This window comes from Salvia splendens, chromosome 22 (assembly GCF_004379255.2).
Source record: "Salvia splendens isolate huo1 chromosome 22, SspV2, whole genome shotgun sequence".
Taxonomy (NCBI): domain Eukaryota; kingdom Viridiplantae; phylum Streptophyta; class Magnoliopsida; order Lamiales; family Lamiaceae; genus Salvia; species Salvia splendens.
In genome coordinates, this window is record NC_056053.1 from 7379627 (window position 1) to 7658263 (window position 278637).

The 278637-nt window shown below is 39.9% G+C and overlaps 13 protein-coding genes, 2 long non-coding RNA genes and 1 other non-coding gene across 39 annotated transcripts in view; 9 read left to right on the forward strand and 7 right to left on the reverse strand.

The window, feature by feature from the left end:
• The window catches only part of LOC121787300 (protein TRANSPORT INHIBITOR RESPONSE 1-like), a 4236-nt gene extending 1344 nt beyond the window's left edge, over positions 1-2892 (forward strand). For all 4 annotated transcript variants that reach the window (XM_042185987.1, XM_042185985.1, XM_042185986.1 and 1 more), the window contains exons 3-4: positions 994-1486; positions 1686-2892. In XM_042185987.1, the coding sequence (XP_042041921.1) occupies positions 994-1486; positions 1686-2441 (1249 nt within the window). In that variant the 3' untranslated portion in view covers positions 2442-2892. The remainder of the gene's footprint in view (positions 1-993; positions 1487-1685) is intronic.
• An 8349-nt stretch (positions 2893-11241) lies between these two features.
• On the reverse strand, positions 11242-12759 carry LOC121787827. Its single transcript, XR_006047539.1, has 2 exons — positions 11658-12759; positions 11242-11437 (listed from the first exon to the last, which is right to left on the reverse strand). It is a non-coding gene; the product is annotated as an uncharacterized LOC121787827 (long non-coding RNA).
• A 40769-nt stretch (positions 12760-53528) lies between these two features.
• LOC121785778 (sugar carrier protein C-like) lies at positions 53529-55902 on the forward strand. The gene is made up of 3 exons (XM_042184209.1): positions 53529-53762; positions 53836-54158; positions 54614-55902. Exons 1-3 carry the CDS (start codon positions 53624-53626, stop codon positions 55724-55726), a joined length of 1575 nt encoding a protein of 524 aa, XP_042040143.1. The 5' UTR covers positions 53529-53623; the 3' UTR covers positions 55727-55902.
• A 2292-nt stretch (positions 55903-58194) lies between these two features.
• LOC121786664 (vesicle-associated protein 4-2-like) lies at positions 58195-65730 on the reverse strand. The gene is made up of 4 exons (XM_042185297.1): positions 65595-65730; positions 64892-65010; positions 58472-58549; positions 58195-58395 (listed from the first exon to the last, which is right to left on the reverse strand). Exons 1-4 carry the CDS (start codon positions 65728-65730, stop codon positions 58195-58197), a joined length of 534 nt encoding a protein of 177 aa, XP_042041231.1.
• Positions 65731-105475: 39745 nt separating this feature from the next.
• Positions 105476-243521, reverse strand: LOC121787134 (the record flags this gene model as incomplete). The annotated part of the gene is made up of 5 exons (XM_042185782.1): positions 105476-106355; positions 176750-177474; positions 242214-242945; positions 243072-243276; positions 243361-243521. Coding segments are annotated over 5 exons (2703 nt in total), but the record flags the coding sequence as incomplete, so codon positions are not given.
• On the forward strand, positions 113663-117694 carry LOC121787135 (probable serine/threonine-protein kinase abkC). Of its 2 annotated transcripts, XM_042185784.1 has the most exons (6): positions 113663-113951; positions 114343-115666; positions 116289-116558; positions 116840-116995; positions 117239-117387; positions 117480-117694. In XM_042185784.1, exons 1-5 carry the CDS (start codon positions 113944-113946, stop codon positions 117356-117358), a joined length of 1878 nt encoding a protein of 625 aa, XP_042041718.1. In that variant the 5' UTR covers positions 113663-113943; the 3' UTR covers positions 117359-117387; positions 117480-117694. The 2 variants fall into 2 exon arrangements, with proteins under 2 accessions (XP_042041718.1, XP_042041717.1); XM_042185783.1 differs by having other exon boundaries at positions 117239-117694.
• On the reverse strand, positions 122748-125034 carry LOC121787137 (equilibrative nucleotide transporter 3-like). The gene is made up of 10 exons (XM_042185786.1): positions 125010-125034; positions 124762-124829; positions 124567-124671; positions 124331-124486; positions 124105-124248; positions 123924-124029; positions 123608-123783; positions 123387-123535; positions 123052-123310; positions 122748-122969 (listed from the first exon to the last, which is right to left on the reverse strand). Exons 2-10 carry the CDS (start codon positions 124807-124809, stop codon positions 122859-122861), a joined length of 1254 nt encoding a protein of 417 aa, XP_042041720.1. The 5' UTR covers positions 124810-124829; positions 125010-125034; the 3' UTR covers positions 122748-122858.
• On the forward strand, positions 143439-146634 carry LOC121787136 (guanine nucleotide-binding protein-like NSN1). The gene is made up of 9 exons (XM_042185785.1): positions 143439-143553; positions 143637-143866; positions 144038-144119; positions 144205-144378; positions 144620-144837; positions 144933-145197; positions 145284-145463; positions 145865-146076; positions 146162-146634. Exons 1-9 carry the CDS (start codon positions 143535-143537, stop codon positions 146513-146515), a joined length of 1734 nt encoding a protein of 577 aa, XP_042041719.1. The 5' UTR covers positions 143439-143534; the 3' UTR covers positions 146516-146634.
• TRNAE-CUC lies at positions 147321-147393 on the forward strand. Its single transcript has one exon. It is a non-coding gene; the product is annotated as a tRNA-Glu (tRNA).
• LOC121787139 lies at positions 148225-154662 on the forward strand. Its single transcript, XM_042185787.1, has 4 exons — positions 148225-148430; positions 153856-153948; positions 154042-154095; positions 154416-154662. The coding sequence occupies exons 1-4, from the start codon at positions 148245-148247 to the stop codon at positions 154431-154433; spliced, it is 351 nt and encodes a 116-aa protein (XP_042041721.1). The 5' UTR covers positions 148225-148244; the 3' UTR covers positions 154434-154662.
• Positions 188836-192012, reverse strand: LOC121787133 (G-type lectin S-receptor-like serine/threonine-protein kinase At1g11330). 2 transcript variants are annotated; one of them, XM_042185780.1, is made up of 7 exons: positions 190618-192012; positions 190416-190523; positions 190190-190344; positions 189889-190099; positions 189584-189821; positions 189340-189487; positions 188836-189250 (listed from the first exon to the last, which is right to left on the reverse strand). In XM_042185780.1, the coding sequence occupies exons 1-7, from the start codon at positions 191867-191869 to the stop codon at positions 188960-188962; spliced, it is 2403 nt and encodes an 800-aa protein (XP_042041714.1). In that variant the 5' UTR covers positions 191870-192012; the 3' UTR covers positions 188836-188959. The 2 variants fall into 2 exon arrangements, with proteins under 2 accessions (XP_042041714.1, XP_042041715.1); XM_042185781.1 differs by lacking the exon at positions 188836-189250 and having other exon boundaries at positions 189357-189487; positions 189553-189821.
• On the reverse strand, positions 196951-201143 carry LOC121787131 (G-type lectin S-receptor-like serine/threonine-protein kinase At1g11330). Of its 12 annotated transcripts, none has more exons than XM_042185771.1 (9): positions 201015-201089; positions 200781-200915; positions 198780-199906; positions 198599-198709; positions 198365-198516; positions 198066-198276; positions 197744-197981; positions 197512-197656; positions 196951-197423 (listed from the first exon to the last, which is right to left on the reverse strand). In XM_042185771.1, the coding sequence occupies exons 2-9, from the start codon at positions 200819-200821 to the stop codon at positions 197115-197117; spliced, it is 2334 nt and encodes a 777-aa protein (XP_042041705.1). In that variant the 5' UTR covers positions 200822-200915; positions 201015-201089; the 3' UTR covers positions 196951-197114. The 12 variants fall into 12 exon arrangements, with proteins under 12 accessions (XP_042041705.1, XP_042041706.1, XP_042041713.1 ...); XM_042185772.1 differs by having other exon boundaries at positions 200781-200920; positions 201015-201073; XM_042185779.1 differs by having other exon boundaries at positions 200830-200915; positions 201015-201031.
• A 7209-nt stretch (positions 243522-250730) lies between the features above and the next one.
• Positions 250731-254402, forward strand: LOC121786247 (G-type lectin S-receptor-like serine/threonine-protein kinase At1g11330). Of its 6 annotated transcripts, none has more exons than XM_042184845.1 (8): positions 250731-250913; positions 251480-252606; positions 252677-252787; positions 252870-253021; positions 253110-253320; positions 253414-253651; positions 253739-253883; positions 253972-254402. In XM_042184845.1, the coding sequence occupies exons 1-8, from the start codon at positions 250861-250863 to the stop codon at positions 254278-254280; spliced, it is 2346 nt and encodes a 781-aa protein (XP_042040779.1). In that variant the 5' UTR covers positions 250731-250860; the 3' UTR covers positions 254281-254402. The 6 variants fall into 6 exon arrangements, with proteins under 6 accessions (XP_042040779.1, XP_042040778.1, XP_042040780.1 ...); XM_042184844.1 differs by having other exon boundaries at positions 250731-250906; positions 251413-252606; XM_042184846.1 differs by having other exon boundaries at positions 250731-250906.
• Positions 254403-254552: 150 nt separating this feature from the next.
• Positions 254553-257582, forward strand: LOC121786248 (G-type lectin S-receptor-like serine/threonine-protein kinase At1g11330). Of its 2 annotated transcripts, XM_042184849.1 has the most exons (7): positions 254553-255896; positions 255991-256098; positions 256170-256324; positions 256416-256626; positions 256694-256931; positions 257027-257174; positions 257292-257582. In XM_042184849.1, the coding sequence occupies exons 1-7, from the start codon at positions 254645-254647 to the stop codon at positions 257304-257306; spliced, it is 2127 nt and encodes a 708-aa protein (XP_042040783.1). In that variant the 5' UTR covers positions 254553-254644; the 3' UTR covers positions 257307-257582. The 2 variants fall into 2 exon arrangements, with proteins under 2 accessions (XP_042040783.1, XP_042040782.1); XM_042184848.1 differs by having other exon boundaries at positions 257027-257582.
• A 7106-nt stretch (positions 257583-264688) lies between these two features.
• Positions 264689-266394, forward strand: LOC121786249. Of its 2 annotated transcripts, XR_006047131.1 has the most exons (4): positions 264689-264902; positions 265475-265811; positions 265925-266115; positions 266220-266333. XR_006047131.1 is itself a non-coding variant. In XM_042184850.1 (3 exons), the coding sequence occupies exons 1-3, from the start codon at positions 265735-265737 to the stop codon at positions 266354-266356; spliced, it is 405 nt and encodes a 134-aa protein (XP_042040784.1). In that variant the 5' UTR covers positions 264884-265734; the 3' UTR covers positions 266357-266394. The 2 variants fall into 2 exon arrangements, 1 of the variants encoding a protein (XP_042040784.1); XM_042184850.1 differs by having other exon boundaries at positions 264884-265811; positions 266220-266394.
• On the reverse strand, positions 265997-267261 carry LOC121786251. Its single transcript, XR_006047132.1, has 3 exons — positions 267066-267261; positions 266205-266336; positions 265997-266132 (listed from the first exon to the last, which is right to left on the reverse strand). It is a non-coding gene; the product is annotated as an uncharacterized LOC121786251 (long non-coding RNA).
• Between the last annotated feature and the right edge of the window lie 11376 nt (positions 267262-278637).

The following is a 278637-nucleotide window of genomic DNA, read 5'->3' on the forward strand; positions in this document are numbered from 1 at the left end:
TTGCTGTTGGTAATGCTGTGTATGTGCACAAGTACCCCACTACGCGAGTGCTTCTTCTGTATGTTTCTCTTTGAGAGTGCCTTTTCTTCTTATTTTTGCTTTCTCGATGTGACACCTAACCTATTTACTTGGCACTTAAAGGATAGGATGCCTTTGATGCCACTCTTTTTCCACATTCATTGGCCAAGATTGGTCAAGTTTTCTTTCAATTTGTAGTCACTTTTGAACTATTCGTTTGGTGTTATCTGTTGAGGGAATAAGGTTTTTTCGTGAGTCCGTGACTTGAAATGGATGATTTGAATCTCTTCAAACTTTGCCCATGGGATCCATATTTGAAAAAAGGAAAGCTTCAACTGGATTTTAAAGATAATTATTTTGTTCGAGATGATTTGCGACGCTGTTTTTGATTGTGCAGGTTGTAAATTGAAATATTTGAAGACTTATTACAATCAGATTCCCATTTTTTGCCTCATATGTGATATTTGTTGATTTCTAAGTGGCAACTTTTTGTCAGGATTCCGTGTCTAGTTCTTGTCCGAACCCCCCGTACGTATTCTTGTATTGATGGTGTCACACCATCGACAATTGACTTGAATAGGAATTCAGATAGCTTTGATTTTACAGGATAAGTTTTTTTTATGAATCACATCCTTTTATTATCCGAAATCTTTTTTCCTACAACTTTTCGCCTTTCTGCTTTTGATAATCACATCTATCTGCGATTGTCTGTCAAGTAGGACTCGCGTTCCATTTTTATGTGGTGTAAGAACGAGTCAAATGCTTTGATTAGACGCCAGTCATGACACACCAATGTTCGGTGGAAAGTGTTTGGCCAACTTTGAAATTTATTTCCGAAGTTTTTTCACATTAACTGCTACTAAATTGATATATTGCCGTCTAAAGAATACTGTAATTGGCACTAATTTTCTCTTATTTTCCTTCGGCATTTAGTTGTTCAAATTCTGATTTATCCTAAATGTACTCGTTTTGTAGGAACTTGACTGAGCTTGATATAACGGATAGTGTAACAGAAGATATTGGCGGAGGTTGGCTGAGTTGCTTCCCAGAGAGCTTCGTCTCATTAGAGATACTAAATTTTGCCAGCCTTCAGTGTGAGGTGAGTTTTGATGCCCTCGAGAGACTTGTCAGCCGGTGCAGAGCGTTAAGGGTTCTGCAGGTCAACGAAAGCATCAACTTGGAGCAGCTGCAATGGCTCCTTGTGAAAGTTCCTCATTTAACAAGGCTCGGCACCGGCTCCTTCATGCAAGAACTTACAGTCCGTCAGTACGAGGATCTCCAAACTGCGTTCAGCAATTGCAAGAATCTCCAAGCTCTTTCGGGTTTATGGGATGCTACTTCCGTATATCTCCCTTTTGTTTATGGAGCTTGTGCAAGTCTAACTTTCTTGAATTTGAGCGAAGCGAATCTCCGAAGTGGCGAACTAGCAAAGCTTCTCCCTCACTGCACTAGTCTACGTCGCCTTTGGGTATGAAATCAGTGATTATTACTCCCTTTGTTCCATAGTAGTAGAGTCATTTCATTTTCTGCACTCGTTTTGGAAAAATGATAATAAATTATTAAGTGGAGAAAAATAATGTAGAGAAGAATATTATCTACATTCTCTCTCTTACTTTACTCTTTCTTTACTTTTTGAGAACTGAATATTAACTCGATTTTGGCAATAGGTGATTGACACCGTTGGAGATAAAGGTCTTGAGGCTGTTGGGTCGAGCTGTCCGTTGCTTGAAGAACTCAGAGTCTTCCCCCTTGATCCGTATGATCTAGATAATCGACAAGGGGTGACGGAGGCGGGCTTCTTGGCTGTTTCTCGTGGCTGCCCGAACCTCAAATACGTCCTCTACTTCTGCCGGAAGATGACCAATGACGCTGTCGCAACCATAGTGCAGAATTGCCCCGATTTCACCCATTTCCGTCTCTGCATAATGAATCCAGGCGAGCCGGATCACCTAACAAACGAGCCTATGGACGAGGCCTTCGGCGCCGTGACCAAAACATGCACCAAGCTCCGGAGACTGTCAGTGTCAGGCCTTCTCACCGACAAGGCTTTCGACTATATCGGAAAATTCGCCAAGAATCTCGAGACTCTGTCCGTGGCCTTCGCCGGCAGCAGCGACAGGGGCATGCAGTGCGTCCTCGAAGGCTGCCCGAAGCTGAGGAAGCTCGAGATAAGGGATTGCCTGTTCGGAAACGCTGCGCTGCTATCCGGACTGGACAAGTACGAGACGATGCGGTCTTTGTGGATGTCGGCTTGTAACTTGACCATAAAAGGGTGCAGGCTGCTTGCAAAGGAGATGCCGAGGCTCAATGTGGAGGTCATCCAAGATGAGTGGAGCGACGAGACGCACGCCAACAAAGTCTATGTGTATCGGTCCGTGGCTGGGCCGAGACGGGACGCACCCCCGTTCGTCCTCACTCTGTGAGGGGGAGGATTTCTAGGTCAGTGCTTTCTGCCTTAGAAATTTTCGTAACCTATTGATCCTTACACGGTGGTATATCGTGGTGTTGTAAGTTAGAAGCCGACGATAAAGTGCAGCTTAGTTGGTATGACTCGTTTCTGTACACCTTCGTTGCTGGACTTGTGGTTGGGAGTGAGTGATTGATTTCGTATAATGTACTCTCTGCGATCCTTCGTAGCTGAGTCACTTCTATTCTCAACTTTAACTATGATTTTCCAAACACGAGTGCAAAAAAGAAGTGACTCAGGCACTCAGCTATGAGGGAGGGAACGGAGGAGGTAGTAAGAAGAAAGATTATGAATATGTGTCTTTATATTGGGAATTTAATTCATCTAAATGTATAAAAATGAAATTTGTTTGTAATGTAATTTGTCACTGTATCAATGTAAATCTTGTATTCAGGTTCTACCCTAAATCATCAAATTAACCAAAAGACAGATTCTCTCTCTACTAAAAGTTTTAATTTTTTGATATGATGCCAACTTATTTTGATGGGGATGAAAAGAAAATGTCACCTTATTCAGTTATTTTTTAAAGTGATTTCTTAACAGTACGGATATAATTTGGTTGTTTTTATTTTTGACTGGTTATTTTTAGTGGGTTTTCATTAAGTAGGTCTAATTAGGATGTTACTTTTTTAATTGAAAAAAATGTTCAAAGTCAACATAGATCTGCGAGCAAGATAGTACTTTACACAAAGCCAAAACTGATAACGCACAAGAACTAGGTGACCTGTAACAAAGCCACTAGACAACCCCAACCCAACATGAAAATCAATAAGTCAACGAGCAAGATACCATAACAAGAAAGTAAAACCAACTAGTAAGGAAGACCAACCACTTGTGGAGACTTACTTGACTAATGAAAATTAGTCATACGGCTCTATTGTCCTTTACTCAATACCCAAGACTCCATAAAAGTTTTCTCTTTTCCAGCTCCCAATTCAGGTGAAACTTTTGAAATATTATCTTGCCGCGGATGTCCCAAATAGAGCAAAGAATGATGATCCAATTTTTTTTGTCAATCTTTCGAAATGGGTTCCAAGCCAACTTAGAAAGCAAACCAACGGATCTTTAAGAAGACAGAAGGAGATATTCCATAAGTTACAACAAAAACACCAGAGGATGTTGGAGACCTTGCAGCAAAAAAAATGTGTTCAATAGACTCAATTTCTTCCTTGCAAAGTGAACACAGATCATCTTCGACTCCTTTGACGCACGTTCTAAAAAAGTCTTTCTTTAGTATTGAGTCTTTCTTGAAGTATAACCAACAAAGGAGTTATGCTCGTGGTGTAGCAAGGGTCCTCAACACATTCGTTCCTGTTTCAGCGTCAACATACTCGATCCCCATGAGTTTATTAACCTGCAAAACAAAGCTAGAAACTGAAAAGATATTTGATTTTTCGAAAAACAAAATCCTCACCTTACTCGTGTTTTTCCTCATGGTAAAAAAATCAAATTAGGATGTTATTTATTTGGGTTAGATGATTTAAGTTAATTGTGCTAAGAAAAAAATGAATTCTATAGATATAAGTTGTAAATAATAGAAAAAAATAAAAAAATCAAGAGAAATCAAACTTTGAATTTTATGAAAGTTTACAATAAAATATTAATAAAATTTTTTAATATATTAAAATCAGACTTAAGCACCATAAATGGCAGGTACGTCTGTCATCCTATGGAAAGAGATGAAAATTGTTCATCTCCTGTGTTTTTTGGAACTGGGTTTTTTGGTCAATTTGCCCTTATTTTAAGATGTGTGAGTTTTCAACCAAACACTCGTAAAAATTTGTTCGTTGATAATCCAATTTAGATGGTAAACCAATCACCCCCTAACTATATAAAATAAATAAATCATACTACCTCCCTCCATAAAAATTTGAAAAAATTGTAAATAATACGGATTTTAATGCGCAATTAGTAAAGTAAGAGAGAGAGAATGTGATGAAAGTAGTGTTAGTGGATTGTGAAATCAACATTTAGAATGATGTGTAGGGTTAGTAACTGTTTAAAACTTTCCGTATTTAGAATTTGTCTAATTTTGGCGAACGATCCAAAATTGTAAAATTAATCTATTTTATATCGACGGAGGTAGTAATAAATATACATTAAACGAGCAGGTATGGTGCATATCATTTCCTAATACTTACTCCATCCGTTCGCGAATAAGAGTCCCACTTCTTTCAGATACGAGTTTTAAGAAATATAATAAAAGTGAATAAAGTTAATGAAATATGAGCCCCACTTATATATATTAATTTTAAATGATATATGAGTGAAATTAGTTGGTGGAATGTGAGATCACTTTACCATATATGGTAATTATGAATCCGGACTTTTATTCACGAATGGACCAAAATGAAGAAATAAGACTCATATTCATGGATGTATTCATGGACAAAGAGTATCTAATTCCATGTTGTATCTCAACCAGCCATGACCAATGTCACCCAATCCTATATTCCTATTAAATTAGCAATCCAAATATTCCTATTAAATTAGCAATCCAAAATTAGACAAATAGTCTCAACCTGAAAGTTTTGCCCAATTGCTCAATAGAAGGGCCTACTTTGAGGCCGCTACTTTTGTAATGAGATGCATTTTGAGGCAATTTCAGCTTATTGTGGTCAAATGTGCAATTGTGGTGCTGCTGTGCATATATGTATGTTGGTCACCATGTATTTTTATATACTTTTTTTAAAATAATCTTTTTTTAGTCTATTTCTTAAAAATAAAAAATTTTATTTTAAGATATGGAACTCATAATCCACTAATACTAATTTTAATATTTTTTTCTTTTAATTTTACATTAAAACACGTGTCATTTCCAAAGTTTCCATTTTTAGGAAACAAAGGGAGTACGTATTATTTTTACTTCTCCTGTGATGAACTGTCATATAAATGTTAGTTCATCACTGAGTAGGATGCACTCCCTCTATTTCATCATAGTTGAGTCATTATTCTATTTTAGGAAGTTCCATCATAGTTGAGTCATTTCTATGTATGGTAATAATTAATTCATTTTTCCTTTGCTATTCATTTCTTTGTCGTACTTTATTCTCTCTATTTTATTCACTTTTTTACTTTTTTTTTCTCTCTCTTCATTTAATACAGTAATTATAGTATTTTTTTAATTTTCTTGAAAAAAAAATGCCTCAACTGTAATGGAATGAAGAGAATATTCAATTAAAAGAAAGAGTTATAAATTGGATTACTCCTATTAGGCATTAATATATGTTATATATCAAGGAATCATCAACAATGCACCACCAAAATTGTTTAGGAACAAATTTGGAAGAGCGAAGTTATGTTTTATACTTAGTAGTATAATTTATAGAATACAAAATACATACCATCAATATATAATAAATTAAATAAAATTTTTAGGAAACTAAATTTCCTAAAGCATAGCCTAACGCAACAAATTTCCTCTGTGAACAGATCGGAGTTGCATTGTAATCTATATATAATAATCTAATTTAGACCCTAAGGAATAATTAATTAACACTTTAGGCCATGTTTGGTTGGCGGGAAAATAAAGTTGGCAAGGAAAATGATTCATGGGAAAATAAATCCCGGAAATATGATTCCCAATAACTTTACTTTCCTGTGTTTGAATAACATCAAGATTTCTAATTTATTTTGATTCAAACACCAAACTAAAAATATACTTATACTGATTTAATTTGTAAAAAGAATAATAATAAATTACTAATTATTAATTAAAAATAATAATAATTATATTATGATGGATAGTTTAAATATGGATCATCCATCACAATATATAATAATACAATTATAATTATAGTTACATGAATATTAAATAATAAATATTATTTTATTTATTTATTTAATATTATTATTATTTACGGATATTATATTAAAAAAATTTTCACTATGATTTTATTGATTAATTATTAATTTATAAAAGAGTAATTAATATTTATTAGTATTATATAATTTATATTATATAATTATATTTTAATTATATATAATTATACAATTATAATTATAGTTACATGAATATTAAATAATAAATATTATTTATTTATTATTATTATTATTATTATTATTATTATTATTATTATTATTATTATTATTATATTTATGGATATAATATTTAAACAATTTCATAATTTTTTTAAAAAAATTCACTATGATTTTATTGATTGATTATTAATTTATAAAATAGTAATTAATATTTATTATTTTATAATTTATATTATATAATTATATTTTTATTTATTTAGTAAATTATTAATTATTATTATAATAACAATTATACATAAATATTATAATAACATTGTTATAATTATGATAATTTTAATTATAGTTATTTATCAAACTGAAATTATGTATGATTTATAATTTTAAATTATTTTTAAAACATTGTAATTAATAGTAATAATATAATAATAATAATAATGATAATAATAATAATAATAATAATATAATAATAATAATAATAATAATAATAATAATAATAATAATAATAATAATAATAATGTAAGAATCATAAAATTAGGAAAAAAATACCTAAGAAAATTTAGGATTCAGAATTCTGGAAAGTTGTACTAACTTTCTTTGTTCCCGGGATTCTGATTACTTTCCTAGTTTGATTAAAAATCGAAACAAATATAAAAATTTAAAATTTAAGGAATCAGATTACTTTCCCAGACAGAATTCTGTCAACCAAACATGACCTTAGTTTATTGTACTTGTAACAACAACAAAACTTAATTGCGTAACACAACTCCCACAACACTACTTACTAGCTTGTACGTTGGTGTCTTAGTACAATCTAATCTGTTTAGGCAGTAATTAAAATTAACCCTATTGACCACACTGTGTCAATCACTTACCGTAGATTAGATTTTGATGTGCCAAGAGTTTTAACTGCGCGATTATTACAATTCCATGTGTTCCTAGTAACTTATTGTATCAAACTATCAATTAATGAATGGTTGCATAGTAATTTTTATTTTTGATTAAAGAGAAATGCTCGATAAAAAAAATGGCGAGCCTGAAAAATACATAAAAAAAAAAAACAAAAGACTAAACAAAAGAAGGAAATAAACACAACAGCACGAATCCCTAAAAACCACCAGCCCTCCCCAAAGTTCCAAACTCCATATTCCTACCAGAACAACAAAACACAACACCCAACTCCCTCAATGGCTCACAACCCATACAACTATACCTTCAAATAAAAACAAACAACCAATATAAACTCACACAGAAAGCTACAATACATGCCAATACCAAAAGGTAACCACAAGCAGAGGTGCTAACAACACCTTCAACGACACTCTCCTAATCAATCGAATATCCTACCACTATGAAACCTGACCACCTCCTTTCATCCAATTTTCAAGATGCCAAAAAATTGCTTATTCATTGAGATGTTTAGTTACCCGATATTCAATTAACTCGAGATTACTTGAAATTATATTAATTTGAGATCATTTTTGTTAGAAGAGGAGGTAACAATTCATAAGACAATGCCATGTCTCTCTCAGTAAACCCATAATAGATGCAATACTTTTTTATTAAATATAATTTGGAAATATAAGTTTGGAGATGGTTCATTACGTAAATTTTTTAAAAGTCGGAATACAAATCTATGTCAGATTACAAGCTAACATCACAAATATATCAGTTTCTGACCCAATACCAGTTTACTAATTCATAAATATCAATTTCAGACTAAATATCAAGAATTAATATATTATCAAAGAACTAATATGATTTTCAGTTATCAAAATTCTCATTCTAAAAATAATTCACTGGAACCGCCTCCCAAATACACTTTTAGAGCATATCTTGGAACACGACAATCACATAATCTTCTTATTACGTAATACCCTCTCCATCCCACTTTAGGATTCTCGGTTTATCATTTTTGAGAGTTCCACTTAAGGAGTCCCGGTTAGAATATTCCATAAATGGTAATAGACCTCATATTCTACTAACCTTTTTCCACTCACATTTTATTATAAAACTAATATATAAAAGTAGGACCCACATTCCACTATCTTTTTTTACCAACTTTCTTTACATTTAATAAATCCGTACCGAACTCAACTGGGACTCTTAGAGCATCTCCAATGCCGGCGTCAAAATCGCGACGCCGGTTCTGACGCCGAACCATTGGAACCGGCGTCGGCGAAATCGGCATCAAAATCGGCGTGGCCATGCCGATTCGCGCCATGACGCCGGTTCCGACGCCGATCCTCACGGCGCCATTGTAGGACCCCTATTCGGCGTCAAACCGGCGTCAGATTTAAAAAAAAAAAATTCGAAAATACTATATATACGCACTTTGAACGTCATTTTCATTCGCACCACTTGTTAAAATTCGACGAGGACGGCGGCGAGGAGTGATTTTGTTTTACTTTTTTTAAATTAATGTACTTTTTAATTTTTGTACTTTTTTTAAATTATTGTACTTTTTTTTTAAAATTAATGTACTTTTTAAGTTTTAATATTATTATTCGAATTTTCCGTATTTGTCTCGTAATTAAATTCCGTATGTTGATACGAGTGTAAATTAAATTATATAATTGTTATTAGTGATGTGGATAGGTAGTGTGAAGGCTATGTGAGGGCTATTTGATGTCCAGTTGATGTGGCAAGCTGATGTGACAGGAGAATTGTAGTGCTGATGATGTGGCAGTGTGAAGGCTATGTGAGGGCTATTTGACGTCCAGTCTTACTGGAGATGCTCTTAAAGTGGGACAAAGGGAGTATAATGCAAACCACACTTAACAATGCAACCCCAATAAGTTTGAGGTCTTTTGGGAGTGACCTAAAAATAAATCCGTACGGGCTTGACCCAAAGCAGACAATATCAAACTAATGTTGCAGTCGATGGTCCTAACAAGTGGTATCAGAGCCCAGGTGGCTATGTGTCAGGCCTGGATGAGCCCCGGTTAGGATCGGGCCCTGAAAGACTCGGGTTAGAGTCGGGCCCAGGATGACACAGGGGCCATGGCTGGAACGACCCATGTTCGTGTCGACTGCGTTCCCGATGTGGTCTCAGTTTGAGGGGAGGTTTGTTGAGTACAAACTCATCCCACATTGGATGAGTAAGAGAAGTTGGAAGGTGTATATAATTCATGTCCAACCCCAATTAGTTTGAGACCTTTTGATAGTAACCCAAAAACAAATCCGTGTGGGCTTGACCTAAAGCAGACAATATCAAACTAATGTTGCAGTCGACGGTCCTAACACTTAGGAGTTACTAGGCAAGTATACGGTCATATTCCCCTAAAATTGCTATTGAAATCAGAATTAAGAATCATATTTGTTCATTGATTCATTAATATCAATTGACATAATAAAAATATCAGTTCCTTATTCAATACTAGTTCATTGATTTATGAATATCAATAGCGTGTGACATTGAAAGTCAGTCACTGATATATTTTATAATGTTAATTGATATTTATGAATCAACGGATTGATATGATTCTCAGTTCATATTTTTATGTTATTCTATTATAATCACTAACTCAATATATATAATGATATATGCTTCCAAGAATACAATCAAATGCAAACTTCAAATATTGTACAAACTCCAAACTATGATCTAGACCGTTAAAAAATGTCAACAGATTACAAAATAATAGCAACAGAAAATATCAACAAATTGTCCACGGTTGACACCGTGTTATGCTTCCATTTATATCTTAGAATGAACTATCTTAATAGTCTCTAATCTTGTCGAAAAATGCACCAATGATCCCTAAAAAACTTTTATAGCTTTTTTGGTCCCTACAAATTACATTTATAGTCTTTTATACCCCTCTGTATTTGAAAAATCCCCCAAATGCCATGGAGGTCATTTCTGGTCTTTGGAAATCACAGTTTTGGTACATCTTCATTCTTGCAATTTTTTAGACCTATATAAAAGCACCTTTACGAACAGAAAAAATTTACATTTCTAGTACTAGTTAATTTGTATTTTTACAACATAAAACATTTTCTTTTGAATTATAATTCACTTAATTTTTTTCAATAATTACTTGAAGAACGTATTTATTGAGCTTTATAATAAAAAGTTACTTTATTTTACTTGAATATTTTTATTAAAAATGTTACTTGCAAGAGTTCGATTTAATCTAAGGTAGATATAATTTCTTAAATTTTAGTTATTATACTTAAAATATTTTTTCATATATTACATTTTAATTTACATAATTAAAATATTTAGTTTTCACTTAAGTATAGTAACATTTAAATATTTAAGTAACATTTTTTAAGTAAAAAATACTATAGTTCACTATAATATTTTTCATTCACAAATTTAATTAAATTTTTTAAGTAAAAATAAATCTTACATGCAAAAGAATTTTCTATAATTCACTTTAATATTTTTATGAAAAAAAGTTATTATTAGATTTAATTTTTTAATTCATATAGACTGAGTTTTATAATGAATAATATGTAATTTTAAAAATATATAAAGTATAATTAAACTATTTTAAGGCTATATTTATTTTTAAACACATAATGACAATAAACTGTTTTAAGTAACTAAAATTACAAAAATATTCCCTTCGTCCCGGCTAAGATGACACATTTCTTGGCCGTTACAGGATATTAGGAGTTATTGATTAAAATGTTTAATTAGAGAGAGAAAATATGAGTATAAGTGTGACACCCCGGATTTTTAATCCTTTTATTTTGATTTAATCGGATTTAATGGCTCGATTAATTCTCGTTTGGAGGATGTAGAATTTTCTTTGTAATATCCGGCGTTGGAACAAATCAAGCTTATTGAAAGAATTTGAGCTACAAATTCAAGTATTTCATAAAAATGGAAATACAACTTTTATCTACTCCAAAACTAGGGTGAGTAGGGAAGTAGGACAAAATGGTGAAGCAAGCCAATCTCTTACCCTATCTTCCTCGATCTTGGGAGATGTACAAAGAGCCAAAAGGGCAGCTGTGTACCTACAAATTTACACAAAAAAGGGTGTCAAAATTTTACACATAAGAAGGAGAAGAGAAGAGGCAAGCTAAAAAAAACATGGAGAAGGACCAGGCTGAGTGGAACAGCCGAGAGGCTGCCCCTTGGGTAGAGAGGCAGCCATTTTGTCACATTTCCATCTTACACCAAAATAGGAGCCAAGACAAATGAGCATAATAGGTGAAATGAGCTCACTGTACATACTCAAAAAGGAATGTGGATCAGGTACTCCTTTCCATCAACCGAGGATCAAGAGAAAGTCAAGGAAGGACTTCCTTCCCTCAAGAATTTCACCATTCTAGTATGAATCAACACACTCACAGAAACCAAAAGGAGCGAAGTATGCAGCCCCAAAATGGAATCATCAATCTCCAAAAAAAATCAGGCACAAAATGCCAACATTTAGGAGCTATAAAAGCAGCCCTCACCTCCTCCATTCCCTTCCACCCTTTAGTCACTACAAGCTTCACCACACATAGGAATTTCAGCAAAGATCAGGGAGAGGGAACGGACAAGGGAGGCAGCGGCCACACAGAGGAACGGGCCACAACCGAGAATCACCAAGCAAGGTAACCTCCACAAAACCAACAACTTGCATCAATTAGGAGCATCATAGATAGTCAAGGAACTTAGAACATAGATGCTCAGAAACCAGATATGAACCATAGCAAGATGTAGCATTTAAAGTGGAGGCAACAAATGCTCATTCTAGTGAGCTAATTCCACTTCTCAAAATCAACTTTAGAGTAACATAATCAAAATTTTCCCCATCACCACTTAGTTGCTGAAGTAATAACTCAAAGCAAGGAATCAAGCTTTAAAGGGAAGGGGGAAGAGGACTTAGCTTTAGGCCGAGAATGAGTCGACGGGACGAGCCGGAATCCCGGAGGCTCCGCGGGGTGGTTACGGGCCGTGGCTGAGAGAGAGAGAGCGACGCCTCCTCCTCACCGCTGACTTCGCCGAGAAGGAGAGCGCTCGCCGGAGGGCGTTCGACGGAGGGAGCGGGCGGCCTCGCGAAGGAGGCAGCGGCGAACGGCGAGGGACGACGGCGGGAGGAGCGGCTGCTCGTGGCGCGAAGTAGAGGTCGGCGCGAAAGCCAGCACGATGGCGAAACTCAGAGATTTCCGTCGAGATGGCGGCGTTTTCGCCGGAGAAGAGAGAGACGGGACGGGACGCGGAGGACGGTGAAATTCGTCGGTCGCCGGAGATGGAAGGGCAGGCGTCAATGTTCTTGCAAAATTAGGGTGTTCAATTTGGGGATTTAGAGTAGTGAGGGAGAGAGAGAATTGACGGATGGAGGAGTATAATCTTGGGAGGGGCTGCCTCATCTCATTTGGGCTGCCCCATTTAATTAAATTGAGGATTTGGACCACTTTAATTAATTGTCTTGGGCCTTAATTAAGTGGTAGCTGGGCCGATTTTTTTTAATAAGATGGAGTAGTTTTTTCAGTTGGGCCTTTGAATTAAATTAGTGGCCTTGGAAGAGAATTATTGTTGGAGTGGAATTAAATTAAGGAAATGAGCTTGGAGCTTAATTAAATTTAATTCCCGAATAAATTATTGAGTATCCGAGGGTGGAAAATATTAAAGTTAAGACGCGAAGGGCCGACCGGCGTCGCCCCGCGACGCCATGGGCGGCCTTAAGAAAAATCCGAAGAAGAAGGAATTTAAGGAGGGGTTTTAAGAATCCATATTTTATTAAGAGAAATAGAATTTCTCCAAGAAAAGTAAAGAGAATAATTAAGTGGTGCAGAGCAGTAAAGTCGAATTAGGATTTAAGAAAAATCCAATGAGCCGAGACTAAGAGATAGATGCTATCCTATATGATGCATGCATTCTTTTTCAGAAAAATAGTTCAAGTACTAATTAGCGTGTTACGCTATTTATTTTCAAGGGAGAAAATATTCAAGGGCAAGTGAGGCCTAACGAGGAATTTAATTGGAGATAAGCATACGAGGTGGACTTTCTTTTAATATCCAGCGCTATAGTGTGGATATAAAGCAAATACTTTTGAAGTTATGAAATATCATCTTTTCTAAAAAATGGGGATGTGATTTCCTTTAAAGTTGTTGTCATGCCATAAAATGTTTGTTTTCGAGACCTGTCTGTGAGGGCTATATGCCGAAAGTTTGGCGATGCCAAAAATTTGATAAATAATTCGGTTCCCAATAGGACCGCAAATCCTATTCGGAATTTCATGCGCGAGCGCTGTGAGCCATCCTAGAGAGAGGTTGGCCGGCGAGGGTGTTCGTTGAAGGTGGCCACCTTCAAGACACGAGTTTCTCAGCCATGGTAGGAAATTTGAAGAACTTAGACTAATCAGTCGGACTTTTAAGATCACAAAAGAATTAGTATGCTCGGGCCTTTTAAGAAAAATCCTGTGTAATACTGTTGATGGATGACAACTATATTTGTATGTTTTGTTTTCGGCACGTGTCCACTGAGTACTCCTGTACTCAGCCCTGCATGTATTTATAAATGTGCAGGTTGGACGTCAAGATGGAGAAGAATTGATCGGAGTCAATGCTATTAAATAATCGTGTGGATTTCTCGACGATTCGTGTCTTCATACACGAAGTCGTTCAGTAGGGACCTATTCCGCTGTGTTTTGTTAAATGAGAATAAAAATGTCTCATCATTGAACTCTGATTCAGTTGACATGTCAAATTATTCTATTATGAGATTGTATCAGATACTTGACTGTTATTTTGAAATATCACATTTGGCCTTCGACAAGTCCTTCAGATTCTACCCCATTTCTATCCCCGCTTCTTTAATCCCCCATTAGTCGCGAATTACTCAATCTTGTTATCCTTAACGAGAATTGGGTCGTGACAATAAGTATTAAAATAGAGAGAGAAAGAAAGATGAATATTTTAATAGGAGTGAAAAAAAACGGTTGGGTGTATTAATTGGAGAGAGAAAATTTCCATAAAGGAAATATGTCATCTTTGTTGGGATAAACTAAAAAGGAAAACGTGTCATCTTAAGCGGGACAGAAGAAGTAGTTTACTACTCCCCCCGTCCCACAAAAATATGAGCAATAGGTATGGCATGAGAATTAAGATAAAATTGGTAAAGTAAGAGAGATGAGGAGAATGGTAGTTAAAGTAGTGTTAGTGGATAGTGGGACCTACATTATTAAATTGATATAACTTTCTAAAAATGAAATGCACATATTTTTATGTGACGGACGAAAATGGAAAGTGCACATATTTTTATGGGACGGAGGAAGTAGTATTTAAGATCCAAAATGCCCTCAAACTTTAAAAATTCACATTTTTGGTGCCTCAGGTTATTTTAATCTTATCGTACTAAAAATGCTATAAAAGATTTTGAAAGACCATTTATGCATTTTTCGACAAGATCAGTAACTATTAGAGTAGTTCAGTCTATCTCTTACTCCTTTCGATTCCATTCTTTTTATCATTAGTTTTTGTTGAGTTTCAAAATCGATAAAACATTCTCTCTAACGTAACTATTTACCACTAGTTACACTAAATTCTGATTAGTTTATACTTTGATTTCTAGCTATTTGTAACTTAACCAAGACATAGCCTACTCCAGATTTAGATCCATTATTCGAGCATCAATTTGATTCTTGAAAAGCATAATGCCAGGATATATCAACCATTTAGATTGTCCATATAAAAATTATCAATAAAATACCTTGCAAATTATGATAAAAACTTAGTGGGGGAGAGCGGATATATATGATCTTATTACATTGGACCTTTTTCTCTTTGGAAGCTAAGACCTGTTCATGTTTGGGATTTCACTTGTTCCTCACTCAAAGTCTTTTCAAAATAATAAAATTTTATGATGATATTTGAGCAATTTTTCCTTTCTACCAAACATTTAACAAAACCCTTCAAACAAGAACACATCAATAACTTTACCACATTCTCCTTTTATCGGCATGTGGACACCATTTCACTCCAAAACTATATTCCATCGAACCATTATTTTGTTGTTATGTTTATTTCCTATTCCTAGTCCCAAACATGCATAAATTATTAAAAAACAATTGTTGCTTGATTATAATTATGGGTTGCTAAAAATTGGGATATTAGCGCATAATATCATGAAACTTTCCAAAAATTTGTTTTTTACATACGTTAAACTTGATATATAATATTACTAACTTAAACAATTGTTTAATTTTTCACACCTGCGAAAAATTCGACTACATTTTATTTTTTTATCACATCACATAAGATATGGTTACTGAAGGGATTGGCAGCGGAAGCGTGCGTTCAAACGGATCACATAATAATTGTAACGACCCGCTAAGACGATATTATTAGAAATAATAATGTTGGCTTAATTATATATATAAGTGACTTTTTGCGTAATTAATTTCGAACTACGATAGAGTGTTGTTTACGATGGAGTGTCATTATTATTTCTGACGTTAGCCAAGTATATAAAATATATATATGTATAATAAAAGAATCAGATCCCAAAATCAAAATCTTAATGCCCGGTACATTCAAAAAAAGCCCAACAAAAGTTTAATTTCTACATCATGCGTTCGAAGAAGGCGGATACATCAACAAGAGCAGCCCGAACTGGAATTGTTTTCCTGCACCAAATCAAAGAAAAAATAATAAGCAAACAAATATTAAAATAATCCAAGTTAAATAATAAAACAAATATAAAATAAGCTGGCAGATCCTAGAGGATCGATTTTTTTTCCGACAATAGCATTAAATGTTGCATTTAATTATAGCAGGTGAATCATATCATATCTCCTGACAAAGGAGAATATTTGAGAGAGGGATGTCAGGCCACTTGCATTCCTTACACTTAAATATCGTCACTTTCACCTGCCCCACCCTTCTACCAAAATTTACTCATCTCCAAAAAGGCAGCAAGAATCCTTCCACCATAGTAGGGAAAAGGACATCGAGGAAAAGTCCAAAAACAACAAGTCATTTTCTTCTTCACACCACAGAGGTGAGTACCATCAACACTTCACTTTTTTTCCACGTATTACAACATATTGCATAGGCAATTTAACACCTCAAGAACGTAGTTGCTATAGCATCTCAAGAACATAAAAATGGCAGATCCTCAAAGGATAATAGGAACTTAGCTTGAAATGACATAGGAGTCTGCCGGAGAGGCTTCCGGCTGCGAGCTCGGCACTCCGTCATCGACGGTGACAGCCCACGCTCCAAAACCGTCTGTCTGTTTTCATTCTTTTGAATATGAAAATTTTGAATTTAACACCATAGCTATTAGATTTGAAGATAAAATTTGAGAACACAAAACATATAAATGAAAGATTAAGTCTATATAGAAATTAAACAAAAGAGAAAGAAAGTTAAAACTTAACCATACTTGTCGATACGACGACGATGAGAACCGACGGAGGGGGGGGGGGCAGCAGCGGTGGGTTGATGCCGTGTGCAGCAACGGCGAGGCGAGGAGGCCGAAGTCGCCGCATGTGCATGCATAGTGGCGGCGGCGGCATAGCCGAAAGAGAAGAAGAGAGGGGGAGACAAGAGATAGGAGAGAAGAGAGGATAGGGAGAGAGGGAGAGAAACCAACAGAGAGAGAGAGTACAGATCTGCTGCTGTCCGGAGACGGCCGGACTGCCGGGAGGAGGGCGGCGAAGCCGCTGGCTCTGCATGTCGGCGGTGAAGAGGGAGAGAAGAGAGAGGAAGAGTCGGCGGCGACGGCGGGCGGTGGCGCTGAGGATGGCGACGCCGGTAGCAACAAGTGAAAAGTGGGGGGTTCTATCATTTTAGGCTAGCTATAGAGTGAGAGAGATGATGAATGGATACATGTGGGTTTTGTTTTAATTGATTGGACTAGCATTTTATTTACTTGGGCCAAGGGAGTGAGGAAATTAATATGAGCCCGGTTCTTTTAAAATCATAATGGTTGTTTTAATTGGAGGGAAGCCCAATTTTCGGATTTAGTTATTGCGAGCTAAAAATGGGAGAGAGACTCGGCCCAGTTGCAAAAATGGTATCTCTTGGGAGCAAATCTAATATTAAATTTTAGCCTAAGTTTTAGAATAAGATTTAATTAATGATTATATTAATTATTGTTTTTATGATTTCTTCCAATGATGTAACTAAGCTAAAATATTTGATTTTGGGATTTATCTTAGAGTTTTGCGTAAAATTTGTAGTAGTGTGTGGAGTAACAACTTAGTCGGAGCCGGAAATAGCAAACGAAGTAGTAATAATTAATGTATGTTTTAGAAATTTCTTAATGAATAATAATAATACTAATAATAATAATAATAATTTTAATAATAGGGTTTAAGCTTGAGATTTTTTCTTTCTATTAGATTAGGTTTTGAAACTAAAATTAGTACTTTCCTATTGTGATATTTTCAAAAGGGTACCTTCGCAAGTAAAGTCGGAATAAAAGATTTAAGTTAAGGAAACTAAACGATCAATGTGAGCTTTCTTATACAAAAAATACAAATTATATTTTATGAAAACACGAACACATGTTCGTGATTTTTAAAGATGTTGTCTTGCCATAAGTATTTTTGTGTATGATGCCTATATGTTTGGCTAAGGCCAAGTGAATTATGAATGATGATATATAAGTCGAATTCGGGTCCCAGTGAGGGTGGTGTCCCCGCTCGGACTAGTGTACACGGGATACCTCTGACCGTGAACGGTAGAGAAGGTGACCGTGGAAGGTGGCCACCTTCCCCGCACGAGAAACCTCTGTCATGATGGGCAGAGAAGGTGATCGCGCGAGAACACCATCTCGGCAGCACAAGTGATCAGATATGGCTAAGTACATGAAAAAGGGGCTGCAACCCAATTTGAATCTTTTTAGTAAGCTCAGACCTTTTCAATAAAACCCTGAGTCTTACTGTGATGATGGCTTGACAGTATTTTCAAATGTATATTTGTATTTTTCGGCAATGTGTTCACTGAGTACTTTTGTACTCAGCCCTGCATATATTTCTAAATGTGCAGGTTGAGCAGCGAAGTGGTGGAGGAAGTGCTATTGAGACAAGACATTTAATTCAGTCAGATTTTGACTCTCGGAGGTTCATGTCTTCATACATGGAACCGCGTTCATTTGCTTCAGTTGTGCATCTTAAAAGACTCAAGTCTATTTTGTTCAAAACTATGATATTTTGAAATTTTTACAAACAATTACTCGAGTTTTCATGATCGAGTATCTTTTCTTCTATGTATCAGTACTTGATTAGTCCTGTCTCGCAACCAATGTTTGATTTTATTTTCCCTTAATTCTTTTCCCGCTTCTTATACCCCCGCCCCTAGTCACGGTTCCCCGACTATGCTATCCTTAGCAAGTGCGGTCGTGACAATAATTCTGATCTATTTAGCAGATTATTTACACAAATTCTATTCGTGTAATTCTCACATGTATCATGCTCATAACTTGAATTTAAACATGCTTTAGCGCAATTAACACCTAAAACATGTTTGCTACAGAGTAAGCCAATTTACCTCGTTGATTCACTGAAGAATCAAAGATAGCTCGCGCCTTCTCTACGTGAAGATCTTGAGTACTAAACCACAGATCTTCTTACTGGTTCCCGGACTGTAATATGATATCAGTGTGGGCTTATCTCACCAGAATACTAGGACTCAAATAAAGAAGACGGAAACTGCTCACGGAGGGAGCTGAAAATCGTCCCTCGGCTTAAAGGAGAGGGGGACGAAATTTTGATGGAAAATAATGTCATTTTTCTGTCTCATTTATTCTCCAATTTATATTAAGTCACATATTGGGCCCAGTCAAGGATCTATGGAAGAATTTGGATATGGCCTCCCCCAATTAGCTTTTTACTAATTAAATTGAACCCACAATTTAATATAAGTTTACGTTGGAATTTTACGAGCAGCCACTACAGAAGTAATATTGCACTGCCCATCCAATTCCGAAATTACAAGTATTCCGGGTTTCCAATTGTTTGTCATAAATTTCCCGTGCTTAAGATAGAAACATCCATTAATTAATCAATGTCTGCTATGGACTTAATTAATTAACATATTATTATCTCCAAGAGTGGACTTAGCAAGAAACGCTTATTTATTATTCATAGAGTAATTAAACTCCAACTTGCTAGGTTCCGAATAATAAAACCTTGTTTCGAACTCCTCTTGTGGACGTTATCAAACGAGACTCACCTCGCGCACGATTCAATATAATAGCAATCCTAGCACCGCTAGATATTATTCAACACTACCCAATATACCAGGATTCTTGGGTTGCGAAAAAACCGCACCTTTTGGTAAGTCAAAGTAGTGCATAATCAATACCGTATGCTCAACGCTAACGTACATTGATTAAGAAATTAATTATCAACACCTCGTCTTTCAGTAGATAGCATAAAGATTCGTCTTGCTGTTAGATCCAATTCAGTGCTATACCACACCAATGTCATCTTATTTCAGTAAGGCTTAGAAATATGCGGATTGACATTGCAACCTTTCACGATAGGTAGTCTAGGCCTATCTAGGTTTTGAAATTCTTATTTTTCTTTGTTCAGAACCGACCGTGTTACCTTAAAGTGGACAACGCCCACAACCGGTCTACTAAAACAAAGACTTAGACTTTGTTACGTTGCTTATACATTTAAATATGCAATAACCATCCATTAAATGTAAAACATAACAACATTATGACAAAAATGATCTGTTTCATTCATTGGAAAATAAAATATAGAGTTTTACAGTATTCAATAATCACTCGAAAGATGATTTCTAGTATACAAACCCTAACAGTTACCACTGAAAATGACAATAATATTATTACAAAAATGATAGTAATATTTCATATGTCCCCTAAAAGAATCTCATTTGTGGATGGCATAGATTTTAGTGTGTAATTAATAAATTATGAGAGAAACAAAAGAGTTAATAAATTATGAAAAAGAAAGAGAAAAACGAATGTGAAAATTTTCATAAATATGAATAAGATAGATTTTGATGGACGCGCAGAATTAGAAAAATAAAACTAATTTTTATGGATGAAAGGAAGTACTTGATCGGTTATACACAAATAATTGAGACAATGTTATTTAATAATACCGGAAGTCCGTTATATAAGATTTTAATTAAATAATTTCGTGATAGAGATATCTAAATAAATCAAAATTTAACTTTTATGAATGGTGTAAAATATAGAAAATATCATAACAAGTTTTTATTGTATTAGAATCAAATTAAATATATAAAATAAAATAAAAACGTTAAACGTGAATCAAACTAATATTGTGCCCACGTAAGGTACAGAGTATATCATTTCACATTCAAGCAAATAAGAAGAAGGAATATTAAAATTGACTGGAGAAGAAGTGATTCCAGGCTACTTATTACTTAGTACTTCCTCCGTTCCTTGTTAATTGACATTACTTTTCGGCAAAGAGATTAATAATAGTGTGCTAAGTGGATGTTGAATAAAATAAGAAAGAATAAAGTAAGATAGACGAAGAGAAAAAAAAATAAGAGAGGTGATTACTTTTTGCCAAAAATAAAAATCTCTCAATTATATTGGAAATTCCTAAAATAGAAAAATGACTCTATTAACATGAAAGAGATGGAGTATTTCTTTATTTCTTTAGTACTACTATTACTTTTCTCTTTTTCTGGTCAAAATAACAACATACTCCTCCCGTCCCACCTTAAGTGACATATTTTTCTTTTTAGAATGTCGCATTCTAAATAACACATTTATTAAAATAGAAATATTACTCTATCTACTTTTTATCACTTTTAGTCTGATGGATTCATAATTTGGGGACTAGGGTTCGACTATTTTTTGCAACACTGTGATGCAATACTTCTTATTTCCACACTGCTTTACCCAATTATATACACAGATACGTTTTTTTTATTATCTTGCTAAACGACTTTTGCTTTCCTTTCCCCTTATGATTTTTATTTTTCACAAAATTTTTCTCTTTTATACACTACCAATTAGTTTTATTGATAATATTAATCATAATTTTTGCTAGTCTACTTTTCAATTTTAATTATTTTAAAAAATAAATAGTTGCATAAATAATTTAATACAATTATTAGTGAAGTTTGATAATGTATAAAAATATAATATCAGTAAATTTAATTTAAAACCATTGATCTTTATTCTAAACAAATATTAATTGATTCATTTAATTATCTTCTACACTTTATATAATTATAGAGTTTTGATTAAAAATGCTTTGCAATATTTTTGAAAGAATATTGTAAGGATTTAAATACGGATATGCAGAAAAATATTGATACAGTTCATTTGTTATTAAAGATGTTTAGTCGTCAAGGAAAATGTTATTAACAGTCGTTATGAATGTTCAACTATTGCTTTTGCGACAATTGCTTTCTAACGACAATCATCATATATATTTTTAGTTTATATTACTCATCCTTTAATTATTTGTCTCTCATTAAAATACCTCACAATTGTAAACAATATTTTGGACATCCTATTTAAAAATCCTGGCTCAATCACTATGTCTCCAAACTATCTCTATGAGTTTGATCCTTGCTACTTTTGATAATATTCTTTTGTAATTAAAAGTGATTTTAGGATTGTTTATTACTAGTATGTAGTTTAATGTGCATCAAATTTATAGTTTAAATAATACACAACTTTCACCTGCATGAACAATACACAATTCACCATTTCCACTTTTCTAGCACTAGATGTTTGGGAAAATGCCATATGCCGAGTAATAGAGTATACATCTAGGATATATTATTACTAATATTAATTTTATATACATATATTGGTCTGTGATTAATGTCTTTAGTCATTAATATAGAAATCATATAATCAAGCAAATTTTATTTATTTGTTCAATGTTGTAAAAATGAAATGAATAATTACCTAAAAGTTTTTATAATGATTATAATGATTAACCAAGAACAACATAAAAAAAATATGAATCTGAAGCATACTTTAATCCATATAAAATGGAATGACGAAATTACTTTAAAATGGTTATGGATCTTCCACAAGATCAAAGATGTTCTTCATAATAGTCTATAAAGAGAATACATATATATCGAATCGTTTTTCTAATGTGTATGAACTATAACTCTAGCTTATATTTATATGAAATATAAGACCTTTTATATTTTATTCAATTCCTCGACAAATAGAAAATTTAATCATATGATATCTACATTTATTTTAATTACAGATTAAGTACACTTTGATTTAAATTTTAATCTTTAATAAATTATTGTAATTAAATAACTGAAAAATAATCTTACACATTAAATTATATATGGAAGCCCTAAATTTCCAACGCATCCACCCAAAATTATTACAGGACACCGCCCCATTTATTATCACTTTTCAACAAGATATAATTATTTGCATTTTAAGAATTTAAAATGTTTTTTTCCAAACCATATACTCCTCTTATCTCATGGGTATGAAACTGAAACAGATGTGTATTCCTTATAATAATCAATAGGACACTCATTACAACAAAGATGATGTATATTAAATTAAGGATCCGTGACAAACCAAATTATGGGCATTTTTGTCTTGTAATGACATGCATTGGCTTTATTAATGTTGGGATTCCTCTTCTTATAAGAGATAAAAGCCGGGCGTAATACAACCCAAAGAAGGAATACAAACGAACAAACTGAACTGAAATTACAATGAAAAAATCGAAACAGTAAGACCGTAAAAGTGTTTAGCCGAGTCGAGGAGGCCTCTTTCTGCAAGACGAGATACGCCCCGGTAGTGCTCTCGGTTTGGCGTGTCGTCCCCAAAGATAAAACGTCTACGTCTCTGGTGAAGCAGCATCGCAATCAACAGAGCTCCGGCGAATTGGATGGAGGAGAGGGCAGATCTTTCGACAGGAAAAACAATGCAGGAGAGGGAGAGAGCTTATGATGCTATATGCTTTGTGAATGTAGTGTAGAGATGCATGAAATGGCTAGCCTATTTATAGGTTCAGTCCACTACTGGGGTCAATAGCCATGATGGCTGTTATCATTGCGAGATTGTAACTGCCAACGTTACGGGCGTTACAAACCGTTACTAGAGCTGTTTCTTGTCGCATCGGGACACGCGCGCGTCTAGGTTCGTAATGATGGTGGACTTCATCACGTGTCAGCCACGTAGGCTCTTACCGCGTCATACTGACGATGTGTCATCCCACTTGGCTTGTTGGCGTGGAAACGTTGGTGGTCAAAAAAGAAAAAGAACTACACCAACCAGCCTTGGGGTCGAGCCCAAGCACCAAGCCCCACGACCAGGCCCAAAGAACACCCAATGACCAATTGCCAAGATCCAATTCCACGGGCACAGTCTCAAGGCTCGCGGCGCGCGGCGGCGCGCGCGTGTGTGCGTGTGTGGGCTCTACAGCCCATCTTAGTCCACTAGAAGTATTACATGTAATAATCCCACTTATTAAATACGTATTTAATAAGCTTCTAACTTTCAATGTGGGATACTTAATTATTCTCATTGCTCCTCTCATAGCCAATTTAATTAACTAGTAATTATTACGAAACTTTAATCCATTATTTCTCACTCACCGGAAATCGGATTTGAGAAAATGAATATACCACGGTCATCTACTCCGAACATAGATCGACGCTATATTATTTAATTTCACAAAATTAAATGTCTCGTTGGAAGTATTTTTGGTTAAAGTCCTTTGACCGCAACGATTCCAACAATCCCCCACATGAGTGAAAATAGCCAAACGCATATGCATGCAGACACAAACTCAACCCTATAGAGGGATATAAGCATAGGGATAGATAGTTGTTGTCTTTGAACCCTCCATAGTCGACACCATCGGATACACATGCGACTTAGTAGCGCGATGCTTTGAACTAATCCCCCACGGCGTGCACCAAGACATGTTAACGCTTAAACATCTCAACCTCATCCGTTCTCACGTTTTGTGTCCTTTGCGGCCTTGGGCACCACTTTGGATTCATAAGTGTGTTATTTGAAGCGGTCTCACTTCACACTTATATAGGTGATTCCTAATCGAGTATCTTGCCCTACTCGGTCTCCTTGAGAACTTAATCTCCTCGAGATCCTTAGGAGTCATTAAAAGTCATAGACTTAGCCTCACCACTAGGCAAGTTTTCCAACACTCTATTGTTCTCTGGGGAATAGATATAGTTGTAGGGAATAGATATAGTTGAGTGTATCTCATGAACTCTCATAGCTTAGTTGTCCCTTTGAACCAAGTTATTGGGTTCTCCAGTTACCATGGTTGGGTTACCACTATGACCATTCTTTAGTTTGTGGATTTCAAACACATTCCCTCTAGCAACTTATTCATTTGATCACGGTTTAACCCTTTGGTTAGCGGATTCGCTAGATTATCTATTGACTTCACATAGTCAATTGTAATCACCCTGTTGTAATCAAATGTCTCACGGTGTTATGTCGTCGACGTATATGTCGAGACTTACCGTTATAAAAGCCATTGTTTGCCCTTCCAATAGACGCTTGACTATCGCAGTGGATCAGCAATGGTGGCACTGGTTTAGACCAACATGGAATATCTTCAAGGAAGTTCTTAAGCCACTCAGTTTCCTCACTAGCCTTATCTAAATCAATGAACTCTGATTCCATTGTTGATCGGGCTATACATGTCTGTTTTGTGGATTTCCACGATACAACACCACCCCCAATAGTAAAGACGTATCCACTTATTGAAACTGAGTCTCTATTGTCGGATATTCAATTTGCGTCACAGTACCCTTCAAGTACCGGGGGGTATAGCCCATGATTTTGAGTATGTTTTAAATATCTCAAAACCCTCACAAGAGCTCTCCAATGCTCTTTGCTTGGATTGCTCGTGTAACGACTCAACTTGTTCACGGCACAAGCAATGTCAGGTCGAGTGCAATTAGTCAAGTACATAATGCATCCGATGACCCGTGCATACTCTTCTTGTGCAACGGGCTCGCCTTTATTCTTGATCAACTGAACGTCGAGTTCAATTGGAGTCTTAACCGGCGCGCCATCATAGGCTTTGAATTTATTCAATATCTTCTCAACATAATGTGATTGTGTTAAGATGATTCCATCAAACGTTCTTAGAATCTTCATTCCAAGAATTACATCGGCTAGACCCATGTCTTTCAGGTCAAAGTTTCTCTTTAACATGACCTTTGTATTGTTAATTACTTGAGTGTTGGTACCCAAGATTAACATGTCATCAACGTATAGACACACTATAACATGGCTATTATTAGTGCTCTTGATGTAGACACATTTGTCGTACTGGTTGATTTTAAACTCATTTGATAACATCACATTATCAAACTTCAAGTGCCATTGCAATGGCGCTTGTTTCAATCCATATAGAGATTTTACGAGCTTGCATACATTTTTCTCTTGTCTAGGTACCACAAACCCTTCGGGTTGTTCCATATAAATTTCATCTTCTAATTCACCATTTAGAAACGCGGTCTTTACATCCATTTGATGAATATCAAGATTGTGCAATGCAGCAATAGCGAGAAGCACTCGGATAGATGCAATCCTTGTTACAGGTGAATAGGTATCGAAGAAATCATGACCTTCCTTTTGTTTAAAACCCTTTACTACTAGTCGGGCTTTATACTTATCCAATGTTCCATCGGCCTTAAATTTCCTTTTAAGTACCCATTTGCAACCTAGAGGTTTCGCACCTTCAGGTAGATCTACCGACACCCAAGTGTGGTTTAGCAAAATTGAATCAATTTCGCTTTGAACAACTTCTCTCCAATGTAGCTCGTCTTGGCCATCGAAGGCAACTTTTATAGATGTCGGTTCTTCATCTAACATAAAAGCAATGTAGTCAGGACCAAATGTTTTGGTGTTCTGACCCTACTACCACGTCTTAGTATTGTATCCTTTGGATCGGGCCTTGCACGCTTGCGCGATCCAGGTTCCTCTTCCGCTGATTTAGAACTAGTGGCTTCTTCTTCCGCTGGTTTAGAACTAGTGGCTTCTTCTTCAATTCTTGTCTAAGTGGTTGAGACTTTTTCCTTGTCTTTGCAAGGAAATGTATTTACGAGAAATACAACATTCCTTGACTCAATTGTTGTTCCAACTGTAATAGTCGATATTTCAGACTTGTGAACAATAAATCGATATGCACTACTGTTAAGTGCATATCCAATGAAGATACAATCAACTATTTTAGGTCCAATTGTAATTTCTTTGGGCGGGGGAACCATTACTTTTGCCAAACACCCCCACACTTTGAGGTATTTGTAAGATGGTTTCCTTCCTTTCCACGACTCATAAGGAGTGATGTCTTTTCCTTTGCGTGAGATTTTGTTTAGGATAAAGTTGGCTGTCAAGATAGCCTCCCCCCACATGTTCTGGGGCAATCCAGAACTAAGTAGCATTGCATTCATCATTTCCTTTAGAGTTCGATTCTTGCGTTCTGCAACACCATTAGATTATGGTGAATATGGAGCAGTTGTTTGATGAATTATACACTTGCGTTGCATAACTCCTCAAACGGGGCTACATATTCGCCTCCTCTATCGCTTCGAATCGTTTTGATTTTACAACCAAGTTGATCCTTAACTTCGGTCTTATAATTTTGAACGCTTCTATTGCTTCATCTTTACTTCTTAAAAGATAAATGTAGCAATACCTTGTGCAATCATCTATGAAAGTGATAAAGTACTTTTTACCACATCTAGTTTGCACCATCTTTAAATCACATACGTCCGTGTGAATTAATTCAAGGGGTCGTTCAACTGAGTGAAACGGCAACTTAGTCATTTTTGCTTCAAGACAAATTTCACATTTATCTTGGGTATCCACTTCATTAGCCTTTAGTAAATCTAAATTCACTAATCTTTTAATGGCTTTTGAATTTACATGTCCCAATCTACAATGCCAAAAATTTGAACACTCAGTCAAGTAACAGGAAGTGAATGCTTTATTATTATTAGCCAATGGCTTTGCAACACTGCGAGTTGCCACACTGAGCTTGAAAAGTCCATCGGTTACATAACCTTTTCCGAGTGACTTTCCAAACTTGTACAATGCAAACCTATCAGACTCAAATACAAGTTTAAACCCCTTATTAACTAGTATTGATCCTGACACTAGGTTCTTGCGAATGTCCGGGACATGCAACACATCCTTCAAAGTGATAGTGACGCCAGACGTCATCATGAGAATCACGTTGCCAATGCCGAGGATTTCGGACGATGCTTGATTCCCCATGTTGATCTTCCTCCCTTCAACAATAGTGTAGGAGGTAAACTTGCTCCTATCTGAGCAGACATGAACAGTAGCGCCGATGTCGATGTACCAGCCACCCTTGTTATCAACAAGGTTAACTTCTTCAGTGACCACAGCAATGAGGTCATTTTCATCCCAGTCTTTGAACTCCTTCTCAACGACGTGGGTTGCCGGCTTCTTCTTCTTGCTACGGCAGTCCTTGGCAAAGTGGCCAGTTTTGCCACACTTTAAGCATTCGCCTTCAAATTTCTTTGCAGACTGCTTTCCTTTCCCTTTATCCTTTTGACCTGGGCGAGGGCGTTTGTTGGAGGAACCACCCCGCTCCAACAGATTGGCTTTGGCTTCAAGTGGGCTAAAGCCCTTAGCCTTTTGGTCGCTTTTGCGCACATCAGCCTCAATGCGCAATTTCATGATCAAGTCTTCAAGGGTCATCTGGTTTCGCTTGTGTTTGAGATAGCTCTTGAAGTCCTTCCAACTGGGAGGAAGCTTGTCAATGATCGTGCACCTTAAGAATTTTTCGGGTAAGGTCATCCCTTTAGCCACTAGTGCATGGATGATCATTTTGAGCTCTTGAACTTGCTCCATGATGGGTCGAGAGTCGACCATCTTGTAGTCCATAAATTTGGATGCTACAACTTGTTCAGTACCTGCAGCATTATCTATGCTATACTTCATTTCTAGGATTTCCCACATCTGTTTTAATGTAGTTACAACGGAGTATACATTGTACAAACTATCATCTAAGGCACTTAGAATGAAATTTTTACAAAGATAATCTCCTTTTCTCCAAGCTTCATAGTCTGCCATGATTTCGAGCCTAGTCTCTTGATCGCTTGGCACAGGTGGCTCGTTTTCAGTGAGGAAGTTGGCGACGCCCAATGTTGTCAAATAGAACAACATCTTTTGGTACCACCTTTTGAAGTCAGATCCTCCAAACTTTGGTGGCTTCTCGACAGGTGGCATCATTCTTGGTGCCAAAGGTGTCGTACTTGGTACATGGAAGGAACCAATTCTGTTGCCCCCGAAGGAGCCAACAACGTGGTTGGGCATAGAGCCCCCACCATTCATGTTGGGCACAGAGCCCATCATGGTTGTACCAGCCCCGAAGAAACTAGCACCCGCGTGAGACCCGAAGGCCCCAGCACTCGATCCATTAAAGGATCCGAAGGAACCACTAAAAGTGGAACCAATCGATCCACTCGAGGTGGATCCACCAGTGGGCCCAATGGGGTTAACAAACTCCCAAGGCGTTGTTGATGAAGATGGATAATGCCCGGGAGTGGGCATCATCGTCGGAATCGATGATGTGTTGACCGGTGCAGTGGTCGACAAGGTGGATGGAGATGCAGCGGCGGTGGTGGCAGTGACGGTGTTGGATTCAGTCGACATCTCCAGCAAAGGTATTAAGTTACAGAAGTGATTAAGGTCAGTTTAGAGATCCAAATTCCTTCAAAGGCAAGTCTTATATCGTCTTGCGATTGTTGGGATTCTTCTTCTTACAAGAGATAAAAGCCGGACGTAATACAACCCAAAGAAGGAATACAAAAGAACGAACTGAACCGAAATTACAATGAAAAAAATCGAAACAGTAAGACCGTAAAATTGTTTAGCCGAGTCAAGGAGGCCTCTTTCCGCAAGACGAGATACGCCCCGGTAGTGCTCTCGGTTTGGCGTGTCGTCGCCAAAGATAAAACGGCTACGTCTCTGGTGAAGCAGCACCGTAATCAACAGAGCTCCGGCGAACTGGATGGATGAGAGGGCAGAGCTTTCGACAGGAAAAACAATGCAGGAGATGGAGAGAGCTTATGATGCTATATGCTTTGTGAATGTTGTATAGAGATGCATGGAATGGCTAGCCTATTTATAGGCTCAGTCCACTGCTGGGGGTCAACAGCCATGATTGTTGTCATCATTGCGAGATTGTAACTGCCGAACGTTACGGGCGTTACAAACCGTTACGAGAGTTGCTCCTTGATGCATCGGACACGCGCGCGTCTAGGTTCATAATGACGTGGACTTTATCATGTGTCAGCCACGTAAGCTCTTACCGCGTCATACTGACTATGTGTCATCCCACTTAGCTTGCTAGCGTGGAAACGTTGGTGGTCAAAATAGAAAAGGAACTACACCAACCAGCCTTGGGGTCAAGCCCAAGCACCAAGCCCCACGACCAGGCCCAAAGAACATCCAAAGACCAATTGCCAAGATCCAAGTCCAAGTCCACGGACACGGGCTCGAGGCACGCGGCATGCGCGTGTGTGCGCGTGTGGTCTCTACAGCCCATCTTAGTTCACTAGAAGTATTACATGTATTAATCACACTTATTAAATACTTGTTTAATAAGATTCTAACTTTCAATGTGGGATACTTAATTACTCTCATAGCTTCTCTCATAGCTCATTTAATTAACTAGTAATTATTTCACAACTTTAATCCATTAATTTTCACTCACCGGGAATCGAATTTGAGAAAATGAATATACCACAGTCATCTACTCCGAACGTAGATCGACGCTATATTATTTAATTTCACAAAATTAAATGTCTCGTTGGAAGTATTCTTGGTCAAAGTCCTTTGACCGCAACGATTCCAACAATTAATACATTTATTTTACTTTCTTGTGGTCCTTTTTATTTGACTAAATTTCACTCATCCATAAGAAATTATTTGCCTTGTGACACCATGTTTTCCCTTTCCGTTGAATGCATGGTAACAAAATCGTTCTCTACTTACCAACCTACCTATATATAAGGAGTTGCTACGTGTCCAAATATAATTTGTGGGAATATTGCTTTTCCATATAGTACATATTAGACTATTATTACAATTTTTGGTAATAAAAGCCAGTAAAACCTGATTAAAACTAGTATACCATCTATTCTAAGAAACTCCAAGCCTATCACGTAGTAATAACCAAGTAACAAGTCTTGTAGGCGATTGTTCAATAACATGACCCCTTTCGCAATTGTATGAATGATGTGATAAGAAATCTGGAGCAACGTTTCCTTCTTGACGCTCATAACATTAATTCCAACTCTAGCAATAAGATATCAATCTTTCCTATTATCGCATGACAACTAACATTAATCTCAACTTGCCTTATAATCCATAGTAAGAATTCTTAGATTATCACTTTCTACATCCAACCATCTTATCCCAAGCGCGTTTTAAAAAGTTCATCAGTATTAATTTAATTTTATCGCAAACTGTGATACTAATTTTGATTGGTTAACGTATATTCATGTGGTTACAGTGGCGGATCCACGTGGGAACAAAGGGGTACAACTGTACCCCCAAAACAACTTCGCGTAGGTGGTGTAGTGGTATTTATCTCCGCCTCTCGCCCTGGAGGCCAGGGTTCTATTCTCATCACCAGCGCCTTCTTCATTTTCCTACATATTTGTATCTTCAAATATTGCATTTTTATATATTTACTTGTCTTTTTAAATATTCTAAAATGCTTTTGAAAGGGGAAATCTATCTAATGCATAGTATATATTTATTTTTTCTGTTTTAAAATATTCAATTGGATTCAAATATTGCATTTTTTATATATTTACTTGTCTTTTTAAATATTCTAAAATGCTTTTGAAAGGGGAAATCTTTCTAATGCATAGTATATATTTATTTTTTCTGTTTTAAAATATTCAATTGGATTCAAAACCGACACAACTCACATCATTCATTTTTCTGTTTTTCTCAAAAAATTGGACACTTTTTTATAATTTTAGTTTTAAAATATTTTAATAGATTTTTATTCTCTTATAATGCATGTTTCGTTCATTCATTTTTCTATTTTTTTCAAAAAATTGGACACTTTTTATAATTTTAGTTTTTAAACATTTTAATAGATTTTGATTCTCTTCTAATGCATGTTGTTTCGTTCGTTAGTTTTTATCTTTCCGATTTTTTTTCTAGTACACATCTATATCATATTTTTATATTAAAATTACAAGTATAAATATTTAGCAAGAAAAATTAAATAAAATAAAAACGATTGGTCAGATTTTGAAACTTCGAATCGTTGTAATTATTTATCGTACCCCAAATGAAAAGTCCTAGATTCGCCACTGGTTATATGTTGAGGAATATATAATTGACATGGCAAAACTGTTAAACAAAGTGCTTCCAATAGCCATGCTCGTGTCATAAATATAGTTTTAATTAATTTTTTTAATTAATTAAATCAATTTTAGTTTTAATACACTCCTTCCATAACACCTTAATTAGATATTTCTTTTTAAAAATTTAAGATTATTGTTTAGAGGAAAGTAAAAAAAAAGTATAGAGATAATAAAATTTTTACCAAAAAAATAACTCAATTATATTAAAATAGTGAAAAAATATGAGAAAAAAGTAAAATATAGAAAGAATAATTTTTTTACCAAAATACTAACTCAAATATATTGAAATATTGAGTAGTAAAATAGAATCTGATTCAATTACCATAAAACATCAAAAGCATATTGTATTCATTTTTATTATGGGACGGAAGGAGTACTGTACTAATAAACATGAATGCGATCTAATCAATAATAAAATAGCCAATAACTCATGCGATCTATCAATAATAAACTAGCCACTCCTATTTTCGAATTTCATAATTAAAAATAGTCATTTTGAATGTATTGTTTTTTGTCAAGAAAAATATAACTTGCTCTTCCGCAAGGACGAGCACAATTCAATTTAAAATTCAATTAAACAAAAACATTTCCATAAAATTAAAATTCATTAAAAAACCACAATAAATATTACAAATTACAAATAAAATAAAAAAGACATAATTAAAATCCTAAAAAATAAAAATTACATAATTAAAATACTAAAAATATCTAAAAATAAAAAATTACATAATTAAACTACTAAAAATTAAAAATTACATAATTAAAAGCTAAAAATACCCCTGTGGACGACTACTCATCCAGCGGCACTACCCACAATTGTCTTTGGAGGCCCAATATCATGGCCTCGTGCGATCGAAGTTGCGAGGGGGTCATAGTGGACCTATCGGCCATATTGAGTTGGACCAAAAGCTGTCACAACGAGTTGGTAGGGGATGGAGGTGGCACATATGGAACGGGAACGGGAGCGGGAACTGGAGCATCGGCGGTTGCAGCCGCGGCTCGACGGCGGTTGGCCGCCGCCTTCTTTCTTCCTTGCGGTCGGCGTTGGGAACTGCTCGGGCCGGCGTCGGGGCTACCCAAGTTAGCTCCGGCGAGTTGGCTAGCCACTTCTTCGGAGCCGGCGTCGGATAGGGATACCGACCTTGACCGTTTGGAGGAACCGCTAGAAGAGGATGTTACGCCTCCCATATACTTCTGGTGCGTCCGCGTCTCCTGCCAAACGTTGAGGTACTTGAACGGCTTGTAGTTCATGGATTGGTAGGTGCTCAACGCGGCAGTGATGATGTCGACCTAGCTCCGGCCACTCCCCGCATTCCGCTCTTCCTGCCATTGAACTTGCCAATTTCATCGTTGGCTCGGTAGATGGCGTTGCGCACCATACTCTCGTTGCGCTCGATTGTTCCCGGCAGCCGGTTTTCATTGTACCGGCGAGCGATGCGCCACCAAAAGTGATCGCCGGATTGGTTCGTGCCAACCACCGGATCTTCGGAGATTTCCAAGTACGCCGTGAGTGTACGGTGTGTGGACACCGCGAGTAGGAGGAGTCGGAGTTTGGGAGGGGGCGGTCGGCCTAGGCACCGGTGTCCACCCGTATCGCCCTTCGGGGGCACCTTGGTCGTCGATTGGGTATGGCCGGTAGCCACCCGGAACGCCCGAACTTTGGGTTTGAGGAGGGGCCGAATATTCCGTTTCTGGACTAGGAAACGGTTGTGAACCGAACCATTCGGGGTTCCAACCGTGGGAGGGCGGGGGGTCATCGCCTTGACCGGACATTGTTATGTTGTAGGAGTGGAAGAAAGATTGAGAATGGATATGAGAGAATGAAGATGAGAATGAGAATGAGAATGGAAATTAGAGAGTGTAGATGAGTACTGTGTAGTGTGGGGTGAATTTTTGGGTGTGAAAGTGGGGTATTTATAGATGAAAATGTGTATTTTTGGGGGAAAAAACTTTAAAAAATTTAAAAAATGATGAAAAACGGTAAAAAACGGATATATTTTTTTGGGAAGTGGAATTTTTTTTTTATTTTTAATCGGTTTTTTAAATTAAAAATCGGTTTTTAATTTAAAAAACCGATTAAAAATAAAAAAAATTCCACTTCCCAAAAAAAATATATCCGTTTTTTACCGTTTTCCATCATTTTTATTAAAAAAATTCAAAGGCAACGGCTATGTCGTTGCCCAATCGCGTGCCGCCACGTCAGCTGCTTGCTGGCACGGACGTGCTCGATGCATCAAGCAGCGCCGTGCCAGCGGCGGTGGAGCTCGTCCTTGCCAGCGGCACGGATGGACGGACGTCGTCCGTCCACCGTTGCAGATGCTCTAAGAGCATCCACATTCGTGCTCTTGCCAACGAGCACGGATGTGGACCCGGCCCCACTTTTTCTGCCTGCTCTTAGGCAGGAGCACAACACCTACATCCATGCTCTTCCACAAGGACGAGCACAAGGGTCGCACCATTCCATTATTCAATTTAAATAAAAAAATTTCCACAAAATTAAAATACATTAAAAATACCCAGAATATTATTACAAATTATAAAAAAATTAAAAATTACATAATTAAATTCCTAAAAAATTAAAAATTACATAATTAAATTCCTAAAAAATTAAAATTGCATAATTAAAATACTAAAAAATAAAAATTATATACTTAAAATCCTAAAAAATAAAAATTACACAATTAAACTCCTAAAAAATAAAAATTACGTAATTAAAGCGTAAAAAGGCCCCCGGGGAAGACTAGTCATCATCCGACAATACCCCTAACGTTCTTTAAAATTCCCGTATCATCGCAACATGCGATCGAAGTTGCTCGGGGGTCATATTTGACCTATCGGCCAAATTGAGTTGGGCCAAAAACCCCCACAACGAGTTGGTGGGGGGTTGAGGTGGCACATAGGGAGTGGGAGCGGGACCCTGTTCGGGAGCGGGGGTGGATGGAGTCGCGGCGCGACGGAAGTTGGCCGCCGCCTTCTTCCTTCCTTGCGGTCGGCGTTGGGAACCGCTCGGGCCGGCGTCGGGGCTACGGAAGTTAGCTTCGGCAAGTTGGCTAGCCACGTCTTCGGAGCCGGCGTCGGATAGGGATACAGACCTTGACCGTTTGGAGGAGCCGCTAGAGGAGGATGTTACGTCTCCCCTATACTTCGGATGCGACCGCGTCTCCTGCCAAATGTTGAGGTACTTGAACGGCTTGTAGTTCATGGATTGGTAGGTCGACAAGGCGGAACTGATGATGTCGACCTCGCTCCAGCCGCTCCCCGCCGACCGCTCTTCCTGGAGGTAATACTGGAACTTTTGAATTTCTTCGTTGGCTCTGTATATGGCGTTGCGCACCATACTCTCGTTGCACTCGATTGTTCCAGCCGACCGGTTTTCATTGTACCGGTGAAAAATGTGCCACCAATAATGATCGCCGGATTGGTTCGTGCCAACCTCCGGATCTTCGGAGATTGACAAGAACGCTTTGAACAATTGCTCCATCTCCGCCGGAGTGTACGGTGTGCGGACACCGCGAGTAGAAGGAGTCGGAGTTTGGGAGGGGCCGCTCGACCGCGCTCTAGGCTCGGGTGTCCACCCGTATTGCCCTTTAGGGGCATCTTGGTCGTCGATCGGGTAAGGCCGATAGTCACCCGGAACTTCCGAACCTTAGGTTTGAGGAGGGGCCGAACATTCCGTTTCCGGACTAGGAAACGGTTGTGAACCGAACCAATCGGGGTTCCAACCGTAGGAGCCGGGGGGGTGATCGCCGTGGCCGGACATTGTTTTGTTGTAAGAGTAAGAGCGAAAGAAAGATTGAGAATTGAGAATGGAAATGAGAGAATTTAGATGAGAATTGTGTAGTGTGGTGTGAATTTTTGGTGTGGAAGTGGGGGTATTTATAGATGAAAATGTGTATTTTTGGGGAAAAAAATTAAAATTGGGTAGAAAACGGATATAATTTTTTGGGAAGTGGGAAAATATATATTTTTTTATTTTTAATCGGATTTTTTAATTAAAATCCGATTAAAAAAAATTAAATTGCCAACTGCTATGCTATTGGCCAATAGGAAGCTGCCATGTCGCCTGTTCACTGGCATGGACGTGCTCGATGCATCGAGCAGCGCCGTGCCAGCGGCAAGAGCGCAGCGGCGGATAGCTCATTCGTGCCGCTGGCACGGACGGACAGACGAGCTTGTGCTCGCTGATGTGGATGCTCTAAGGCAATATTGAAAACTACCTATATTTTCTGTTTTGTCCTTTTCACCTAATTTAAAAGGCTTTGTCCTTATTATTATCTGTGGGCCATTTCCCACATACTATCTCAATTAATTACGACCACTCTATGTGTTTAGCTCAAAATTAATGGGTAGAAAACCAAGGAGACAAAGTCAAAACCCACTTTCTACATATGCATAGTGGTTTGTATCTGAAAATAAGACACAATTTTTATATTTGTACTATTGGAATACATACCTAGGCAACGAAGTACTTCATCTAATACCCGTTATACTCCATAATAAATTACTAACCATTTACAACTAAAAATTGTCTAGGATATGTTTTGTCAGTTAACGATATTAATTTGTATTTTTAACTGCACCATCGGTGCTTTAAAAAATGTCTTCAATTTTAATATCCCAAAATGAGGGATACAAACAAAAGTGTACTAAAATAAAAGAAAAATTAAGATGTAGCCATTTAAAAAAAATCAATGCAAATAATTGCTTTTCTAATTTTATATCCTTAATAAGTTTGTTATATTGAAGGAAACCTGCGATATAACGAGCAAACTCTTACTATTTGAGAAAAAAAAACTTGAATAAGTAATAGCTTAAGATTTTGTTAGTTGTTATTTTAATAAAAAAGATTATTAGAAAATATAGCATATTTCTATAAAACTTAATGAATTATCTTAAGAAATGTTATGAAAAATGTAGATGAAAAAAAGTTAGTTTAAATATTGCAAGGAAGAAGATGTTGTCGGGGAGTAATAGTGCAAGGAAGAAGATGTTGAGGTCGGGATACCTTAAAAACGTTGACAAGTTAGCAGAGGATGACGCCAAGGAGATTGTCAGGAAATTGTCTTTCAGTAGATTTCGGAATGTTTTCTGGCATTGTTGAATCATTTTATTAATTCTAGTTTTATTTTTTTTTCTTTTCATTCCAACATTTTTGGTTTTTGTAAATCTACATTAGTTCTTAATTAGAGAATTTGTTGATCAACGTATTGAAATGCAGCCCCGGACAACTTCAATGCTTACCCAAAGTTTTAACATTTTCTTCTATTTTTGTTCAGGAACTTTAACAATCCCAAAGTTCTACTATTTCTAGATTTTTTTTTCTTTTGGAAAATCTAAATTAGTTCATGATTAGAGAGTTTATCGTTTGTCAGCATTGAGAATGCAGGAAATAGAAAATAAACATTTCCAGCAATACCAATTTATTGTGTGTGACCAAACTTCTTCGATGAGTCCAACTTAGAGCTAGACTTGTGGATATTCTAATCTTCACACTAAATGTTCATTTATCTGCAACTTCTCGAAATCGAGGTGGTGCACCTTGAGTTCAGGGCTAGCGTGTGACTCCAGAGAGCTAGAATCGCTTATTTTATTTTACCAGTCAACTGTATTGTTTCCTTCGTCTACCTATATCATGTTGTGACCTCAATCGGACACATGATTGTTTTCACGAATACCGGCCACCATGGATAAATCTCCTCTTCCAAACAATAACCATATTGTATTTTTGACTGTTGGCGGTGAGCTTTATATACTTTGTTGAAGATAGACAATTAGTTCAAGACATTAAGGTCGTTATTCGACTTACTAACACCAAAGTATGCATGGACTCTTTTTGGTTCCTTTGCGAGGTATGATTCTTTGTAGAGCTATAAATAATTTTGTAGAGAATTATCAACAAATTTCATAATTTATTCTGTGAAGTAAGTATTACTATTAATTAAGCTATAGATGTATCCAAATGAAGAATTGATAGATGATCTCCCTCTTTCTGACTCTTCTTTTCCTTTTACTCTTCCCTTCTTGGACAGTTTACATTTTTGTTTTTATCTTTCATCAGAAATTTTATGTTTTTTTCTATATTATATTTTAGGTAAGATGTACTCTGCATCAAATTTACCACTGCAGGTATTGTATGAATTGGAAATAAGGATAAAATACAAATTGTGTGTTTATTGTGGCATGGAGTTGGGAGTCGAATAATATTTTTCATCATTATGTTGAGATTGAAATAAAATATTCGAATTGTTTGGTCAAGAACGGAACATACACATTTTGTACTTATTTTTTGGTCATTTTGTAGAAAACCAATATGGACAAAGAATGACTTGTACTTCTAACTAAAAAACTTAAATTATGAAAAGAATTATTATTTTTTTCCATTTTACAGATGTGGAAATCGGTTAATATATAGACAAAGACCAACTCAATAAATTGGTTGGAAGCTAACTATTCAATTAAACAACGAAATTGTGTCATTGTTTTGTTCACTTGCTACTTTCCTTTCTAAGTTTCTTTTTTATAGGTCACTTTCAATCTATAATTGTTGTGACGGAATAGTAATTGAGTAATCGAAACAAACAGAAACGTAAATAAACATAAATTTTGTGGTTGGATACATTCGCATGCAAGAACGGAGAACGGACAGTATTATAATTGCAGTTATAGAGTTTTGTGTCATACTTCTAAATAAATAGGCACACAAGACAAGCTAGGACCAATATGACAATAGGACCCAAAACAACAACATAGCATACCGTCGGGCGGGGGCGTCTCCACCCTCCTGGACCCCCAGGCCCCAGGTAAGGGGGCGTCGCCCCCCTTAATTTTTCAACGAGACTCCCATTTGACTAGCGGCAAACGATATAGACTTAAGGCATAGTAACAATAATAATTCCTCATTTCCAACTCGAGGTAATTTTTTGAAAAAAGCTCAAAAGTACCTTCCATATTTAAAATTGGAAAGATGTTCATAAATTCAGAGGTAAAACATTTAATTGGGCCATATATAAGTTTTGGAATAATTTGGTTTAGGAAAATGATAATTAACTGGGCCTAAATTTTGGATTAGGCAGGCCTTAATCTGAATTCTGAGTTCACAATTTCTCACCGGGAATTTATTTAGCTTAATTTTAATCGATATGATCGCCTGATTGTTTGATAATTAAGGTTTAATTAGATTACGAATTCGATAGTCCAAATTTTGACGGTATATAAAAGAATGACATGAATATTATAAAATACACAAAGCTGTTAGAGCATCTCCAATGGCGGACGTCCGGTCGGACGTCCGCGACGGGCGACCGGGACGTCCGCCATTGTGGCGTCGAAGGTCGGATACTGACGTCCCGTGAGGACGTCGGGTGTCCTCGGACGTGCGGGCGACGGGCGGGCGGACGTCCGCCATTGTGGAGTGGGTCGGACGTCCGGGTCGGACGTCCGGTAATTAATTTTTTTTTTAAACTCTATATATACGGCTCGTTGAACTTCATTTCATTCGCACCACTTGTGTTAACAAGTTTCTCTCTTATTTTACTACAAATTTCATTTCTACTTAATGGAGAACGATAGGAACTCTCCTGCCACGAGCGAGTCGCAGACTCCGGCGTTTCCCATCGACCTGGAGGGAAACGTTAGCGGAAATGCGACAACAGTTCCGACAATGTCGGGGATGGGTGGAATGGGTGGGATGATGTCCCCTTATATGTACAATTGGATGAGTGGGATGGGGGGTATGATGCCCAGGGCTGTGGGGATGGGGGGCATGACCCCAAATATGATGATGCCGGGGATGGGGATGGGGATGGGGGGCATGACCCCAAATATGATGATGCCGTGGCCGGGGATGGGGATCGGGGGCATGACCCCAAATATGATGGGGATGGGTGGGATGATGCCGGGGATGATGGCGGGGATGATGCCGGGGGGAGGGGGTGGCAGGGGCCCACAAGCGGACGATGTCTATCGGCCAGTTATCGATATGCTGTCTACTGATACCCCCTCCACTTATGTTCCGGAGACTCAGTTCACCACCTTGGAAACTTTCTCTTTAGAGGAGTTGGGGCTATCTCCAGTCAGGGAGACTCCAGGCAGGGGGAAGGGACGTGGCAAGGGCAAGGGGAAAGCCCCGGGCTCTTCCTCGCAAACGGTGGCAGAGGAGGAGGATGAGGATGAGACGGGAAAGAGGACGGTATGGAGCCCGTGGGAAAATGTCGCGCTTGCGAAGGCTTGGGTTTCAGTAGTCGAGGATCCCTATGTCGGTGCCAACCAACATATTGACAGACTCTGGTATCGCATCGCTGAAGCCTACCACACACACAAACCGGCTGGGGCGAAGCGTCGCGGTCCCGAACAGTGCCGGAAACAGTGGGAGCTGTTGAGGCCTAAGCTTAGTCGATTTGCGGGCCTCTACCAAACCAATCTCCGCCAGGCAAGCAGCGGTATGTCCGAGGAGGATATCCGGAACCGTGTCTTTGCTCAGTACCCCGACAGAGCCTTGAAGTTCAAACAATTCGATCAGTGGGAGGCCTTTCTCGTGGTGAAGGATTCCCCAAAGTTTTGTAAGGGAGTCGAATCGGGCTGGGCGAAGCGGACGAAGATCAACGCTTCTGGTGAATACAGCAGCAGTGCTGGTTCGCACGAGCTCCCAGAAGCCGACGAAGTGTCCCCGCTACCTCAATCAGACTCTCGCCGCCGTCGTCGCCCGGTTGGGCAAAAGGCTGCGCAGCGGAGGGCTAGGGGAAGCAGCAGCGGGTCGTTCGAGGTCCAATCGGAGGCCCCTGCTCCCCCAGAAGATATCGACCGACTCGCCCGCGCGCAGTTAACGACTAGCTTGGTCCGGACCATGCATAGGTGGCATAGCACGACCAATCCGGTGTACAAGAGGATGTTGAAGGATGTCATCGATGGATGTCGGTGCGATTTGGGGATGCAACCCATTGGAGATGATGGCGCCGAGATTAGCGGCGGGGACGACGGGGCCGGCACGGGCCACGGGGCTGGCATGGGCGACGGGGGCGGCACGGGCGACGAGGATAGCGCGGAGTGAGCCGGGGATATTGGACTATGTATTTTTCTTTTTTTGAATGACTATGTATTTTGTTTTTTTTCTAACTATATTTTTTTATGTTTTATGACTATGTATTTTTGCCCGTATTTTGCTTTCCCGTATTCCGTGTCAAAATTATAATTCCGTTTTTACGTAATTACATTATTGTGATTTTTTTTATTTCGGGAAGTCCTAGTGGAAGGACGGATTGTGCAGGGGATGTCCTAGTGACGTGGCAGTGGGATGGGAAGTCCTAGTGACGTGGCAGGAGGTGTTTTTGGGATGTTCTAGTGAATGTCCGAGTGGGACATCCGCCCACTGGAGATGCTCTTAGACTTTTATAAAACATTATAAAACAATGACATAAAACATACTACTCCCTCTTTTCTTCCTCGAGATACAATAGTATTTTAATTTCATGGTTTCAGCGTCATTTGATCAGTATATTACATTTAATAATAATAATAATAATAATAATAATAATAATAATAATAATAATAATAATAATAATAATAATAATAATAATAATAATAATAATAATAATAATAATAATAATAATAATAATAGTAATAATAATTCACTATCGACAAAAGGCAACATCATCATCATCTAGAAAAGCTAAATCATTATATAATTCCAAGATATTTCAGGAAAGGGGTGTCCTTAAACGTTAAAATATCCAGCCTTTACTGCGATTGCAACAATTCAACTAATATTGCAAAATAAAACAAGATAAAACTTATAAATAAGGGATATGAGTAAACTGGCATAACAATAATAAATTACACATTAAATTCTCAACATTTTAAGTCCATCGCCAATGTTATGTCACCATTTTGTACATGAATAAGGCCATCCACAATGGGCGTCCTAAGGTACGCCCTATGGCGCGCCACGTCACTAGTTTTATCCTCATATCTTTCACCTGCAATGGGGCGCCCTAAGGCGCGCCCTATGGCGCATCCTATATATTTTATTATTGTTTTGTTAATTAATTTAAATATTTTCAAATATATAATGCAAACTAATTAAAAAACATAACGAGTAACTAAAAACCGGCGAAGATTGCATTAATTACACAAAAGTTACACGATTCAAGTTAGCTAATCTACGCAATTCCCAACTTCCGGTGCAGCTCATCAATCAACCCCCGAAGATATTCGGCTTCGGCGGGGTCCGTACACTTCTTGAGGGCCTTGTGCGTCTGCAACAACGTCTTCGCCATCGAGGCTGTTGCCAACGACTCATACGCGGCGACCGTCCGGCTCGGGGTCGGGATCGGCGATGGGGCGGTGGCGGTCGAGGATGATGTCGCCGCCGCCTTCCCCTTGGCCTTCGCAGCCTTGACGCCTATGGGACGCAGGGAGGACATCGGAGTGTCGGAACTCTCAATGTCCTCGTACGTCCGGTTGAGGTCCACCGGACGAGTTCCGCTTTCGCTGCTTGTGTAACCACCAGCTTCGGTGGTCTTCGTCCTCTTTGTCGCACCGGTGTGCTGAATCCCGCCTTGGAACTTCTACTTGTCACTCAAGAGCGCCCAGATGGCCTCATGCTTGAAGTCGCCATACAGGGACTGGTACGACAACAGCGCTTTAGCGCGCACGTCGCTCAAGCTCTCGCCGCTCCCCTGCTCCCTCGAGCACTTCTCGTACTCCGCCGCGAACAGGTTGACTTGCTTCTTCACCTGATCTCAGTGCTTACGGAGCTGCTACCGTTGGCGCTTGTACGCGCTCGGCGATGCGCTCCCAGTACGCCTCCTGCCTCTGGTTGTTCGCGAATATCGGGTCCTCCGATATATCCACCCAACACCTCGCCAATACGAGGGTTTCATCCGGCTGGTAGTTCGTACGGCCGGGGGCGTACTCTTCACAATTGCCCGGAGGTGGCAACTTTTCCGCGCGGTACCGGATGCGCTTCTTTTTAGGCGGAAGCGGCGGCGGATGGGGTGGCGTCGGCGGCGCGGCGGGAGGGGGCGACGGGTCGGTTTGGATGACATGGAGCATGTCATCCAAACCGTATGATTCCGTACTGAATTCGGGATCGTACTACGTGTTGGCGTCGAACGGCCGATATTCGTCGGGTTCTGTACCCGGCCAACGCGCCTCACCAAACATCGGACTATTGGGACTTGAATCCATTTCGTAGTAAATATGAGGTTCGAGAGTGGAATCGTGAAATGAAATCTTACAAATGAAGGTGGGGTAGGGGTATTTATATAAAAAATCAAAAACACGTGTCATCGTCCGCCGAGCCCACAATGGGGCCCCCGATGGCGCGGACGATAGGCCATCGTCCGCGCTTCTTTCGCGGACGATGCATTGGGCGTAGGCGTAGGGCGCGGATGATGGCGGGCACCCACAATGGAGGCATCGTCAGTGCCCGAGGACGATGGCCGCCATCGGGTGCCCCATTGTGGGTGCCGTTAAGTCTAAGATAGAATAGATGCTTCTCCATCATCAACAATTCTTTTTCGCAATATGTTAGCTGTCACAAACTTCAATATGAATCATATAATAACAATGATTTCTTCCCCTTGATTATGTCTGCATATAAGCAGGCATACTTTAATTTGTTAAGTATCTAGTTAACTAACTAATTCAGCTTTCTGCCTTGTTTTGATGCAACCGCTACTAACTAATTATTAACTTAAATAACCTCCCAATAAATATTAAATGAATTAATTGAAGAATATGTCGGTTGTTTATGTCCACACGAGATGAGATGGTTCATTGGTTTACTTAATTATTCGGCTTCAAATATTTTGCTACTTCTTTCGTTTCTTTTTTAGTAGAACAATTCTAGTTCGACATAAAATTTTATTCAATTTTATCTTTTGAAAGGAAAATCTAATTGACCGAATAAAAAAATATAATATCTTTTAAAAGATAAATGGAAATGAAAAGTGTGATATATATTTTCAGTCAGACAATACAATTGAAATTTAACTCTCACTTGAAAAAGTATCACATACGGTATCAATTATAGAATGATCAATTTCGTGGGATTTTGACTAATATTCGTCTGAATGTTATACTAGTAACTAATTGTTACTGTATACGTCCTTGAAAATTAGAAACTTTTAGAACGACACGAGTTTTAATGCATTATTGGTAAGTAATACTCTTTTCGTCCCATAGTAGATATCACACTTTTTTTTTAGTTTGTCCCATAAAAGATGTCACATTTCCTATTTTGGAAAAAGTTTCCTCTAACATCTATTATAAAATTATATTTTCTCTCACCACTTAACACACAAAATAACATCTTCTAAAATCCCATGTCATTTCCAAAGTGTGACATCTACTATGGGACAGGTGGAATAATATAAAAAAAATGGCAAAGTAAGTGAGAGATAGGAAGAGAAAAATATTGGAAGTAGTGTTAGTGTATCGTGAAATCCATGCCCTAAAATAGAAAATTTTAAAAATTTCTATTTTTACAGTAAATCCTAAAATGGAAATAATTTCTATTTCTAATGAACATTAACACGAATCGCATTACCAAGTTTTAAAATGTAATTTCTTATTTGTGATGTAGACAGTGCCCGCCGTCCCACGATAAGAGTCCATTTTTGTCATTTTGGTCCGTTCCACAATAAGAGTTATATTTCACTTTTAGCATAAATGGTAAGTAGGTCTCATATTCCACCAACTTATTCCACTCACAGTTTATTACTCCCTCCGTCCCACCACAAGTGATGGATTTCTTTTGGGCACGGGATTTAAGAAAAATGATATATGCTGAGTTAAAGTGGAGAGAGTAAAGTTTGAGAGAGGAAAAAGTAAGAGAGATAAAGAGAGAAGAAATAAAGTAAGAGAGATAGAAATAAAGTAAGAGATGGTTGAACTTTTGTTTTTAGGTAAAGAAGGAAATTGATCACTTGTAGTGGGACAATCCAAAATGGAAAGTTGATCATTTGTAATGGGACGGAGGGAGTATAAAACTAATACTCCCTCCGCCCACCTCAAATGATTGATTTCGTTTTGGCCGTTGTTTTGTGAAGATGATAATACATAGTTAAAGTTTGTATCTACATTATTCTCTTACTTATTTTACTTTATCTCCACTTTAACTATTTATTACTCCCTCCGTCCATCAAGAATATGTACTCTTACATTTTTAGTCTGTCCCACAAGGATATGTACTTTCTAATTTTGGAAAGTTTTTTCTCTAATAAAGTGTGACTCATTCTCCACTAACAATACTTTATTTACTTTTTCTCTTTACGTCTCTCTTACTTTATCAATTTCACATTAAAACCCGTGCCAACCTCAAAGTGCATATTCTTTGGGGACGGGGGAGTATCATTTTCCCCCAAACACGTACCGAAAATCAGTCAATCACTTAAGATGAGACGGATGGAGTATATATAAATAGGATCCACATTCCACTAATTTATTCAATTCACTTTTCTTTACATTTTTTAAAACTCATGTCATAACCAAATAGGACTCCTATTGTGGAGAGTATAAAAATGATCTCATTTATTATAATCATAAATATAACCTAAAGTGACGCTAGTTCTTGAACAAACTAATTTTTCTTTTAAAATAAATAAGCCAAATATTTTTATTTTCTCATAATGTATTTTCCATTATACATAAGTAGGGATGTATTCATATCCTTTTTTAAATATTGTTCATTCTTCCAACTAAATCTCATCCCCACGATTTGATCATCTAGTGGCCGAAAATAGTGCCACATGTTATTAATTAAAATATTTAAAAAAATCAAAAAGGGATTTTAAGGAAGTCATATTTTAGTCAGTTATGGAAATTTCCTTTAATCTCTCTTCCTTTAATCTCTCTCTCAAATTTCACGCATAATTCAAATATATGATTCCGATTTTGTGTTCATGATTACACAATAATTTCTCTTTCTTCTCTCCCATAACTGACTCAATTTTCTACAATGAACACACCTGATGGTGTAGTTTCTTGCCTGAACCCGAATCCTGGTGGTGTCCCTTGATTCCTTTCGGTTTTTTCAACAATGGATGAAAGTCATTTAATTAATTCGTTCATCGATTTCGAGAATTATTGATATATTTCGGTAGAAAGTTATTGTATTAGTCGTGTAATTTTTTTTTTTTTTTTTTTTTTTTTTTTTTTTAAAAAATTAACTTCATATATTTATATTATATATATGAAGGAGGAAATTACAAATCAACTCCTATAACAAGGAGGAAAGACAAATTACGCCACCCAGGGTTCGAACTCGAGACCTCCAGGATGGACGCGGTATCCAGCACCCTTTACCGCTAGGCCAAGGGGCTTGGATGTATTAGTCGTGTAATTGACATCTATGGTTTTCTGTATTTGTTTGTGATTAGTTCATTCTTGTATTTAGTATTATTTTGCATCAATTGTCGTTTTATTTTCATGAAATCATCTGACATTTACAGATTTTCGTGTTTTCTTTTCGTAAGTTATAGCTTGTAAATTTTCCACAAGTAATGTATTATATTAAGTGTATAATGTAGATTGTATTAATGTACGATTATAGTTGTATAATGTATATGCCGTCTTTGAATAATGTAGATTACAATGGGTTTAATGTGTGACAGAAGTTAAATCCATTCCCCAAATGGTTTAGCAATCCATGGGGCTAAGGTATAGTACCGACTCACTAACAAAACCTTGACTACGGGAAGGGAGTTAGAGCCATTCTCATAGGTTTAGCAATCCATAGGGCTAGGGCATATTACTAACCCATACATCAAAATTCATTTTTGAATTATGTACGTGTTTCAGGGAATAATGTTTAGGCTAAGTAGAACTAAATAATGTACGCCAAGTGGCCTTTAATGTACATGTGTAATACTAAATGATGTACCTGTGTAAGTATTTAATTTTGGCTAGAGTTGAATCCATATCCATGGGACTAAGTTGTAGTACTCACTCACAAATGAAACCATCACCAAGCGCAGAGAGTTTGAATCATTCCCCTTGGGTTTAGCAACCCATGAGGCTAGGTTATAGCACCACCACATGAATTAAATTTCATTTTTAATGCGTTTAAGATTTGGAACAGTAAATAATGTACCAATAGTATCTAATAATGTGCACGGATCAGTTAATAATATACAGATTGAAGAGAATAATATTGAAAGGAACTTGAATTCATACCCTTTGGGTTTAGCAATCCATGGGGCTAGGTTGTAGTACCCACTCACAAACGGAACCATCACCCAGCGCAGAGAGTTTGAATCATTCCCCTTGGGTTTAGCAACCCATGAGGCTAGGTTATAACACAATCACATGAATTAAATTTTATTTTTTAATGCGTTTAAGATTTGGTACAGTAAATAATGTAACAATAGTATCTAATAATGTGCACGGATTAGTTAATAATGTGCACGGATTAGTTAATAATGTACATATTGAAGAGAATAATGTTGAAAGGAACTTGAATTCATGCCTTTTGGGTTAAGCAATTCATGAGGCTAGGTAGTATTACCCACTCACAAATAGAACCATCACAAAGAGCAGAGAGTTTAAATCATTCCCCTTGGGTTTAACAATCAATGGGGCTAGGTTATAGCACCACCATATGAATTAAATTTCATTTTTTAATGCATTTAAGATTTGGTACAGTAAATAATGTACCAATAGTATATAATAATGTGCACGGATTACTGAATAATGTACAGATTGAAGAGAATAATGTTGAAAGGAACTTGAATTCATGCCATTTGGGTTTAGCAATCCATGGGTCAAAAGTATATAGTAATGTAAATTTATAACATAATAATAGTAGGGATAAAATTATAAAGTATGATAACTCCAAAACAATGTACTACTTAACTACTAAATAATGTATGTCTTAAAGCAAGTATAAAAAACAATATATCTGGAAAACAAACTAAAAAATGTCAATATTTCCTCTTGCATATGCTTCTCCTTGTCATTCTCTATATCTTTCAGCATTGGAAAGTTTCTCGAATCATGGTGTCCCATCTGATCACAAACAAAATTAGAAAAGCATACATTAAAATACTATCCTCGTACATTACTTAGTAAGAGAAATATACATGAAATAATTATAGTCGTACATTACAATTATAATGAATATAATGGGAATGACTTTGACTCTCTGCCCTTAATGATTGTTGTACTACTGGGTTGGTACTACATCCTAGCCCCATGGACTGCTAAACTCTTGGCGAATGGATATAACTTCTGCCCCTTAGAAAATGGATAGAACATCATAGTGAAGTAATGTACAAATAGATCGTCATAATGTAGCATTTCTATCAAAATAATGTACAGAAAAAATGGGCAACAATCATAATCTATATTATGATTGGCGACAAGAATAATCGTACATTAAATAACCATAATCGTACATTACCGAATTAATGTACCAATTTGTGTGAATAATGTACACGATTTGAATGTAAAAAAACATTCAATTGGCGACAAGCACTCACCAACAACACATTACAGTCGAAATCACACTTATAAAGATGGTTTAGGGTGAATTTAAGCACTACATCAAAGTGAATTTCACCACCTTCGACCGTAAAAGTTAGCAGATCATACCATAATCCAGAATAATGTAGCATATCAGTACGTAATGTAAATATTGAGTTAAATAATGCACAAATGCTTTTTAAAAGAAGATATAGATGAGTATATAGAACAGATAATGTACGAGCGCCATTTAAATAATGTAGCAAACCAAAATCAATATCCATCACCAAACCATAAATTGTAAATTGATCGAATAGTTGTAGAAGCACTAAATGAATACCAAAAGTTCAATTAACGAACGACATACAGTAGAGAACCTAAAATTGAATTTCGGTACTGAAAAAAATGGCCTTAGATTTACAAAAAATGTTGTTTTCAGTATACAAGAATTGAAATTATTGCTCAATCATCGGATTTCGATCAGAAATTTTACCTGCTTTCGGGCTACGGATATAAACGGCGACGTCTGGTCGTGACAAAATAGCAAAATCGACCCTCGAATGATGAAAACAAGATCAAAGTTTGCTTTGGTTCGATTTCCTGTCATCATTGCTGCACGAATCAACATTTTTTTTCTTCATATGTGGATGTAAAACGGCGCGGTTAGGGTTTGGGAAGAGGGGAGAAGTGAGGAGGTCGCGACTATGAAAGAGAATGGAATGAGGGATTTGTCAATCGTCTCTCCAAATAACCACGTAATTTTCGCACTTGCAATTTTGAAACTGCTGATATAATTTTCGTGTTTACAGTTATACCCTTATAATGTACCAATTAGACCTAATAATGTAACACGGAGTCAGGTATCTCATCATCATCTAATACGTCCAATATCCTAATCCAATGGTTGATATGAAGTTGAAATATAACACTAAGGGGGCAATAGGACCTTAATTCAAAGTCATTGGTATCTTAAACATTACGCAATTTTCCAAAAATAAAAACATAAGCGCTAATTAGAGACTTCATAGTGCTTAATTAATTTGCATTTTAAAGTGGTGAGACGTGTTGAAATTAAATATACCATTGACAAAAACTACGTTCACACTTATTTCCTCATATGAATATAAATTTACACAATTTCCTTATTTGATTATAAATTTACAATTTTGTGTTTATATGTAAGTAGAGATGAGGCGTGTTTGGGGAGCGGTAAGGAGCTGGAAATCACGTTTGTTAAACCGTTACAATTATTATTGGCACCGACGGATACCACATCAATTTTCTCTACTTACAAACACGTAGTTATTGACTCAGCCATATCCATTCCTTTATCTTTATCCACTCTATTTGTCATGGTTCAATTTTCCTAAAATTATGGAGCCCATTGTTTTTAGTTGCACTCATTAAAATTAATAAATTAACAAACTTACGAGTAAATATTGCTAAGTGATTTGACAATCAATCACAATTGAAGAAAGAAAAAAAAGTGATTTATGCAATTAGCTTTTTAAGTTGCTAACTCTGCTAACGTATCAACGTAGTGTATTAAAAATGTCAACACTATGACACTAAAATATCAACACATAATGTCAAAAATGTATATTGAAATATCAACAAAATTATGTGTTGACTTTTAATGTTATCGTGTTAATATTTTTAATACATTACGTTGATAAGTTAGTAGAATAAGCAACTTAAGAAAGTTAACAATTGATCACACTTCTATGCAATTATTAAATCAAAACTTAGTAGTTAAATTCTTTAATGAAATTTAATCTCAAATCTGATCGAACAGAATTAGTCAGATTTGGTCAAAAGCCAAAAAAAATTCATTAATGAAGTTTGACGGTCTATCTTCATCAAACATATTAGTTGTTTGTTAGGCAAACTATTGCTTTCCAATTCTGGATAATTCCAAACAAATAAAACAAAAAAGAAAGTCTAAACTAAAACAACTTTTACCTTATTCACACATTAATATGGTTATGGCCGCCCCATTTTAGTGGGAAAATCTCGATTTTAATGCTTCCAGATAGGATTAGTTAGCCACATTTTTTTTCACAAATAAATCAGCTAATTAACTGCCTGATTTCCAAAGTTGGCTAATTATCCAAAAGTGTTCGACTTTATTAATTACATTATTATCCAAAGTTGACTAGCTATCGGTTATATATCCGAAAAGATCTCGACTTTACAAATCAAATCATTTTGAACTTGAATTTTGTTACCATAGCCATTATTGAAAATTTGAAATTAATAATAAAGAAAAACTTTATGCCTCCCAGTTGAGGTCAAACATGTGAAGACGAAACTAAACTCAATTCTTAGGATTAGCCAAATTGAAGATATCTATTTATTTTATTGGTGTTGACAAATAGGTCCAGGTCATTTGAGTATTATATTTTCAAACACGTTGTATTATTGTTTTTAGCTGAGCTCACAATATGTACGTAGGATTGTTATCGTGATAACATTAAATATTCACATTAGCTTAGAGTATGCACCCACCGTCCCCCCACCGTCCCTTAAACTACTATTTGAGGGTCCCACTGTACTTTATTCCTTCATCCCTTAACTAAGGGACAGAACCTGCAACGCTTCGTCCCTTAACCGTCCCTTATTCCGTCTCTTAAATTACTATTCATTAAATTTCATTTTTTATTTTTTTTCCAACCCAATTCAATTAAAACAAACACACTTTATTAAAATTAAAACAACATTAAAATTCAAAAAAATAGAAAATGGACATAATTAAAATCCTAAAAAAATAAAAATGACATAATTTAATTTTCTCCACCAAAGTGATTGTTCCATTAGTTGATGCATTTGCTCAAAAGGATCCATTTGTTTGAGTTGATTTAAGATGAAATTGGAGTGGTTATAGAGAGGATTTGAGAGGAATAGATGTGTGTTTGTGTGTGAAATGAGTATGAAATAGGATTATTTATAGAGTAAATAAATAAATATAAAGAAAATAAAAAATTAACAGTAACATTACCGTTTGAAAGATAAATATTTTTTTATTAAAATTCGAATTTTTTTTTAAAAAAAAGAATTATTGCGTCATCCGTGACGACGCCCACTCGCGGGCCCGCGAGTGGGCGTCACGCATGCATCGGGGGCGCGACAAGTCGCACGGGCCCGTGTCGGGACGGCACGTCCCTTGTCTCGCGGCTACGGGCTACGGGACGGGCTGGGGACCGGCTCGGTACGAGACGAACGTTGCAACGCGTCCCGCGGCGGAACCGTCCCTCCGGGACGGAACGCGAGCCGCGCGCGGGACGCGTAGTGGATGCTCTTAGAGTAATAAATCGCACTGTGGTTAGATCGTTATCGTGTAAAATTAAGAATGACTGAACACAACAACATCTAAACTGAACACAACAAAATCTAAACCGAGTAAACTTGATTATAACTTAATCCAATAAAGCCTAACTAAACTTAAACCAACCTATCACAAATGTCTCAACCTGAATACGAAATCGATCTGCTGAAACATAAACCACATCCCTACATAAACCACACATGTAGGAATGCGATTCGATAATTATACAAACCTAACTTACATGATTAAAGCATGATATTACATGATAAAATCTAACTTTTAACCTATTATACGCTATAAAAATTCAATTTTTATTTTGTATATAAACGCGATATACAAAATGAAAACCAACCAATTAGTTTCAAATTTCATACGTATCCGATTAGTGTCACAAATAGTTTGCATTCCTGCATATGAGCTCATCCTATTTGTATGCTAGCTAGCTAATCTACTCTCTCCGTTCCACCATAGTTGAGTCGTTTCTTTATAATTAACCCATTTTTTCCTTTCCTACTTCATTCTTGCTACTTTATTCATTTTTCTATTTTATTTTCTCTACTTTTGTCTTATATCTTACCTTGTCTCTTCCTCAATTTAAAATTAATAAATACTTTTTTTCTTAAACTTCGTGCTAAAAATAAACATGTCAAGTATTGCAGAACTGATGGAGTAATTACTTATTCACTAATAAACTACTCCCTCCGTCTATCATTAAATACCTCATTTTTTTCTTTTTTGTCCGTCCACCTAGGTTATGTGTCAAAGCCTATTGGGTCCGTGTCCTTATCGTGTAAACACGATAACGACACGAAAATTTCGTGTCGTGTTTGTGTTACACGTTAAGAAATAATATTAATATATTATAATATTATTTTTTTTAATTTTAAAATTTAAATTAGGTTTAGTCTAATGGAGCACTTAGTATTAGCGTAAAAATAGATTTTTCATTTTCCGTATTATTATAGTGTCGTTATTGTATCGTGTCATACATGTGTTGTTATCGTATCGTGTTGACCTGTAGTGGTTTGTGTCGTGTTCGTGTCTGAGGGTAGCGGTTCGTGTTTGGAGTTTTCTTAACTGGTCGTGTTTGTTGTTATCATGTCGTGTCGTTATCGTGTCGACACGATAACGACACAACACACACGATTTGCAACCCCTACGTCCGCCAATAAATTTCTCATTTCACTTTTACTATATTTGATAAGTGGATCATACATTCAACTAACTCATTTCACTCACATTTTATTATAAAATTAACATATAAAAATATGCATCATATTCTACTAATTTTTTACCCACTTTATTATATGAAGTTAATCATTTCTTAAACTTTGTGCTGATCAAATATGAGACATTTAATCGTGCACGGATGGAGTACAAGAATAGAATAGGAAGAGGTTAAGAGCATCAGCAATGGAGGCGTCAAAACCGCGACGCCGATTTTTCGCCGACGCCGGTTCTGATGCCGAACCATTGCGACCGGCGTCGGCGAAATCGGCGTGGCCATGCCGATTCGTGTGATGACGTCGGTTCTAACGTCGATCCTCACGGCGCCATTGTAGGCACCGGATCGGCGTCAGATTTTAATTTTTAATTTTTTTTTGAAAACACTATATATACGCGCTTTGAACGTCATTTTCTCGTATTTGTCTCGTAAATTAAATTCCGTATGTTGATACGATTGTAAATTAAATTATATAATTGTTATTAGTGATGTGGATAGGTAGTGGAAGGCTATGTGAGGACTATTTGATGTCCAGTTGATGTGGTAAGCTGATGTGGCAGGAGAATTTTAGTGCTAATAATGTGGCAGTGTGAAGGCTATGTGAGGACTACGTGAAGTCTACTCTCATCGTTGATGCTCTAACAATAGAGTTGCACACCCCAAATGACAGCTATAATCTACTCATTATATCACACACACACATTTTCTAAGTCAACAATTTTTTTCTATATATACTTACCTTCTTCCCATTCATTTCCTTCACTCTCTGCATTTTCACTCTCTAACATTCTCTACATTTCATCCTTCTCTTCCACTTTCATTTTCTAAAGCAAAAAAAATGGCGGGAGGCGTTTTCGCCCCCGGCTCCGGTGCCGGCGGCAAGCAATACCCCGGCAACCTAACGCCTTACGTCGTCGTCACGTGCATTATCGCCGCCATGGGCGGCCTCATCTTCGGCTACGACATCGGAATCTCTGGTAATTACAATTCCTGATAATATAGCAAATCGTAAAAAAATTGCGATGATCTGATTCTGATTGGCTGTTGCAGGTGGAGTGACGTCGATGGATTCGTTTCTGGAGAAATTCTTCCCGTCAGTTTACAGGAAGCAGAAGGCCGACGATTCGACGAATCAGTACTGCAAATTCGACAGCCAGACGCTCACGATGTTCACCTCGTCGCTGTATCTGGCGGCGCTGTGCTCCTCGCTGGTGGCGTCGACGGTCACCAGGAAGCTAGGGCGGAAGCTCTCCATGCTCTGCGGAGGCGTGCTCTTCTGCGTCGGCGCGCTCATCAACGGCTTCGCTAAGGCTGTTTGGATGCTCATCGTCGGCCGGATTTTCCTCGGATTCGGAATCGGATTCGCCAATCAGGTCTCTCATCTCTTCCAATTGCATTTTTTTTATTTGGATCGAAATTCAATTAATTCCGATTGTGTTTTCTATAACCTCGATTTCTGAGTGCAGAACAACAATTGTGTTTAGAATAACATGTTATTTTTTTTATCTCGAATATTGATTTATTTCTCCGATTATTTTGTCGCTGTTATCCCCTGTTTTGTGGATTTAGATATTTTATGCAAGTTGTGAGTCAATGGTAGTTCAGATCTGATCTATTAAGTAACGATCTATAAAGTAACAAGAAGCTCAGTGAAGTGTTTCACAAAACGACAGAGAATCATTTACAGAAAATATGCTTTTTCATATCATAAAATCTGCTTTATCAGTGACGTTTTTATAAACTAAGCCGGAGATATTGACAAAATTGTTTAAAGTGTGGAAAATCTGTGAATTAAATTAAACCAATTCTTTGTTGTGTGTGATTGCAGTCTGTGCCACTATACCTCTCTGAAATGGCACCTTACAAATACAGAGGAGCTCTCAACATTGGCTTCCAACTCTCAATCACAATAGGCATCCTTGCAGCCAATGTGCTAAACTACGGGTTCGCCAAGATCAAGGGCGGGTGGGGCTGGCGGCTGAGCCTGGGCGGTGCAATGGTGCCGGCCCTCATCATCACTGTGGGCTCCCTAATCCTCCCGGAGACGCCCAACTCCATGATCGAGCGTGGCCAGAGCGAGGAGGCCCGGTCCAAGCTCCAGAGGATCCGAGGCATAGACAACGTGGACGAGGAGTTCAACGACCTGGTGGAGGCCAGCCAGGCCTCGAGCAAGGTCGAGCACCCGTGGAGGAACATCCTTCAGAGGAAGTACCGCCCCCATTTGACGATGGCCATCGCCATCCCCTTCTTCCAGCAGCTCACCGGCATCAATGTCATCATGTTCTACGCACCTGTCCTGTTTAAAACCATCGGGTTTGGCAGTGATGCGGCCCTCATGTCGGCCGTGATCACAGGTGGTGTCAATGTTATTGCTACCGTCGTCTCCATTTACTATGTTGATAAGTTGGGGAGGAGGTTCCTTTTCATCGAGGGCGGCATCCAAATGCTTGTTTGTCAGGTCTGTGTCGCGATCTTCATCGCGATCAAGTTTGGCGTGGATGGGCAGCCAGGGGATCTGCCCAAGTGGTACGCTATCGTGGTGGTGCTCTTTATATGCATCTATGTGGCCGGGTTCGCGTGGTCATGGGGGCCGTTGGGGTGGCTCGTGCCTAGTGAGATCTTTCCATTGGAGATCCGGTCGGCTGCCCAGAGCCTCAACGTGTCGGTGAACATGGTGTTCACCTTCGCGGTGGCGCAGATCTTCATGACCATGCTCTGCCACTTGAAGTTCGGGCTGTTTTTGTTCTTCGGGTTCTTCGTGATGGTGATGACGGTGTTCATCTACTTCTTCCTCCCAGAGACGAAGAACATTCCGATCGAGGAGATGGTGGTGGTGTGGAAGCAGCATTGGTTCTGGTCTAGGTTTATGAGTGATGTGGAATATGGTAATGGAAGTGTTGAGTTGAAGAAGGGAGGAGGCGATACCTATCATAAAGTATGATGAATTGGTTTAGGTTTAATTTAGTTTGGTTCTATTCAAGAAGAAAATATTGAAAAAGCCAATATTGTTATCACTCTTTGTGCTATTTAGAGCTTGTTTTTTAGTAGATGGTGTCTTGTTCATGTGATGTAATGTGAGGTAAGTAATTCATGAATTATATTGGTGTTGATTATTTATTCCTTTGATTCGATGTTGGATGTTGATTATTCAAATCATGATTGAAACTAATAATATGAAAACTACTTTAATATTTTTCTCAATCGCCCCAACAAATGCGCACATGTATAAAAATGAAAGACATAATTGACTAAATGTATTAAATGAAGTCGATTAAATAGTCAAATGTTTTGTTTGCATGATTTTTTTCGTTTGCCAAAAGCACACATAATTTTCTTCAAACAATAGAATATGGAATTAAGAAAAATGTGAAGTTATGATAACTATTTTTTAAAATTGTGGGATAGACTAGAATTTCACCAAACTTAGCAGTTTTTATTGCCATTTACCCAAGTAGTTTTTGATATGTTCAGTTGGAATTGAAATTGAAGATCGTAGTATATATAGATCGGATTAAATTGAATTTATGCGTCTATACTTTATTATTTACATGCGGATGATATTTGATTCAAGGAAGTCAAGATCATCGTTCAATGAAACTAATAATGTAACCAAATAGTGTGACAAAACAAATTATTAAAACTCTATTATAGTTTAATCAGCCTATATTAATTGCTATTGCAATTATCTTATGTCATATGTAGTGGTTGGTATAATTATTATCTGAATTTTATTTTTGGCCGTTCCTGATTTTCTTGGACGTAGAAATTCACCAATTACCAAAGAATTTGGGGTGTATTTTATGTGACCGAGACTTAATAAGTTGATGGGTTCTTCTGAAAAACAATTAAATGTTGAAGTCTCCCTTTAAAAAAGAAATCTAGATTTCATGATTTTCTTTCTATACAAATCTTACCATTTACATTTTTCGACTTTTTACAAATTGAAAGATTTTTTAGGGCAAACAAAATCTAGAAGTGAGGTATATAACGTCACTAACTAAATACCGGTAAAGTGGGCATCTTACCTTATTCTAGAATCATAATTAAAATGTGAATTTTGTCATTATTTCTTTTATAAAGTAAATATTTTTTGATAATTTAAAAGAGTGGATAATGGAAAAAGTTGATAATAAAGAAATAAAAGTAACTTTACATTTTTCTTGTTGGCATCAATAAATATGTAAACCTTAGTATTCACTCCTTTAGCAAAGGCACGAATCAATTCCCATGTAAACCATTGTCAATGTTAAAAAAATAAAGACACCAACACCCTTTTTGATGACAAGGAAACATTATCCACATCTTTTAGTATTCTTCAAGGAAAATCGATAAATTGAATAATGAATGTATCATCAATTAAGTCACGGTCTTGAAAATGAAGCAAAGAGGTGATCATTAATTTTAGATTTAACTTAGATCACATCTTTGTTTTTGTTTTCATTTCGGTAAGGAAGGAAATGAAAAGAGAGAAATCATTTTGGTCACGGAAATTTTGGAAAAATGCAACTACTAAGTCACATGATTCGTTGAGAGAACATAGGGTTTTAGAATTGGATAAGTATAAGCGAATATATACTAGTTGTTTCTTCTCTTATTAATTTAATTTGCATAAGATTGAATTCTCTATAATTCTCACGGATAACTGCCTTTAGAGGCAAAAGATACAGCCTTATCCAACATTTATTTTCTCTTTACAGAGTTTTGGATGAAGCTAAGACGAGGGAGGTATAATCTTAAAAGCTGAAAGTGAGTGAATTACTCCTAGAATATTAGAAAAATTAAACATCTATCGTATTTATTTAACAACTTGTCATTGAGAGTTGTTCTCGATTAGTAGTGAAGGTATCGAGAGGAGTTATAGATTTCTTGGCATTGTGTAATAGCTCTACAGTTTTAGATCAATAGTTTCTATAATCCTTGTACTTTCTCATTTTATAATAAAGTTGGAAACGTGAACTAGTCAAAAATTATATTTGGGTGGTATATAACTTTTCGAGATAAATACATCATTCATACAAAATGTATCACTCTTGTTTCAAACTAGTACAAAAAGTTTCCGGTTTACATAATTAGTACAAAACGTTTCACTCAAGTTTCGTTTTAATACAAACTGTAACCACAGTTTTAGCTCCGTTAATAATTTGGCATTGGACTCTTTAAAATGCACAATATGAGTAGGAGGGAACAAAGATACAGTAGGAAAATTGCTATTTTGCTTGGCACGAATTGTTTGTTTTTGCCATTGTTATCTTGGAGTTTGATGTGTTAATTGAGTGGTGTACAGAAAAACAGGAAAAAAATGGACAAAAATGGCGAATTGAGGCATTCTGGATGGCCAATGGCAATCGCTTCTTTCGTTGACGAAGAAAAGTAGCATATGTAGATGTGATTTTAGCGTTAACCCAATAATCACATGTCCCTGATTTTAAACAAATCTATCGAAAAGAAACTCCGGTCTTGTCGACGGGCCAAGTATCTCTCTCTTCGTTCTTTCTGCAAAATGAAATGATATAGAACATCATCGACCACAAGTCCTTCTCCTATAAACTTTGGCGCCGTGTCTTCTGAAGGCTTCTTGCGAGCCTCAGCTTCAGTTAATTTGTCTAGCGCCTTCAAAGATTAAACTCAAATGGATAAGCTGTGAGCATTTCTGTTAAACATAATTAGTCCTACAATCATTGCTTACAGGGCTAGGACGCTCTGCATCTACACAAACAACCTTAAGTCTCTGCTCCACGGCCACTTCTTCCTTTAGCTCATCGAACTGATTCAAGAGAATGGAAGACATGAGAATGCGTAAAACTCATTTTACCTGTTACTAATAAGTCAGGAGTCAATACATTATGTGAACTCTAGAACTAGCATCTACGATGGGGCTTGGTTCCCTGTGAATAAAATCAATGTTAAAATTAGTGCTAAACTTTAGAAACCACTAACTGCTGTTATGCTTAGTGGCTGATGATTTTAGAGTCACTTATCGTGTAGAGTGATTTAGTAGTCAATTTAATTTCAGTTATTTTCCTTTTGTTAGTGGCAGATATGGGAAGAGTGGTAGAGAGTTTTTAGGAATTTGTTAAGTAGTTGCCTATATATATGCTGTACTCGGAAGTTATCAATACACACTGAATTTCTGCCATCAGTTAGCTTCTTTTTTTTGCTTTCCTTTCTTTGTTTTATGGTATCAGAGCCAAGTTGTACTCTTGGAAAAGCTCTTGTCGTCAATACGATGGAAGCCTCAAATGGTGGAAATAATCCGTTCGGGATGGAGAAACTTGTAGGCCATAATAACTACAAGTTCTGGAGGATATGTATGGAGGCATATCTTCAAGGTCAGGATCTGTGGGAGCTGATCGCCGGTGCTGAAACGGAGGTTCCCAGAGATGTCCCTGAAAATGCCGAATCACGAAGAAAGTGGAAGATCAAGTGCGGTAAAGCGCTCTTTGCGTTGAGGACATCAATCAACAAGGAGTTCATTGATCATGTTCGTGATGTGAGCTCTCCAAAAGAAGTTTGGCAAGCACTTGAAAATGTTTGTACCAAGAAAAACACCGCAAGGCTACAACTTTTGGAGAATGAGTTAGCAATGTTAACTCAAGGAGGTATGTCAGTTTTCGAATACTTTTTACGGATTAAAAGTTGTTGTGCTGAAATATCAGAGAGACACGAACGAAAAGATCAGCGAAGCACGTCTGCGTCGCTATCTTATTAGTGGTCTGAGAAAGGAATATGGGCCCTTCGTTACCTCGATCCAAGGGTGGTCAAATCAGCCTTCAGTAGAGGAGCTAGAGAATCTTCTTTGTAATCAAGAAACCTTGGCGAAACAAATAGCGAAAAATCTTGGTTCTGATGTTGTTCTTTTCTCAAAGGGGAAATCAAACAAAATGCTTGGACTTCAAACAAGGGAAATGATGAAGAAACGAGACAAAGGCAAATCTCCAAGTAAGAAACCTATCACGTGTTTCAGGTGTGGAAAACTTTAGCATATTAAGAAGAACTGTCGTGTTAAGCTTACTAAAGCTAACGTTGCCTGCACAAATGATGGAGATGATAAAATTGAATGGGACCAGTGCTTCACCGTTGAAGCAATCAAAGGAAAGGCAGGTGATGCTCATGTCAAGTACATCAACAACAAGGAGGAATGGATCATCGATTCAGGTTGCTCTCATCATGCAACCGAAAACGACACTTTGTTCTCGGAGATGTGTGATCACCATGGAGAGCGACTTGTTGTTACTGCAGATAACTCAACTCATCCGGTAGCCAAAGAGGGTGATGTGACCATTGACGTTGTTGGAAATCCAACGGCCAAGAGTGTCAAGCTGCATGATGTTTATCACGTTCCAGGTTTGAAACGAAATCTAGTTTCAGTTACTCAAATCACAGATTCAGGAAAGTTTGTCTTGTTTGGTCCTAATGACGTGAGGGTGCTTGATAATGTGAAGAATATTTCTGCTGATGTAACCTTTATTGGAGAGAAGAGAGGTTCTTTGTTTGTTATGTCAACAGGTGAGGCTTATGTCAAGAAAACAAGCCAAACCGACAATACAACAATCTGGCATGCTCGGTTAGGCCATGTAGGCTATCAGCTACTGTAGCAAATCTCGTCTAAAAAGCTGGTCGTTGGCATACCTACTCTGATGAATGTGCGTGAAGATGTGATTTGCCAAGGATGTCAATATGGTAAATCACATAGACTTCCTTTTAAAAACTCCTTGAATCGTAGATCTACGTTGTTCGAGTTAGTTCACACTGATTTGATGGGGCCGACTAGAACACCAAGCTGCAGCAGTCATCGCTATGTTATGGTGTTGGTGAATGATCACTCAAGGTTCACTTGAGTGACATTTTTGAAAGAAAAGAGTGAGGCTCTGTCCAAGTTTATGGAGTTCAGAGATGCTGTTGAAAAGGAGTTCGGGAAGAAGATAAAGTGCCTCCGCAGTGATAATGGTGGAGAATACATGTCAGATGCTTTCTTTAAATATTGCGAAGACAATGGCATTCAATGAAAAATGACTTGTCCAGATACTCCTCAGCAGAACGGTGTAGCGGAAAGAAAACTAGCTCATCTCACCTCAGTTTGTCTTTCATGGCTGCATGACAAGAATCTTCCACGAGAACTTTGGGCTGAAGCTGTTCAATGTGCCTATCATGTGACGAACAGGCAGCCTCCCTGGCCAGGTACTCAAAAATCACCTTTTGAGATTTAATATGGTGAATTTTCAGATGTTAGGTCTTTGATTCTATTTGCTATGTACATGTTACTAAGTCTAATAGAACCAAGCTTGACCCGAAAGCGAAGAAGTGCATATTTGTTGGATATAACTGTTATAGAAAGGGCTGGAGGTGCATGGATCAAAAAACGATGAAGTATACTACGTCTAGAGATGTGGTATTTGATGAAGTATCATCTCTTTATGCTGCTCAAGAATTTGCAGCTCTTGATGGGGATCAAGATAGTTTTGAGCCACTATTTCCTGACATATATGTACAAGCTTCTAGCCGTGAAGGAGCTGAAAATGATTAACCAATTACAGAACAGATTGTTGATGCTCCTCCAGTTTCTGGACAGATTGCAAGTGCAGAGAATAATGATGTGCAGCAGGTTTCGGGAAGGCCGAGAAGAGAGATACGACAACCAGATTATCTCAAACATTATGAGGTAGATATCAATCATTGTCCGGTTGTATCGTGATTCTTTACAGGAGAGATGAATGTTGAAGATCCAATAAGCTATGAAGAAGCAAATGACTGTCCAAATTGGGAAAAAGCTATGCGAGATGAGATCGAAGCCTTTCCAGGCCTGAAAACTATCAAATCGTCTCGTGCAAATGGGTGTTCCGCATCAAAAAGAAGTCGGATGGAATCATTGACAGGTTTAAAGCTCGTTTAGTTGCTCGCGGGTTTTCTCAAAGCTATGGAATCGACTATGAAGAGACTTTTAGCCCAGTAGCCAAAATGGTGACAGTAAGATCTATATTCTCTATTGCTGCGTTCAAAGGTTGGAAGTTGTGGCAACTCGATATAAAGAATACATTTCTTTAGGGTGAGTTAGATCGCCCGGTGTTTATGGAACAGCTCGAAGGCTTCGTCTCAACAAAGTTTCCAGCCAACGTGTGTTGTTTGAAGAAGGCTCTATATGGCTTGAAGCAAGCACCTCGAGCTTGGTATGGTAAAGTTGCTCAATACCTTCTCTTTTGTGGTTTTAGAGTATCTACCTCATATTCCAGTTTGTTCGTCAAAATAGTGTTAGGGTTTTGTATACTAGAAATCACCTTTCGAGTGATTGGATACTGTAAAACTCTAATGGTTATTTTCCAATAAATGCAACAGATTATTTTTATCATAATGTTGTTATGTTTTACATTTAATGGTTGTTTATTGCATATTTAAATGTATGAGCAAACGTAACAAAGTCTAAGTCTTTGTTTTAGTAGACCGGTTGTGGGCGTCGTCCAATTTAAGGTAACACGGCCAGTTCTAAATAAAGAAAAATAAAAATTTCACAACCTAGATAGGCCTAGACTACCTATCGCGATAGGTTGCAATGTCAGTCCGATTATTTCTAAACCTTATTGAAATAAGATGACGTTGGTGTGGTATAGCACTGAATGGATCTAACAGCAAGACGAGTCTTTATGCTATCTACTGAAAGACGAGGTCTTGAGAATTAATTTCTTAATCAATGTACGTTAGCATTGAGCATACGATATTGAGTATCCACTACTTTGACTTACCAAAGGTGCGGGTTTTTCGTAACCCAACGATCCAGGTATATTGGGTAGTGGTGATCATTATCTAGAGGTGCTAGGATTGCTATTATGTTGAAACGTGCGCGAGGAGAGTCTCGTTTGATAACATCCACAAGAGGAGCTCGTAACGAGGTTTTATTATTCGGAACCTAGCTAGTTGGAGTTTGATTACTCTATGAATAATAAATAAGAGTTTCTTGCTAAGTCCACTCTTGGAATTCGAAATATGTTAATTAATTAATACAGCAGACATTAATTAATTAATGGATATTTCCATCTTAAGTGCGGGAAATAAATCAAATACAATTAAAGGAAACCCGGAATACTTGTAATTTCGGATTTGGAAGGAAGTGCAATATTACTTCTGTAGTGACTGCTCGTAATATTCCAATATAAGCTTATATTAAATTGTGGGTTCAATTTAATTAGTAAAAAGCTAATTGGGTGATGTCTGTTCCAGATTCTTCCTTAGATCCCTGACTGGGTCCAATATGTGACTTATATAAATATGAGAATAAATGAGACAGAAAACACAACAATTATTTTACAAAATTTTCGTCCCCCCCTCTTGAGAGAGTTTTCGAAAATTGTGCTCCCTTCGTGAGCTGAGTTCTGTCTTCCATTATTCGAGTCCTAGTACGTTGGTGAGATTTGCCCACACAAATATCAGCGTATAGTCCGGGACACCAGTCAGAAGATCCGAGGTCTTGTATTGAAGATCTTCACGTGGAGACGGAGCAAGCCATCATCGATTCTTGATTGAATCAACGAGGTAAATTGGCTAATTCCGTAGTAAGCATGTTTTAGGAATTTTATGTGCTAAAGCATGTTTTAATTCAAGTTATGAGCATGATATATGTGATAATTACGCGAATAGATTTTGTCTAAATAATCTGCTAAATAGATCAAATTCATGTGATCCGTTTTGAACGCACGCTTCCGCTGCCAACCCCTTCAAATAGAACCACAAGTGCATCTTCTAGTTTTATTGTATGTTGATGACATGATAATAACGAGAGGAAATGAGTCAAAAATTGTTGAATTGATGGCTGATCTATCTGTTCGTTTTGAGATGAAAACTTTGGGAGAGGTTGAATGTTTTCTTGGCTTAGAAGTGGAGAGAGCAGATCAAGGATATTTTGTCTCTCAAAGAGGCTATGCAAAGAGTCTCTTGGAGCGTTTCAACATGGGGGAGTCGAAAGAAATGGCTACACCTATGGAATCGAATCTCAAGTTGAAGAAAGACGAAGGAAAGCTAGTGAAAGATGCTAAGAAGTTTCGACAGCTTGTTGGTAGTCTGATTTACTTGACCATCATAAAGCCCGAGATCTCTTACTTTGTTGTTGTTGTTGTTGCGCAATTTATGCAAAATCCAAGGAGTTATCATTTAGATGCTGCGAAGAGGATCTTGCGCTATGTGAAAGGAACTATAAGCTACGAGATACTATACAAGAATTGTGATAACTTCTTGTTGAGTGGATTTGTTGATGCAGATTGGGCTGGAGACTCAAATGATCGTTGGTCAACTACGGGCTACTATTTTGATATTGGTTCAACGGTCGTTTCATGGTGTTGAAGAAACAATATACTGTGGCCTTGTCAAGTAGTGAAGCAGAGTATGTTGCAGAAACCATGGCTGCACAAGAATGTGTTTGGCTGAAGAGATTGATTGGAGATATGCTAAGCAATGTCGACTCTTGTGCAGATCAAGTGCGACGATGAGAGTGCTATAAAGTTGGCTTCAAATCCAGTTTTTCATGCTCGTACGAAGCATATTGAAATCAGACATCACTTTATTCGTGAGAAGGTTCTAAATCAAGAGGTCCGGCTAGAGGGAGTCTGCACCAACGATCAAGTGGCTGATATTTTCACTAAGGCCTTGGCGAAATCTAAGTTCGAATTTTGCCGTGCTGCCTTAGGTATTGTTGATCAGAAGTTTGCACTAAGGGGGAGCGTTAAAATTAGTGCTAAAATTTAGAAACCACTAACTGATGTTATTCTTAGTGGCTGATTTATTTAGTTTGTTATTGTTCTCATTTTGTTCTAGATTTTAGGAGTCACTCATCCTGTAGAGTGATTTAGTAGTCAATTTAATTTTAGTTATTTTCCTTTTGTTAGTGGCAGATATGGGAAGAGTGGTAGAGAGTTTTTAGGAATTTGTTAAGTAATTGCCTATATATATGGTGTACTTGGAAGTAATCAATACACACTGAATTTCTGCCATCGTTTAGCTTCGTTTTCTGCTTTCCTTTTTTTTTGTTTTAATCAGTGCTTCGAAACAAATAGCAGTATTTCTAGTTTATAATGAACTTAGGAAAATATAATTTGACTAGAAATACAATCAGGATGAGACATGCCATTTCATGTACGTAGTCAGTTTGCCCTTTCACTTTTAGGCTCATGATTTTGAACTTCGCTGTGCTTTTCTGATCCATCGGCTTCTCATTGTTCTCTGGAGGCTCGACAAACTTGAATACTGAGATGGCCAAGAAGAATAAAACACAATATTTCAAAGCAAAAGCAAATATTAGGAACACGGAATTCAAATAGGGATTGAGGCAATCGGTTAGCAGTTGCTATGATACTCTCGCCATGAAAAGAAGCTAACGAATGAGTTTTCTCAAGTAAGCCTCATCTTTCTTACATTTGTGAAGTTAGACATCCAACACTACGTAGTTATCCCTAAAGATCAATCTTCTCTCAATGCACAAAACAAAACAATCATATTTTGAACTGCACATAACTGATTTGCCTCTCTATCTAATCTAATATTTCTCCAATTAAAGTTTACAAAACAAGAACAATGATAGGATAACAAACCTTTCAATTATCTATACTCAATTCAAGCACAAATTCCATACCTAGGAAAGAAAAAGTGACCTAATACCAAAACAATTACCATCAATCAAAATTAATTGAGCAATCAAAACGTAACAATTGAACACTATCAATTATCCAAACATAAAAACTCCAAAATGAGAGCAAATTAGCGAGAGCTGAAGTTTATTCGAGCTTCAAACGACGTCGTGCGGGGAGCAGCGATTTGGCAACTGAAGAGACCAACGACGTCGTGACCGTAATTCTGCGGATAATTAGCTGGCGACGACGTCGTGTGATGCGAATTCCGGAAAGGGAGCTCGAACAGTCCCCAGACTTTTCCATCGGAGGAAGAGGACCTCTCCTCCACAAGCGCCATGGCTAATTCCGCCGCCCGGGAGCTCGTAACGACGTCGTTTGGTGTATGACTTAGAAATTAAATGGGGAAAATCGGGTTTCTAGGGCACTTTGCCTTTAAAATAAGGTAAATGTACCCATTTTGTTATCTCTTCCATATATAGGAAAAACGCCAACCGCATTGGCGTTTCAATAAGTAAAGACGCCAACAACATTGGCGTTTTGTAATTTCGTCGTATTTTAGCTGTATTTTCTCCAAATATAGCTACGTTAGAAAACGCCAACTCAATTGGCGTGTTATAAGAAAAAACGCCAACTGTGTTAGCGTGTTCAATTTTAAAAATGCCAATGTAGTTGGCGTGTTCAACTAAAAGACGCCAATGAGATCGGCGTTTTTATCATAAAACACGCCACCCTGGTCGGCGTGTTTCTGTTGAACCATATACCAATCAGATCTCCTCCAACATCGCGAACCCTAAACACTTTCCCTCCCCAAAACGCGAAAACCCTTCCCAAGGCGGAAAAACCTTAAGGAAACCCTTGCTCGGGTCGACCCGGTGGTGGATTTGAGCGTGAAGATTTCGATTTTGGCTCATTCTTCCAAACATTAGTCCTTCTAATCGGTTAGTATATCAAATTTTAGACTCATGGATTTGATGGATTGTTGTGATAATATATATTTTAGTGTAAATAATATAATGTTTTGACCAATTGTTATGGGCACACTAATATTTTGATGGATTATTATGATAATATATATTTTAATAGAAATATTTTGACCAATTGTTATGCTATTATATGTTGTAGTATATCTAATTTTGTTACCAATATTTAATGGATTGTTATGATAATATATATTGTAGTGTATTTAATAGAAATATTTTGTCAATTTCTTGGCGGACTCTACATAATGATGAATGTAAAAATAATACATATTTATTTGTGTTTTACATTATTGCAGATAGTATGACGTGATGTGTGAATTTATATTGGGGTGGAAAGATAATTCCCGTAGCAGTTATTTCGTATGATCCTCCTTTTGCTAAATGATTCATTATGTTGGATGAAACAATTTCGTACGATGAGCTTGTGGAAAAAAATTGTGAAAGGATGGGGATAAGCATATATGAAAACAAAATTCAAATAATATGGAAACGTACTATATGCTTTGGATCCGAAGTCACGTTTGTAGGTGTTCTACTAGAAGAAGTATGCATGCAACTAATGTGTAGTGAGAGTATGGTTATTGGAGGTCTAATTGAATTATACGTTGAGTATTCGGCAATTACTCAACATCATAGTCATCATGTCATAAGTTATGATGTTGGTACGTCTACGAGAGCCCAAGAACCATATTTTACTGCAACACTAGATTTTGATGTTGGTACGTCTACGAGAGCTCAAGAACCATATTTTGCTGCAACACAAGATTTTGAAGCTGGAGGCGTGCATTTAGGGGAAAGTGACAATTGTGATGTGGTTGAGGACATAATAGGTCCTGATAAAGCCGACTTTCTTGATCCACAATCACCTTATTATTATGAAGATTCCGACCCGGTTAGTACATACTCAGATGGTGATCCGTTGGATGATGAACAATTTGTTGCTTCAAGACCATCCATTCCACTTGGAGAAACAACAGTTGGAGAAACATCAGTTGGTGGAAAGGCAGTTGGAGGAAGAGTAGTTCCACAGTTCCCACAGCGTGAATCAACTATTTTCGCACCTTACCAGGTCCATATGATAGTTTTGATCCCAAAAACTTTGAGCGTGATGATCCCAGTGTGCATTATTGGAGTGAAAAAAGATCCTAGCAATGTCGGTTTGCATACTAAATTTAGAACGAAGTTGGAATTGAAGGCAGCTGTGACTCATTGGCATTTGGAAAAAATCCGACAATATATAGTTGCTGAAAGTAAAGGAAAAAGATGGCATGCAGTTTGTAAGTGGCCACAAGGAAATCCGAAGGATACCTCATTACCGAAATGTATGTGGGAGTGCCGAGCAACACTGAGAAAGCATGATGAACACTGGCAAATTAGAGTGTTTAGCACTGCTCATACTTGCATGGGGAATCGTAACTATAAAGGGCACGCTAATCTTTCGTCGGGTATGATAGCGTTGAGTGTTCGACATCAGATAGAAAACGATCCTTGCTACAAGGTAAAAACAATTGTGGCGGATATTGAAAATAGATTTCATGTTAAAGTTAGTTACAAGAAAGCATGGTATACTCGGAGGACAGCGATTGAGCTTGTATACAGTGGATGGGAGTGGTCGTTCAAAGTTTTACCAGCTTATTTGAATGAAATGCAAAGACAAAATCCTAGCACAATTGTGGAATGGTTGCACGATGACATATTAAGCAATGGTATGAACAAGGTATTCAAGTACGTATTCTGGGCTTTTGCACCAGCTGTGGAGGCTTTTCAACTATGCAAACCAGTTTTAACGGTTGATGGAACTCATCTACGTGGATGATGTCGAGGTAAAATTCTTATTGCCGTTGGATTTGATGCTAATAAGAAATGTTTGCCTGTTGCATATGCCATTGTTGATGAGGAAACCAAAGAAAATTGGAATTGGTTTATGGAACGCATTAGACTTCATGTAGCAAAGCATGAAATATGTGTCATATCTGATAGGCATGTGGGAATCATAGATGTAATGAATTCTCCCATATGGAAAGAAGAACCTTTAGGTCATCACAGGTTTTGCTTGGTACATGTTAGAAAGAATGTTATGCAGAGTCACAAAGGTATCATGGTTAAAAGACTTGTTTGGAAAATTGGTATAGCTACCAAAAAGCGCAAGTTTAAGAAAAGACGTCGTTTACTTCGAGACATCGACAATGAGGCTTTCCAGTACCTTGATGCCGTGGAGTTAGAAAAATGGAATTTGGCGTACGACAAACACAAAAGATGGGGTGAGATGTCCACTAATATTGTGGAATCTTACAACAATGTGTTGAGAGGCGCAAGACAACTCCCAATCAAAGCTTGCATTGACATGATATTTTGGAGGACTGTAGAATGGTTCAATGAGTGGTCAATTGCAGCGACACAGTGTGTCACGCTACTTACCCCGTGGGCGCATGAGAAAGTGTGCAAACTTGATGTAAAAGGTCAGTTACATAATGTCAGAGCATCAAACGCAATTGCAGGGATTTATTTGGTTTGAACAAAACGTCGACTTGGTGGAAAGGGTGATAACAAGTGGAAGGTAAAGTACTTGGAGTCGAAGTGCAAATGTCAAAAGTGGCAGATGTGGAGACTTCCATGTTCACATGCAGTGGCAGTTGCGCGGTTTAGAAACGACAACATGCTGTCGCTTGTTGATCCCGTATACCGCACAAGTGTTTGGGTACACCAATATTCTACGGTGTTCAATCCACTCAGACACCAAGATTATTGGGCCGTGCCTGAATGGACTTTGCAATGTTCACGAGCTCAGTTAATGCCTAAAAGTCGCGGTCGATACCGTACTACTAAGATTCCTAATCAGATGGATGTCCGTGAAGCTGACCAGCCACGAGCCCGACGCCGATGTAAACATTGCCGTCAACCAGGTCACGACAGGCGCAACTGCCCGAATGCTCTTTCAAGGATGGATACTCAGTTGGTAGATGAGGCCGCTGACGATTTTATGCCTCCACCTCCACCAAGATCTGCAGTTCGATGTCGTCATTCTGTCAGCCACACTGGTGGTACAGGTGTCGACATCGGTCTCAGTGATGTCCCACATTCTCCACCTCGGTCTTCTGTGCTAGACGATTTTTTCGGGGTTGATTTAGAGAATGTCGTTGTGCAAGATACTCCTCCGTCTAGACTCTCAACCGCCAGAATCGGGAAGGGTATCCGTAGCTTTTTTACGCGGATTGAACATTGTTTTGTTTATAATCCTAGTTATTTACTTAATTGAACATTGTAACGTTTTACTTATGTCCGATTCTGTCGTGGGAAAAAGTGGCAAAATTTCTTCCAACTTAGACACGCCATCTAGATTGGCGTTTTTCACAAAAACGCCATTGGCGTTGGCGTGTTATGAAAAATGCCAACGGGACTGCCGAGTTTGTTCAGAACGTCCGCTTCGTCGTGGGAAAAATTGGCAAAAATTTTCCCAACTTAGAGACGCCATCTCGAGTGGCGTTTTTCAAAAAAACGCCAACGGCGTTGGCTTGTTTGTTCAGAACATCCGCATGGGAAAAATTGGCAAAATTTTTCCCAACTTAGAGACGCCATCTCGAGTGGCGTTTTTCACAAAATGTCGATCCTCGCTGATTGTTCAATTAGTAATATAAAGAGTTCAAATTATCAATATGAATACGTATTAAAAGAGGATTTATCAAATTACTAATATAAAGAGTTCAAATCAATGAAAAAACACCAATATCAACAGAATGTATCCAATTAATAATATAAAGAGTTCAAATTAGTTTAATCATCTCGCCGTTTCCTCATAAACAGGCCCCGTATCCCCTTCCCAATTCTGGATGTAGATCTAGGGATCCTTGAGGGAGGAGTATCTTGAACAACAGCGTTCTCTAGATCCACCCCAAAAAAATCATCTCGCACAGGCGACCGCGGTGGAGAAGTGGGGACATCACTGAGGCCAATATCTTCTCCAGTACCACCGGTGTGGCTGACAGAATGACGGCCTCGAACTGCAGATCTAGGTGGAGGCGGTTCCACAAAATCGTCATCGGAGTTGTGGTTCCACAAAATCGTCACCGGTGTGGTTTCACACAGAGGATTCAGTCCTGCTTCAACCATCCTCGAAATGGTTCCCAAAGCCGGATGTTCTGTAGTATCTTGGCCACTTAGAAAGTGGCGTATGTTGTGAAGCGTCTCCACCTACAATTTTCAATGTTAAATACATATCATAATATGAATTTAAATAATTAATTAGGGTTTGGTTAAGTATAAATAATTTACCGCGAAGTTATGAGAAGATGCCGTTTCGTGGAAGCCCTCTTCAGCACGCACGCCAGGTTTGGTTAAATACACCACAGTTATCTGGCGAAACCAATTCATATATTCTTCGGTTGCAACAGGCTCATCACTGTCCTCCAGATCAGTCCACACCAAAAAGTGCCTATTGTCCCACTCCTGTATATAATTGGTGTGCCATTCAACCCAATTCCGACCAGATTTTCCACGGCGATCATGTTTCGCAAAATCAGTACCGTGGAACCGGAGGAGTTGCGGGATATACGGTTGGACAATCCCAAATTGGCGCAACACTCGGTGTGGCAGGTGTGGCTCAGCCAGATTTCAACAAATAAGCGTTGTTATCAACATCCATATAGGACGACCGGCATCACAACTTTCCGGCAACTCCCATTGGAGATAAGGCCTCCAAATAAACTACATGTGACACAAATTTATTCAAATTAATTTCAATAAAAAACAACAAACAAAAAATAATTTATAAGTATATGAAGTACCTGGTTGGCATGCATCATGGAGAACTGATCTCGGAAATTTTCAATACAATGTCCGGGTGCTTTTATATATGACGCCGGACCATTCCATCTAAAAAATTTAAATTATGAGTGAATAACACGAAGATTGATGAACATTAAGCTTAAAAAATGAATTAGTGAACAACTTACGCGCTTGCACATGGTAGATAGTCTGTATGCACGGGAACTAGCATCCTCGGTCTAATATTTGGGATTCTCTCCCAAGCCCACAGCTGTAACAGAGTTAAGGCTCCCCCGACATCCGTCCTCTTAGCAACGGCAGCTTCACACAAATTGTGGTACAAGCAAGAAAGCGTCGCACCACCCTAGCTATAGGTAGAACACCGTTCTATATCCATGAAAAATTGAAGGTAGAAGAACGGAATTTTATTTCCGGTGGCGTTCGGGATTATCAGACCACCAAGTAATAGCAGACAATAGATGCGAGCCCGCTGAGCATATATGTTGTGATCGTGCTCATCATTCAGCTCAATCCTCAATTGACGCGATAAGCTTGTCTGCTTAAAAGCCATTTCCTTTAACTCGGATGCGTCCGGTATGAATCCTAGAAAATCCATACACCTGTCCTTCCAATATCCCTCTTCCGTCGGGGGGATGTAACCCGTCACAGCCTCTCCATCAACTTTCAGGCCCCATAAGACCTTCACGTCTTCCAATGTCACAGTCGCTTCACCAACTGGGAAGTGAAACGTGTGAGTCTCTGGCCTCCACCGTTCAATCAAAGCGGTGATAAGATGGTGGTCAATGTCCTTTGGTTGACCACACCTCAATATACCGCCGAACCCCATCTGGTCCACTATTGCCAAAACACGGTGATGTATGGGAACATTCCAAATTATTCCTTCATATCGTCGGCATCGTACGTCTTTGGATGGAACTCCTGCCCATATGTTATTAGAGACGTGTTGTCTCTGAAAATACAATACAGAAGGATCCGCAGGACCACATGCAAGCCGACGACCAGAAGTTGAAGATGATGCCATAATTTACCTACACAGCATTCATAATCCAAATGAAACAATTACCAAACATAAATCATTTCAATAATTAGATACAATTTAATCCAATTTCACAAAATGGAACACCAAAATCAAATAATTCACAATACACAAATTCACCTACACAACATTGCACATCCAAAATCATAACACAATTCACCTACACAAAATTAACAATTTCAATTAACAATTTGTCCAACCTAACAATTTCAATTTGCCCAATTTCAAATTGTCCAACCTAACAATATAAACAAAATTAACAATTCAAACTAAACAATATACATCAACCAAAACCCACATAAACCAAATCAATTTGCCCAATTTTTTAGCTATAACAACCCTAGGGTTTAGGTTTATAATCAAATTTATATACAAATTCACTTAAACCCAAACAATCCAACATAATAATCAACAATAACGTCATTCAAACAATCCAAAATGCATAATATTTCAACTCAATTCACAACCCATTACAAACCCTAGCTAACTATCCAACAATTACTCTAATAATGTAAAAGATAAGCATACTAACCGAAGAAAATATATGAATTTGGGGAAGAATAGCACCGACTGATGAATGGATGGTGAAATCACGGAGAGGAGGGCGAATTCGCGGAGATTGGCGCTGCTTGGAGAAAATCGCGAAGTTTGTGCTGTGATGTTTTCGCGATTTGGGGGAGGAGGCTGGTATATCAGCCTCTTAAAACACGCCACTCAAGTTGGCGTTTTTCCTTAAACACGTCACTGTTGTTGGCGTCTTTCCTGTTAAAACACGCCACTCATGTTGGCATTTTTACTTCAAAACACGCTACTTATGTTGGCGTCTTTCCTTAAACACGCCAACTCCAAAGGCGTTTTCTAGTAATATACGCCAACCAAGTTGGCGTGTTTCAACGTAATTGTAATTGGAGAGAATACGCCCAAAATACGACAGAAATATAAAACGCCACCTATGTTGGCGTCTTTACGTATAGACACGCCAATACGGGTGGCGTTTTTACTTAAAAACACGCCAACTTCATTGGCGTTTTTCCCATATATGGAAGAGATAACAAAATGGGTACATTTACGTTATTTTAAAGGCAAAGTGCCCTAGAAACCCCGATTTTCCCAATTAAATGGTAGTATTGTCCGTTTTAAGATTAGTCTAAAAAATCATAAACTTTGAAATTATGCAATTTTTTTGACAGATTTTAATTTAAATTAGGGGTAATTGCTTTTAAAGTCACAAACTTTCTAAGAATTTTGATTTTTTCCACGAACTTTAAAAGGTTCGTGTAATATCACGAACTTTATAGTCGGTGGCCGTTTTCCCATGTCGGGTTTTTCGGCAGTGTAGTTCGCCATGTGGATTTTTTTCTGACGTGGCAATGACATGGTAAATTATTAGTATTATTTTTTTTACTTCCCCAATCTAACTTAACCTAATTTTACCTCCACAAATTTCTAACTTCACGCCGCTACACCTGCGATGAACTGAGAGACAACAATTGTTTACACCGACCACCACAGACCACGACTCTTAGCCGCCGACCATGACGGACAATGTCCATGAAAATGACGCCGTCGAGCAGCAGCAGCACAGGAGACGCAGAAGGATTGCAGCAGCGATTCATCTTCCATGGCGCCGAACCCATAAGTCTCTCCCACCCCCATTCACTGAAAATTTTCGTTCCCCCTTGTGTTTATGTTTACTTGTTGTTGGTCCCCACAGTAGTGAATCTGAATTTGTTTATGCCATTGTCCCTATTTAATTAGATAAAAGGCGATATTTTTAGGGAATATTATCCTATTCTTTTAAGGCGTGCTACTACCCTAATCTATTTGGCCCATTCGCATTGTTTTTCTCGATATTTGTCGGATTCTGTTACATTTTGGCTACTGCCCCATACAAAGTGCTACTACCCTGTCAGTTTTTTGCTTATTTTAATTGTAGTTTTGCCTTTTTAACCATACTAGGAAGCCATTTGGCATTGCTTTTCATCATGGAGGAAATTTTATTCCAGATGGGAAGCTTGAGAAATATATAGGTGGGAACGGTCGGTAGCAAGTGGATTTGATCCAGATAAGTTTGGCTTCTTTAATTTGGTGGATGAACTGAAGAAGTTAGGGTTTGAGAGGTGGAGTAGGCTTTCCTTTGAGAAGCCATGGTCAGTATACCAAGGTCATATAAAAGGTGATGCTGAGGTTGTGCAAATGATATCACTTATCAGCCAAGTGAGAACACGAATTTGTAATGTTTATGTTGTGGATGGGAGGAAGTGTGAGGAGGAGCAGCTAGTGGGAGACAATTCTATCGGCGGGGGAAGTAGTGTGTTTGGCAGTATGGGCGGTGAAGGCATGAAGCAAAGTGTTATTGAATCCATTAGACAGTCGAAGGTTGAGTCTGTTGTGAAGAGCAACTATCAGTCTACAACAAGGAAGAAGGAAACTGCTATGAATGATGGGAAGATGAAAGCTATTGAAAAGTCTGTGGATAATCGTGTTCAAAAGAGTGTGTGCCAATCTATGAAGAATTCACTTGTTGAACATGCGAGTAATTATTCGACATCCTCTGTCAATGCATCTTTCACTGAATCTGTGGGAAAAAGGGGCAGGTAAGGGCATGGGAGCTGGAGTTAGTTAGGACGTGGGAGATGGAGCGAATGCGGCTATGGGAGAGAGAGTAGGAGAGGTAGATGCGGATATGGGAGAGGGAGTAGGGAAGGCAGATGCGGGACTATTTGATGACAGTGATGATGATGATGATGGAGTTATATACCATCGTGTGGAGAGGATGAAACTGACGATGACATGGATGTTGAGGAGTTAGTATCTGAGGATGAATAATACACACAAGGCAGGAGGAAAGTAAAAGAAAAGAAGATCTTTGTTATAACTGATGATATGTTGCTGGGGATAGACGATGGAGGTTTGAAGAGTGACTATATATCTTAGTACGAGAATTCTGAAGAAGATAATATATCCTTTGATTCAACAGATTTTGAAGATGAAGGTAGACGAAGGAGGAACAGACATGCTAAGGTGATGGATGATCCAAGGTGATGCTAAGGTGATCATAAGACACTGAAATTCAGTGTGGAATTGGGTTTGTGGATGGTTTTCAAGCTAGAGATGCATTGACAGATAATGTAGTGGAGAATGGATGACAAATTCATTTCAAATGGGCAAATAAGAAATAATTTGAAGCTGCTTGTCAAAAGCCTTGCGTTTGGTTTTGTTCTAGAAGTCTGTCTAAGAAGAAAGATGTTGTGGTAATTAAAAGACTAGAGGGTGTTCACACTTGTCCAAGAGCTATGAGGAATAAGATTGTGACCTCTACTTGGATTACTAGGAAATATTTACAAGTCTTTAAGCTTAATCCAACACTTACTTGCAAAGATTTGGGAAGGGACCTAATGCAGAGGTATGCATTTGATTCAACAAAGTGGCGGTTGTATCATGCCAAAAGGAAGGCCATTGATATGTTAGTGGGAACTGTTGAGGATCATTACGCAAAGTTGAGGAGCTATACACTGGAGTTGGGCAGATCTGACATAGAGGGCAGGTTCGAACTTCATGTGAATGTGGGGACTATGTTTAAGGCAATGTATATTGGATTCAGTGGGTTTAGAAAGTGTTTCAAGGAGGGATGTAGAGGGTCATTGGGCTAGATGGTGCTTTTCTGCGGACACACCTGGGAGGGATCTTGTTGTTGGCAGTTGGCAGTTGGCACGGATGGAAACAATCAGATGTATCCTATAGCATGGGCAGTGGTTGAAGTCGAGAATGAGGTGTGATTGAGTTGATTTGTTAACATTCTAACTCAGGAGTTGCACTAAGGAGATGGAGAGGGAATTATAATCATAAGTGATCAACAAAAGGTATGGTGAAATTCATTCTACTTCAGTTTTGAATCTGTCTACTACTTCTTATACTTTAAAAATCTCAACTTTTGACGATAGGGACTTGAGAATGCAGTGAAGGATCTTCTTCCAATGGCTGAGCATAGGAATTGTGCACGGGATATGTACGCAAATTGGAAGAAAACTCACAAAGGGCCAACACTGAAGCAACTTTTCTGGAAGTTAGTTAGAAGCACGTATATGGAGGAGTATGATAGTGCATGCCACGAGTTAGAGAAGGAAAACGGTCAGGACAAGAATCCTAGATTTTGTAAGGTATTTCTAACTCCAATCAAATGTTCTGATGCAATACTAAACAACGTTTGTGAATCTTTCAACTCTTATATTCTTGAGGCGAGGAGTAAACATATAATAGATATGCTTGAGGAAATTAGAACTGCATTGATAGAGAGGTTGTATAGAAAGAATGTTGAAATTGATAGTGCTGAGAGGAGTTCAAGCATATGTCCAAACATAAGGAATAAAACTGAAACAATGGTTTATGAGAGTAGGAACTGCACAACTATTCCTGCAATAGGGGGGAAATTTGAGGTTAAACACTTTCAGGACAAATTTGTAGTTACTCCTACATTGAGGAAGTGTGGTTGTAGGAAATGAGAATTGACTGGCATTCTATGTGTGCATGGATGTGTTGTTATTAACTTCCTTAAGCATAATTTGGATGACTACATCCATGAATAGTTTTAAGTGGGTAAGTATAAGTTGGCATATAGGTATGGGCTGTCTGCAGAAGGATTGCCTGTTATCCCACCACCTATTAGGAAGATGCCGGGTAGGCCTAAGAAAGTTAGGTGAGGGATCCATACGAGAAAGACCCAGCCAGGCCAAACAGGCTTAGGAAAACATGCCAAATGACTTGTCAGAATTGTTTCCAAGAAAGCACAACTCTAGGACTTGTAAAAATGATATTGTTCAGTTGCCACCTAAACCAAAGGCAATTGATTTATGGTTTGAAAACTGATTTATATGCTCACGCTGATTAGTTGTAACTATTTTTTGGTTTGAAAAATGATTAGTTAGTTGTGTAATATTTTACATACAACCATTTAATTTTTCGGTTTGATATTAGTTGTGCTATATTCAAAGTTATTTGATAAGTACTCTAATTTCAGGCCAAATGGGGAGGCCTCGCAAAGCGCCGCTGCAATCAACTTCACCAACTGCAACAACTTCTGTTCCAGGGAGAGGCAGAGGTGGAAGAAGAGGTCGTGGCAGATCTATTCCTACGCAGGAAAGTAACACAGGCACCTGAAGAAATGAGTAGTCTAACTTTTGACTTGGTGATGCAGTTTAGTAGTGAATGATATGTTTTTGGATGTTATAATCACACTACTTTTGGAGGATATGTTTTAGAGAAGACAATATGCACTCTTATCTGTAGTTCAATAGTGAATGATATGTTTTTGGATGTTACGATCACTTTACTTTTGGAGGATATGTAATAACACTTGAATTGTTGGTGTTTATTTTAGAAGTGAATGTCTTTTCAACCCGCAAACCTCTTTCCGTCTATCTTCTCTCTTTTAAGTTTTCATCTTCTGATTTCTATATCAATTTTGTAAAAATCTTATCTTGCTCAAAGGAATAGGTTTTGGATGATTTTGGGATTGCTGATTAAGGAATTTGGTAACTGGGTCTGTTTAGTTATATTTGATTTTTGAATCAATGTTTCTTGAATGAGATTTGGAGTTCATCATTGATTTATACTTGAACATAGAAGTCAATTGAGTGAGTTTTGAGGGTATTATTGAAGTAACACAGCACCTGAGGAAATGAATAATATCTCAAGTGAACATTAATATCAGCAAAAGTGTTACTCATTGCATTCATATGAGAAAATCACTACAACAATACTTGTCCATAGTCTATTACAAATCAAATGAAAACACATAAAACCACAATAGCAAATTTTAGGTAGCGGTTTGTGCGGCGCATATTGTCAACAACTTATTGGAGTGCTTTGAGCTCTTCAGTTTTTAGCGTATTTTGTCCTGAAGTTCATCCTGCGTAGCAACTCTCTTCTTTAATGCCTCTTCAATACCTTCTTTCTCCCTCGTCAATTTCGGGAAATAGTACTCTTGATTCGGCAGATCAAGCCAACAGAAGTATTTGCAATCTTCATGCTTCCAAACTTGGCAGCGATAAAGGCGTCGTCCAGGATTCGCCTCCGTCTTAGATGTCACAATTTCTGTTTCCAAAGCATGGTTACAAACCAAAACTTCAGGCCTTGCCAAGTCCAACTCGAATGCGACGATGCAGGCATCCTAAACAAAATTTGCAGATTCAACAAATTCAACAGATATACATCCCAAATTCGCAGATTCAAGCCATTCGCCGAATTCAAAATTAGAAATCCTAAATTGATGGCCGAAACGAATGAAATTGACAAATATACTCAAATTTGACAAATTCGAAATCGCAAACCTGTTGTTGTTGCTGGATTCGCAAACCCTAGGTTGCTGCTGCTGAATTCGTAAACCCGTTGTTGCTGCTGATGAATTCACAAACCCTAGGTTGCTGAAAAACTCCAAAGGATGACGGATCTAAACTCCAAATCGGGACGTTGTTTAGGTCATACGATTCTGAAATCTCTTAAGAGAAAGCGGGATGTTATGAACATTTGGGGAATAAGGTTGAGATATCGCAATTGAATAGGAGAAAATTAGGCACATCGTTATACATATTTCCGACGATTGCCACCTAAGATTTCAGGCGTGCCCCGTCAGTAATATTTTTGCCAGAAAAACCCCGGGTCGGGTGGAATGGGAAATTCGCAACGCCCGGTAAAGTTCGTGACATTACACGAACCTTTTAAAGTTCGTGGGAAAATCGGAATTCTTGGAAAGTTCATGATATTAAAAGCAATTAATATATACTCCCTCCGTCCCGGCCTAAGCCAGGCGTTTCTATTTTGGCACAAGAATTTAGGTAGTGGTGTTTAGTAAATTAAACTATTAATAGTAAAGTAAAAAAGAGAAAAGCAGAATAAGTAAGAGAGAAAATAAAGTAAGAAAGATAAAAAGTAAGAGACATGATAAAATAAGAAAGAAAAAGATAGAATAAAGTAAGAGAGAAAATAAAGTATGAGAGATAAGAGGATAAAGTAGGAGAGTGAAGTGAGTTGATTGTTGCCAAAAAATGAAACGTCTCTGATAAGGCTCGTTTCATGCATTGGTTTTGGGTTAAACTCTGTGTTTTTGGAACACTAATGAATGATTCTAAGTTCAGTGCGTAATATATCTGCCGGACCCAGGAGTTTGTGTTAATTGACCTGACAGATGCAAAAGAGATGAATTTTGGAGTGAAACATCAGAAGTCGTCACTTGGACCTAGGAGAATCAGGAAGTTGGCGACAGGAGCAGAATGGAGCAAAGAGCAGACTTTAAAAGATCCTATTCAGGGGCACAAGCGTCAATTCAACAGGAAGATACCATAGGGATCAGAGCATTGCCAATATAAAGAGCTCAACATTGAGGAAAAGGTGGAGACGCTTTTAGATCACTTTTTTAGGAGGCTCCTAGCTCACTCACTTAGCTCCACACTTCGAAACATGTTTCAGTTGTTGCGCACATGGATATGGGGTAATTTTCGGCTATCGTGGTGGTTTTTGTTCGTTTGCTGCTGTGTAACACCGTCCTACATGGGAGAAGAAACAATATTTTACATTTTGTCTTGAATTAGCTCTCGTTTTCTTAAGTACTTGTTGGTTTTTAGCTTAGTAAATTCTGTTTCCAACTTGGATCTGCTTGAATCAAGCTTAGTACTATATATTATGGAAGTTTCTGTTGGTTTTTGTTGGATCTCGTGAAGTTGATGTTTGTTTGTTGCTTTTCTATTTTGTATTTGTTGTTTGTTGGATGTTCGGAGTTGGGATATGTTGGATAGTTGTTGGATTTGTTGGATCTAGTTATGGAGACGTCAGGATTTTTGTGAATCGTGGTGGATCTGGAGTTACTGTTTAAATTCTACATGATTATGGTTGTTTACTGTTTGTTTTCACATCTGCTAGACCCAGTAGTTTAGATCTGTCGAGTTTAGTCTTAAATTTCTAAGTTTAATTTCAGATTTGGATCTCGCTCTGTTCCATGGTGGTTGATGCTCTGTTTTTGTCACCACCGCCCTTACTAAGGATAGTGAAGACGGGGAAAACGTGACGAGGGGAGAGACTAAGGAGCGGGGAAGAAAAGGGGGACGCAATGAAAGACAACAATAAAGGACGAGATTGAATATGAAAACCCAATTAACTTGAAAAAGAAATATTTTGGTCTATCGAATAGTTAAACAACGGATTAATGTCTCAAGGTAAGTAATGTCATAACGTAGTGTGGGGAAAAATGAAAGACTTTATCAAGAACGATTCGAAACAATGCAACGGAAAAAATAAATATTAAAGGAGAGTCATAGGATGACGCCCATGTATGAAGACACGACGCATCCGGGAATTCCTAAAGCGCACTCAACATCCGCTGCAACATCCCGCTCAACCTGCACATAGGGAAAACATATGCAGGGCTGAGTACTTGTTGTACTCAATGGGCTCATGCCGAAAACATTTTATAACAGTTATGTCATCCATACCAGTGAACTCGAGTTTTACATGTAGTTAAGAAAATATCAAGAGAACACAAAAACATTTTCATAGTCTGGCCAGACAAAACAATCTCCCCACTTTCTCATCAATCAATCAAACAATCACATCCTCTTACCATAGTGCGACGAAAGTGTGGCCACATTATTCGCCCACGAGACCGGCCGACTTGCAAGGACGGCTCACGATCCCCTCTGTGTACACAGCCTGATAGGGTTTGCGGCCCTACTCAGACCCGAATTCGTTTATCATAGCCCTATAGCCTAATGGAGCAAACTCACAAACTAGGCATCAAGCACAATCTCAACATAGCCCTATAGCCTAACGGAGCAAGCTCAAACGAACTAGGCATCAGGCAACAATCTCAACATCAAGACAATCATGGCATGACATAACACTTTAAACCACCCTTATAGCTCCACAATCATATTTCGAGAAAATAAAAGATTTGTAAAAGAAAGCCCACCTCGATTGATTACAAACACGGTTCACAACTTTATTGAAATCCATGCTCTTCATACCCACGTACGCACAACAACCCTTATCAACATCATAACCACATAATACAATACAATCAGCCTTCCATCAATACAATTTATCATGCATGTCCTATCGTTCCTTTCATCGTTTTCTTAAATTACACATCCCAAATGTTCACCAACATAAGGAAACACCACATAGTATACCTCAACGTATAACACATAACCACGCCATAAGATACGTTCCTTAAGACCATCCACAATAGCGCCCAGCCGACCGCCTAGCCGAGCGCCGGCGCTGGGCGGTTCGCTGGGCGGTCTATTGCAGTCGCCCAGCGGACGAATGGAAAGAGAAACCGCGCAGCGCTGGGCGGTTTCGTGGCGCTGGGCGATCCGCTCGGCGCTATTGCAGCGCCCGGATCGCCCAGCGCACCTCCTAGCGCGAAATTTAAATTTTTTTTTTTCGAAACACTATATATACGCGCTTTGCTCGTCATTTTCATTCGCACCACTTGTTTTAACGAGTACTCTCTCTATCTTATTATTGTATTTTTTATTATTGTATTTTTTTAAAATTAATGTAATTTTTTAAATTATTGTACTTTTTTAAATTTTAATAGTATTATTAAATTTTTCCCATATATGTCTCGTAAATTAAATTTCGTATATTGTGTGATTGTTAATTATTTCATTTTGTATATATTTGTTAATAGTGATGTGGATATTATGTGGCTAGGCTATGGCTGGGCTATTGCTGGGCTATTTGCTTGTTTTGATGATGTGGCAGGAGGATTTTTAGTGCTGATGATGTGGCAGTGGCTAGGCTATGCCTGGGCTATTGCTGGGCTATTTCTATTGTGGATGGCCTAATCACACATGTATCATTTATTCACTCAAAACTTGACAACAAGTATTATTTTAACATGACAGAAATCTGGCAGAACTGCGCGGTCATTTTATAAAAATCATTAAAAATTCATCCGAACTCCGTTGGGGCTGAAATTTTACCACAATACAGTAGACACATCAAAGAAAATCTAATTAAAATTTCACATCAAAATCACATCTTTAGGTCGGTCAAATCAAAAAACGAAACTCACTGGAAGAGAAAACAATGTTTGACAGAACTGCGCAGTTAACTTTAAAAATTCATTTAAAATTCATATTTCATCAAAAGAGGCTGAAATTTATACACAACACAGAAATCATCTCACATTTTACTCAGGTAAAAATTCGTGCCAAAATAAGATCGTTTGGTCGGCCAAACAATCATCGGAACCTACGGTCCGAACACCACAGTTTTCATGCTTTACAAATTCGAATTAGGGTTTATCTAACATTCATCCAAAGACATATATTAATGCTTCCAACAAATAATCATGCTTCAAAAAGATCTCACAATCATGTTCTCATATATTCACATAGCATTCACCAACAAATCACCCACAAGTTCATTCATCCACATCAATAAACGCATACACATATTTTCTCATGTAATCCTCAATCCCAACCTATTAGCTTTGAGATCTATGATCTCTACACTCACTATATGCATGAGGGAATCAAGAACAAGGATTCAATGGAAAAGATGAGTGAAAGACAGCAGGGGTGCGTAGGTGTCGTTCAAGCAAGGATATATCCTACTGGTCAGGATAGAGATCCTAACTAAGCCTAGACCCTGGTTTCAAAGATTCCTCAACCCACTCCTACTGATCAGTATAGTGGTGATAAGGGTCGAATCCCACAGAGATGGTGCGTTTAAACTACCGCGGTGATATTTGGAAAGGTTTGGTTAGCTACCACGCTTTGGGTTGAGATTTATCTAGGCTGGAATTTAAGGTGGTACTCTACTGACTTGGATGGGTGAATGGTGGTCGGCATGTAGTGGTGTGTACGTGGAAAGTGGTGGATGCGGTGTAACAGAAAATATGCGGAAAGTACTAGGTTTCTACAAAAGGCTAAACAGAAAAGCAGAGAATAAGTGGTAGTTGTGGTGACTAGGCTGACAGATCTGCAGGGTGTACTAAAGGTGAAGGACAAAAAGCAAAAAGCATCTAAAAAGCAAAAGTGGTCCCAAACTTAGATATGGACATCATCTTCTTCAACAAACACAAACTAAAATCAGAAAAAAAAAAACAAACCAGATTCAGCACCATGAAAACACAGATTAATAACTCACGAACACAGATCTACAATCAAAAATTCCAAATCGAAAATCAAACATCGAAACTGAAATCCCGCCTACTGATCAGCATGGAAAAAGACAAGAAACACATAACTGCACCTTGCATGAAACAAACCTCTATGAAATAAAAGTAAACAGATTATGCTAACTCGAAGAAATAAACTACTAACTGGAAACACACGATTCGATACTCAAAACGACCAGAAACTCTAGATCTAAGCTAACTAGGCAGAAAAGAAAGAAAGCAACTCGACAAACTGAACAGAAATCAACTTCATAGCATTAAACATTGTTCGGATCTTCAACAAAATACTTCAAAGCAGTGAAATTCAAAAGCGGCAAAGATCCAACGTAAGGAAAATGCAAGTAAATTAAGCTACGAAAGCGAAATAAAAGTGTTTTGCCACTCCGGGCGATGGAACTTCTAGCTACGATCTTGCTGACTGGATGAGGACGTCTGGAACTCTGGGAATTTCTTAATCTTCAAGTGACCATGGCAGTGGCGAGAAACGAGACTCTGGACTGGGCTGAAGGACTGAACTACCGAGAGAATTCTACCTAAGAGTGATGATGATGAAAATTTAGATCCTCATTTCTCTCTCCAAGTGGCTTCCTTTTATAGGGAGGCTTACCCTTGATTTTAGCGTAAAACCTTGTGGTGAGATGACTTCTTTGCCCTTAATTGTGGTTGATCTGTCCCAGCTATCCTTCTTCTCCATCTCGAGCCATTTTGGCATGTATACTGGTCAGTACGTAATCGTCCTTACGCCCTTTTCACCTGAAGTATCTGAAGCTTTGCCTACTGTCTAGAACACTCAACCTGCACGCTTAAGCAACTTGTTTTGCAGATAAAGTTCAAATATGCACATCATACTGACCAGTAACCAAGGCCTAGAATACGACTTATCAATGAGAAAGAGAATTCAAATATACCTTTCTTGTTCAAAAACAATCAGTAGGAAAGATAATTGATGCGATTCTTTGATTAATCTTGAATTTCCAACTCCAAATTGATGCAAGAACAAAGGATTGGTGAAGAATTGGTGGAGAAGGAGAGGAAGAGAGGAAAAAAACGTGTGGGAGAGAGGAGATGGAGAGAAAAAGGCATTGAAATGATGGAGCTAGGGTTTGGGTTTCTCTCTTTTTATATTCTAGGATTAATTCCCCACTTAAATAATTAAAAATAAAAAAATTTGTGGAGTGAAAATAGGGAAAAGGGACGTGTACTAGGGGAGTATTTTAAAAAAAAATATTTAAATCCTCAATTAAATAGGAATAGGATTTAAATTGGTAATTTTCTTGTAGGAAAAGACTCCCACAAAATAGGTAACAAATAAATTAATCCCACAAGTAATTGAAAGGCATATGGGCGAAAATTATGTAGAATAGCATAGGGATAATTTGGTTTGGATTTAATTTAGATAAATATCCCAAAGCAATTAATTAAATCCAAGAAAGAAAGTATTATTTCCAATGGATAGGAGGGCCGAAAATTCCAAATAATATGGCTAGATATATATGCATGATCCCACTTAATTTAATTCATACATTGGAAGCTTAATCACATTAACTCACATAACCCACAATAACTAATTTCACATAATTAACTCAATCACATATAAATTAAATTTCATAAAAGCATTTCCCATTCAACATCCACATCAATAAAATAAAATAAGTCACAAATTTTCGGGGTGTTACAGTTTTACTATGTTATTCACATTTGATTCATGAAGAAGACGAAGTTTGTTAGTAGTTAGGATCAGATCTGCTCATGTTTGTGCTTTCTGTTTGTCTTTTGTGCCTTTCTGCAGCTTTTCCAGAACCTGGTCACTTAGGGAAAATTGGTCCCCACTTTTTGTGCTAGTTTGTTTGGCCATTTTAGGAAAGTCAGTTTAGTCTCAGTTTGTTTGGTTTTGTTCCTTAAGATAATTTTCGCATTCTGAGTCATGCATGTGCCGTACGTGCCCGTTTCCTGGACCCAGTAGATAGAGTAATCTAGCTTTAATTCCCCAAGTCCAGTAGAGTAAAATACTCGACCCACTTGTTGCGTGGCAGCAGCCAAACCCTCCCAAAACATCTTGAATGCAATTTCGTAGCACCTCCGTCCTCGTGAGATCGATCTTTTACTTCCCTATACTAGCCAATAGTATAGTGGGTTGAGGTTTTGTAGCGGAAAAAGCGTATCCAACGACCATTTCGGACAGATTCATGATCTCCTAGACCTTGTGATGTAGTGAATCCTCTGGACCTATTGGATTGAGAAATTTCAATTGCACACGCTCTTTTTAGCTACTTCAGTCTCACTTAGGTTGTGACGTACCAAAAATGAATATCTCTCACTTAGGCTGGGACGGAGGGAGTATTAAAAATGTTGTTTTTGACACTTTAATTCTTGATTTCAATGTTTAATAAATGTATCTAATATGATAAAATATGCTTAGTGGGGAATGAGCCTGCATGAGAAACTACATCAATTTTAAAGTTTGTGATTTTTAAAATTAATTTCAAAATACGTAAAAAAAAATAGTACTCCCTTCGTTCCATAATAGATGACATACTTAGGAAATAACAAGGGATTTTAGGAGATGTTATTTTGTGTGTTAGGTGGAGAGAGAAAATAGCATATTTATATTAATGTGAGAGTGAACTTTTTCTAAAAATATGAAATGTGACATCTTTTATGGGACAAACTATAAATGAAAGTGTGACATCTATTATGGGACAGAAGGAGTACTACTAAAGTTCGGGGTTTATACCCCTCCGTCGCTCACTAAGAGAGATTTTTTTTGACACGTGAATAAAAAAATGAGATTTTATTAATTGAATAGAAGAGAATAAAGTAATCCAATCTCGGCTAAAATAAATACTTCGTCGAATCAAGTTTGATGTAACACGTCGGAATCAAAGTTGACGATTATTGGGGATTAGAGGGATTAGTTTCATCAAATAATACTTTTTCAAATTTCAAACAATCATAGCGACTTATGTGAGATACTGAAATCCGCTCTTCAGCTCTTCTAGAAACGTGTGTGCTTTTAATGCTAGGTCAAGCTTCACAGATCCAGAGAATCCGCTAGATCACGAGGTCTAGGAACTCAGAGGTTATTAGAAATCTCAGTCGTTGGACACACTGATTCCGCGTTCAAAAAACCCTTAACCCGCTACACTATGAATTAGTACAGGGAATCAGGGATCGATCCCACGAAGATGGACGCGTAAGAAAGCATTTAGAAGACTTTGTAAAGATGAATGGCTGCTGCCATGCAAATTTGGGTTGAGGTGTAACTACTACTAGATCTAGGAAAAAATTAAACTCTGGACCTAGGAAACTGAAAATATCATGCTGACATTGAACTTTCTCATGACTGCGAGATATTAAACTAACTTCTTAGACCAAGCAAATAGCTTCCTAATCTAGCTAGACAGAAAGTGAGTAAACAGCGGGGACCATCGTCCAGAAACAACAAGTATGGAATAAAAGCTGCAAATAACAAACTAAGGATTTAACTAACAACTACCTGCATTTCATTACCTGAATCACACGCGAACATGAAGAAAACAGAGCACATTTCCAGATTCAAATAGAATGTAAAAGTGCGGACGTCGGAAACTTGCTATTAGCCGGAAATAAAACAGATCTACATATACTAGACGGAATGAAACGAAAACGGTAAACTAGGCATCAACCAAGATCAACTCTGTTTCAGATCCAGACGTCGGATGTTTAATCCACTCCGGATCCAAGCATTCCGAACCTAACAACCAACAAAATCAACTCCATAACTTTCGATTCAACAGATCTGCTCCGATCAACACAAACTTCCAATACTTCCACTCAAACTCAGTAAACCAACGCAGAAATCAAACATCCAGTTCAGTAACTATGATAAATTCAAAACCAATTGCATCCATAATCGAAATCAACAGTAGCAAGGTAAATTCAGAAACAGAAAATTGCATAGATAACAGAAATTCAACAGAAAATAGAGCCGAGCTTCGAACGGCGAAGCTCGGTGAAATTCACGACTGCAAAATAAAACGAAAGCAATAATTGTATCTTCGCCCTTCACGAGAACGGTGTTACCCAACTACTTAACAGCAAAATGAAAATGAACCCGAAAACCCCTCAAGTTCCCGGTAAAACAAGTGTGTAGAGTTTGGCGAGTGAGCTAAGAGAGCCAAAAGTGCCGAGAGACGAGAGCTCCCTGTCTAAAGTCTTTTTTTCTTCTAAAATGCATGATCTCTTCCTTATATAGGTGCGGGTTTGATCTTCTAGAAGCTTTTGCAGAAATCTCTATTCTGCCCTTCAGCATCCGCGATCTCCTCTGTTTAGTCATTTTCTCCACAATGCTTACTTTTATCGCCATTTCCTTGCGCCATGCAAACGTCCTTTTCTTCTTCCTAGATCTGGCGAACTCTCTACACACCTGGCTTAAAAAGATGTGTTAGACCCCGTAAATGAATGAATTTAACCCCTTAATCAATGCATGAAATTGGCCTTATCAAACTGCTCACACTTAAACCATACTTGTCCTCAAGTATAAAGATAAGAAAAAGAAATAAGGCGAATTTCAATGCATGATTGTCCTATGACCGACTCTACAAAAGCAAAAACACAAACTCCTAGACCTAGTCACACTAACAGACTAACAAAAATAAACACTTAAAGAAAAACATAAAGGCATGAATGATAAGGCTAATTTCATGCATGGGTCTAGGGATTTAATTCGTGATTTTACTAGGTCTAACGCACGTTTTAAGCCAGGTGTGTAAAGGAATTCGCCAGGTCCAAGAAAGAAGACCAAAAAATCACAAGGTCGAGGAACTGGCGATTTAGTGAACGATTATGAAGAGAATTGCTCGACGGAGGAAGCTCTAGAGTTGAAGGGTAGAATAGGGATTTCTACGAAGACTCAAGGGCTATGTCCGCATCTATAAAAGGCAGAAGCATGCAAGCTGGAGGGATCTTCTCGGGGGAGACCTCACCACAGCTTGTTGCCTAGTTCACTTTCCCACACACACACTTGATACTAGTTTGAGGAGATCTCAGTTCACACGTTCGGGTTTCATCTTAGCTTCCGATATGGTGTAACACCGCTCTTGTTAGGAGCGAAGAAACAATTTATTTTCCGCTTTCCGTATTTTACTTACTCTGCCGAGCTTCGTTGTTCGAAGCTCGGTTCTCTGTTTTCACCAAATAGTTTCTGGTTTAAATGCAAGTTTGATTTTCCGTTATGGTGATTGTGTTGATTTCTAGTTTGATTGCTTCGTTTATTGAGATTTTGGTGTTTTAAATTGTCTGAGTTGGATGCGTTTCGCAGCTGTTTTCTGAGTTATTATAGGTTAATGGTCAGATCTGGGAAGTTGGAGTTGGATTGTGGAAGAACTTTGGTTGGATTTGCTGGATTTGTTGGTTGTTGGGTTCGGATGTCTTGGATCCGGAGTGGATCAAGTATTCTGACGTGAATCTGAGTAGTTTCGATCTGATTTTCATGCTTAGTTTACGAGTTTTTCTTTCATTCCGTCTAGTGTACGCAGATCTGATGTGTTTCCATTTTGTGGCAAGTTTCCGACGACCAAATTTCTATATTCTGTTCGAATCTCGCTTTGTGCTCTGTTTTGTTCATCTAGCAAGTTTAATTCGGTTGAGAGGATACATTTCGCTGCGAGCTAGCGTCAGAGTTTGTTATCTGCAGTTTTTTTCCGTACTTGCCACTTTTGGAATTATGGTCCCCACTTTCAGTTATCTTCTGTTTAGCTAGATTAGGTAGTTGTTTACACTGTCTAGGAAGTGGTTATGTTTCTTGCTGTTGAAGTCTGAATTTACAAGTTTAATATGTCCTAGGTCTAGCATTTACATTTCCTGCCTAGGTCTAGAGTTAGTTTAAAATTCTCAACCCTTTTGCGTGGCAGCAGCCATTTGTTTGTCCAAAGCCTCTGAGCACTACTTTGCGAGTCCATCTCTGTGGGATCGACCCCACTTCCCTATACTAATTCATAGTATTCGGGTTGAGGGATTTATATTATTTTTTGAAAGGGGAGTTGAGAGTGCCCAACGACTGAAGCACTGTATGTTCTCTTGAGTTCCTGGACCCTGTGCTCCAGTGGACTTAAGAAGCATGGTGTCTTGACCGAGCGCTTGCATTGATCAATTTCTGTGCATACGTACGAAAGAGCCTCTCTGTTACTTTTTACGCTTTCAAATGGCGCCGTTGCCGGGGATGGATGGCGTACTTTGTGTTAGTGCTTAGAGTAGTTGGTACGAATAATTTTAATTTACTGTTTTTTTTTTTTCGTTTTCTTTGTAGTGCATGAGCAGGAGCTTCTACCGGAGTAACTCGTCTGGTTGGAAACACGGTCAGTCCGTTTGGAAGATCAAGGATACAGCCTCCACCGTAACTACCAGATCAGGGTTCACGACGGGAGATCCGTTCCCGACTGAGTTTTTGAGTGACGAATCCTGGGAATCTTCAGGACGAAAGGATCCGGAGTCCCCACCAGAATCAGAAACAGAGTCGGAAACAGGGGAGGAAGAGGAAGTTGAGATGGCGCACGTAGCAGACCCAGATCCAGAAATAGGGTCACTAACGGCTCATCTCGATGGAGAGCCAGCGCATGCAATAGTGATGAACCCACGTCAGAAATCTATTGAGATCAAAACGAATGTGTTAGGCGTCTTGCCAACATTTTCTGGGCGAAGGAGTGAATGCCCGTACGAGTTTTTGAACGAGTTTAGCAAGTTGTGTGGCATTCAAAAGAGGCCTAATGATGCGACAGAGGAGGACTATCGTTTGCGCGCGATTCCTTTCACTCTAAAGGGGGAGGCAAATACATGGTTGTTGAGATTACCCCCTGATTCTATCCGCACCTGGAGGGACTTTAAATTGGAATTCCTAGATTACTTCTTTCCATCCAACAAGACGAACGCTCTGAAGAAGGAGATAGTGGAATGCAAGCAGGATTACGATGAGTCATTGAGCCAATACTGGTCAAGGTTCAAGGGATTGCTGGACGCGTGCCCGAATCATCGGATGATAGAGGCGGAGACATACTCTCTGTTTTATGAAGGGGCAACTCCCGAGTCTAAGGATTTGATGAACTCCTCGAGCGGGGGGAATTTTACAAGGAAGAGAGGAAGCGAGGCAAGAGAGATTTTGGGAAGATTAATCGACGCCAAGAAGGCGTATGACAGCACGAGGAATGCTGTGAGAAGAGGCTCTGCGAATGCATTGAGGGAGCTGGAGGATGACAAAGTTGAAGCAAGGATTGATAGGCTGGAGAAAGCCTTGCTGAATGCTATCGAAAGGACTAATACAGCCGCACTAAAGGAAACGGCTAAGATGTTAGGTCCAGGAGATAATCAACTCCAGCAATATTACGGACCTCAGGAAGGTGATTACCAGGCCCAGGCGAACGCGATGGGAAGTTGGAATCCTGATGGAAGTTGGAACCAAGGAAGACAAAGAGATGCACCCTGGAGAAATCACCCGAACTTTAGATGGTCTGAAAATGAGCAAAGCCAGCCAGCACCCCAATTGAGTATACAGTCCGCACCGCAGCCCGAGAGGCAGGGTAACTGGAGAAATCATGAGGGGCAAGGAAATTGGAATAACCGTAACCAAGGAGATCACTCGACCTGGGGAGACAAGAATCAGAATTATCAAGGGAACTCTTATGTACCACCACATCAAAGGAATGCCAAAGCACCTTACCCAGGTCAAGGAAGTAATTTCAACAACAATCCAGGAGGTCAAGGGCACATTCGCCCAGACCAAGGAAGTGGAACAATCCAGAATATAGGGCCAGGTCCCAGTCAGCCAAGCTCTAGACCAAGGAACCTTGATGAGATGGTTCACGACCTCGTCAGTTCCCAGCAGCACATTCAGAACAATTTACAGTCGAACAATGATGTGGTCCACAAGCTTCAGGATGCGCAGCAAGAACAGAAGGCAGCAATGGATATGTTGGCCAAACAGTTGTCTCAAATAGCTACTTCCTTGAGTGATATGCGGGGAAACGAGGGCAAGATTCCTGCATCAGTAAGACCACCTGACAGAGCCAATATTAGCCAGATCACACTAAGATCTGGGAAGGAGTACGAAGGGCCGGTCATGAGGTACAGAGAGGTCACGACCCCCATTAAGGATAAGGGAATAGAGGATACAACCACTGAATCAAGGGACTCGGTTGAGAGCAACCCTGCGGTTAGAGATGAACTTCGGGCAGGAGATTTAGAGAAACAGTTGCCCAGGACAATCGAACCCTTTTTCCTAGATCCAGAGCCGGAATTGGTAGAGAACAGAGGAGTTGATAAATCTTCAGCAGGTGAATGTTCCGGAACCGGGAAACGACCAAAACCTTTCCCGAACCGAGGAGAGGCAAAGAAAAAGAGGGATGAGCCAGTGGATCTTATGGATATTTTCGGGAAACTGGAGATAAATCTACCCTTCTTACAGGCTTTGAAAATGCCAGTTTTCAGCAAATTCATCAAGGAGTTTATAGCTGGGAAGGCTCGACCTAGTGGAAAAATCTTGATAGGCGAGAATGTGTCCGCGGTGATTCAGAAGCGGAGGATGCCCTCGAAATGCAATGACCCGGGTATGTTCACTTTGCCCATTTCTATCGGCGATGTAAAAATTGAGCATGCTATGTGTGACTTGGGAGCATCCATAAATGTGTTACCCCTGTCCATATACAAGAGGTTAGTGGGAGTAGATATGGTGGATACGAAGGTTGTGATCCAATTGGCGGACAGGTCATGCATCTGCCCTGAAGGAGTGCTCGAGAACGTAATAGTCAAGGTACACGACTTCCTGTACCCGGCTGACTTCCATGTGATTAAGATGAGCGATAATGAGTCTGAAGAGTCTGGCGGAGTATTATTGGGGAGACCTTTCTTGCGAACCGCTAAGACTATCATTGATGTCTTTGATGGTACTATCTGTCTCAATTACAATGGGGATAAATATACATTCAGCATAGATGAGGCAATGAAGAAGCCACTTGATGTTGAAAATTTGCATTCTGTAGATATCATTAACCCCTTGGTCCAGGAATACCTCGAGACTGAATTAATGCAGGGACAGATTGAGAACTCAGAGATGAGTCATGCTGTTGATAGGGAAGTGGCCAGTTGGTGCCAAGCAATGAATACGAGCAAGTTGTCAGATGAAGAGCTAGCAGAAGCAATTCTGGAGTTTTGCACCAAGCCCGAGCTAACCAGATCGAGGGAGACACTTTATGGGGCAAGCAAGGAAGATCTTCCTGGATCGACTAAGGGGACGACGACTGGAGCAGCAGAAAAGAACCCCTTGCCTCAGGAAAAAGATGTTCCCAAGAAGGAGTTGAAAACACTTCCGCCAGGCCTAAAGTATGCTTACCTTGAGGCGAATGAGACTTTTCCGGTGATTATCAACAGCAACTTGATCAAGGAACAGGAAGAGGAGCTGCTGAAAGTCATCCGAAGGAACAAGAACGCTATTGGTTGGACACTTTCTGACTTGGTGGGGATTAGCCCTGATCTGTGCATGCATCACATTCGACTAAATGAAGGAGCGAAACCCTGCAGAGACCCTCAACGCAAATTGAATCCCAATATGAGGGAAGAGGTGTTGAAGGAGGTATTGAAGCTGCTATCCCTAGGAATCATTTATTCCATACCAGACAGTGAATGGGTTAGCCCAGTACATATGGTACCCAAAAAGTCGGGAATCCAGGTTGTCAAGAATGACAAGAATGAGTTGGTACCGACCAGGCTAGTCACCGGTTGGAGGATGTGCATTGACTACAGAAAATTGAACGAGGCAACCAAGAAAGACCATTTTCCCCTTCCGTTCATCGACCAGATGCTGGAGAGATTAGCAGGCAAGCAATATTTCTGTTTCTTGGACGGATACAGTGGGTATTTCCAAATTTACGTGGACCCCGAGGACCAGGAGAAGACAACTTTCACGTGTCCGTTCGGAACGTATGCATATCGGAGAATGCCGTTTGGCCTTTGCAATGCACCAGGCACTTTTCAACGGTGTATGATGAGTATTTTCTCAGACCTGCTGGAAGATTGCATTGAAATCTTTATGGATGACTTCACTGTATACGGGGATTCATTTGATTCATGTCTGGCGAGCTTGGATGTAGTACTGAAAAGATGTCAAGAGAAGCACTTGGTCTTGAATTTCGAGAAATGCCACTTCATGGTCCCTGAAGGAATTGTCCTAGGGCATGTAGTATCGGAAAAGGGCATACAGGTGGACCAAGCAAAAGTGGACGTGATATCAAAACTGCCCCACCCGACAAATCAAAAGGAGGTAAGGGGATTCCTAGGTCACGCAGGATTCTACAGGAGATTCATAAAGGATTTTGCCAAAATTGCTCAGCCACTCACTCATCTGTTGCACAACGATGTTGAGTTTGTTTTTAATGAGGAGTGCATTAAGGCTTTTCAGCTGCTGAAGGACAGATTAGTATCTGCCCCCATCATCAGAGCACCTGATTGGGGTTTGCCGTTTGAAATCATGTGCGATGCGAGTGACTATGCAGTAGGGGCGGTGCTAGGTCAAAGAGTTGACGGAAAAAGTTACGTGATTTTCTATGCGTCAAAAACGCTAAATCAAGCCCAGAAAAATTACGACACCACAGAGAAGGAAATGTTGGCAGTCGTGTACTCTTTTGAAAAATTCCGACCATATCTGCTCGGGTCAAGGGTGATAGTCTTCACAGATCACGCTGCGATAAAGTACTTACTGGCAAAGAAGGAGTCTAAGCCAAGGTTGATCCGTTGGGTGTTACTGTTACAGGAGTTTAACTGGGAAGTCAGAGACAAGAAGGGAACGGAGAACAAGGTGGCTGATCATTTGAGTCGCATTCACCAAGGTGAGACGGATGAAGCAATACCCGATGCGTTCCCGGAAGAACATCTTTATTATCTTAACGATTCTCCTAGACCTATCGATTTTGAAGAAGTAATGGCAGCGACAGGTCCAGGAGGTGCTGAAAAAGGGAAATGCCAGACGAATGCAGAACCATGGTTCGCTGACCTAGCAAATTACTTGGTCACTAAAGAAGTGCCCAGCTCCGACGAAATTTCCGGCCCAGAAGATGAAATTAAAAAGTGAAGCCAAATACTACTTTTGGGACGATCCGTATTTGTGGAAAATGGGAGCTGACCAGGTAATTAGGAGATGCATTCCGGAGTGGGAGCAAAGGGATGTGCTGAATCATTGCCATGCTCTAGCTTGTGGGGGTCACTTTGGACCTAGGAAGACTGCAAGGAAGGTTTTAGACAGTGGTTTCTACTGGCCGACATTACACAAGGATGCATTCGAATTCTGCCAGAATTGCGAAAGGTGTCAGCAGACCGGAGGAATTTCTAGAAGGGACGAAATGCCACAAGTTCCGGTGATTGTTTGTGAGATTTTCGATGTTTGGGGTATGGACTTTATGGGTCCATTTCCATCTTCATATGGGAATACAAACATACTTGTGGCGGTGGACTACATTTCGAAATGGATAGAGGCAAAAGCTACGACCTCCTGCGAAGCTGTAGAAGTAGCCAAATTTCTGCGATCTAACATTTTCAACAGGTACGGAATCCCTAGGGCTGTCATCTCAGACCAAGGAACCCATTTTAAGAACCGTACAATAGAGGCTCTCATGAAGAAATACGGAGTCCACCATAGGTTGTCTACACCTTATCATCCTCAGTCCAACGGCCAGGCAGAAATATCAAATAGGGAGATAAAGGCCATTCTCGAAAAAACGGTGAACCCGTCTAGGAAGGATTGGAGTAAGAGACTGGATGATGCATTATGGGCTTATAGGACAGCTTATAAGACACCTATTGGTATGTCACCATATAGGTTGGTATTCGGAAAAATGTGCCACTTGCCCGTGGGAATCGAACACAGAGCATACTGGGCGGTCAAAGAGATCAACATGAACCCGCAGGCTTGTGAAGAAGAGAGGAAGATGCAGCTCCAGGAACTGGAAGAGTTACGGCTTGAGTCTTATGAATCTGCCATGTGGTATAAGGAAAAAACTAAGCTTTGGCATGATAAAAATCTCCGGGGCAAGGAACTCAGGGTAGGACAGAAAGTCCTTTTGTTTCAATCCAAGCTCAAGTTGATGCCTGGAAAGTTAAAGTCTAAATGGATTGGGCCTTACATCATCGTGGGACTTCGAGCAAACGGAGCAGTTGAAATCCAGGGAAGTGCACCAAATTCCATACCCTTTCTTGTCAATGGACATAGGATAAAGGTCTTTAGGGATAGCTCGGAGTTGTGTGTAGTGGACGAAGTGCCACTACGCGCACTCTTTGATATCACCTAACCAGTCTAGGAAGGAAGTGTTCTTAGAATATCTCTTGGGTCTAGCACTTAAAAGTTTGACCATACCCTGATCCAGGAAATTTTGAGAACACTTAAAAACAAATTTTGTAAATATTTAATTGCTTTCTTTTAAAAAAAAAAAAAAAAAATTCAAAAATATTTTCGAAACACCAGACCCATCGGGAATGATTTTGATGCTGTCATATCCTAGGCCCGGGGAGTTTGGCGTTTCATTCTTTTTAGTTTGATGTTTTCTTTTAGTGTGTTTTGGCAGTAGGGATTTACTTGAGCAAGGAATTGTGGGGTAAAGGAGTTTTGGAGGGAATTGGCACCGGTTCGGATTTCACATGGCACTTTATGGGGAGGCGTACGGTCGCTAGCGTCACCACCTGCCACCGCCTGCAAAAGAAAGATGTCCTCTCCCATGCCTACACTATAATCGGTTTTGGCATTCTTATCTTCTCTTTACTCATTCTCTCTCCAAATATTCTCTCTCTCAAATCAAAAACCCCAAATTTCGCTCTCTCTCTTTCTAACCCTAATCTGCAAATTTCGCACAAATTTCTTTTCAAAAATTTCTGCAGAATACCATGGATAACAAACAAGAAGCTAGCAGCGCCTCTGGATCCGCCGAGAAGAGTGCGGCGGAGTTTATGAATGAACTATTTCAGAAGTTCGGAGGGGCCGATAAAGCGATGCAGGCGTTCGCGATGTTCGCAATGGGACAAACCATGCAAGCCGGTCCAACAACCACCGTGACACAACCGGAAGCTGTCGAGACACCGCCCACAGCTGTACAAGAAACCGCACCGGAGGCTGCTACCATTATTCCAGAAGAAACCACCTCTGCACAGGACACAGTCCCAGAAACCACCACCAGGCCGGAGGACATTACAGTACCCGCCGTTCCAGAACCTTCCATTGCGGAAATTCGCGAAGTAGAGACAGATCTGGCCGCGGGCCTGAATTTATTGGCCGTAAGTGAACCCAGGTTAGTTTCTGCTTCTCAGAGGGAAATCCCCGTTTTAAAGGATGGAGGTGATGATATTTCTGCTGTGGGCTTAGTGGAGAGTGTTGTTGAGGGGGTAAATGTTCTTGTGGCGGTACTTGAGGACACCGCTATCACTGTTAGTAAGGATGTTGAGGGGGGAACCCCTGTTCTGGAGGCGTCTGTTGAGAAGGATGCCGTTGTTGATGGTGATGATGTTCAAGTGGGCGAAGCCGCCCTAATTTCTGAGAAGGATGTGGAAGGGGAAACCCTAGAAGTAGTTGAGGGCGATGAAGCCCAAATTGCTGAGGAAGATGTTGTTGCGGGAAGGACTCCCGACAAGTCTGTGGGCACTGATGCCCAACCTTAAGGAAATCTTAAGGGGTTGGAAACCCCTGTTTATATCGCGGGGGCAACCCCATTATTAGCAGAGGAAGGTGGAGCACTCGATTCTGAGGATGCTCAAGAAACTATTGATGCAGGACTCAACATGATAGTGGATCTAACTGAGGTCCCTGAGGAGGCCGATTCGCAGCTAAATCTAAGGGGAACAAGGAGACGGACACGTCGAAGTATACTTGATGACATTGACGAATCCGCACAACAAAAGGATAAGGAAACGCTGGACCTAGCGACAGCCGTGTCTGAGCAGGAAGACTCTCCCAGACCGAGTGGTAGGGAGAGTGAAGAGGAAGGGCGCCGCGCGACGGCTAAGAAGAGGAAAGGGAAACAAATTGCTTCCTCCTCGACCAAGAAGGCGAGGGGGAAATCTACTGAATCTCCACTTCCTCCACCCGCCAAGGTACCATACGCCACAGAGCCCGAGAGTCCTGCCAGGTCCAGTGATTCAGAGGAGGAGCAAGAAGAGGATGTTCTGAACTTTGAGCCGACGGAAATTTGGGTTACAAGGGAGCTGCTAGACGATATGAGAAAATTTGACGATCCAAAACGTGTGGCCGTATACAAGGAAAAGAGTGCTAAGGGAAAGGTTGCGAAGTCCGGTAAGATGTACCACCCGGCGGAGCTCAAACATATTAGCTCTAACGATGAGTTCAGGGGGTTTATAGATGCAATCGGTTTTGATTGGTTACTAAAGCACAGCACTTTCGAAGTTCCGGTTGACGCGGCCCGTGAATTCTTCTCCACATTCCGGTTCAAATCCACTGCCGACTTGGATACGGAATCCATAACTTTCAGGCTTTTTAATGAAGAACATAGGATGAGTATCCGGGAGTGGACCTTGCGGATGGGCTTGCTAACGAGAACAGAAGATGATGAGGGCCTGTGGAACGACAGAATGGTTGGTCCGCCGAAGTTGACGCCAGGATTTCAGGCACAAGGCGCGTGGGAGTTCTTGACTCACTCAAGAGTGGGTCAATTTAAAACAAGTTTTTCGAAGGCACACCATATAGAGAATCGGGTCCTGCGATTCGCCCAAACTTTTGTCAGCTACAACTTGATGGGCACTGCCAACAACGCCCTGACGACCGCCGACCTATATTTTACGTGGTGCATGGCTACAGGAGTACGAGTTCATCTGGGTTATTGGTTAGCCCAGGCCTGCCATCAAGTCACCTCCAACCCGTCCAGGCATCTGTACACGTGCCATCTTCTCGGGGCCTATTTGCAGCGCAACGTTGTAATCAAAATCAGCAAGGCCTGCCGTGAAGTAAAAATGTGCTCAGCTCCGGAAGTCTTCAATTTCGACTTCTTTTTCAACAAGGGGTTGCTGATCGCCCGAGGGAAGGAGGTGTGTTTTTATGAGGTCGGTAAGTCAGAGGCACAAATTAAGCAGGAACCCGATGGTGTGGAGGTAAAGGATCAAGCCGCTGAGGACGAAGTCAGGCTAATGGTTCAGGGAGTGCAGAAAGAAGTTGAGGAGGTAAGGAAAGGAATCGACGGGGTACGCAAGGAAATGACTGAGATCCGGAGGGAATTCGGAAGAAGCAGGGAAGAGGCCGCAGTCCTGAGGGGACGTATCACCGATTGGGTGGCTTCGTCAACTAAGCAAACCAACAAGATGGCGGAGGGTGTTGCTTTAATGACGACAATGCTGAAATGGCTGCACAAAAAGTTCCCGGATACATCAGAAATTATTCCTGGGTCTAGCGGCAACATTACAACGCCGAGTCCAAGAAGTGTATCCGCGCAGAAGCCATCGCAAGGCCCGAGGCCTCACACCACCCCCTCTTCTGCTAGACCCGTGATCCTGAGAACAGCCATACCCCGACCCACTGATGACAGACCAGAGAAGCCGGAGATGCCGGCCAGTAAGAAAGCAAAGGTGACCCAGCCGACGGTGCCACCAAAGTTTGGCTCCCGCGGGGGCCAGACACCGAATTGAATTTCCCCTCAAACCCAAGTAACTTTTTCTTTTCTTTTCTTTCAAAGTGCTTTCGTTTTTATTTCTGTTTATACCTGCCAGCATGCTAGGTTCTGTATATACGTGTTGAACCCTTCCACACTTAGCCCAATCTTTGGTCTAAGTGTGAGAAGGGGTTGTATGTCATAACATGTTTCGTGTTGTATGTTGTCCCTTCTCCCACTCAGCCCAATGCTTGGTCTGAGTGTGAGAAGTTTGTGTTTTGTTGTGTTCGTTTCATGTCGCCACTAACTGTCCTGTTTTCCACTTCATTGGGATTGCTTGGGGTCAAGCATGGATGAAGTGGGAGGGGGGGAAACAGTTAGTGTAGTTAGTGTCTTGTACATATTCTGTTAGGCCTAGGAGTTTGCAGTTTTTTTTTTAGGTTCTGTGTTTGCATAACTGGTATAATAAATAGCAAAAGCCCCTTAGGGAGAGTAATTGAAGAGAAAATACATGCTAATTTGTGAATCCTTTTCTCTTAATAAATCAAAGTCAGTTGGATGAAGTAAGAACGATAGAGGATGCCTTAGATAACCTAGTTGTGCAGCCCTACTATAAAAGTGAGTTATAAGCCAAAACACTTTGAGCTAACATGTATAAAAAGGGGGCCGCCACTGGATGTTTAGGGAGAAGAGTCCGAAGGAGAAAAAATTGGGAATAGGGTTCTGGAGGTATAAGCTGGACGAAGTCCAGGAAAGGAGGTATAAGCTGGACGAAGTCCAGGAAAAGGAGGTATAAGCTGGACGAAGTCCAGAGAAAAAAAAAAAAAAAAAATTTAAGGGGCAGGAAGCAGTAGTAACCTGACCCAGGAAATAAAAGTACAAGGAGGATTGTAGGAAGGAGAAACTCTCATAACCCGACGCATCAGTGGTGTAACTTTAACTTAAGAGCGATTCGATCCTAACATCCCTGGTGAGGAATGAGTGATCGAGTGATTCTAACAATTGGGAAGTCAAAAGGCTATCTTGACGAACTGACAACTTGACTATACAAAAGAAGGGAGGGGGAGGAATCTGAGGCTGTAAACGCTTGGATTGACCTTAAATTTGTGGGGATGGCTGCTAGGAAAATACCAGTTTATGCGCTTATGTGTTTTCTTTTCTTTTGTGATTTTTATGTGTTTCGTGTTGTAGTTGTCTAGGTCTAGGAGTCTGTTTTGTTTGTGGAATAGTACTTGGGGGGACCGTGCATTGAAATTCGCCTTATTTCTTTTTCTTGTCTTTCATACTTGAGGACAAGCATGGTTTAAGTGTGAGCAGTTTGATAAGGCTAATTTCATGCATGGGTCTAGGGATTTAATTCGTGATTTTACTGGGGCTAACGCACGTTTTAAGCCAGGTGTGTAAAGGAATTCGCCAGGTCCAAGAAAGAAGACCAAAAAATCACAAGGTCGAGGAACTGGCGATTTAGTGAACGATTATGAAGAGAATTGCTCGACGGAGGAAGCTCTAGAGTTGAAGGGTAGAATAGGGATTTCTACGAAGACTCAAGGGCTATGTCCGCATCTATAAAAGGCAGAAGCATGCAAGCTGGAGGGATCTTCTCGGGGGAGACCTCACCACAGCTTGTTGCCTAGTTCACTTTCCCACACACACACTTGATACTAGTTTGAGGAGATCTCAGTTCACACGTTCGGGTTTCATCTTAGCTTCCGATATGGTGTAACACCACTCTTGTTAGGAGCGAAGAAACAATTTATTTTCCGCTTTCCGTATTTTACTTACTCTGCCGAGCTTCGTTGTTCAAAGCTCGGTTCTCTGTTTTCACCAAATAGTTTCTGGTTTAAATGCAAGTTTGATTTTCCGTTATAGTGATTGTGTTGATTTCTAGTTTGATTGCTTCGTTTATTGAGATTTTGGTGTTTTAAATTGTCTGAGTTGGATGCGTTTCGCAGCTGTTTTCTGAGTTATTATAGGTTAATGGTCAGATCTGGGAAGTTGGAGTTGGATTGTGGAAGAACTTTGGTTGGATTTGCTGGATTTGTTGGTTGTTGGGTTCGGATGTCTTGGATCCGGAGTGGATCAAGTATTCTGACGTGAATCTGAGTAGTTTCGATCTGATTTTCATGCTTAGTTTACGAGTTTTTCTTTCATTCCGTCTAGTGTACGCATATCTGATGTGTTTCCGTTTTGTGGCAAGTTTCCGACGACCAAATTTCTATATTCTGTTCGAATCTCGCTTTGTGCTCTGTTTTGTTCATCTAGCAAGTTTAATTCGGTTGAGAGGATACATTTCGCTGCGAGCTAGCGTCAGAGTTTGTTATCTGCAGTTTTTTTCCGTACTTGCCACTTTTGGAATTATGGTCCCCACTTTCAGTTATCTTCTGTTTAGCTAGATTAGGTAGTTGTTTACACTGTCTAGGAAGTGGTTATGTTTCTTGCTGTTGAAGTCTGAATTTACAAGTTTAATATGTCCTAGGTCTAGCATTTACATTTCCTGCCTAGGTCTAGAGTTAGTTTAAAATTCTCAACCCTTTTGCGTGGCAGCAGCCATTTGTTTGTCCAAAGCCTCTGAGCACTACTTTGCGAGTCCATCTCTGTGGGATCGACCCCACTTCCCTATACTAATTCATAGTATTCGGGTTGAGGGATTTATATTATTTTTTGAAAGGGGAGTTGAGAGTGCCCAACGACTGAAGCACTGTATGTTCTCTTGAGTTCCTGGACCCTGTGCTCCAGTGGACTTAAGAAGCATGGTGTCTTGACCGAGCGCTTGCATTGATCAATTTCTGTGCATACGTACGAAAGAGCATCTCTGTTACTTTTTACGCTTTCAATGAACTAGCTTCAACTTTTAGGCAGTCGTCCCCACAAGCTTAAGGTCTATCCGATTCGTCTACAGTCTCCAAATCCTCCATTTTCCCTCTTCTACCTAATCGGTCTGTCAGTTCGTCAAGATAACCTATTGACTTCCTAATTGTTGGATTCACTCGATCACTCATTCCTCACCGGGGACGTTAGGATCGAATCACTCTTAAGTCAATGTTATACCACTGATGCCATGGGTTATGAGAGTTTCTCCTTCCTACAATCTCCCTTTTTAACTTCCTAGGTCGGGTAACTATTGCTTCCTGTCCTTAGAATATTTTTTCCTTTTCTTTTCCCTTTAGGGATATTTCCTTTTTACCCTGGACTTCGTCCAGCTTATACCTCCGATTATATATATATATTAATTTTTATTCCTCCGCTGGACTTCGTCCAGCTTATACCTCCAGAACCCATATTTTTATTTTCTCTCCTTCTGACTCTACTCCCTAAGCATCAAGTGGCGGCCCCTTTTTATACAAGTTAGCTCAAAGTGTATAGGCTTATAACTCACTTTTAAAGTGGGGCTTCACAACTAAGTCATCTAAGGCATCCTCTATCGTTCTTACTTCATTCAAACCGAATTCAGCTTATTAAGGAAAAAGGTCTCAAAGTTGACATGCATCCTATCTTCAATTGCTCTTACTAAGGGAATCTTGCCTTATTATATTCGCTAGCTCATGCGACACACAAAAGCAAAATCCTAGACCTAAAGATAACTATTCACAGTAAACAGGAACTGTACGACTCTCGCTCCCTCCCACTTCACTCAGGCTTGTCCCCAAGCTATCCCAGCTCAATGACTACGATTACGGTAGATGCAAGCGTTAGAGAACTCAATATCTGACGATGAAATCTAAGATTAGAAATGGCTTCATCAGCCAGACGAAATAAATTACTAAATGAATGACTTGAATCAGTGAAGGGGGGAACAGGGAAGTACAAACAGACCATAGCAAACAAAAAAAACAACAAAACAACCAATATGTACAAGCACACCCAAACGAAACAAACTTCTCACACTTAGACCGAGCAACGGGCTAAGTGGGAGAGATTACAACAGAACAAAAATCAAAACATGCCCAAAAGAAACACAAACTTCTCACACTTAGACCAAAGATTGGGCTAAGTGGGAGAAGACACATAAAACGAAGACAAATTTATACATCACAAGGCATGCTGGCACAAAAACAACACGGCAAACATAAAAAAAACAGCAAACACATAAACATATAAAAACAGAAAGAAAATAAAGAAATACTGAAAGTAAAGTTACTTGGTCAAGGGGGTCTCAATTCGGGGTTTGGCCCCCTCGGGAGCCAAACTGGGGTGGAACATAGGGTCGGGTCACTTTTACTTTCTTCCTCGCCGGCGACTCCGGCTTATTCTCCTCCTTCTCACTCGGTCTAGACACTAGCTTCTTAACTGACACGGGCTTCGATGCAGACGGGGCTGTCTAGGGCTTGGACGCTGGTAGGTTTCCCTGCGTCAGATTTATTCTCCATGGCCTGAATCTGCAAAATCTTGTCAAGAACTTGGGAGAAAATTTCCGATTAGGGTTAGAAAAATATGAATATTGCGAGAGATAAATTTGGGGATTTTAAGAGTGAGAGAGAGTTTGGTTTGAGAAATAAAGAATAAGGTGGGAAAATGGGTGTTTTAGATAGGGATAGGAACGGTTTGCAGGCATGAGGTCAGCAACCGTACGCCTTCCCATAAAGTGTAATTTTGAAATTCGAATTGTACCACTTCCATCCCAAACTAAAACTCTCTGCCCCATGTAAACGCTCTTCTCTGCAATACCACACTTAGATTAAAAACAACAAAAATGAAACGCCAGGTTCCCAGGTCAAGGATTCAACTGTGACAAAACAATTTCCCTAAGGAGCCTGGTGTTTCGAAAATATTTTTGGAAGATTAGAGTTTTTCCTTTGTTTGACATTTTTTTCATTTAGAAAAGCAATTAAACTATTTACACATTCAATTGAGTGCTCTTCGAGATCCTCTGGTTCAGTGTATAGGTTGAAAATGCATTTCCATTTACCTGACCTAGGACTTTGTCAAAGGCACTTACTTATCAGACCGATTAGGCGATAACAGAGAGTGGCACTTCCTCCACTACGCACAACTCAGAATTATCCCTAAAAACCTTTACCCGATGACCATTCCCAAGGAAAGGAGTAGAGTTTGAGGCACTGCCCTGAATCTCCACAGCTCCGTTTGCTCGAAGGTTAACAACAGTGTATGGCCCGACCCATTTGGACTTTAGCTTCCCAGGCATCAGCTTGAGCCTGGATTGGAAAAGGAGCACCCTCTGCCCTACTTGGAGTTCCTTGACCCGGAGATTTTTATCATGCCAGAGCCTTGTCTTCTCTTTGTACCACAGTGCGGACTCATATGACTCCAGTCTCAATTCTTCCAACTCTTGAAGTTGCAATTTCCGCTCTTCCTCACAAGATTGGGGTCTCATATTAATCTCCTTGACCGCCCAGTATGCTCTGTGCTCCACTCCTACAGGCAGATGGCACATCTTGCCAAAAACCAGCCTGTAGGGCGACATTCCATTAGGTGTTTTGTATGCTGTCCGGTAGGCCCACAACGCATCTTCAAGTCTCTTACTTCAGTCCTTCCTTGACGGATTCACCGTCTTCTCCAATATTGTCTTTATCTCCCTGTTGGAGATCTCGACCTGTCCATTAGACTGAGGATGATACGGGGTAGAGAACCTGTGGTGGACCCCATATTTCCTCATCAGAGCTTCTATTGTTCTATTACGGAAGTGCGTCCCTTGGTCAGAAATAATCGCATGCGGGCACTCCGTACCTGTTGAAAATCTTGGCTCTAAGGAACTTGGCCACCTCTTTGGCTTAACATGAAGTGGTAGCCTTTGCTTCTATCCATTTTGAAACATAATCTACAGCCACAAGGATATAAGTATTCCCATATGAAGATGAAAATGGACCCATGAAGTCCATCCCCCAAACGTTGAAAATCTCGCAGACAATCACTGGGACTTGCGGCATTTCATCTCGCTTAGAAATTCCTCCTATTTGCTGGCACCTTTCACAGTTCTGACAGAATTCAAAAGCGTCCTTGTGTAGCGAAGGCAAATAAAATCCACTGTCTATGACTTTCCTCGGAGTCTTGCTCGGTCCAAAATGACCTCCACATGCCAACGCATGGCAATGATTCAGTACGTCCCTCTATTCCCATTCGGGGATACATCTCCGAATTACCTGGTCAGCTCCCATCCTCCACAAGTAAGGATCGTCCCAGAAATAATATTTTGCCTTGCTTTTGAGCTTCAACTTCTAGGCCCGGGAAATTTCTTGTGAACTGGGCACCTCTCCTGTGACTAAGTAATTTGCCAGGTCCGCGAACCATGGCTCGGCGTTTAGCTGACACTTTCCTCTCTCAGTATCTCCTGGACCTGTTATCGCCATTATCGCTTCCCAGCTGATAGGTCTAGGAATTTTCCCTATGTAGTACAGATGCTCCTCAGGGAATGCATCAGGTATAGCTTCGTCTATTTCTCCCTGGAAAATTCTACTCAGATGGTCGGCCACTCTATTCTCTGTCCCCTTCTTGTCTTTGACTTCCCAATCAAATTCCTGCAACAGTAACACCCAACGGATTAACCTTGGCTTGGACTCCTTCTTCGCCAGCAAGTACTTGATAGCCGCGTGGTCGGTAAAAACAATCACTCTCGACCCCAGTAAGTATGGTCGAAATTTCTCGAATGAATACACAACGGCTAACATTTCCTTTTCTGTGGTGTCATAGTTTTTCTGGGCCTGGTTGAGTGTCTTCGAGGCATAGAAGATCACGTAACTTTTACCATCGATTCTTTGACCTAGTACCGCCCCCACTGCGTAGTCGCTTGCATCACACATTATTTCAAACGGCAGACTCCAGTCAGGTGCTCTGATAATAGGGGCAGATACTAATTTATCTTTCAGTAGTTGAAAAGTCTCCTTACACTCCTCGCCGAAAACGAAATCAACATCATTATGCAACAGATGGGTTAGCGGCTGAGCAATCTTCGCGAAATCCTTTATGAATCTTCTGTAAAACCCCGCATGCCCTAGGAATCCCCTAACTTCTTTCTGATTCGTAGGGTAAGGAAATTTCGAAATCACATCGACCTTTGATGGGTCCACCTGTATGCCCTTCTCTAAGACTACATGCCCCAGGACGATTCCCTTGGGTACCATGAAGTGACATTTTTCAAAGTTGAGGACTAAATTCTTCTCTCGACATCTCCTCAATACTACGTCCAAACTTGCTAAACAGGAATCGAAAGAGTTCCCATATGCGGTGAAATCATCCATGAAAATCTCGATACAATCCTCCAGCAGATCCGAGAAGATGCTCATCATGCAGCGTTGAAAAGTGCCTGGCGCATTGCACAGCCCAAACGGCATCCTTCTATAAGCGTAAGTGCCAAAAGGGCAAGTAAATGTAGTCTTCTCTTGATCTTCGGGATCTACATAGATCTGGAAGTATCCACTATATCCGTCAAGGTAACAAAAATATTTTTTTCCAGCCAACCTCTCTAGCATCTGATCAATGAAAGGTAAAGGAAAATGATCTTTCTTGGTTGCTTCATTCAGTTTCCTATAATCGATGCACATCCTCCACCCAGTGACAAGTCGAGTCGGCACCAATTCATTCTTATCATTCTTAACTACATGTATCCCTGACTTTGTAGGTACCATATGAACCGGGCTAACCCATTCACTATCTGGAATAGAGTAAATGATACCCAGCGAAAGCAGTTTCAAAACTTCCTTCAGAACTTCTTTTCTCATGTTTGGATTCAGCTTACGTTGGGGGTCACTACAGGCTTTTGCACCTTCCTCCAGCCTAATGTGGTGCATGCAAAGTTCCTACTAGGTCTGAGAGAGTCCATCCTATCGCCTTCTTATTCCTTCTGATTACCTCAAGCAACTCGTTTTCCTGTTCCTCGGTCAAGTTGTTGTTGACGATGATCGGGAAAGTCTCATTTTCGTCCAGATAAGCATACTTGAGTCTTGGTGGAAGCGTCTTCAATTCTTTCATGGGAGTGCTTGTTTCCTGGGGCAAGGGATCATTTCCTTCATCAGTTTTCATTCCCTTCCCAGACCTGGGAGTATTTTCCATACTAGCCACATGAGCTGATCCTCTTGACCTAGCTGACTCCGGATTCGTGCAGAACTCTGAAATAGCTTTGGCCAGCTCTTCATCCGATAATTCCCTTGTATGCATTGCCTCGCACCATCCAGCTACCTCTCTGTCAATAGAGTGACTTAATTCTGAATTAACAACCTGCTCCTGCATCAACTCAGTCTCAAGATATTCCTGGACCAGGGGGTTAATAACATCGATAGCATGCAAATTTTCAACATCTAGCGGTTTCCTAACTGCCTCATCTATGCTAAACGTATATTTCTCCCCATTATAGTCCAGCCATATGGTCCCATCAAAAACATCAATTATGGTCTTAGCGGTACGGAGGAAAGGTCTTCCTAGAAGCATGCCGCTAGACTCAGCAGATTCATTATCACTCATTTTAATAACATGGAAATCGGCCGGATACAGAAAATCATGCACTTTGACGATAACATTTTCTAAAACTCCTTCCGGACAAATGCACGACCTATCCGCCAGTTGGATTACCACCTTTGTGTCTACCATCCCTACTCCTACCAGCTTTTTGTAAATGGAAAGCGGTAAAACATTTATCGATGCCCCTAGATCACACATGGCATGCTCAATTTTTACATCACCGATGGAAATAGGTAAGGTAAACATACCTGGATCAGTGCATTTCGAGGGCATTCTTCGCTTTTGGATCACTGCCGACACATTCTCTCCAATCAGAATCTTCCCACTGGGTCTGGTCTTACCAGCTATGAATTCCTTGATGAACTTACTGAATACCGACAATTTCAAAGCTTGCAAAATGGTAAGTTGATCTCCAATTTCCCAAAAATGTCCATAAAATCCACAGGCTCTTCCCTCTTTTTCTTAGCCTCTCCTCGGTGAGGGAACGGTTTCACTTGTTTCGCTGCACCCGTAGAATCTTCAACTGGAAGTTTGCCTGATTCCTTTCCCAGTACTTCATTTTCTACATCCGGCTCTGGGTCTAGGAAAAATGGTTCAGCCATACTTGGTAAAGGTCTCCCCAGATCACCTGCCTGAAGGTCATCCATATTCCTAGAACCCTCTGCTTCCGAATTCTTGGACTCAGGAATTAGATCCTTCTTTTCATTGCCTTTCACGGAAGGCGTTTCTTCCTCCTTCCTCATCGCTGGACCTTCATAACCTCGCCCAGATCTTAAAGTGATTTGACTGATGTTAGCTCTGTCTGGCGGCCTTACTGAGGCAGGAATCTTCCCTTCGTTTCCTCGCATCTCGCTCAAGGATGCTGCGATCTGGGACATTTGTTTTGCTAACATATCCATTGCTGCCTTCTGCTCCAATTGAGCATCCTGGAGCTTATGCACCACGTCATTGTTGGACTGCAAGTTGTTCTGCATATGCTGTTGAGAACTGACTAAATCATGTACCATATCATCTAGATTCCTTGGTGGTTTAGAACTAGATTAACCAGAACTTGGTCCTGGACCCAGATGTGGACCACTCCCTTGATTCTGGCGAAAGTTTCCTTGACCTCCTGAACTGTTGTTATACTGATTTCCCGGCCCTTGATTCCCCTGGTAAGTAGGTTGGGGATTTTGATAATTTCCGGTGTAGTTCCTTTGGTGTGGTGGCACATAAGAGTTCCCCTAATTCTGATTCTTGTTCCCCCAATTAGAGTGATCTCCCTGGTTCCGGTTGTTCCAGCTGTTCTGCCCCTCCTGATTTCTCCCAGACCAATTAGTCTGTCTTTCTGGTTGATGTGTCAACTGGGTGTTCTGTTGTTGGGGTGGCTGGTTCGGAACTTTGTCAGACCATCTAAAATTGGGTTGGTTCCTCCAGGGTGCGTCCCTCTGTTTCCCGAGGTTCCAACTCCCATCTGGATTCCAACTTTCCATTGCATTCACCTGGGCCTGATAATCTCCTTCTTGAGGACCATAGTACTGCTGGGGTAGGATTTCTCCTTGACCCGGAGATTTCTCTTTCTCTTGTGAGGTTGGTGCAGTGGTTTTCTCGATTGCACTCAAGAGTGCTTTCTCAAGTCTATCTATCCTTGCCTCGACTCTCTCGTCATCTTGATCTCTCACAACGTTTGTTGTCCCTCTTATCATAACATTCCTCGGACTGTCGTACGCCTTCTTGGCCTCTATCAACTTCCCCAAGATCTCTCTCGCTTCACTTCTCTTTTTCTTCGTAAAATTTTCCCCGCTCTAGGAGTTCATCAAATCCTTCGACTCGGGGTTTGCTCCTTCATAGAATAGATAATAAATCTCTGCTTCGATCATTCTTGATTTGGGCAAGCATCCGGCAACCCCTTGAATCGCGACCAATATTGACTCAGAGACTCATCATACTCCTGCTTACACTCCACTATCTCCTTCTTAAGGGCGTTCGTCTTGTTCGACGGGAAAAAGTAATCCAGAAATTCCAGCTTGAAATCTTTCCATGTACGAATCGAATCTGGAGGTAGCCTCAGTAGTCATGTGTTAGCTTCTCCCTTCAAGGCGAACGGAATCGCACGTAGGCGGTAATCCTCATCTGTTGTATCGTTAGGCCTTTTCTGAATACTGCACAGCTTGCTGAACTCATTTAAGAACTCATACGGACACTCATTCCTCCGTCCAGAGAATGTCGGTAGAATGCCTAACACATTCGTTTTGATATCTATGGCTCTCTGACGCGGGTTCATCACTATAGCCTGGGCCGGCTCACCATCTAGATGGGCAGTGAGCGAACCAATCTCCGGATCTGGATCGACTACGTGTGCCATGTCCCCGATTTCTGTCTCCTCTGTATTTGTTTCTGAAGATGACTCAGGATCCTCCCTTCCCGACGAACTCCAACTTTCGGCGCTTCCTGAACCAAATGGAAATGGATCTCCCGTAGATAACCCTGATCTGGTGGTGACCGTAGATGCTGCGTCCTTGACTTGCCAAATAAACTGATCGTTCCTCCACTCAGATGAGTTACCCCAGTATCCAAACCGTGAGCTGTCGCTCATAAACCAAATCTGAAAAGAAAGAAAAGAACAAATCAAAACTATGTACGCCAAAATCTCTAAACACAATCACAAATTACGCCATCCATCCCGGGCAACGGCGCCATTTGAAATCCGCTCTTCAGCTCTTCTAGAAACGTGTGTGCTTTTAATGCTAGGTCAAGCTTCTCAGATCCAGAGAATCCGCTAGATCACGAGGTCTAGGAACTCAGAGGATATTAGAAATCTCAGTCGTTGGACACACTGATTCCGCATTAAAAAAACCCTCAACTTGCTATACTATGAATTAGTACAGGGAAGCAGGGATCGATCCCACGAAGATGAACGCGTAAGAAAGCATTTAGAAGACTTTGGAAAGATGAATGGCTGCTGCCACACAAATTTGGGTTGAGGTGTGAAAGGACCTGGGTGCGTAGGTGTCGTTCAAGCAAGGATATATCCTACTGATCAGGATAGAGATCCTAACTAACCTAGACCTTGGTTTCAAAGATTCCTCAACCCACTTCTACTGATCAGTATAGTGGTGGTAAGGGTCGAATCCCACAGAGATGGTGCGTTCTTAAACTACCGCGGTGACAATTGGAAGATTTGGTTAGCTACCACGCTTGGGTTGAGTTTCTACCTAGGCTGGAACTTAAAGGAGGTGTTCTACTGGTCAGACGGTAAGGAAAACATTTGGAATGTAACTGTGTACGTGGAATGGGGAGACAATTTTGTAACAGAAAATATTTGGAAGGTACGTGTTTCTATTTTGGGCTAAACAGAATATTCAGAGTGTAGTGGAAGTTTGATGACTAGGCCGACAGGGCTTAACTAAAAGTGAAGGACAAAAGCAAAAGCATCTCGAAAAGTAAGTGGTCCCCTCCAATTGAAATAGACATCATCTTCTTCAACAAACACTTCCAAAATTCAGATAACAATTCCAGATTCAACACGGAAAACTCAGATTAACAACTCACAAACACAGATCCAAAACTAAGAAATCAAATCTGAAATCAAACACTGAAACTGGACTTCCGCATACTGGTCAACATGAAAGAACGATTCAGAAATTAAAACTAAACTTTGCATGCAACGATCTACTTTCCGATCAAACAGTACTTGTTTATCTATCCTAAAGAAATTTGTTACGTAAACGGAATTGAGAGATTCAGCACTTTAAACACCGAGAAACTTTAGATCTAAGCTAACTAGGCAAGGGAATAAAGAAACACCACAATAAACGAAACGGAAATCAACTTCATAGCATAAACACGTTCGGATCTTCAACAAAGTACTTCAAAAGCAGAAAATATCCAAAGGCAAACAAGATCCAACGTAAGGAAAACGAGAAATTTAAAACTACGAAAGCAATGTAAAAGTGTTTTGCCACTCCGGGCGATGAGACTCTAAACTACGATCTTGCTGGCTGAAATGGACGATGACTGGAATTCTGGGAACATCTGAACGTCAAGTGATCATGGCTACGGCGAGGCAAGAAGCGGGACACGGCTGAAAGACTGAAACTACCGAGAAAACTTTCTACCTAAAGATGGTGGTGAATGAGTGAATGTGTGAATGTCCAATTTGGCTTCCTTTTATAGGGAGGCTACCCTTGATTTTAGGGTAAATCCTCGTTGCAATTTGACTTCTTTGCCCTTAATTGTGGGTAATCCGTCCCAGCTATCCGTCTTCTCCATCTCAAGCCGTTTTAGCACGAATACTGATCAGTATGAGATCATGCTGGCGCCTCCTTCACCTGAACATTCCGAAACTTCCCTACTGGCTAGAATGCTTAACCTGCACACTTTAAACAACTGTTTTGCAAATATAATCAATTAAGCACATCATACTGACCCGTAACCAAGGCCTAGAATACGACTTATCAAGGTGTAACTACTACTAGATCTAGGAACAAATTAAACTCTGGACCTAGGAAACTGAAAACATCATGCTGACATTGAACTTTCTCATAACTGCGAGATATTAAACTAACTTCTTAGACCAAGCAAATAGCTTCCTAATCTAGCTAGACAGAAAGTGAGTGAACAGCGGGGACCATCGTCCAGAAACAGCTACCTGCATTTCATTACCTGAATCACACGCGAACATGAAGAAAACAGAGCACATTTCCAGATTCAAACAGAATGTAAAAGTGCGGATGTCGGAAACTTGCTATTAGCCGGAAATAAAATAGATCTACATATACTAGACGGAATGAAACGAAAACGCGTAAACTAGGCATCAACCACGATCAACTCTGTTTCAGATCCAGACGTCGGATGCTTAATTCACTCCGGATCCAAGCATTTCGAACCCAACAACCAACAAAATCAACTCCTTAACTTTTGATTCAACAGATCTGCTCCGATCAACACAAACTTCCAATACTTCCACTCAAACTCAGTAAACCAACGCAGAAATCAAACATCCAGTTCAGTAACTATGATAAATTCAAAACCAATTGCATCCATAATCGAAATCAACAGCAGCAAGGTAAATTCAGAAACAAAAAATTGCATAGATAACAGAAATTCAACAGAAAACAGAGCCGAGCTTCGAACGGCGAAGCTCGGTGAAATTCACGACTGCAAAATAAAACGAAAGCAATAATTGTATCTTCGCCCTTCACGAGAACGGTGTTACCCAACTACTTAACAGCAAAATGAAAATGAACCCGAAAACCCCTCAAGTTCCCGGTAAAACAAGTGTGTAGAGTTTGGCGAGTGAGCTAAGAGAGCCAAAAGTGCCGAGACACGAGAGCTCCCTGTCTAAAGTCTTTTTTTCTTCTAAAATGCATGCTCTCTTCCTTATATAGGTGCGGGTTTGATCTTCTAGAAGCTTTCGCATAAATATCTATTCTGTCCTTCAGCATCCGTGATCTCCTCCGTCTAGTCATTTTCTCCACAATGCTCACTTTTATCCCCATTTCCTTGCTCCATGCAAACGTCATTTTCTTCTTCCTAGACTTGGCAAACTCTCTACACACCTGCCTTAAAAAAGATGTGTTAGACCCCGTAAATTCATGAATTTAACCCCTTAATCAATGCATGAAATTGGCCTTATCAGATACCAAATAGCATTTAAAACAACATCCCAATTCACATTCTTCTTCTTTTTAAGTATTTATCACGTTCATAAGATTTTGTCACTTATTTTCATTTTTATGCATCCAAAAATTTGTTACCTTTTATTTTTACTATGTTTAGTAGTGGATCCCACATTTCACTAACTCATTTCTATTTTGATCTTATTATAAAATTAATATATAAAAATCAGACCCACGTTGCACTAACTTTTTCATTCAAATTTCCACTATATTACCTTTGTCGGATCAAATGGTGATAAATTACTAGGGACGGAGATAGTAATAAATAAATCTTCATCCGTTTCTTGTTAATTGAGGCATTTTTTTCGACACGAAGATTAAAAATAGTGTATTAAGTGAGGTGAATAAAATAAGAAAGACAAAAAGAGAAGAAAAAGTAAAAGCGATTCTTGCTTTTGAAAAAAATTAAAATGACTTAATTATTTTGAAATATTTGAAAATAGGAAAATAACTTAATTCACATCAAACAAGGGGAATAATTCAAAATATAATCAAAATAGCAATATGACGAAACAATACCATAGGAGGCAAGAAACCAGATTAACCGAAAGCCTAACGAACCGAACCGGAGTTACATCGAACCCGGTTCGCCGCTTAGGTTTTGCTGAAACTTTATTGAATCCTTCAACTTCCATCTTCAAACAATCTGCAAAGAATTTCTGATTCAATCTTCGCTGTTAAAAACATAATCGTTTTAAAGTTCTTTGTATGTTGTTTCTGGAATTCTCAGAGTTGATATCAGCCGCTAATTGATAAAATTTGAGGAGAAATTTTGAATCGCAAAAACTGTGTGATCCATATGGTTGAACGTTTACCGGTCGGTAGAAAATGCTCGTCGGAGGTGCACTGCCTCACCGGCGCACTTTAGTCCTCATCCTTGTATCTTGCAGCCAGTTTTCGCCATGTCGAGGTCCGTACAACGCGCTCTCTGCATCTATTTTCCTCACAGTTTTTTATTAAGTTGATTTCAAATACTGTAATTGCTCAATCTGTTTTGCGGATTTGTTGTGTGTTGCGATGTTTTTGTCGAGTATTCAGTAGAATTGATCGAACGGGATTCAAGTGCGTGTTTGATAATGATTGTAGTGTTTTTGTTTAATTTTTTAGCCCCCCTTTGTTTTGGGAGAGGATTTATGTTGTTAGGTATAATGAAGCGATTTAATTGTTGAGTTGTCTGCTTCTGTTCTGTTGTGGAAATTTAGTCTGTGTTATCTACCAAAAAATTGGAGCTGTTGCTAGAACAAGATTTTTTTTCTTATTGTTGATTGTGTTTTTGCTTAGACATAATAGTTGGACTGCAGATTGTTGACAATTGGAAACGTTGGGAGAGCATTACGATCTTTGTGGACAAAACGAGCTAGTGACTCTTCGGAAGAGGTCAAATATGGATCAATTGTTCGAGTAGGGATTTGTAGTCCTCAGTATAGATTGTTCTCGACGTATTTGTTGCCTAAACCAGAGCATGCCCCAAATGCAGCTTATAAAAAAGGAAAAGTTTTCTGCAATAGTTGCATCAGGAATTACAGATTCGTTGCTTTTGGTGCTCAAGTTGCTTGGAAGAGGTTGGCTCAGGCATCAGCACCTGATGGGAGGAAAACTCATCGCACCATTAGCCGGATTGCTCAGGCAGTCAGCTTGGCTTTGAGCCATTCTTGCATTCTTGTTCCTGGTATATTTACTATGATATGTGGATCCCAGATGGCATATGCTTATGCTGTTCCAGAAACAGACATTTTTCCACCGAGGAACAGTATATACATGCATGCTGAGGACAGCCATCTTTTCCTGACCAGACTGATAATTTCTTTTTTCGAGAGCCTTATTTTGTTGCTGAGAGCTATACATCTCAGTTTTCTGTTTGCACCAAGCATTGTCATGGCTCCATTTGCAGATAGTTTTGGACCTGAGTTTAGGAAATTATGGCTTCAGGTTGTTCATCGAACTCTTGAAAGAGCAGGGCCAGCATTCATAAAATGGGGGCAGTGGGCAGCCACGCGGCCTGATCTATTCCCTAGAGATTTGTGTAATGAACTGTCGAAACTTCACACGAAAGCTCCTGAACACAGCTTTGCATACACTAAGAAGGCTGTTGAGAAAGCTTTTGGTCGTAAAATATCTGAAATTTTTGATGACTTTGAAGAACAACCTGTGGCCTCTGGAAGTATTGCGCAAGTGCATCGAGCTTCGTTGCGGTCTCGATACCGTGGTCGCCAGGTCAAACCAATGCTAGTTGCAGTTAAGGTGAGACATCCGGGAGTTGGGGAGTCGATAAAGACGGATTTTGAGATAATAAATGCAGTAGCAAGAATGTCAAGGTTCATCCCTGCTCTAAATTGGCTAAGGCTCGATGAAAGTGTCCAGCAGTTTGCAGTTTTCATGATGTCTCAAGTTGATCTAGCGCGAGAAGCTGCTCATTTAAACCGCTTCGTATATAATTTTCGCCAATGGAAGGATGTATCTTTCCCAAAGCCTGTGTATCCTTTAGTCCATCCGGCTGTGTTAGTGGAAACTTTTGAGCATGGAGAAAGTGTTTCTCACTATGTGGATGAGCTTGAGGGGAAGAATGATAGAACAAGTAGTGCTCTTGCCCACATCGGAACCCATGCCCTGCTGAAGATGCTCCTGGTATTTTATTTCCTCTTTTCTTTTATCTGGTTATCTATTTCCTTTTTTTTATTATTAGGTCATATGGATTAATTACACTTCTCTCCTCTTTTTTTTCTGCACGTGGATATTGGTAAAAGGATACGATTCATATGGCTTTTCAGACATTAATTTAACTTTTAGGAGCTGTTTCTTAAAAAAATTCCGTTTCTAGTATTGAACTTCTATGTGACATATTGATGATTTGATCTGTGTATATGTTGTTTGAAGTTATAGTTGATTTCCATCAGCTATTAATACAAGAGTATGCCATTGTTGTGTACGATTAGTCTTATTAGAGTTCAGTATTAGATCACTTATTTGCTTTTCCCTTTAGGCAAGTAGTAAAAGAAAGAAATCCATCCTACAGAACTTGAGACTTTATAACTTACAATTTGTAACTACACGAAGGTGATGAAATTTTCCATCTTGTAGTAGTTAGTAATCATAATTTCACTCTGATATTCTGAAGCTGCCTTCCTTCTCTCATGTTTTATTGGGCTATTCAATTGTTTTTCTCAGAGAATGTGACTTTATACTTTTAGCTTTTTTGCTAATTGCAAAGAATACTTCATTTCTCTGAGAATTTATTTTGCCTTACCAGGTGGACAACTTTGTTCATGCCGATATGCATCCTGGAAATATCCTTGTTCGTGTAGCTCAGAAAAATCCAACTCGCAAAAAGATCTTCAAAACTAAGCCGCATGTTATATTCCTTGATGTAGGGATGACTGCAGAACTTTCCAAAAGTGATCGTGTAAATTTATTGGAGTTCTTTAAGGCTGTTGCTCGTAGAGACGGGCAAACTGCAGCTGAGTGCACACTGAGATTGTCGAAGAAACAAAACTGTCCAAAACCTGAGGCCTTCATTAAGGTGAATAAATGTTGTCCTGCATTATTTGATTAATTCAAGTCAATTTGCATTCAAGAATTCTGACGAGTTCATTAAAATTTCTTCGAGTCATATGTTAATTCTTTATATGATGCCTGCATTACTGACTTGTGTTTCTGGAAACCACTTTGCACCTGCCTACAATACTCATTAGCTTATTTGTAGTGTAACTCTGCTACCATCCTCTTATACTTTTTGTCCTTTTTATGCAAACATTATTGCATTCCGCGACATTCGTCTCACTCTTGACTATTTGCTAACAGGAAGTGAGAGAATCATTTGATTTCTGGGGTACACCAGAAGGAGATTTGATCCATCAAACTGATTGCATGCAGCAATTGCTTGAGAAAGTTCGGCGCCACAAAGTAAACGTTGATGGGAACGTTTGCACTGTGATGGTGACAGTGCTGGTCCTTGAGGTAATTATATCTGAATTTTCAGTTATTCAAGAACATGTAGCCTACCATAACTATGTTATATCCTCCTACTCCATTGTGTTTGTCAACATGCTAGAACATAACATAGAAATACAGTCGATTTGTTTCGTTTCACATTATTACTGTAGGTAAGAGGTTGGGAATTAGTTAACCATATTTTGTATTGCCATTTGCTGAGAAAATTTGATTATCTTGACATTTGTATCAAATATGGTTGGCCCGTAGGGGTGGCAGCGGAAGCTCGACCCAGATTATGACGTGATGCATACACTGCAGACGCTGCTTCTGAAATCTGACTGGGCAGCATCACTTTCTTATACAATCGGAGGGCTGATGGCCCCATGATGTTGGTCTGCAAACAATTTTTTGAAAACGTAGGAACACTTGTACGACGAAATTGTATATCACTCGACAGAATCATACGCATTAGTTCGCTCATAATCCTTGATATCTCCCAATTTTGCAGGGATTTGATATTGAATTTGTTTATTTTGCTGTGGAAAACAAAACAGCGATATGACGACGTTGAGTTTATAAGAATACGCACCTGCGATTATTCCTAGATGCTTCTCTGTTCAGTTCAACTGATCGTCGACTGGATATTGTTGGATCAAATTTTAGATTCGATTGTTGCTTGTAAATTACCCTCTCCGTCTCCTAATACTTAGTCATCTTTTGTCATTTTAGTCCGTCTCTCAAAATTATTTCACTTACCATTTTCGAAATCCTTTTCACCATTTATTACACTATTAATAAGGTGTTAAGCTTAAATGCAGAGGGTTGCAGATGCTTAATTTTAGGCATTTCTTGATTGTTTGTGATTAATCTTATAGTATCTTATATCTTGTGATTGTGTGTGTCATTAATTTTACTATTGCTGCTTCTTTCGTGCATGTGGTACAATTTTTATTTAGAGTAAATGTCAATTTTGATCTTAAACATATGACCAAGATGATATACGAATTTGATCTAAACATTTACTTTTTGAAAAACGGGTCCATAACAAATGAAAAGATTATTGATGACAGAGTCAGAATTGAAACTATTGTTTTAGCGGAAAATTATAATTAGAAGAATTGGCCGATAATACCATTGTTTACCTTACGCAATGCAATATTTTTTTTCACACTTTTCCTATCTTTGTGTATCATGTGATGTCGTGTATTCAATAATTTTTTTTGTTAAACATACTAATTTAAATGTTTAAGGATATATTTTTCAATCGTGTATAGGTATTAAAATTGTAAAGATCAGATACCACATATATTTGATTTGACAAATACTGCACAATAAATTATGGAGATGTAATACACTATTTTCTTATTAATATGAAAGTTATATATTGTTCATATGTGATATGTGTATATCAAAAATCAAGTAATTCAATTGTTACATATATTATGAATGTGAAATTTACTAGTATTGTTGTTGTAACCAGGGGCGTAGCTAGGATTTCATCTGAGAAGGGGCAAAATTTTGTATATAGGAAAAATTTATGTATTTAAGAAGGGGCAATTAGTATAACTAGAGTATATAATTGGAAATTTATATGTAAATGTATAAGAGTGAGGTAGGGGTGAGGAGGGGCAATTGCCCCAGCACCTTGCAAGCTGGATCCGCCCATGGTTGTAACATACTAGTACTAAATTAAACTTTGAATGATGTATTATTTTTCATATGTGATTCAGATTTCATTTACGTTATATTAAAAATTGTTATTAAAATTAAAAAGATGAGAAACTATTCAATCAAGAGCAGGACGACTGGACTCTTCAAATCTTCCTACTCTCCAAGCCATATGCGAAAAGGTCGAGGCTCTCAACGACAAGATTACCGCTTGGATGATGGATTGCGCTGCGCTAGCCTCACCGACGATGACAATGAAGGAGAGGAACATAAAATCAGATAAATGCAATATTTGGATATCTCGGTGAACAGACAAAGGAAGGTATAATTTCCTCATACAAATCAAGTTTGATGACACTGGAGTTATTGTTCCTGAACCGTCAACAGCTTTCACTCTAATATTCCAGCATTCATCTCTAGCAAATCTTCGTGCCCTCGTACCCGTTCCTTGTTTGTTCCAAGTGTGTTCGTTTGTACAACTTATTTCCTTCAAATAAATCACTCCGAGTTTTGGTTTACTTGAGGTACCTAGCTTGTTCGTTTCTCTCAGTTGTCTCGTACGCCTTCCCCCACATAATAAAGTTCCACCAACGCTAAAGAGCCCAACGTTAGCTTGATTGGACTAAAATGAGCATTCTACAACTTTTGGAGAAGCTAGAGGTGCTCAAGTTGGCAACGATGCATTCTTAAAGCCTTGCACATTGAAGAAACATATTTACGGCGTTGGTCCGTCACTTTCCACAGCTTAGATCTCTCAACCTTCGCAACTGTGATCAACATCAAGAAGTGCCGATTCAGCTAGCTGGCATATCAAGCCTCCGACGGCAGGAGCTGTATGAAACAAGGCTTGCGATGAGATTTCTCTCGAGGAAAAGCAAAGATTCGTTCAAGCTTTCCATTTATCCTTGAATGATCAGCCTTGTGAGGTAAAACACAATGGACTTTATAGCTTTGATATTTAATGATACCTATGTTTCTTGTATATTGTTTTAATACACCATAATTACTTGTTTCAATCTACTTTGCATCATTTTGAGCATCATTTTAGTATGTTTCGACTACTTAGGTTCGAAATTTATCACGTAAATCTTTTAATAAAGCTCAGATTTCTCTATTATAAACTCAGAATCTAAACTAAATCTGAATCTAAACCCAAATCCCTCAGCGGCCGCCTTAAAAATTATGAGGCGAGTATATGGGTCAAATCTGCGAGGCTTAGGGCAATAGATAATATTGTTTGCATTAAAAATTAGATTAATTTATTTACACTAATCTAAGTAGGGAACCAACTCACACAGGAACCCAAATTTGATTAACCATTAGTGGCAACCACCACTTTACATAGGTCCCATAGACCACAAAACTATATATGAACTGGGAATGTGGTCACATTTCGAGTCCATTGGACCGGCCAACTCGAAGGATGGCTCCCCGATCCACATGTTGTGTACACTAGCAGATTGTAGATTCAAAGCATCATGGTGTAAACATTTTAAATACTTCAGAAAACAGAGTTCGCAAATTTAATACGATTTAAATCTAAAATCACTTAATGTTTCAAATTATTTTTCAATTCAATATTAATTCAGTTAAGTTAGATTTAATTAGTGATTGAATACTGTAAAACTCTTTATTTTATTTTCCAATGGATGAAACAGATTATTTTTGTCATAATGTTGTTATGCTTTACATTTAATGGATGTTTATTGCATGTTTAAATGTATAAGTAACTTAACAAAGTCTAAGTCTTCGTTTTAGTAGACCGGTTGTGGGCGTCGTCCACTTTAAGGTAACACAGTCAATTCTGAACAAAGAAAAAATAAGAATTTCACAACCCAGATAGGCCTAGACTACCTATCGTGAAAGGTCTGCATATTTCTAAGCCTTACTAAAATAAGATAACATTGGTGTGGTAGAGCACTGAATTGGATCTAACAGTGAGACAAGTCTTTATGCTATCTAGTGAAAGACGAGGTTTTGATAAATTATTTAATTCTTAATCAATGTACGTTAGCATTGAGCATACGATATTGATTATGCACTACTTTGACTTACCAAATGGTGCAGGTTTTTCACAACCTAATAATCCTGGTATATTGGGTAGTGGTGATTAATATCTAGCGGTGTTAGGATTGCTATTATATTGAATCGTGCGCAAGGTGAGTCTCGTTTGATAACGTCCTCAAGAGGAGCTCGAAACAAGGCTTTATTATTCAGAACCTAGCTAGTTGGAGTTTGATTACTCTATGAATAATAAATAAGTGTTTCTTGCTAAGTCCACTCTTGGAATTAATAAGATGTTAATTAATTAAGTTCATAGCAAACACTAATTAATTAATGGACGTTTCTATCTTAAGCGTGGGAAATGAACGACAAACAAATGGAAACCCGGATTACTTATAATTTCAGATTTGGATGGGCAGTGCAATATTACTTCTGTAGTGGCTGCTCGTAATATTCCAATATAAGTTTGTATTAAATTGTGGGTTCAATTTAATTTGTAAAAAGCTAATTGGGGGAGGCCATATCCAAAACCTTCCATAGGTCCCTGACTGAGCCCAATATGTGACTTAATATAAATAGGAGAATAAAGGAGACAGAATATACACTTAATTTTACTCCAAATTTTCGTCCCCCTCTCCTTCTCTGTGAGAGACGATTTTCCTCTCCTCCGTGAGATAGGATTCTGTCTTCTTTATTTAAGTCCTAGTGTCCTAGTGAGATCAGCTCACACTGATATCAGCATACAGTCTGAGAACCAGTCAGAAAATCCGTGGTTTAGTACTCAAGATCTTCACATGGAGAAGACGCTAGCTATCTTCGATTCTTTGGAGAATCTTCAAGGTAAAATGGCTAATCCGTAGAAAGCATGTTTTAGGTGTCAATTACGCTAAAGCATGATTTAATTCAAGTTATGAGTATGATACATGAGATAATTGCGCGAATAGATTTTGTTTAAATAATCTGCTAAATAGATCAGAATTATTATGTAATTGATTTATGTACGCTTCCGCTGCCAACCCTTTCATATTTATGTTAGTAGCCTAGTGGTTGAGTTGTTGCTCTTTATCAATTCATATTACTATCTCTGTCCCGCATTAACTGTCACATTTACTTTTTTACACTCGTTTTATAAAAATGATAATAAATAGTTAAAGTCGAGAAATAGTAAAATAAGAGAACGGATAAGGTAGAAAAGAGTCTTCTTTACATTATTCTCTCTCTTACTTTACTATTTTTCCACATTAACTAATTATTATCATTTTTATAAAATGAGTGCAGAAAAGTAAATGTGACAGTTAATGCAGGACGGAGGTAGTACTTCTTAATACCAATTCAAACCATTAAAATACTTTATGAATCTATATTTTTATTAATCTACATATAGTATTATTTTGTTATACTCCATTCGTCGGCCATTAAATGTCTCATATTTGATCGACATGGATTTTAAGAAATTGTTTGACTTTATGTAATAAAGTGAGTAGAAAAGTTAGTAGAATGTAGGACCTACTTTTATATACTATTGGTTTTATAATAAAATGTGAGTAGAATGTAGGGTCCACTTACCAAATATAATAAAAAAGAAATGAGACATTTATTGGCGGACGGACGAAAAAAGAAAAAATGAGACATTTAATGGTTTAAGGAGGGAGTACTATTTATAGTTTAGTTAAATAATTTTTTTAAAATATTTTATTTATTTTTATAAAAAAACTTATTTTATGTGATCTTTATTGCATTTTTATTATTTGAAAATCAAAATAAACATTACAAATATTTATGGGGTCTAAATGTTTACTATTTTAACTATATCATTTTTTTATGTTTTAATTAATTTTATTATTAAAAATTGTAATAAATTTTTTTAATATTCAATTCTGGCCATCCGTATTGGGCTTCTGAATCCGCTAGTGCTCACACCCACAAGCAATGTTGGAATGACCAACGGACGAGGATGGTGTTAGAAAATGTTTGGTTTGGGTGATAGGAGAAAATGACATTTCAATTTACTTGCCACATGCTGATATAATATTGCACTAGTACTATTTTTAGCATTTGAGTAGTACATCATGAAAATTGATTTCTTTTATTCTAAAATTGCAGGATACAAAAGAAAAACACAGGCGCCAGTTGCATTAATTGCTGCGAGTTAGTTGCTTCTGAAATGAGGTAACTGTGGAGATCAACGTTTCATGATCAGCTCAGGCCAGCCGAATCAAAATGCGGCGTTATTGATAAGCCACAACCAACCCAGAACAACTCCTGCAAATATACCAGCAAGCAGAAATACAACCAGCAAGTTCCCCAATGCGTTCTGCTCCGGTGCCTATAACACACCTCTTTAATGTTAGACTTTTGCATTCACTATTTTTACTCATTCAAAAACTAATCTCTCATCCAAAACTCACTGTATAGCCTCTTGGCGCGACCGTGAGCACACAAACCGTGAGATACCCATTGCTTAGTCCAAGAAACGAGCATAGCATTATCATCCATCCTTGGTCTCCATACTTAGCAGTGAAGTAGAAGCATGGAATGAGAACAATACGCGACAAACATGCAATGGTGAGGCCCTTTCTGGATTCCAATCTGATGCCATCAATGAGAGGGACGTATCTTCCTATAAGATCCCAAATGTTGTAGCATGCCACCAGCACAACCGCATACCTTCACACAATTTCATTTCATTTCATTTGCATATTGACTCTCGAAAGAAAATAAACGCATATAAAAATAAACGTACCAAGCCCCTAGTTGGTGTTCACCCGTGTTTTCGTATAGAAATCCTGGGAAGATTGATAGAGTAAGAGCGTATATAAACCAAAGGTTGAAGGCATGATCTTTATTCTTGAGTAACAACTCCTTGTTGGTTAAGCGCTCATGTTTAACAATCTGCAATAACATATCCATGCCTTATTACTATACAAATATATGAAATTGAATGTTTCAATAAAGCCATTTTACATTTTCATTATCTTTTGTATGGATTCCGGCCGCAGCAAGATCAGATGTAACTGTTTTCGAACCTTCCAAAGCCGCCTTCTTACGGAAATGCTTCACAATCGGGAGCCTCCCAAACACATTCGCGTACAGAAAAATGCAAACAAATTCAAACAATGTTGAGATAGAGAGGAAGAGAACTGCAAAGAAACACAAAACAAAAAACCATGCAATTTATATGTAACAGACTGATAGGATTGGTATATGATTTAGTTATATAAACAATAAATAAATAAAAAAAGACGTGATATTTCTAAATAAAAATGAGAAAATTACTTACTAACACCCTTACGAAGACCTTGATCCGTTTTATCAAAAATTGCTTTTGTAACCAGTCTCAAGACCGAGGTTAGGGCTCCGGAAGCAGCCAAGCCAGCAAAGAATGACTGATTGAGCAACCGCATACACGATCATCATAACTTAACGACCTAAAATTTATTAAAAAAAAAATTAAAAAGCACCTGCACGAAGTCGGGATCCATGTAAGACAGATCTCCAACCATCCCTCCTTGGACGCAGGCATCCGCTAGTCCAAAAGAAGCAACAAAAACACAAATCCCGATATAATCTCCGATCCCTCTTCCCCCTCCTGTTCCTATATCTATCTAGTAAAGTAGACATTTTGTGTAAGCATACGAAGCGTGCTTACAAGTAAAACGATGCACAACTCAACTCAACTCAACTCACCAGTATCAGACCTAATGTGCTTAAGAAGAAAATGATGTATCCGTACAAGATTCGCCTCCTCGTATCAACCTTAGCCTCGTAGTGAGCCAACAATGACATTGTTCCCAACGCAAACGGCTGGTAAACTAAGGTGAGCACCCGAGACGGATGGTAACGCTGCACATCAAACATATATAAAATGTTAGGATATTAATTAGGAAAATCAATTAATGGAGCAAAAGAAAAGTTATACTCACTGGAAATAACTCATAGTAATAATCTTGAACTGTTAACATACTATTCCATGCAACAAGAGTGCCTATTCCAAGAAACCAACATACCACAGTGGCTAGAAACTTGCCCTAATTTCCCAATCAACACAAAAACAAGAATACATCAATAACAAAAATTGGTATTTAAATTTTTTGCAAGAGAATCAAAATGATACAAACCTCAATCCTAGTGGAAATCGAGGCCCCTTTTTCATCAACAGTAGTCATTTTTCTTCTTCTCTAGAAAACTGAAATTTATCATTACATGCATATACATAAGCATTAATCACATAGAAAATTAACATACATAAGTGTGTGTGTGTATGTATGTATATGAATTACTAAGCAGAGTAACGAGATGAAATTGATATGTAAGAACAAAGCAATTCTGGGATTGAATAAATTGATAGAAGACAGTGGATTCATACATTAAAAATCAAAATTTTGCATCGAGGGAAACGTGGAAAGTGATGAACAAACGTAGAACTATGTATTTATTTATATAATATGCAAAATACAATTATACGATGCCATCGGGATAGTAGTATTTTGTCCACCGTCTAAATGCACTTTCCAATTTTAGCATATCTAGTTTTAACCCATTTTTTATTAATACAATGTAAATATAAAATTATATTAATGGGATACCAGTGCCTAACTATGTATAAATAATAAATATGTAGTATATATCATAAATGTGAGAATCAACCTTGATAATATATATGAGTTCTTTCTATTTTTGTTCTATGCTACTATTGGAATTCCATTTTAATGAAGGAGATTAGATTTATTCCGACTTAGGGAGTGACGCATAAGTGTTATGCGTCGTTATTAATGAAACGCACAACCTTTATGCGTCTTTGGTTAATGACGCACAACCATTATGCGTCGTTAAAAGACGCATAACCCTTATGCGTCACTCCCTAATGACGCATAACCCTTATGCGTCTTTCAGTCAGCTTTTAGAAGGTAAAAGCAGCGCACAGAATACACTTTCAATTAAACCATGTCATTTTATAAATTTAATATTTTAAAAGAACGTAATCAAATAAATTTAACTAACATATAAATGTATAAAGGACATTTTAATTAGGAGAAAGAGCAATCAATGGTTGAAATAATAATATACATTCAGATAAATGCATTTCTTAATGATATTTTAAACATTTTTTTGCTATAGAATGTCATATTTTACATCACGAAATGACATGTTTTATGTTATAGAATGAAATATTATACAATATGTTAAACGTAACGAATTAAATTTATATGTCATTTTACTATCTTAACCGTTGAAAGAATAATACAATCAAACAAATCCATCTCTTTTCTTTCCCGATAACTTAGTATATCGAAAAGAATACAGATTAAACAATTGGATGAAATCCGAGGCCTCAAACTATTGTAAGCCTTCTTCACACGCTTCGCCTTTCACCGCAATCCATCTCTCAGGTCGATTATCCCTCAGGTCCGGCGGTAGCGCCAGCTCCTGCCAGCGGCGCCAGGAGCTTGAGTGGTGGCTTTTTGCTGGGGGCGATGTTGGTTGCGGTGTGAAGAAATTTGGGATTTTGCTAATGGTGAAGGAAGTAGGAATGGTTTATTTGTTTGATTCTTTTGGAATGGAGTTTTTTTAGTGACGCATAATGCTTATGCGTCACTAAAGAAAGACGCATGATGGTCATGCGTCTCTCTATTAACGACACATAATGGTTATGCGTCACTCCCTGAGTCGGAATACAACTATAGCCCTTCATTAAAATAGAATTCCATTAACATGCATTACCAAAAAAAGAATTTTTCCTAATATATATTCATACGAAATTGTTTAAATGGGCTTTTATTTATGGATGGAATAAATATTATTTTTAGTCATTCAATGGAAAGAATCTACGATAAATCTATCACTTAAGAGCATCTTCAACTATTACATCAAACTCAAACTCAAACTCAAACTCGTTAGTTACACTGAATAGTGATTTTACTTCAATCATTTACATTAAATTCAAATCCAAAAAAATATTCCTCACTAGCTTATTTTTTATACTTTCAATCATACTTTTATATTTTATCTAAATTTCACATTAATCCATCACACTTTATCTATAACTTAGAATGCAGTAGGAAAATATATAAATAAATGGAGCTCAGATCACTTGTGATTTAATTTCAAACAGTATCATCTTCTTTAGAGTGGTGCAAGAAGGGATGCATTTTATTCTAATGTTGAAAATTTCAAAAAATATTTGCAAAATAAGAGCCAGAAGTCTGATGTCGATTGAGAAATATATTCATGGTATATATCGAGAGAGAGAAATGATGGATACTCCTAGTGAAACAATTTTGAATAATTTTCAATACATGAAAATTCATAGAAATCAATTATCATACTACTTAAGTTATAATGTATTATTCAAAAGAAATTTAAATATTACACTCTCTATGTCCCCTAAAAATAGAAACTTTCATTTTTAGTAAAAATTTATTTTCTAATGAGGTGAGACTCATTTTTCTATCTCTCTCATACTTTACCAGTTTTGCATTAAACTCGGTACCGTTTCAAATGTTTCTATTTTTAGAGGACGAAGGGAGTACTATTTATCACTTATTCTTAAGATGCTGCAAATTCCGTAACTATATATATGGTGAATAAATTCCTGGTATAATTAACTTGACTAAATCCTGCTCTGGTGCCTACATACAAAAAAACCTCATCCACGTTACCCAAGGCGGTCACGCGACAAAATAAATTCTTGAAACTCACCTTAGGCGCGCACAGACCGTGAGATAGCCGTTTGTCAGCCCTAGAAACGAGACCAGCATGATCATCCACCCTTGGTCTCCGTGAAGTAGAAGCACGGAATGAGCGCCAAACGCGACAAACACGAGACCCTTTCGCGACTTCAACCGGAGGCAGTCACGTACCTTCCGACGAGATCCCAAAAGTTGTAGAGTGCCATGAGCACAACTGCATACCTACATACATATGAAGCACAAAATCAATTATTTCTATAGAAAGACTGATCAATGAGATTACTATATATGGTAACTCACCAAGATCCTAGCCAGTGTTTTCGCATAAGAAACCGGGAAATATTGATAATGTGATTGCATAGATCAACCAAAGGTCAAAGGCAAGATCACGATTCTCCCAAATCAATGCCTTGTTGTTTAACCTTTCACTGTCCTAAAATACTAAAAATGTAAATAATGTTGTAAACTCAAATATGAAATGGACTTGTCATAATACTAATACTTACAACTTGATCATCTGCAGTATGGATCCCGGCAGCAGCAAGATCCGATGCAACGGTTTTGGATCCCTCGGAGGCTGCCTTCTTGCGATAGTGCTTGACAATTGGTATTCTCCCAAAGACGAATGCATGCATATAGGAATACAGAAATGAACTCTAACAAGGTTGAAATGGACAGGAACAGAACTGGAAAAACAAAGAAGAAAATGTCATTTGTTGAAAGTAAACCTTGCTATGTATTATAACATGAGTGAGTGAGAGTGACTCACTAACTGAAAGATTAATGGGCTAGATTAGATTAATAGGAAATAATTCTATTGGCCTTGGTTCAATGTTACAATTATTCTATTATATATATGCTCTATTGTAGAGAACATAAGATACAGAAAACCTAATTTTCTAAGACAGAAAAGCGGCGCTACGTTCACAAGAGATTTCCTAGCTTTCTCTATAGAACGATTGTACCGAGGAATTGTTCCTGCATCGGATCAGAATACACGTGGACCTCGATAGTAGTGGATTCAACTTGCAGGGTACAATCATAGAAGAAATCAACACAACAAGTAAGATTTAGTTCTGTTGTGTATTACGTGTTCAACTTACAATATAATTATGAATCTAGATCTGTTATTCTTGTCTGCAATTTCCGTTGCGCTCATTAGATGAATACAAGAATTCCTAACAGTGGTATCAGAGCCGAGGGCTCGATTCTTAATTAAATTTGTAATCTAATTACTCGTGGAATAATTTTAGAAATCAGAATTATGTGATTGATCTGCTTCGAAATTTGATTTCAAAATTTTTCAAGAAATTGGTTTCATAATTGCTTAGAAGTTGAAATTAAATTTCGATTCTTTTAACAAAATTTTGTAAAAATTACTGCAAATTGCAAACTGTATTGGATTTTTGACTTTAAATTTTTCGAATAATTTGGAAAAGAAAATCATGCTTCCACCGACAAATCCATGCCAAGAAATTATTACTTATTAATAGTGCCTGTTTAGGGTATCTGTTTAGTTTAGAATTAATATTAAGCTCGTGCCCAACCTTGGCCCATGTGATGGAGATCTCTCATCGAGAAATCTACTTTGGTTAGTCTGTACTCTCTGGGTCGGATTTAAGGAGAGTCGGGGCAGTCATATCTGTTCCCTGAGCTTGATTTGATCGGGCTCAGGCCCGAAATTGTGAGGAGCACGATGTGGTCGGCGGTTTCGCGGAACAGCTGGTCAGGCTTTGCATCTCCGAATCCGGAGGGGATGAGGCTCTTCAGCGCCGCTAGCTTGCCGGAAACTGCCGAATCGCTGTTGGCAGAATTGCGTGGGCAGAGCTGGCGCTTTCTGAGCCTCCAGCTGGAGTTTGACAGCCTCCTCTTCAGCCTTCCAGCGGCGGTTGAGGTGGGGATCCTAGGCTTTGAGCCCATGGCGGCGGCGGTGAGTGGCGATGGGCGGCGGAGTTGGTGGAGTGAATACGGCGTGAAGGCAGCGTCATGGAGGGGGCGTATGTTCTTTTCCCAAAACCCTAGCGGGTTTTGAAGATCCGAGTCGGATCCAAATCGTGGTTTTGGTCACTGAAAATCACATTATTAATTTAGAATTAATAATATTAATCAAGCCAATAAATTATATAATAATAGTAAATGTGTTTTAATATTGTTTTAGAATTAATATTAAATATCTGTTTATATTAGTTTGGAATTGATATAGATTAGATGACAAATTTATTAATTGGATTAATGGATTAATGAACTAGAATTTGTTAATATTATTATTTTGGAATAATAAATAATATATGTGCTTGATGATGATTTGGAGTTATTACTTGGTTTACAAATTTATTAATTTAGAATTAATATAGATTGGATTAATTTCGTTAATTAGATTAACAAATTGGGACATAGTTATCATCTGAAAATGATAATATATACTCCACAACACAATATTAATATGGAATTAATATTAAATATGTATAATTATATTAATTTAGAATTAATATAATTAAACCCACATTTAATTAGAGAATAAAATTTGATTTTATTTGTTGAGCATTATTGGATATCCTATGTGATAAGCATGTTATTTGATTTATGCTTGTTTTACTTAACTATAGTAGTTAGAGATCGTGTTATATTATGTCTGGATAGGCGGCGCCCAGTATGTGTAGTCCGTGTTATACTATGTCTGGGTAGACGGCGCCCAGTATTTGTAGTCCGTGTTATACTATGTCTGGGTAGGCGGCGCCCAGTAATTGTTTAAGATTTTAATATTAGATATTAAATTGACAATTAGTATCACAAAATTATTCCCCACAAAATATAAGCCTTGTTTTGAAACAAACGCGTCGTCCATCACAATTGTTGATGCTCCTAGCCTTTTTGACCACGAGTTTTGCGCCCTCGCGTTTACTCTAAATCCACAAGGTTAAGGCTCATTCATAGATGCATAGTTGGCATCGTGTGATGGGGTTGACTTGCTTAAATTATTTTGAGTAGCCCTCGCAACCAAATAATTTATGGACGCATATTAATTAGATTAATAAACCAAGAATTGTAAAATTGTTGTTATAATTGACTTGGAGGCCTACCTGGTGATATTATTGTAGTCATCAGCCCTCGCAGAGGCTACAACTATATAGAGTTGGATCTTGGACCACTAAAATTTATATTTGATATAAATTCATATTTTATGTTTGAGGGCATAATATATGCTAAAATTAGTGGGAGCTAATCAATACAATAAACTTTTTGATTAGTGATGCGAATGTGATCTTTGTATGCTTTTCTAATTTGTTTTTCGTTTTATTTTCTGTTCAGATAATATGTCAAACTTATCTTATGAGTGTATGATGGAAACAAACAAATTGACTAGGTCAAATTTCACGGAGTGACAGAGAGACTGCCCAAAACTCAAGGAACAAGGTGCAATGAGTGGGAGCTCAGCTATGTTTGTCATTGAGATAAATATGTCTATGAATAACTCACAATCCTGGGTATTGGATACCGCTTGTGGTTCACACATTTGTAATAATGTGCAAGGTTTAATTGACAGCAGGAAAGTGAGGTCTGGGGAAGTAGACCTACGTGTTGGAAATGGAGCAAAGGTTGCTGCCGAACGCGTGGGAACTTATAGATTAGATCTTCCCTCAGGACATAGACTAGATTTACATAATTGTTATTTTATTCTAGTTATTTCAAAGAATATTATTTTCATTCTGATGTTGGACATCGAAGGTTTTTCCTTCCATTTTGCAAACAACAGATGCTCGTTTTCTAATAATGGATTGTTTTATGGAAATGTCTCTTTAGAGAATAGATTATATATACTTGAATGCAAACGGAATATTCTCAATGTGCAAAATAAAAGACTTAAGCTATGTAATACGGATAATGCTACTTTTCTTTGGCATTGTAGACTTGGTCATATCAATGAGAAAAGGATAGCGAGATTGAGAAAGTTAGACTATCTAAATTCATTTGATTTTGAATCATATGGTGCTTGTGAATTCTGTCTAAAAGGAAAGATGACTAATAAGCCACTTTCTGGGAAAAGGGTGCGTGCTAATGATGTGCTAGAGTTGATCCACATAGATGTGTGTGGACCGTTTCCAACTCAAACAAAAGGTGGTTATTCGTACTTCATTACTTTCACTGATGATTTGACAAGGTATGGATATGTGTATCTTATGAAACACAAATCTGAGGCATTTGAGAAATTTAAAGAGTTTAAGTGTGAAGTTGAGAAACAACTTGGGAAAAGTATCAAAACTCTTCGATCATATCGAGGAGGAGAATACTTGAGCCGGGAATTTCTTGATTACTTGAAATCACATGGAATTCAGTCAGACTGAACACCTCCTGGTACACCACAAATGAATGGAGTATCTGAAAGGAGAAACTGAACATTATTAGATATGGTTCGATCCATGATGAGTTTAGCTAGTCTTCCTTTATTTCTCTGGGGTCATGCTTTGTTGACTGCTATTTACATTCTGAATAGAGTTCCATCTAAATCAGTTGAGAAAACACCATATAAGTTATGGTATGGCAAAAAGCCTTGTCTTAACTATATGCGGACCTGGGGTTGTCCAACTTTTGTTAAGAAACAAATGACTGATAAGTTGGAATATAAAAGTGAGAAGTGTTACTTTGTGGGATAACCTAAACAAACTAGACGATATGAATTCTACTACCCTGGAGATCACAAGGTGATAATCTCTAGGAATGTGAAGTTTCTTGAAGACAATTATGTCTTAAAGGAACAAAGTCACAACATTGTAGATCTTGAAGAAATTCAAGAACCACAAGATAACATTGAGAATGAGGTATTGTCAAATGGTTTGAACAATAACTCAGTGGGAGATTTTGATGATCTATTGGGAGGGGAAATTACTATTAGAGGAGACCTTAGAGGGACTCTCGAAGAACCTCCTCAAAACAATGAGATGCATCAAAGAAAAGATGATACAATAGTTGCATCACCTATACCTTAAGAAGATCATAGTGATATTCCTAAACCTACTCACATTCAGAATGAACAGCCCAAGCCAGAAGAAAACCAACTCAATAGGCCTAGAAGGATTCGTCGTCCACCTGAGAGACTAAATCTAATGGTTGAGAACCAAGATGGTGAAGTTGATTTAGATGACGATGATCCTAAGACCTATACTGAGGCGGTGTCAGACACCGATCGAGAGAAGTGGCTTGAAGCCTTGATATCTGAAATGGACTCGATGTACTTCAACTTAGTCTGGGAACTAGTTGACTTACCATATGGGGTTTACCCCATAGGTTGCAAATGGATCTTCAAAAAGAAGAGAGATGCAGATGGCAAAGTACAAACCTACAAGGCTAGGTTAGTGGCAAAGGGTTATAGTCAGCGCGAAGGCATTGACTATGATGAAACATTTTTGCCAGTTGCTAAGATCAAGTCCATTAGGATATTACTTGCAATTGTTGCATACTACAATTTTGACATTTGGCAAATGGATGTCAAAATCGCATTTCTCAATGGAGAATTAGAAGGCGATGTCTATATGACACAACCTGAAGGTTTTGTATCGAAAGAAAGGTCGAATGCAGTGTGAAAGCTAAAGAAGTCCATCTATGGACTTAAGCAAGCTTCGAGGAGTTGGAATATTTGTTTTGACAGAACAATCAAATCGTTTGGTTTTGTCAGAAGCAAAGAGGACCCATGTGTTTATAGTAAATGCGAGAATGATAACGTTGTCTTCCTTATCATATATGTTGATGACATCTTGATTATGGGAAGCGATCGTTCCATGATGCAATCCGTAAAAATAGTTGTCTAGTTCCTTTATGATAAATGATCTAGGTGATGCTTCCTATATCCTTGGAATTAAGATCTATCGAGATAGACCAAATAGGATGTTAGGATTATCACAATCCACTTACATAGACAAGTTTCTAAGGCGCTTCTCAATGGAGAATTCTAAGAAATGTTTTCTTCCTATGGGACATGGCATTGTATTGTCAAAGAAGGATTGTCCTTCTAATGACAAAGAAAGAGAAAACATGAAAAGGATCTCGTATGCTTCGGCTATAGGATCTATTATGTATGTCATGATCTCTACTAGGCCAGATGTGGCCTATGCGCTTAGCATGACAGAGATATTTCAGCAAAATCCCGGTGAGGAATATTGAAAAACCGTTAAGACTATTCTTAAGTACCTTAGAAGGACTAAAGAATATTTCTTAGTCTATGGTGGACAACCAGAGTTATCAGTTACTGGGTACACTGATGCTAGTTTCCAAACAAACCATGACGACTATAAGTCTCAGTCTGGATATGTTTTTGTCCTCAATGGTGGAGCAGTGAGTTGGAATAGTTCCAAACAAGGTACAACTGTCGATTCCACCACCGAAGCCGAGTATATTGCTGCATCTGAAGCTGCCAAAGAAGCTGTTGGTTTGTTAGAGTTCGTTAAAGAACTGGGTGTCATTCCGAGTGCCAATAGTGCAATACCTTTGTATTGTGACAACACTGGTGCTGTTGCGCAAGCAAAAGAACCCAGAGCTACAAACAGGAACAAACATGTTCCCAGAAGATATCATCTGATCAGAGAAATAATTGAAAGATGTGACATAAAATTAGAAATAGTACCCACTGATGATAATTTGGTTGATCCTTTCACCAAACCGTTATGTATAGCAAAACACAACAAGCACTTTGAGAGCTTAGGTGTTAAGAATGTTGGTAGATGGCTTTAAATCAGTGGGAGTTACAGTTTTATATGTCTTAGAAACATTTTGTGTTGAGACAATATTACTTGATCACATTATATGAAAATTTTATTTCCTATGAGTTTTGTGCACTTATTGGAATAATTATTTGAAATGTTTGTATTTATTCTAAATATTTGTTCCCTTGAATTATGACTATCGTTAATGGTGTGAGACATTAATGATATAGTATAATTCTAAAATAGCCCTAACCAATGATCATCAAGAATGTGATATTGATGATATGTTATAGGTTAGCATGGGGTTTGCATCACATTCTTCGAGAATGTAGTTGTTCTCACGACTATGAGATATTAGATACTCGTGATGGACACATGGTATACTTTGGAGAGTATTGGTATACCCTACTATTAAACAGTTTTGTTAAGTGTCTACAGTTTATTAGTACATGAAGTATGTAATAGTCCTTGGATCTGAGGTCATTACACATTTTGTTTGTTGAGTGGTGTGCTTTGATCTTGTCCAACGCTTTGCCTCCCAAAGGAGGATTGAGACACGGACTCTTGCAAAAAATCAAAGAAACACTTAACAAAATATAAACTCATTATTTATTAATTCACATAGCAGAAATGGAAAGATAAGAACGAATACATCTAAATATCAAAATGAGAATAATGTGCATCAAAAAACAAAAGAATAATAGTAGCAGTGATAATCATAGAATATTAAAGAAAAGAGAATCGAAGCAGTAGAAACGATGAACGCGCCGATCATTAATTGAAGAGGCTATAAGAAGCTTAACGCCAATCGAAATCGCACTCGTCGGCTCATAAGCCTTCGATGTCGTGCTGTTCGAACTCAACGGAATTTTGTGATCGCAATCGATATTCGGCTTCACTCTGGTGGATTTCACGAACGCAACTTCATCCTGATGCGCAGATACGGCGAAGGCGACGACGATGGCGATTGCTTGAATGCGGTTTGATTTCTAGAACAGAGAAGGGGAGAGGTGAAGACGCTCTGTTGAAGACGCTCTGTTGAAGACGCGGTTTGCAATTGAATTTAATTTTTCGAACTACCCTCACTTTGGTGTTAATTCAATTGGTATGCAATGACCATAGTACCCCTGCATTTTTATTATAGAGTAAATTTGTGATTAAAGGAACTAATATCTCCTTAAATTCAAAAATTAATACTAGCCATTGATTTTTTTGATCTTGTGGCTATGATTTGTTCTCTAGTTATTTGGTTAAGGGGTATTTGCCATAGATCACTACTATATATATATATATATATATATAGGGTTTTGATCCATGCAAAACCATTCTTAATACAAAAATGCAGAACCAAGCATACAAAAGTCATTTTTAGGTCATTGTAAGCTTATTTTTACGTCATTATAGTAAGGATAACATGAAATGATCTTAACATGACCTCAAACCCAAAGTTTATAATATGACCTAAAACTGCTTTACAATGACCATCCGTGTTTTTGTTTAATTATTGACCATTGGATTGTCAAATCTCATGGTCAGGATTTGGTCTGGATTTTGTATTGAGATCAAGTTTTGTATTGATTATTTTCCTATATATATATATATATATATATATATATATATATATATATAGGGAGATGATCAAAGTAAAAATGCATTTAAATTCAGAAATGCAGCCCAAATCTTGGCCCAAGGATTAGATGATCTAATGGTCAATAATTAACCAAAACCATGAAAGGTCATAATTAAGCAATGTTAGGTCATATTATAATATTTGGGTTTAATGTCATGCTAAGATCATTTTAGGTCATGCTTTATTAGCATGACCTAAAAATTAACTAACTATGACCTAAAAGTCTCCTACGTATGATATTGTTCTGCGTTTCTATATTTAAATTTAGTTTTGCATAGATCAAAACCATATATATATATATATATATATGTATGTATATATATATGGAGATGATTATATGATAACCCTCAATTTGTGTGATAACCCTATAACCAAATCTAGACCACACATATTTTCTAATCATGTGGTTTAGATTCAAACTTAGCTTTCCTTCATAAAAAAGGCGCAGAGGGTAAATATGTCATTTCCCTCATTTAATTTCTGAATTTCGCGAGGATAAAATGATAGTTTCAGTCGTTGCTCATATTTGGCAAGAAGGAGATCTCGGATTCTTGATTTGAAATGTGTATATAGAATAGTTCTTGATAAAATATAGTTTCAGGGGATAAAATGATAGTTTCAGAAGGTAAAATGATAGTTGCACATGATAAAATGATGGTTTCAGGGGATAAAATGATAGTTTCAGAAGGTAAAATGATAGTTGCACTTGATAAAATGGTGGTTTCAGGGGATAAAATGATAGTTTCAGGGGATAAAATGATAGTTTCAGAAGGTAAAATGATAGTTGCACTTGATAAAATGATAGTTTCAGTGGATAAAATGATAGTTTCAGGCGTTGCTCATATTTGGCAAGAAGGAGATCTCGGATTCTTGATTTGAAATGTGTATATTGAATAGTCGTTTCTTAGATTCGAGTGAAATTGTCGTATATATGTTACGAACCAGAGGGATTTTGTCTTTTATTGTTACATATATTCAGTGCACCGAATTAGGAAGAGGTCGAGATTGAAGGATGCTTTCTTAGCCTTGAATGTGTTGATAGGCAGATTTATTTTTATTTATGAGACAATTTAATATTCAATCTGCAAACTCTTAATGTGGATGTCTTTTGGAGGCGTGTACCTATTCATAATAAAAGTGCATATCCTCAATCTTAATTTCTGATGGCAACCGTCAGAAACACCGTTGCTGCCATCTCCTTGCTGGCCACCCAATTTTATAACGAAATGACAATTTTGCCCTTAATATATCCGAAATATGATAGTTTTATTTGATAAAATGATAGTTTTGTTAGATTAAATCTAGACCACATATTTTAAAAATGTGTGGTGGAGATTTAGTTATAGGGTTATCACATAAATATGGGTTATCATTATAATGCACCTATATATATATATATATATATATATATATATATAGGTATTTGATCAAAACAAAAATGGCCTTAAACCAAGAATTGCAGACCAAATTATGTCCATTGGATTAGACAATCTAATCTTAAGATTAGATTAAATAACGGCCAGATTTAATTTTGAGATATTACTATTTTAATTATTTCTAATCGACAAAGGATAATTAAGTAAATTACTTTATATAGTTAGTTATACTAATTCCTATAATCGTGCATCGTATTCTCTCCTCTAACTGCTCTCTAGTTGAGTTTATTAGCCCATAATTTATTCTTCTTCAATACTCCGTCGAATTTGCATACCATATTTGCTTAATGTTACATTTATATGACCATGACCTATTTTTTGTTTGTTATGACATATTAGAATACATTCATCTTTTGAGTTATAAAATACAATCCATGTGTTATGACTTGAATGTAGTTATAGTTTCACCCTATTTTAACATATTGTTGTTTTGACATATAACATTAATTAGTATGACCCAAATGGTTGTCTATTATTCTACATATTTTTTGTGGATTGCTTGAAATCTATTCCACTTAAAAAAATGCATGGTTGTTGTACTGCATTTGTTACACACCTAATTACTTTTTTTTTTCAATCGTACTGTTGTTTAGGTACTTCGTTTGGGTCCCAATAGTGTTAGGTAATGATTTATGGTGTTATTCTTATTATGACACTTTGTATACTAAAAATGTTATGACCTACTTATGCACTCTATTATGCCTCAATATACGGTTTACTGTTTACAGCACCACATTTAGAAAAAACACTTTTAATAAGAAAACAGTAACATGGAATTACTCTAAAAAAATTCATAACTTATAGGAGAAACAGACTAACGTTGTGTTTGATATCCGTGAGCTGTGTAAAACGCAATTCTAAAACAAGGGTAACAGTGTCAACAAAGAAACGAACAAAATGAAAAACATATTTAACCTACGCAATATACATTTGCACCGATCCGTAGTTTGCTATCATGTGTTCTACGTTGATCTTGGTTTTCTTGTTTTCCTTCGCATAATGTTTATATGCCGCATCTTTATTCAGTAATGCGCTGTGATTAATTCCTGCCAACATCAACACACGGTTGTATTTAGCTCTTAAAAACTGTAGCACACCTTTGTTCTTTGTCGTTAGTCCACAATTCCATTGTCCCTCCCTTTCACCCATGTAGACTTCAAGGTGTCTAAGTAAATAAACGCCACTGTCTTCTGCATTGTCTGTTGTTCTCCAACTCATCTTCATCCTCTGAATAGGAATGTTTATAATCGATTTGCATTGATTGTGACATCCAATTCTTGATAAATACTTACAAAAGAATGTCATCTGTAATGCATGCAAAGTGTTAGTTTCAGTAATTATTTTGTAGTACTGTGAGTTGTAATGTTGAATTCATACCAATGCCTCTGGAATACTCCCGTAGGTGAATCGCAAGTCATTGTCTTCTCCATCTTTACAAGCATCTATAATCACCACTGATTTTCGTTTGAAACAAAAGCACACAGTGTAGTACCTTTTTGAAACGCAGAATGCAAAGAATACCTATTTCGTGTAATGGGTTAGTCCTTAAGGGTAGACTGAGTGATATTTTTTTTCATAGTAACGTAGTAGAATGATTATGACTATGCAGCAACATACCATATTTTTTTTCGTTTCAAACACCGCGTCTTCTTGCGATTTCACCCTGCAATTCATTATGGTTGTCGAATCGTATTCTTTATATAATTGAAAAAACCAGCTACGTAATATGAAAATTGTTTTACAGTTATATTCAATCATGCTCATGGCTGCAAGTATTAGCACGGTTGAAGATTTCTCTTACAATTACATGCATGTATTTTAGCTGGTTTGGGTCATATTAATTGACTATGTGGGTCATATTAATTTACTATGTAGGTCATATTAATTGACTATGTAGGTCATTGACTACGTAATATGAAAATTATTCGTCTTACGCATATACTGTAAATAGTTAAATAATCAGTGTTGTGTCATGTTATGCGACAAACGAAGTCATAATAAAATGGTGTCAATCTTGGTCATGGTACGCTTTTAATATGTCATATGATTAAATAATAATAATATTATTAAAATGAACACTTTCATGTCAAAATATGCGCTAGTATATGTCATAATAACATATAAATATGTTAGGTCATAATAAGCATGAAACTATCAGACGTATTCTTAACTGCATCATTGTCTGGGACATGGGATGTATCTGCATTCACATTTCCAGTCGTTTCCAGATTCATTCTTTTTAGGCTTTCATGTGCCCGGGCTATTTTCCTAATAATCAGTTCATTGGATTTGTTTAAGGACAATCCAGTCCTTCCTACAGCTACACATTGTGTTACATTTACAAAAACATGATCAAATTAGTTCTATTGTATTCACTAATCATAACAAACATAGACAGCGAAGTTTGAATATGAAATTGAGACATAAGCATCATAACAAATCAAATTTTTTTTACACAAATCATTTCAAATAATGCAAGTCATCTTAAGTTTATTATTGTTCTCACATTTTCCAGATTGAGATACAGGTTCAGCCGTGTCTCCAGCATGTTTATCCACTACTGCAACGTTTTTGGGTGTAGGCCTTGTATCTGAAAGTATAATCATGATTAGTGCTACTTGTACAAAAATATTCTGCAAACACTAAATACAATGACATTCTTATAAATGCATAGTATTCATCACTGACAACACCAAATTATTCCCACAAACAATTCTTACTTTCAGAATTTCAGGTAGAGGTAAAAATGACATGCTCCAGGAGTATTATATTAGTCAGAAGTCATAATATGTGTATTAAACATTGAAGTTTAAACTGCATACATAGTTATTTGTTTTCATAAATGTCCTATGTTGAGTTTAGCCATAATAATCAACTCATTATTGAGACATATTGTTCACAACAAAACAGTTGTTTAATACTCACATCATAACAAACACAGCAAGATATGCACGGTATATTCATTTATGTACCTGTTCGAGCTGTTGAAATATGTTCAGCCGTGTCTTTTTTTATCCGTCTCAATGTTATTGGTTTGACTACACTTATATGATGGCATATTTAAGCTTAGTTCTACTTTTTTATATTATTTACAAACATTAAAGTCACTGATGCTTACATACACACACAGATGCCACCCATCTCACACCTTTTTTCATACAAACAATCACATCTATCTAAATAGCAGAGATAGTTAATACTGAGTTGTTCCAACTTAAGCCCTAGGTGTTTAACATAACCAAATGTAATTACATATATCATCTCAAACATCACAACTAAGTTCCAGTTTGGAGGATCAGAGACAGTTACCAGGATTTGTTGTTTTTGCATCAGCCTCTTGCCCTTTGGTGGAGTGAGGTGTTGTTTTGTTTTGTAATACAACCCCTGAAACATAATCACAATAGCTTTGAACATTACATTTAAAAATTCACATTAAAAAAGCCTGGTAGCCAAGCAATTATTTTTCTGTTCTGTATCTCTTTATTTTGACTTTTTAAGAGTGAAGCGTCACAAGAATAAAACAATTTAAGCATAATAATATGGATTTATGTCATGCATACACTCGCATGACTCTGTTGTTGGTTTTGTTGCAGAATGGGCTTTTGTTTATGAAAAATATCACAATTACATACGCTGCTTCCAATATTGATACGGTATTAACTCATTAAATAAACTAGAAGGGGAAAACAATTTACCGGTTTGAGCTTTGGGGATCCGTGGTGGCTTGTTTTTAGTGTTCCTCCTTTCATACACTAGTTGAACAAAAAAAACCCTTTTAGTTTTGATGTATTTGAAAGCGGTATAGGCTATGGGATACTACAAACATCTAACCTTTTCCGTCGGTCGTTGTAGATCCAGAAGCTCGAGTATTCACCATTGCCGTGGTCGATTGTTTGATTTTCCGGTTCGGTGCTTGGTGGATCGGGAAAGATTGTTTGGGCTGGAGCGCGTGGATGGCTGATGTAGGTGAACTATCGGACGCCTCTTCGACTGAACAAAGAGTGGTTGGAGCTCGTAAATGTTGTGCCGCTTCAGAAATTACAGAAGTAATGTTTGATTTTGGTGATTAGTGTTTTTTGGGTGGCGTTAGATATATTGTGGGGGGGAGAGACGAAGTGAATAGGTTGGAACCGAACAATCAGGTTAATGGCGTGTGGAGTGATGATTCCATGATTTCCGCGAAGAAAAACCGAACGTCTGGGCATATTTTTTTGTTTCCATTTTTACCCTTTTATGACTCTACTAAATCTTATTATGACATAAGTTTATGATTGTCAAGCCTAAATCGTGGCCGCCCATAGGCAGATCCAACGCTCCAGATTTAGTCTGTATTTTTGGACTTAAGGGTGTATTTTGATAGATGAATACCATATATATATATATATATATATATATAGGGATGTATTCATTTCCTTTTTGCATATTTTCTCCTTTTTCCTTCTTGATCTCAGCCCCACGATTTTGTCATCCGACGGTTAGATTAGTGCCACGTGTCATTTAATAATGCAGAGTTTTTGTTGAATAATGCACACCGACTAATAATGCACCATTATAGTGTAATAATGCAGATTTTCAGTTGAATAATGCACACCGATTAATAATGCACCATTATAGTGTAATAATGCAGATCATCTGGACCGTTGATGAATGAGATCTAACGGCTCATATTAAGAAGAATAAAGGATCTAAGGGATGAATAGGAGAATAACGCTCCCCTATATATATATATATATATATATATATATATATATAGGGGTGTGATAAACTGCAAACCCTATATAATACAAACTATACAAACTTTAATCCTACTCACTTAATACAATTAATCAACGGTTAATATAAGAGATTTTTCTAATGTCAATATTTCCTACAAATCTGTACACTCCGTTGACATCGAACAATCAGAATTTGTACACCCCCGTTGACATAATTTGTACACCCTGTTGACATCAGCCCCCGTTGACAGAATTTGTACACTCCGTTGACATCAGCCCCCCGTTGACTGAATTTGTACACCCCTGTTGACATCAGCCACCGTTGACCTAATTTGTACACTCCGTTGACATCAGTTTGTATACAATTGGATGGTTGTGATAAAAAATATAGCCCTTGGATCATTGAATTGGATGGTTATGATCAAAATAGCCGAGCTATATTAATTGACGAAAAATCTACATTAATCTAACCGTTAGTCGGTGTACATTATTAGAATGAAAATCTACATTATTAAATGACACGTGACATTAATCTAACCGTTAGAGGACAAAATCGTGGGGCTGAGATTCGGTTGAATGTTTGGACAATATTTACATGTTATTCATTTTTAATAGTTTGTGCAATGTCATTATTTAAAATTGAATACATCCCTATATCTATATTCATTTTCATTTGTTATTTTTTCTAATTTCCATTTTGTGTTATTTAAAATTGGTGTTTCTATTTAATTTTGCAATAGCTCGTGTAATGTAGTTATTTATTTGTAATTTTTTATTTAATTTTCAATAGTTTGTGCAATGTGATTATTAAACCTATTTCCTATAATTGTTTTAAAATTGGTATGGCCATAATTTTCTTATAATACTGTATTTGATTAAAAAGTGTATTTTGTATTATATATTAATATATTATGCATTCATGCAATGATGTCTGATTAAAAGAGAAAAAATGACAGTTATAATAAAACTTCTATTATTGAAGCATAAGAATGATTACGGATTTAATAGAATCATAGAAATTTGTATTTGAAGTTTAGATATTGAAGCATAAAAATAATAATGTTGTTGCTATATTTTTGTTTGAAAATGGAATTTGACATATATTTGTTTCTTTTGGAGCAAATTCGTTCACCAACATAAAATATTAGGTTACGTTTGGGAGAAGTATTATAAGGGTATTTTAGTAAATATATATTATATTGGCATTATATAGTATTTCAAACCAAACATACTTGAATTATATTAGTTTAAGATTGAGTGATGACTTATACTAGATTACATCTTCATACTATTTAGTCTTAAAAATCGAATACCACTAAATTGAAAACCACCACTAAATATTTACTCCCGTCGTTCCATGAAATGTTGTCCAGTTTTTCCATTTTGGTCCGTCTGCGAAACGTTGTCTACTTTGCTTATATTCCATTTTCCACTAACTCATTACCCTCATATTCTATTAAAAAATTAATATATAAATGTAGGGCATACATATCACTCACTTTTTCAATTCATTTTTTTTTCACATTTCTTAAAACTCGTGTCGAGTTAAACATGGACAACATTTTGTGGAACGGAAGTAGTATATCAACCTTGAAGTGTAGATATAACATGAGTAATAATTATTTATATTTGTGATTTGAAAGTTGATATATCTACACTTCAAAATTTAGGGCTGCGTTAGTTCTGTCTCCCTCCCCACGCCGCCGCCCAGCCACAGCCGCCGGTCATGGCCAAGTGTAACAAAAGTAAGCAAAAATCACTCAAATTCTTGTTCATAATCAAATGCGTCATCTTCATTTTGAACTGATTGGATGAATTCGGCGAACAGAGAGCAAGAGCAAGCGGGTACCGCTGAGGAAGAAGCACAAGATCATTCGCAAGCTGAAGGAGCACCAGAAGAAGAAATCCAAAGAGGCTAAAAAATTGGAAGTCAACACAAAGCAAAAACTCGACAAGGATCCCGCCAACGATTTACCTCTCAATGAGGATGAGCTCAAGGCCCTCAGCGACCGCCGCCAGCGCGCTCGTGAGGAGCTCGCCGCAAATAAAAAGGAGAAGGTATGTGATATACTTCTTCAATTTTGTTTCTGCTTAGCTCAATTGCCGATGCCAGCTGCTTTTTACAATTTTTGTTAGGGTTTATTTTAGCCCTATGGATATAGATTTCTCTAATTTGTCGCTATCTTGTTGTTTAATTTGTATGTATTGTTGAATTTCGTGATTGTGTAGGCTCAGAAAAGAAAATTGGGGGTTTTGGATGATGAAGAAATTGAAGGAGATGAGAATCCTAGTGGTGTTACTAGGAAAGTAGGTATGTTGAACAGCTTTTTGGTTTTACTATGGTTTGAAATTTAGGGGATTTTTCTCTGTAAACCTTATGTTCATTTATGGAACAGATAATTCCGAGAAGGCATTTTACAAGGAGTTAGTGAAAGTTATTGAGGCTTCTGATGTGATATTGGAGGTTCTTGATGCTCGGGATCCCCTTGGTACTCGCTCTGTCGACATGGAAAAGATGGTGTTGAGCGCGGGGCCTGATAAGCATCTAGTTCTCCTCCTAAATAAAATTGGTATGCTTCGTTCGTGAGTTCCGGTTTTTAATATGGTAGCTAGAGAATCATAATCCTTTTGTTGTTGGATTAAATTTTGTAAATTATGTCACTTGTGGGAATAGTTTGTGGGAATAGTTTTGAATAGTTTGTGGGAATAGTTTTGAATATGCAGCTTTAACGATTTTGTTATCTTTAAAAAGAGTTTGTGGGAATAGTTTTGAATATGCAGCTTTAACGAATGTGTGTCTATATGTTTCAGATCTTGTTCCACGGGAGGCTGCGGAGAAGTGGCTCAAATATCTTAGGGAGGAGTTGCCTGCAGTTGCTTTTAAATGCAGCACCCAAGAACAGAAGTCAAATCTTGGATGGAAATCAGCTCCAAAGGCTGGAAAGACGAAGAATCTTCTGCAAACAAGCGACTGTCTAGGGGCTGAAACTCTTATTAAATTGCTGAAAAACTACTCAAGAAGTCATGATGTAAGTATTGTTTACTCATGTGATTATCAGCCTATTGTTTTGTACTTTGATATCATGTTAATCACTTTTTTCTGCTCTAACTTGTTTGGTTGCAGATAAAGAAATCTATTACTGTGGGGATCATAGGACTCCCTAATGTTGGTAAAAGTAGTATAATTAATAGCTTGAAAAGATCACATGTTGTCAATGTTGGAGCTACTCCGGGGTTGACAAGATCTATGCAAGAGGTTCATCTGGACAAAAATGTTAAGTTATTGGACTGCCCTGGTGTCGTGATGCTTAAATCCGCAGCAAATGATGCAACAGTTGCTCTTCGAAATTGCAAGAGGATTGAAAAATTGGATGATCCAGTAGGTCCTGGTAGGTCTGCTTTGCTCTCTCTTGCATAGTTACTTATTGTACGTCATCGTTGTTTGGTAATGATTAGCTTTTAAATTAATATGCAGTTAAGGAAATCCTCAAGCTTTGTCCGGAGCAAGTATTGGTAACTCTTTACAAAGTGCCAAGTATTGATTCTGTTGATGACTTCCTTCAGAAGGTTGCTATGGCCAGGGGAAAGTTCAAAAAGGGTGGTGTCGTAGATATTGATGTTACTGCCAGAATCGTTTTGCACGACTGGAATGAAGGTAAAAGCCCCTTAAATTTAAAAATTGATTTGAAGACTTTTATTTCCATGGCTGCATATTCAGAGAAAGATGAACGGCGTGTGATTTAGAAGAACACTGTGATAATTATTTTAAGCTCTTTATTATGCTCAAAAGAGAGCTTGACATCTTAAGTAGACTGATTCCTGAGATATAGTGCGATAAAAAATGAAAAATATGATTTTGTCGGTGTGATAAATTAATATGCTGCAGTTATGATGGTGAGGTTTTAACAAACACTGCAACAAATCAATGAAGGGCTTTTCATTTATTAAAACTAATCATATATGCAGAAGCAGTTATTAATACTTTATAGAAATTATTTTCTTTCAACAGAACCATGCTGCCATTATATTTTATCTTAATTTTCTTTACCTCTGCAGGTAAAATCCCATATTATACGATGCCTCCCAAAAGGAATGCAGATGAGCCTTCCGAGGCAAGGATTGTAAGTGAACTAGGGAAGGAGTTTAACATAGATGAAGTTTATGGCAGCGAATCAACGATTATAGGCAGTTTGAAATCCGTGAATGAGTTCATTCCTGTTGAAGTTGCTCCAACATGCCCTCTGAATTTCGATATGGTGTGGCCTGAGGTTGGTTTTCTCTCAAGTTAGTTGTGATTTTTCATTCATGCAAATAACATTCGATTCACTCACCATAATCAATGACGATACACAGGACAATCAAGGCAATGATGGTGGTGATCAGCCCATGGAATCCGGTGATCAGCCCGTGGAATCTGGAGAAGACGCGACTAATGTATCTGAAGAGGAAAAATCAAAATCGGCTACTACGAGGCAGAATGAAAAGCTCTATGCTGAGGAAGGGATGCTAAATACAAAGATGAGAAAAGCAGATAAGAAAAGGCGGAAAAAGGAAAACCAGACGAGTACAATGGAACACGATGAGTACGAGTTCAAGGCCGGCTACGTGAAGGAATCCTCTGCCATGGAAACTGGCGACGAGGAGGAAAGTCACTTTAAGAAAAACAGATTCGAGCTACCTTGTGGGCTAGACTTGGATGATGAATAGCTAAGAAAGGAACAAATTTTGAAGCACAATTTTGAATACATTTTGTAAGAGTTTTCTTGTTTTAATGTATTGTAGAAACATACGTGAATTTTTTATGCATGCTTTAGTTGCCGATGTCACCAACCCAAGAAAAATGGATCGGAATACTATTATATAATTGCTGAAATTTTGATCTCATGATGATAAATAAACTAGCTCCAAAATTGACAAATAGTCCTAATTGGCATGTATTCATCCGTTCTTCACTTGATTATTGCTGTAAAAATGTTCCACGGTTAGCTGATTCTCCTTTTCGGTGAACACGGGACATGTGTTACCTGTATCAACAAACCATCCATTTGATTGTTATTGTGATTTCATATGCCAATGCGACCGACTCGTGGTCCCTATTGTCGTGGACAACACATTCAAATTTTACAATATGTACATAATTTTATTGAGCACTAGCGTAATGTTATATTGAGAAACACGTGCATATCGATTACTACTACCAATTGGTCTTGTTTGTCTAATGGCACACGATAAACAAAACTCTTGAAAAACTAGATCTAAAAGAGTTAACTAATCGTAGTCCAAAAATTCTACAACTACTCGTTACTTCGTTCCAACATTAGTGTTCACATTTCCTCCAACTAATATAATCATAGCTTAGAAAGAGGGAAAGAATTTGTTTTGGGATTATTTGATGTATGGAAAAATTTATGATCCGTGCACATGCGTATCCTAACTATTACAACTGAAGAACATAAACAAAAATAAGTGGAATGGAAACTACATGATATATATAATGTACCAAATCAATAACTCCGTTGTAGTCTAGTTGGTTAGGATACTCGGCTCTCACCTGAGAGAACCGGGTTCAAGTCCCGGCAACGGAATTTTTGTGTTTAAAACCTTTTTTATAAACCTCTTTTCTTTTTTTTTTCTCCATATTAATTCAGGCAATATATTTTCTAATCTCGTAAATGATTCTACATATCATGCATATAAAATTTCCATCAATTAACATTGACAGAACAGGTTAATGTTACATTTCATACTAATTCGATATTTTACTATTCTGTCCTACTTATTTTATACCTAATTCAATATTTTATATTTTTATTTATGATTTTCATAATATAAATAGCTATATAAAAAATTAATCTTTTATTTTATATTTAATATACATAATATATTAGATTTCTATTTATAATACTCCATCCGTCTTATAAAAATATACACTTTTAATTGGACACGAGTTTTAATGCAAAATAGGTAAAGTAAGAAATAGAGATACAAAGAAAAAAAAAAAGTAAATAATGAATTATTAGTAAAGCAATGAGTTTCACCTTAATAAAAAAGGTAACAAATAAATGAATTTAAATTTTAAAATATGATTTAAATTTTCTCAAAATATTATTATGTTTTATTTTTGTTATAACGTAATTAATCATGTTTTATTATTAATTATATATCTCAAAATTGTGATAAGTTTACATTCTATAAATATGACTAATTTTCATGGTTATATATTAGTATTGTGTTAGGCAAGACCGAAATCCGAATGTTTATATTAGCTCGGATTAACCCAAATAGAGTTGATCCGAAACCCGTTGTATCGGCCCGATTGATTTCACACCATTTACACATACTCTCTTAAATTCTACATCATACACCTCCTCTGCTCTCCTCTGTTTTCAAAGGAACAAGAATTTGAAAGAAAAAAGGGGTTTATTTTGTTGTTCCGATGAAATCACAAGCATTGAACAACTTGGACCTCAAATGTGGCCGCCAGGATTCCGGTGATGATCAGCAAGCAGAGGAGGAGGAGAATGGGGAGGCGAAGAAGCCGTGGATGCTGCGGTCGCAAAGGCAAACAGGCATTGATGGAAACTCGAGTTCGAAAAGGAAGCTCTGTATTTCGCTGTCGAGGGAAGTGTGAAGAACGAACCTACGGTTGTGATGATCGAAATGCAAATTAATGAAATGACAACATGCAAGGAAGAACACAAGCGAATTACGTGGTTCGGCGTAAGCCTACATCCACGGGCAGAATCTGGTGTGTTTCTTTATTGATCACTCGAGAAATTACAAACATAAGAGCACTCAAAACTCTCAAGAATTTACAAGATGGAAAACCCTCAACTCGCCCGAAAACTTCTTGCTTCGAGAGCTAAAAACGCACAGCTGAAAGATAACACTTCCTCTCTTGAATTCTCTCTCTATCACTTTTGATTTCTGTTGTTGTTTTGTTCTGGAATGAATCGCAACTCCCTTAAGAAGTATCGATCAAGAAAACCGCCGAACAGCTTCCTTTGCCGAACAGCTTCCTTTGCCGAACAGCTTCCTTTTGCCGAACAGCTTCCTTTTGCCGAACAGCTTCCTTTGCCGAACAGCTTCCTTTTGCCGAACAGCTTCCTTTTGCCGAACAACGGTTATAACCGTTTCCAACGGCTAGTTCCTGTTTTGGTTCCCAACGGCTATTTCCTGACTTGATTCTTCCACCAGCTCAATCCGATCTTGATGAGCTCAAACACTAACAAATCCTCCACCTTTGAGCAATCTAAGATCCATCACTACCAGTTCCACCTTCCTTCCCATACTTACAAATTTCGGACCACCCCAACCAAATCCAAGCAATGTCGGAACTTGGATCTTGGTAGGGCTTTAGTAAGTGCATCAGCCGCATTGTGCTCGGTGCTGACCTTCTCAATCTTCACCGCACCCTTCTCAACCTCATCTCGAATGAAATGCAGCCTCACGTCTATATGTTTGCTGCGTTCATGATATGTCTGATGTTTCGAGAGACAAATCGCGCTATTGCTGTCGCACTTGATCACAACATTCTCTTGCTTCACCCCAAAATCACCAACTATACCCCTAAGCCAGAAGCTTTCCTTTACTGCCTCAGCAAGAGCTATATACTCTGCCTCCGTCGTCGATAGAGCCACCACGGATTGGAGATTAGACTTCCAGCTCACCGCGGAGCCGAACAAGGTAAATATGTACCCAGATTGTGAGCGCCTATTATCAAGGTTAGCTGCATAATCTGAATCGCAAAACCCAATAATGCTATCCTTATCTCCTTCATTCTCTGATTTGAACATTATTCCCAGATCACTACTTCCTTTGAGATACTTGAGAATCCCTTTCAAAGCCAACCAGTGCTCTCTTCCCGGACAGGACATGTATCTGCTCACCACGCTTACCGCATGAGAAATATCAGGCCTTGTGCATATCATCATATACATCACACTCCCAACTATGTTGGAATAAGGTATCTGGCTCATCTCTCTTTCTTCTTGCTGATTTCTGGGACATTGTGATTTGGACAGCTTAGTCTGTTGTGATAGTGGAACTGAGGTTGCTCTACTCTTGTCAATCTGATATTTGTGCAGTACTTTCTGAATGTAGCCTTCTTGGGACAACCACAACACCCTCTTATCTGCATTTCTGAATATATCCATTCCCAAAATCTTGCTAGCACTCCCCAGATCCTTGATTTCAAATCCCTTTTTCAATAAGGCTTTCACCCTATCTAGCTCCTGTCTATCTGGTCCAGCAAGCAAGATGTCGTCTACATATAATAGCAAATACACAGCAGGTCCCTCAGACTTTGATTTGAAGTAGACACAACTATCATATCTGGAATTTATAAATCCCATACTCTGCATATGTTCATCAAACTTGATATGCCATTGTCTACTTGCTTGCTTCAAACCGTATAGACTTTTCTTTAGTAGACAAACCTTATCTTCACTCCCATGTATCACAAATCCCTCTGGCTGATTCATGTATATAGTTTCCTCAAGCTCTCCATGAAGAAAGGCTGTCTTCACATCAAGTTGGTCCAAAAACCAACTTCTTTGAGCAACTATAGCTAGCAAAATTCTGATTGAGGCATGCTTTACCACTGGAGAAAATACTTCATTATAGTCTATTCCCTCCTCTTGTGTGAACCCCCGAGCTACAAGCCTAGCCTTGAACCTAATCTTGTTCCCAACCTCCAACTTTTTCTTGTATATCCACTTACAACTCACTGGTTTTTGTGTGGAAGGTCTCTTCACAAGCACCCATGTCTTGTTCTTGATCAGGGACTGTATTTCATCTATCATAGCCTCCATCAACTGCTTGCTCTCCTTAGAACTCATAGCTTCCTTGAAGCTTGAAGGCTCTGCATACTCTATGTTTTCTGCAACACATACTGCATATAGCAAGTATTCTTCTTCACTGTATCTTGTAGATGGTTTAGGGATTCTTCTGACCCTATCTCTGGCTAGAACATAGTCACCCAAATCCTGCTGCTCTTCTTCAGGGTTCAAGACATCAGCATCTGCTTCTTCTTGTTCACTATGATTTCCCATCTGCTGTTCAGGCTCAGCAATTCTATCTGCTCCAGAAACCTCCACCTGAACTGATTCCTCAGCCTCCTCAGGTTCTGGAACACCCATCTCCACCATCCTCTCAGGCTCTGGTTCTTTCTCAAAATGAGATGGCCTCTGGCTCTCTTGAGCCTTTTCCAGAAATGGCATCCTACTTTCTTCAAATTGCACATCTCTAGAGATAATAACTTTCTGATTTCCTGGCTCTATGCACCACAGTCTGTAGCCCTTCACTCCCTTTTGGTATCCAATCATCACACATCTCAAGGCCCTTGGCTCCAACTTACTTTGCCTGATGTGTGCATAAGCCATACAACCAAAAATCTTCATATTCGAATAATCCATGGCCTTTCCATACCATCTCTGATCAGGAGTGTCAAAAGCTATAGCTGAAGAAGGACTTCTATTGATGAGAACTGCTGCCATACTCACAGCCTCACCCCAGAATCTCTTAGCCATTCCAGAGCTAAAGAGCATACATCTAACTCGCTCTAGGATGGTTCTATTCATGCGCTCAGCAACTCCATTCTGTTGGGGATTAGATGGAGATGTCCTATGCCTCTTCATACCTTTCTGCTTGCAGAAAGAATCAAACTCCCCACTCAGAAATTCCAGCCCATTATCAGTTCTTAAACACTTCAAAGAACACCCTTTCTCCACCTCCACTTCCCTACACCACTCCTTGAATTTCATGAATGTCTCTGACTTTTCCTTCAAGATAAACACCCATAATTTTCTAGAAAAATCATCAATAATGGATAGAAAGTATCTACCTCCACCCAATGAAGCTGGTGTAGCTGGGCCCCACAAGTCACTGTGGGCATAGTCTAGTGGTGACTTTGAGCTGTGAATTCCTCTTCCATAGGGCAGTTTCTTACTCTTTCCGAGCACACATTGCTCACACAAACCCAACTGCTCATTGGGATTTTCCAGCTTAATCAGCTTCTTCTTGGCCAATTCTTTAATTCCAGTTTCTCCCAAGTGTCCGAGTCTGAGATGCCACATTCTTAAGTCTAATACCTGCACCAGATTCACAGATCCAGTAACCACACTTGCCTTTAGATAGTATAGGCTTCTCTTTCTCTCAGCCATCATAACAACATCACCATTCTTGACGATGTTCATAATCCCATCAGATAATATGCAATTATATCCTGCTGCATCCAACACTCCAATAGAGATCAAATTCCTCTTAATCTCTGGAATAAACCTCACACCAGTGAGTAACCTGATGGAGCCATCATGAAGTCTAAGCCTGATGGACCCAACTCCTCTGATTCTGCATATCTGGTCATTTCCTAACAAAACTGATCCAGCTGCATTCTTGATTTCCTCAAAATGACTTCTAGTTGGACACATGTGGAAGCTACATCCAGAATCCATGATCCATGGAAGTTCTTCCATGTCCTCAGTCACACACAGAGCCTCCGGGACCACCAACTCTTCTGCAATATCAGCATTGTTCTTGCCATTCTCTTCCTCGGCCTGCTTCTTCTTCCAAACCCAACAATTCTTCTTTATGTGGCCTGGTTTCTTGCAGTGATGGCATGATCTGGTCTCTTTCCAGTCAGCTGTCTTGTTTTTCCATGGCTTCTTCTGTGACTTTCTTTTCACATTCTTCTTGTGATCAGCAACACTCAGACTCTCAGACACCATTTCAGTGGACTTTGGATTAGATTTCTGGATTTCCTTGAGCTTTAGAGCAGAGTACACCTCTTCATATCCAATCTTGGACTCTCTACCAAGAAGTATAGCATCCTTGAAATGCTCATAACTTGGTGGCAAGGAATTCAACAACATCAGAGCCTTGTCCTCATCTTTAATCTCTTCATCAATGTTCTCAAGATCATCGATGCATTTCCCAAATTCTTCGAGCTGTTCCAACACACCTTTTCCATCAGCAATCTTGAAAGTGAGAAGTTTCTGCTTCAGGTGCAGCCGATTTGCCAAGGATTTGGCCATGTATAATGACTCCAACTTGGACCAAACTCCAGCCGCTGTCTCCTCCTTTGAAACTTCTCTGAGGACTCTGTCATTGAGGTTGAGTATCAAGGTACTATATGCCTTGTACTCTCTGTCTTGAGCCTTTGCCTTCTCCTTTTCATCAGGCTCGGGCTTCTCCTCCTCATTACTGCCTCCACCATTTAGGGTTTCCCATAAACCCTGTTGCATCAAGATTGCTTTCATCTTCAGCCTCCATAGGCCAAAATCATTTCGGCCTGTGAACTTTTCAACATCAAACCTTGCTGCAGCCATTATTCAAACAGGTTGAGCGCCTTCTTGAGGAAAAAAAAACAAAGAAAGAACTCCCAAAACTTTATGCCTTCTCGATCAATTCAGTGGACGAATTTCCCACAGACGGCGCCACGTTGTGAAGAACGAACCTACGGTTGTGATGATCGAAATGCAAATTAATGAAATGACAACATGCAAGGAAGAACACAAGCGAATTACGTGGTTCGGCGTAAGCCTACATCCACGGGCAGAATCTGGTGTGTTTCTTTATTGATCACTCGAGAAATTACAAACATAAGAGCACTCAAAACTCTCAAGAATTTACAAGATGGAAAACCCTCAACTCGCCCGAAAACTTCTTGCTTCGAGAGCTAAAAACGCACAGCTGAAAGATAACACTTCCTCTCTTGAATTCTCTCTCTATCACTTTTGATTTCTGTTGTTGTTTTGTTCTGGAATGAATCGCAACTCCCTTATGAAGTATCGATCAAGAAAACCGCCGAACAGCTTCCTTTGCCGAACAGCTTCCTTTGCCGAACAGCTTCCTTTTGCCGAACAGCTTCCTTTTGCCGAACAGCTTCCTTTGCCGAACAGCTTCCTTTTGCCGAACAGCTTCCTTTTGCCGAACAACGGTTATAACCGTTTCCAACGGCTAGTTCCTGTTTTGGTTCCCAACGGCTATTTCCTGACTTGATTCTTCCACCAGCTCAATCCGATCTTGATGAGCTCAAACACTAACAGGAAGAAATCGAGGAGGATCTCTACGCTTTCACCGCCGCCAAGCCTTCCCGCCGCCCCAAAAAGTGGCCTAACAATCTCAAGAAACAACTCGATGTATGTATGTATGTATGGATATGTATGTCTCTGATTTCTGATTTTTTTTATTTTTGATTGTAGTTTTTGATTTGTTGAATGTGTTTAAAACAGCGTGTTTTTCCTGGATTGTCTTTGGTTGGAGTTTCACCCGACTCTTATGCCTTGGTATGCCCTGCTTTTCCTTTTCGTGCATGTTTCTTGAACTTTTTTCTGCTAGGATCGTCGACTGTAACATTAGTTTGATATTGTCCGCTCTGTAACACACCATTTTCTGCATGCACATGTCTTGGAGATATCTCCAATAGGAATTAGTGCATTGTGGTTGCGTCTCGACGAAACATGGATTGATTATTAATGATGCATCCTTGAAATGAGCTTTGAAACTCTGTAAAAGGGATATTGGCACAAGGAACTAGGGCTGCATTGCGTCTTCATTCGTGTTATTGTGGATTTCGGCTGACTGTTTGAAAAAATCTGATGCGCAGAGGAAGATCCGGTGTTGATGCTTGATACGGCGGTTCCTTGGCCGAGGTATAGTATTGGTGCAAACAAGGATGACAGTGATGGTGAATTTATACAGTACATACTTAATTTCTAATCTTCAGTGGCTTATTTTGGGTTTAAGAGTTGCTTCACTTTTATTGGTGACTCTTCTGATGTAAGATTGAAGCTTTTTTGCTAGACCATATTGGCACTCGGCATTATTCTCGAACGTTCTCATCTTAACGTGTTCATAATATAACCCGTGATTATACTTTCTCGCGCCAAGTATTTGCCAGTATCTGTTGCTCTACTTATTAGTCCTTGCTCAGTGATTTTTCACAATTTGTTTCTTTGAGAGAGAGTGAATTATTTAGTCCCTTTGTGTCTGCAAGTTTTCTTGTCCTGTTGAGACTCTTTAGGAGAGAATGGTTTAGTGGTTGGTGGCTCCATGTTGTGAGAATCAATGGGAAATAGACTTTTACCTACAAACTAGATACTAAGAGAAGAATGGTTTATGATGTATCATACTAGTATAATATAACAATTTAATGTATTCCCAAATTTGTATTACTTCTCAATCTAGGAATAAGAATTTCACCATTAAGAAATTGAAGCACTATTTCAATATGATTTGCTTATACGCATGGTGAAAACAATTTATCTTGAAACAAAACCATCACTGTGAAAAATGGATATTGTAGAATTTGGAAACACTCTAATTAAGATTTAAGGTTGAATTAGAAACTCTGAATTTCTGATACAATCTGAAACCTTTCTCTTGCAGTCATAAGAAGGCAAAATATATGACACATAAAAACACCTCCAACAGTCTCAAGATCAAGTCTTGGTTGCTGGTCTAACAAGCCCGAGGCCCGATCCGCTACCTAAATGTTTAAAGTGTTTAGCTTCGAGATGGTCTCCATGGCCTGCAAAACCAGTCCCACCCTTGGCAAGATTCACAAGATGCCTCTCTTTGCAAGGCTTGTCGCAGGCTAGACAGACCATATCCACAGCGACGAACTTGTCAGCACATTTCTTGCAGAAGACGTGCCCGCGAGAACTCAAGGCCACGAGCGCGAGTGTGTTTGTCAGCGTGACCTTGTAACTAGGGCAGATATAAGTTTTTTCAAGAGAAGTTGATCTCTTCTCTTCGTTACCGTCTTCTGTGAAAACCACGGGGAAGAGCGTCTTCAGCCTCAGCTTTTCGTTCCCTTCAGGGCATTTCGTGTCTGTTGATGGAACGTGCACTTTGATAGGGGCTTCGGGCGTTGCAGAAGGCAGCCAAAAAGCCTTCATTGTAGGGAGTGCTTCCTCTTCGTATGAGGTCGTCTTCACACTGTTGGCTCCATGGAAACCGTTTTTGTCTCGACTGTGGTTCTTATCGTTGTACTGTGGTATCGCCCCGTGGTTCTACTGATCAAACTGAAAGGACGGGATTTTGCACGCGTGTCGTAGGCACGTGTCCCTTCCTATTCAACAATATTTATAAGTTCTCACTTTCCAAAATACTATTAATTAGCATATGGTAAGTTAGGGTGTCGAACCCACGAGGAACGGTAACATCCGTTATGTATTTCCACACTTAGAAAGGTTTTGGCGATGCCGCCACGCTTTAAATTAGAGGTGGGAACTAAACTACGAAATATAAACAACACTTAAGCTAAGGTGGGAACTAAAAGTGCAAATAAAATGCAATTAGAAGAAAGCATTTAAACTACAACGCAGACTGGGCAAGTTGACAAACTGGCCAAGTTGCCAGAAATAAAAGTAGCATCGAGTGAAATTAACACTTGGTGAAAATAAGAATATTTCGGAAATGAAAATAGAGCAGCAACTTGCATGAACATTCCTAAATTTAGAAAGCAAAAGAAACCAAGTTAAAAGGCTAAGGAAATAAACTAAGTGTTATCACCTAAAGGAAGCTAGAAACTAGGATTGTGACATGCAAAAGGTTGTCTAAAGTAAGCTAAACTAAATTAGATGTAAATGGAGGTTGAGTGCAGAGATTAACTAAGCTAAAATGGCTGTCAAAAGTGAAAGAAAGAATGTACTAGTTGTCTCCTAGACCCTATTACCCAAGGAGTAAAACCAATGGATAAAAGCCTACAACTAATGGTCCTTCAACTTGACTCCTAAAAGATGATCATGGCTCCTAATTCTACACTAAAGGCACGAAAATAAGAGTAAATTAAAGACTAAATGGCTGCTACACAACTAACCAAGCAAGAGAAACATCAAATCATCAATTAAACTACCTAAACATGCATTGAAAACACCAAATGAAAAGCTGAAAACTAAAGACTCATTGAAGAAGATAAAGAAAGCTTCATAACACATAAACATGGTGAAAGAACACTCAAGAACCGAGCTCATCAAACTCATGCAAAATCATACGAAAATCACACCGACGAGGTGCCGAAAACACACAACACATGGCTGATTCTTTTGAGACTTTTCTAACTCCTTCTCCACGTTTTTTAACCATAAACTAACTAAGAAAAAGCTTGAGAAACTTATTTAAAAGCTTGGAAAGAAATTTTAACTAAACAAGAACATAACCAACACTAGAACTAAACAACAAGCTAAAACCGGAAATCAAACAAGAACTAAACTTTAAAACACATTAAACACAAACACTTAGAGAAATGACTACTTGAAATGAGCTTTTAAAACAAGAACAATAACAATAACTAAGAGTGAGAAATGTGCAAAAGAACTACAAAGTTAAGAACAAGCAACTAGTGAAACAAATACTACTACTTCAACCCATATTGAACAAAAGATCTTGGCAACCTTGAGTTTGAAATCTCTCTTCTTAAGGAAGAGAGAAAAGGTTTTCTACATAGAGAGTAAACTACACTAACTAAACTAAAGCTAAGTGGTGAGTGATAAGTGGTTCTTGGAAAGTTAAGTACTTTTAATACATATATCCAATAAAAGATATTTCCCCTTCTTTTTTACTCTCCAAGGGCAGATATGGGCGTGTGTAGCAAGTGGGATTTGTCTTTGATAAGTGTGTGGAAGTGGCTTTAATCATTTTCCCGTCGGGTTCAAACTGACCAGTCCAACAGCTTGGGCAGTTTGTGTCTTCTTTGCCTTCTTCCTCCACATTCTTCCATTTCATGCATTTTGCCCTCTTTCTTGCACGTTTTCCTCTTCGTGCCTTCATTAAGCAGCTTCCTAACTTAATGATCCATACCCTGCCAAAAAGCATCTTTTTTCATGCAAATATTCAACTAATAAGTGCGAAAAGTGATCAAATCCGAGTGACGAAAACTAGCCTATCAAACCTCCTCACACTTGGATCATACTTGTCCCAAGTATGTGGTTGGACTTTTCATTCAATTGCTAGTTTAAGTCACTCCCCTCTACTTTCTAGACACACACTTACACTAACTAAACCCAAACATAACACAAAGACATTTACTAAACACAAACACACACAACGACTCGAGAAACACATGAAAGACAAACCAAGCAAGTTGTATGAAAAGCGTAGTGATACCCCCAAGAACCAAGCTGAAACATATTTTAAAACATAATTTTCTTCATCGAACAATGTGGTTCCAACCGTCGGTCTCATCAAGATAGTTAAGCACATATCACAAGCAAAATATTCACTCCCTGGCACTCTCAAAATGTAAGCACAATTCTCTCAATAATAATGACGAAGATGCAATCAAGGAGATATCACTTTATCACATGTAGCTCAAGAGGGTCTTTTACGGGGTGTAATGGGGCTTTGGACCATTTAAATATTGTCAGTTAGATCCTAGGGGTCCTAAGCTATTGAGTGTAGTACAACAAAAACTTGTGCTTATTTTCCGAAGGGGTAATTAGAAACTCCAATTACAATGACCCACAATCAAACCAAAACTAGAGATGCATTTCATTTTCTTCTTCTTCTTCTTCTTCTTCTTCTTCTTCTTCTTCTTCTTCTTCTTCTTCTTCTTCTTCTTCTTCTTCTTCTTCTTCTTCTTCTTCTTCTTCTTCTTCTTCTTCTTCTTCTCTTTCTTTTCTTTTTCTTTTCCTTTTTCTTTTCATTTTCAATCTACCTTCCCACTCTTGCCTTGCCATTTTCCATTTTCTCTTTGTTTTTCTTCCTTCCCCCCTTTTTTTTCTCTTCTTTTTCTATTTTTTTTCATTCTTCTTCTTTTCTTTTTCTTTCTTCCTCTGTTTTCTGTTTCTTTTTTTTTTCATGGCAGCCACTGTTTCTTCTTTTTTGGGTGGGGGAGGCAGATTTTTTTTTGATGTTCACAATTGCTATCTCTTTCCTAGGTGATCATGTAGGAGCAACTAAGCACATTTATTTTGCACAAGAGTGAAACCATTTTCTAACTTAAAAAGAAATATAGGTTCAAGGTTTCAAAATGGCAACTAGGGATAGCTCTTTTTTTTTGGTTGATGTAATCACAAAGAATAAGGCACAATTTGGCTTTTCCTAGTGCCCTCTATCTATGCCATAGTGACCAAGCGATATCAACTATCATGCAATGCAATGTCATTCCATGCTCGAAAACATGTAGAAAGTGTTCTACTTTGAGGCTTTGAACCTTACCATTTATGGGCTTTTATGCAAGTGGTAGTGCTCCACATTTCCATCACACTCAACTTCATTCAATCAAAACCACAAGTTCTTGAATAGATTTTTCAAAACAAAGCAAGTCATGTTTTTTTTTGCTACCATTCAATAGGGGGATCATTACCAAATCATGCATCAAGGCTTGGAAAAAAGATAAAACACAACTCTTTACAAAAATGACACAACACCAACATGACCGAACAACAAAATAAACCCCCTCCTCACACTTAGACCTTGCTTGCCCTCAAGCAAGTTTGGTTAAAATGTTGGAAAAGGAAACACATCACATAAAACTTAGAAAACCAAGAACAACACACAAGAAATCCGCCTCCTCACACTTGGGCATTGCTTGCTCGAGAGCAAGTAGACCAAGTGTTTAGAGAGAGATTACTAATAACACGAAATACAATTACAAAGGCCGGCAAGGCCACAAAACATGCAAAGCAAGGCCGACAAGGCCACCACACCAAAAAACTTTAAGTAAACACATACATCACACATACAACATATATACACAACAAATAAAAGAGAGGGTTGGATATAAATCACCTCCCCCGCCATTTGCGGGGGGTACGGGCTGTTGCGGCAGGTGGTGGCGGAGCTGGTGCAGCTGCCTCCTTGGGTTTCGATCCCAGCCGCATGTGCTGGCTTGGAGGCTCCTTCGGCTTCGGCTACTTTACCCACTGTGGCATCCAGACTGCCCTGTTCAACAAACTGGGCAGGATACATGTGTTCTTCCAAAAAATCATCATCAAATCTTGCTTTCCAATCCTTCCAAGTAGACGCATTCAACTTCCTTTTAGCGTCCCTATAGAGTTTAGAACCCTTCTCTGAACTCATGTAAAACACACAAACATCGGGGCTTATACACATGATGTCGTCGGTCGAAGTCCAACCGGTCACCTCCTCATGCCTCTTCAAAACCTTGATTGGCTCTTTTTCTTGACTCTTGTGTAAGATACTATTGATGATCATGGAAATGGTGTCATTTTTTTCCGAAGATTTGAGTTTGGAAGGAAATGCAATCGGCTCCAATTTAGGTGGATGAATCTCCAATGATAGCAACTTTTTCTCTACTCTTGGACTGGGCAGTTCCTTGGGATCAGAGAGTTTACATCTCTCGGGTGGGTTTGTGTGATCCCTCTTTTTGCACCAAGTCATTATTTCAGACTCTATCTCCTCATCACCAAGCCCTTGAGTATTGAACAACTTGCATTCACTAAGTCCTTCGAGCTCAACTTGTTCTTCAATGGAGGGCAACAGATACGTATCTTGCAAAAACTTGGCTTCAAGAAAGTCTAGACCTTTCAGCTCTTTGATCAACTTCTCACCTTGGCCATTTTCCAACTCACTATTGATAATGATTGGGATAGTCTCATTTCAACCCAAGTAGGCAAACTTGAGGTTTTCGAGCGGCTTCAACTCCAATTTCTGTGGTCGAACTTCTGATAGCTCCAATTCCTCCTCTGCCCTCAGACTGGGTAGTTCACCTGGATTGGGCAGGTTGCTGGTAGACTTTGCACACTCCAATTTGCCGCACCGCTTCATGATGGCCGCTTCTATCTTCTCACCAGTCAATGCTTGCGAGCTAAATAACTCACTAGTACCGCTTGCCTCGAACTCGGCTTGCTCTTCAATAGTGGAAGTAGGGTACCAATCTTGCAAAACCTCGGTCTCAAGGAAGTCTTGGACCATCGGTTTAATGCTAATGTTCACTTCGCTATCCTCATCACTACTGTCTGCATCTTCAAACCAAACAGTCTCCTGGCTTGGGCAGTGTGCTGCACTGGGCAATCTGAGCCCCTGATCCAATGATTCCCTTGGTCCGCTGTTTGAGTTTTTGTCAAATGAAGCTTTCCACTCTTTCCCGGACCTAAAGGTAATCTGATTAAGAATCTCCTTCCTGGGTGGTTGCACTTGAGCCGGAATTCCTCCACCATTCCCACGCATATCATTGATGGATGTCGCCAATTGTGTCATTTGGCATGCAAGATGATCAAGACTAATAATTTGCTCATATTGTTCTTCTTGCATCTCATGCACCACATTGTAGTTGACTTGTAAATTATTTTGCATGAGTTGTTGGGATGTGATTAGATCCTCCATCATATCTTCTAAGCACATGGGCGGCATTGGCGAATGATTTGATTGATATTGGCCGAATTCTTATGGCTGGAAACACAGAGAGAAATCACATTGATCCGGAGGCCAATAAACATGATTTTCATCTGACTCTTGGAAAGCTTGGTGATGTACTTGTGGTGGTGGACCTTGATATTGTTGGTTCGGATTGGTCCATTCAAAATAGGAGTAATCACCCCATCCATGATCGTAAGGATCTGTGAAATGATCCATGATTCCCTTTAATGGAGCACCACTCTCATCATTGCCTCTTGAATTGATTTCCTCCAAACCTTCTGACTCTTCAAACTGGCCATTCTGTGGAACTAGACAATTCAAAGAACTGCCCTGCTTATCTTCTCAAACCGGCCTCCTCACGCAGCCTCTTCGCCGTCTTCTTAATATCAATATCGAACAGCAGCCTTGGAGAAGAGGACCTGCTTGAAACTAAAAATAAAATAAAGAAAAAGGGAAAAAACAACAACAAAGAAAACAAGTCAAAAACTATATACAATAAGTGTAGAAAAACATAACAAGACAACAACACCGTATCCCCGACAACGGCGCCATTTGAAAGGACGGGATTTTGCAGGCGTGTCGTAGGCACGTGTCCCTTCCTATTCAACAATATTTATAAGTTCCCACTTTCCAAAATACTTTTAATTAGCATATGGTAAGTTAGGGTGTCGAACCCACGAGGAACGGTAGCATATGTTATGTATTTCCGCACTTAGAAAGGTTTTGGCGATGCCGCCACGCTTTAAATTAGGGGTGGGAACTAAACTACAAAATATAAACAACACTTAAGCTAAGGTGGGAACTAAAAGTGCAAATAAAATGCAATTAGAAGAAAGCATTTAAACTAGAACGCAGACTGGGCAAGCTGACAAACTGGCCAAGTTGACAGAAATAAAAGCAGCACCGAGCGAAATTAACACTTGGTGAAAATAAGAATATTTCGGAAATGAAAATAGAGCAGCAACTTGCATGAACATTCCTACATTTAGAAAGCAAAAGAAACCAAGTTAAAAGGCTAAGGAAATAAACTAAGTGTTATCACCTAAAGGAAGCTAGAAACTAGGATTGTGACATGCAAAAGGTTGTCTAAAGTAAGCTAAACTAAATTAGATGTAAATGGAGGTTGAGTGCAGAGATTAACTGTAATACCCCGACTTTTTCTACCTTTTTATTTGTTCTTGAAAGGATGTCGTTTGTACACTTAAAAAATTTTCGCCTTTGTTTCCTTATTGAGAAAAAAATATACATATTTGGACCTATTAAATTTATTCTTTTACAAGTCCAACTGATTTTCTTGAGGAAGTCCATTTATTCTTTGGAGCCCTAATTCAACTCCATTATTTTCTGCAAATCAGCCCAATTAATTCCCTAATTTTGTCGTGTGTTTGTTTCACAAATCTGTTCCACAAAATCCGAAAGGAGAGAACAAATCGGTCTCTACTCCACATTCCATGAAATCGGTTTCTACTCATATATCTCCCATGATCCCACGTTCATCACTCCCAACCAGTCAATCAACATCATTTTATTTCACCAATTACAAGCTTTCAACGGATTTCACAATCTTTTGACAGACGGAAAAGATGGATTCGGACGGCGACGGATTGCTGAACATGGAGGGGATGACGAGAGATAGATGGAGGAGTGACAGCGGCGGTGCGATGCTGATTGGGACAGCGATGACACTGCTCGTCTGCTCGATGAATCCCGAACAGCAGCAGCGACTGAGCGGACAGCAGCTGCGTGGACGACGGGGCGGCGCTGAAGCCATCGTGTTTCGGGCAGAGGCTGCGGCGGACAGCAGCAGCAGTCGCGGTTGCTCATGACGGAAGCGTCCGGAGCGGATGTGGCGACGGGAAGAGCTGTAGAACAGTAGAAGAGTGAGCAGAGAGAGAGAAAGACGACAGTGTATTTGAATTGAGAAGAGGATTTCAATCCCTAGAATTTCACGTAAGGTAAGGATTATGGATTTGGGCCTTGTTTTATTTAATGTTTTGGGCAAAAGGAATTAATTTTAAGATTTGAGCCTATATTTTGGTAAGGAGATGGATTGGAATTAATTTGGTTTGGGCCAAATTAATTGAATGGAAGATTGGGCTGGAGTCCATTAAATCAACGGGTGACTTCACGCACGCTTTTCAAGAATGGAATAGAACACAAGTTAAGGCTTTAAACGAACGAGGTGGGCTTTCGATCTAAAGTTTTACTGTGGGCTTTCGAACTAAAGTTTTACTGTGGGCTTTCGAACTAAAGTTTTATTGTGGGCTTTCTTTTTAAATAAGGACTATGTCTTAAGTATATTTATTTTTGCGAAATATGTTTGTCATGCCATATTTTTGTGTTTCTATGAGACCTATCTGAAGTGGCTTTTGCCATGTATGGTTAATCGAATTCGGGTCTGACTAGGGAGTGAATCCTTACTCAGGATAGTGTACACCCCGTAGATCGTGCGCTATCTCTTTGAGTTGGCCGGTCTAGTGGCTTGGAATGTGGCCACATTCCTTGTCATGTATGTTCAGATATGGTATGGTGATGTTGATGATGTTGAGGTTGATCATGATGATGTTGGTGAGATGTTTTAGTGACTCGGGCCCTTTCAAAGTTAAAACCCCGAGGTCACTCGTTAATGGCATGATAAATACATTTTTTTATAAAATATTTTCGGCATGAGTCCACTGAGTGCATCAAGTACTCAGCCCTGCATTTTTTAAAAATGTGCAGGTTGAGCTGTGAAAAGCGCGGTGGGTGTTGAGCAGAGCTGGTGAAGATTTGTGTTTGCTTTTAAATGTTCCGAATATACATACTAATATTCTTCTCTCGAATGCTTCCGCTAAATGTTGTTTCTTTTGAGTTCGTGTATTGTTGAGATATCTTCATTTGGAGTTGTTGATCGTTGAGACACTCAGATTTTATTCGAGCTATTCCCATTTGTTTCGAGCTATGGTCGAGTTGTGTTGTTTTCCCCTTTCTTCCCCGCTTCTTTAATCCTCCCCTAGTCGCGATCAACCGTGTTTTCTATCCTTAGAAAATGCGGGCGTGACATTAACTAAGCTAAAATGGCTGTCAAAAGTGTTAGAAAGAATGTACTAGTTGTCTCCTAGACCCTATTACCCAAGGTGTAAAACCAATGGATAAAAGCCTACAACTAATGGTCCTTTAACTTGACTCCTAAAAGATGATCATGGCTCCTAATTCTATACTAAAGGCACGAAAATAAGAGTAAATTAAAGACTAAATGGCTGCTACACAACTAACCAAGCAAGAGAAACACCAAATCATCAATTAAACTACCTAAACATGCATTGAAAACACCAAATGAAAAGCTGAAAACTAAAGACTCATTGAAGAAGATAAAGAAAGCTTCATAATACATAAACATGGTGAAAGAACACTCAAGAACCGAGCTCATCGAACTCATGCAAAATCATACGAAAATCACACCCGACGAGGTGCCAAAAACACACAACACATGGTTGATTGTTTTGAGACTTTTCTAACTCCTTCTCCACGTTTTTTAACCATAAACTAACTAAGAAAAAGCTTGAGAAACTGATTTAAAAGCTTGGAAAGAAATTTTAACTAAACAAGAACATAACCAACACTAGAACTAAACAACAAGCTAAAACCGGAAATCAAACAAGAACCAAACTTTAAAACACATTAAACACAAACACTTAGAGAAATTACTACTTGAAATGAGCTTTTAAAACAAGAACAATAACAATAACTAAGAGTGAGAAATGTGCAAAAGAACTACAAAGTTAAGAACAAGCAACTAGTGAAACAAATACTACTACTAAATTACTACTACTTCAACCCATGATGAACAAAAGATCTTGGCAGCCTTGAGTTTGAAATCTCTCTTCATAAGGAGGAGAGAAAAGGTTTTCTAGATAGAGAGTAAACTACACTAACTAAACTAAAGCTAAGTGGTGAGTGATAAGTGGTTCTTGGAAAGTTAAGTACTTTTAATACATATATCTAATAAAAGATATTTCCCCTTCTTTTTTTACTCTCCAAGGGCATATATGGGCGTGTGTAGCAAGTGGGATTTATCCTTGATAAGTGTGTGGAAGTGGCTTTAATCATTTTCCCTTCGGGTTCAAACTGGCCAGTCCAACAGCTTGGGCAGTTTGTGTCTTCTTTGCCTTCTTCCTCCGCATTCTTCCATTTCATGTCATTTTGCCCTCTTTCTTGCATGTTTTCCTCTTCGTGCCTTCATTAAGCAGCTTCCTAACTTAATTATCCATACCCTGCCAAAAAGCATCTTTTTTCATGCAAATATTTAACTAATAAGTGCGAAAAGTGATCAAATCCGAGTGACGAAAACTAGCCTATCATAAACGCATCGAGCTCTCGAGCTTTTTTCAGAAAACAAACAAAATCACACTAATTCAATGTGTAAATCCAACAACATGGAACACAAATTAACAACCTAACTTCACTAAGAATTAAACACAATGCTCTGAAAACAAACAAAATCACACTAATTCAAAGTAAATCCAACAACATGAACACAAATTAACAACCAAACTTCACTAAGAATTGAACACAATGCTAAGAAAACAAACAAAATCACACTAATTCAGTGTAAATCCAACAGCATGAACACAAATTAAAAACCTCACAAAATTGGAACGCATAAACACAGGAGATGAAGATGGAGACCTGTGGATATCTTTCTTCTGGGCTAAAAGGCATTCCGCATTCCAAAATGCACTTTTTGCCGAAAATATGGCCTTTATTACAGGAGAGAGGGTCAATAAAGGGCTTCAAGCAGAGTGAACAAGTGTCGAAGGGCTTGATGGAATCTCTCCCCAATCTCTCACTTTGCGTACCGTAACCAAGCTTCCGCTTCTCATCGTACGTGAAGAATGCTAAATCGTTGTGGTGCATGAAATGAACTAGTTAAATAAATGTCGAGGTGTTTACATGAAATAAACGTGTGCATGGGTTCATGCACACAAGAGTTGTATGTTGCGAAGCTTATATCAACACATAGCGTGAGTTAGTTAGATTGATTGGAGTTTGTTAATTGTTTGTTAGTTGTAATGTAGCTATATAAGCTGTTTTCACTCATTTTGTAAACCATACTTATGAATTAATGCAAAACTCTTCTCCCTCCACTCTATCTTCTCCCTTGCGTAGCTCTACTCGTGTAGGTGCAATTCCAGTTACCGTTCATAGCTCCGGTGACCCCAATTCTGCACCAAGTGGTCCGATCTGGCTCCTGTGATGGTAGAGACTCGCTCCAGTGACATGTGTCGGTTGGAGTAGATGCTCTCGGCCGCCATGGCTGAATTCTCTGCAAAAGTGACGGAATCCGATCGGAAGCATGAGGAACTTGAATCGTTCCGCGACAACTCTGATAGCGCATGCGATCTAGCCATGAAGGAACTTCGCGAGAGACTCCTCGCTCTTCAACTTCAACAGAACGAGATTCTGACTTGTTTTGCGCCGGCTGCTAACGGCGTTCCCACGGGTCAATTCGGCGGAAATCCTCAACCGCGCCAGCAATACTTCGTTACGCGGCAATCGAAGGTCGACTTCCCTATCTTCTCCGGCGAGGACCTAGTTGGTTGGATACTACGCTGCGATCACTTCTTCACCGTAGATCTGATTCCAGAGGAATCAAAGGTCCGTTTAGCCGTGATCAACTTTGAAGGTCGTGCTCTGCAATGGTTCCAAAATTGGTCCAAATATCAGGATCGAGCAATGTCTACTCCTTGTTCGTTGTTTCTGTAGGCGCTTGAAGGCAGGTTTGGTGATCAATTGCTTGGTGATCCTATGAATGAGCTCCTTGTGCTGAAACAAATAGGTTCCTTCTCTGACTACCATGACCGATTTGAATTGCTATTAGGTCGTGTATCTCTCTCTGAATCTTATGCGATTAGCCACTTCATTAATGGATTGAAACCCTTCGTTCAAAAGGCTGTGAGAATGTTTATGCCCCAAACACTTGTGCATGCTTATGCCTTAGCTAGATTACAAGATATGTCTACTCTAGTGAGGGAGGGATTTCCTCACAATAACCGACGATTTACTACTATTGATGCTAGATCCTCACACAACTCTACCCTGCTGCTCCCTACTCCTATAAAACCTGCTTTTAAATCAAAACGGTTGCTCACTGAAGAAGAAATGGCTGATAGGCGAGCTAAAGGAGTTTGCTATGGTTGTGATGAGAAGTTTGAGAGGGGCCACCGTTGTGCTAGGAAACAACTACTTACTGGAAATAGATGAGGGGGTACATGCTGTTGAAATCGACTCTACTCCAATTAATGTAGAAATAGGTGAGGAAGAAAATCCCCTGATTTCAATACATGCTATTAATGGCTCTTCCTCAAGGGGCTTTAGAACTATGAGAATTACTGAGAGGATAGGGAAAAGGGCACTTCATATCCTCATTGACTCAGGGAGCACTCACAACTTCTTTGATCTGCAAGTAGCCAAAAAGCCGGGCTTGTTACTCACTGGGGTGAATCCAGTATATGTTGATGTGGCTGTTGGAAACCGGTTGGAATGTAAATCTATGTGTAAAAGATTACAATGGTCACTGCGGGGTACCATCTTTGTAACTGATGTGCTTCTTTTGCCCTTGGGAAGTTGTGATATGGTTTTAGGCATTCAATGGCTAGAGACATTAGGTGATATCCAATGGAATTTTAAAACCTTAACTATGGATTTCACCTTGAATGGTATGAGACATTTGCTGAGAGGAGGCCACAATGAGTAGTAGATTGTACATGCTGTCTCAGAGAGGGAAATGAATAAAATTCTTGGCCATAATGAGGGAATCCAGTTATGTTGTATCCAACTGAATGATGAGGACCACTCTGAGCTATTTGCTGTACAGGGCAATGGTGAGGAGAAACAACAAATCCCTCATCCTATCCAACTATTCTTGGAAGAGCAGACCTCTTGATAAGGCTAATTTCATGCATAGGTCTAGGGGATAAATTCATATAATTACGGGGTCTAACACACGTTTTAAGCCAGGTGTGTGAAGAATTTCGCCAGGTTCAGGAAAGAGAAATGACAATCACATGGTCCGAGAAAACTGGCAAATGAGTGAGCATTGTGGAGCAATTGCAAGACGGAGGAAATCTCGGAGCTGAAGGGATAGAATGGAGATTTCAACGAAGGCTTCTAGAAGATTATGTCCGCACCTATATAAGGAATGAAGCATGCATTCTGGAGGGATCTTCTCGATGGAGGCCTCATTAACAGTCTGTGGCTCGTAGCTCACTTTTTTCTTTTACACACTTGGGTTCTTTAGAGGGAAATTCTGGGGGTTTGCATTTTGGGTTCACTTTTCGCTTTCTCGCATTTCAGTTGGGTTGTAATACCGTCCTGTCGAGGGCGAAGAAATAAGTTCCATTTTATTTTCTCGTATTTTGTAGATTTCACCGAGCTTCGCTGTTCGGAGCTCGGCCCTCTGTCTTTTTACCGAATATTTCTGTGTTTAATGCAAGTTTAATTTTCTGTCATGTCGTTGATGTTGATTTCTGATTTCCTTTCTGTGATTATCTGGAGTTTGAGTTAGTTTACTTGTGTTGGATGCGTTTCATAATTGTTCACTGAATCTGTGCAGAGTAATGGCTGGATCGGGTTGATCAGAGTTTGTTGGTGGTTGAGTCGGAGGTTTGAATTTGGTGTTGTAGCTGAGTTGATTGGAATCGTTTGAATTCGGTGTTGTAGCTGAGTTGATTGGAATCGTTTGAATTCGGTGTTGATCGGAGTAGATCTGTTAGATCGGAAGATATAGAGTTGATTGAGGTTGTTGTTTGGTTCGGATCGCTTGGATCCGGAGTGGATTAAGCATCCGACGTGAATCTGAGCAGAGTTGGTTTAAATTTATGCCTAGCCTTCGTGTTTTCATTTCATTCCGTCTAGTATATGTAGATTTGTGTTATTTCCGGGTTGTTGTAAGTTTCCGATGACCCAACTTTTATATTCTGTTCGAATCTAGATATGTGCTCTGTTTTCTTCATCTTCGTTTTTTATTCAGTTAAAAAAATGCATGTCGTTGTTAGTTAGAGTTTCAGTTTGTTATTTGCAGCCTTTCTGCCGTACTTGCTAATTCTGGAATTATGGTCCCCACTGTTATATGCATCCTGTCTGGTTCTATTAGGTAGCCGTTTACACGGTCTAGAAAGGGAATTTAATATCCCTTAGTCTTGATGATGTTTGATCTCAGCATGTTTACAGTTTCCTAGGTATAGTGTTTACATTTCTTGCCTAGGTCTAGTAGTAGTTATACCTCAACCCAGTTTGCGTGGCAGCAGCCGCCTTTGTCAAGAGTCTCTAAACGCTTTCTTACGTGTCCATCTTTGTGGGATCGACCCCTGCTTCTCTATACTAATCTATAGTATTCGGGTTGAGGGATCTTTGAAGGGGAGTTTTGTGTGTACAACGACAGAGTATTCCGTGTTCCATTGAGTTCCTAGACCAAGTGATCTAGTGGATTCATAGGACTTGGTATCTCGACCTAGCATAGCACATCGCATTTCACAACATGAACACACATCTTTCTCTCCTCTCCCTTCACCTCTGTTTTTGCTGAACCAACCACCTTGCCCCCTATGAGGTCCCACAACCATAAAATCTCTCTTGTTCATGATGCTACTCCAGTCAATTCAAGACCTTATAGGCATTCTGCCTTACAGAAAAATATCATTGAGAAACAAGTCTCTGAATTATTACAACAAGGCTTTATTCAACTGAGCTCAAGCCCATTTTCTTCCCCAGTGGTATTAGTAAAGAAGAAGGATGGGACATGGAGAATGTGTGTTGACTACAGGAGATTAAATAAACTCACTATTAAGGATAAGTACCATATTCCTCTCATTGATGAGCTTTTGGAAGAACTCAGAGGAGCTACTGTGTTTTCCAAAATTGATTAGAGGGCTGGCTACCATCAAATCAGAATGGAGGTGCAAGACATTCCTAAAACAGCATTTAAAACTCATGATGGCCACTATGAGTTTGCTGTAATGCCCTTTGGCCTCACAAATGCTCCTGCCACATTTCAGAGTTTGATGAATGATGTGTTTAAGCCTTTCTTAAGGAAGTTTGTGCTGGTTTTTTTAATCATATTTTGGTGTTGAAACGAGGATTTTTTTTAACACGTGTGCACAGAAATAGATCACTGCAAGCGCTTGGTCAAGACACCACGCTCCTTAAATCCACTAGAGCACAAGGTCTAGGAACTTAAGAGAACATAAAGTGCTTGGTCGTTGGACACACATCGACTCCCCTTCAAAAAAATATAAATCCCTCAACCCGAATACTATGAATTAGTATAGGGAAGTGGGGTCGATCCCACAGAGATGGACTCGCAAAGTAGTGCTCAGAGACTTTGGACAGACAAATGGCTGCTGCCACGCAACAAAAGGGTTGAGAATTTTAAACTAACTCTAGACCTAGGCAGAAAATGTAAATGCTAGACCTAGGACATGTTAAACTTGTAAATTCAGACTTCGACAACAAGAAACATAACCACTTCCTAGACAGTGTAAACAACTACCTAATCTAGCTAAACAGAATATGACTGAAAGTGGGGACCATAATTCCAAAAATGGCAAGTACGGAAAGAACTGCAGATTAACAAACTCTGACGCTAGCTCGCAGCAAAATGCATCCTCTCAACCGAATTAAACTTGCAGATGAACAAAACAGAGCAAAAAGCGAGATTCGACAGAATATAGAGATTTGGTCGTCGTTATCTTGCTGCAACTCGGAAAAACATCAGATCTGCGTACACTAGACGGAATGAAAGTAAAACACGTAAACTAAGCATGAAAATCAGATCGAAACTACTCAGATTCACGTCAGAATACTTGATCCACTCCGGATCCAAGACATCCGAACCCAACAACCAACAAATCCAGCAAATCCAACCAAAATTCTTCCACAATCCAACTCCAATCTCCCGGATCTGACCATTAACCTACAATAACTCAGTAAACAGCTGCGAAACGCATCCAACTCAGACAATTTAAAACTCCAAAATCTCAATAAGCGAAACGATCAAACCAGAAATCAACACAATCGCCATAACGGAAAATCAAACTTGCATTTAAACCAGAAACTATTCGGTGAAAACAGCGAACCGAGCTTCGAACAACGAAGCTCGGCAGAGTAAGTAGAATACGGAAAGCGGAAAATAAATTGTTTCTTCGCTCCTAACAAGAGCGGTGTTACACCATATCGGAAGCTAAGATGAAACCCGAACGTGCGAACTGAGATCTCCTCAAAACTAGTATCAAGTGTGTGTGTGGGAAAGTGAACTAAGCAACAGGCTGTGGTGAGGTCTCCCCCGAGAAGATCCCTCCAGCTTGCATGCTTCTGCCTTTTATAGATGCGGACATAGCCCTTGAGTCTTCGTAGAAATCCCTATTCTACCCTTCAACTCTGGAGCTTCCTCCGTCGAGCAATTCTCTTCATAATTGTTCACTAAATCGCCAGTTCCTCGACCTTGTGATTTTTTGGTCTTCTTTCCTGGACCTGGCGAATTCCTTCACACACCTGGCTTAAAACGTGCGTTAGTCCTAGTAAAATCACGAATTAAATCCCTAGACCCATGCATGAAATTAGCCTTATCAAACTGCTCACACTTAAACCATGCTTGTCCTCAAGTATGAAAGACAAGAAAAAGAAATAAGGCGAATTTCAATGCACGCCCCCCCCCAAGTACTATTCTACAAACAAAACAGACTCCTAGACCTAGACAACTACAACACGAAACACATAAAAATCACAAAAGAAAAGAAAACACATAAGCGCATAAACTGGTATTTTCCTAGCAGCCATCCCCACAAGTTTAAGGTCAATCCAAGCATTTACAGCCTCAGATTCCTCCCCCTCCCTTCTTCTGTCTAGTCAAGTTGTCAGTTCGTCAAGATAGCCTTCTGACTTCCCAATTGTTAGATTCACTCGATCACTCATTCCTCACCAGGGATGTTAGGATCGGATCGCTCTTAAGTTAAAGTTACTCCACTGATGCATCGGGTTATGAGAGTTTCTCCTTCCTACCGTCTCCTTTTTATTCCTGGGTCTGGTTACTACTGCTTCCTGCCCTTAAATTTTTTTATTTTTATTTTTTTTTTTTTCCTGGACTTCGTCCAGCTTATACCTCCGGTTTTATTATTTTAACTCCTCCCCTGGACTTCGTCCAGCTTATACCTCCTTTTCCTGGACTTCGTCCAGCTTATACCTCCTTTTCCTGGACTTCGTCCAGCTTATACCTCCTTTATTCTCTACTCCCTAAGCATCAAGTGGTAGCCCATTCTTTTTACAAGTTAGCTCAAAGTGTATAGGCTTATAACTCGCTCTTATAGTAGGGCTGCACAACTGGGTTATCTAAGGCATCCTCTATCGTTCTTACTTCATCCAACTGACTTTGATTTATTAAGAGAAAAGGATTCACAATTTAACATGTATTTTCTCTTCAATTACTCTCCCTAAGGGGCTTTTTGCTATTTATTTTACCAGTTATGCAAACACGAAACCTAAAAAAAAACTTCTACAAACTCCTAGACCTAACAGAATATGTACAAGACACTAACTGCACTAACTGCGTCCCCCCTCCCACTTCATTTATGCTTGTCCCCAAGCAATCCGTATGAAGTGGAAAGCAGGCCAGTTAGTGGCGACATGAAACGAACTCAACAAAACACAAACTTCTCACACTTAGACCAAGCATTGGGCTAAGTGGGAGAAGGAACAACATACAACACAAAACATGTTATGACATATAACCCCTTCTCACACTTAGACCAATGCTTGGTCTAAGTGGAAGGGTTCAACACATATATACAGAACCTAGCATGCTGGCAGGTAAAACAGAAATAAAACGAAAGAACTGTTAAATAAAAGAAAGAAAAAGTTACTTGGGTTTGAGGGGAAATTCAATTCGGTGTCTGGCCCCCGTGGGAGCCAAACTTTGGTGGCACCGTCGGCTGGGTCACCTTTGCTTTCTTCCTGGCCGGCATCTCCGGCTTCTCTGGTCTGTCATCAGTAGGTCGGGGTATGGCTGTCCTCAGGATCACGGGTCTAGCGGAAGAGGGGGTGATGTGAGGCCTCGGGCCTTGTGATGGCTTCTGCGCGGATACACTTCCTGGACTTAGCGTTGTAATGTTGCCGCTAGACCCAGGAATAGTTTCTGATGCATCCGGGAACTTTTTGTGCAGCCATTTCAGCATGGTCGTCATCAAAGCAACACCCTCCGCCATCCTGTTGGTTTGCTCACTTGACGAAGCCACCCAATCGGTGATACGTCCCCTCAGGACTGCGGCCTCTTCCCTGCTTTTTCCGAATTCCCTTCGGATCTCAGTCATTTCCTTGCGTACCCCGTCGATTCCTTTCCTTACCTCCTCAACTTCTTTCTGAACTCCCTGAACCATCAGCCTGACTTCGTCCTCAGTGGCTTGATCCTTTACCTCCACACCATCGGGTTCCTGCTTGACTTGTGCCTCTGACTTACCGACCTCATAAAAACACACCTCCTTCCCTCGGGCGATCAGCAACCCCTTGTTGAAAAAAAAGTCGAAATTGAAGACTTCCGGGGCTGAGCACATCTTTACTACATGGCAGGCCTTGCTGATTTTAATTACAATGTTGCGCTGCAAATAGGCCCCGAGAAGATGGCACGTGTACAGATGCGTGGACGGGTTGGAGGTGACTTGATGGCAGGCTTGGGCTAACCAATAACCCAAATGAACTCGTACTCCTGTGGCCATGCACCACGTAAAGTATAGGTCGGCGGTCGTCAGGGCGTTGTTGGCAGTGCCCATCAAGTTGTAGCTAACAAAAGTTTGGGCGAATCGCAGGACCCGATTTTCTATATGGTGTGCCTTCGAAAAACTTGTTTTAAATTGACCCACTCTTGAGTGAGTCAAGAACTCCCACGCACCTTGTGCCTGAAATCCTGGCGTCAACTTCGGCGGACCAACCATTCTGTCGTTCCACAGGCCCTCATCATCTTCTGTTCTCGTTAGCAAGCCCATCCGCAGCGTCCACTCCCGGATACTCATCCTATGTTCTTCATTAAAAAGCCTGAAAGCTATGGAATCCGTATCCAAATCGGTGGTGGATTTGAACCGGAAGGTGGAAAAGAATTCACGGGCCGCGTCGACTGGAACTTCGAAAGTGCTGTGCTTTAGTAACCAATCAAAACCGATTGCATCGATATACCCCCTGAACTCATCGTTAGAGCTAATATGTTTGAGTTCCGCCGGGTGGTACATTTTTCCGGACTTCGCCACCTTTCCCTCAGCACTCTTTTCCTTGTATATGGCCACACGTTTTGGATCGTCAAATCTTCTCATATCGTCTAGCAGCTCTTTTGTAATCCAAATCTCCGTTGGCTCAAAGTTCAGTACATCCTCGTCTTGCTCCTCCTCTGAATCACTGGACCTGGCAGGATTCTCGGGCTCTGTGGCGTATGGTACCTTGGCGGGTGGAGGTGGTGACACTAGCGACCGTACGCCTCCCCATAAAGTGCTCTTTGAAATCCGGACCGGTGCCAACTCCCTCCAAAACTCTTTTACCCCACAATTCCTTGCTCAAGTAAATTCCTTCTGCCAAAACACACTAAAAGAAAACATCAAACTAAAAAAACAAATATGAAACGCCAAACTCCCCGGGTCTAGGATATGACAGCATCAAAAACATTCCCGATGGGTCTGGTGTTTCGAAAATATTTTTGGAAGAATAAAATTTTTTATTTGTTTGGATTTTTCTTGATTTAAAGAAAGCAATTAAATATTTACAAAATTGTTGTCAAGTGTTCTCAAAATTTCCTGGATCAGGGTATGGTCAAACTTTTAATTACTAGACCCAGGAGATATTTTAAAAACACTTCCTTCCTAGACTGGTTAGGTGATATCAAAGAGTGCGCGTAGTGGCACTTCGTCCACTACACACAACTCTGAGCTATCCCTAAAGACCTTTATCCTATGTCCATTGACAAGAAAAGGTATGGAATTTGGTGCACTTCCCTGGATTTCAACTGCTCCGTTTGCTCGAAGTCCCATGATGATGTAAGGCCCAATCCATTTAGACTTTAACTTTCCAGGCATCAACTTGAGCTTGGATTGAAACAAAAGGACTTTCTGTCCTACCCTGAGTTCCTTGACCCGGAGATTTTTATCATGCCAAAGCTTAGTTTTTTCCTTATACCACATGGCAGATTCATAAGACTCAAGCCGTAACTCTTCCAGTTCCTGGAGCTGCATCTTCCTCTCTTCTTCACAAGCCTGCGGATTCATGTTGATCTCTTTGACCGCCCAGTATGCTCTGTGTTCGATTCCCACGGGTAAGTGGCACATTTTTCCGAATACCAACCTATATGGTGACATACCAATAGGTGTCTTATAAGCTGTCCTATAAGCCCATAATGCATCATCCAGTCTCTTACTCCAATCCTTCCTAGACGGGTTCACCGTTTTTTCGAGAATGGCCTTTATCTCCCTATTTGATATTTCTGCCTGGCCGTTGGACTGAGGATGATAAGGTGTAGACAACCTATGGTGGACTCCGTATTTCTTCATGAGAGCCTCTATTGTACGGTTCTTAAAATGGGTTCCTTGGTCTGAGATGACAGCCCTAGGGATCCCGTACCTGTTGAAAATGTTAGACCGCAGAAATTTGGCTACTTCCACAGCTTCGCAGGAGGTCGTAGCTTTTGCCTCTATCCATTTCGAAACGTAGTCCACCGCCACAAGTATGTATGTATTCCCATATGAAGATGGAAATGGACCCATAAAGTCCATACCCCAAACATCGAAAATCTCACAAACAATCACCGGAACTTGTGGCATTTCGTCCCTTCTAGAAATTCCTCCAATCTGCTGACACCTTTCGCAATTCTGGCAGAATTCGAATGCATCCTTATGTAATGTAGGCCAGTAGAAACCACTGTCTAGAACCTTCCTTGCAGTCTTCCTAGGTCCAAAGTGACCCCCACAAGCTAAAGCATGGCAATGATTCAGCACATCCCTTTGCTCCCACTCCGGAATGCATCTCCTAATTACCTGGTCAGCTCCCATTTTCCACAAATACGGATCGTCCCAAAAGTAGTATTTGGCTTCACTTTTTAATTTCATCTTCTGGGCCCGGGAAATTTCGTCGGAACTGGGCACTTCTCTAGTGACCAAGTAATTTGCTAGATCAGCGAACCATGGCTCTGCATTCGCCTGGCATTTCCTTTTTTCAGCATCTCCTGGACCTGTTGCTGCCATTACTTCTTCCCAATTGATAGGTCTAGGAGAATCGTTAAAATAATAAAGATGTTCTTCCGGGAACGCGTCAGGTATTGCTTCATCCGTCTCACCTTGGTAAATGCGACTCAGGTGATCAGCCACCTTGTTCTCCGTCCCCTTCTTGTCTCTGACTTCCCAGTTAAACTCTTGTAACAGTAACACCCATCGGATCAACCTTGGCTTAGACTCCTTCTTTGCCAGTAAGTACTTTATCGCAGCGTGATCTGTGAAGACTATCACCCTCGACCCGAGCAGATATGGTCGGAATTTTTCAAAAGAGTACACGACTGCCAACATTTCCTTCTCCGTGGTGTCGTAATTTTTCTGGGCTTGATTTAGCGTTTTTGACGCATAGAAAATCACGTAACTTTTTCCGTCAACTCTTTGACCTAGCACCGCCCCTACTGCATAGTCACTCGCATCGCACATGATTTCAAACGGCAAACCCCAATCAGGTGCTCTGATGATGGGGGCAGATACTAATCTGTCCTTCAGCAGCTGAAAAGCCTTAATGCACCCCTCATTAAAAACAAACTCAACATCGTTATGCAACAGATGAGTGAGTGGCTGAGCAATTTTGGCAAAATCCTTTATAAATCTCCTGTAGAATCCTGCGTGACCTAGGAATCCCCTCACTTCCTTTTGATTTGTCGGGTGGGGCAGTTTTGATATCACGTCCACTTTTGCTTGGTCCACCTGTATGCCCCTTTCCGATACTACATGCCCCAGGACAATTCCTTCAGGGACCATGAAGTGGCATTTCTCGAAATTCAAAACCAAGTGCTTCTCTTGACATCTTCTCAGCACTACATCCAAGCTCGCCAGACATGAATCAAATGAATCCCCGTATACAGTGAAGTCGTCCATAAAGATCTCGATGCAATCTTCCAGCAGGTCTGAGAAAATACTCATCATACATCGTTGAAAAGTGCCTGGTGCATTGCAAAGGCCAAACGGCATTCTCCGATATGCATACGTTCCGAACGGACACGTGAAAGTTGTCTTCTCCTGGTCCTCGGGGTCCACGTAAATTTGGAAATACCCACTATATCCGTCCAAGAAACAGAAATATTGCTTGCCTGCTAATCTCTCCAGCATCTGGTCAATGAACGGAAGGGGAAAATGGTCTTTCTTGGTTGCCTCATTCAATTTTCTGTAGTCAATGCACATCCTCCAACCGGTGACTAGCCCGGTCGGTACCAACTCATTCTTGTCGTTCTTGACAACCTGGATTCCCGACTTTTTGGGTACCATGTGTACTGGGCTAACCCATTCACTGTCTGGTATGGAATAAATGATTCCTAGGGATAACAACTTCAATACCTCCTTCAATACCTCTTCCCTCATATTGGGATTCAATTTGCGTTGAGGGTCTCTGCAGGGTTTCGCTCCTTCATTTAATCGAATGTGATGCATGCACAGATCAGGGCTAATCCCTACCAAGTCAGAAAGTGTCCAACCAATAGCGTTCTTGTTCCTTCGGATGACTTTCAGCAGCTCCTCTTCCTGTTCCTTGATCAAGTTGCTGTTGATAATCACCGGAAAAGTCTCATTCGCCTCAAGGTAAGCATACTTTAGGCCTGGCGGAAGTGTTTTCAACTCCTTCTTGGGAACATCTTTTTCCTGGGGCAGGGGGTTCTTTTCTGCTGCTCCAGTCGTCATCCCCTTAGTCGATCCAGGAAGATCTTCCTTGCTTGCCCCATAAAGTGTCTCCCTCGATCTGGCTAGGTCGGGCTTGGTGCAAAATTCCAGAATTGCTTCTGCTAGCTCATCTGACAACTTGCTCGTATTCATTGCTTGGCACCAACTGGCCACCTCCCTATCAACAGCATGACTCATCTCTGAGTTCTCAATCTGTCCCTGCATTAATTCAGTCTCGAGGTATTCCTGGACCAAGGGGTTAATGATATCTACAGAATGCAAATTTTCAACATCAAGTGGCTTCTTCATTGCCTCATCTATGCTGAATGTATATTTATCCCCATTGTAATCGAGACAGATAGTACCATCAAAGACATCAATGATAGTCTTAGCAGTTCGCAGGAAAGGTCTCCCCAATAATACTCCGCCAGACTCTACAGACTCATTATCGCTCATCTTAATCACATGGAAGTCAGCCGGGTACAGGAAGTCGTGTACCTTGACTATTATGTTCTCGAGCACTCCTTCAGGGCAGATGCATGACCTGTCCGCCAATTGGATCACAACCTTCGTATCCACCATACCTACTCCCACTAACCTCTTGTATATGGACAGGGGTAACACATTTATGGATGCTCCCAAGTCACACATAGCATGCTCAATTTTTACATCGCCGATGGAAATAGGCAAGGTGAACATACCTGGGTCATTGCATTTCGAAGGCATCCTCCGCTTCTGAATTACCGCGGACACATTCTCGCCTATCAAGATTTTTCCACTAGGTCTAGCCTTCCCAGCTATAAACTCTTTGATGAACTTGCTGAAAACTGGCATTTTCAAAGCCTGTAAGAAGGGTAGATTTATCTCCAGTTTCCCGAAAATATCCATAAGATCCACTGGCTCATCCTTCTTTTTCTTTGCCTCTCCTCGGTTTGGGAAAGGTTTTGGTCGTTTCCCGGTTCCGGAACATTCACCTGCTGAAGATTCATCGACTCCTTTTTTCTCTACCAATTCCGGTTCTGGATCTAGGAAAAATGGTTCGATTGTCCTGGGCAGCCGTTTCTCTAAATCTCCTGCCTGAAGTTCATCTCTAACTGCAGGGTTGCTTTCAACCGAGTTTCTTGATTCAGTGGTTTTTTCCTCTGTTTCCTTATCCTTAATGGGGGTCGTGACCTCTCTGTACCTCATGACCGGCCCTTCGTACTCCTTCCCAGATCTCAGCGTGATCTGGCTAATATTGGCTTTGTCAGGTGGTCTTACCGATGCAGGAATCTTGCCCTCGTTTCCCCGCATATCACTCAAGGAAGTAGCTATTTGAGACAACTGTTTGGCCAACATATCCATTGCCGCCTTCTGTTCTTGCTGCGCATCCTGAAGCTTGTGGACCACATCATTGTTCGACTGTAAATTGTTCTGAATGTGCTGCTGGGAACTAACGAGGTCGTGAACCATCTCATCAAGGTTCCTTGGTCTAGAGCTTGGCTGACTAGGGCCTGGCCCTATATTTTGGTTTGTTCCACTTCCTTGGCCTGGGCGAATGTGCCCTTGACCTCCTGGATTGTTGTTGAAATTACTTCCTTGACCTGGGTAAGGTGCTTGGAAATTCCTTTGATGTGGTGGTACATAAGAATTCCCTTGATAATTTTGATTCTTGTTTCCCCAGGTCGAGTGATCTCCTTGATTACGGTTGTTCCAATTTCCTTGCCCCTCATGATTTCTCCAGTTACCCTGCCTCTCGGGCTGCGGTGCGGACTGTATACTCAGTTGGGGTGCTGGCTGGCTTTGCTCGTTTTCAGACCATCTAAAGTTCGGGTGATTCCTCCAGGGTGCATCTCTTTGTCTTCCTTGGTTCCAACTTCCATCAGGATTCCAACTTCCCATCGCGTTCGCATGGGCCTGGTAATCACCTTCCTGAGGTCCGTAATATTGCTGGAGTTGATTATCTACTGGACCTAACAACTTAGCCGTTTCCTTTGGTGCGGCTGTATTAGTTTTTTCGATAGCATTCAGCAAGGCTTTCTCCAGCCTATCAATCCTTGCTTCAACTTTGTCATCCTCCTGCTCCCTCAATGCATTCACAGAGCCTCTTCTCACAGCATTCCTCGTACTGTCATACGCCTTCTTGGCGTCGATTAATCTTCCCAAAATCTCTCTTGCCTCACTTCCTCTCTTTCTTGTAAAATTCCCCCCGCTCGAGGAGTTCATCAAATCCTTAGACTCGGGAGTTGCCCCTTCATAAAACAGAGAGTAGGTCTCTGCCTCTATCATCCGATGATTCGGACATGCGTCCAGCAATCCCTTGATCCTTGACCAGTATTGGCTCAATGACTCATCGTAATCCTGCTTGCATTCCACTATCTCCTTCTTCAGAGCGTTCGTCTTGTTGGATGGAAAGAAGTAATCTAGGAACTCCAATTTAAAGTCCCTCCAGGTGCGGATAGAATCCGGGGGTAATCTCAACAACCATGTATTTGCCTCCCCCTTTAGAGTGAAAGGAATCGCGCGCAAGCGATAGTCCTCCTCTGTCGCATCATTAGGCCTCTTTTGAATGCCACATAACTTGCTAAACTCGTTCAAAAACTCGTACGGGCATTCACTCCTTCGCCCAGAAAATGTTGGCAAGACACCTAACACATTCGTTTTGATCTCAATAGATCTCTGACGTGGGTTCATCACTATTGCGTGTGCTGGCTCTCCATCGAGATGAGCCGTTAGTGACCCTATTTCTGGATCTGGGTCCGCTACGTGTGCCATCTCAACTTCCTCTTCCTCCCCTGTTTCTGACTCTGTTTCCGATTCTGGTGGGGACTCCGGATCTGTTCGTCCTGAGGATTCCCAGGATTCGTCACTCAAAAACTCAGTCGGGAACGGATCTCCCGTCGTGAACCCTGATCTGGTAGTCACGGTGGAGGCTGTATCCTTGATCTTCCAAACGAACTGACCGTATTTCCAACCAGACGAGTTACTCCGGTGGAAGCTCCTGCTCATGTACTACAAAGAAAACGGAAAGAAAAAGTAAATTAAAATTATTCACACCAAAAACTCTAGGCACTAACACAAAGTACGCCATCCATCCCCGGCAACGGCGCCATTTGAAACGAGGATTTTTTTTAACACGTGTGCACAGAAATAGATCACTGCAAGCGCTTGGTCAAGACACCACGCTCCTTAAATCCACTAGAGCACAAGGTCTAGGAACTTAAGAGAACATAAAGTGCTTGGTCGTTGGACACACATCGACTCCCCTTCAAAAAAATATAAATCCCTCAACCCGAATACTATGAATTAGTATAGGGAAGTGGGGTCGATCCCACAGAGATGGACTCACAAAGTAGTGCTCAGAGACTTTGGACAGACAAATGGCTGCTGCCACGCAACAAAAGGGTTGAGAATTTTAAACTAACTCTAGACCTAGGCAGAAAATGTAAATGCTAGACCTAGGACATGTTAAACTTGTAAATTCAGACTTCGACAACAAGAAACATAACCACTTCCTAGACAGTGTAAACAACTACCTAATCTAGCTAAACAGAATATGACTGAAAGTGGGGACCATAATTCCAAAAATGGCAAGTACGGAAAGAACTGCAGATTAACAAACTCTGACGCTAGCTCGCAGCAAAATGCATCCTCTCAACCGAATTAAACTTGCAGATGAACAAAACAGAGCAAAAAGCGAGATTCGACAGAATATAGAGATTTGGTCGTCGTTATCTTGCTGCAACTCGGAAAAACATCAGATCTGCGTACACTAGACGGAATGAAAGTAAAACACGTAAACTAAGCATGAAAATCAGATCGAAACTACTCAGATTCACGTCAGAATACTTGATCCACTCCGGATCCAAGACATCCGAACCCAACAACCAACAAATCCAGCAAATCCAACCAAAATTCTTCCACAATCCAACTCCAATCTCCCGGATCTGACCATTAACCTACAATAACTCAGTAAACAGCTGCGAAACGCATCCAACTCAGACAATTTAAAACTCCAAAATCTCAATAAGCGAAACGATCAAACCAGAAATCAACACAATCGCCATAACGGAAAATCAAACTTGCATTTAAACCAGAAACTATTCGGTGAAAACAGCGAACCGAGCTTCGAACAACGAAGCTCGGCAGAGTAAGTAGAATACGGAAAGCGGAAAATAAATTGTTTCTTCGCTCCTAACAAGAGCGGTGTTACACCATATCGGAAGCTAAGATGAAACCCGAACGTGCGAACTGAGATCTCCTCAAAACTAGTATCAAGTGTGTGTGTGGGAAAGTGAACTAAGCAACAGGCTGTGGTGAGGTCTCCCCCGAGAAGATCCCTCCAGCTTGCATGCTTCTGCCTTTTATAGATGCGGACATAGCCCTTGAGTCTTCGTAGAAATCCCTATTCTACCCTTCAACTCTGGAGCTTCCTCCGTCGAGCAATTCTCTTCATAATTGTTCACTAAATCGCCAGTTCCTCGACCTTGTGATTTTTTGGTCTTCTTTCCTGGACCTGGCGAATTCCTTCACACACCTGGCTTAAAACGTGCGTTAGTCCTAGTAAAATCACGAATTAAATCCCTAGACCCATGCATGAAATTAGCCTTATCAGGTGTATAGCAAAGATATGGATTCTCACCTAGGCCATCTCAAGCTGGTCTTCCAGAAACTACAAAAGCATTCTCTGTTTGCTAAAGCTAGCAAATGTGAATTTGCTCGAAATCAGATAAAGTATCTTGGCCATATAATCTCTGAGAAGGGGGTCTCTACTGACCTTAAGAAGGTTCAAGCTATGCAGACCTGGCCCACTCCTTCTGATGTCTCCAAGCTGAGGGGGTTCCTTGGCCTCACTGGCTATTACAGAAAATTCATAAGAAATTATGGCATCATTTGCAAACCTCTCACTGATCTCCTTCAAAAAGATGATTTCTATTGGGATGCAGAAGCTGATAAGGCTTTCCTAGCACTGAAACAAGCCATGATTTCTCCACATGTGCTTGCCTTGCCTGACTTCTCTTTACTCTTTGTTGTAGAAACTGATGCTTGTAGCTATGGTATTGGTGTTGTGCTTATGTAGAATAACCACCCCATTGCTTTTATTAGCAAGGCTCTCTCCCCTAAAAACAGAGCTTTATCTGTCTATGATAAAGAACTTCTTGCTAATGTCTTTCCAGTTACGTATTGGAGCCATTATCTGAGTACTACACCTTTTGAGGTACGCACTGACCACAAAACTCTGGGCCATTTGATGAAACAGAAGCTCACTACACCCGGACAACTTAATTGGCTTTCAAAGTTGATGGCTTTTGATTTCGAGATCACCTATAAGAAGGGTGTGGAGAATGTTGTTGTTGATGCACTTTCTAGGGTGCATTCATATGAGGTGTTTTGTATGGTTATCACTACGGTTTCTACTGATCTCTACCCCTTAATTCAAGCTACATGGGAATCTGATCCCTCATTAAAAATGGTGCTCACTGAGCTTCAGCAGAATCCTACTTCAGCCTCAAAATTCTCTTTGCTGGGGGGTCAGTTGCAGAGGAAGGGTAGATTGGTGGTTGGAAATGATGTTGCCTTGCGCTTAAGAATCATTCAATTGTTCCATAACTCCAGTTCTGGTGGCCACTCTGGTGTTCTAGCTACTTACAAGAGATTATCTTCTCTTTTCTACTGGGCAAACATGGAAAAGAAGATCAGGAATTTCATTCGAGAGAGTGATACTTGTCAGCGTGTTAAGTATGATAACAGTGCTTCTCCCGGCTTGTTACAACCATTACCTATTCCTGAAGCTGACTGGTCCCAAGTTTGTCTTGATTTTATTGAAGGGCTTCCTTTATCATAAGGGAAATCAACCATTTTGGTTGTGGTGGATAGATTAACAAAATATGCTCACTTCATGTATCTCACTCACCCCTATTCGGCTCTATCTGTAGCTCAGGCATTCCTTGATCATGTTTTTAAGCTTCATGGACTCCCCACTATACTTATCAGTGATAGGGATAAGGTTTTCCTCAGCCAATTTTGGTCTGACTTCTTTAAGCTCCAAGGTGTGGAGCTGCATATGTCCACAGCTTACCATCCTCAATTGGATGACCAAACAGAAGTGGTAAACCGATGCTTGGACCTATCTTCGTTGTATGTGTGAAGATCAGCCTGCCAATTGGAGTAAATGGCTCAGCCTTGCAGAATTCTGGTACAACACTTCTTTTCACACGGCTATAGGGACAACTCTCTTGGAGGCTCTGTATGGTTATCCTCCTCCCCTTCACATTCCTTATTTTCGGGGGGACTCAGCCGTGCATGATGTTAATGAGAGCCTCTTGGCTCGGGAGGCTATGATGGATGTTCTTAAGTTTCATCTTGGTCGTGCTCAACGCCGCATGAAGCAACAACATGACAAGCACCGCTCTGACCGCCGTTTTGCTATTGGCGATTGGGTTTACTTAAAGATGCAACCTTATCGCCAGAACACACTTCGTGATAGGCAATTTCACAAGCTTAGTCCCCGGTTCTTTGGTCCTTTCAAGGTGGTTGATAAGTATGGAGAAGTGGCATATAAACTTGCTCTTCCGGCTGATGCTAAGATTCATCCAGTTTTCCATGTGTCTCAATTGAAGAAGAAGCCGGGGCCGCTCTCCCAGCTCCACGGCACCCTCCCTACTATAGGCAACTCCACTTTCTTGGAGCCCGTTCAAATTTTGGATCGGCGTTTGGTCAAGAGAGGAAATCTGTCGGCTACCAAGGTGTTGATTCATTGGGAAAATACTTTCCCCGAGGATGCTACGTGGGAATTCTTGCATGATATTAAGGAGAGATTTCCTCATTTTCAACCTTGAGGGCAAGGTTACTTGATGGGGAACGTTTGGTACATGAAATGAACTAGTTAAATAAATGCTAAGGTGTTTACACAAAATAAACGTGTGCATGGGTTCATGCACACGAGAGTTGTATGTTGCGAAGCTTATATCAACACATAGCGTGAGTTAGTTAGATTGATTGGAGTTTGTTAATTGTTTGTTAGTTGTAATGCAGCTATATAAGCTGTTTTCACTCATTTTGTAAACCATACTTATGAATTAATGCAAAACTCCTCGCCCTCCACTCTATCTTCTCCCTTGCGTAGTTCTATTTGTGTAGGTGCAATTCCGATTACCGTTCATAGCTCCGGTGACCCCAATTCTGCACCACGTTGTTGTTCTTGGAGGAGAGTGTCTCTGAGGCATATCCACCGATTCAAGAAATTCTGAGATTTGATGAATGGTGTGTCAACTTTCAATTTGGGGGAAATCGATGTCGCAAGAATCCCTAGAATGGAAGAATGCGGGTAATTGGTAATTCATCGATTTGTCGTTACAAGCCAGTTCCTGGGAACCGATGCAAGGGGCTTGAGTGGCTGTTTTCAACGTCGCCCGATGGGGACGAAGGCGAATCAAGCCAGGCGGCCCCCACCCAAGGGCCAGATCAATTTTATTTTACAAATCAAGGATCCGTTCGGTACACAGAATTGGAATTGAATTAGAATTGGAATTGAATTGGAAGGAATTGAATTCAATTCCAAATCCTATGTTTGGTAAAATGAAGAATTGACATGAAATTGAATTGACATGTTTGGTAAATATACACACAGTGCACACACACTTCACATATTTCACACACTTCACATATTTCACACACTACAAACATTTCCCACACTTCACACACTACACACACTATACACACAAAATACATACTATGCACACAAAATACATACATTGCACACAAAATAAACACACTATACACACTATACACACTGTACACACATTACACACACTTACAAATTTTATACAAAATATACACACACACTTCACACAAACTATAATTTCAAATTTAGTTCAGTTTTTCAGTTTGATTCAATTTAAACTTTTGAAAAATTTTATTTTTCGATTCGGTTCAGTTTGGATCGAAAAAAATATCTAAAAGCTGAATTTTTTTTCAAAAATAGGATTCTTGAAATGTGTGAAATGTGAGTAGTTTTTGTAGTGTGTGAATTGTGTGTAATATGTGTAGTGTGTGAAATATGTTTAGTGTATGAAATGTGTGTAGTGTGTGAAGTGTGTGTAGTGTGTGAAATGTGTGAAATGTGTGTAGTGTGTGAAATGTGTGTAGTCTGTGAAGTGTGTGTAGTTTGTGAAATGTGTGTAGTTTGTGAAGTGTGTGTAGTTTAGTGTGTGAAATATGTGTAGTGTGTGAAATGTGTGTAGTGTGTGTAGTGTGTGAAATGTGTGTAGTATGTGAAATGTGTGTAGTGTGTGTAGCACATGAAGTGTGTTTTGTGGATGTATAGTGAAATTTTATGACTATTTAGATTTTGGAATTACAATTTTCTACTTTTTATATGAAATTCAAATTGTGGAATTGAAAATTTTGGAATTGTAATTCAATTCCAAATCCAAATATTTTTGTGATACCGAACAACGGATTTGGAATTGGAGGCTCTAATTCCAATTCCAATTCCAAGCCCTCAATTCCATGGTACCGAACGCACTCTAATTTTATTTATACACTTTAGATTTTAAATTTAATAAGGTTCATTTTTACAATAAAGATATATAGCTATTGATATTCAAGTTCCAATGATTAATTGATGAATCTGATCTTTTAGGACTCCATTCCATAAGAGCATCCATAATGGTGCAGACTATAGTCAGGACTATAATTCATCACATCAACTTTTCTTAGTTCGACCTAGTCACTTGCAGTAGTGCGTGCGGATTAATGGTCGGACTAATGACTAATTTTATATTTAAATTTAATTTCAATTACAATATACCAAAATATAATATATTAAACACAACAAATTTAAACATACACCTAAATTACTAAATTTTAAAAAAAACTACGTTACTTAATTTAAAAAACACCTACACTACTCTAATCTAAATATAACTTCTTCTTCAAACTTTCCATCATCTTTGCATACATCGGTCGGGTGGTCAGGTCGGTGGCATTGTCACGAGCGCAGGCGCAGGTGGGGGAGCCGATCCAGACGTTGTCACTTTCCCTTTGGCCATGGCTTTGGCAATCTTGTTGCCAACAGGACGCCTAAAAGTAGACGTTGGCGTGTCGGAACGCGTCTGGCTCAGCGTTGAGATCCATAGGCGTCGGGCCACCGCTGCTCGTGTAACTGCCACTGGAGTGTTCGTCCGATTCGCGTAGACGATGCGGGCTCTATCCCTCCGTCGAACTTGGGCTTCTCTTTCAACAGCAGCCAAATGTTGTAGAACTTGAACTGCTCGTACCGCCCCTGGTATTCAACCAATGCTTTCTGGAGGACATCCTCCATGCTCTCGCTGTTGCCCTTCCGTACTTCAACTTCGTGTAAATATCACTGAAGTTTTTGACACGGACTCTGAGCCGATCCCAGCAATTGCGGAGCTGTTTCTTGTTCTGCTTGTACTCCCACTTCGGCTTCACCGAGTTGTACCCGGCCTTAATGCAATCCCACATCTTGGCCATCGTCTGGTTGTTGGCGTATATCGGATCATTCGATATATTGATCCAACACTCAGCCACCTTCATGTACTCATCCATGGAGTAGTCCATAAGTTTCAAGGCATACTCGTTGTTGGTCTCTTCGGATGGAGTGGGACGACTGGCGTCTTATCCTTCCGTGCCATCCTCTTCTTTCTCCTCGCCGGCTCAGGAGCGGAAGGTTGCCCACAGCTTGGCTCCATCTCATCGACCCCGTAGGAGTCGGTGTTCCAGAACGGATCGAACTCGGGCTCCGAATCGGAGGTGGACCCTACAGGTCCGGGAGTCTCGAGCCCATAGTTTTCGTGACCAGGCCAACGGGCGCCGCCGCCTCAGCCGAACATAGACATACCGTCATCGGCATTGTTCGGGTTTGAAAAATTGTCGGGATCCATATTTCAGACGGAGAGAAGAGAAGAGGGTAGAGGAGTGAATGGTGAGAGAAAGTGAAAATGAGGGAGTATATATAATGTTTGAAAAATAAAAAAAAGGCAAAAACACATCGATTGTTCATAGTCCGAGCTCCTGCAGTGGGCAGACGAGGACACGGATGACGGTCGGGCAACGCGTCGACCGTGCCCGAACTTTTGTCCAACCCGCTCGTCTGTGCTCCTGCTATGGCCGGACGAGCGATCGTCCGGACGATAACACCCATGGTGGATGCTCTAATGATTATTATTAATTTTTACTATACTTATCATTTAAAAATACATACTCCCTCCGTCCACAAAAAAGAGACAAAGTTGTAAACGACATGAGTTTTAATGCGCAATTGTTAAAGTAAGAGAAAGGAAGAGCACATGTGGTGGAAGTAGTGTTATGGATTGTGGGGTCCATATTTAGAATGATGTCTAGAGTTAGTATTGGTCTAAAACTTTCCATTTTTAAAATTAGTCTAATTTTGGTGGACGACCCAAAATGGCAAAATTAGTTTAATTTTTGAGGACGGATGGAGTATTATTTTCTATTTTGCTCTGTCTCTTAAAATTTGAAGTTTTCTATTTTAGAAAATTTTCTCTTTAATAAGGCGGGACTCATTGTCTACTAACATTACTTTTAACACTTTTTTTCTATTTTTTATTTTATTTTAATTGCTTATTAAAATTCCTATCGTTTTAAAAGTTTATATTTTCTGGGTAGCTTCATTGCTGCATTTTTCGGATATGAGTTTAGTCTGTTTTGAAACATATCTGTATAGTTACTTTTGCTGTATTTAACAGAAAAAAAAAACCCTACAATATGAAGAGAAAGAACGAAGGCAGCAGTTTCTAGCAAACAAGAAGTTATGAAGAGAAGGAAAGAAGTGCTAATAGTTTCTTGCAAACAAGATCACTGTCTTCACCAACATAATACAATTACATGTGACAAACATACATAATCATCTTACTCTCATAGCCATAATATACATGGAAAAGAGGTCTCAAAACTACCTTCCTCCTAATATAGAAATAGTGACATCATTGCTAGATAGCTCGGTCGATTGAGAGCTCTGAATCCCAACAAACGCTGGTTGCTTCGGGCGAGGAAGCTCTACGATCTCACAGCTAAGCATCGACAGCACAGTCGACGTGTTAGGCCGATCTGCTGCTATTTCTTGAACACACAAAAGTCCTACATTTGCATATCTCACTATATCATCTTCAATTGCACTTGCACTATCATATAGTGAAGGATCCATCAAATTTGTAATCTTCCCTTCATTCCACAATTTCCATGCCTGTTTGTTTTGAGATCAACAAAAAAATTAGATTTTTTACTATATATAGTGAATAAATATGGACACTGTTGATGAACACTACTACTTACATAAGCTGTAAGGAATTGTTGATCTTCATCACAAAAACTGGAATTCTTCTTTCCACTCAGAATCTCCAGTAATAGGACGCCAAAGCTATAGATATCGGATTTCTCAGAGAACATTCCACGATGTGCATATTCCGGGGACATATAGCCACTGCGCCATGAACACATGATATGAATATAATTAGCATTGCAAACAAAATACTGTATATTTTTTACTTGAATGAGGCAATCAATATGTGTTGCTCACTATGTCCCAACAACCCTTGTTGTATTGGCTTGATCAGCTTTGCCATCAAATATTCTTGCCATACCAAAGTCGGAAATTTTAGGGTTCAACTCCTCATCCAACAAGATGTTGCTTGCCTTGAGATCTCTGTGGATAATCTTTAGCCTCGAGTCTCTATGTAGGTAAAGCAGGCCTCGACAAATCCCCGCAACAATTGATTTGCGCATTTGCCAGTTGTGAAACTCTCGTTTATGTGAACCTGAGAAAGGTTATTTAAATCTACAGCAGCAGATGAGCTTACATAGAAAAAGTGATGATCCACTAACCAAAGAGAAAGGCATCCAAGCTTCCATTGGGCATATATTCGTAAACTAGCATCTTTTCGTCATGCTCAACACAGCAACCGATTAATTTGACAAGATTGCGATGCTGAAGCTTTGAGATCACCACAACCTCATTCATGAACTCTTCCGCCCCTTGGTTGGAGGATCTTGCTTGCCGTTTTACAGCAATTTCTTGTCCATTTGGCAGTTTCCCCTGAGAAATAGAAATCAAATCACATTTTCACAACCATATAAACAAAAAAGAAGAAGAAATGAGAATTTGAAAGAAGAAGATGAATACTACTTTGTAGACTGGACCAAAGCCACCCTCTCCAAGCATTTTGGTTCGATCAAATTTTTCTGTCGCATTTGAGAGCATCTCGAATCTAACTACAGGCAGTTCCTCGAGTTCACTTTCCTTTCTTTGGGAGAATATCAGTCCTTTCTTATTCTTCCTTGCTGCTTAAAATTAAAACAAGTGTCTAAGAAGTTGTGTACACTGACAAACACAAGGTCTGTAGATTAATTACCTCTGTAATTCGATAATTTTTTTCGCGCAAAGTATGTGCATAGACCAATTAGTATAGACCCCATAACCACCGTTGTTGCGATAATCGCTCTTCTGTCATGCTTCTTATCTGCAGAAGATCATTATCAGCCATAAAAATGAACTGTAAAAAAATTTGTAGAAGTTAATCCATATCAAATTCAGAGTGTAGAGCAATATATTACGCAGTTGTGGATAGGGCAGTCGAACGTACAAGTCTTCACCACCGGAAGCAAACTTGACAACATCAGTTAAGTTATGAGACCAGTGCATACACCCAATTCCAGTAACATCGGCATAAGCTATACAAGAACAATCACCCAAGCACGCGCCTCTGCAGTCTTTATCAACGGGAAACAATATATAATGATCGGGCAACCCTACCCCCGCCATCTTCAGAAACTCATCCTCTTTCCCCAAAGAAGTGTTGTGTTCACATTTTAAGGGAGTTTCTCTTGTGCATCCACTAGTCCAGTTTCCTGCATCCCACTCATCTTCAGCTTTTGGCGAGAAGCCTCGGAAACAGGTACAAATTGGAGTCTCCCGAGCATCACAGCTTCCAAAAGATCCGCACTTGCCATAAATGTCACACTCGTTACGCGTTGATGTTACATCCCAGGCTTTCTTCTCATAAGACCACTCCCTCTCCTCTACAACCCCTGAAGATGTCAAGACATAATATTGCAAAACAGACGAATTTGGAACGTTAAACATGTAATACGCAGTTCCTGGAGAACCACTGCCTACAGTAGTTCCATCGTTATACAAAGCTCTCATTCCAGGCAGCCTAATGAATGTCTGACCATTCCACGGACCACTGTACCAGTACGGAATATTACCATCCTTCAAAATATACGTCCCTTCAAGGTCCGGCATAATTTTCATGGCGAACCTTCCAGGTGCCGGATCATCAGGGCTTGTCCACGACATCAGTACATTCTTCTCGTTCCTATTCACATCTACAAAAAGCCGCATAGTTGGTAGAAAAGAATCCGAAGCATGTCGGAAGCTCTCCCAAACATATTCACCGTTGGAGTTATCTTGCAGAACCAGATTCCCTGTATCCAAGAGCACAGCACTCAAATTAGCTACAGAAGATGAGAGATTAGTCGACCATACAATCTCCTTCCGACCATCCAAGATCACTAGATTTCCATCTGATGATATCTGAAATGTTCCAGAGGAATCATTGAGAGGCTTATTTCTGTTAGCTACCCATACAACAGTCATCACCGGGAGATTGTACATGATACCGAGGTAACGTCGGCTGCTATTTGACCGGCTGAAAAAACCTAACTTGAATCTATTTCCATTGGAAATCAGAGCTTCAGAGTTGGCAAGAGATTCATTAGCATTTATGATGTCAATGGCTGAAGAGAATGTAAAGAAACAAGTAAATATGAGTAGAAGTACAAAATATCCAAATCTGATCCCCATGAATAACTTCTCCTCTTCTTTGCAAGGACTAGAATGATACCATACTACTATAGATTTGAATATGATTCAGCTATTTAGATGTGTTTGACTTGTTTCATTGTTGATATTTGAATTTTCTTTCATAATAGAAAGTTCAGGGAATGTATTTTCTTTGACTCAGATAATGAAAATCTTATACCACCAATAGTTAAGCAGCACCAAAGATTAAGACAGCCAATAAAGCACAAAGCCACACCAATAATTGACTTGGTGGAAAGTGCTAGCTTCAAAGAAGCAAAATTGTTGTATGTAATTCTGTTAGAATGAGATCGCATAATTTCAGGAGAATATTATGTGATTGATATGTGAATATATTTTGCCTAAATTAGAGAGAGCAATTATTGTAAATTTAGGTTTACCATATTTGTAGAATACCTAGCCTATAAATATGTAGTCGCTGTAACATATTATTCATTCAATACGAAAGGAAAACTTCTCCCACCAATCTTAACATGGCCTCAGAGCAGGAACGACCTTGGCTCAGAAAAGTTTCATCATAACCAAAAGAATACCAAATCTCGACCCTTTGTCCAGCCCAGAAACCTACACTAAAATATGTCAGATATAGAGGACACAAAAGATAATCCGGAGCAGACCGTGAGTCTGAGAAACAGCAAAAGCGTCACAGTAGCATTCAAATTGAATGGCAAAAATTACCCCCTTTGGTCAAGGCTGATCAAAGTAAAGATAGGAGGCCGAGGAGCCTATTCATATATCCGAAACGACCCCCCAGAACCGGGGGTTCGACGAGTGGGAAGAGAATGATCTAGTGGTGTTCTCATGGATCGTCGACAACATCGAGAACGATATCGTAGCAGATTCTGCCCACCACCTAACTGCCAAGGCGCTGTGGAACAGCCTTGCAGTGACATTCGAGGATAACAAGGCCGACAAGTACCTCATCTACGACCTGGAAGAGAAGGCAATAAACATCAAACAGGGAAACCTCGATCTGGAGACTTATTACCGGAGGATCCACGAACTATGTATCAACATCGACAGAAGCCAGAAGCAGCCGATTAGTTGCTGTGATAAGGGAATCGATCAATTTCGAACACATTCGAATGAGAAAAGATTGATCAAATTTTTGACCGGGTTGAATCAGGAGTACGATTCAATTCGAAGGGACATCTTGAAGGAGGAACCGACCCCACCAGTGGAGGCAGCCTACGGATGGGTGAAGACGGAGGCGGCTCGACGTCGAATCATGCCACCGGCATCGCCGTCACCACCGAAGAAGCCAACGGCAGCAATGCCGATTCGTCATTTGGGGTGAAATCGGACACGGATTCGCAGCAATCGGACAAAGCTCAGTTGCCCAGAATCAGCGACCACCGAACCGCGACGCACCACCGCGCTCCTCCGCCACCAACCGATCGGGAAATCAGCACCCCGACACCTCGAAATTATGGTGTTCCCACTGTGGAAAACAGAAGCATACATGGAAAACTTGCTTCAAAAGATTGGAGTACCCGGAGTGGTGGGAAGAGCGACAAAAGGCGGCTCAAGCAAAATTAGCCGTTGAGAGGTGCCGGCAATTTTGCCGGGAGGATGGAATCGACAGAGAAGTCGGCGCAAGAAGGTAACGGGTTTGGCTTTGTGCCAAACCCTAACTTGATGTCTTGTTATTCTAGTTTTTTACCCCACCAGAATAGAAAATATCAAAAAGGACCCCATCCCCTTAAATTTCGACCCCATGATTCCCAGAAACCTAAATTTGGACCCCAGATTATTCAGAAATTCCATGCTTACCCCAATTATATGTCTGAAAATCAATTTGCACCCCTACTAGAAGTTTCCGCTGCATTTCATGTACATAATATTTTTGATAAACACTCAAAGGGCTGGATATTTGATTGTGGGGCGACTGATACCATAACCCCGGATAAAAGTGATTTAATTGATTTTGATGAGGACACAAAATCCTATATTAAAACTGCAAATGGGGAATTGATTACCGTTGAAGGATCGGGCATAATTGAAATATCTCCTACACTTCGGCTTACGAATTGTTTATATGTTCTTACTTTATCTCAGAGACTGATGTCTATTAGTCATGTGACGAAGGAATTAAATTGCACACTTCTGATGCATCCCGACTTTTGTATTTTACATGATACTCAGACGAGGAGGATTCTTGGGCGTGGCACTGAGAAACGGGGGCTCTATTATGTGGACGAGATAGCTCAACATGGCAGTGCAATACTGGCTCACGGATCCACACAACAGGAAACTTGGCTCTGGCACCGAAGACTAGGACACCCTTCTCCTGGTTATTTTAAATTGCTTTACCCGAACCTTTAGATTCCGTCTAATTTTTCGTGTGAAACTTGTGTTTTGGCCAAGAGCCATAGACAGTCTTTTAAACATACAAATACTCGTGTGAAATCCATATTTTCTTTAGTACACTTCATACCACTATCCAAACCCTTAGGTCAGATAATGGGAGGGAATTTGTGAACAGTACTATGACCCAATTTTGTCAAAACAAAGGCGTGATCCATCAAACCTCTTGTGCATATACACCCGAACAAAATGGGGTAGCTGAACGGAAGAATCGAACAATTCTAGAGATGACCCGAGCCCTAATGATTGAATCCAAAGTCCCTACATTTTTTTTGCCAGAAGCAGTTGCTACATCTATTTACTTGATCAATCGCCTCCCAACTAAAACACTAAACATGAAAACCCCTCTTGATACCCTCTCCAAACAAGCCAAAATACCTGAATACTTAAACCTTCAGCCAAAAGTCTTCGGTTGTACTGTCTACACTCATATCCCAAAACACGAACGAACCAAACTATCACCTTGTGCAACCAAATGTGTCTTTGTGGGGTATGGGTTGAACCAAAAAGGTTACAGATGCTATGACCCTTCCACTCGAAAAATCACCACCACCATGAACTGCAATTTCCTAGAAACCGAATTTTTTTATCATACCCGCCTTAGTAGTCAGGGGGAGAGTGGTCCGAATAATTTCGAGGACTATCTAAGTTGGGTTGTGCTATTGCCAAGCTCCTCAAGTGGGGATTCAACCGATCCGGTGGAGGTCACTGCCGCCGAGCAAGTCTCACCACAGGAACCGTCTCATCCGCCCCCAAGCGATCCTCTTCCGACGATATCCGAGGTAATTCCTGAACTGAATGTTATTGAGAATCCAGTTATTACTGACCCGGTTGATACAGAACCCCAAGGGGAGGATAACACTGTGGATGGAGACACCGGGAGATACGTGCTTCCTTTTCGAAGTACAAAAGGGATCCCGACCAAAAGATATTCCCCTGAAAAGATAGGGAAGAAAAGTCGTTATGGGGTGGTGAACTTCGTACAAGGAAATCTGACTAAAATGGCTCGAGCATTTGAGGCTGCACTATACGAAGAAGAAGAGATCCCTCAAACAGCTGAGGAGGCAATGAAGCATAAGAAGTGGAGGGAAGCAATGCTTATTAAAATGAAAGCCCTGATGAACAATAGTACGTGGGTTAAAAGCAAGTTACCTGAAGGAGCTAGAACTGTCGGGTACAGATGGGTATTCACGATAAAAAGAAGACCATATGGGACAATAGAGAGATACAAAGCACGACTCGTGGTGAAGGGATACACCCAGACGTATGGTGTGGACTATGCTGAAACATTCTCCCCAGTGGCTAAGATTAATACCGTGCGGGTGTTGTTTTTGATTGCTGCTAATAAGGATTGGCCGCTCCACCAGTTCGATGTGACGAATGCATTCCTGCACGGAGAGTTACCAAAGCCAGTATTCATGGAACCACCACATGGGTTCACCGAAGACTTTTTTGATGGGGAAGTGTGCCAGCTCAAAAAGACACTGTACGGGTTGAAGCCGTCACCGCGAGCATGGTTTGAGAGATTTACAGAAGTGATGAAGAAGTACGAGTACGAACAGAGTAATTCAGATCATACTTTGTTTATCAAGAAAAGAGGGGGGAAGATCACATGTCTGATTATATATGTAGACGACATGATCATTACTGGAAATGATGAGGAGGAGATAGCCGAACTAAGGAAGAACTTATTCCATGAGTTTGAGATGAAGGATCTTGGTCTCCTTAAGTACTTCTTGGGGATAGAGGTGCTAAGGTCAAAGAAAAGGATCTTCATAAATCAGAGGAAGTATATACTTGACTTATTGGCCGAGATAGGAATGATTGATTGCAAACCAACAAATACTCCTATGTCACAAAATCATGGATTGCAGATGAAGGAAGGCGCGAAATTGACCGATAGGGGGACACATCAGAGGCTAGTCGGTAAGCTCATCTACCTTTCCCATACACGACCAGACATTGCATATGCGGTTGGAGTAGTGAGTCAGTTTATACACTCACCACAAGAGGAGCATTGGGAAGCTGTGTTAAGAATTGTCAAATACCTGAAGGGAACAGCCGAGCATGGACTTATGTTTTGAGAAGCATGGTCACATGAAGATACACGGTTTCACTGATGCAGATTGGGCAGGGAATCCGAATGATCGAAGGCCTACCGCCAGATACTTTACCTTTGTAGGAGGTAACCTTATGACATGGAGAAGTAAGAATCAAAAGGTAGTAGCACTGTCTAGTGCAGAGGCAGAGTTCCGGGGAATCAAGAGTGGACTGACAGAGGTGCTATGGCTGCGGAGACTTATGACCGAGTTGGATCTCCGGTCCGCCCTTCCTTGTAGACTATTTTGTGACAACAAGGCGGCTATCAGTATCTCTGAAAACCCGGCACAACATGATAGAACAAAGCACATAGAAGTAGATAGGCACTTCATAAAGGAGAATCTCGAAGCAAAGGTGGTGGAAATGCCTTACGTCAAGTCCGAAGATCAACTGACAGATATCTTGACGAAGGCAATAAATTCGAAGTCATTTCGAGAAGTACTAGGCAAGCTAAGCATTGAGAATCCCATCACTTAACTTGAGGGGGAGTGTTAGAATGAGATCGCATAATATCAGGAGAATATTATATGATTGATATGAGAATATATTTTGCCTAAATTATAGAGAGCAATTATTGTAAATTTAGGTTTACCATATATGTAGAATACCTATCCTATAAATATGTAGTCTCTGTAACATATTATTCATTCAATACAAAAGGAAAACTTGTCCCACCAATCTTAACAAATTCAATATATTAGGAATTGAAGGCAACAACAATATATATAGAGGCAAACAATTGTATCAAATAAACATATTTCTACCTGCCTTCAACTATAGAAATAGAGACATCATTTACAGAACCTTTACTTGACCTCTTGGTACATGACTCTACGGATTGAGAGCTACGCAACCCATGAAACGCTGGCTGCTTTGGTCGAGGAAGCTCCGCAATCTCACTGCTAAGCATCGACAACACTGTAGACGTGTTAGGCCTGTCTGCTGCCATTTCTTGCACACACAACAGACCTACATTTGCGTATCGAACAATATCATCTTCCATTCCACAATCCCATATGCCTGCATCCAACAAGTTCACTATCTTTCCTTCATTCCACAATTTCCATGCCTGTTTCATATCCAAAACATAACAAAAACTTATTATGAAAGAATATTAAGTATAAATATACTACATTCTCCAGAACAAAGTAACTTACATGAGCTGTAAGGAAGAGTTGTTGATCATCAAAACTGGAGTTTTTCTTTCCACTCACAATCTCCAATAGTAGGACCCCGAAGCTATACACGTCCAATTTTTCAGAGAATATTCCACGTGATGCATATTCCGGGGGCATATAGCCACTGCAACCAATCCATGATCAGAATGTCAAAAAAGAAATCTGTTTCTAAAAATATTTTTCTTGAATGAGGCAATCAATAAGTTCTCACAATGTCCCAACAACTCTTGTCGTGTTAGCTTGGTCATCCTTTCCACCAAAAATCCTTGCCATACCAAAATCGGAAATTTTGGGGCTAAACGCCTCATCCAACAAGATATTACTTGCCTTAAGATCTCTGTGAATGATCTTTAACCTTGAATCCTGATGTAGGTAAAGCAGGCCTCGACAAATCCCCTCAATAATAACTTTTCGTGTTTTCCAACTAAGAAGTTTATGCGTATGTGAACCTGAGAAATGTTACTATCACTGACCAAAGACGAAATGAATTGAATTTTGTTAGACGAAGTGAAACTTGAGCATCACAGACATACCAAAGAGATAAGCGTCCAAGCTTCCATTGGGCATATATTCATAAACAAGCATTTTTTCTTCGGACTCGACACAGCAGCCAAGAAGTCTAACAAGATTGCGATGTTGAAGCCTTGAAATCACCTCAACCTCATTCATGAACTCCTCCACCCCTTGGTTAGAGGATCTTGCTAGTCTTTTTACAGCAATTTCTACTCCATTAGGTAATCGCCCCTGAGAAGCGAGAACAGAATCACATTTCTTCATATTGAGTACCAAAACTGGTATATATATGTAAATCTTGAAAAAGAAGAAAAATTACTTTGTAAACTAGACCAAAGCCACCTTGTCCAAGCTTATTCACAGGGTTAAAATTTTCTGTTGCATTTGAGAGTATCATAAATCTAAATGTAGGTAACTCCTCAAGTTTAACACCATGCTTAACCTGTTTGAGTGTGCTTTCTTCCGAATAGCCTGCATTATTTCGAATAAAGTGCGGAGTGTGTAAGAGAGCGATATGTGAAAGAGGACGTAAAGTAAAACACGAACATATTACCTCTGTAACTTAACAAATATTCCAGCAAAAAATATGCACATACAGCAACAGGTATAAACCCCAAAGTCACTGCTGCCACAATAATTGCTATGTGATATTGCTTCTTATCTGCTGAGAATCACAGGAGACAAATGTTGTACAACTTATTAAGCAATCAAAACATTACAATGAGATGAATTACCTAGTTCTGAATGTGCCAACCGAATGTGCAAGTCATCGCCACCATCAGCAAACTTCTGAGTATCAGTTAAGTTCTGAGTCCATCGCAGACATCCGATTCCAGGAGGATATGCATAAGCTATACATGAACAATCAATCAAGCACCAGTCCCTGCATTCTTCTCCAGATAAGCGAAACAATCTGAAATGATCCGGCAACTTCACTCTCTCCACCTTTAGAAACTCATCTTGATTACCAGCAAAATTGTTCTGTTCACACTGTAGTCGAGTTTTCCTAGTGCATCCACTCGTCCAGTTTCCCGCCTCCCACTCGTCTTTGCTTCTAGGCACGAAGCCCCGAATACAGGAACATATCGGCATGTCTTGAGCATCACAACTTCCAAAAGGTCCACACTTACCATAAACATCACACTCGTTACTTGTTGATGACCACGTCACGTCCCATCTTTTCTTCTCATCAGACCACACCTTCTGCTCTACTCTCCCTGAAGAGTTCAAGAAAACGTATACCAAAACAGATGAATTTGCAAGCATTAGTGTCTGATACGGAGTTCCTGGATAATCACTGACGACCTTAACTCCATAACCATATTGTGAGCTCATGTTCGGAATCCCAGTGTATTTCTGACCATTCCACGGACCAGTACGCCAGCAAGGATTACCATCCTTCCGAACAAACGACTGAGGTACGTCGAAAGGCTCTATAGTTAAGGAGAAACTTCCAGGTGCCGGATCATCAGGACTTGTCCATGATGTCAGTACATTCTCCTCGTCCCTTATCGTATCCGGAACAATTTTCATCTTCTCTAACCAGGAATCGCAAGCATGTTCGAAGCTCTCCCAAACATATGCACCATTGGAGTTATCTTGCAGAACCAGATTCCCTGTATCCAAGAGCACGGCACTAGAATTTGCCACAGAAGATGAAATATTAGTCGACCACACAATCTCCTTCCGACCATCCAAGATCACGAGATTGCCATCTGATGATATCTGAAATGTTCCAGATAAATCATTGAGAGGCTTGTTTCTATTAGCCACCCATACAACAGTCATCACCGGGAGATTGTACATGATACCGAGGTAACGTCGGCTGCTATTTGACGGGCTGAAAAAACTCAACTTGAATCTGTTTCCATTGGAAATCAGAGCTTCAGAGTTGGCAAGAGATTCATTAGCATTTATGGTGTCAATGGCTGAAGAGAATGTAAAGAAACAAGTAAATATGAGTTGAAGCACAAAATATCCAAATCTGATCCCCATGAATAACTTCTCCTCTTCTTTGCAAGGACTATGATGACACTACTATAGATTTGAATATGATTCAGACATTTAGATGATAAATGTTTGACTTATTTTCCAGTTGATATTTGAATTTTCTTTGATGCACGTGTACTATTGTGCAGAATAGAAAGTTCAAGGAAAGTGTTTTCTTTGATGCAACAAATAATTCAACAACACCTAAAGATAAAGACAACAAACAAAAGCATAATAAAGCCACAACAATAATTGACTTGGTAAAAAAAGAGAAATGATAGTAGCTTTGCAAAATGATATAGATATAACTATAGCCTCTATACTTATACTATAATATCCTTTCTCATTCAGGGAGTAATGTGGAGGACAAATAATGAATTGTTTTACGTTTACACATACTTGGAATAACCAAAGTACTAAAAGCAAAATATTACTTCAAATTAATTAATGTTCTACTATTGCAAAGCAAAACAAAAGAAATCCAATATTTGGGCCTTTTACATCTAGTCTAATTGTTCCTTTTTAAATGCAGTCACTTTGAGAACCCCAAAACCAATTCTTCCTTATTTTAATTTGCAGCCCAAGTTTACTTCAAATTTTTTCACCTCCCAACTTCACACGGTTTCATCAACGGCAGGGGCATACAGCTATTTTTTTAATAATAAATTATAATATTAAAATAATATATAAAATATTAATTTTATTATATTATATTAAAAAAATTTGTGCACCAACCTCCCCACTACCTGAAAAATCTCCAACAAAAAAAGGTACTGCTGTACAACATTTAGAAACCTTTTGAGAAATCCATGTATTTTATGTTCAAGCTCCAATCTTTGAATCCGTAAAAGTTTCGTAGCCCGTGTCCCCAATTTGTTTCCCTATTCTTTCAAGTCACTCGGAAATTGAATAAAATTGTTTGAATAAAAGTCTTCAATAAAAGATTAGAATTGAATGGGAAAAAGGGGAGAGAGACTTACCTGCTGCCGACGGTGGCGGTTTGATAGGCCTTTTTGCTTAGAGTTGGTCTAGTTTAGTTCATGTTTGGCATAGGTGATCTCAAGATTAAGCCCTGGGCTGCTTAAGAGAATTTATTATATCTCACATTTATTAATACACGAGAATTTTAGAATTTTGTTTTATTTGTACAGTCTTTTGAGGCTGGAACAAAAAGTTGAGTTGAGGTAATAAGCCAACGAGCTGAGTTTTCTTTTTAAATAAGGACTACGTCGTGAATAAGTTTCGATTAGAACTTATATGAAGTGGTTTTTCCATGCATGTTCAATCGAATTCGGGTATCAGTGGGGTCGTAAACCATACTCGAACTAGTCTGTACGCCGCAGATCGGGCGCCATCTCTTTAAGTTGGCCGGTCTAGTGACTAATGTGGTCACGTTCCAAGTCATGTATGTTAAGATATGGTATGGTGATGGAAAGTGGTTGCACAACCGACCCCTATGGTGAAATGTTTATGAAATGTTTTAAGTAGTATACTTAGTCCAAAGGTCACTCTATAATGGCTTGACAAACTTTTTATTTATGAAAATATATTTTGGCATGTATTCACTGGGTATATCAAGTATTTAGTCATGCATATTGTTTTTAAAATGTACAAGTTGAGCAGCGACAGACGGGGTGGGTGTTGAGCAAAGTTAATGAAGAAATATGTCATGTTTAGCATTTTGGATATGTCGTGTCTTCATACACGGTATCATTTTCTTGTCTTGAACGCTTCCGTTAAGAGTCTCATTCTATTGGATTGTTTTATCATTGAGAGTCTAACACTATTAAATTGTTTACTGCTTAGTCTTTGTTTCTTTGGAGTATTGTTTTGATGAGATGATAATATGTCATTGTCAAGTTCTTTCAATTATTCAAGTGTTTTGGTCAAGTACATCATTTCCTCATTCCTACCATGCTTCTTTAATCCTCCCCTAGTCGCGATCAACCATATTTTCTATCCTTATAAAATACGGTTGATCGCGACTATGAGATGATTAAAGAAGTGGCGCGGAGAAGGAGAAATATGTATACTTGACCTAACACTTGAATAACTTAAATAACTTGACAACGACATAATACCATCTCAACGGAATATAAACTTTAAAGAAACAAAGACTCACCGATAAACAATTTAATAGAGTTGGAATCTCACCAATAACTCAATCCAAAAGAAAGAGACTTTTAGCGGAAGCGTTCAAGACACAGAGTAATGTCATGTATGAAGACACGACACATCTAGAAAACTAAACAAAAAATATTTATTCATCAACATTTGCTCAGCGCCCACCATGCCCATCACAACTCAACATGTACATTTTTAAAACGATATGCAGGGCTGAGTATTTGATATACTAAGTGAAAACATACCAAAATATAGTTTTATAAATAAAAAGTTTTTTCCATCCACCATAACCATACTATATTTGAACATACATGACATGGAACATGGATACATTCCAAGTCACTAGACCAGCCAACTCGATGAGATGGCGCTCGATCTACAGGGTATATACTAGTCCGAGTAGAGTTTGCGGCCTTACTAGGACTTGAATTCGATTAAACATACATGACAAAGTCAATTCAGATAGTTTCCAATCAAAACACAAAATGTGGCATGACAAATATACTTCACCTCCATTCCACGTCAAAATATATTTAGGACATAATTCTTATTTAAAAAGAAAGTCCAACTCGTTCGCTTATTTCCTCAATTCAACTTTCAATTCCGGCCTCAAAAGACGTACAAAAATCACCATTTTCGAAAGAACATAACATGCTAGAATTAGACTTTGGAAAAATAATTTAATGTAAAACAATGCATGCATGCTACGTGTGTTCAGATTATCCTTCGTCTTTTGTCTATTGGTCGTAATTGATTTGCCTCTCAGTGATTTACGTGTTGAGGGCCTCTCGGCCCGTAGGCCAATAGAAGAGTTGACCCAAGTCGAAATGGAAAGGTGACACAAGGGGCATGATTAATCGACCTGCGTGAGATCGTCGTGGAGCTTCCTCGACCAAAGTAGCCAGCATTTCATGGGATGCATAGTCCTCTACTAAGAGTCTAAGAGGTCAAGTAAAGGTTTTTTAAATGATGTCTCTACCTCTATAGTTGAAGGCAGGTAGAAATATATTTATTTTATACATGTGTTTTTGCCTCTATATTTTTTTTTACTTCAATTCCTAATATATTGAACTACATACAACAATCTTGCTTCTTCAATTGTGTCGACCTTTGCTACTATCTAAAGAATTGTCAGTAAAACTTTAAACCAATTTTTATCCAGTTTTTGTATTGAATATAATGTAAAGCTTTTGATTGTTGAATTTAGCATCCACACTTATCCCCTGGTATTCACAAAATTGCGTTTACTTGATTCAACAATTGGTTGGCATTGCAATTTAAATAATTTCACATGCAGATCTGAGAGCATCCGCAGCGCTTGAAGGACGGCGTCCGTCCGTCCGTGCCAGCGGCACGGCACCCGCTGTCCGCCGCTGTGCTCTCGCCGCTGGCGCAGCGCTGCTCGATGCATCGAGCACGTCTGTGCCAGCGAGCAGCTGACATAGCGCGTTCTGATTAGCCAACGGCACTTCCGTTGGAAATTCATTTTTTTATATAAAAAATAATACCAAAAATTAAAAAAAATTCAGATTCCCAAAAATATGGCTGTTTTGTAACCGTTTTTTGGATTTTTTTGATTTTTTTAATTTTTTTATTCCCAAAAATAAATACACACATTTATCATCCATTTTTCACATCAAATCATCTCTCATTCATCTCTCATTCATATTTTTTCATACAACTTACCTACATCTTCCTCTCTCACTCAAACCCTCTCAAATGGATTTCACCAATCTCATTGCGGAAGCGGAGCGCGAAGAACAAGAATACTATGAACAATATCTTGCCGCCTATGAAGCATATGTCACCGCGAATACCCCTGCCCCTCCTCCTCGACCAACTAGATCAACTCGCCGCTACATCCATCGTGACCGGGAGGGAGCCAACAAAAGGCTCGTTGCCGACTATTTTTTCGACTAGCCACGGTTTTCGGAAGATTACTTTCGGCGCCGTTTTCGCATGTCAAAACGCTTGTTTATGCGTATTGTCAACACATTATCCGCCCGTGTTGAATACTTTCAAACAAGTACAGACGCAACCGGTCGGCAAATTCTCTCGACGTTGCAGAAGTGTACGTGTTCCATCCGACAACTTGCTACTGGGAAAACGGCTGACCTCTTTGACGAGTATTAGCATGTCGGTGAGTCAACTGAAATCCTTTGCATTAAAAATTTTTGCGACGGTGTTCGTTCAGCTTTCGTTGAGGAATTCCTTCGGGCACCCACCACCGATGATTGCCAACGGTTGCTTCGTCTTCACGAAACAGTCCATGGTTTTCCCGGTATGCTGCCGCATTGACTGCATGCTTTGCAGGTGGAATAATTGACCGACTGCTTGGAGGGGGCAACACTTAAGTGGCCACAAAGGCGGCGGCCCAACACTTATCCTTGAAGCGGCCGCCGACTACCGCCTATGGATTTGGCATGCATATTTCGGTGTTGCCGGATCCAATAACGACTTGAACATGCTCTATTCTTCACCCCTCTTCAATGATGTGTTGAATGGTGTAGCACTGACGATCGACTTCACCGTCAACGAAAATGCATACCACATGGGTTACTATCTCAAGGTAGTCCACTTTCGTGCACTTTCATGCAGACGCTAAGCAAGGTAGTCCACTTTCGTGCAGACGCTCAGCAACCTGCAAGACCTGAGACGGGTTCTTTTTGCGCAGCGTCAAAAGTCCGCTCGGAAAGACGTCGAAAGAGCTTTTGGGGTCCTTCAAGCCCGATTCAACATTGTGAAGGCCCCGTCTCGGCTGTGGTACGTGAAAAATATCACCGACATCATGTACACGTGTATTATCTTGCACAACATGATTATAGCTGACGAAAGACCGATGGCGGCTAGCTTTTACGACGAGGATGAAACCGGAAGCTCAACCGCGAGATCTCCCCCTCACCGAGGTGTGCATACGACGGTGGGCGAGAGGATCGAAATAAGGAACATAATGCGCGATACTCGAGCCCACATTGAGCTACAAGAAGACCTAATCAAACACATTTGGGCGAAATTCGGCCACGAGTAGTGGTTTTTTTTAATTTTATGAATTTAATTATGTAATTTTAAATTTTTAGGATTTTAATTATGTACTTTTTAATTTTAAGGATTTTAATTATGTAATTTATAATTTGTAATAGTATTCCGGATATGTTTAATGCATTTTAATTTTGTGAAAATATTTTTCTTTAAATTAAATAATAGAATGGTGGGGCCCTTGAGCTTGTCCTTGCTAAAGAACACAGATGTAGGTGTTGTGCTCTTGCCTAAGAGCAGTGAGTAAAAGTGGGTCCGGGCCCACATCCGTGCTCGTTGGTAAGTGCACGGATGAGGATGCTTTAATTGTATGATTTAGGGATTGTCGTTGTGGATGCTCTATTTCTCACAAAAAAACTAATTAGGCTCAAATGGTATCTTATATGGCAAAGCAATAGTTTAACTAGTGGCATCGTCTAAATGCTCAAAACAATATAGTTTTTATCCAAATTCGATAAAAAAATTAATTTCCATAAATGTACCTTCGTATCTCCTGGCTGTCATTTATTTCTCATGAAAGCAAGGAGGCGGATGGTAGGGTTTAAATGCATTGAAACACCATTGTGCACAACCCATTTTTAGCGTTTGGTAGCTCCAAAATCAATTGGCCGACCCGGTACACATCTTTTGGGTTTCCACCCCACACATACTACTATCGGCGAATTCTTGTCAACACTTTCACGGCCTTTTAGGGGAGGGCTTTTCAGGATTGTGCTGAAAGCGTTGTATATGTCCATTTTTACCCTTGGAATTCTCCTATCGAAGCAACCTTCGGTCACAAATTGCGGTTGTGCTACTTCTCCGATTTGGTAGCTTTGGTTTGGAATTGGATGAGAAGAGGATTGCGGCAGCGGAAGAGGAGGAAGGGGTGTTGTGTTGTCGTGTTGGAGGAGGAATAATCGAGGGTGGTGAGGCATTCTCGGAGGCAAGGAGGGCTGAATTCGGATTTGTTGGGTATAGAAATACATAGAAACACCACTGAAGAGAAAGTGTGAGGCGATCTCTATTGGGTATTGTAACGCCACACTTTTTGAACCCTAATTTTCGAACCCTAAGACGATTGCTTTTATTTCTTTTAATGTCGCGAATTAAATGACGGATTGTTATGTGATTTCTTTGGTGACCTAATTTTGATTTCACTGAGTCAACTTCGTTGATTTTTATGAAGTGACTTTTAAATAATTGATGCGGGATGAAATATATTGCGGTGAATTATTTTCCTAAGGGTGAGTGAGATTAAATAGGATCATCAATTTTTCATCTTGCCCTTTTTTCGACCACTATTAAATATTGGAGAGGAATTCTATTTTCTTGGATTTAATTATTTGTTTGGGATAATTATCCAAATTAAATCCAAAGTCCAATTACTTTATTTCTTCATGAGAAAAATCGATCCCTATGCTTATTCCAAGGGAGATTTCGAAATTTTCCTAATTATGGGAGGAGGAAATTATTTTGATCTCTTATCTATTTCTTTCCATGAGTGAATTGAAATATCCTAGTAAATCTTGCCTTACCTTATTCAATTAAAGATTTGAAATTTATTCCTTGTGGGAGGAACTTAATACACGCCTATTTCCCTATATTTTGGGAGGATTATTATAATTTTTATGCTCCGTATTATTTTATTCTACTCCGTGAAATATCAAATTAAATCATAGGCTAATTAAATAGCCTATAATTTTCGAAATCCCCCTCATTCCTCCCCAAGAATCACGTTAATCCCCCCATCAAATCTCCTCCATATCTTCATGTAATTAATTGATGATTTTATTCTAACTCTATAAATAAGAGATAAAACAAAACCCCAAACCCTAGCCCCCACAAATCTACGCCTCCCTCCTCATTCCACACGCCACTTTTCCCCTCCCCACGCCTCTCCCACTTGTTCTTCTACTCCACTCAAGATCTTTTCATCCTTGCAAAGAGTTGTTGAAGAATCAAGATTTATATTTGTTCTACCGATCGTTTCAATCAAGAAAGGTACAATCGAACTTTTTCTTCATCCTCTCCATTCAAACCTTGTTTTGACTCCCTCATGCATATAGTGAGTGTAGGGATTTCAAATCTAGGAATTTAATCGGTGGGAATTCGTGTTTGAATGAGAACAAATTGTGAATATGTGTTTTGAATGAATTTGTGTGAAGTCTAAATGAATCATGGGTGAAAGATGTGTGATTATATGAGAACATGATTTGAGAACCTTTTTAAGCATGGTTCTGTGTTGGAAACATAAAAAGGTTGTGTTTGGACGAATGAGGATAAAACCCTAATTCGAATTTTGAAGCATGAAATCTGTAGTATTCGGACAGTAGGTTCCGACGCATGTTTGACCGACCAAACGAACTCCTTTTTGTACGATTCTTTTTGCTGAATAAACCTCAAGGTATCTTCTATGTTGTGTGTGAATTTCAACCTATTTAGAAGAAAGATGAAATTTTGGTGAATTTGTGAATTTGCCTGCACAGTTCTGCCAGAAATTGTTTTTCTCGACCAGTGAGTTACGTTTTCGATTTGACCGACCTAAAAAGATTATTTTGAAGTTAAATTTAATTTGAATGATATTTGATGTGTCTACTGTATTGTGGGAAAATTTTAGCCCCAACGGAGGCTGGATGAATTTTAAATGATTTTTACAAAATGACCGCGCTTTTCTGCCAGATTTCTATCCTTGCGAAAGTAACGATGTTGTGTGTTTTAAATGATATACATGATATGCATGTGTTAAGGAACCCACTCTATGATGAAGTGATGTGTTATTCGATGATGCATGCTACGGTGTGTTTCCTTTTGTTGTTGGAAAAAAGGGAAATGTTGGGGACATGCATAATTATGAGTCAATGTTGGTGACTGATTGGTAATACACATTATCTAAAGGTGATAACTCGTGCACGAAGCGTGATAACAAAGGGAAATAAGTAATTAAGGTCTAAATGGTCGAGGTGGGCTTTCTTTTAACTAAGGACAATGTCCTAAATACTTTATCATTGGAAATTGTTATGTTTATCATGTCGTGTTTTGTTTTAACGTGCCTATCTGATGTGACTTTTGTGTAACGACCCGCTAAGCTTATATTATTAGAAACAATATTATTAGCTCAATTATCTAAATAAGTAACTTTTGTGCGATTAAATCCGAGCCACAATAGATTGTCGTCGTTGTTTGTTTTGACGATAGGCAAGTAAATAGAACACGTAAATATATTACACATATATGAAAATAATAAATTTAAATAAATAAATAAGATCCCAAAATCAAAATTTTGATGTCCGATACATCCAACAAAAGTCCAATAAAATTTAATCTATACATCCTGCGTTCTAATAAAAATCAGGAACTTCAACGCGGACGGCCACGAACTTGAACCGATTATACCTACACCAAATTAAATGATTAAGTAAATAAATACTCAAATAATTAAATTGATAAACAAGTAAAAAAAAAATAAAAAATAAAAAAAAAGACATATCCAATAAGTGTTATTGCAGCATTTAATACTGCATTAATGGCTTACAGAGAAATCATCATCCTTACAGAATATTTTGAAAGATAAGGTTCACTGCATCTTCCATATCTTTTGTATATGTACACATATACGAATCATTCACACACCTCACAACAACCTATAATTCCACAACATCCTCCCAACAAAGTCAAAGTAGGAGAAGGAAGCAATCCATCGGGACTTTTGCGAGACAAATCCGACTAGTCCTTTTCGCAATCACACAAAGGTGAGTACCCACACCTCACTTTTCCCACATATTGAAACATTACATATAGGCAAAACGTATCGTCTGCCCAAACATTACATATGTTGCACATAGACAATTTAACTAATCAAGAACATAGGTGCTTGCTATAGCATCTAAGCATAAGAATGACAAATTTCCAAAAGATGATAGAAACTTATCTTGAAACAATATATGAATCTGCCGGATTCCGGCAGCGAGCTCGGTCGCCCGGAGACGACGAGGGCAGCCCCACACCCCTATGACTTTCAATAAAATCTTGACAAATCTACAAGTTAAAACACAAAAAAAAACATGAATGAAAGATTAAATCTTTTTAGAAGAAAAAAAAAGAGAAAGAATTTAAATATTAGCACTTACCTTCCGGGAGTTCGGAGAGGAGGCGGCCGAGGCTGGAGTGGCGCCGAGAAACTGCTCCGGCAGCACGAGGAGCGGAGGAGGCCTAAGCCGCCACCTGTGCATGCACAGTGGCGGCGGCGACAGCAGATCCGGGAGAGAAAGAGGGAGACGAGGGAGAGAAAGAAGAAGGGAAAGAGGAAGGAGGCGACGGAGGCGGATCCGCGGCAGCTGGTGTCGGCACCATCGAGTGAAGATCGAGAGCGGGCAGGAGTTGCTACCTCCCAGAAAACTTGGCAGGGAGAGAGAGCTGGTACAGATCGCCAGCAGCAGCAGCAGAGGAGGAGGACGCCGCTTGAACCCGGCGGCCCTATTGACGGCGATTTTTGCCGGAGAAGAAGAGAGGAATAGAACTCGTTTCACGTTTGTTTGATTTGGGGATAAGAGATAGATAGAGAGAAAGAGAAGGGGACGGTTGGTTACAGAGGCTGCCACTCTTTTGATGAGTTTAATTGGGCTAAGGAGTAAAGTGCATTAGTTGTTGGGCCATTCTAATTAAATTCATATGTGGGCAAAGAGATTTATTGTTTGGGCCAAGTTGGTTAATAAGAGGATAAGGTGAGTGGGCTGCCTAAATAAGATGATGGGGTTGGAGTATTCAATCGAAGGTTGTGATGAGTTTATATTCTAATTGGGCCGAGCAGTGGAGCACTGAGAGAAATCGAAAGAAAAAGAGGGCGACGTTCCAGAGTCACAGATTAATCAAGTTTAAGAAGGAAGTGCTATTAATTAAATTTCCTGATTTAATTAATATGCAAGTTCCGAAAATTCCTTAGAAGTGAACGAAGGATAAGAGAATTAATTAGGGGCATGCATTCTAATTCTAATTAAAAGTTTAAGAATTTTCTTAAGTCTTGTTAGTAAGTTGTGTTGTTTTCAAAAAGGTTATCTCCGCGAGCTAAGGTCGGATTCAGGAAAAATCAAGTTAAGAAGAAACTAAGCGATCAAGGTGAGCTTTCCTATACTAAAAATACAAATCGTATTTTATAAAAACACGAACACATGTTCGTGATTCTTAAAGATGTTGTCTTGCCATAAATATTTTTGTATGATGCCTATCTGTTTGGCTAAGGCCAAAGGAATTATGAATGATGATATAAGTCGAATTCGGGTCCCAGTGAGGGTGGTGTCCCCGCTCGGACTAGTGTACACAAGCTACCTTTGACATGTTGGGCAGAGCAGGTGACCGAGGAAGGTGGCCACCTTCCCGGCACATTAATGTAAGTTGACCGTGGGAGAACACCATCTCCACGGCACAATGTGATCAGATATGGCAAAGAATGGAAAGAACTTAGGCTGTGCAGTCGAATAAAGATTTTTAGTAAGCTCGGGTCTTTTAAATAAAACCCCTGGGTGTTACTGTGATGATGGCTTGACAATATTTTCAAAAGTATATTTGAATTTTCGGTAATGTGTTCACTGAGTACTCTTTGTACTCAGCCATGCATATATTTCTAAATGTGCAGGTTGAGCAGCGAAGTGGTGGAGGAAGTGCTATTGAGACAAGACATTTAATTCAGTCAGATTTTGACTCTCGGAGGTTCATGTCTTCATACATGGAACCGCGTTCATTTGCTTCCGTTGTGCATCTTAAAAGACTCAAGTCTATGTTGTTTAAAACTCTGATTTTATTTCGAGCTTTTCCCATTTGTTTGGAGCTATGGTCGAGTTGTGTTGTTTTTCCCCCTTCTTCCCCGCTTCTTTAGTCCTCCCTAGTCGCGATCAACCGTGTTTTCTATCCTTAGAAAATGCGGTCGTGACAGAGTGGTATCAGAGCATTCTTTCTAGCCTGAACCCGAGAGTCTTCTTTGAAAATCTTTAGTCTAGCCATGTTCCACTAGACTGTCTAACTGATGAAAATGCTCTTAGCACTTCCCACCAATCGCGCTCAATGAGGAAAAAGGTAACTTGTTCTTTTTCAAAAGAAAGTCGAGTTGTTTAAAAGTTTGAAATGGAGGAATAACTCATGCAGTTAATTTGAGTGAACAAATGAAAATACCAAGTTTAAAGAAAGAGTTGATGTTTCTTGATCGGGTAACGTGCTTAAAGAAAGAGTTAATATGTCTTTTCTTGGCTAAAGACTGAGAATGTATGAATAAAAGGAGCAACTTTCCTAAAAAAAAGGTAATGGAATATGAAAGTATAAAGTATATGAGTCTGATACCAATTGTTGAAATGATGTCTCTTTTTGAGTTTGTGAAATGATACCTCTTTTTGAGTTAGTCATTGAATCATGTTGGTAGTATGGGGAAATTGAAATTTCCAAGAACTTAGAATACTTAGTTATACGTTCCTTCTAGAACACAATATGAGCTCGAACTTAGAAGTACAATATGAACATTTCTCGCTTTCCCGAGCGACGAAAAGAAAAGGGCGCGATAAGAAAGAAACTTCGATAAAAGCAATCTAACATAGAACAAAACAATGTTTCTGGAAAGATGATAGAAGTTGGATGCCATTTTCTACGTCCCAATGACATGAATAATCTGGGTTAGTCATTGTCTTTATTGACAATCCAATCACTCCAAAGGGTCGTACCTTCGATCCAATTAATTGATATATACATATTTAGCAAGAGAATTGACTGCAACGTGACAAAGAATCCAGTCTTGCAAATAATAAGTAAGCAGAAACGACGTGTTACGAGGATGAGCGTTATGACGAATAGAGAGTACCAAAGAGTCGTAATCCCCACATATGGTCATCTGACGTGATCGTAAAGTGAAAGTATCTTGTGAGCAAAGTTTTCCATAACTCATTTACCATTCTCTATAAAGAATTAAACAAGGGAGTATCACCATTGTAGTTAACCAAGAAGATTCATCAGCAATGCTTACTTGGATTCCCATGAATTCCATTTTTTTTCTCACACCCCTCTTGATCAAAATACCTTTTGTTGAATTAAGAACTTAAATGACTCCTTTTGCAAGGTAATGTGCCATTACTTTCTCTCTTCTATGTCAAGGTTATGAATCACTTTCAGTTTTGAGTTTACTCCCTCATGTTTTCTGATAACCTCCAGTGACTAATGTCCTTCTTTACTCATTCTGTATAAAAGCAATACTTTGACCCTTTGAATTCTTACCAACAAACTCTTATACTCGGAGCTGCTTTATTTATAGCCTTCAGAATGAACATGTTTCCCTCAACAATTGTCTTTTCAATGATATATTCCTCAAAGATCATTAGTGGACCTTTTTGTTTTCAAAAGTGCTTCTTGACAAGCTCTTTATTTTATATGAGTAATTCCCTCTTATTAATTCCACTACAATTATTCCATCATTCTTTGAGCTCTTCAGCAACTCCAAATCTAAAGCAATTTGCTCTCTCCCTGAACTAGTTTGCTCTGATTGTCTTCTCTACTAGTTAATTTCCTTGAATTGATTATAAACTCTGTGAATTCGTTAACGTGATATAGTATCACGATATTGTTGACCCAAAAGGGTAGTTGCTTGTTATTCTTCTTCTCAAATCCACTTGAGACCAATCATTTTCAGTCTCATATATTTGAGCAGCCATCTGGTGAGACCTTAAACCTTTTAAATTGACCCTTTGTGTTTCAGACATACTTATTGACAAGCTCTTTGTTTTACATGAGTGCTCTCATCTTCTAAATTCAAATATGACTATTGGCTCTTGATTTGAGCTTTTCTGCAGCTTCATATTTAAAGTTGGCATATTGCCTCTCCCTTGGCTAGTTTCCTCTTGTTGCCCTCTTTATTAGTTAGTTTCCTTGGACTACTTATAAACTCTAAAACTTTCGTTGATATGATCTTCTATCACAGTGTTGAGCAAATTGCAATTGTTTGTTTTACCTATTCTTTTCAAATCAATTTGTAACCAACCATCTCAGGTCTTATTGTTATCATTTGGGATACTCGAAACCTTCTCTTTATTTGACTGTTCATTTTGATTATATTATTGGCAACCTATTGTTGACATCTACATTCTCTTCAGCATACCCTCACTTTCGCAATTTATTCCGTCTGACAAGCTCTTCCCACAATGAAATTCTCAAGTTCTATGGGTATAGCTCAAGCCTTTTGAAGTTGTATCTTTTCTTTTCTGGGAGTGAGCATAATGAGCCCAACTGAGCCTAGTCTTTGCACTTCATGAAACCTTTGTTGCAAGCTACTGGTGAGAGTTTGTGGTGAACCAAACACTCACGTAATTGAAATAATTATAATCGTTTTGTTTTCATGGTTACCTTGGAGCCTACCAAAGCAAGAACGATTCGAATATTTCTCTTGGAGTCCCAAATTCAGTTCCTATCAAAGTTAAAACTGTTAGACCACCTCTAAATTTCCTCGCGTGAGATCCTCAAGGAAGCGCAAGACTGACAAAAATCCTACGCCGATGAGCGTCGAACGGAATTGAAATTTATCATCGGGGAGAAAATCTTCTTGAAAGTATCCCCCTTCCAAAGGAATAACTAGATTTGGACTCAGGGTAAGTTAGAACCACGATTTATTGGACCCTATGAAATTCTGGAAAAAGTTGGCCCAGTAGCTTATCGCTTGGCTTTGCCACCTAACTTTGGGAACGTAAACAACGTATTCCACGTCTCCCAACTTCGGAGGTACGTGTTCGACCCAAAACATGTGATTCGCCAGGAAGAAATCGCTCTAGGACCTGACCTGAGTTACGAAGAAAAGCCGGTAGAAATACTAGATCGGAAGGTACAACAGCTTCGGAATAAGTCGATTACTACAATGAAGGTTTTGGGAAAAACCACGGACAAGAAGAAGCAACATGGGAACTAGAAGAGAAAATGAAGGAGAAATATCCTGAGCTTTTTGTCTAAACACTTTCTAAATTTCGGGACGAAATTTCTTTTAAGATGGGTAGAATGTAACGACCCGCTAAGCCGATATTATTAGAAACAATATTATTAGCTCGATTATCTAAATAAGTAACTTTTGTGCGATTAAATCCGAGCCACGATAGATTGTCGTCGTTGTTTGTTTTGACGATAGGCAAGTAAATAGAACACGTAAATATATTTCACCTATATGAAAATAATAAATTTAAATAAATAAATAAGATCCCAAAATCAAAATTTTGATGTCTGATACATCCAACAAAAGTCCAATAAAATTTAATCTATACATCCTGCATTCTAATAAAAATCGGGAACTTCAACGCGGACGGCCACGAACTTGAACCGATTATACCTACACCATATTAAATGATTAAGTAAATAAATAGTCAAATAATTAAATTGATAACAAGTAAAAAAAATAAAAATAAAAAAAAAGACATATCCGATAAGTGTTATTGCAGCATTTAATACTGCATTAATGGCTTACAGAGAAATCATCATCCTTACAGAATATTTTGAAAGATAAGGTTCACTGCATCTTCCATATCTTTTGTATATGTACACATATACGAATCATCCACACACCTCACAACAACCTTTAATTCCACAACATCCTCCCAACAAAGTCGAAGTAGGAGAAGGAAGCAATCCATCGGGACTTTTGCGAGACAAATCCAACAAGTCCTTTTCGCAATCACACAAAGGTGAGTACCCACACCTCACTTTTCCCACATATTGAAATATTACATATAGGCAAAACGTATCGTCTGCCCAAACATTACATATGTTGCACATAGACAATTTAACTAATCAAGAACATAGGTGCTTGGTATAGCATCTAAGCATAAGAATGACAAATTTCCAAAAGATGATAGGAACTTATCTCGAAACAAAATATGAATCTGTCGGATTCCGGCAGCGAGCTCGGTCGCCCGGAGACGACGAGGGCAGCCCCACACCCCTATGACTTTCAATAAAATCTTGACGAATCAACAAGTTAAAACACAAAAAAAAACATGAATGAAAGATTAAATCTTTTTAGAAGAAAAAAAAAAGAGAAAGAATTTAAATATTAACACTTACCTTCCGGGAGTTCGGAGAGGAGGCGGCCGAGGTTGGAGTGGCGCCGGGAAACTGCTCCGGCAGCACGAGGAGCGGAGGAGGCCTAAGCCGCCACCTGTGCATGCACAGTGGCGGCGGCGGCGGCAGCAGATCCGGGAGAGAAAGAGGGAGACGAGGGAGAGAAAGAAGGAGGGAGGGAGGAAGGAGGCAACGGAGGCGGATCCGCGGCAGCTGGTGTCGGCACCATCGAGGGAAGATCGAGAGCGGGCAGGAGTTGCTGCCTCCCAGAAAACTTGGCAGGGAGAGAGAGCTGGTACAGATCGCCGGCAGCAGCAGCAGAGGAGGAGGACGCCGCTGGAACCCGGCGGCCCTATTGACGGTGATTTTTGCCGGAGAAGAAGAGAGGAATAGAACTTGTTTCACGTTTGTTTGATTTGGGGATAAGAGATAGATAGAGAGAAAGAGAAGGGGGCGGTTGGTTACAGAGGCTGCCACTCTTTTGATGAGTTTAATTGGGCTAAGGAGTAGAGTGCATTAGTTGTTGGGCCATTCTAATTAAATTCATATGTGGGCCAAGAGATTTATTGTTTGGGCCAAGTTGGTTAATAAGAGGATAAGGTGAGTGGGCTGCCTAAATAAGATGATGGGGCTGGAGTATTTAATCGAAGGTTGTGATGAGTTTATATTCTAACTGGGCCGAGCAGTGGAGCATTGAGAGAAATCGAAAGAAAAAGAGGGCGACGTTCCAGAGTCACAGATTAATCAAGTTTAAGAAGGAAGTGCTATTAATTAAATTTCCTGATTTAATTAATATGCTAGTTCCGAAAATTCCTTAGAAGTGAACGAAGGATAAGAGAATTAATTAGGGGCATGCATTCTAATTCTAATTAAAAGTTTAAGAATTTTCTTAAGTCTTGTTAGTAAGTTGTGTTGTTTTCAAAAAGGTTATCTCCGCGAGCTAAGGTCGGATTCTGGAAAAATCAAGTTAAAAAGAAACTAAGCGATCAAGGTGAGCTTTCCTATACTAAAAATACAAATCGTATTTTATGAAAACACGAACACATGTTCGTGATTCTTAATGATGTTGTCTTGCCATAAATATTTTGTATGATGCCTATCTGTTTGGCTAAGGCCAAAGGAATTATGAATGATGATATAAGTCGAATTCGGGTCCCAGTGAGGGTGGTGTCCCCGCTCGGACTAGTGTACACAAGCTACCTCTGACATGTTGGGCAGAGCTGGTGACCGAGGAAGGTGGCCACCTTCCCGGCACATTAATGTAAGGTGACCGTGGGAGAATACCATCTCCATGGCACAATGTGATCAGATATGGCAAAGAATGGAAAGAACTTAGGCTGCGCAGTCGAATAAAGATTTTTAGTAAGCTCAGGTCTTTTAAATAAAACCCCTGGGTGTTACTGTGATGATGGCTTGACAATATTTTCAAAAGTATATTTGTATTTTCGGCAATGTGTTCACTGAGTACTCTTTGTACTCAGCCCTGCATATATTTCTAAATGTGCAGGTTGAGCAGCGAAGTGGTGGAGGAAGTGCTATTGAGACAAGACATTTAATTCAGTCAGATTTTGACTCTCGGAGGTTCATGTCTTCATACATGGAACCGCATTCATTTGCTTCCGTTGTGCATCTTAAAAGACTCAAGTCTATGTTGTTTAAAACTCTGATTTTATTTCGAGCTTTTCCCATTTGTTTGGAGCTATGGTCGAGTTGTGTTGCTTTTCCCCCTTCTTCCCCGCTTCTTTAGTCCTTCCCCTAGTCGCGATCAACCGTGTTTTCTATCCTTAGAAAATGCGGTCGTGACATTTTGCCACTATTATTTAAATCGAATTCGGGTCCTCGTAGGGCCGCAAACCCTACTTGGATTAGTGTACACCTATGGTAGATCGTGTGCTAGCGTACGGGCTGGCCGGTCTAGTGACCTGGTTTGCGGCCACATTCCTTGTCATGTATTGGCAGATATGGCTAACATCTATGGAAATATGACTGATCAGTCGACTTTTACTATGAGAAATGATTTTGAGTGCCTCGGGCCTTTCTAAAGCTAAACCCTGATGGTTACTTACGTATGGCATGATAAATTATATTTTTACTTAAAAATGTTTTTTGGCATGAGCCACTGAGTGTGTTTTCACTATGTGCAGGTTGAGCGGCGACAAGCGGTTGGTGGTGTTGAGCATATGTCAATAAAAACTATGGTTGCTTGAAACACCGAGTGTCGTTGTGTCTTCATACATGACATCACTCTTCTCTTGGATGCTTCCGCTGTGACATTTCCTTTACTTGTCTTTTATTAAACTTTGAAGCTGTTTATTTGAATGTTTGGAAACTTGGTATCATTTGAATAATGTCAAACCCTGGGTCGTTTTATTAATTCTGGGTCAAACCTTTATTGAAACCCTAATTTTCTATGTCTGTTCTTTAAATTTCTTTAATCATGATCGCCCGCATTTATTAACCCTAAAGGCGGTCGTGACAGTTTGGTATCAGAGCCTCAGTTCTTTCCGCTCTGGACCCAAGAGCCTTGTTGAGTCAAAGTTTATTCATGTGTAAATTTACTAATTGATAACCGTCGAAAGCTCAACACCACGACTCGTCTCCTCCCAACCACGAAGAATAAGGTAACAAGCGTTTCGATAAGTTTGATCTGAACCTGTGAAATGTTGGAAAGTGTGATGGGGATATTCCTATGGTGGAAAATGAATTTATTTCGATGGGAATCGAAGATAATATGACGTCTTTGAAAATGTTGTTTGGAAGTGTGGGATGATGAAAATATATGGATATGAAATCGCATAATACGACTTTGCCAAAAATGATGAATACTGTTGTGCACACCCCGATAAGGAGAATCGGCGAATATGTGATTGGACTTCTATGAGTTTGGATAGATGAAATTCTAAATGATTGAAAATTACATGAATTGTGAAACGTGAAGTATGAGTGTGATTACTTGATTATACTATGAAATAACACCTGTGAGAAATAAGTAAATACTATGGCTTTTGGAAAATGTTGTGAAGACACTATGAGATTATACAATTGCTTTTGTTTAACAGTGAGACATGATGGCGTTGAATGTGCTGGATATTGAAGTATGATTGTGAACTTGTATTGGTTGATGTTGAGATTTGCAATTACGTCCACGAAACTGCAAAATCTACTTGAAGAAAATACATGTTGCTTCCAGGAACGACAAAATTTTATGCTTAGGCGGTTAAAATTTCATGACTATGAAACTGTGAAATGCAAAGCATGATACGCGTGTAGTTGCGAGTTGTGATTGTGATACAGATGAGCATGAACTGCATGATTTATGAAATGCGATTCCATGGATGATTGATTGACTGAGTGTGGCTATTCACATATATTAATGTACGATGTTTGTTATGCTATGGAACACCAAATGATTTATACGAATAAATGTGTTGATTGTGCAATATATTGATGACATTTATGTGGTGAAAATTTATGACCGATGAAGTATGAGGTATTGTGGAGAACCACTATTAAAGTGAAATGTGGAACTTTTGAACTTCGTTGCGAACGTAGGAGCCATATGAAGCTTGAGTTAGGTAATGATCAAATATACGTTGAAGTACGAGACTTCAAGCTATACTTGAAATTATAGAGTGCCTACGAGGTAGGCCAGACTGAACGTGCTAGAACTTAGTTGTAAGTTGACAACTGCAATATCACTTTCCTGAGTGATAAAACCAACGAAAGTATATATTTTGAACTTTGGTGTATCCTCACAATGGTGAGATCATACCTAAGATCTAATAAAACTATGCAGTCTGGCATACCATGCCAAAGTGGCGATGCGACACAAGTACGACGACGTTTACGACACTTTAAAACCACGTGTGCAATGACAATGCATTTCAAAAACTACGTGGCATGGCAAGAAGACTTTGAAGATGCGACCATCAAAAATAGTTATTAATTTCGACGATACGATGAATCTCAACTTGGAATCCACAATTTCTTAGAACGATGTTACCATGTTCAGGTTCGCGAAAATGTGCGAGGGAGTGCGACCCTCGTAGCTAGAATGAACGTTTTACTTTCAACAGTACTTACTTGGATTCTAAGTTCCTTTCGGGACATTTTGAATAAACGTGAGCCCTTGTCTATTTAAACACCTTGGTTGACTCCCAATTTGCAAGTAATGTCCATTATTTTTTTCCCTATATCGAGTCATGACTCACTTGTCTCGAAAGTTTGTGTTTGCCTTTGTAACGTTGGATAGCTTGATTGAGTAGTCTCCTTTGATTCATCAGTCATAAGGACAATGTTTTGACCTTATGAACTTCCGTCATTGAACTTCATTCCTAAGGTTGTTTGCTGTTATGACCTTCAGTATGATCACACCTCCAGACATGTTTTCTTCAAAGAATGGAAGATTATTCTTGGAACTACTGGTTCACCTCCTTATTTTGTAACCATGTAGGTGACAAGTTCTTTCTTGCAGAAGTAAAATTCTTTTTAGCTCGGTTTCACTACATATATTGTTTCATACTCAATGATTTTTCTTTCTGCAACACCAAGTTAAGGCTATCATGTTCTCTTCTTCTTTAACGGGTTGATCGTGTTAAATTTCTGAAAAGTTCCATTCACTTTGAGTTGTCTTTAACAAACCCGCGAACCCATTGATGTGATTTCATCTTTTCCAATAACTTGATGTTGTTGAACCATCATTTGTACTACTTCATGACATTTGTCCATGTTTCTAAATCATGCCGCGACTGATTATTTTAGGCCTTGACATGTTTGAACGATATCCTTCATTGCTGTCCGGAATTTTGCAAATTGTGATCTAGCAGTCGGCTATGGAATTTAAGAATTTTTGCAGTTTCATCATGTTTCCATGACCTATCTCATGTTCTTCCGAGCTCTCATCAGAAGTGAATTCTCAAAGCTCTATGGGTTTTATTTGATACCTCTAAACCATTTAATTCTCAGAATGGACGGGTTGAGTCCAATAAAACTCAATCATTGCATTGTTGTTCTTGTTTCCTTGATTAATTTTGGAGCCTTCCCGACTAAAGACATCCTTAGCAATGTTGCAACAATTTGAAATCTGTTCATATCCAAGTAAGACTGTTGAGTCAAATTTCGAATCCTTGATACTAGACGGTAGGGAAATGCAGTAGTCGACTCGGATATACACAAGGAATAAGTTTCTATAGTCAGACATGCTAAAAAATGGCACACCACTCCCGGGAGAAAAGGAAGTGGGATGATTCTAGGACTCCATACGACGGAAAACGGTACGAGTTGAGTCAGCATCGATCTCAACACGGAGGAGGACAACATACTTCTAGTCAGAGAGGAGACTACCGATCCAGGGCACCACAGTGCAACGTGTGCTCTAAGTATCACTTCAGAGAATGTCGGCATCAAAACGTTACCAAGTGTTACAAATACGGAGGGAATGGTCACTTCTCTAGGGAGTGTCCGAGCAAGAAGGGAGGATCGGGATCGAGGCAGAACGATCAAGGATCCCGTCAGCAATCAAGGGCACCGCAGAGTGAATCGAGGGGAAATCGCGACCAGTCGTCACAACAACAACAACCCCACCGCCCAAGACTTCCGACTCAAGCTAGAGCGTACGCGTTGAACAAAAACAACCACAGATGGAGCGAGGTGATCGCGAAAAAGGAAACCTGACAGGTATGGGCGAAATTCTCGACACTCCTGTGGTTGTGTTGTTTGATACGGGCGCATCGCATTCTTTCGTATCTGATTTGTGTGTGAATACTTTGAGCTTGCCTGTTAGCAAATCTGAACATAAGATGGTAGTGTCTTTACCAGTGGGTGGGACAATAGAAATCTCTCGAACATGCTCGAACATAGAAATTGTTATGGGAAACCTTAAATTAGTCGCTCATGATCCGCAAGTTATGGCGATGGAAGATATCGACGTAATTTTAGGGATGGATTGGTTGACCGCGAATTTTGCGACGATTCGTTGTAAGGAGAGACAAATATTTCTACAAGCTCCGGGGAAAGGAACCCATCGTGTACCATGGAATCTCGATGAACCGGCGAACCGCTATAATCTCTGCACTTCAAGCTACCGCAATGATGAAGAAAGGGCGTCCTGCATATCTCGTTTATCTCCACGGAGAGGAGATGGAGGAAAGGAAAGTGGAAGACGTCGTTGTTGTGTGAGAATTTTCAGACGTTCTTCCCGAAGCGTTACCTGGACCGCCGCCAGATCGACAAGTGGAGTTTACAATCGACCTCGAACCAGGAGCCGCGCCTGTGTCTAAGGCACCGTATCGAATGGCACCTAAAGAGTTAGAGAAACTCAAGATACAACTTCAAGAGCTCATGGACCTAGGATTCGTTAGGCCAAGTGTCTCACCGTGGGGCACACCGGTGCTTTTCGTCAGGAAAAATGACGGGTCTATGAGAATGTGTATCGACTATAGAGAGTTGAACAAATTGACTCTCAAGAACGATTATCTACTGCCGAGGATAGATGGCATGTTTGACCAACTCCGAGGAGCCGACGTGTTTTCAAAGATGGACTTAAGGTCCGGATATCACCAACTGAGAGTTCGAAGGGAGGACATACCGAAGACCGCATTTCGTACAAGATATGGTCACTATGAGTTCGTTGTGATGCCGTTCGGACTAACGAATGCACCTGCGGTATTCATGGACTTGATAAACCGGGTATTCCATCCGTACTTGGATAAATTCGTTTTGGTCTTCATAGATGACGTCCTGGTCTAGTCGAAGAACGAGAATGAGCACGAGGAGCATCTACGAATCGCTTTGGAGACGTTGAGGACTGAGAAACTATACGCCAAATTCAGCAAGTGTGAGTTTTGGCTTAAGGAGGTAAATTTCTTGGGTCACATCGTGTCGGCGGAAGGAATTCGAGTGGATCCCGCTAAGGTTGAGGCGGTACAACAGTGGAAAGCACCTTCAACACCAAACGAGATTCGGAGTTTCCTAGGTTTGGCAGGATACTACCGAAGGTTTATAGAGGGATTCTCCAAGATAGCGAGACCCATGACTCAACAACTCAAGAATGGGGTGAAAGTCAATTGGACCCCCGAGTGTGAGGCAAGTTTTCAACTCTTGAAGGAAAAGCTAACTAGTGCACCGATCTTAGCTGTGCCAGAACCTGGAGTAAACTACGTGGTATACACGGACGCTTCGAAGGTGGGACTTGGATGTGTGTTGATGCAAAACAACAAGGTGATTGCTTACGCATCTCGACAATTGAGACCACACGAGTTGAACTATCCAACCCACGACTTGGAGTTAGCAGCAGTGGTACACGCCTTAAAGATTTGGAGACATCACCTCTACGGAGTTCGATGTGAGATCTTTACGGACCACAAAAGCCTAAAATATTTCTTCGAGCAAAAGGATTTAAACATGCGACAACGAAGATGGCTCGAATTGGTGAAGGACTACGATTGTGGCATCAATTACCACCCTGGAAAGGCAAATATAGTGGCAGATACCTTGAGCCGGAAGGGCCATTCCCACCTGGCCACTTTTCTCACCGAAGAAGAAAGTCTGATCCGCGAGTTTAGTAAGATGCGTTTGGAAGTGGTGAGAGCACCTAAAACAATGGAAGCGTGAATCGCCACTTTAGTTGTTGAACCTGATCTAAGGTCGAGAATTATTGAAGCACAACAGATGGATGCGAAACTAGAGGAAATTCGTGTAGAAGTGAGAACCGACGAATCTGGAAACTTTAGTGAAGAAGGTGACAACGCTCTTACCTTCAAAGGAAGACTATGCATACCGGACAACGAGGAGCTCAAAAACAAAGTGATGAGCGAAGCACATGAGACTTCTTACACCGCCCACCCAGGAAGTACGAAGATGTATCAAGACTTGAAGAAGTCCTTTTGGTGGAATGGTATGAAGAGGGATATGGCGGCATTTGTGGAACGCTGCTTAGCCTGCCAACAGGTGAAGGCTCTACATCAACGACCGTACGGAAATTTGCTACCCCTAGAGATTCCCGAGTGGAAATGGGAGCACATCGCCATGGATTTTGTGACAGCATTGCCAAAGACACAAAAAAGGAATACTGCAATATGGGTAATTATAGACCGACTCACCAAGAGTGCACACTTTATACCGATCCCCATAACCTATGGATCAAACAAGCTAGCTCAAGTGTATATAAAGGAAATAGTGCGATTGCATGGAGTCCCAGTGACGATCACGTCTGATCGTGACCCGAAATTCACATCAAGATTTTGGATCAGCCTACAACGTGAGCTAGGCACTCGACTGAACTTCAGCACAACGTTTCACCTGCAGACGGACGAGCAATCCGAAAGAATGATCCAAACCCTCGTGGATATGTTGAGAGTCGTGGTGTTAGACCGAGGAGAAAGTTGGGAGTCCGCACTACCACTAATTGAGTTCGCCTACAACAACAGTTTCCAGGCAACGATAAACATGGCGCTGTACGAAGCCTTGCATGGGAGAAAGTGTAGATCCCCGCTTTACTGGGAGGAAGTTGGCGAGAGAAGAGTACTTGGACCCGATGCAGTTGAAGAAATGGTCAGAATCTTTCGACAAATTCGTGCAAGGATAAAAGAAGCACAAGAAAGACAGAAGTCATACGCGGATGCACGACGAACCGACTTACAATTTCAAGCGGGCGACAAGGTCTTTCTCAAAGTATCCCCGTCGAAAGGGATAATGCGCTTTGGTGTCAAGGGAAAATTTAAACCGTGATTTATTGGGCCTTATGAAATCCTCGAAGGAGTGGGTCCTGTTGCATACCGGTTGGCACTACCCCCAAGCCTTGGAAACGTGCACAACGTCTTTCATGTGTCGCAATTGCGGAAATACATGTTTGACGCAAAACACGTGATTCACTACAAAGAAGTCACTTTGAACCCGGACTTGAGCTATGAGGAGAGACCCCAGACGACTTTAGACCGAAAGGTCCAGAACGTGAGAAATAAACCGGTTGCTTACGTGAAGGTACTTTGGAGAAACCACGGGCACGAGGAAGCCACGTGGGAGCTTGAGGACAAGATGATGGAATTGTACCCAGAACTCTTCCCATGAATGTACCAAATTTCAGGATGAAATTTCTTTTAAGAGTGGTAGGATGTAACGCCCCACTTTTTGAACCCTAATTTTCGAACCCTAAGACGATTGCTTTTATTTCTTTTTATGTCGCCAATTAAATGACGGATTGTTATGTGATTTCTTTGGTGACCTAATTTTGATTTGACTGGGTCAACTTCGTTGATTTTTATGACGTGGCTTTTAAATAATTGATGCGGGATGAAATATATTGCGGTGAATTATTTTCCTAAGGGTGAGTGAGATTAAATAGGATCATCAATTTTTCATCTTGCCCTTTTTTTGACCACTATTAAATATTGGAGAGGAATTCTATTTTCTTGGATTTAATTATTTGTTTTGGATAATTATCCAAATTAAATCTAAAGTCCAATTACTTTATTTCTTCATGAGAAAAATCGATCCCTATGCTTATTCCAAGGGAGATTTTGAAATTTTCCTAATTATGGGAGGAGGAAATTATTTTGATCCCTTATCTATTTCTTTCCATGAGTGAATTGAAATATCCTAGCAAATCTTGTCTTACCTTATTCAATTAAAGATTTGAAATTTATTCCTTGTGGGAGGAACTTAATACACGCATATTTCCCTATATTTTGGGAGGATTATTATTATTTTTCTGCTTCGTATTGTTTTATTCTACTCCGTGAAATACCAAATTAAATCATATGCTAATTAAATAGCCTATAATTTCGAAATCCCCCTTATTCCTCCCCAAGAATCACGTTAATCCCCCCATCAAATCTCCTCCATATCTTCATGTAATTAATTGAAGATTTTATTCTAACTCTATAAATAAGAGATAAAATAAAACCCCAAACCCTAGCCCCCACAAATCTACACGCCTCTCTCCTCATTCCACACACCACTTTTCCCCTCCCCACACCTCTCCCACTTGTTCTTCTACTCCACTCAAGATCTTTTCATCCTTGCCAAGAGTTGTTGAAGAATCAAGATTTATATTTGTTCTACCGATCGTTTCAATCAAGAAAGGTACAATCAAACTTTTTCTCCATCCTCTCCATTCAAACCCTGTTTTGACTCCGTCATGCATATAGTGAGTGTAGGGATTTCAAATCTAGGAATTTAATCGGTGAGAATTCGTGTTTAAATGAGAACAAATTGTGAATATGTGTTTTGAATGAATTTTTGTGAAGTCTAAATGAATCATGGGTGAAAGATGTGTGATTATATGAGAACATGATTTGAGAACCTTTTTAAGCATGGTTGTGTGTTGGAAGCATAAAAAGGTTGTGTTTGGATGAATTAGGATAAAACCCTAATTCGAATTTTGAAACATGAAATCTGTAGTGTTCGGACAGTAGATTCCGACGCATGTTTGACCAACCAAACGAACTCCTTTTTGTACGATTCGTTTTTCTGAGTAAACCTCAAGGTGTCTTCTGTGTCGTGTGTGAATTTCAACCTATTTGGACAAAATATGAAAGTTTGGTGAATTTGTAAATTTGACTGCGCAGTTCTGCCAGAAATTATTTTTCTCGACCAGTGAGTTACGTTTTCGATTTGACCGACCTAAAATGATTATTTTAATGTGAAATTTTATTTGAATGATATTTGATGTGTCTACTGTACTATGGGAAAATTTCAGCCGCAACGGAGGCTGGATGAATTTTAAATGATTTTTACAAAATGACCGCGCTTTTCTGTTAGATTTCTATCCTTGCGAAAGTAACGATGTTGTGTGTTTTAAATGATATACATGATATGCATGTGTTAAGGAACCCACTCTATGATGAAGTGATGTGTTATTCGATGATGCATGCTACGGTGTGTTTCCTTTTGTTGTTGGGAAAAAGGGAAACGTTGGGGACATGCATAATTATGAGTCAATGTTGGTGACTGATTGGTAATACACATTATCTAAAGGTGATAACTCGTGCACGAAGCGTGATAACAAAGGAAAAGAAGTACTTAAGGTCTAAACGGTCGAGATGGGATTTCTTTTAACTAAGGACAATGTCCTAACTACTTTATCATTGGAAATTGCTATGTTTATCATGACGTGTTTTGTTTTAACGTGCCTATCTGATGTGGCTTATGCCACTATTATTTAAATCGAATTCGGGTCCTCGTAGGGCCGCAAACCCTACTTAGATTAGTGTACACCTATGGTAGATCGTGTGCTAGCATACGGGCTGGCCGGTCTAGTGACCTGGTTTGCGGCCGCATTTCTTGTCATGTATTGGCAGATATGACTAACGTCTATGGGAAAATAACTGATCAGTCGACTTTTACTATGGGAAATGATTTTGAGTGCCTCGGGCCTTTCTAAAGCTAAACTCCGATGGTTACTTACGTATGGCATGATAAATTATATTTTTACTTAAAAATGTTTTCGGCATGAGCCACTGAGTATTATTTTTATAGTACTCAGCCCTGCATGTGTTTTCCCTATGTGCAAGTTGAGCGGCGACGAGCGGTTGGTGGTGTTGAGCAAATGTCAATAAAAACTATGGTTATCTTGAAACACCGAGTGTCGTTGTGTCTTCAAACATGACTTCACTTTTCTCTTGGATGCTTCCGCTGTGACATTTCCTTTACTTGTCTTTTATTAAACTTTGAAGTTGTTTATTTGAATGTTTGGAAACTTGGTATCATTTGAATAATGTCAAACCCTGGGTCGTTTTATTAATTCTGGGTCAAACCTTTATTGAAACCTTAGTTTTCTATGTCTGTTCTTTAAGAATTAATAAAACGACCCAGGGTTTGACATTATTCAAATGATACCAAGTTTCCAAACATTCAAATAGACAACTTCAAAGTTTAATAAAAGACAAGTAAAGGAAATGTCACAGCGGAAGCATCCAAGAGAAAAGTGAAGTCATGTTTGAAGACACAACGACACTCGGTGTTTCAAGATAACCATAGTTTTTATTGACATTTGCTCAACACCACCAACCGCTCGTCGCCGCTCAACTTGCACATAGGGAAAACACATGCAGGGCTGAGTACTATAAAAATAATACTCAGTGGCTCATGCCGAAAACATTTTTAAGTAAAAATATAATTTATTATGCCACACGTAAGTAACCATCGGGGTTTAGCTTTAGAAAGGCCCGAGGCACTCAAAATCATTTCCCATAGTAAAAGTCGATTGATCAGTCATTTTCCCATAGACGTTAGCCATATCTGCCAATACATGACAAAGAATGCGGCAGCAAACCAGGTCACTAGACCGGCCAGCCCGTATGCTAGCACACGATCTACCATGGGTGTACACTAATCCAAGTAGGGTTTGCGGCCCTACGAGAACCCGAATTAAATTTAAATAATAGTGGCAAAAGCCACATCAGATAGGCACGTTAAAACAAAACACGGCATGATAAACATAGCAATTTCCAATGATAAAGTATTTAGGACATTGTCCTTAGTTAAAAGAAAGCTCACCTCGACTGTTTAGACCTTAAGTACTTTTTTCCCTTTGTTATCACGCTTCGTGCAAGAGTTATCACCTTTAGATAATGTGTATTACCAATCAGTCACCAACATTGACTCATAATTATGCATGTCCCCAACGTTTTCCTTTTTCCCAACAACAAAAGGAAACACACCGTAGCATGCATCATCGAATAACACATCACTTCATCATAGAGTGGGTTCCTTAACACATGCATATTATGTATATCATTTAAAACACACAACATCGTTACTTTCGCAAGGATAGAAATCTGGCAGAAAAGCGCGGTCATTTTGTAAAAATCATTTAAAATTCATCCAGCCTCCGTTGGGGCTAAAATTTTCTTACAATACAGTAGACACATCAAATATCAATCAAATAAAATTTCACATCAAAATAAACTTTTTAGGTCGGTCAAATAAAAAATGTAACTCACTGGTCGAGAAAAATAATTTCTGGCAGAACTGTGCAGTCAACTTCAAAAATTCACCAAACTTTCATCTTTCGTCCAAATAGGTTGAAATTACCACACGACACAGAAGACACCCTGAGGTATACTCAGAAAAAAGAATCGTACAAAAAGGAGTTCGTTTGGTCGGTCAAACATGCGTCGGAACCTACTGTCTGAACACTACAGATTCCATGCTTCAAAATTCGAATTAGGGTTTTATCCTCATTCATCCAAACACAACCTTTTTATGCTTCCAACACACAACCATGCTTAAAAAGGTTCTCAAATCATGTTCTCATATAATCACACATCTTTCACCCATGATTCATTTAGACTTCACACAAATTCATTCAAAACACATATTCACAATTTGTTCTCATTCAAACACGAATTCCCACCGATTAAATTCCTAGATTTGAAATCCCTACACTCACTATATACATGAGGGACTTGTTATGAATGGAGAGGATGGAGAAAAAAGTTCGATTGTACCTTTCTTGATTGAAACGATCGGTAGAACAAATATAAATCTTGATTCTTCAACAACTCTTGGCAAGGATGATAAGATCTTGAGTGGAGTAGAAGAACAAGTGGGAGAGGTGTGGGGAGGGGAAAAGTGGCGTGTGGAATGAGGAGGGAGGCGTGTAGATTTATGGGGGCTAGGGTTTGGGGTTTTGTTTTATCTCTTATTTATAGAGTTAGAATAAAATCTTCAATTAATTACATGAAGATATGGAGGAGATTTGATGGGGGGATTAACGTGATTCTTGGGGAGGAATAAGGGGGATTTCGAAATTATAGGCTATTTAATTAGCATATGATTTAATTTGGTTTTTCACGGAGTAGAATAAAATAATACGGAGCAGAAAAATAATAATAATCCTCCCAAAATATAGGGAAATAGGCGTGTATTAAGTTCCTCCCATAAGGAATAAATTTCAAATCTTTAATTGAATAAGGTAAGGCAAGATTTGCTAGGATATTCAATTCACTCATGGAAAGAAATAGATAAGGGATCAAAATAATTTCCTCCTCCCATAATTAGGAAAATTTTGAAATCTCCCTTGGAATAAGCATAGGGATCGATTTTTCTCATGAAGAAATAAAGTAATTGGACTTTGGATTTAATTTGGATAATTATCCAAAACAAATAATTAAATCCAAGAAAATAGAATTCCTCTCCAATATTTAATAGTGGTCGAAAAAAGGGCAAGATGAAAAATTGATGATCTTATTTAATCTCACTCACCCTTAGGAAAATAATTCACCACAATATATTTCATCTCGCATCAATTATTTAAAAGCCACGTCATAAAAATCAACGAAGTTGACTCAGTCAAATCAAAATTAGGTCACCAAAGAAATCACATAACAATCCGTCATTTAATTCGCGACATAAAAAGAAATAAAAGCAATCGTCTTAGGGTTCGAAAATTAGGATTCAAAAAGTGGGGCTTTACAGGTATAGAAATCTAAATTGGAGGTAGGGAGAGAGAGAGCATGATGGAAGTGGGAGTGGAAGATTAGGTGGGAAGTGGGCTTTCACTTGAAGAAGTGAGAGGTTTGGAGCAACATCTCAAAAGTGTAAGCAGTTGAGGTGTTGGCTCGGATCAAGGCTGCTACGCTATTGAAACCATGGCCCTGCACCAGCTTATTTACTACTACTCTATCTACCGCCATCACCATCAATCCATCCATGGCCCTCCTCCCTACTGCTTTCTCCCTTTCTAACTCTCTCTCTCTCGTTGCTTAATTTTGCTCATTTTAGGACTGAGGAGCCGATTGTCATGTTGTTTTCAAAGTTTCTCCCATTCAACCAAACAACATACATTCGCCTTTACTATTTTTTTAACCAAGCAACATACACAACTAACCATGTATCTATAAAAAAACCCCACAATCTACAAATCCATGAAAATTAGTGTTGTTATTGCTGATGATTATGATTTCCTGAAAAATGATTCCAAGGAATATGACTAAAGGAAATAGTATGATTTGCGATAAATCATTTGTGAAACTGCCAACAGAGTTGAACTACAAGAGGCAAAGTGCAACTTGATTAGTGAAGTTTTCTCTTTACTTTGAACTTGTTTAAATTTGAATTTGTCATATTTAATCAAGTAAACTTTGTTCGACGAAAAATAATACTCCCTTCGTCCCTAAAAAAATTGAACTAGTTTTACCATTTTTGGTCGTTCCCCAAAATTAGATAAATTCTGTTTTTCAACAAATAATAATCATACACATTATTTATATTGTGGACCCCTCATTCCACTAACACTCATTCCACTATCTTTTTCCTCTCTTTTAGTTTTTTCTCATCTCTCTCTTACTTTACCAATTACACATTAAAATTTGTGTCAATTACAAGTTTATCAATTTTTTTAAGGACGAAGGGAGTAGGATAGAAACTTTTTTTTATCACATATGCATTGATATGATCATAATTTTGTGTAACTAATTATTTCTCCCCTCCGTTCACGATTATATATCTTATATTTGACCGGCACGAGTTTTAAGAAATTATTTAACTTTATAAAGTAGAGTGGATAAAAAAGTTAGTGGAATGTGAGGCCTATTGTTATATATTCCTACCGTTCATCACACTTCATTTTTACCATAAACGATAAGTATGTCTCACATTCTACTAACCTACTTCACTCACATTTTATCATAAAAACCAATATAAAAAAGTGGGTTCAATAGGGACGAATGAAGTATTTATTTTATACTCCCTCCGTCCCACAAGAATACGCATTTTTTTCCTTTTTAGTCCGTCCCGCAAGAATATATACTTTCTATTTTGAAAAGTATTTTCTCTCTAATGAGGTGAGACTCATTCTCCACTAACAATATTGTAATTATTTTTCCTCTCTACCTCTTTCTTACTTGTGACGAACCTAAATTGTACTCCCTCCATTTTTTAAAAATAGGGAGGTTTGAAACGGCACAGGTTTTAATGCACAATTTGGTAAAGTAAGAGAGATGGGGAGAAAAATTGGTAAAGTCAAAGGGAGGGAGAAAAAAAAGTAATGGAATTAATGTTAGTGGATCATGGGGTCCACTTTAAGTTGTTAAATGTAGTGGTATAAATAGTAAATAAATTGATGTATAGGGGTGTAAGGATTCCTAAAATAGAAAGTTTGAAAGTTGATATTTTTAAAGAACGGACTAAAATGAAAAGAGTTGCTATTTTTAAAAAACGGAGGTAGTATATTCTTTGGGGATGGATGGAGTAATAAAATGCGAGTGGAGTGAGTTAATGGAATATATGGTCCACTTATCAAATTTATTACTACCTCTGTCCCACATTAAGTGTCACGTTTTGTCATTTCGGTCTGTCCTATAATAAGAGTCACATTTCACTTTTATCATGAATGGTAAGTAGACCCCACATTCCACCAACTAATTCTACTCACATTTTATTATAAAACTAATATATATAAGTGGGACATATAGTCCAGTGACTTATTCAACACACTTTTTTTTATATTTCTTAAAATTTGTACACGCACTAGATATGACACTTAGGGCGTGTTCGCTTTTCCCTAATTGAATTGGAAAGAAATAAATCTAGATAGAAATAAATGTTGTGGGGTCCTCCAATTTTTAATTGTATCTGAACGTTTAGTGAGCCTTAGAGCATCCACTATAGGGGCCTTCCCCAATAGCCCCGCCCCTTTTTTTGTCCACAGCCCCAATTTTTTATCCGTAGCCCCAATTTTTTCCTCCACTGCCCCACTATAGGCGGACACTTCTAATAGCCCCGAAATTTTATAACCAATTTTCATTTTAATTTTTTCGTTTCGTTTTTAAATCAGCTGAATTGAAATAATTATAAAACACGGTAATTGAGACCGAATATTCGTTGTATTGGCAAAGGTAAAATTATACAACGACCGTAAAAAATATACAAATAAAAACGCCGCCACCGTCTAATCGGTGGCGTCGTCCGATTCCTCCTCCTCTTCTCCGTCGCCTTCTCCGTCTCCCTCGCTGCCGCCGGCCGCCGCTGCCCCAGGACCCTCATCAGCCAAGCGCAGGCGGCGTTGGATCCGACGTATGAGGTCGGAGTATATATTCTTGATGTACGGGTCGGTTGCGGCCTCGTATTTGCTGCAGGCATCATTCAATTCGTGCGCCAGCTGCACATATACGTTATCCCTCAAGACCTCGCTGGCAAAAGGGGCCTTTGAAGGCAGTATAGACGCGGGCTGCGGGGCGCGCGATCCAGACGCTGCCGACGATCGGTGGGAGGAACCGCCATCTTCGCTAGCGCGTCGGATAGAGGCAGAGAGCTCTGCGGCTTGCTCTTCGTTCAGGTCGAACGATTGCGAGCCGCTGCCGCTGCTGTAGTCCTCGGCAATGTTGTGTCTTGTCCGCTTCGGCGCCGGAGCCTGCTCTTGGGCACAGATGGCCTTGAATTTCGGGCAATCCTGGAGAACTTGAAACTCCTCCCACATTGTGAACTTCGGATGGCCGAGCGTGTGGTATTGCTCCATCGAAAGTTCTTTCACGTCAGCCTCGCTTCGGCCACTCTCCGCATGGAGCAGGTTATTCTGGTATATGCCCGCGAAACGCCGCGAGGTTGTTCCCCGTACGCGGGTTGGTCGAGCGTGTGGTATTGCTCCATCGAAAATCCTAGACCACTTCTTGCGGAGCTGTTCCCCGTCACGCGGGTTGGCGCCGCGAGGTTTGAAGTCGTTGTACGCCTGCACGACGCGCTTCCAAAAGCTAAACTCGGTCTGATCGGTGCCCACTATGGGGTCTGATGTGTCGGAATCCCACGCCCTCGCCACAGCAACGGACTCCGCTTTGGTGTAGTGGATGGCCTTTTTTTCCGGCTTGAACTGAGCCGCTGGCCGAACCGCCACCACCGCCACGGCCGCTGCCACCGCCACCGCTTTCGGACCCCCCGACTCTCGTCGCAACGGGCGTATCCGGTACGCCGGAACTAAGTAGATTGAACATCGTATCCAGTGCGTCTTGATCTGCCTTAGTGAAAGGAGAGCTGCTAGATTGGAAAGGGGTCTCCGGACTCGGATGGTGAAGGGTGTCGAGGTTGGGTCTGTAATCTCCAAACGCCGAGCGGCTCAGACTCGTCTCCAAAGATGGTGAAGACCTCCACGGCTGAGATGGTGGAGGAGTTGGACTCGATGCCCATGGCGGGGGAGATTGATTCTAACTCCATGGCTGGGACGGAGAGCCGCCATATCCCGACGGCTGGGAAGGATAGCCGCCATATCCCGACAGCTGGGAAGGATCGCCACCATATCCCGATTCGTGCGAGTCAGGGGATTCGTCGTCTCCGCTGTGTATTTTTTTAGAGTGGAAGTGTAGATAGTGAATGAATGGAAAGTGTGTGAAAATGAAGTAAAAATGGATGATGTAGTAGTAGTATTTATAGGGGTGATTTTTTGAAAAAAAATAAAAAATAAATAAAATAATCAAATGGGGCGGATGGCCATCGCCCCGTCGCCCCACTATAGATCGCCCGCAATCGCCTCGTCATCGCCCTGCCGCCACCACCATCGCCCCCTTGTCACCGACCCCTCTACCGCCCCACAACCGCCCCCTTTTTTCTGTCCGCCTTCGGGGCGGACGTCCCGGCCACTATAGACCGCCCGCAATCACCCCGTCGTCGCCCCCTCCGGAGAGTCCGCCCCGTCGTTGCCTATAGTGGATGCTCTTATTTGACAATTTTTTTTGGCAACTAGTTTCTCTAAATTTATGTGTGTGTGGATGAAAAGACACTTCCAACTTTTTCAAATTTTCTAATTCTTTTTTGGATTCAACCGGTTTCTCCAAATTTGGGTGGACCAAAAAAAAAGTAATACATGAAGCAAAGAGGAGAGAGGAACAAGGGTGAAAATAATCGGAGTATCATTTTCTCCACTCTCCATATGCAATTGTATTACTAGAATTCTTGATCTTCTTGAGTGAACTCCACTTGGAGTAAGAATTGGTGGATAGATCATAGAAAGACAAAGCTGCTAGGGAGGAGCTCTGCACCAAGATCTCACTCTGCGATGCGCTCATTGGAGTGAACCGCGACGAGTTCGAGTCCTCCGCCGGCAGGCTCAAGGTCGTCGGCAGGGCTAGCGTCAGGATCGACAACGTGGATCTGTCCGCAACCACCGAGCACGGCTGCCTCGTCGTCCATCAGCCCTCCGGTGATGGCGCCGTTGCCGGAAGAGATGGAGCAATTTGGCAGGGGACTTTAAGAAGATAAAGGAGTGGGAGTCGAAGATAAAGGCGGAGACCGAGTCGTATTGGGAGATGAGGAATGTTTTGAGGCGAGAGAGGAAATTGTCTGGGTTTTTCGATAGGGAGATTTATGATATTCTTGACGGCGGCAGCGGAGAGGAGGATGTGCTGCGTTTGGCCTTGGCGCCTGGGCTGGTGGCGGAGGCTGCGGACGAGGAGCCGGAGGCGTTGTTTGACAGTGGGCGGAGCACGACGGCGGACGAAGGGGGAAATGAAATTTCTAAACTAGAAAGAGAAAGTATATTGAAGTGTGCACTTACAAAATGACAGAAATTTGGGGATGAGGGAAATGAAAAATTTACAACTCAATTTGGTAACTTGCACACAAATCTGCTTCCACTATAGCGGAGCATATATGCAAAATCAAGTGGGAAGCATTAGTTATTTCTGTCAAAAGGAATAGTGCCGGCCTTGGTCATATATAGGGCCATGCATAATCATCTACGGAACACCGAACTGCATTAATTGCACTGATTTGACTCCAATTATGGCCAATTAGAGCATCCACAATAAGAAGGACTTCCCCACGGACTAGCACTAGGACTTTCCACAAACACATTCTGCCACGTCACTAGGACTTCCCACGTCACTGCCACATCACTAGAACTTCTTACTGCACAATAGTTGACTAGCACTAGGACTTCCCAATAAATAAATTCCAATTTCATATACGGAATTAAAATTTCGACACGAATACGGAAAAAATGCGAACATTTTATAAATAAAAAAACATACATAATTAAAAAAATACATAGTGAAATAAAAAAAATACATAGTTGAAAAAGAAAAAAAAACCCAAAGCTTCGACACACGCGCGCCCTCCCTCTCACTCCTCGTCGTCCCCTAAGCCAGTCGCGGCGGCATCGGCGTCCCCAGATACTCCCCGCCGCTGATGGGTGGGAGCCCCACATCACGCCTCATCAAGTCGATGACTGCAACATCTCCTTGTGTATGGGGTCATCGGTCGCTCTCCACTCATTTATGGTTTCTATCATGTTCGTATGATGCTGGATATTTGCTATACAGGAGAACTCGGGGGTCGGCTGGACTGCTGTAGGGCTGCCGATTGGACCTCCTGGGACCCGCTGCTGGCACCTCCCCTAGACATCCGCATTGCCGTCTTTTGCCCAATGGGGCGACGACGGCGGTTAAACGAGGGAGGGGTCAGCATATCTTCGGTATCGTCGGGGAGGTCGGTGGAACTGGCACTGCAGTTGTAGTCGCCGCTGATGTTGATTTTCTGCCGCTTCGGCCAGCAAGCGACAACACCGGCCCGAAACTTTGCCGATTCCATCAGCACCACATAGGAGTCCCAGTGGTTGAACAGGTCGTGTTTGCCACGCTGGGGGAACTCTTGCATCGCCATCCTCTTTGCATCTGAAGAGAGGTCTTGTTGTTTTATATATATCGAGTGTGCACAGAAATAGATCACTGCAAGCGCTTGGTCAAGACACCACGCTCCTTAAATCCACTAGAGCACAAGGTCTAGGAACTTAAGAGAACATAAAGTGCTTGGTCGTTGGACACACATCGACTCCCCTTCAAAAAATATAAATCCCTCAACCCGAATACTATGAATTAGTATAGGGAAGTGGGGTCGATCCCACAGAGATGGACTCGCAAAGTAGTGCTCAGAGACTTTGGACAGACAAATGGCTGCTGCCACGCAACAAAAGGGTTGAGAATTTTAAACTAACTCTAGACCTAGGCAGAAAATGTAAATGCTAGACCTAGGACATGTTAAACTTGTAAATTCAGACTTCGACAACAAGAAACATAACCACTTCCTAGACAGTGCAAACAACTACCTAATCTAGCTAAACAGAATATGACTGAAGGTGGGGACCATAATTCCAAAAATGGCAAGTACGGAAAGAACTGCAGATTAACAAACTGAGCAAAAAGCGAGATTCGAACAGAATATAGAGATTTGGTCGTCGTTATCTTGCTGCAACTCGGAAACACATCAGATCTGCGTACACTAGACGGAATGAAAGAAAATCACGTAAACTAAGCATGAAAATCAGATCGAAACTACTCAGATTCACGTCAGAATGCTTGATCCACTCTGGATCCAAGACATCCGAACCCAACAACCAACAAATCCGGCAAATCCAACCAAAATTCCTCCACAATCCAACTCCAATCTCCCAGATCTGACCATTAACCTGCAATAACTCAGTAAACAGCTGCGAAACGCATCCAACTCAGACAAATTAAAACTCCAAAATCTCAATAAGCGAAACGATCGAACCAGAAATCAACACAATCGCCATAACGGAAAATTAAACTTGCATTTAAACCAGAAACTATTCGGTGAAAACAGCGAACCGAGCTTCGAACAACGAAGCTCGGCAGAGTAAGCAAAATGCGGAAAGCGGAAAATAAATTGTTTCTTCGCTCCTAACAAGAGCGGTGTTACACCATATCAGAAGCTAAGATGAAACCCGGACGTGCGAACTGAGATCTCCTCAAAACTAGTATCAAGTGTGTGTGTGGGAAAGTGAACTAAGCAACAGGCTGTGGTGAGGTCTCCCCCGGGAAGATCCCTCCAGCTTGCATGCTTCTGCCTTTTATAGATGCGGAAATAGCCCTTGAGTCTTCATAGAAATCTCTATTCTACCATTCAACTCTGGAGCTTCCTCCGTCGAGCAATTCTCTTCATAATCGTTCACTAAATCGCCAGTTCCTCGACCTTGTGATTTTTTGGTCTTCTTTCCTGGACCTGGCGAATTCCTTCACACACCTGGCTTAAAACGTGCGTTAGTCCTAGTAAAATCACGAATTAAATCCCTAGACCCATGCATGAAATTAGCCTTATCAAACTGCTCACACTTAAACCATGCTTGTCCTCAAGTATGAAAGACAAGAAAAAGAAATAAGGCGAATTTCAATGCACGGCCCTCCTCCAAGTACTTTTCTACAAACAAAACAGACTCCTAGACCTAGACAACTACAACACGAAACACATAAAAATCACAAAAGAAAAGAAAACACTTAAGCGCATAAACTGGTATTTTCCTAGCAGCCATCCCCACAAGTTTAAGGTCAATCCAAGCGTTTACAGCCTCAGATTCCTCCCCTTCCCTTCTTCTATCTAGTCGAGTTGTCAGTTCGTCAAGATAGCCTTCTGACTTCCCAATTGTTAGATTCACTCGATCACTCATTCCTCACCAGGGATGTTAGGATCGGATCGCTTTTAAGTTAAAGTTACTCCACTGATGCATCGGGTTATGAGAGTTTCTCCTTCCTACCGTCTCCTTTTTATTCCTGGGTCTGGTTACTACTGCTTCCTACCCTTAAATTTTTTTTTTTTTTTTTTTTTTCCCTGGACTTCGTCCAGCTTATACCTCCGGTTTTATTATTTTAACTCATCCCCTGGACTTCGTCCAGCTTATACCTCCGGTTCCTGGACTTCGTCCAGCTTATACCTCCAGAAACCCTTTTTTTTCCGTCAGACTCTTCTCCCTAAGCATCAAGTGGTAGCCCATTCTTTTTACAAGTTAGCTCAAAGTGTATAGGCTTATAACTCGCTCTTATAGTAGGGCTGCACAACTGGGTTATCTAAGGCATCCTCTATCGTTCTCACTTCATCCAACTGACTTTGATTTATTAAGAGAAAAGGATTCACAATTTAGCATGTATTTTCTCTTCAATTACTCTCCCTAAGGGGCTTTTTGCTATTTATTTTACCAGTTATGCAAACACGAAACCTAAAAAAAACTTCTACAAACTCCTAGACCTAACAGAATATGTACAAGACACTAACTGCACTAACTGCGTCCCCCCTCCCACTTCATTTATGCTTGTCCCCAAGCAATCCGTATGAAGTGGAAAGCAGGCCAGTTAGTGGCGACATGAAACGAACTCAACAAAACACAAACTTCTCACACTTAGACCAAGCATTGGGCTAAGTGGGAGAAGGAACAATATACAACACAAAACATGCTATGACATATAACCCCTTCTCACACTTAGACCAATGCCTGGTCTAAGTGGAAGGGTTCAACACATATATACAGAACCTAGCATGCTGACAGGTAAAACAGAAATAAAATGAAAGAATTGTTAAATAAAAGAAAGAAAAAGTTACTTCGGTTTGAGGGGAAATTCAATTCGGTGTCTGGCCCCCGTGGGAGCCAAACTTTGGTGGCACCGTCGGCTGGGTCACCTTTGCTTTCTTCCTGGCCGGCATCTCCGGCTTCACTGGTCTGTCATCAGTAGGTCGGGGTATGGCTGTCCTCAGGACCACGGGTCTAGCGGAAGAGGGGGTGATGTGAGGCCTCGGGCCTTGTGATGGCTTCTGCGCGGATACACTTCCTGGACTTAGCGTTGTAATGTTGCCGCTAGACCCAGGAATAGTTTCTGATGCATCCGGGAACTTTTTGTGCAGCCATTTCAGCATGGTCGTCATCAAAGCAACACCCTCCGCCATCCTGTTGGTTTGCTCTGTTGACGAAGCCACCCAATCGGTGATTCGTCCCCTTAGGACTGCGGCCTCTTCCCTGCTTTTTCCGAATTCCCTTCGGATCTCAGTCATTTCCTTGCGTACCCCGTCGATTCCTTTCCTTACCTCCTCAACTTCTTTCTGAACTCCCTGAACCATCAGCCTGACTTCGTCCTCAGTGGCTTGATCCTTTACCTCCACACCATCGGGTTCCTGCTTGACTTGTGCCTCTGACTTACCGACCTCATAAAAACACACCTCCTTCCCTCAGGCGATCAGCAACCCCTTGTTGAAAAAAAAGTCGAAATTGAAGACTTCCGGGGCTGAGCACATCTTTACTACACGGCAGGCCTTGCTGATTTTAATTACAATGTTGCGCTGCAAATAGGCCCCGAGAAGATGGCACGTGTACAGATGCCGGGACGGGTTGGAGGTGACTTGATGGCAGGCTTGGGCTAACCAATAACCCAAATGAACTCGTACTCCTGTGGCCATGCACCACGTAAAGTATAGGTCGGCGGTCGTCAGGGCGTTGTTGGCAGTGCCCATCAAGTTGTAGCTAACAAAAGTTTGGGCGAATCGCAGGACCCGATTTTCTATATGGTGTGCCTTCGAAAAACTTGTTTTAAATTGACCCACTCTTGAGTGAGTCAAGAACTCCCACGCACCTTGTGCCTGAAAACCTGGCGTCAACTTCGGCGGACCAACCATTCTGTCGTTCCACAGGCCCTCATCATCTTCGGTTCTCGTTAGCAAGCCCATCCGCAGCGTCCACTCCCGGATACTCATCCTATGTTCTTCATTAAAAAGCCTGAAAGCGATGGAATCCGCATCCAAATCGGCGGTCGATTTGAACCGGAAGGTGGAAAAGAATTCACGGGCCGCGTCGACTGGGACTTCGAAAGTGCTGTGCTTTAGTAACCAATCAAAACCGATTGCATCTATATACCCCCTGAACTCATCGTTAGAGCTAATATGTTTGAGTTCCGCCGGGTGGTACATTTTTCCGGACTTCGCCACCTTTCCCTCAGCACTCTTTTCCTTGTATATGGCCACACGTTTTGGATCGTCAAATCTTCTCATATTGTCTAACAGCTCGTTTGTAATCCAAATCTCCGTCGGCTCAAAGTTCAGTACATCCTCGTCTTGCTCCTCCTCGGAATCACTGGACCTGGCAGGATTCTCGAGCTCTGTGGCGTATGGTACCTTGGCGGGTGGAGGAAGTGGAGATTCAGTAGATTTCCCCCTCTCCTTCTTGGTCGAGGAGGAAGCAATTTGTTTCCCTTTCCTCTTCTTAGCCCTCGCGCGGCGCCCCTCTTCGTCACTCTCCCTTCCACTCGGCCTGGGGGAGTCTTCCTGCGCAGACACGGCTGTCGCTAGGTCCAGCGTATCCTTTTCCTTTTGTTGGGCAGAAACGGCAATGTCATCAAGAATACTCCGACGTGTCCGTCTCCTTGTTTCCCTTAGATTAAGCTGCGAATCGGCCTCCTCAGAGACCTCAGTTAAATCCACTATCATGTGGAGTCCTGCATCGACAGTTTCTTGAGCACCCTCAGAATCGAGTGCTCCACTTTCCTCTGCTAACAATGGGGTTGCCCCCGTGATATAAACAGGGGTTTCTAACCCCGTAAGATTTCCTTCAGGTTGGGCTTCAGTGCCCACAGATTTTTCGGGAGTCCTTCCCGCATCAACAACTTCCTCAGTAAATTGGGCTTCATCGCCCCCAACTACGTCTAGGGTTTCCTTTTCTACATCCTTCTCAGAATTTAGGGCTTCTCCGCCCACTTGAACATCATCATCATCAACAACGGCATCCCTCTCAACAGACGCCTCCAGAACAGGGGTTTCCCCCTCAACCCTACTAACAGTAATAGCGGTGTCTTCAACTACCGCAACAAGAGCATCTACCCCCCCAACAACACTCTCCACCAAATTCACAGCAGAAATATCAAGGTTTACTCCCTCTGAAACACCATCACCTCCAAACTTTAAAACAGGGGATTCCTTCTGAGAATCAGAACCTAACCTGGGTTCACTTACGGCCAATAACATCAGTCCCGCGGCCAGATCTGTCTCTACTTCGCGAATCTCGGCAATGGGTGATCCTGGAACGTCGGGCACTGCATCGTCCTCCGGCCTGGTGGCGGTTTCTGGGACTGTGTCCTGGGCAGAGGTGGTTTCTTCTGGAATAATGGTAGCAGCCTCCGGTGCGGTTTCTTGTACAGCAGTGGGTGGTGTCTCGACAACCTCCGGTTGTGTCACGGTGGTTGTTGGAACGGCTGGCATGGATTGTCCCATTGCAAACATTGCGAACGCTTGCATCGCTTTATCGGCCCCTCCGAACTTCTGAAATAGTTCATTCATGAACTCCGCCGCACTCTTCTCGGCGGATCCAGAAGCGCTGCTGGTTCCTTGTTGGTTATCCATGGTATTCTGCAGAAAATTTTGAAAAGAACTTGGGCGAAATTTTCAGATTAGGGTTAGAGAGAGATTGAAATTTGGGGTTTTTGATTTGGGAGAGAGAATATTTGGAGAGAGAATGAGTAATGAAAAAAAAAATAAAAAGGCCAAAACCGATCATAGTATAGGCATTGGAGAGGACAGTTCCCTTTTGCAGGCGGGTGCAGGTGGTGACGCTAGCGACCGTACGCCTCCCCATAAAGTGCTCTTTGAAATCCGGACCGGTGCCAATTCCCTCCAAAACTCTTTTACCCCACAATTCCTTGCTCAAGTAAATTCCTTCTGCCAAAACGCACTAAAAGAAAACATCAAACTAAAAAAAACAAATATGAAACGCCAAACTCCCCGGGTCTAGGATATGACAGCATCAAAAACATTCCCGATGGGTCTGGTGTTTCGAAAATATTTTTGGAAGAATAAAATTTTTTTATTTGTTTGGATTTTTCTTGATTTAAAGAAAGTAATTAAATATTTACAAAATTGTTGTCAAGTGTTCTCAAAATTTCCTGGATCAGGGTATGGTTAAACTTTATATTACTAGACCCAGGAGATATTTTAAAAACACTTCCTTCCTAGACTGGTTAGGTGATATCAAAGAGTGCGCGTAGTGGCACTTCGTCCACTACACACAACTCTGAGCTATCCCTAAAGACCTTTATCCTATGTCCATTGACAAGAAAAGGTATGGAATTTGGTGCACTTCCCTGGATTTCAACTGCTCCGTTTGCTCGAAGTCCCATGATGATGTAAGGCCCAATCCATTTAGACTTTAACTTTCCAGGCATCAACTTGAGCTTGGATTGAAACAAAAGGACTTTCTGTCCTACCCTGAGTTCCTTGACCCGGAGATTTTTATCATGCCAAAGCTTAGTTTTTTCCTTATACCACATGGCAGATTCATAAGACTCAAGCCGTAACTCTTCCAGTTCCTGGAGCTGCATCTTCCTCTCTTCCTCACAAGCCTGCGGATTCATGTTGATCTCTTTGACCGCCCAGTATGCTCTGTGTTCGATTCCCACGGGTAAGTGGCACATTTTTCCGAATACCAACCTATATGGTGACATACCAATAGGTGTCTTATAAGCTGTCCTATAAGCCCATAATGCATCATCCAGTCTCTTACTCCAATCCTTCCTAGACGGGTTCACCGTTTTTTCGAGAATGGCCTTGATCTCCCTATTTGATATTTCTGCCTGGCCATTGGACTGAGGATGATAAGGTGTAGACAACCTATGGTGGACTCCGTATTTCTTCATGAGAGCCTCTATTGTACGGTTCTTAAAATGGGTTCCTTGGTCTGAGATGACAGCCCTAGGGATCCCGTACCTGTTGAAAATGTTAGACCGCAGAAATTTGGCTACTTCCACAGCTTCGCAGGAGGTCGTAGCTTTTGCCTCTATCCATTTCGAAACGTAGTCCACCGCCACAAGTATGTATGTATTCCCATATGAAGATGGAAATGGACCCATAAAGTCCATACCCCAAACATCGAAAATCTCACAAACAATCACCGGAACTTGTGGCATTTCGTCCCTTCTAGAAATTCCTCCAATCTGCTGACACCTTTCGCAATTCTGGCAGAATTCGAATGCATCCTTATGTAATGTAGGCCAGTAGAAACCACTGTCTAGAACCTTCCTTGCAGTCTTCCTAGGTCCAAAGTGACCCCCACAAGCCAAAGCATGGCAATGATTCAGCACATCCCTTTGCTCCCACTCCGGAATGCATCTCCTAATTACCTGGTCAGCTCCCATTTTCCACAAATACGGATCGTCCCAAAAGTAGTATTTGGCTTCACTTTTTAATTTCATCTTCTGGGCCCGGGAAATTTCGTCGGAACTGGGCACTTCTCTAGTGACCAAGTAATTTGCTAGATCAGCGAACCATGGCTCTGCATTCGCCTGACATTTCCTTTTTTCAGCATCTCCTGGACCTGTTGCTGCCATTACTTCTTCCCAATTGATAGGTCTAGGAGAATCGTTAAAATAATAAAGATGTTCTTCCGGGAACGCATCAGGTATTGCTTCATCCGTCTCACCTTGGTAAATGCGACTCAGGTGATCAGCCACCTTGTTCTCCGTCCCTTTCTTGTCTCTGACTTCCCAGTTAAACTCTTGTAACAGTAACACCCATCGGATCAACCTTGGCTTAGACTCCTTCTTTGCCAGTAAGTACTTTATCGCAGCGTGATCTGTGAAGACTATCACCCTCGACCCGAGCAGATATGGTCGAAATTTTTCAAAAGAGTACACGACTGCCAACATTTCCTTCTCCGTGGTGTCGTAATTTTTCTGGGCTTGATTTAGCGTTTTTGACGCATAGAAAATCACGTAACTTTTTCCATCAACTCTTTGACCTAGCACCGCCCCTACTGCATAGTCACTCGCATCGCACATGATTTCAAACGGCAAACCCCAATCAGGTGCTCTGATGATGGGGGCAGATACTAATCTGTCCTTCAGCAGCTGAAAAGCCTTAATGCACTCCTCATTAAAAACAAACTCAACATCGTTATGCAACAGATGAGTGAGTGGCTGAGCAATTTTGGCAAAATCTTTTATAAATCTCCTGTAGAATCCTGCGTGACCTAGGAATCCCCTCACTTCCTTTTGATTTGTCGGGTGGGGCAGTTTTGATATCACGTCCACTTTTGCTTGGTCCACATGTATGCCCCTTTCCGATACTACATGCCCCAGGACAATTCCTTCAGGGACCATGAAGTGGCATTTCTCGAAATTCAAAACCAAGTGCTTCTCTCGACATCTTCTCAGCACTACATCCAAGCTCGCCAGACATGAATCAAATGAGTCCCCGTATACAGTGAAGTCGTCCATAAAGATCTCGATGCAATCTTCCAGCAGGTCTGAGAAAATACTCATCATACATCGTTGAAAGGTGCCTGGTGCATTGCAAAGGCCAAACGGCATTCTTCGATATGCATACGTTCCGAACGGACACGTGAAAGTTGTCTTCTCCTGGTCCTCGGGGTCCACGTAAATTTGGAAATACCCACTATATCCGTCCAAGAAACAGAAATATTGCTTGTCTGCTAATCTCTCCAGCATCTGGTCAATGAACGGAAGGGGAAAATGGTCTTTCTTGGTTGCCTCATTCAATTTTCTGTAGTCAATGCACATCCTCCAACCGGTGACTAGCCTGGTCGGTACCAACTCATTCTTGTCGTTCTTGACAACCTGGATTCCCGACTTTTTGGGTACCATGTGTACTGGGCTAACCCATTCACTGTCTGGTATGGAATAAATGATTCCTAGGGATAACAACTTCAATACCTCCTTCAATACCTCCTCCCTCATATTGGGATTCAATTTGCGTTGAGGGTCTCTGCAGGGTTTCGCTCCTTCATTTAATCGAATGTGATGCATGCACAGATCAGGGCTAATCCCTACCAAGTCAGAAAGTGTCCAACCAATAGCGTTCTTGTTCCTTCGGATGACTTTCAGCAGCTCCTCTTCCTGTTCCTTGATCAAGTTGCTGTTGATAATCACCGGAAAAGTCTCATTCGCCTCAAGGTAAGCATACTTTAAGCCTGGCGGAAGTGTTTTCAACTCCTTCTTGGGAACATCTTTTTCCTGGGGCAGGGGGTTCTTTTCTGCAGCTCCAGTCGTCATCCCCTTAGTCGATCCAGGAAGATCTTCCTTGCTTGCCCCATAAAGTGTCTCCCTCGATCTGGCTAGCTCGGGCTTGGTGCAAAATTCCAGAATTGCTTCTGCTAGCTCTTCATCTGACAACTTGCTCGTATTCATTGCTTGGCACCAACTGGCCACCTCCTTATCAACAGCATGACTCATCTCTGAGTTCTCAATCTGTCCCTGCATTAATTCAGTCTCGAGGTATTCCTGGACCAAGGGGTTAATGATATCTACAGAATGCATATTTTCAACATCAAGTGGCTTCTTCATTGCCTCATCTATGCTGAATGTATATTTATCCCCATTGTAATCGAGACAGATAGTACCATCAAAGACATCAATGACAGTCTTAGCAGTTCGTAGGAAAGGTCTCCCCAATAATACTCCGCCAGACTCTACAGACTCATTATCGCTCATCTTAATCACATGGAAGTCAGCCGGGTACAGGAAGTCGTGTACCTTGACTATTACGTTCTCGAGCACTCCTTCAGGGCAGATGCATGACCTGTCCGCCAATTGGATCACAACCTTCGTATCCACCATACCTACTCCCACTAACCTCTTGTATATGGACAGGGGTAACACATTTATGGATGCTCCCAAGTCACACATAGCATGCTCAATTTTTACATCGCCGATGGAAATAGGCAAGGTGAACATACCTGGGTCATTGCATTTCGAAGGCATCCTCCGCTTCTGAATTACCGCGGACACATTCTCGCCTATCAAGATTTTTCCACTAGGTCTAGCCTTCCCAGCTATAAACTCTTTGATGAACTTGCTGAAAACTGGCATTTTCAAAGCCTGTAAGAAGGGTAGATTTATCTCCAGTTTCCCGAAAATATCCATAAGATCCACTGGCTCATCCTTCTTTTTCTTTGCCTCTCCTCGGTTTGGGAAAGGTTTTGGTCGTTTCCCGGTTCCGGAACATTCACCTGCTGAAGATTCATCGACTCTTTTTTTCTCTACCAATTCCGGTTCTGGATCTAGGAAAAATGGTTCGATTGTCCTGGGCAGCCGTTTCTCTAAATCTCCTGCCTGAAGTTCATCTCTAACTGCAGGGTTGCTTTCAACCGAGTTTCTTGATTCAGTGGTTTTTTCCTCTGTTTCCTTATCCTTAATGGGGGTCGTGACCTCTCTGTACCTCATGACCGGCCCTTCGTACTCCTTCCCAGATCTCAGCGTGATCTGGCTAATATTGGCTTTGTCAGGTGGTCTGACCGATGCAGGAATCTTGCCCTCGTTTCCCCGCATATCACTCAAGGAAGTAGCTATTTGAGACAACTGTTTGGCCAACATATCCATTGCCGCCTTCTGTTCTTGCTGCGCATCCTGAAGCTTGTGGACCACATCATTGTTCGACTGTAAATTGTTCTGAATGTGCTGCTGGGAACTAACGAGGTCGTGAACCATCTCATCAAGATTCCTTGGTCTAGAGCTTGGCTGACTAAGGCCTGGCCCTATATTTTGGTTTGTTCCACTTCCTTGGCCTGGGCGAATGTGCCCTTGACCTCCTGGATTGTTGTTGAAATTACTTCCTTGACCTGGGTAAGGTGCTTGGAAATTCCTTTGATGTGGTGGTACATAAGAATTCCCTTGATAATTTTGATTCTTGTTTCCCCAGGTCGAGTGATCTCCTTGATTACGGTTGTTCCAATTTCCTTGCCCCTCATGATTTCTCCAGTTACCCTGCCTCTCGGGCTGCGGTGCGGACTGTATACTCAGTTGGGGTGCTGGCTGGCTTTGCTCGTTTTCAGACCATCTAAAGTTCGGGTGATTCCTCCAGGGTGCATCTCTTTGTCTTCCTTGGTTCCAGCTTCCATCAGGATTCCAACTTCCCATCGCGTTCGCCTGGGCCTGGTAATCACCTTCCTGAGGTCCGTAATATTGCTGGGGTTGATTATCTACTGGACCTAACAACTTAGCCGTTTCCCTGGGTGCGGCTGTATTAGTTTTTTCGATAGCATTCAGCAAGGCTTTCTCCAGCCTATCAATCCTTGCTTCAACTTTGTCATCCTCCTGCTCCCTTAATGCATTCACAGAGCCTTTTCTCACAGCATTCCTCGTACTGTCATACGCCTTCTTGGCGTCGATTAATCTTCCCAAAATCTCTCTTGCCTCACTTCCTCTCTTTCTTGTAAAATTCCCCCCGCTCGAGGAGTTCATCAAATCCTTAGACTCGGGAGTTGCCCCTTCATAAAACAGAGAGTAGGTCTCTGCCTCTATCATCCGATGATTCGGGCATGCGTCCAGCAATCCCTTGAACCTTGACCAGTATTGGCTCAATGACTCATCGTAATCCTGCTTGCATTCCACTATCTCCTTCTTCAGAGCGTTCGTCTTGTTGGATGGGAAGAAGTAATCTAGGAACTCCAATTTAAAGTCCCTCCAGGTGCGGATAGAATCCGGGGGTAATCTCAACAACCATGTATTTGCCTCCCCCTTTAGAGTGAAAGGAATCGCGCGCAAGCGATAGTCCTCCTCTGTCGCATCATTAGGCCTCCTTTGAATGCCACATAACTTGCTAAACTCGTTCAAAAACTCGTACGGGCATTCACTCCTTCGCCCAGAAAACGTTGGCAAGACACCTAACACATTCGTTTTGATCTCAATAGATCTCTGACGTGGGTTCATCACTATTGCGTGTGCTGGTTCTCCATCGAGATGAGCCGTTAGTGACCCTATTTCTGGATCTGGGTCCGCTACGTGTGCCATCTCAACTTCCTCTTCCTCCCCTGTTTCTGACTCTGTTTCCGATTCTGGTGGGGACTCCGGATCTGTTCGTCCTGAAGATTCCCAAGATTCGTCACTCAAAAACTCAGTCGGGAACGGATCTCCCGTCGTGAACCCTGATCTGGTAGTCACAGTGGAGGCTGTATCCTTGATCTTCCACACGAACTGACCGTATTTCCAACCAGACGAGTTACTCCGGTGGAAGCTCCTGCTCATGTACTACAAAGAAAACAGAAAGAAAAAGTAAATTAAAATTATTCACACCAAAAACTCTAGGCACTAACACAAAGTACGCCATCCATCCCCGGCAACGGCGCCATTTGAAGAGAGGTCTTGTTGTTTTATATATATCGAGTGTGCACAGAAATAGATCACTGCAAGCGCTTGGTCAAGACACCACGCTCCTTAAATCCACTAGAGCACAAGGTCTAGGAACTTAAGAGAACATAAAGTGCTTGGTCGTTGGACACACATCGACTCCCCTTCAAAAAATATAAATCCCTCAACCCGAATACTATGAATTAGTATAGGGAAGTGGGGTCGATCCCACAGAGATGAACTCGCAAAGTAGTGCTCAGAGACTTTGGACAGACAAATGGCTGCTGCCACGCAACAAAAGGGTTGAGAATTTTAAACTAACTCTAGACCTAGGCAGAAAATGTAAATGCTAGACCTAGGACATGTTAAACTTGTAAATTCAGACTTCGACAACAAGAAACATAACCACTTCCTAGACAGTGCAAACAACTACCTAATCTAGCTAAACAGAATATGACTGAAGGTGGGGACCATAATTCCAAAAATGGCAAGTACGGAAAGAACTGCAGATTAACAAACTGAGCAAAAAGCGAGATTCGAACAGAATATAGAGATTTGGTCGTCGTTATCTTGCTGCAACTCGGAAACACATCAGATCTGCGTACACTAGACGGAATGAAAGAAAATCACGTAAACTAAGCATGAAAATCAGATCGAAACTACTCAGATTCACGTCAGAATGCTTGATCCACTCCGGATCCAAGACATCCGAACCCAACAACCAACAAATCCGGCAAATCCAACCAAAATTCCTCCACAATCCAACTCCAATCTCCCAGATCTGACCATTAACCTGCAATAACTCAGTAAACAGCTGCGAAACGCATCCAACTCAGACAAATTAAAACTCCAAAATCTCAATAAGCGAAACGATCGAACCAGAAATCAACACAATCGCCATAACGGAAAATTAAACTTGCATTTAAACCAGAAACTATTCGGTGAAAACAGCGAACCGAGCTTCGAACAACGAAGCTCGGCAGAGTAAGCAAAATGCGGAAAGCGGAAAATAAATTGTTTCTTCGCTCCTAACAAGAGCGGTGTTACACCATATCAGAAGCTAAGATGAAACCCGGACGTGCGAACTGAGATCTCCTCAAAACTAGTATCAAGTGTGTGTGTGGGAAAGTGAACTAAGCAACAGGCTGTGGTGAGGTCTCCCCCGGGAAGATCCCTCCAGCTTGCATGCTTCTGCCTTTTATAGATGCGGAAATAGCCCTTGAGTCTTCGTAGAAATCTCTATTCTACCCTTCAACTCTGGAGCTTCCTCCGTCGAGCAATTCTCTTCATAATCGTTCACTAAATCGCCAGTTCCTCGACCTTGTGATTTTTTGGTCTTCTTTCCTGGACCTGGCGAATTCCTTCACACACCTGGCTTAAAACGTGCGTTAGTCCTAGTAAAATCACGAATTAAATCCCTAGACCCATGCATGAAATTAGCCTTATCAGCATCCTCCATAGTCTGGCCGCTGGTAAGTATGCGGGCGTTGTTCTCGTATAGGCCGGCAAATCGGGAGACAGTGTTCTTCAGTCGGTCCCATGTCTTCCTGCACTTTTCATCCGTGTGAAACCTTCCATCCGCCGGTTTAAACGCACAGTAGGCTTGGGAGATGCGGTTCCACATGTTGTCGATTCTCTGGTTGCTCGAGCGAATGGGATCATCGCAGACATTAATCCAAGCTTTCGACAAAGCCACACACTCCTCCTCACTCCAGACGGTCCGCCGTCTCTCCTCCTCATCGCCTCCTTCACCCCAGCCCTCGCGTGCGAGGACTCACCCGCCACCCCCTTGCCCTTGCCGCGGCCCCTGCCCCTGCTCTTCTTCTTCGAACCACCCCGACGTCCTACAGCCGGTTGACTCTAATTGGGAGGCACCCTGACCGGAGATAGACCAAACTCCTCCAGTGAGAAAGTCTCAGCAGAAGTGTACTGAGACTCCAGTGCAGTACAGGTCTGGGAAGCCCCTGTAAATAAATCAATAGTGGGGCGATAGACATTGTCCCCGGGTGACCCCTGCATCATCCCGCTCATCTGGGTCATCATTTGGGGCATCATCCCACTCATCTGTGTCGTGCCGGCACTCATGCCCGCCATTTAGGGCATCATCCCTGCCATCTGGGGCCAAGAGTACATGTTGTAGTACTGTGGCATCATCTATCTGGGGCATCATCCCCGGCATCTGGCATCACGCCCGTTCCACTTCCAACCGGGAATGTGGTAGTTTGCGTTTCGCTAGTGACTGAGAAGTCGCTGTCGTGCTGCTCCATTTATTTTGAATAGAAATGAGAGTGGAAAGAGAGAAACTCGTTAATATAAGTGGTGCAAATGATAATGAACCGAAACGAGCAGTATATATAGAGTTTAAAAAAATAATAAAAAAAGGCGCTCGTCCGTCGCGGTGTTCGTCGGGAGCCCACAATAGCGGACGAGCGCCTTATACGACGGACGAGGGGTCGTCCGTCTGGCACGCCGGTCGCAATAGTGGACGAGCGGCTCGTCGGTCGCTCGTTCTCCGGCTGGTCCACAATTGTGGAGGGTCACCGAACGAGCCCGGAGACGAAGGTAGTAACAGAGAAATGAAACATTCTCCACTTATTTTTTATACTAGGTAGTAATATAAAATTAATTATCATTGCTTCTTTTACTTATTTTATCGTCCACGGGGGTGAGTACGTAGAAGCAGCTCGGGGAAAAGTCCGACACCTCAAGTAAGCCAATTAGCTATGGCCGTTGTGTCACCGTGCCATTTTATCGTTGTACCGTTCCACCTGATTGCTATTCTCGAATAATGGAGAAGAGAGGCAAAGCCAGCCAGAAATGCCAGAATTTTATAGGTCGGAGGTCAGTACTGGTTTTTCAATCATTAATTTTACAGTGCATTTAATTACTGGTGAGCCGAGAGAAGTAAAATTGAGTTTTGTTCAATCACAAGACTGTTCTACTTATAGCCCAAAACATAATCGGAGAATTCATTGTATCTACTTATATTTGTGCTCCAAATATGGCTAGATTTATATTTATCATTTTGCAAAGCTACCATTTTCCCCCTCTTTACCAAGTCAATTATTTGTTGTCTTAATCATTAGGTGCTGTTTAATTATTAGAGGTACAAGTCAAAGAAAATACCTTCCCCGAACTTTCTGTTATGGAAGAAAAATCAAATATTAACAATGAAATAAGTTGAACATTTCATATCTAAATATCTGAATCATATTCAAATCTACAGTAGTATGGTATCATTCTAGTCCTTGCAAAGAAGAGGAGAAGTTATTCATGGGGATCAGATTTGGATATTTTGTGCTTCTACTCATATTTACTTGTTTCTTTACATTCTGTTCAGCCATTGACATCATAAATGCTAATGAATCTCTTGCCAACTCTGATGCTCTGATTTCCAATGGAAATAGATTCAAGTTAAGTTTTTTCAGCCCGTCAAATAGCAGCAGACGTTACCTCGGTATCATGTACAATCTCCCGGTGATGACTGTTGTATGGGTGGCTAATAGAAACAAGCCTCTCAATGATTTATCTGGAACATTTCAGATATCATCAGATGGCAATCTCGTGATCTTGGATGGTCAGAAGGAGATTGTGTGGTCGACTAATATTTCGTCTTCTGTGGCAAATTCTAGTGCCGTGCTCTTGGATACAGGGAATCTGGTTCTGCAAGATAACTCCAATGGTGCATATGTTTGGGAGAGCTTCGAACATGCTTGCGATTCCTGGTTAGAGAAGATGAAAATTGTTCCGGATACGATAAGGGACGAGGAGAATGTACTGACATCATGGACAAGTCCTGATGATCCGGCACCTGGAAGTTTCACCTTAACTATAGAGCCTTTCGACGTACCTCAGTCGTTTGTTCGGAAGGATGGTAATCCTTGCTGGCGTACTGGCCCGTGGAATGGTCAGAAATACACTGGGATTCCGAACATGAGCTCACAATATCGTTATGGACTTCAGGTCGTCAGTGATTATCCAGGAACTCCGTATCAGACACTAATGCTTGCAAATTCATCTGTTTTGGTGTATGTTTTCTTGAACTCTTCAGGGAGTGTAGAGCAGAAGGTGTGGTCTGATGAGAAGAAAAGATGGGACGTGACGTGGTCATCAACAAGTAACGAGTGTGATGTTTATGGTAAGTGTGGACCTTTTGGAAGCTGTGATGCTCAAGACAGGCCGATATGTTCCTGTCTTCGGGGCTTCGTGCCTAGAAGCAAAGACGAGTGGGAGGCGGGAAACTGGACGAGTGGATGCACTAGGAAAACTCGACTACAGTGTGAACAGAACAATTTTGCTGGTAATCAAGATGAGTTTCTAAAGGTGGAGAGAGTGAAGTTGCCGGATCATTTCAGATTGTTTCGCTTATCTAGAGAAGAATGCAGGGACTCGTGCTTGATTGATTGTTCATGTATAGCTTATGCATATCCTCCTGGAATCGGATGTCTTCGATGGACTCAGAACTTAACTGATACTCAGAAGTTTGCTTATGGTGGCGATGACTTGCACATTCGGTTGGCACATTCAGAACTAGGTAATTCATCTCATTGTAATGATTTGATTGCTTAATAAGTTGTACAACATTTGTCTCTTGCGATTCTCAGCAGATAAGAAGCAATACCACATAGCAATTATTGTGGCAGCAGTGACTTTGGGGTTTATACCTGTTGCTGTATGTGCATATTTTTTGCTGGAATATTTGTTAAGTTACAGAGGTAATATGTTCGTGTTTTACTTTACGTCCTCTTTCACATATCGCTCTCTTACACACCCCGCACTTTATTCGAAATAATGCAGGCTATTCGGAAGAAAGCACACTCAAACAGGTTAACCATGGTGTTAAACTTGAGGAGTTACCTACATTTAGATTTATGATACTCTCAAATGCAACAGAAAATTTTAGCCCTGTGAATAAGCTTGGACAAGGTGGCTTTGGTCTAGTTTACAAAGTAATTTTTCTTCTTTTTCAAGATTTACATATATATACCAGTTTTGGTACTCAATATGAAGAAATGTGATTCTGTTCTCGCTTCTCAGGGGCGATTACCTAATGGAGTAGAAATTGCTGTAAAAAGACTAGCAAGATCCTCTAACCAAGGGGTGGAGGAGTTCATGAATGAGGTTGAGGTGATTTCAAGGCTTCAACATCGCAATCTTGTTAGACTTCTCGGCTGCTGTGTCGAGTCCGAAGAAAAAATGCTTGTTTATGAATATATGCCCAATGGAAGCTTGGATGCTTATCTCTTTGGTATGTCTGTGATGCTCAAGTTTCACTTCGTCTAACAAAATTCAATTCATTTCGTCTTTGTTCGGTGATAGTTTGGATAATAACATTTCTCAGGTTCACATACGCATAAACTTCTTAGTTGGAAAACACGAAAAGTTATTATTGAGGGGATTTGTCGAGGCCTGCTTTACCTACATCAGGATTCAAGGTTAAAGATCATTCACAGAGATCTTAAGGCAAGTAATATCTTGTTGGATGAGGCGTTTAGCCCCAAAATTTCCGATTTTGGTATGGCAAGGATTTTTGGTGGAAAGGATGACCAAGCTAACACGACAAGAGTTGTTGGGACATTGTGAGAACTTATTGATTGCCTCATTCAAGAAAAATATTTTTAGAAACAGATTTCTTTTTTGACATTCTGATCATGGATTGGTTGCAGTGGCTATATGCCCCCGGAATATGCATCACGTGGAATATTCTCTGAAAAATTGGACGTGTATAGCTTCGGGGTCCTACTATTGGAGATTGTGAGTGGAAAGAAAAACTCCAGTTTTGATGATCAACAACTCTTCCTTACAGCTCATGTAAGTTACGTTGTTCTGGAGAATGTAGTATATTTATACTTAATATTCTTTCATAATAAGTTTTTGTTATGTTTTGGATATGAAACAGGCATGGAAATTGTGGAATGAAGGAAAGATAGTGAACTTGATGGATGCAGGCATATGGGATAGTGGAATGGAAGATGATATTGTTCGATACGCAAATGTAGGTCTGTTGTGTGTGCAAGAAATGGCAGCAGACAGGCCTAACACGTCTACAGTGTTGTCGATGCTTAGCAGTGAGATTGCGGAGCTTCCTCGACCAAAGCAGCCAGCGTTTCATGGGATGCGTAGCTCTCAATCTGTAGAGTCATGTACCAAGAGGTCAAGTAAAGGTTCTGTAAATGATGTCTCTATTTCTATAGTTGAAGGCAGGTAGAATATGTTTATTTGATACAATTGTTTGTCTCTATATATATTGTTGTTGCCTTCAATTCCTAATATATTGAATTACATACAACAATTTTGCTTCTTTGAAGCTAGCATTTTCTACCAAGTCAATTATTGGTGTGGCTTTGTGCTTTATTGGCTGTCTTAATCTTTTGGTGCTGCTTAACTATTGGTGGTATAAGATTTTCATTAACTGAGTCGAAGAAAATACCTTCCCTGAACTTTCTATTATGAAAGAAAATTCAAATATCAACAATGAAACAAGTCAAACACATCTAAATAGCTGAATCATATTCAAATCTATAGTAGTATGGTATCATTCTAGTCCTTGCAAAGAAGAGGAGAAGTTATTCATGGGGATCAGATTTGGATATTTTGTACTTCTACTCATATTTACTTGTTTCTTTACATTCTCTTCAGCCATTGACATCATAAATGCTAATGAATCTCTTGCCAACTCTGAAGCTCTGATTTCCAATGGAAATAGATTCAAGTTAGGTTTTTTCAGCCGGTCAAATAGCAGCCGACGTTACCTCGGTATCATGTACAATCTCCCGGTGATGACTGTTGTATGGGTAGCTAACAGAAATAAGCCTCTCAATGATTCCTCTGGAACATTTCAGATATCATCAGATGGAAATCTAGTGATCTTGGATGGTCGGAAGGAGATTGTATGGTCGACTAATCTCTCATCTTCTGTAGCTAATTTGAGTGCTGTGCTCTTGGATACAGGGAATCTGGTTCTGCAAGATAACTCCAACGGTGCATATGTTTGGGAGAGCTTCCGACATGCTTCGGATTCTTTTCTACCAACTATGCGGCTTTTTGTAGATGTGAATAGGAACGAGAAGAATGTACTGACGTCGTGGACAAGCCTTGATGATCCGGCACCTGGAAGGTTCGCCATGAAAATTATGCCGGACCTTGCAGGGACGTATATTTTGAAGGATGGTAATATTCCGTACTGGTACAGTGGTCCGTGGAATGGTCAGAGATTCATTAGGCTGCCTGGAATGAGAGCTTTGTATAACGATGGAACTACTGTTGGCAGTGATTCTCCAGGAACTGCGTATTACATGTTTAACGTTCCAAATTCGTCTGTTTTGCAATATTATGTCTTGACATCTTCAGGGGTTGTAGAGGAGAGGGAGTGGTCTTATGAGAAGAAAGCCTGGGATGTAACATCAACGCGTAACGAATGTGACATTTATGGCAAGTGCGGATCTTTTGGAAGCTGTGATGCTCGGGAGAGTCCAATTTGTACCTGTTTCCGAGGCTTCTCGCCAAAAGCTGAAGATGAGTGGGATGCAGGAAACTGGACTAGTGGATGCACAAGAGAAACTCCCTTAAAATGTGAACACAACACTTCTTTGGGGAAAGAGGATGAGTTTCTGAAGATGGCGGGGGTAGGGTTGCCCGATCAGTATATATTGTTTCCCGTTGATAAAGACTGCAGAGGCGCGTGCTTGGGTGATTGTTCTTGTATAGCTTATGCCGATGTTACTGGAATTGGGTGTATGCACTGGTCTCATAACTTAACTGATGTTGTCAAGTTTGCTTCCGGTGGTGAAGACTTGTACGTTCGACTGCCCTATTCACAACTGCGTAATATATTGCTCTACACTCTGAATTTGATATGGATTAACTTCTATAAATTTTTATACAGTTCATTTTTATGGCTGATAATGATCTTCTGCAGATAAGAAACATGACAGAAGAGCGATTATCGCAACAACGGTGGTTATGGGGTCTATACTAATTGGTCTATGCACATACTTTGCGCGAAAAAAATTATCGAATTACAGAGGTAATTAATCTACAAACCTTGTGTTTCTCAGTGTACACAACTTCTTAGACACTTGTTTTAATTTTAAGCAGCAAGGAAGAATAAGAAAGGATTGATATTCTCCCAAAGAAAGGAAAGTGAACTCGAGGAACTGCCTGTAGTTAGATTCGAGATGCTCTCAAATGCGACAGAAAAATTTGATCGAACCAAAATGCTTGGAGAGGGTGGCTTTGGTCCAGTCTACAAAGTAGTATTCTTCTTCTTCTTTCAAATTCTCATTTCTTCTTCTTTTATTGTTTATATGGTTGTGAAAATGTGAATGGATTTCTATTTCTCAGGGGAAACTGCCAAATGGACAAGAAATTGCTGTAAAACGGCAAGCAAGATCCTCCAACCAAGGGGCGGAAGAGTTCATGAATGAGGTTGTGGTGATCTCAAAGCTTCAGCATCGCAATCTTGTCAAATTAATCGGTTGCTGTGTTGAGCATGACGAAAAGATGCTAGTTTACGAATATATGCCCAATGGAAGCTTGGATGCCTTTCTCTTTGGTTAGTGGATCATCACTTTTTCTATGTAAGCTCATCTGCTGCTGTAGATTTAAATAACCTTTCTCAGGTTCACATAAACGAGAGTTTCACAACTGGCAAACGCGCAAATCAATTGTTGAGGGGATTTGTCGAGGCCTGCTTTACCTACATAGAGACTCGAGGCTAAAGATTATCCACAGAGATCTCAAGGCAAGCAACATCTTGTTGGATGAGGAGTTGAACCCTAAAATTTCCGACTTTGGTATGGCAAGAATATTTGGTGGCAAAGCTGATCAAGCCAATACAACAAGGGTTGTTGGGACATAGTGAGCAACACATATTGATTGCCTCATTCAAGTAAAAAATATACAGTATTTTGTTGCAATGCTAATTATATTCATATCATGTGTTCATGGCGCAGTGGCTATATGTCCCCGGAATATGCACATCGTGGAATGTTCTCCGAGAAATCCGATATCTATAGCTTTGGCGTCCTATTACTGGAGATTCTGAGTGGAAAGAAGAATTCCAGTTTTTGTGATGAAGATCAACAATTCCTTACAGCTTATGTAAGTAGTAGTGTTCATCAGCAATTCCGGCTGTTAAATTTTATTTTTTTGTTAATTATTTTCTATAAATACACCCAATTCTCTCATTTTTATTCTTATCCAATTCAAATATACCAGCAATTGATTAAATAATGTGATTTGTGGCTTCGACGTGGCTGTGGCGTGGCTGTTATTGGGCTGGACAAGTTTTTGTGGCTGTGGAAGTGTTTTTGTAGCTATGGCATGGACACTCTTAGAAGAACTAGATATCTCAGAAAATAAAGTGTATTAGGACGGTATCAACCGTAGGCTACTTCGAAGGATTATCTTGGCCTCTTCGGAGGATTTTTCTTTTATATTAATTTCAATTCTTGTTTTACTTCCACCTTTCCCTCCATATCAATCTTGTTATACTTCTCGGCTGCTGTTCGAGTCTAAAGAAAAAATTCTTGTTTATGAATATATGCCCAATGGAAGCTTGGATGCCATTCTCCTTGGTATGTCTATGATGCTCAAGTTTCACTTGTGAAGTCGAAATTTGTGAAGCATGTTCATTGTGGTTTTAATGATGACATTGAAACATCTCTCATTGTTGATGAGACAGGATATGAATGGAGGGATATGCATGCTAATTATTTTGAGGTTGCACATACTATTAAGGGAAATGTTGATCAAATTCGTGCATTCTGACATATTATTGTTGAACAGAAGAAAATAGTGTTAGGCGAAGGTCTTATATAGTCTCTGAGTGATAAGAAGTAGATGATTGAGAACTTTTATGTGTATCAAGCCCCTACTGGAATAGATGTTTGATAAGTCACGTTCTAGGTCTTGAAACTGGTCAGGATAACGCGCTTAAATGGATATTATGTGCAAATTAGTTGCTGAAGTGTGCATGATAAGGTACAAGTCAGGAGGAAAGAGGGGTTAGAAGGAGTGAAAAGGACGCAAACTGGCCAGAATGCATGCCGTGGAGCTTGAGCACGAGAAGGGAAAGATTGACAGAAAATGATTGACATGCTCAGATTTTGTACTGTTTTAAGGCCATTATTTGGTCCAATTTGAGTGACAAAGTTGCATTATATGCCCATTATTTGCATATTTTTATCAACTTTAGTATTTGATGTGTTTTGTGAAAAATGTGCAAAATAGAGCTGGAAAAAAGTATAAAAAAGTCTAATCCTGGAAGCTGGAGAAGAAACACAACCCAGCAGCCAACTAGAAGGTGTACAAAGAGCTCGGAATATTTCCAATGGCCTGCTGGGCACGATCAAGCACAACTATCTCAGTTCAATCCCATTTTTTCGGTGATTCTGAAGTCTAATCAGGACGTGCTATATACCATTCTCTTAGTCTTTGAAAGAGATTCACGTTGGTACCTTGGACATTGCAATCGGAGTTTTATGGGGAAAGTTATAGTTATTTTACAAACATCACGTAGTGCTGTCAAATGCTGAATTTAGACGAAAATTTAAGAGAAAAAATGAGATATTACCTTGTGAAGTCAAATGTTTTCCTTAAAACTATGGAGTAGGAAATTTCCATCTCTTCTATCACTTGGAATTAGAGATGCCCACCGGTTCCGGTTCCGGCGGTTAACCGCCGAACCTGAACCGCCGGTTCCGGTTCCGAACCGGAACCGTGACAATTTTCTCGAACCGGAACCGTCGCATTTGGAACCGCGGTCCGGTTCCGGTTCAAGATTTTTCGAACCGGAACCGTCACCGAACCGCCGGTTCCGGACGGTTCGGAACCGCCGGTTAACCGGCAAAACCGCCGGTTCGGGCGCGTAAAACAAGGTGTCATGGATGGGGCCGCCGGCGGCAGCTTTTCAGCGGCAAAACCGGCCTGAACCGCCGGTTTTTCGTCGGTTAACCGTGAAAACCGGCGGTTTTGTCCCGGAAACCGGCGGTTTTGGCGGTTCCGGCGGTTTTCCGCCAAAACCGCCGGTTTTCCGAAATTTTCAAATTTTTTTTTTCCAAATTTCAAATTCGAATTCTTCCATTTTCCTCCTCATTTTTATCTATAAATACCCCCTCTATCCTCATTTACATTTACCCCACTCTTGTGTTAATAAGAGTTTCTCTCTTCAATCTCACAATTCTCTCTCTTTGTCTCCAATTTCTCATTTGTGCTATTGTGCTTCCATTTAATTACTCAAGTGCTACTCTTATTAAGCATTGTTATACACTTTATACTTGTTCCCGTAGTTCTATAAATTGTCTTTCTTTCTCAATTGCTAAAACAAAAAATATATATATTATTCCATATTACTACATTTTTACTATATATCAAGATGTCTTCATCCCGAGAAGGTCGTGTTGATAAGGGAAAGGGAAAGTCCAAGAGGCCATCTCGGAGAGCCGTTATTGATGAGATTTCTCAAATGAACATGGACGCGTGGCAGGTTAATATTTATTATCTACTAATTTAATTAATTTTGATTTACATTACATTATTGTTCTTAATTTTATTTGATATTTACAATACAAATATTATTTTGTAGAATCGAGAAGAGCAAGATATGGCACATGTTATTGCTCTCTCTCGCTCTCAAGCCCTTTTCAATTTAATTTTTTTTCCCCCATTTCATGTTTTTTTCAATGTAAATTATATTACATTGTTGTATGTTGTATACTTGTAGTTGTAGATGTATATATATTGTAATTTGTAATGTATCGTTGTCCGTTACAACTCAAACTCAATAAAATTGATATCATTTTCTCCTTATTCGCCGTATTTCTATTTGAATTATACATTGTCTTATTCCAATTTGTTGTATAAATCCAAATTTCAAAAAAAAAAAAAAATACAACCGAACCGCGAAACCGCCGGTTCCGAACCGGAACCGCCTAAACCGCCGGAAAAACCGGCGGTTCCGAACCGGAACCGGAACCGCCGGTTTTCGAACCGGAACCGGAACCGTGAAATAGCCTCACGGTTCGGTTCCGGTTCCGCCTTCGACCGAACAGGAACCGGCGGTTCCGAACCGGAACCGCCGGTTCGTGAACCGTGGGCAACACTACTTGGAATACACTTTTCCCTAAACTACGGAGTAGGAAATTTCCATCTCTTTTATTACTTGAAAAACGCTTTTTTACTAAGTTTAAACTTTTTCAACCCTTTATATATATCCCATAACCACAATCGTAACGTTAATCATTCAAGTCAAAGTTAGTCAATTAAATTATACAACTAAATGGGTTCTAATTTGACAACGACTACAGGATGTGTAAATAACGTTTCTATTCAAACAACTAAAATGCACATAACCAAGAAAAGATCATAATTAACAAATGATGGATAATGAATTATTGAGGAATCGTCAGGAGTGAGGACATCTAACAAAATTATGACTCCACATCAGAAAGCTATTTAATTGTACACCATGCTATCAGATTTCCAATGCACAAGAGAAAGCGTCTTGATTATTTCACCCACAAATTCTATATTTTGTTATTTAATTATTATGATTTGATTTATTTTCACTTTTGTTATGATTTAATTTAGTAATTAGGTTTTAGATTTGCTTTCCTAATTTACATTTTACACACACCCATGTTATAAATATGTTATTTAATTCCTCCAATAGTTAAAACCCTATCAATTTTAGAACTCCAACCTAACCTACGGAATCACAACATGATAATGATTCAAAGAATCTCAAGAATTAATCAGGCAGTATATATAGCTCCTCCTCCGGCGGCTGAAAGTTGTTCGGCTCTGAACATGGTAGAGGAAGATGGAGAAACCAGCGAGGATTTTGAAGATGGAGAACCCTAAACAATTTTGAATTCGAAGGCGAATTGGACCCCCTGTCTTTCGTTGAGGGCGAAGACACCTCGCGTGTGCCACTCTACAAGGTTTTCCAGCAGATTGAGGATCACTACAAGGCATTGGCTATGAATAAATTTAAATTTGCATTAGACCTGTAACTCATGCGTTTAAGCAAAGCTACTGTCTTGCATTAGCTTTGTCCCATTGCATTTTTTTTTTATCTCGAAATGGTTCTTAGTTTATATGTCAGACCTCTGTTAAGGTGGCTTTTAATGCTTAGTGAAATAAAAAATCTCATATCCATGTTGAAGTATTTGAACTTAATAAAACCATCAACTGACCACTGATTACTTCCATGTTAGAACGTGTTCATAATATGCCATCATTACACTATAATTTAATGGACTAAAATCCTAGCGGAAAAATATTCTACATTTATTATCATTTGCAGGGAGCACGAGGACAGAAGTCAGGCCTATTACTGCCTCAACAAAGCAATAGTAGCAGATCCAGAAGATATTGATCTTCATTCATACCGTGCTTTGCTCTATGTTAGTCACAAAGAGTATCAAAAAGCAGCTGAGTCCTATGATCATATTGCTCGCCTCCGTCCCGATAACATTGATGCTCTGCAGAATGCGGCATAGGTTATATAATGTCCTTTAGATTGTTTGCCATCCCCTTATAGTGTATGTTTCGATTAATAAATGAAGCATGGAGTATATTGCTCACCAATTTGCAGTTGAATATGTGTGGTGATTAGGTTTTATTATCCTGCTCTTGTATGTGCTCATTGCATACGATTCCTTGAGAAATAAAACATCAAAGTGGAGAAATATAAAATCTTTCCAATGGAAATCATGATGCAATGATGAACCGCATTAATAGTGTGCACATTGTCAGTGATATCTGTCTCATCTATTGGGGAACCTAATATGTTTAGACGTGTCTCGTTGATGTACATATCGCTTGCTATGACTTATGAGACTGATCTTTCCCTACGATCAACACAATACACATTCTTAGATTCCCCACTTTTGGTAAGAACTTGAAAAATTCAGGATACTACTCAGTTTCGATAGTTTTCATCTCTCCTTAGACAGTTATATTCTTTTTTTTTTATTCTATTAACTAAACACTATGCTTAAATTCTTCATTCTCAGTTTCAGCTGTACCAAATATGCAAACAACATGAGCGAGCTGTTAATATGCTGGAGGAAAGTCTCAAGCGTCATAAGGATGCTGCTAATATAGATGACGCTTATAAGTTATATAGGTGTAGTTGATCTCTTGGTGTCAGTTCTGAAGGAGAACAATAAGTATGCCAGATGATGAATCCGCGAATTTCTGATGTTTGTAAATGCTGGTAGAAGATAAAGACTACGACACAAAGAATTTACGTGGTTCGATTTACTGAAGTAAATCTACGTCCACGGGAAGAAGGGAGGGCAAGATTGTATTGCTTGATCTGGGATTACAGCTTACAACACAGACTCGCTATGTGATCTTTTATCTCTAGAGTTAGTAAATCCTGGTCTATCAGATCTAAGTTCTATTTATATATTGAACTGAGATCGTGGCTTGCATCACCACCCTAAGTCGTGGAGGTCATGGAGGTCATGAGATCCTGCATGGCCACTAACTAGGCAGTGGCTTACATCATCAGTAATTATGTCGTGGATGTCGTGGAGGTCATGAGAGCCTGCATGGGTCCACCACTAGATAGATCGTGTAGTGGAGGTCGTGGCTCCCAGTTCGGTATTGCCGAGCAGCTTTTGCCGATGCTGAGACCGAACTGCTGAACTATTGCCGAGCAGCTTTGTAGAGCTTGATGCCGACCTGAGAGCAGAGTTTGATTGGTTGGCTTTTACCGAGCTGTAGGCTGGGGCCGAACTCTTTGGTAACGCCGAACTGATACTCTTTCTTGGGCTTTAGGCTGATGGGCTTTACTGCTGTTGGGCTTGTTTAGTACATACTCCATCACTACCCCCCCCGAAAAGCGAAGTGAACCACTTCGGCGAAGCGAGTCACTTCAGCATTCTGGATAAAGGTACGGGGTAAGTTGATGTTTGTCCTCGGTCTTATGAAGTAAACTCTTCTTTGACCGGACTTGGCTTTGGTCTGATGAAATAAACATCTTTGACCGGACTCGTCTTTGGTCTGATGAAATAAACATCTTTGACCGGACTCGTCTTTGGTCTGATGAAATAAACATCTTTGACCGGACTCGTCTTTGGTCTGATGAAATAAACATCTTTGACCGGACTCGTCTTTGGTCTGATGAAATAAACATCTTTGACCGGACTCGTCTTTGGTCTGATGAAATAAACATCTTTGACCGGACTCGTCTTTGGTCTGATGAAATAAACATCTTTGACCGGACTCGTCTTTGGTCTGATGAAATAAACATCTTTGACCGGACTCGTCTTTGGTCTGATGAAATAAACATCTTTGACCGGACTCATCTTTGGTCTGATGAAATAAACATCTTTGACCGGACTCGTCTTTGGTCTGATGAAATAAACATCTTTGACCGGACTCGTCTTTGGTCTGATGAAATAAACATCTTTGACCGGACTCGTCTTGTGTCCTAATTTGGCGAGTTTTATCGCTCGGATCGGACTTTCCGTTGTCCTAATTTGGGGATCGGACTTTCCCTTGTCCTAATTCGGCGAGTTTTATCGCGTGGATCGGACTTTCCCTTGTCCTAATTCAGGCAAGTTTTATCGCGAGAATCGGACTTTCGTTGCAGTTCGTTTCAGACGAAGTGCTTGATTCTTAAGCTGAATTGCGGTCTTGTATCCTCTTTAGAAGCTTGGACTTCACAATCGTTGGCTTATTGCAGTTCGTTTCAGACGAACTGCTTGTTTAAGCTGAATTGTGGCCTTGTATCTTCTTTAGAAGCTTTGACTTCACAATCGTTGGCTTATTGCAGTTCGTTTCAGACGAACTGCTTGTTTAAGCTGAATTGTGGCCTTGTATCTTCTTTGTGAGAACTGGAGACAGATTTCTCACGAGGCTGCTTTCCAGGCCTATGGGCTGCTGGATTAGCTTCCTCATGATTATCACGGACGGAGGCACGGGTGTTATGTGATCTGGTATGCATTTTTTTTTTTTTTTTTAGTGGTGGAAAAAGGATCAAAAATTCGCTTTATCACAGATTTGGTTCTCTGGTTTCCCACAGACGGCGCCAGTGATGAATCCGCGAATTTCTGATGTTTGTAAATGCTGGTAGAAGATAAAGACTACGACACAAAGAATTTACGTGGTTCGATTTACTGAAGTAATCTACGTCCACGGGAAGAAGGGAGGGCAAGATTGTATTGCTTGATCTGGGATTACAGCTTACAACACAGACTCGCTATGTGATCTTTTATCTCTAGAGTTAGTAAATCCTGGTCTATCAGATCTAAGTTCTATTTATATATTGAACTGAGATCGTGGCTTGCATCACCACCCTAAGTCGTGGAGGTCATGGAGGTCATGAGATCCTGCATGGCCACTAACTAGGCAGTGGCTTACATCATCAGTAATTATGTCGTGGATGTCGTGGAGGTCATGAGAGCCTGCATGGGTCCACCACTAGATAGATCGTGTAGTGGAGGTCGTGGCTCCTAGTTCGGTATTGCCGAGCAGCTTTTGCCGATGCTGAGACCGAACTGCTGAACTATTGCCGAGCAGCTTTGTAGAGCTTGATGCCGACCTGAGAGCAGAGTTTGATTGGTTGGCTTTTACCGAGCTGTAGGCTGGGGCCGAACTCTTTGGTAACGCCGAACTGATACTCTTTCTTGGGCTTTAGGCTGATGGGCTTTACTGCTGTTGGGCTTGTTTAGTACATACTCCATCACCAGAGCTCTTGAGCATGTTGAACATACACAAAAGATGTATACTACTGGAAAACAGATGCCATTAGATTTAATAGCAAATGCTGGAATATGCCACATTCATCTTGGTCATAAGGAGAAAGCAGAGGTTGGTGTTGTAAATTGCTAACTTTTACCTATGCTTATGCTGAACAATTATAGTTCGAGAATTCTTTTGAATTACTTATATGGATAGATATCTTCTTGTACTCTTCCAGACTGCATGCTATAAACACATAACATAAGAACTAATCTTGTGGTACTTATGATTTATGTGCTTGATTTTGATCTGTTGATGTACTTGCTAATTTAAAGTTGCCACTGGTTTTAGATTATGTGGTTGATTTCTGGTGATGTGTTTGATTGTCTGTTTTTGTATTAAATGAGTTTCCAAACAACATCACACCTTTGGTGAACTAAATTTCTGCACGAGCTAGTCTGTCTGCCTAGTTTGGAGTTGTTGAACTGCTCTTCTTCACCTTTTCATTTGGAGTAAAGATTTTGGGTTGTTAAGGGGTGTTTGTGGCATAATATAATATATTCAATAATATTTTGGACTAGTACGAGCCACGCATTCCTTTCCTTCTATTGATTTCTCAAGCTTTCATTGTTTGGATCTTTTTACAACTTTTGATTTAGTATTGTTTCCTGCAATCAACTCATTGTTTACTAAATTGACAGGCTTGCTTTAATATTTTGAAACAAGAGGCTGCAGCAAATGATTCTCACTTAATTATCGATGTCGCAGACTCACTCATGAGCGTCGGGCATCCTGAGTCTGCATTTCTTGATTGTGTTTTATAGATCATTTGGAAATGCCTGTTTTTTACCTCTTTTTTCGTTCTATCAAATCTCTCACCACGTTAGTCTCTTGCAGCTATTCGGAAACTCCATCATAGTGTTGATGACATTATCGTCTATGCTTCTTGAAGAAGGCAGAGATGAATAAAGTTCTGAAAGATTCCAACTCCGACATAGTGCTTCGTCGACTTCGTCCTTTAGCTTCTTCTGCAGCTCTGTGAGCATTCTTAATACCTCTCATACATCTGGATTTTCAAAATCTGGATTATTGAATTTCATGTAAGATAAAATTTTATTTTGCTTCCTCAAGTTTGTTCATCATATATTCAGAATGAATCGACGACTATCAAGACGCAACAAACTCCTTCATTCAATGAGAGTGAAACACGGGCATTCTATACCGCCTATTCTTATTACCGGCCACCAGTTTACTATGATCAGTCAGCATCAAACTGCTGCTCGAGAATACTTGCAAGCCTATAAACTGATGCCTGACGATCCCTTGATCAACCTTTGTGGAGGTATGCATCTTCACCTCCTAGAATTGAAGATCAGAATAAACTATGATATTTTCTTATGAGAAAAAGGTGAAATTCATTTATGTTCCTACCTAATATTTTTGTAGGAACCGCCTTGATAAATTTGTCCCTTGGCCTCCGACTTCAAAACAAGCACCAGACTTTCTTACAATGGCTCGCTTTCCTCTATAACAACTTGCGCCTTTGTGGAGACATAATTGGAACTACTAATTTCATTTTGTAAAAATTAAAAATTGCATATATTGCTTCCAAATTAATATAAAATCCATCCAAAATGACCAATTTGTCCTTTTAATATAACTTTCAGTTGTTTTCTAGTTCTCCTTATCAATCAACAAAACTACTAAACAAAACATCTGAAAAAAATAATATTGGACAGACAAACTTAGGCTGAAAAAACTCAGTTTGAACTGATTTCCATTGGAAACCAAAGCCTCAGAGTTGCCAAGAGATTGATTAGCCTTTATGGTGTCAATGGCTGAAGAAAATGTGAAGAGACAAGATGAAGCAATCTTTTTTGGAGGCTGAACTCATGAATTACTTGTCATGTTCTTTGCTAGAATAGGATGATACTCTGAATTTGGATGTGATTTCAGAAATTTAGATGTGAAAATCTTATATCACCAAAAATTATATGAATTGAACAACCGTAAAAAGATTAAGATAACAACTTAATAAAACACTAAGCCACTCCAACAATGACTTGGTTAAAATAGCAGATAAAATAATGAAACCATCCTCAAATAATAAAATCGCACAGATACAATGAATTCTCCAATTATGTTTTGGCCTATAATTTTATAGTACTACACTCTTCTGATTGAACACAGACTCAATTTTAAATATAATAGTGTCTGATTTAACCCTACTCACCAATAATCAAATGAACTGTAAAATCAATTACAAATAGTAATTGTAAAATCAGTACTGACCTCCAAACTATAAAATTCTCGCATTTCTGATAAACGCCTGGTTTTACCTCTCCCTGATTTACATGTTGCCGGAAATAATCGTGAATGGCAAACAAGTTGAACATTACGACGATAAAGGAGGGGGAATCTGAAATGGCACGGTGATACAACGGCCATGATTAATCGGCCACAGTTTCCCGGCAGCTGATCTACTCGGCATCGGTTGGCGAATGACCATCCTACCCTCATCGTCGCTTAATTTTTATTTTCGGATAATCTATTTAGAGCATTCACAGTAGGCGCCGACCGGCCACCCGTGCCACCACAGTGATACTTAGTTTAGCAATGTTTTAAAAATCGGACCGGTTAGCAAACCGACAAAGCTACTAAGTAACGGTTCAACTGGTCGTACTGATTCAACTACTGGCCGGACATGAATAATATAGCAAATATTAATGTATGTATAATTAAATATAATATATTCTTTTTGTCTCACAACATGAGTCACATTTTGCATGGACACAGATTTTAAGAAATATAAAGAATAGTGGATTGGAAAAGTTAATTAAATATAAGATCCATTTTTTATATTGATTTTATAATAGAATATGAGACTTACATATCATTTATTGTAAAGTGAAATATGACTCTTATTGTGAGACAGACCGAAATAACAAAATATGACTCTTATTGTGGGATGTGAGGTGTATTAAAATTTATACCCCATCCGTCCCAACTAAGTTGATACAAAACTTTTGGGCACGGAGGTTAAGAAATTATGTTAAAAAATATTAGTATTAAAATAAAGTAGGAAAGATAAAGAAAGAGTAAAGTAGATGATGTAATAAAATATGATTGATTGGATGTTTTGTTTTTTTCATAAAAAAATGACTCAACTTTGTTGGGACAGAGGGAGTACTATGTATGTAATAAATACTCTCTTCGTCCCAAAAGAATATGCACTTTGGGTTTGACACAGATTTTAATGCAAAACTGAGAAAGTAAGAGAGAGATAGATAAAAAGTAATTAAAGTATTCTTTTGGGACGGACTATAAAAGAAATAGAGTATATTCTTGTGGGACGGATGGAGTAATATATTATATTCTCCTATAACATAAATCTATAAAAATTTAATGAATTATAAAGTATCAGTGTATTAAATTTAATGGATGATAAGTAGTCCATTTGTCCCACTAAAGATGAAACGTTTCCTACAATATAAATAACTTTATCTCTACTTTTCCCTCTCTCTTCTTTAACTCATAAAACAATACTATATAAAATCCCGTACTGAAAAGCAAACGTTTCATATTTATTAGGACGGAGGGAGTATAACTAAGCACCGGTTGGCGACAGTTCCTTCTTTGTAATGACGATCCTACCCTCATCATCGCTTAATTTTTATTTTCGGATAATCTATTTAGGCCATCTCCAACCATACTCCAAAAATAAATTTTGGTGTGGAAACATTTTTCAATTATACACCAAATTCAAACTCATTTTTGGTGTTTTTTTGAAACAACACCAAATATGGTGTTACTGTAGAAATTTTGTGAGACAAAAACTCAAAAATGATGTAAATTTTGAATTTGGTGTAAATTGTTGGAGTTAAATTACTTTTTGGTTTGACGTATACTCAAAAATGAGTTTGAGTTTAGTGTAAATTGTTGGAGATGATCTTAGGCAAATTGAACCAGTGTGTGTTATATATTGCCAATTCAACCTAAACTGCTAACTACAACTAAGGGCATCCGCAGTGGTGCGGATGTCCCGGCGGAATTTCCTGCGGAATTCCCACTGCCATGTCATAAGGACTTCCCACTGCTCTGCCACGTCATACGGAATTCCCTTTGCACAATGGCGGAATTCCCCTGCGGAATTCCGGACGGAATTCCCACATAAAAAATTCACAAATTCACAAATTAACCAATTTCTGAAAGTAAAGAATTTACGGAATTAAAATTTCGACGCGAATACGGAGAAAACGAACACACGTTGTTTTAAAAAAAACATACTTCATTAAAAAAAATACATAATTAATTTTAAAAAAGTACATTATTTTTAAAATAAAAACCGGCTCCTCACTCCTCGGATTCCTCGCCGCCAGTTCCCTTGCCGTCCCCGTCGCTCTCACTGTCACCGCCGCCGCCAACCTCGCCGTCGCTATCCGTCATCGCGTCGAACCCCAAGTCGCGGCGCATACTGTTGAGGAGGGGTCTAAGCTTCCGCTTGTAGTGGGGGTCGGTCGCCGAGCGCCATTCCTGCATCGCACGTAACAAGGCGTCGTGTGCGGCGATGCGGGCATAGGAAGGGTTCTCGGGATCCGGCTCGTTCTGGGTGGGTGCTGCCGATTGGGCCTCGGCGGAGGCGGATCCGCTGGGACTTCCCCTCGACAAACGCGCCGTGGCCATTTGCCCAATCGGGCGACGGCGGCGGGCAGAGGATGTGGGAGTGGGGAACTCTGAATAGGCTGGGGGAGTTCAGTGGAACCAGCACTGCTGCTGTAATCTCCGGATGCGCTAATCCTCGTCCGCTTCGGTCAGCCGGATTCCACACCCGCACTGAACTTGGGCGAATCCTGCACCGCAAGATACACATCCCAATATTTGAATTCCTCGAAGCCCTTTTCGGAGTCGGGGAACTGCTGGTGAGACAGCAGCTTCACATCCTCAGCGGACATGCCGCTGGTTGCCGAGCGGAGGTTGTTTATGTAAATGTCGGCAAATCGCTGAGCGGCTTCTTCAACCGATTCCACTGTTTCCGGCATTGCTCGGAGTTGTGGGGCTTCCCCGCTGAAGCGCGCGAGTGTGCTGATAGACATGTGTTTGTGTTCTATTGTTCTAGGTCGAGCCACTAAATCCAATGAATCCACTAGATCACTTGGTCTAGGAACTCAAGAGAATATAGAAGGATCAGTCGTTGGACACACACTTCTCGCGTTCAAACAAGATCCATAGTTCCCGATTCAACAAGATCTACTCCGATCAACACCAGATTCCAACGATTTCACCCAAACTCAGCAACCAATACGAAGTTCAAACATCAAACTCAACAATCACAACAAACACAGAATAATAAACATCCATAATCGAAATCGACATAAGCAGAGAAATTACGAAAAACAGTAATTTAATAACCAAAAGCAATTCAACCGCAAACAGGGCCGAACTTCGAACGGCGAAGCTCGGCGAGATCCACGACAGGAAACTAAAAATGAAAGCGCTTAAATTGTATCTTCGCCCTCCTTGAGGACGGTGTTACCCAACTACTGTCTAGCAAACTATAACCCAGAACTACCCTACGATTCCCTCATGAATACCCAAGTGTGCAGAAGTGAGTGAGCTATGAGCTACGATCTGTTAATGAGGCCTCCACCGAGAAGGTCCCTCCAGATTACTAGCTTTCTCCCTTATATAGGTGTGGACATAATCTTCTAGAAGCCTTCATAGAAATTTTCATTCTACCCTTTAGCATCTTGATTTCCTCCGTCTTGTAATTTTTCTTCAAATTGCTCACTTATCTGACAGTTCCTTGGACCATGCAAATGTCCTTCTCTTTTACTGGATCTGGCGTAAACCTTCTACATACCTGGCTTAAAACATGTGTTAGACCCCGTAAACGTGTGAATTTAACCCCTTAACCAATGCACGAAATTAGCCTTATCACCCGCCGTTGGTTTGAACTGGAGGTAGCTCTGGCTAATGCGCCACCACATCCGGTCGATGTGCTGGTTCGCCCCGACGTATGGATCCTCAACCACACCGATCCACGCCTTCGCTAGCGCGACGCACTCATCCGAGCTCCAGATGGTCCGCTTGGTCCCGCTGGATCCCTCCTCCACGTCAGCAGCGTACGTCGGGACGCACCGTCCCCTGCCACTCCCTCGCCCTGGCCTCCCCCTCCTCTCTGTCGCCGGCGGAGAAAGGCCCAACTCATTGAATGAGAACGTGTCGACGCCAGCGAACTAAGTGTCGAGGGAGGACTGATAAGTCGTATTCTAGGCCTTGGTTACGGGTCAGTATGATGTGCTTAATTGATTATATTTGCAAAACAGTTGTTTAAAGTGTGCAGGTTAAGCATTCTAGCCAGTAGGGAAGTTTCGGAATGTTCAGGTGAAGGAGGCGCCAGCATGATCTCATACTGATCAGTATTCGTGCTAAAACGGCTTGAGATGGAGAAGACGGATAGCTGGGACGGATTACCCACAATTAAGGGCAAAGAAGTCAAATTTGCAACGAGGATTTACCCTAAAATCAAGGGTAGCCTCCCTATAAAAGGAAGCCAAATTGGAGAGAGACAGGGACACATAGACAATTTCACACATTCACCACCATCTTTAGGTAGAAAGTTTTCTCGGTAGTTTCAGTCTTTCAGCCGTGTCCCGCTTCTTGCCTCGTCGTAGCCATGATCACTTGACGTTCAGATGTTCCCAGAATTCCAGTCATCGTCCATTCCAGCCAGCAAGATCGTAGTTTAGAGTCTCATCGCCCGGAGTGGCAAAACACTTTTACATTGCTTTCGTAGTTTTAAATTTCTCGCTTTCCTTACGTTGGATCTTGTTTGCCTTTGGATATTTTCTGCTTTTGAAGTACTTTGTTGAAGATCCGAACGTGTTTATGCTATGAAGTTGATTTCCGTTTCGTTTATTGTGGTGTTTCTTAATTCCCTTGCCTAGTTAGCTTAGATCTAAAGTTTCTCGGTGTTTAAAGTGCTGAATCTCTCAATTCCGTTTACGTAACAAATTTCTTTAGGATAGATAAACAAGTACTGTTTGATCGGAAAGTAGATCGTTGCATGCAAAGCTTAGTTTAAATTTCTGAATCGTTCTTTCATGTTGACCAGTATGCAGAAGTCCAGTTTCAGTGTTTGATTTCAGGTTTGATTTCTTAGTTTTGGATCTGTGTTTGTGAGTTGTTAATCTGAGTTTTCCGTGTTGAATCTGGAATTGTTATCTGAATTTTGGAAGTGTTTGTTGAAGAAGATGATGTCTATTTCAATTGGAGGGGACCACTTACTTTTCGAGATGCTTTTGCTTTTGTCCTTCACTTTTAGTTAAGCCCTGTCAGCCTAGTCATCAAACTTCCACTACACTCTGAATATTCTGTTTAGCCCAAAATAGAAACCCGTACCTTCCAATTATTTTCTGTTACAAAATTGTCTCCCCATTCCACGTACACAGTTACATTCCAAATGTTTTCCTTACCGTCTGACCAGTAGAACACCTCCTCTAAGTTCCAGCCTAGGTAGAAACTCAACCCAAGCGTGGTAGCTAACCAAATCTTCCAATTGTCACCGCGGTAGTTTAAGAACGCACCATCTCTGTGGGATTCGACCCTTACCACCACTATACTGATCAGTAGAAGTGGGTTGAGGAATCTTTGAAACCAAGGTCTAGGTTAGTTAGGATCTCTATCCTGATCAGTAGGATATATCCTTGCTTGAACGACACCTACGCACCTAGGTCCTTTCAAATGGCGCCGTTGCCGGGGATGGATAGCGTTATTTGCAATTACTGTGAGTGATACTTCGGTGTATATATTGTGCATAACCTTTCTTTTTTTTCTTTTCTTTTCAGTTTATGAGAAGCAGTTCGGCTCCTGACCAGTGGAGGCCGAAGATACTTCAGCGAGGATCGATACTCGTAACCACTCGATCCGGGTTGTCGACGGCTTTATCTGACTTAGGTTCGAGTAGCGACGAAGAGCAATACAACATAGAAGGACCAATACCAGAGGAGATACCACTGTTGGAAGGCATTCCAGTTCAGATGGCCGCCAACGGAGATGAGGATCCAGAGATCGGTACCCTTAACGCGCATACCGAGGGAGAACCATCGCAAGCCATAGTCGTCACTCCAGGGCAAACCGCCTGCGATGTGAAGCCTCATGTGATCGCGATTCTGCCTACATACTGTGGGAAGAGCTATGAAGGGCCGTATGAGTTTCTGCATGAGTTTTGTAAAATTTGTAGGGCGCAGAGGAGACCAGCAGGAGCGAATGAGGATGATTATAGGTTGAAGGCCTTGCCATTTGTGCTCAAGGGGGAAGCCAACACCTGGTTCATGCGCCTGCCCCCCAACTCTATTGAGACTTGGGCCGATTTCAAGTCAGCATTCCTAGGCGAGTTTTTCCCATCATCAAAGACAAGCGCGCTGAAAAGGGAAATAACTAATGTGAAGCAAGGGTATGATGAACCCTTGAGCGATTATTGGGCAAGATACATGGGTCTTTTGGAATCATGTCCCAACCATCGCATGGCGGACATTGAAGTGCATCATACTTTCTACGAAGGTATGAACGCGGTAACCAAGGATCTAGCAAATTCATCGTCAGGAGGAAGCTTCACACAATTACGGGTCAGCGAAGCGAAGAGAGTCCTAAGGAAGCTACTGAATGCAAAGAAAGAGTATGACCATTCAAGGGAAGGATACAACCGAGAGCGGGCTGCTGTTGTCTCGTCTACTGATCAGGAAAATAAACTGGAGCAGAAAATGGACTTGAAGATGGATGAGCTGAAGAAGTCACTTCTGAGTGCGATCGAGAAAAGCACCCCACCACCTCCCCCAGCTGGGAATTACAAAGGTGCAGAACAGGGAAATCAAGGACCAAACTATGAACAGCCTAGTGATTACGTGAATATGGAACAGGTCAATGCTGCGGGGTACTTCAATTCCAGTGGGCATTGGATTCAGGGTAGACAACGGGATGCACCATGGAGGGATCATCCAAACTTTCGATGGGGAGACGGGGGCCACAATCAGAACCAAGGACAGAACCAGTATAACCCCAATCCAAACCAAAACCCTAACTGTGGACTAGCAAACCCAGACTACCAGCCCAACTGGTCAGGAAGAAACCAACAAACCCAAAATCAAAGCCCACAAAGCCAAAACCCGAATCCTGTTTATGTACCACCCCACCAGAGAAACTTCCACAGTTTCCAAAATCAGCCAAATCATGCACCCCAACACCATCAGAACCAAAATCAGTTTCAAGCCCAGCACCAGAATCAATATCCTCAAGATCAGTACGTCCCTCCTGCCCAGTATAACCAATACCCGCCTAATCAAGGCCAGCAAAACTTCCAGAACTATCAACACCAAGGGCCGAATCATTTCCAAAATCCGAACAGGCCAAGGAGGTCCGTTGAGGACATGATGGGTGAAATGCTAGCGTCACAACAGAGCATCAAAGGAGACTTGCAATCCCATAACGAGGTCGTGCAGGGGATGCAAAATGCCCAGAAAGAACATAAGGCGAACATGGATATGATGAATAGGCAGTTAGCCCAACTGGCCAGTTCGGTGGGGGATTTGAAGGGAAATGCAGGTAAACTCCCATCTACAGTCCAAATGCCCGACAAGGCAAATGTGAGTAAGGTTACGTTGCGGACCGGAACTACTTATGACGCGCCTCAACCCAAACGACCTAGTGGAGGATCTAACGGAACGAAGATAGGAGGCGATACCATTTCAGCGGAAGAATTAGGGAGGCCTATGCCTCAGATGCAGGATCCATTCTTCTTGGATGCTACACCAATTGTAGGAGATGAACCCGAAACCCTACTGACCAGGAAGGAACCTCATCGAGAGGAAGAGCCCAGAATGGAAGCCCAGACTCAGGAACTACCCCGGAAAGACTCCAAGAAGGTTGCTAAGGGACAAGTAGATGAGAAAAAAGGGGAGAAACCATTCCCATTCCGATTTGTTACAAAGAGGAAGAAAGAGAACCCGGTTGACTATTTGTCGATTTTGGAAAGTTGGATGTCACCATACCATTTCTCCAAGCCGTGAAAACTACCCCCTCTTGGGAAATTCATAAAGGACTTCATAGCCGGGAGAACCCAGAAAGATGGCAAGATTATGGTGGAAGGGATAGCGTCAGCAATAGTGCAAGAGACGTTACCACCCAAGAGAGCCGACCCAGGTATGTTTACCTTACCAATAACTGTTGGAGATGTGAAGGTCGAACATGCAATGTGTGATTTGGGGGCGTCTATAAATGTCATGCCATTGTCTATCTATAACCGGTTGAAGGGAGTGAGGCTGTCAAGTACTAGAGTATTGATCCAACTGGCTGATAGGTCATGCATAAGTCCGGAGGGAGTTTTAGAGGATGTATTAGTTAGAGTGCATGATTTTACATACCCTGCTGATTTTTATGTGATCAAAATGAGTGAGCATGAAGCGAGGGAGTCTAGTGGAGTCTTGTTAGGAAGACCATTTTTTAGAACGGCCAAGACGATCGTGGATATGGCTGAGGGGACTATTTGCATTGATTTTCATGGGGAGAAGTTTACCTTTGATATAAATGATGCCATGAAGAAACCTATTGATTCTGAAAATCTATGCTATGTTGATGTGATTGACCCTTTAGTCCAAGATTTTCTTGAGACCGAACTATTGCAGGAGAAACTCCAGGCTTTAGATGTTTATGAACAGGCTGACGTAGAAGCTGCTGCATGGTGTGATCTGATCAGTAGCCAGGGGTTGACCGATGAAGAAATTGAAGGAGCAATCAAGGATTTTGTCAAAAGTCGGAGTTCATAGGAGCCGCATGGGCTCAGCTACCAGTCAGTATAGAAGAACCATCAGAAGGAGATTTAGAAAAAGGGGAAGAGTCCGAGAAAAACCCCCTAAACCGAAGACACACTTCCACCCCAAGTTGAGCTGAAGAAGTTACCCTCGAATTTGAAGTATGCCTTCCTCGGAGGTGAGAACTCCTATCCAGTGATCATCAGCAGCAGCCTTACGAAGGAACAAGAAGCTAGGCTACTGACCGTGCTGAGCAAGAACAAGAAGGCGATTGGATGGAGTCTTACAGATTTAGTTGGAATTAGCCCCGACGTCTGCATGCACCATATTAGGCTGGAAGAGGGAGCAAAGGCACATCGAGATGCCCAAAGGAAAGTAAACCCTAACATGCGAGAGGAAATATTGAAGGAAATCTTGAAGTTGTTGTCGCTAGGGATTATCTATTCAGTGCCAGACAGTGAGTGGGTCAGCCCGATCCACATGGTTCCAAAGAAGTCGGGAATCCAAGTCGTCCAAAATGAGAGAAATGAGCTGATTCCAACGAGGCTAGTCACGGGTTGGCGAATGTGCATCGATTACCGCAAGCTGAACAATGCAACAAGGAAGGATCACTTCCCTCTGCCTTTTATCGACCAGATGTTGGAGCGACTCGCTGGGAAGAAGTACTTTTGCTTCTTGGATGGGTACAGCGGATATTTCCAAATCTACGTGGATCCTGAAGACCAGGATAAGACCACCTTCACTTGCCCATTCGGAACTTATGCATACCGGCGCATGCCTTTCGGCCTATGCAATGCTCCAGGTACGTTTCAACGTTGCATGATGAGCATATTTTCTGATTTGATTGAGGATTGCATAGAGATATTCATGGATGACTTTACGGTCTACGGAGACTCGTTCGATTCTTGCCTTCATCATTTGGATATAGTTCTTGAGAGATGTCAAGCGAAGAGTTTGGTTTTGAACTTTGAGAAGTGCCATTTTATGGTCACCGAAGGGATTGTTCTGGGACACGTGGTCTCGAAAAGGGGAAATCCAGGTGGATCGAGCAAAGGTGGACGTTATATCTAAATTACCGTTCCCTTACTGATCGGAAGGGGGAATTAGGGGTTTTCTGGGGCATGCCGGATTTTATATCGACGTTTATTAAGGGATTTCTCCAAAATCGCCCAACCCCTTACCAAGGCTACTTCAAAAAATGACGTGGAGTTCGTTTTTGATGAGCAATGCAAGGCTGCTTTCAATCTTTCAAGGAAAAGCTGATATCCGCACCTACCATACGGGCTCCTGACTGGGACCATCCTTTCGAAGTAATGTGCGACGCCAGCGACTTTGCTGGTAGGGGCCGTGCTGGGTCAGAAGATCGATGGGAAGAGGGTACGTAATTTTTTATGCGTCCAAGACTTTGAATCAAGCCCAGGCGGAAATTACGATACCACTGAAAAGGAGATGCTGGCAGTGGTGTATTCTTTCGAGAAGTTCCGGCCATATTTGTTGGGATCCAAGGTCATAGTATATACTGACCATGCAGCCATTAAGTATCTGATGCCAAGAAGGAATCCAAACCACGCTTGATCCGATGGGTACTCGTGTTACAAGAATTTGATTGGGAGGTGGAAGATAAGAGAGGAGTCGAGAACAAGGTGGCAGACCATTTGAGCAGAATAATGTCAAAGATGGAAACAGTGACGAAGTGCATGATAAGTTTCCAGAGGAACATTGATGTGAGTGATTTTTGCGCCCAGGAAAATTGATTGGGGAAGAAGTGTACAAACTTACTGGTCAGAATGATAACAGCAAAAGGAAGGAGAGGTAAGGGGCAGGAGCCATGTAATGCGGACCTGGCCAACTACCTAGTAACTGGAGACTTCCAGAAGCACCAAGTGTTACCAAGGCACAAAGAATGAAGATCAAGAGTGAAGCAAATACTACTTTTGGGACGACCCCTACCTATGGAGGGTAGGATCCGATCAAGTGATAAGAAGGTGCATTCTCTGACTGGGAGCAGCGGGATGTTCTAACCCACTGCCATTCGTTAGCATGCGAGGACATTTCGGATCCAAGAAGACAGCAAGGAAGATTATGGATAGCGGCTTTATATTGGCCAACACTCAACAAGATGCGTACAGTTCTGCAGGAAGTTGCGAGCGTTTGCCAACTGACTGGTGGAATATCGTGCCCGGGACGAAATGCCGCAGGGTACCCATAATAGTTTTGCGACTATTCGACATATGGGGAATTGGATTTTATGGGGCCTTTTCCTTTTCGTCCTATGGCAATCTGTATATCCTAGTCGCGGGTAGATTACTGTCTCCAAATGGTAGAAGCCAAGGCCACCAAGTACGTGTGAAGCAAAGGAGGTGGCCAAGTTCTTAAAGAGTCATATTTCAGCCGTTTGGAGTTCCAAGGGCGATCATATCAGATCAAGGGTACACACTTCTGTAATCGCACATTGAAGCCTTAATGAAGAAATACGGTGTGCACCATAGACTTTCCAGCCCGTACCATCCGCAGCCAATGGTCAAGCGGAGATCTCTAACCGTGAGATAAAGAAGATTTTTGAGAAGACTGTGAACACTTCGAGGAAAGACTGGAGGTGTGAGGTTAGAGGATGCTCTCTGGGCGTATCGAACAGCCTACAAAAAACCCCCATAGGCATGTCCCTTACCGGATCGTTTGTGGAAGATGTGCCATTTGCCGGTTGGGGAAGATCCGAGCATCGAGCATACTGGGGCAGTACAGAAAGTGAATAATGGATGCTACAGCCTGCGAAGAGGAAAGGAAGCTGGCAGCTGCAGGAGCTTGAGGAACTTAGATTGGAGTCATTCGACTCAGCCATGTGGTACAAGGAGCGAACCAAACTGTGGTAGATCGAAATCTGAGAACTAAGGAGCTCCACGTTGGCCAGAAAGTACTACTCTTCCAGTCAGATTGAAGCTTATGCCAGGGAAACTCAAGTCCAAATGGACAGGACCTTACATCATAACTGCACTCAGGGAGTTTTCCTAACTCGGAACCTTTCATAGTAAATGGACATAGGTTGAAAATATTCAGGGAGA

Bases quoted from the DNA above. Each gene is read 5' to 3' on its own strand.
- LOC121785778 (XM_042184209.1), top strand. From the start codon at position 53,624: ATGGCGGGAGGCGTTTTCGCCCCCGGCTCCGGTGCCGGCGGCAAGCAA. The intron at 53,763-53,835 runs GTAATTACAATT...TGGCTGTTGCAG, and splicing joins CTACGACATCGGAATCTCTG to GTGGAGTGACGTCGATGGAT. The intron at 54,159-54,613 runs GTCTCTCATCTC...GTGTGATTGCAG, and splicing joins GAATCGGATTCGCCAATCAG to TCTGTGCCACTATACCTCTC.
- LOC121787139 (XM_042185787.1), top strand. From the start codon at position 148,245: ATGAAATCACAAGCATTGAACAACTTGGACCTCAAATGTGGCCGCCAG. The intron at 148,431-153,855 runs GAAGTGTGAAGA...AAACACTAACAG, and splicing joins TCTGTATTTCGCTGTCGAGG to GAAGAAATCGAGGAGGATCT. The intron at 153,949-154,041 runs GTATGTATGTAT...TGTTTAAAACAG, and splicing joins ATCTCAAGAAACAACTCGAT to CGTGTTTTTCCTGGATTGTC.
- LOC121786248 (XM_042184848.1), top strand. From the start codon at position 254,645: ATGGGGATCAGATTTGGATATTTTGTACTTCTACTCATATTTACTTGT. The intron at 256,099-256,169 runs GTAATTAATCTA...AATTTTAAGCAG, and splicing joins AAAATTATCGAATTACAGAG to CAAGGAAGAATAAGAAAGGA. The intron at 256,325-256,415 runs GTAGTATTCTTC...TCTATTTCTCAG, and splicing joins GCTTTGGTCCAGTCTACAAA to GGGAAACTGCCAAATGGACA.
- LOC121786249 (XM_042184850.1), top strand. From the start codon at position 265,735: ATGAATAAAGTTCTGAAAGATTCCAACTCCGACATAGTGCTTCGTCGA. The intron at 265,812-265,924 runs GTGAGCATTCTT...TCATATATTCAG, and splicing joins TTAGCTTCTTCTGCAGCTCT to AATGAATCGACGACTATCAA. The intron at 266,116-266,219 runs GTATGCATCTTC...ATATTTTTGTAG, and splicing joins CTTGATCAACCTTTGTGGAG to GAACCGCCTTGATAAATTTG.
- LOC121786664 (XM_042185297.1), bottom strand. From the start codon at position 65,730: ATGGCGCTTGTGGAGGAGAGGTCCTCTTCCTCCGATGGAAAAGTCTGG. The intron at 65,011-65,594 runs GTCTCTTCAGTT...TGGCCATCTCAG, and splicing joins TTACGGTCACGACGTCGTTG to TATTCAAGTTTGTCGAGCCT. The intron at 58,396-58,471 runs GTAAGCAATGAT...TAATCTTTGAAG, and splicing joins ATGCAGAGCGTCCTAGCCCT to GCGCTAGACAAATTAACTGA.
- LOC121787135 (XM_042185783.1), top strand. The intron at 116,559-116,839 runs GTGAATAAATGT...ATTTGCTAACAG, and splicing joins AACCTGAGGCCTTCATTAAG to GAAGTGAGAGAATCATTTGA. The intron at 116,996-117,238 runs GTAATTATATCT...GTTGGCCCGTAG, and splicing joins TGACAGTGCTGGTCCTTGAG to GGGTGGCAGCGGAAGCTCGA.
- LOC121786247 (XM_042184842.1), top strand. From the start codon at position 251,346: ATGGGGATCAGATTTGGATATTTTGTGCTTCTACTCATATTTACTTGT. The intron at 253,022-253,109 runs GTAATTTTTCTT...CTCGCTTCTCAG, and splicing joins GCTTTGGTCTAGTTTACAAA to GGGCGATTACCTAATGGAGT. The intron at 253,321-253,413 runs GTATGTCTGTGA...AACATTTCTCAG, and splicing joins CTTGGATGCTTATCTCTTTG to GTTCACATACGCATAAACTT.
- LOC121787131 (XM_042185767.1), bottom strand. From the start codon at position 200,040: ATGGGGATCAGATTTGGATATTTTGTGCTTCAACTCATATTTACTTGT. The intron at 198,710-198,779 runs GTAATTCATCTC...TGTGATTCTCAG, and splicing joins GTTGGCACATTCAGAACTAG to CAGATAAGAAGCAATATCAC. The intron at 197,424-197,511 runs GTAAGTTACTTT...GATATGAAACAG, and splicing joins AACTCTTCCTTACAGCTCAT to GCATGGAAATTGTGGAATGA.
- LOC121787133 (XM_042185780.1), bottom strand. From the start codon at position 191,869: ATGGGGATCAGATTTGGATATTTTGTACTTCTACTCATATTTACTTGT. The intron at 190,524-190,617 runs GTAATATATTGC...GATCTTCTGCAG, and splicing joins ACTGCCCTATCCACAACTGC to ATAAGAAGCATGACAGAAGA. The intron at 189,488-189,583 runs GTGAGCAACACA...TTCATGGCGCAG, and splicing joins ACAAGGGTTGTTGGGACATA to TGGCTATATGTCCCCGGAAT.
- LOC121787137 (XM_042185786.1), bottom strand. From the start codon at position 124,809: ATGACTACTGTTGATGAAAAAGGGGCCTCGATTTCCACTAGGATTGAG. The intron at 123,784-123,923 runs GTAAGTAATTTT...GTTTCTTTGCAG, and splicing joins AGGTCTTCGTAAGGGTGTTA to TTCTCTTCCTCTCTATCTCA. The intron at 122,970-123,051 runs GTGAGTTTTGGA...GGTGTGTTATAG, and splicing joins TCGCGCCAAGAGGCTATACA to GCACCGGAGCAGAACGCATT.
- LOC121787136 (XM_042185785.1), top strand. The intron at 144,379-144,619 runs GTATGCTTCGTT...TATATGTTTCAG, and splicing joins TCTCCTCCTAAATAAAATTG to ATCTTGTTCCACGGGAGGCT. The intron at 144,838-144,932 runs GTAAGTATTGTT...GTTTGGTTGCAG, and splicing joins ACTACTCAAGAAGTCATGAT to ATAAAGAAATCTATTACTGT.